This window comes from Procambarus clarkii, chromosome 65, assembly GCF_040958095.1.
Source record: "Procambarus clarkii isolate CNS0578487 chromosome 65, FALCON_Pclarkii_2.0, whole genome shotgun sequence".
Taxonomy (NCBI): domain Eukaryota; kingdom Metazoa; phylum Arthropoda; class Malacostraca; order Decapoda; family Cambaridae; genus Procambarus; species Procambarus clarkii.
Window position 1 is genome coordinate 10,257,580 of NC_091214.1, and position 252,500 is coordinate 10,510,079.

Genomic DNA, 252,500 nt, shown 5'->3' on the forward strand with positions numbered 1-252,500 from the left:
AAAACATTGGGTGGGACGCGGAACATACACCTCTAGTTTGTGGAGGAAGCCGTTTAACCAAATCCTATCAGGGGGAACGTAGTCCAGAAAAGTAAGCAGGGCGGTGCCTGTATCACTCAGTTCTCCGTTCGTTCGTCGCATAAATTTTTTTATTTCATAGAGTGGGATGCCATTTGTGTCGAGTTGTGCCTTAATGTCTTCTGCGCTGATGTCTACAACATGCCGGATTACATATTTCACTAATCTGTCTCCTAGTGGTTTATAGCACCTAACTTTGTAACCACAGATGTCAGTAATGTTTGAAATCTCCAGTTCCGCGCTGTGTTTGTGATCCACTGCGATCAGGTTCTTTAGTTTGTTTGGTCTGATATCGTGCACGTCGATTCCGAATTTGTGGGGAATGGCATTATATAGGATGCTTTGTGCCCTACTATTTCGGAAAATATTCTCATTTTCGCCCTCAAAAGCAATGATAAAGGTTTGTAACTCCGAAGAGCTTGGCCTACCTTGGTTGAGCGGTGGGTGTGGATATTGAGGCCGCGTGGCGTCGGCCTCATTTCTGTTTACCTCTGATAAATGGCGGCGCTTTGCCTCCAGTCTGTTTGCCTTACTATGGTGTTTGCTGTCTATGAATTCTCCTTCGGGGTCCTCTTCTATGACCGGGTGACGTTCAGGATTCAATTTTGTGGTATGCAGTAATGGTTTTCCAACATCTTCTAAGGTATCGTCGATGGTTGTACGAGAGACGCCATGTGCGCCTCCAGCCGCCGCCATGACACCGGCCACCTCCGCGGGAGCTCACTCAAAACACACCCAAACACGACCGCGTCCAACACGCAACCAACTTGCCCCTCAGGGCAAAATTTAAATGCAAAGTAGTGCATTCACCATGGGAGCAATGTTTCCTTCAGAAAGTATATAAACGTGTACCATTATATTTTTATAAATAAATTGCAAGCATATTCTTTAATTTGAAAAAAAATGAGGAAAACCTAAGACTTAAATGTAGAAAACCAGTTACAAACAAAAGTAAGAAGTAGGAAAAATAATGTGTGGCACCAGAAAGAACACTGGAACGCCTAGGTGAGCGTCGCCGCCATTATCACAACACGGGACGGTGAGTGTCCAGACATGAGCATAAAACCTTCCCACGTACGATCGTCGTCGTCCCTAAATCAACACAACAACCTTCCCACAAACTGCACCTATCATAAAGAAGAAGCCCACCATTGACCTTCAAGTGCCCACATCAAGTCTAACTCTACAACAGCCTAAGAAACAACACTCAAGCCTTGCCTAAGACTTAACATTGACGCCCCACCGTGAGGCGTCACCCAGCATCAACACTCATGCAGTCATCCGAGGAGAAAACCTTCCCACAAACTGCACCTATCATAAAGAAGATGAAGACTCACCAGTGTCCAGAGTGTGGGAAGGTATTTACTCATATTGGAAATATGAAGCGTCACATGTTAGTGCATTCGGGTGAAAAACCTCATAAGTGTCCAGAGTGTGGTAAGGTATTCACTCGTCTTGGAAATATGAAGACTCACATGTTAGTGCATTCGGGTGGAAAACCTCATAAGTGTCCAGAGTGTGGGAAGAGGTTCAGACACCTTGGAAGTTTGAAGACTCACATGTTAGTGCATTTGGGTGAAAAACCGCATAAGTGTCCAGAGTGTGGGAAGGTATTTACTCATATTGGAAATATGAAGCGTCACATGTTAGTGCATTCGGGTGAAAAACCTCATAAGTGTCCAGAGTGTGGGAAGGTATTTACTCATATTGGAAGTATGAAGCATCACATGTTAGTGCATTTGGCTGAAAAACCTCATAAGTGTCCAGAGTGTGGGAAGGTATTTACTCATCTTGGAAATATGAAGCGTCACATGTTAGTGCATTCGGGTGGAAAACCTCAAAAGTGTCCAGAGTGTGGGAAGAGGTTCAGACACCTTGGCAGTATGAAGACTCACATGATGATGCACAATGATGAAAGACCTTTTGAGTGTGATGAGTGTGGCAAAAGGTTTAGAGCTCGTGGCTCTATAATAAGTCACATGTCAGTACATACAGAAGAAAGGCTTTTTGAGTGTGATAAATGTGGCAGATTATACAAGTCACGTAACGGTATAAAAGCACACATGTTAGTGCATTTGAATGATAAACCTTCATGAGTGTCCAGAGTTTTGGAAGAGATTCAGTCATCTTTGTAATATGAAAACTCACAAGATGGTGCATTTGGGTGATTGGTTAAACATTTTGAGTGTGAGAGATAAATCGGAAAATGTTTTAAGTGTAATGTATAATAAAGCACATATTAGTTCATTAACTTATAATACCATTTTTACAATTTTAAAATTGTTGGAAATTGTTAACTTTATCAGGAAAATATCTTGCACTCTCCATAGCTGCAACCAATTATTTCATTATATATTTTTATACTGTTTTAGCTTACCCAATTCCATATACTGTATTCAAAAACATGGTGTTGCTATTTCACTATAACTTGTTTCTCACTCTCCAACCCCTGCCCTATTTTCCTTTCTGTCGTCATGATCGTGTATCTACAACTGGTACCAATTGTCTTCTTTGATATCTGTGTACCTCATAGCTTCCGTTCCACTTTCTTCTCTGCCACAGAACAAACGTGGCAATATTTCACAGCCACAGTGCTGGCATTGGCAGTGCCATCACTGCCACCACAGTTGAAGGCTTGAAAGGAAGCCAAAAGCACTCTAGTTGATTTGTTAACTTTTAACTGTGGTTTTATATATATACTATTGTACTATTTTTATGAAATATTAAAATTATTTTTTTATTTTGCTTAATGACTGAGATATATAAATCATTAACAAATATATATAGACTGGAATTTATTTCAACTAAACCTCTTCATTTATATTTGCATCAGATATTTTTAGTAGTCTGACCTATCCACAGTAGTTATAGTGATCTAACCCCTGTATTATTGTGTGCATTAAGATAGATACTGATAAAAGGCTAACCTTAGTTCAGTAGTCATATTAGCCTGACTGGCATTTATAATTTTCTTTGTTGGAAAAATATATTTTCTCTAGCCCAACGATATATAGTAATATATATTACTCAGCTGTTATATAATATTTGCCAGACTGAGATATTTATGTTATAGCAGTTATATTATCCTGACTGACAATTATATTATCTTAACCTGCAATAATATTATACTGATTAGCAATTATATTACGTATATCCTGACTGAGAATTGCATTAGCTTGACTGGCAATTATATTAACCTGACTCAATTAAATGAGTCTGACTGGCAATTATATTACCCCCTGACTAGCAGTTATATTATCTTAACTAGCAGTAATATTACCCTGACTGGCAATTATATTAGCCTGACACTGGCAGCTACATTAGCGTGCTGGTAAATATATTATCCTGACACAATTATATTTGAATACTGGCAATTATATTATCTTATCTGACAATAATATTAGCCTGACTCTGCCACTTGTATTAACCCATTTTATAAAGTGACATTTTTCATTTATAGTATACTACCATGACTAGAATTTAAATTTTTTTTTTAGTATTTCATTGAATATAGTTAGCCTAGGCTTAATTACTGCTAGTATTTACATCAGATGTCTATATTTGCATTATTCTCAATATCTTTGATTAATAAGTATTTCTAACTATAAATTACAGTGTAATGATTATTAATTTGTAGATATGTCTAAATTTAATCATTGCATAATTAGTGTGTATGATTATTATAGGCCTGTTTTACCAGGTATAAGAGTAGCCTTTATGGCAGGGTGGCCGAACTTGCTTACTGTAAGAGCTGCAAATGATAAACCTAAGATGTTTGAGAGCTGCAGGAGAACCATTTGAGAGCCACAGCTTCCTTACTGAATAATGTCAACAGTGTCTGCTGGCTATTTATTGATGATTTTAACTCATTTCACTTATTTTTCCTAAAGTCTGATTTAGGTGGATAATCATATGAAAAGTTTTTGTGATTGGGTTCATACTGGCGTTTCAAGTTCTTGGCTTTGTAATGACTGAATGGCACTTGGCAAACAAGACACAAAGATTTACCTCCTTTAACTGTGTATGCAAACTTTGTTCCACAAGTATCGGAACTTTTTATATAGTCGTGCATTTCTTGCCTTGGATTCGGGTAGAAACTAATAGAATATTCACATTGTCAAGAATTTTTTACTAGCCACATATTAAAGGTCAAAGAGCTACGGTTTTTGCCGCCCTGTGGCCAAACCACGGCTTGCAATTTGTCATCTAGGCAAACCAAAACACTATAGTTTGTTTTGATTGGCAGTTTAGGTTCGTGTTGTGTTGATGGATGTGAATGTGAAGTTATTATTTGCTTATTTGCAATCATTGGCCCATATTATTTATAGATATAATATGGTGTAATACTTGACTCTTACCTATTACCTTTTAATTATATTACAGTATATAGAACTGGACGATTGTTTCAACATAAAAAGTCGCTGTCCACTCTCAGTAATTAGAAATGTTATAGAACTTACTTGGCAATTATCTCAACATACAAAGTAACTGGTCACTCACAGTAACTATATGTTATAGAACTTGCAGGAAACACTGTGCGTGTTAGTGACCTTACAAGAATGTAAAAATACCAATCTTATGTAATCTCACCAACCCATTGTACTTGCTTGTGAATAAATTATTATTAATATTATTAATTTACTTGACAATTATCTTAACATACAAGGTCACTGTCCACCTACAGTAACAATATCTTATAGAACTTAGTTAACTCCTGTTAATAACATACATTATTGGTAACAATGGGATAATTAAGTTGAGGCACTAATAGGGTCAGTTTGTTAGATCACACAGGGAGAGGAATTTATTGAGGTTATCCTCGTGTGATAATACAGTGTGGCGTCAGGACCAATAAAAGCTCTCAATTAACGTTGGCATTCTGCAAGGGTAGCATACTTGGTCCACTCGTTTTTCTTATATATATATATATATATATATATATATATATATATATATATATATATATTATATATATATATATATATAATATATATATATATATATAATCCAAATACCTTCATATTTTCTCTTCATCACATGAAGAAACAATCTTCATATTTTCTCACACGCTAACCCACTTATTCTAAATGACACGGTGCATACTGAACAAAATTAAGTCCATTAAATTAACTGTTAACAAACTTACCCTTAACATCGACAAGACGTTTTACAGACTGGTAAGAAGGTTTTCTGGTTTTTGTTTGGTAAGAAGTTCAACAATCAAATTAATCTTAAGACTATGATGACCAAACCACACACCAGAAGATGAGACGACAACATCCCGGTTCATCCTGGACCATGATAATATCGATTTGATAATGGTCCAGGACGGACCGAAATGTCGTCATCTCCTCATCTAATGGCGTGTGATTTGGTCATCTTCCCATCATTTTTATGGATAATGTTAACATTGTCTATCTGAAGTTGAATCTGATTTGATAATTTACTACCAAATAAACTGTGGAATGTCTTTTCTATGTTTAGTGTAAGTTTATTGGTTGACATTCATGAGTGGACTTTAATTCACTGTTGACAATATTATTTAGTGTGTGTGGGTAGGGTGAGAATAGACAATGGTAGTATCGTCTGCAAATAGTATAGGTTTAAGAATGCTAGAAACATTTGGCACATCATTGATGTATATAAGAAATGTGAGAGGTTCCAAGATGCTGCCCTGTGGCACCCCTATGTTCAAGTGAGTAAAGTAAGGACGGTTATGCTATTGATGACCACATGTACATGTCTGTCACTGAGATAGGAATGTATAGAGTCCAGAGCAATATAGTCTACCTCTTAAGAGGTAGAACAGCTTGTTGACAGAGCCCAAGTGCTCTGTCAACAAGAATTAGGACAGTTGCCTGTGAGATTTGTAGTAACATGTGTCTGGGTCTCTGGGATTTTTCTGGCAAGGTTTGTTCCAATTGATGAAAAAAAGCTATTAAATTCAGTTGCAATATCTAAGTCTGTTGCAGGTGTGTAACCATCATTGGAGAGTTTTATCTGCTTGTTATGTGATTGTTGTTTAGACTCTAGGATGTTAGAGATGGCTTTCCATGTACTTTTCATATTTCACTACACAAAGAAATCACAATAGCGTGATGCATCAAATGAACAAATCCACAAGGGCCGTGACGAGGCCCTTATCCATGTCGTTGCTCAGTCGATTAAAGCAGTGTCTGGGATGCTCTCAGATGTAGGTTCAATCCTCGTCACGGCCCTTGTGGATTTTTTCATTTTCATATTTCCTTTTGCTTCTTTAAATCTATTCTCATAAAAGGAAGCTTTGGCTCATCATATTATATTGATAAGCATTGATGAGTATCTCTTAACTTCTTTTGTAATTAAGCCAATTCTATGTTTTGTTTCATATTCGTGTTTCTTGTTAATTATAAATAAATAAATAAATGTTTATTTAGGTAAGGTACATACATCAAGAGATTTTACAAAGTTTGTTGGGTTAATAGATAGAGCTAGTACATACAATGCCTAAAGCCATTATTACGCAAAGCGTTTCGGGCAGGAAAAACATTAATGACTAAAGCTTAAAACTAATGGGTAAAAAGAATAAAATGTGTTGAGAAAAAATAAAAATAGAGGTAAAAGAGGGGGGGGGAACATGGTTGAAAAAGCAGCACAAATACAATTACAAATTATTACAGAAAATTACATTCAAACAGCGTTATTTTGAAAAAAAAAAAAAAAAAAACATGGGTTGACAACAGAGGGGTAAGGTAGGTTACAGGGAATTTATTAGGTAGTGCTTCATTTTTATCTTAAACTGGTTGAGAGAGGTACTGTCTTTAACATGGTTGGGAAGATCATTCCACATTCTGGGTCCCTTGATTTGAAGAGCATTTCTAGTATGATTAAGTCGTACTCTAGGAATATCAAAACTGTATTTATTTCTGGTGTGGTGCTCATGGGTTCTGTTACAACCTTCAATGAATCTTTAGAGGTCAGGATTGGCATTACAGTTCAGCGTTTTATATATGTATAATACACATGCAATGACTTAATATCTAACATATTCAGAGATTTGAGTAGGGGTACCGAGTGATGTCTGGGGCTAGAGTTGGATATTGTCCTAATAGCAGCTTTGTGTTAAGTAATTAGAGGACGTAAATGATTTTGGGTAGTAGAACCCCAAGCACAAATGCCATAGTTGAGATATGGATAGATGAGGGAGTAATAGAGTGTCACCAGTAATTTGCAATCAATTGCAATTGATTGCAATTGCTTTAAGTATGCCACTTGTGAGCCAAAGGTTTTAATCTTTTGGCAGTTTATATCCAATATGAATTTATATCCTGTGTATTGTTGAGTTCAGATTCCCAGTTTATATTGTGAGGTGCATTTATGAGATTTCCTATCGCTGGTTTCCTAATTATTGGGAATGCTAAATTAATTAAATTACTAAAATTTAATTAAAATTTGTATGCCTCCCAACCAGTTTAAAAGAGAGAGTGTAATAACAAAATAAATTCATAAATAATTTTTATTTATTTAAAAGTACATACAAATTTCAAAATTCAAAATCAAATTTTTATTCAGGAAAAGTACATACATAGATGATGAGTTACAAACATAATGTTGGATTTATACATACAGCTAGTACATACAGTAACTAAATCCACTAATACACATAGCATTTTGGGCAAACATGCAAGATGAGTTACAAACAGAATGGTGGATTTCTAGTTTATATACAGGCTATTTATTTATTTATTTATTTATTTATTTATTTATTTATTTATATACAAGAAGGTACATTGGGAATGTGAGGATACATAATATGGTAATTACAGTCTTGTAAAGCCACTAGTACGCGCAGCATTTAGGGCAGGTCCTTAATCTAAGAAAATTTTAAGTAGGTAAATACTTGCAAAATTTATAGACAAAAAAATGATAACAGTTCCATGGAGTGAAAAAAAGAAGATGAGAGAAAATTGTAGGTACAGTATATTAAAGCACATAGGTAGCTAAGATTGATTGCAATGACAGCTTGAATGGTTGTTGACAAAAATTGGTAAGCACAATACAGCAGACACAATATAAGATTGATTGCAATGACAGCTTGAATGGTAGTTGACAAAAATTGGTAGTCACAATACAGCATATGGCTAGCACATAAAAGAAGACAGCAATGATAAGGTTGTTTGATACTACATAAAAATTAGGAGATTGGGTAACACTAGGTACAGAGCAAATTTAAAGCTCAGTGTAGGAAACTAACAAGATGAAATTAGGTACTTTTTGGTTTTGCTTTTAAATAAGGCAAAAGTTTTACAGTTTTTCAATTCACTAGGGAGTGAGTTCCATAGACTAGGTCCCTTAATTTGCATAGAGCGGTCCGTCTAATTACCACAAGCTACACAAGCTTCAGAAAGCTTCCTGGCAATACGTTAGTAATGAATAAATATGATATATTTACTCATTATAATGTTAGTGCTGAATGTCCAACACGAAAAATCATAATTTTAATCTGAAAAAGTATCTTTTTATAAAGAAATTAGACGAAAATAAAAAGCTGGTGACACCAAATCAAGTCGACGATCCAAGCTTCGGTTAGGTTTGGTTTAGTTAAGTTAGGTTAGGTTAGGATAGGTTAGGTTAGGTTAGGTTAGGTCAGCCTAATTTAACATAACATATATTTATTCATTACTAACGTATTGCCAGGAAGCTTTCTGAAGCTTGTGTAGCTTGTGGTAATTAGACGGACCCGCATAGAGTGTTTACACAGAATAAGTTTGACCCTGGGGATATCAAAGAGATATTTATTTCTGGTGTGGTGATAATGGGTCCTATTACATCTCTCCAGGGAGAGTTTCAGAGCATGGTTTGCATTTAAGAACAGAGTTTTGTAAATGTAGTTCGCACAAGAGAATGTGTGGAGTTAATATTTAGCAAGTTTAGGGATTTAAACAAGGGAGCTGAGTGTTATCTGAAAGCAGAGTTAGTTATTATTCTGATAGCAGATTTTTGCTGTGTGATGATGGGCTTAAGGTGGTTTGCAGTGGTAGACCCCCATGCACAGATACCATAATTAAGATAGGGGTAGATTAAGGCATAATATAGTGAGAGGAGAGCAGAGTTAGGAACATAATATCTGATTTTGGAGAGTATACCAACTTTCTTAGAGACTTTCTTAATTATGTGTTGAATGTGGGTGCTGAAGTTGAGTCTCTTGTCTAGGAATAGGCCAAGAAACTTGCCATCATTTTTATTACTGATGTTAATGTTGTCTATCTGTAGCTGAATTGCATTTGATGATTTGCTTCCAAATATGATGTAGTAAGTCTTTTCGATGTTTAATGTTTGTTCGTTGACATCCATAAGTGGACTTTTTTTAATTCATTATTCACAACATTATTTAGTGTATGTGGGTTGAGGTCTGAATAGATAAGGGTGGTATCGTCAGCAAACAATATAGGTTTGAGAATATTAGAGACATTAGGCAGATCGTTTATATATATAAGAAATAAAAGAGGTCCTAAGATACTGCCCTGTGGCACTCCAACGGTAATTGGTAGAGTGGAAGAAGTTGTATCATTGATGGTTACATATTGGTGTCTGTCACTAAGATAGGATCGGATGTAGTCAAGGGCAAGGCCCTCGATTCCATAATGCTGGAGTTTAAGTAAGAGGTAGTTGTGATTAACAGTATCAAAGGCTTTTCTTAGGTCAATGAAGAGTCCAATCGGAAACTCATTTTTGTCAAGGGCTGAGTAGATAACGTCAAGGAGACTAATGATTGCATCGTTGCTGCTCTTTTGGGACCGGAAGCCAAACTGGCAGGGGCTGAGTATGTCGAATTTTACGAGGTAGGAATAGAGCTGTTTGTAAATAATTTTTTCAAATATTTTTGATAGAATTTGTAGATTTGATATTGGTCTATAATTGTTTATGTCCGCCGGATTGCCTCCTTTATGGACTGGCGTTACTCTTGCTTTTTTGAGGATATGAGGGAAGGTGTGACACTATAGATTTGTTGAACAGTAGGGCTATGGGTGGGGCAAGGGCATGGGAGGCTCTCTTGTACACAATAGACGGAATTTCACTGGTGTTCCCTGCCTTGGTTTTTAGAGAGTGTATGATGGACACAACATCTGCCGGGCTAATTGGTGAAAGGAGAAGAGAGTTTGGATAGCTGCCTGAGATATATGTGTTAATATGTGTCTGAGTCTGTGGGATTTTACTGGCAAGATTAGCACCAACCGATGAAAAGAAACTATTAAATTCATTTGCCATTTCTAAATCAGTTGACGGTATATCCCCATCCTTGTAGAGTTTTATTTGGTTATGTGAGTGTTGTTTAGTTCCTAGGATACTAGAGATTGTTTTCCAAGTGCTTTTCATGTTGCCTTTTGCTTCATTGAATCTATTCACATAATATGCAAGTTTTGCCTTTCTTATGATACTGGTAAGCATTGATGAGTACCTTTTAGCTACTTCCTTTGAAACTAGGCCAATCCTAAGTTTCTTTTCATATTCTTGTTTCTTGTTGATTGAGTTGAGAATGCCACTAGTGAGCCATGGCCCCCTCCCCATCCGGCCCGTTGGCGTCGTGAGGAAGCTTGGTGGACGGCTGCCGGAGTGTGATGCTCCGTTGGGCAGTCCTCTGTCCTTTTCTGGCCTTGCACTCCTGCTGCTGTCTTCTCCAATTGTGCCGGATCGCTTTTCCTTTTTTTTATGTTTCATTTTTCTCCCCCCTCTTCTCCTATCTGCTTGTCGTTTCCTGCCGACCTTTTGCTTGTTTTGGATTATTTCTTTGGACTTCTTCTATTTTGACGCCCGGGTGCTTGAGGAGGCATACTCTTGCACCCGTAGAACTGTAGTACCCAACGTCTCGAGCGAGGGAAACCTTTTATTGTCAATCCCCTTTTCGTCGCTGAACCCGATCTCGACGGACTGATGGTTCTTAAGGTGGCGTTTGTGGGGCGTATACTCACGACGCACCCCTAGGGGGCCCCAGCATGATCGGCGATAGCTTCCTGTTGGGTGTCCTGCCTCTAATTGTGGCTCCATGGTGGGTATGGGGGCACATTCGTGGATGAATTTGTCACTTTTCATCTCTGTCGTTGAATGTTTCCGTTGTACCCTCTCAGGCTCGTGCGGTGGGCGACCAAGCCCCCGAGTCGGCCTGTATTGGAAGACCAGGCTCTGTAGCTCCCGCTGCGTTGGGCCCCGACCTTGCTCCTCCTTTGACCGTCCTGACTTCTTCCCCCAGCTCCCCTCCCTCCTCTGTGGTTGGGTCGAGCCTCCAGCCCCCGGTGGTGACCACTTCGTCCCCAGGTGTTGCTAAGTCTTTCGTTGTGACTACTGCACCTTTTGACCCCTCTCTCTCTAGGGGTTCTCAACGCCGTTCACGCCCCAACCGCACTCGCTCGATTCCTTCCTGTGCTGATGCGTATCAGGCCTTGTTTGGTCCTGCTTCATTGGCCAAATACTTTGATCTCCTCCCTCTTGATTCTGCGCCTCCTGACGATTTCTCCCTCCATCGGCATCTTGTAGATTCCGTGGATGCGTCTGTTACTTTCAACCCCACTCATCTCGGTACACGTGTCGTTGCTGCTCCTTCTCAGGATGCGGCTTCCCGCTTGGTTGCCTTATCTTGCCTTGGCGAGATCCCTGTTCGGGTCTCCAAGAACGTTCAGATGAATGCCAGTGTTGGCAGTATTCTCCTCCCACCCCATGTTGCAACCGGTGGTCGGAATCTGCAGGATTGCCACGATGATATTCAGCATATCCTTGATGCCCAAGGCCATTCTGTCCTCCAGGTTGACTCGTTTACTCGTCCCCCTCGTGGTCGTCGCCGTCAACCCCTTCGCGTTGTGAAGATCACCTTTGATGGTAGGACCCTTCCATCCTCTGTCATTCTTGCTGGTGCTAGGTGCTCTGTCCAGGAGTATATTCCTTCTCCTCGACTTTGTAACAAGTGCTGGAGGTTTGGGCATGGTGCCCTCTGCTGCTCTGGGACTGTCTCTCTCTGTCCTTTGTGTGGGAGTGAAGGTCACTCTAAGTCGGAGTGCACTTCTCCCCAAGCTCGCTGCCTCAACTGCAGTGAGGCCCATCCTACCTTCTCCCGTGCCTGTGTCCATTACAAGCTTGAGGCGGCCGTCCTTAACCTGAAGCACCGGGAGCGTTTATCTTTTCCTGAGGCGAGGCGCCAGGTTCGCCGGCTCCCGCCTTTTGCTAATATCTCTTATGCTCGCGTGTTGCGCTCTTCCTCTCCTCGTCCTTCCCGCCTTCCTCAGACTCACAACCGTTTCCGGGCCTTGGACCCTGATGCGCCCACTGCCCCCTCCTTTGTTCCTTTGGGTTCTCTCCCGAAGGATCCTCCTCCTGGTCCTCTGTCTGGGGTTCCCTTTCCTTCTACCTGGTCTGTCGTGTCTCCTGTGTCTTCTTCCTCGTCCCCCTCCGATCCTCCTTCCCATCCTCTTCCTCCATCTATCGGCTCTCCCCACCGCCTGTCGGTGCGGGCGGATGTCCATCGCTCTCGTAACGGCCGTCGTTTGTGCTCTCGTTCGGCTTCTCCTGTTGAGACACTGGAATCCGTTGCCCGGTACGTAGTTGCTGGGACACCGGTCTCTTTAAGTCAGAAGCGAAAGCCTGGCTCCTCTCCTTCCTCTTCCCCGGCGGGTAAGAAGGCTTCGCTTTCTTCCTCAGCTCCTACTTCTGGTTCTGTTGCTCCTTCCCCTCCCGTTTCAGTGATTGCGCCCCCTGTTCCTGCTTTGGGGGTTTCTTTGGCCCCTGCTTCCCTTTCGGTTGCTGCTCTTGCTGAGGTGCGCTCCCCTCTTTCTACTCCCCCTCTTCCTGCTGCTGTCCTTGACTGCTCCTCTCCGTTGTCTCCTCCTCTTCCTCCTCCTCCTCCGGACCCCGCCCCCCCACCTCTTATCTGTTCTCCCGTTTCCTTCCCTCCGTCTTTGCTCAGTTTACCCATGCCCCCTAACCCTGACTTTGCTGACCCTGATCCCGACCCTGATATTCTTTAACGTGCTCTGTTGCTCTTTCGCCTTTGTTTCTTCCTTGTTCTCTGTTTTTGTCCTTTCTCTTCTCGTCGTTGTCCATTCTTCAATGGAACTTTAGAGGTTATTACGCCAATTTCCTCGAACTCCAACTTCTGATTTCGCGGTTTTCGCCCCTTTGTGTCTGTCTCCAGGAGCCAATGCTTGGTGCTCGTCCTGGTCGTTTTCGTGGCTATTCCTTTCTCTCCCCCCCCCCTAGCCATTGCTGGGGCTTCTAATTCTTCTGCTCTCTTGATTCGTGCAGATGTTCCCTTTGTTCCTTTACTTTTTCCTTCGCCTCTCCATTGTTCTGCTGCTCGTATCTTTGTGGGGAAATGGTACACAGTTTGTTCCATTTATCTTCCCCCGAGTGTCCCGCTCTCTCTTCCTGATTTGAAACACCTCCTAGACTCCTTGCCGGAGCCTGTGCTCCTGCTGGGTGACTTCAATTGTCGTCATTCTCTTTGGGGTGACGTTCTGACGAATACCCGGGGTCGCCTCCTTGAGCCGTTTCTCCTATCTTCTTCCCTGTCTCTTCTGAATTCTGGTGAGCCCACTCATTTGGACTCTCGGACTCGCACCCTTTCTTGTCTTGATCTTTCTCTCTGCTCTTCTTCTCTTTACTTAGATTTCACGTGGCAGGTTCTTGATGACCTCCATGGAAGTGATCATTTCCCCATCCTTGTTTCCTTTTTCTCTTTTCGCCCTTCCCTCTCTTTCCCTAGGTGGCAGTTTGCTAAGGCAGACTGGACCCTATTTACCCTCAGTGCTGCTCTCTCTGACCTCTCCCTTATGCCTCTCTCTCGCGCTCTCCTCCTTTTTCATGACACTCTCTTCAACGCTGCCCTCCGCTCTATTCCTCGCTCTTCCTCTCGGGGTCCACAGAAGTGCGTTCCCTGGTGGAATGCGGACTGTGCTCGGGCTGTCCGCTGTAAGCGTGCAGCCTGGAAGAGGCACCGCCGTAGGCAGACGACCGATTCTTTTCTTTTCTTTCGGAAAGCGAGTGTGGTGGCCCGTAGGGCCATCCGTACGGCTAAACGTGAATGTTGGGCATCTTATGTCTCAACAATTACGTCCTAAACCCCTCTGGCCCAGATCTGGAAGCGTATCCGCAAGATAGCAGGTAAGTTCGTTCCCGATGTTTCACCGGTCCTTCACCTCCATGATACTCTTGTGGCGGACCCGTTGCAGGTCGCTTCCGAACTGGGTTCCCACTTTTCTTCTGTTAGCTCTGGTCTTCATCTTCCCCAATCTTTCCTTCTTCGTAAACCTGTCCTTGAGTCTCGTCCTTTAGATTTCTGCACTCATCTTCAGCTTCCCTATAATGATCCCTTCTCTCTCTCTGAACTTCGTTCTGCCCTGGCCCTCTGCGGTTCTACGGCGGCGGGCTCCGATGGTATTCATTATGAGATGCTTCGCCATCTCCCTCCGAGCACGTCTCAGTATTTACTGAGTCTGTATAATTGGATCTGGGAGTCGTCGTCAGTCCCTGAGGACTGGCTCGATGCCGTTGTCCTCCCTGTTCGCAAACCGGGGTCTCTGGGTACTTCCCCTAAGGACTTTCGCCCTATTGCTCTCACAAGTTGTGTCTGCAAACTCTTTGAACGTATGGTTAACGTTCGTCTGATGTGGTTCCTGGAACACCATCACCACCTCTCCCCTTCTCAATTTGGTTTCCGCAAGTGCCGCAGCACGACAGATGTCCTGGTGAACTTGGAGGTCTATATTCGTACTGCTTTTGCTGCGAAGACCTCCGTTGTTGCCGTCCTTTTTGACCTAGAAAAGGCTTACGACACCACTTGGCGTTATCATATCCTATCTCAACTTCATTCTTTTGGCCTTCGTGGTCATCTCCCTCTCTTTCTCCGCAGCTTCCTCTCTCGTCGTTCCTTTCGGGTGCGCCTTGGTACCGCTCTCTCTCCCTCTTTTCAGCAATACGAAGGTGTGCCCCAGGGTAGTGTTCTGAGCACTACTATTTTTCTTGTTGCCCTCAATGGTCTTCTTTCCTCTCTTCCTTCTGGTGTCTTCTCCACTCTCTATGTCGATGATCTTACCCTTTGTTGTCAGGGTGATGATTCGCCTCTCCTTCAACGCCGGCTTCAACTTGCAATTGATGCCGTGTCGTCTTGGGCCACAGGTCATGGCTTCAAGTTCTCTACTTCTAAGACTTGTGCCATGACTTTTACGCGGAAACGGGTTGTTCTTCGTCCCTCTTTGTCACTTTATGGTCATCCCCTTGAATACAAAGATTCCACGAAGCTTTTGGGGTTATTCCTTGACACTCGTTTGTCTTGGTTTCCCCATATCTCTTACCTCCGTGTTGAGTGCTCTAAGGCCCTTACCCTCCTTCGGGTCTTGTCCCATACTTCTTGGGGGCACATAGGCGCACTCTCCTTGCTTTACATTCCTCTCTCGTCCTGTCTAAGCTCGATTATGGTTGCCCTGCTTACTCGTCTGCTTCTCCTTCTACTCTTCGCCATCTTGATGCTTTGCACCATACTGGGTTGCGCCTCAGTTCTGGTGCCTTTCGTTCGACTCCCATCCTTAGCTTATATGTTGACACTGGCTTCCTGTCTCTCCAGGACCGCTGTGATCGCTACTGTCTTCGCTATCTTGCGCGGTCCTTGCAACATCCTTCCTCTCGCCTCTGTCGTGCTTTAACTTTTACCCCTCCTGCGGTTCCTGTTCCTCTTCACCACCTCCCTCTTTCTGTCCGGTTATCTCGCCTACAGGATTCTCTCTCCGTTCGTATTTCTGATGTTTCTCCTCGTGTTGTTCCTTCTTTGCCCCCGTGGAGGGTCCCTCTTCCGCAGTTTTGTACATCCTTGACCCGTATCCCTAAAGCTTTTACCCCTCCTACGGTTCTAAAACGCCTTTTCATGGAGCACTTTTCTTCTCACTCCCGCTCCGTTTCTGTCTTCACCGATGGGTCTAAGTCAGCGGACGGTGTTGGCTACTCTGTTGTTTTTCCTGATCGCACTTATATGTGTCGCTTGCCTCGGGAGACTAGCATCTTTACAGCGGAACTTTATGCTATTCTCTATGCTCTTCGTCTCCTGCTTTCTCGTTGTCAGTCTTCCTTTGTGGTTGTTGTTGACTCTCGTAGTGCCCTCATGGCTCTCGGGTCCTTTAATCCGGTTCATCCAGTAGTTGTCGAGATCCAGCATTGGCTGTTTCTCGTTCACAGTAAATTTAAGTCGGTTGAGTTTTGTTGGGTTCCCAGCCATATTGGTGTGTCTTTAAATGAGCGTGCGGATGCTGCCGCTAAGGAAGCTGTCCGCTCTTGTCCCATCTCTCGTAAAGGCATTCCGTATTCCGACTTTTACCCGGTTATCCATTCCTCAGTCCTTACCCATTGGCAGGCTTCTTGGTTGTCTGTTACTGGTAACAAGCTACGTACTCTTAAATGTTGTGTTTCCTCGTGGCCGTCCTCCTTCCACCGTAACCGGCGGTGGGAAACAGCTCTGGCGAGGTTGCGTATTGGCCATACTCGCTTAACCCATGGTCACTTGATGGAGCGCCGCCCTGCTCCTTATTGTCCTAGTTGCATTGTCCCTCTTACGGTCGTGCATGTCCTTCTTGAATGTCCTGACTTCCAGGACGAGCGTGCGTCTTGCTTTCCAACCGCCCCTCGCGGCCACCTGTCCCTCGATAGAATTCTTGGTGACTCGGATACTTTTGATATCGTTCGCCTTATGCGTTTTTGTTCTCGTATTGGCATCCTTGGTGATATTTAGCGCCCTCTGATTATTTTGCGTATTTGATGGTGCTACATAGCCTTCCCGGTTTGGTGCCTTCTTTTGATAATTACTTACTTACTTACCATGGGCATATTTAAATTTAAACCGAAGATACGTGTACTTTTATAAGAGCCGAGCTCCGACCCTGGACAGATCGATCGACCGAGCAACTCTATACAATACAATACAATACAATTTTATTTAGGTAAGGTACATACATACAATAAATATTTACAAGGATTGTTTGACTTATAGGACTTAGGTTATATAGGACTATAGGCTTATAGGCTTATAGGACTATAGGTTTTACTTATAGGATTGTTTGACTTATAGGACTCTCTCAGAACAATGTTTATTTCACGTGAATTCGTTAGTAAACATATATGTTTTATATGTCTCAAGAAAGACAGACATATAAGCTTCACTTTAAACACTTTACTATAGACATATTTAAATTTCTAATGAAGATTATTGTATTTTAAAAATTACGGAGCTCCCACCCCGTACAGACTGAACGACAGAGCAACTCTCTCTCAGATCAATGTTTATTTCACGTAAATTCGTTAATAAACACAAATGTTTTATAAGTCTTAAGCAAGATAGAAATAAGAGCTTCATTTTAAATACATTACAATAGACATATTTATAGCTCAAGTGAAGATACATATGTTTTTATAGTAGCGCTCAGTAGCTTGTCGGGCATGGAGTGCAGAGACGCCTACGCACTTGCCGATATATTGTATAATTAACAAAGATACGCTAATAAAGCCTAAAATCTTATATGCCTCCAGAAAGACCGATATATGAACATTATTATAATTGCACCAAATGAAATATATCATGTTCGAGAACAAAGATATATCAATTTTAAATTAAGTTTCGACTCTCTCTCAGGTGAGAGAGATGGGGCGACTCTCGCCCCCATCTATTGGAGATTCTGTGCACTAAATACCCAAAGCTACTCAAACCCTCCTAGCATTATTTAAGTAATGAAGTAATATGGTATATTTACTCACTATAATGTGGGTGCTGAATGCAGAACATGAGAAAACATATATTTACTCCAAACTAATATAATTTCATTATGAAATAAGTAGCATCAAAGGAAGTCGATGGTCCAAGCAGCAATGTTGTGGAGCGACTTATCCAAGATATATCGTTGTTTGGAAAGTGTTTGTTGGCATATCCAGTTGTCGCACTTCTCTGCTCAAATTATCACAAATTTAAATTATAATGTTAACAAGTAGAATACGTATTTTTAATAAAATCTAACATAACTAGCCAGAAAACATTTAACATTAATTAAAAAATATATGTTTGGAAGTTAAATAGACTTCATAAGACAATGGTTTTGTTATATATACTCGTTATTCGTTGACATGCGTTCGCTACTTAAACTACCATGTACTGTCCCCCTCCCCGCTCAGCTCGTTGTCGCCGTGTGGGGGCTTCGTGGGCGGCTGCTGGAGTGTGATGCTCCTTAGGACAGTCCTCTGTCCTTTTCTAGCCTTGTGCTCCTGCTGTCGCCCTCTCCAATTCTGCTGGGCACCTTTTCCTTTTCCTTCTGTTTCGTTTTTCTCCCCCCTCTTCTCCTATCTGCTTGCCGTTTCCTGCCGACCTTTTGCTCGTTCTGGTTCTTCCATGGCCTTCTTCTATTTTGACGCCCGGGTGCTTGAGGAGGCATACTCATGCACCCGTAGAACTGCAGTACCCGACGTCGAGAGCGAGGGGACCCTTTTATTGTCAATCCCCACTTCGTCACTGAACCCGATCTCGACGGACTGTCGGTTTCTTAAGGTGGCGTTTGTGGGGCGTATACTCACGACGCACCCCTAGGAGGCCCCGACAAGATCGGCGATAGCTTCTTGTTGGGTGTCCTGCCTCTAATTGTGGCTCCATGGTGGGTGTGGGGGCTCATTCGTGAGTGAATTCTTAATTTCGTCAAGATGATAACCCCTGTTTCGGCTGCTTCTGGCTTACCTTTTCAGGCTCGTGGGGTGGGCGACCAAGCCCCCGAGTCGGTCCGTATTGGAAGACCGGGCTCTGTAGCCTCCGCTGCATTGGGCCCCGACCTTGCTCCTCCTTTGGCCTCTCTGACTCCTTCCCCTGGCTCCCCTCCCTCCTCTGTGGTTGGGTCGAGCCCCAAGCCCCCAGTGGTGACTACCTCGTCCCCTGGCGCGGCTCCTTCTCTAGTTGTAACTACTGCGCCTTTTAACCCCTCTCTGGGGGTTCTCACCGCCGTTCTCGTCACGGCCGCCCTCGCTCGATTCCTTCCAGTTCTGCTACCTATCAAGCCTTGTTTGGTCCCGCTTCGTGGGCCAAATATTTTGATCTCCTCCCTCTTGATTCTGCGCCTCCTGACGATTTCTCCCTTCATCGACATCTCATTGATTCCGTGGATGCCTCCATTACTTTCAACCCCACTCGTCTCGGTACACGTGTCGTTGCTGCTCCTTCTCAGGATGCTGCTTCCCGCTTGGCTGCCTTATCCTGCCTTGGCGAGACCCCCGTTCGGGTCTCGAAGAACGCTCAATTGAATGCCAGTGTTGGCACTATTTTGCTCCCGCCCCATGTTGCAACCGGTGTTCGGGACCTGCGCGACTGCCACGACGATATTCGCCATATCCTCGCTGCCCAGGGCCATTCTATTCTCCAGGTGGACACGTTTACTCGTCCCCCTCGTGGTAGTCGCCGTCAACCCCTCCGGGTTGTGAAGATTACCTTTGATGGTAGGACCCTTCCACCCTCTGTCATTCTTGCTGGTGCCAGGTGCTCTGTCCAGGAGTACATTCCTTCTCCTCGGCTCTGCAACAAGTGCTGGAGGTTTGGGCATGGTGCCCTCCGCTGCTCCGGGACTGTCTCTCTCTGTCCTTTGTGTGGTGGCGAAGGTCACTCTAAGTCGGAGTGCGCTTCTCCCCAGGCTCGTTGCCTCAACTGCGGTGAGGCCCATCCTACCTTCTCCCGTGCGTGTGTCCATTACAAGCTTGAGGCAGCCGTCCTCAACCTGAAGCACCGGGAGCGTTTATCTTTTCCTGAGGCGAGGCGCCAGGTTCGCCGGCTCCCGCCTTATGCTAATATCTCTTATGCTCGCGTGTTGCGCTCTTCCTCTCCTCGTCCTTCCCGCCTTCCTCAGACTCACAACCGTTTCCGGGCCTTGGACCCTGATGCGCCCGCTGCCCCCTCCTCTGTTCCTTTGGGTTCTCTCCCGAAGAATCCTCCTCCTGGTCCTCTGTCTGGGGTTCCCCTTCCTTCTACCCGGTCTGTCGTGTCTTCTGTGTCTTCTTCCTCGTCCCCCTCCGATCCTCCTTCCCATCCTCTTCCTCCATCTATTGGCTCTCCCCACCGCCTGTCGGTGCGGGCGGATGTCCATCGCTCTCCTAACGGCCGTCGTGTGTGCTCTCGTTCGGCTTCTCCTGTTGAGACACTGGAATCCGTTGCCCGGTACGTAGTTGCTGGGACACCGGTCTCTTTAAGTCAGAAGCGTAAGCCTGGCTCCTCTCCTTCCTCTTCCCCGGCGGGTAAGAAGGCTTCGCTTTCTTCCTCAGCTCCTCCTTCTGGCTCTGTTGCTCCTTCCCCTCCCGTTTCAGTGCTTGCGCCCCCTGTTCCTGCTATGGAGGTTTCTTTGGCCCCTGCTTCCCTTTCGGTTGCTGCTCTTGCTGGGGTGCGCTCCCCTCTTTCTACTCCCCCTCCTCCTGCTGCTGTCCTTGACGGCTCCTCTCCGTTGTCTCCTCCTCTTCCTCCTCCTCCTCCAGACCCTGCCCGCCCACCTCTGCTCTGTTCTCCCGTTTCCTTCCCTCCGTCTTTGCTCAGTTTACCCATGCCCCCTAACCCTGACTTTGCTGACCCTGGTCCCGACCCTGATATTCTTTAACGTGCTCTGTTGGTCTTTCGCCTTTGTTTCTTCCTTGTTCTCTGTTTTTGTCCTTTCTCTTCTCGTCGTTGTCCATTCTTCAATGGAACGTTCGAGGTTATTACGCCAATTTCCTCGAACTCCAACTTCTGATTTCGCGGTTTTCGCCCCTTTGTGTCTGTCTCCAGGAGCCAATGCTCGGTGCTCGTCCTGGTCGTTTTCGTGGCTATTCCTTTCTCTCCCCCCCCCCAGCCATTGCTCGGGCTTCTAATTCTTCTGCTCTTTTGATTCGGGCTGTTGTTCCCTTTGTTCCTTTACTTTTTCCTTCGCCTCTCCATTGTTCTGCTGCTCGTATCTTTGTGGGGAAATGGTACACAGTTTGTTCCATTTATCTCCCCCCGAGTGTCCCGCTCTCTCTTCCTGATTTGAAACACCTCCTGGACTCCTTGCCGGAGCCTGTGCTCCTGCTGGGTGACTTCAATTGTCGTCATTCTCTTTGGGGTGACGTTCTGACGAATACCCGGGGTCGCCTCCTTGAGCCGTTTCTCCTCTCTTCTTCCCTGTCTCTTCTGAATTCTGGTGAGCCCACTCATTTGGACTCTCGGACTCCCACCCTTTCTTGTCTTGATCTTTCTCTCTGCTCTTCTTCTCTTTACTTAGATTTCACGTGGCAGGTTCTTGATGACCTCCATGGAAGTGATCATTTCCCCATCCTTGTTTCCTTTTTCTCTTTTCGCCCTTCCCTCTCTTTCCCTAGGTGGCAGTTTGCTAAGGCGGACTGGACCCTATTTACCCTCAGTGCTGCTCTCTCTGACCTCTCCCTTCTGCCTCTCTCTCGCGCTCTCCTCCTTTTTCATGACACTGTCTTCAACGCTGCCCTCCGCTCTATTCCTCGCTCTTCCTCTCGGGGTCCACGGAAGTGCGTTCCCTGGTGGAATGCGGACTGTGCTCGGGCTGTCCGCTGTAAGCGTGCAGCCTGGAAGAGGCACCGCCGTAGGCAGACGACCGATTCTTTTCTTTTCTTTCGGAAAGCGAGTGCGGTGGCCCGTAGGGCCATCCGTACGGCTAAACGTGAATGTTGGGCATCTTATGTCTCATCAATTACGTCCGAGACCCCTCTGGCCCAGATCTGGAAGCGTATCCGCAAGATAGCGGGTAAGTTCGTTCCCGATGTTTCACCGGTCCTTCACCTCCATGATACTCTTGTGGCGGACCCGTTGCAGGTCGCTTCCGAACTGGGTTCCCATTTTTCTTCTGTTAGCTCTGGTCTTCATCTTCCCCAATCTTTCCTTCTTCGTAAACCTGTCCTTGAGTCTCGTCCTTTAGATTTCTGCACTCATCTTCAGCTTCCCTATAATGATCCCTTCTCTCTCTCTGAACTTCGTTCTGCCCTGGCCCTCTGCGGTTCTACGGCGGCGGGCTCCGATGGTATTCATTATGAGATGCTTCGCCATCTCCCTCCGGGCACGTCTCAGTATTTACTGAGTCTGTATAATCGGATCTGGGAGTCGTCGTCAGTCCCTGAGGACTAGCTCGATGCCGTTGTCCTCCCTGTTCGCAAACCGGGGTCTCTGGGTACTTCCCCTAAGGACTTTCGCCCTATTGCTCTCACAAGTTGTGTCTGCAAACTCTTTGAACGTATGGTTAACGTTCGTCTGATGTGGTTCCTGGAACACCATCACCTCCTCTCCCCTTCTCAATTTGGTTTCCGCAAGTGCCGCAGCACGACAGATGTCCTGGTGAACTTGGAGGTCTATATTCGTACTGCTTTTGCTGCGAAGACCTCCGTTGTTGCCGTCCTTTTTGACCTAGAAAAGGCTTACGACACCACTTGGCGTTATCATATCCTCTCTCAACTTCATTCTTTTGGCCTTCGTGGTCATCTCCCTCTCTTTCTCCGCAGCTTCCTCTCTCGTCGTTCCTTTCGGGTGCGCCTTGGTACCGCTCTCTCTCCCTCTTTTCAGCAATACGAAGGTGTGCCCCAGGGTAGTGTTCTGAGCACTACTCTTTTTCTTGTTGCCCTCAATGGTCTTCTTTCCTCTCTTCCTTCTGGTGTCTTCTCCGCTCTCTATGTCGATGATCTTACCCTTTGTTGTCAGGGTGATGATTCGCCTCTCCTTCAACGCCGGCTTCAACTTGCAATTGATGCCGTGTCGTCTTGGGCCACAGGTCATGGCTTCAAGTTCTCTACTTCTATGACTTGTGCCATGACTTTTACGCGGAAACGGGTTGTTCTTCGTCCCTCTTTGTCGCTTTATGGTCATCCCCTTGAATACAAAGATTCCGCGAAGCTTTTGGGGTTATTCCTTGACACTCGTTTGTCTTGGTCTCCCCATATCTCTTACCTCCGTGTTGAGTGCTCTAAGGCCCTTACCCTCCTTCGGGTCTTGTCCCATACTTCTTGGGGGGCAGATAGGCGCACTCTCCTTGCTTTACATTCCTCTCTCGTCCTGTCTAAGCTCGATTATGGTTGCCCTGCTTACTCGTCTGCTTCTCCTTCTACTCTTCGCCGTCTTGATGCTTTGCACCATACTGGGTTGCGCCTCAGTTCTGGTGCCTTTCGTTCGACTCCCATCCTTAGCTTGTATGTTGACACTGGCTTCCTGTCTCTCCAGGACCGCCGTGATCGCTACTGTCTTCGCTATCTTGCGCGGTCCTTGCAACATCCTTCCTCTCGCCTCTGTCGTGCTTTAACTTTTACCCCTCCTGCGGTTCCTGTTCCTCTTCACCACCTCCCTCTTTCTGTCCGGTTATCTCGCCTACAGGATTCTCTCTCCGTTCATATTTCTGATGTTTCTCCTCGTGTTGTTCCTTCTTTGCCCCCGTGGAGGGTCCCTCTTCCGCGGTTTTGTACTTCCTTGACCCGTATCACTATAAAGCTTTTACCCCTCCTACGGTTCTAAAACGCCTTTTCCTCGAGCACTTTTCTTCTCACTCCCGCTCCGTTTCTGTCTTCACCGATGGGTCTAAGTCAGCGGACGGTGTTGGCTACTCTGTTGTTTTTCCTGATCGCACTTATATGTGTCGCTTGCCTCCGGAGACTAGCATCTTTACAGCAGAACTTTATGCTATTCTCTATGCTCTTCGTCTCCTGCTTTCTCGTTGTCAGTCCTCCTTTGTGGTTGTTGTTGACTCTCGTAGTGCCCTCATGGCTCTCGGGTCCTTTAATCCGGTTCATCCAGTAGTTGTCGAGATCCAGCATTGGCTGTTTCTCGTTCACAGTAAATTTAAGTCGGTTGAGTTTTGTTGGGTTCCCAGCCATATTGGTGTGTCTTTAAATGAGCGTGAGGATGCTGCCGCTAAGGAAGCTGTCCGCTCTTGTCCCATCTCTCGTAAAGGCATTCCGTATTCCGACTTTTACCCAGTTATCCATTCCTCAGTTCTTACCCGTTGGCAGGCTTCTTGGTTGTCTGTTACTGGTAACAAGCTACGTACTCTTAAATGTTGTGTTTCCTCGTGGCCGTCCTCCTTCCACCGTAACCGGCGGTGGGAAACAGCTCTGGCGAGGTTGCGTATTGGCCATACTCGCTTAACCCATGGTCACTTGATGGAGCGCCGCCCTGCTCCTTATTGTCCTAGTTGCATTGTCCCTCTTACGGTCGTGCATGTCCTTCTTGAATGTCCTGACTTCCAGGACGAGCGTGTGTCTTGCTTTCCGACCGCCCCTCGCGGTCACCTGTCCCTCGATAGAATTCTTGGTGACTCGGATACTTTTGATATCGTTCGCCTTATGCGTTTTTGTTCTCGTATTGGCATCCTTGGTGATATTTAGCGCCCTCTGATTATTTTGCGTATTTGATGGTGCTACATAGCCTTCCCGGTTTGGTGCCTTCTTTTGATAATTACTTACTTACTTACCATGTACTGTACTTATGTAAAATCTCCCATGTCTCTTCGCTCATCTCACCGAACCCTACAGGCTCTGTGATATATTGTTTAATTAATTGAGATTCACAAATAAAGCTAATAATTGTATATGTTATCAAAAAGGCAGAGCTTAGTTTAGTTCATTTATTATGCACTCCATACCCATCCTATGGACGATAGTGGAGTGTTACAGAGGCACATAATGGGCTCAGGGAATGAGCCCCACAATTCATATAGCCAAGCAAGTTATAATCTTGATAAGCTAGTTACAAAAGTCAATGCACATTGTCACATCAACAATGGGCTCGAGACCGACCACAAGTACAGTTTATAATTTAAGCAACTGACATATATGGAGGGCTAGTGTCACAATTGATATGTTTATCCTACACATAACCCCCTCTCCCCCATCCAATGGGCAGGGGTGGATAGGTTACAATCAAGTTTTTTTTTTTGCGTTTTATTCAGAGATTAGGTCTTATTAGGTGAGGAAAGATATTCATATTTTTAAAGAAGGCTTCTTGGCTTGAATGCTCTCCCATTGATGGAAAATATACAACCTTTTGAAATCAATATTAGTTTGATCTAGATATTGTAATTAACGAAAGTATTTATGTCATCAGAAAGGTAGAAATATAGGATACATTTAAAATCCTTTGTAAAATAAATATAACTGAAGTGAAAACGAAGATATATGCGTTTTGATAGTTACTTGATGGCTTGCTCTGAGAGTGTGAAGCCTGCACACCAGCCAATAAATTGTATAATTAGTTTCCATATATTTTAATTAATCTTAAAAATCTATATGTCAGAAGAAAGGAAGATGTAGGTCGTTAATGTGACAACATTTAAAAATATATATCTCTTAGTTAAATAAATAATACCATCTTATCGCCGGTGTCCGGACAACATGAAAATTACCTAGGTATCAGTATCCAGCCAGGCGGTGGATCACAGGCTGCACAATACTGATAAATTATATAATGCACTACTTGTGGTCGATCTCGAACCCATTTATGATTTGACGACTTATAGTGAATTTTGTAACTAGCTCATTAAGATTGTATCTTGCTTAGCTAAATGAATTGTGGGGTTCGGTCCATTCATTTTCTTTCTTTATTATGCACCCCATAATACCCATCCTGTGGGCGGTGGTGCAAAGGATTACAGAGGCACATAATCGGTTCAGGAACTGAACCCTCTAGTTCGTTTAGCTAAGCAAATAACAATCTTTTGACGCTAGTTACAAAATTATTAATGTACACATACTTATGCATACATGTACATATACATACGTATACATATATAAATACACATACATATTTAATCACCCACACAAATACACACATCAGTAATTTTTGTGTCAACAAGTGATTCAACAAGAGGCTCACAACAGTCACTATACAAGGCACTTTACATTATTGAGGAGTCACACAGTTACTAGTCTTAGCTGCACACCCACCCAACTGGGCGGCAGCTTTACAGTCATGTGCTCCACACCCACCCAACTGGGCGGCAGCTTTACAGTTACCTGGTGTTATTCTTCACCTATATCTTTTCTGGTTAATCCCTATTTACATTATGCAGTTCAGGTTTCGTCGCCATACTATAGTTTTTAGTTTAGTTAATTTATCACATAATGGGTTCAGGGACTGAACACACAATTTATTTATCTAAGCAAGTTACAATCTTGAGGAGGCTAGCCACAAAATTATAACACAATCGTCACATCAACACATGTGTTCCGAGATCGACCACAAGTACAGTTTCTAAAAATTAAGCAAATGCTATCATGTGGAGAGCTAGTGTCCACAATTGATATGTTTGTCCTGCACATTTCCACCAGTAGTTTGCTTTGGGTTTGCTTGGGGGTACATAGACAAGAGACTGAACTTCAGCGCCCACAAGACAACACATAAAGGGATGCCCTCTGAGAGAGAGGAGAGAGGGAGAGTAAAAGACTATCCACTGAGGTTCTGATTAAGTCCTTTTGGGGACTTAATCATGAGGACGTTCAATGATTACGCAAAGTGGAGATGATGTATTGTAGATATTCAGATGGTATAGTTGACACACATTCAGCATATCTCATAATGACCTAGGAGGTACTTGGTGCACAAATATCCTTTTCCAAAGGAATCGCAAAACATAATTAAACACAAACTGTACGTACAGTGTTATATGGTCACTGCTTGCATCACAAGCGGGGATGTTTCTGGCGGGGGAGAAAGAAACAATTGCGCAGCGCGTCCCGCGGCTTTGCGCGGGCAGTTTGGGGCCGTATAAATACGGGCGCACAATGGGGCTCCGCCTCACTCCGCCTGCCCTCGCCGCTGCCCTCGCAAAACCCCACCCTCCCCCCCTTTGCAAGCGGCTGCTTTTGTACCCCCGTCATGCTTTGCACAGTTGTCCCGATTGTCTCCCCACTGCATGTGGGAAGGGGGTGCAGCGCCGGTCCCCAAGTGTCCCGCTGTCCGCAGCTAATACTTTGCCCAGTCTAGGTGCTAGTAAGCCCTACTTGTAGTCACACCCCCTTCTCCTTATCCATTAGGTCTTTTATGGCCTCTTGGCCGGGTACATTACGTGTTATGTGGTCTCTCACTTATTAGTTATTCTTTGTGTCCTGCCTGTTATATCCTAGTGTTATATAATTACTACACATTTGCACTCGGCCTTAATTCTAGTACCAGTTAACCTTTAGGTTTCTGCAGAATTAGTTTCCATGTCACTATAGGCTAAGGTCTCATACTTACTACGGGTGTACCTTTTAAGTTAAAACTAGTCCTTGGAATTGTTACTGTTAATTCTTACTTTATATATTTACTTTATATATTTACTTTATATATTTTAATATAAACGTTATATCTTCCTTAAATTATATTTGAAACTTTGTATATTTACATGTTCAATATTAAGTTTTATATAATATCAACTTTGTTAAGTCTATAATATAAACCGTGTTTAATATAAACTTTCTATAATTACTTACTTTATGTGAACTTTATATATTTACATGTCTGCAGAATTTAAATCTTCTCAATAAACTTTAACGCCCCATACTGCCAGTATCTTTCTCCCCCTGGTCAGAAAATATTTATTTCAGTTTGAACAAATTTTAACATTAAGGAATAAATCCTTTAATTGGTTGAAATTGGTCTTAATATTCGAAATCTAATTTGTTGATGTTAAATAATATAAGGTTCAAATTTATTAAGATACATACTTTAAAAACTATTTCTATTTGAAATTTAAATAACATTAAAAGAGTACAGAATATAACAAATACTGACTATATAAAAGACCTGATAGTTGCAGCACTTAATTATGCTATTGTAACACATTGAAAGTAATAACATTATTTGATTCAGCAAAGCATTTGGTAAGGTTATATAATAATTATAATAATAATAATAATAATAATAATAATAATAATAATAATAATAATAATAATAATAATAATATAATAATAATAATGTATTAATTAAGTATTTTAAATTATAATTTACAACTTGCTAGCGCACAAGAAACAAATCCACGAATCATCATTACATTCTGTAACACCTACACATGATCCATGGTGCCAAATATTGCAACGTTCACAGCATACCATCAGCTTCAAATCATTTAGCTTTCTGCAAATGCAGTACACTTCCATCGAGCATGACCGGATGATTCGTTTTCTTCTCAGTGTCTGAGCTGCAGGGAATGAGATGAGACACTTTCCTTTAAAGTTCTCTTGAAGATGTTGTCTCATTCTGCATATCATACGAGGTTCACCGGATCTACACCACTTGCAAGTGATGCAGCAAACGCCACAGCATATACCCCACTCATACATGAGTCCTTGTGTCTGCTGGCATTCATTATATTGCATATCAGCTTATCATCCTGGCAATTAGCAAGAGCATACAAGATAACTTCAGTAGATTTGGATGGTAATTTATGCCTGGTGTCGTATATGTTAATTTGTCCAGTTACTCCAATGTTGGAAACGGTGGCCCAGTGACAACCATCAACTTGGATAATTTGAATAAATTCACCAATTGTAACTGGCCAGGAGAGGTCCCGCTACCACGCTGGGACATGAAGGCCTTCTAGGCTTGGCACAGTTTGTTTGATGAGGTCACATGCAGATTTTATATGAAGGTCAGAGAGCTGTACATTTGTTCCAATGTTCATTATCTCGTCATTTGTTAAATAATTTAACATTATCGAATGTGAAGCACTGTTATCACTCTCCTTATTGTTGCATTGGTGTGAGGAGTGGCAGTGATTGGTGCAGTTTATTTTTTCTTTAAATAGGGACATATATTTGTACTGCAGATACCAGTACAGTTGCACCGTTTCTTTATATATTTTATACTTGGGTTAGCAAGGCGAGACGCTTCTCTTAACGTGATACTGTTGGTATCAAATAGAAATAGTTTTTAAAGTATGTATCTTAATAAATTTGAACCTTATATTATCAACATCAACATATTATATTATTTAACATCAACAAATTAGATTTCGAATGTTAAAACCAATTTCAACCAATTAAAGGATTTATCCTTTTTAAAGGATTTAATTAAAGGATTTGACACAAAAATCAGTATGAAAATTACCTCGGCTGAGGATATTGAAAAACTTCAAGCTGATATTAATAAAGTTTTCGACTGGGCATCAGAAAATAACATGATGTTTAACAGTGATAAATTCCAGGTACTCAGGTACGGTAAAAATGAGGACCTTAAACATAATACAGAGTACAAAACACAATCAAATGTACCCATAGTATTAAAACAGCATGTAATGGATTTGGGAATAATAATGTCTGACGACCTAACGTTTAAGGAGCATAACCAAGCAAATATTGCGACAGCCAGAAAAATGATAGGATAGATTACGAGAACTTTCAAATCCAGGGATCCCATCACAATGGTTGTACTCTTCAAGTCACTTGTGTTGTCCCGTCTTGAGTACTGCTCAGTACTCACTTCCCCCTTCAGAGCAGGAGAGATTGCTGAAATAGAGGGAATACAGAGAACATATACGGCACGCATAGACGCAATAAAGCACCTAAATTATTGGGATCGTCTCAAAGCCCTCCAAATGTACTCACTAGAAAGAAGACGAGAGAGATATCAAATAATATACACCTGGAAGATACTGGAGGGCCAAGTACCAAATCTACACAGTAAAATAACAACGTACTGGAGTGAACGATATGGAAGAAAATGTAGAATAGAACCAGTGAAGAGCAGAGGTGCCATAGGCACAATCAGAGAACACTGTATAAACATCAGAGGTCCGCGGTTGTTCAACGTCCTCCCAGAAAGCATAAGAAATATTGCCGGAACAACCGGGGACATTTTCAAGAGGAAACTAGATTTATTCCTCCAAGGAGTGCCGGACCAACCGGGCTGTGGTGGGTATGTGGGCCTGCGGGCCGCTCCAAGCAACAGCCTAGTGGACCAAACTCTCACAAGTCAAGCCTGGCCTCGGGCCGGGCTTGGGGAGTAGAAGAACTCCCAGAACCCCATCAACCAGGTATCCTTTAATGTTAAAAATTGTTCAAATTGAAATAAATATATAACACTGTACAGTACAGTTGTGTTTGCCTGCCACAGCCTGCCACAGCCTTGAGAGCACGGAGCCTCTCTCTACATTGGCGACCCAGTCTGGCTAAACATTGCGGTACAGTAGAACCTCAAGACCAAGGTATTTGTATCTGGTAACTAGTCGAGCAGAGAGCCATCATCCAACTGCATTTTGCGATCGGCCCCACCCCGTCTGGGTGGGTGTCGGTTCAGGATCTTTGTTTTCTCTACTGAGATGACTAAGCATAGTTCCTGACATGTGGACAATACAGAGTTCAGAACATTTTGGGTGTTGGTATACCCATTGGTGTGGATCAGTATATCATCCACATAGCTAATGATGTGTTCGCTGGACCTTCTAGTTACAAAGTTTAAAAGTGCACTGATTAACACATTGAACAGAGTAGGACTGAGGACACCTCCCTGTGGGATGCCAAGTTCAAAAAATCTCGTTACACTCCTATGCCCATGGAACAGTACAGATGACTTCCTGTTGGATAGATAGCCTCTTATCCACCGTAGAAGCCATCCTCCAACATTTATTTTAGCAAGTTCTCTCAGAATGACGTGTGGGTTAGCAATGTCAAAGGCTGACTTAAGATCTAGGAAAGTGGTGTATGACCTATCAGTATGCAGGGTGAGGAATGTGGTAATACAGTGATGTACACTCTTTCCATGCATAAAGCCATATATCTGGGGAGACAACATATTAATAATTTTGTAAAGGAGACGGTTGAGAACCATCCTCTCAAGACACTTATAGAGACAACTAGTGAGGGAGATTGGGCGAAAAGCACTCGGCTGGTGAGGTTTAGGAATGGGAATAATAACACTGTTGGTCCATGACTTAGGAAGCTCCCCAGTTACATAGCTCATATTATACAATTGAAGAAAGGTATTCCCTGGAACTAGCAGAAGCATATGCAGTATGCCGTCAGTAACTCCATCCTCCCCGGGTGATGTAGCTTTGCCTTTATGTAGAGCAGAATCTAGTTTGTATTCAGTAAAAAGCATGTCACAGTCATCCTCTTGATGACGCATGAAGTCAAGGAGCCTTGCCCTATCAGTATATCTATTATTTAATTCATTCTTTGAGGGTAGAGGAAGACTGTAAAAGCTGGAAGTCGTGGCCCAAGCATCAACAAGCTCATTTGCTCTGTGCAGAGGATTAGGGTACGAGATCTCTGCAGCATTTTTCCCTTTGATCTTGTCGATATCCTTCCATGCCCGACTTAGTGGCGTGTGAGAATTGAGACCACGGACAAAAGTTTCCCAGTCTGTCTGCCTCAGTTCCACCATACGTTCCCTGGCCTTAGCCAGAGCCGCTTGAAAGAGCCGAAGCATTTCAGCAGTGCGGGTCCTTCTACAAGCTAGTCCAATTATTCTGGCAGTGCGTTTCAGTGTCTGCAATTTAGAATCATTATAATAAACATAAGTGCTATGACCAGTGTAATTTGGGTTACGTGGCCTGGACGATGGATCAAGTGATTCTATAAACTGGTTGATAGTACCTGTGAGCTCATTGTTAAAATCTTCAACTGATGAAGGCTCAGATGAACTGCACCAATCTGACACATGAGCAACAAGATTGTCTCGTTGATCGATGGGCACAGCCAGCCTCTTCCGCTTGAACACTCCACCAGGGAGGATAGAGCTGCCAATGCTTACAGTGGCTAATATGGGCAGATGATCAGACGCCATAACTGGCACTATTGACGAGGCGCACACGGTGTGGGAGACGTTGAAACCGAGACATAGATCAGGAATACCTCCGTAGATATGCGTCGGTTCAAGGTCACCCACAATCTGTGCATCATCGTGGCTACCTAATAGTGACAATAGTTGGTTGCCGTTACGATTACTGAACTGCGAATTACCAATATTCCTATGTCTAGCGTTATAATCACCTCTAATGATGGTAGGCTCAGTCTGAATACAGATAGGAAGGTCAGCATAATTAAAGTTACAAGGAGTCGATTATTTAGTACATAGTTGATTTCTCTTAAACTGGATGATAGAGGGGGAGTCTTTAACGTGATTGGGAATACATACATACATACATACATACATACATACATACATGCGTATATAAATACATGCGTATATACATGCGTATATAAATACATACATACATACATACATTACATACATACATACATGCACGCGTACATACATACATCCATCCATCTATCCATACATACATACATACATGCATACATACATACATACATACATACATACATACATACATACATACATACATACATACATGCATGCGTACATACATACATCCATCCATCTATCCATTCATACATGCATACATACATACATACATACATACATACATACATACATGCATACATGCGTACATACATACATACATACATACATACATACATACATACATACATACATACATACATACATACATACATACATACATACATGCGTACATACATACATCCATACATACATGCATGCGTACATACATCCATCCATCCATACATACATACATACATACATACATACATACATACATACATACATACATACATACATACATACATACATGCATGCGTACATACATACATCCATCCATCTATCCATTCATACATGCATACATACATACATACATACATACATACATACATACATGCATACATGCGTACATACATACATACATACATACATACATACATACATACATACATACATACATACATACATACATACATGCGTACATACATACATCCATACATACATGCATGCGTACATACATCCATCCATCCATACATACATACATACATACATACATACATACATACATACATACATACATACATACATGCATACATACATACATACATACATACATACATACATACATACATACATACATACATACATGCATGCGTACATACATACATCCATCCATCTATCCATTCATACATGCATACATACATACATACATACATACATACATACATACATGCATACATGCGTACATACATACATACATACATACATACATACATACATACATACATACATACATACATACATACATACATACATGCATACATACATACATACATACATACATACATACATACATACATACATACATACATGCGTACATACATACATCCATCCATCTATCCATCCATCCATACATACATACATACATACATACATACATACATACATACATACATACATACATACATACATACACGTCCAGTCAGCATATAGCTATTTCGGGACAAAATCCAATACAGTTTATATTGGTGAGACGCCACTGTGATGAGGAGTTTAAATATCACAGGAACTGTAGGTTAATGTGTGACATAGGTGAGGTTAGATGAGGCATCTACAAGCATCAGCTGGAGGCTGATGGAGTGTTGTGGAGGCTGGTGGTACTATGTCCAGATGTTGGAGGGTGGATTTGACTCTCCCACCCACCCTCCAACTCCCCCCCCCCCCCCCCACACATTGACCGCAGTACGTCTAAGGTTACTTTCCACTCTCGCTTACCAAGGGTATAACCCCCGCCCCTCCCAACACACACACATGCATCAGATTCTTAACTTACAATATTTATGATTTACCAATTTATGTTACTACACTGACTGTCAATTTCACAATATTGTATAAACTTTGATGAATCGCTCGTCTATGGGTCATCCAATAATGTTAGCAGACTTCTAGATGTTACCACTGCTAGGTTTAGGCTCGGCTACAAGTACCTCTGGAAGTTTGTAACATCTGATGTAGATTTGACTAAATGTAAACTCTGTCAGCAGAACTATTCGCATACTTTGCGTCATTATATAATGGAATGTGAAAAATCGCGGAATTTAAAGATAACAACATCAATAGTGTCCATGAAATGTGTAAGTACTTCATTCATAATGATGTGCTGCTCGAAATCTTAGCGAAGTATCCAAAATTTGCTTACTGTAGGTAATGCATACACATGACTGTAAAGCTGCCGCCCAGTTGGGTGGGTGTGGAGCACATGACTGTAAAGCTGCCGCCCAGTTGGGTGGGTGTGGAGCACATGACTGTAAAGCTGCCGCCCAGTTGGGTGGGTGTGGAGCACATGACTGTAAAGCAGCCGCCCAGTTGGGTGGGTGTGGAGCACATGACTGTAAAGCTGCCGCCCAGTTGGGTGGGTGTGGAGCACATGACTGTAAAGCTGCCGCCCAGTTGGGTGGGTGTGGAGCACATGACTGTAAAGCTGCCGCCCAGTTGGGTGGGTGTGGAGCACATGACTGTAAAGCTGCCGCCCAGTTGGGTGGGTGTGCAGCAAGACTAGTAACTGTGTGACTCACCATAAATGTAAAGTGCCTTGTATAGTGACTGTTGTGAGCCTCTTGTTGAATCACTTGTGACACAAAAGATTACTGATGTGTGTATTTGTGGTGGTGATTAAATATGTATGTGTATGTATATATGTATACGTATGAATATGTACATGTATGCATAAGTATGTGTACATTAATAATTTTGTAACTAGCGTCAAAAGATTGTTATTTGCTTAGCTAAACGAACTAGAGGGTTCAGTTCCTGAACCGATTATGTGCCTCTGTAATCCTTTACACCACCGCCCACGGGATGTGTATTATGGGGTGCATAATAAAGAAAGAAAATGAATGGACCGAACCCCACAATTCATTTAGCTAAGCAAGTTACAATCTTAATGAGCTAGTTACAAAATTCACTATAAGTCGTCACATCATAAATGGGTTCGAGATCGACCACAAGTAGTGCATTACATAAATTTATCAGTATTGTGCAGCCTGTGATCCCCGCCTGGCTGGATACTGATACCTAGGTAATTTTCATGTGTCCGGACACCGGCAATAAGGTGGTATTATTTATTTAACTTAAGATATATATATTTTTAAATGTTGTCACATTAACGGCTACATCTTCCTTTCTTCTGACATATAGATTTTTAAGATTAATTAAAATATATGGAAACTAATTATACAATTTATTGGCTGGTGTGCAGGGCTTCACACTCTCAGAGCAAGCCATCAAGTAACTATCAAAACGCATATATCTTCGTTTTCACTTCAGTTATATTTATGACAAAGGATTTTAAATGTAGCCTATATTTCTACCTTTCAGATGACATAAATACTTTCGTTAATTACAATATCTAGATCAAACTAACATTGATTTTCAAAAGGTTGTATATTTTCCATCAATGGAGAGCATCAGCCAAGAAGCCTTCTTTAAAATATGAATATCTTTCCTCACCCAATAAGATCTAATCTCTGAATAAAACGCAAAAAACGACTTGATTGTAACCTATCCACCGCTGCCCATTGGATGGGGGAGAGGGGGTTATGTGTAGGATAAACATATCAATTGTGACACTAGCCCTCCATATATGTCAGTTGCTTAAATTATAAACTGTACTTGTGGTCGGTCTCGAGCCCATTGTTGATGTGACAATGTGTATTGACTTTTGTAACTAGCTTATCAAGATTATAACTTGCTTGGCTATATGAATTGTGGGGCTCATTCCCTGAGCCCATTATGTGCCTCTGTAACACTCCACTATCGTCCATAGGATGGGTATGGAGTGCATAATAAATGAACTAAACTAAGCTCTGCCTTTTTGATAACATATACAATTATAAGCTTTATTTGTGAATCTCAATTAATTAAACAATATATCACAGAGCCTGTAGGGTTCGGTGAGATGAGCGAAGAGACATGGGAGATTTTACATAAGTACAGTACATGGTAGTTTAAGTAGCGAACGCATGTCAACGAATAACGAGTATATATAACAAAACCATTGTCCTATGAAGTCGATTTAACTTCCAAACATATATTTTTTAATTAATGTTAAATGTTTTCTGGCTAGTTATGTTAGATTTTATTAAAAATACGTATTCTACTTGTTAACATTATAATTTAAATTTGTGATAATTTGAGCAGAGAAGTGCGACAACTGGATATGCCAACAAACACTTTCCAAACAACGATATATCTTGGATAAGTCGCTCCACAACATTGCTGCTTGGACCATCGACTTCCTTTGATGCTACTTATTTCATAATGAAATTATATTAGTTTGGAGTAAATATATGTTTTCTCATGTTCTGCATTCAGCACCCACATTATAGTGAGTAAATATACCATATTACTTCATTACTTAAATAATGCTAGGAGGGTTTGAGTAGCTTTGGGTATTTAGTGCACAGAATCTCCAATAGATGGGGCGAGAGTCGCCCCATCTCTCTCACCCGAGAGAGAGTCGAAACTTAATTTAAAATTGATATATCTTTGTTCTCGAACATGATATATTTCATTTGGTGCAATTATAATAATGTTCATATATCGGTCTTTCTGGAGGCATATAAGATTTTAGGCTTTATTAGCGTATCTTTGTTAATTATACAATATATCGGCAAGTGCGTAGGCGTCTGCACTCCATGCCCGACAAGCTACTGAGCGCTACTATAAAAACATATGTATCTTCACTTGAGCTATAAATATGTCTATTGTAATGTATTTAAAATGAAGCTCTTATTTCTATCTTGCTTAAGACTTATAAAACATTTGTGTTTATTAACGAATTTACGTGAAATAAACATTGATCTGAGAGAGAGTTGCTCTGTCGTTCAGTCTGTACGGGGTGGGAGCTCCGTAATTTTTAAAATACAATAATCTTCATTAGAAATTTAAATATGTCTATAGTAAAGTGTTTAAAGTGAAGCTTATATGTCTGTCTTTCTTGAGACATATAAAACATATATGTTTACTAACGAATTCACGTGAAATAAACATTGTTCTGAGAGAGAGTTGCTCGGTCGATCGATCTGTCCGGGGTCGGAGCTCGGCTATTATAAAAGTACACGTATCTTCGGTTTAAATTTAAATATGCCCATGGTAAGGTATTTAGAATGAAGCTTATATTTCTATCTTTCTTGTGACATATAAAACTTTTACGTTTATTAAGGAATCTGCGTGAAATAGGCATGGTTCTGAGATGAATGCTGCGGTTTTCGAGCTCGACGCGCGGCAATGGACGTCATACACACATCCAGTGGGTGTTATTGGACCCCATACCCATTTTATGGGTGGTTGGAGCCCCATACCCATTCTATGGGTGGTTGGAGCCCCATACCCATCCTGTGGGTTGTAGTGGACGCCATACTCATCCTGTGGGTGGTATTGGACCCCATACCCTTCCTGTGGGTGGATGTGATCCCCATACTCATCCTCTGGGTGGATGTGACCCTCATACCCATCCTGTGGGTGGTATTGCACCCCTTACTCACCTAACAGGTAGTAGTGGACAATATACCGATCCTGTAGTTGGTATAGTAGACACAATACCATCCTGTTTAGAGTAGTTTACCCCATAGACATTCCAATGAACCATCGTTTTCTGTTAGCGTTCCTACAAAACATCCTTTAAAGATTTGTAAAGCACCAACTATGGTATATAATATTGATTGGTGAAGGACTGTTATTCTATGTAATAATTTTTAGTGCTTATTATAATTTACTAAGAACAACTAATATTTCTCAAAACAAAACTACGAACCTTCAATAGGAAGTAGCTGATCTATAATATTCTAAGAGCATGGACAATAGTAGGTAAATTTCACAACCCATGTGGGACCTGAAAAGTACAATTTTCCTTATAATTGAACCAATCACGACTATTCTGCTATCTAGGTTGACGGACGGGTACTGTGAGACGCAAGTTGGTACGTGAGGAAGAGTTTGGGCCTTGGAAAAAAAAGTAACTGGGAATATATCACATATTTACTAATTCATATTCAACATATTGACTTTAAGCATTAAGTCATATATGTGCTGTCTTGTGTGAGAACGGGTTGATATATAACATGTGTAAATAGTGTAATAAAAGTAATAACAGTATGGTGGGAGGAGCAATGTTGGCGAGTAAGATGTTGGAGTGAGGGAGGGCTGGCTGGGTGTGGCTGCTCACACTCGCGATGTTCTGAATGTGTATAGTGTGTGACAGTGTATAGTGTGTACATATGTTATAAATATACATAAATGAACATGAAACATTGGTGTGATGGCAGGAGCAATGTTGGCAAATACAATGTTGGAGGAGTGAGGGAGGGCTGGCTGGGTGTGACAGCTCACACTCGTGGTGTTCTGAATGTGTTGATGATGAATGTATATAGTGTGTGACAGTGTATAGTCTGTAAATAGAATGTATATATACATAAATTAGCATGATACATGGTAAATATGTGCAACATATTTGTACACAAGTGTCATGCACGTAACACAGTATCCTCGGACAGTACGGATGTTTTACTGCCATAATATAGTGTACGTGTTCATTATACATAGGATTAGCATGAAAAAACAAATAAAATGGATTTGGAACTGTGCGCATAAAAATGAACAAAAATATATTCGCGGCAACTCGCGCACCCCGCCCCGGGCACCCTACTTGCATCGGGAGCGTACGTCACGGGCAAACGGGGATGATGACGTCACGTGCCAACTTACGGACCACATAGCAGCCAAAGAAAGTACAATTTCAAATTTTTTTTGACATACCCATACTGAGGGAAGGGTTTTTGACACTAAAAAACAAAAGAATTTTTTCAAGATAATTTATTTCCTGCGCACTGGGGGGGATGTCATATTTGGAGGCGGTGCAGTTAAAGTGTTAATGGTTTGTTATGGTGAACACAAATGTAGATACTTATAACATGTATACTAGTTTTATAACAGTTAAAGGAGTATGTTGGGAGCAGTCATTTTGGTGATGGAAGTAGCATCGTCTGCTGGCCGGTGTGTGCGACTTTTTATGCAATTTTGTTTTGGCCACTATGTTGTTGGGACACCATACAAGCTTAGGTGTACAGTTATAGTGAATAAAACATGTAGATACTTATATATAATGTGTGTATATAGTGTAATAACAGCACAGACAGTATAGAGGGAGTAGGAATGTTGGTGAGTAATGGAGGGAGCATCAGCTGATTGTGTTGGCAACCTCAATTATTGTCTTGACTCACCATACCAGCTTAGTTGTACAGTTAGTTCACACATTTTATTATATAAATATATCACACTACACACTATTGAATAATGCAGGCGATGAGTCACAATAACGTGGCTGAAGTATGATGACCAGACCACACACTAGAAATTGAAGAGACGATGACGTTTCGGTCCGTCCTGGACCATTCTCAAGTCGATTGTGATGAGGACAGGTAGGGACAGGAATTAAATAGGCAAGAGAGAGCTGAGGAGGAAAGTCAGGTGTAGGGGATAGTAGTAATGAGAACTGCAGCAGGCCTATTGGCCCATACGAGGCAGCTCCTATTATAACCACCGAAGGAGATGGTAATAGGAATAAGAAGAGGATAGCAAGGGAGCGTAGAAGACAATGAACAGAAAAAGGGAGAAGAGAGAAAGAAAGGGAAAGAGAAAGAAAGAAATGGAAGGGGGAAAGCTTATGTTAAGTCACGTTTGTTAGAAAGATTAGAGCATTTGAGTATATACTGTGAAAGGGAAGAGTCCACAGCAACAAAGCCAGGACTCAAGTTCATGTTGGGTACATTGTTAATAAGAGCCGATTCTACAAGACGGCATCTGTGTAGAGTAGAGGCAGGAAAGATTATTTTGGAGGAAGACCAATCAATGGGATGATTAGAATCCCTCACATGGCAGAAGAGAGCATTGTTAGTGTCTGCAGACATAACACTTCTCTTGTGTTCTTTAAGTCTGTCATTCAGTGTACGGCCAGTTTCGCCAAAGTATTGGAGAGGACAAGATGAACAGGAAATAGAGTAGACACCAGCAGCATTAGAAGCAGGAGGAGCAGTGTGAACTAGATTGCTACGAAGTGTGTTAGTTTGTCGAAAGGCGAGTTTAATGTCAAGAGGACGAAAGGTATTGGTAAAAGTTTTGAGTTCAGATATGAAGGGAAGGCATAGTACAGTGTTACTAGTGTTGGAAGCAGGTTTAGGATGAAAGAAATTTCGTTTAGCTTGAGAGTGGGCACAGTTGATGAAATGCAAAGGATAACCAAGGCGAGAGAATGATTTGTAGATAAAGGCAATTTCAGAATCAAGAAACTGAGGGTCGCTGATGCGTAGAGCGCGGAGGAAGAGAGAGACGAGGACACTTTTCTTAACAGAAGGAGGATGGTAGGAAAAGAAGTGAATGTACATGCCACTATGCATGGGTTTACGGTAGACAGAGAAAGAGAACCCAGACACAGAGCTGTGAACATGAACATCAAGAAAAGGAAGGAGGGAATTAGATTCCCACTCAACTTTGAAATGGATAGAAGGAGCCAGATTGTTAAGAGAGGCGAGGAAAGGCTGGAAAAGATTAAGGTCATGAGGCCATAAAGCAAAAATGTCATCAACATAGCGAAGCCAGAGAGAGGGACGAGTATCAATAGAAGGAAGAAGAACAGTTTCGAAGTATTCCATGTAGAAATTAGCAAGAACAGGGGAGAGAGGGGAACCCATAGCGACACCGAAAGTTTGAGTGTAATATTTACCGTTGAAAGAGAAAGAGTTAGATTCAACACAGAGTCTAATGAGATCGAGGAAAACGTCAGTGGGAAGTGGGAGAGGAAGGAGACCCTCTGACACCTTCTGTCTGAGGAAAGAGAGAACGTCATCGAGCGGAACATTAGTGAACAGAGAGTCGACATCAAGACTAAGCATTTTACAAGAGGGTTGCAGGCGCAGTCTTTCTATGAAGTCCTGAGAGTGACGAAGGTGGGCAGGGGAAAAAGTGCCAAGGTAAGGTGTCAGGGTTTTAGCGAGCCAGGAGGCAAGAGGATAGCTGATAGAGCCCCGTGAAGAAATGATAGGACGAAGAGGAACACCAGGTTTATGAGTCTTAGGAAGACCATAGAAATAAGGAAGAGAAGGGCAGATGACACGGAAACGTTTAATGAGATCAAAGTCAGGAAGGCAAAGACTAGAGAGCTGTCTTAGTTTGCGGTTAAAGGAAGTTTTGAGGCGATCCAAAGGGTTAGAAGTCAGAGGAGCATAAGTGTGAGAGTCAGAGAGCAAGACATCTGCTTTTCGGAGGTAGTCCTCACGGTCAAGGACAACCACCGAATTGCTTTTGTCTGAAGGAAGGATAAGAATAGAGTTGTTAGATTTCAGGGAGGCAAGGGCAAGCTGGAAGCGACGAGGAAGGTGGTTATTTTTAGAAAACAAGCTGTCAAGAACAGGGATAAGGGCCCCTCTAAAGGCAGACAGGTCCGAAAGAGTACTAGAGTTAGAATTGACAAACCTGTCAAAGGAACTAATGAGATCAATGCCACAGCGTGGGCCAGGGGAAGTAGCAAAAGACAGACCAAGACCAAGAAGTTCTTGCTGGTGCTTAGAAAGAGAGTAGGACGAAAGGTTGGTAACACAGTCAGAGAGAGAGTATTTGGCCCAAGGACTGTTGGAGATCAGGCGTTGAAGTTTGTTGTGTAGTGTGGAGGAGTGGTGGGAAGAGGAGACGTGAGCAGTGTCAAATGCAATTGGAAAAATGATATTGCATAGATCACGTTTCCGTGTCATCTGCCCTTCTCTTCCTTATTTCTATGGTCTTCCTAAGACTCATAAACCTGGTGTTCCTCTTCGTCCTATCATTTCTTCACGGGGCTCTATCAGCTATCCTCTTGCCTCCTGGCTCGCTAAAACCCTGACACCTTACCTTGGCACTTTTTCCCCTGCCCACCTTCGTCACTCTCAGGACTTCATAGAAAGACTGCGCCTGCAACCCTCTTGTAAAATGCTTAGTCTTGATGTCGACTCTCTGTTCACTAATGTTCCGCTCGATGACGTTCTCTCTTTCCTCAGACAGAAGGTGTCAGAGGGTCTCCTTCCTCTCCCACTTCCCACTGACGTTTTCCTCGATCTCATTAGACTCTGTGTTGAATCTAACTCTTTCTCTTTCAACGGTAAATATTACACTCAAACTTTCGGTGTCGCTATGGGTTCCCCTCTCTCCCCTGTTCTTGCTAATTTCTACATGGAATACTTCGAAACTGTTCTTCTTCCTTCTATTGATACTCGTCCCTCTCTCTGGCTTCGCTATGTTGATGACATTTTTGCTTTATGGCCTCATGACCTTAATCTTTTCCAGCCTTTCCTCGCCTCTCTTAACAATCTGGCTCCTTCTATCCATTTCAAAGTTGAGTGGGAATCTAATTCCCTCCTTCCTTTTCTTGATGTTCATGTTCACAGCTCTGTGTCTGGGTTCTCTTTCTCTGTCTACCGTAAACCCATGCATAGTGGCATGTACATTCACTTCTTTTCCTACCATCCTCCTTCTGTTAAGAAAAGTGTCCTCGTCTCTCTCTTCCTCCGCGCTCTACGCATCAGCGACCCTCAGTTTCTTGATTCTGAAATTGCCTTTATCTACAAATCATTCTCTCGCCTTGGTTATCCTTTGCATTTCATCAATTGTGCCCACTCTCAAGCTAAACGAAATTTCTTTCATCCTAAACCTGCTTCCAACACTAGTACACTGTACTATGCCTTCCCTTCATATCTGAACTCAAAACTTTTACCAATACCTTTCGTCCTCTTGACATTAAACTCGCCTTTCGACAAACTAACACACTTCGTAGCAATCTAGTTCACACTGCTCCTCCTGCTTCTAATGCTGCTGGTGTCTACTCTATTTCCTGTTCATCTTGTCCTCTCCAATACTTTGGCGAAACTGGCCGTACACTGAATGACAGACTTAAAGAACACAAGAGAAGTGTTATGTCTGCAGACACTAACAATGCTCTCTTCTGCCATGTGAGGAATTCTAATCATCCCATTGATTGGTCTTCCTCCAAAATAATCTTTCCTGCCTCTACTCTACACAGACGCCGTCTTGTAGAATCGGCTCTTATTAACAATGTACCCAACATGAACTTGAGTCCTGGCTTTGTTGCTGTGGACTCTTCCCTTTCACAGTATATACTCAAATGCTCTAATCTTTCTAACAAACGTGACTTAACATAAGCTTTCCCCCTTCCATTTCTTTCTTTCTCTCTTCTCCCTTTTTCTGTTCATTGTCTTCTACGCTCCCTTGCTATCCTCTTCTTATTCCTATTACCATCTCCTTCGGTGGTTATAATAGGAGCTGCCTCGTATGGGCCAATAGGCCTGCTGCAGTTCTCATTACTACTATCCCCTACACCTGACTTTCCTCCTCAGCTCTCTCTTGCCTATTTAATTCCTGTCCCTACCTGTCCTCATCACAATCGACTTGAGAATGGTCCAGGACGGACCGAAACGTCGTCGTCTCTTCAATTTCTAGTGTGTGGTCTGGTCATCACTATTGAACAATATTACTGAAAAAAAAATTCAGACATTGAAATAATTTGGTCGGGTCACTTCACAGGTCGGCTGTGAAGGCCGACCTCAGTATGTTGTAAACATTAAGCATGCCAACTGGCAGTGCACCTCGCCAGCCAACGTTGCTCCAGACTGGAGCAAAGACAGCGAGGACAAGAATTCTTGACACACCCAAGACAATGGCCACTTCCAGCAAATAGGACCTCTAAAGGGGTGACTCCTGAATACACCAAAGAAGAGAACCATGTCAGTGCTCAGAGTAGCACTAGGGAGCACCCAGGGAAAGAAACTCTGAGCACATGCAGCTCCAAGCACACTGCAGACCTGTCTCTCACTACACCACAGTGTAAGTAAAAGCCACCAAGGGCAGACACCATACCTCATGGCTAAATAACAGAATACCAGAACCGGTACGGAAGAGCGGCGACCTGGTAACCTCAACATCAGCACTAGAACTGAGAGGTCAAGCCTAGCAGGTGGTGAGCTCCCTCACAACCCCCCCCCCCTTCCTCACCCAAATAAGTTGGAAAGGTGAAGTGAATGAGCTCACACTAGTTCCGAGAGCTTGATCGTTAGTTTACATAGCTGGGGGGAAATTATTTTGGCCAGTTCTGAGGTGTTAGTCTGTTCCTGACTCCAGCAGTAGTTTAACTCACTGACTTTCTGGTTGCCTTCCCAGTGATGCGGGGAAAATAAATGTCACCGCTCCCTGTGCCTGTGTGAGGGAAGAGGTCTGGATTCTGGGTCTGGTCCATAGAAGGCCTCTAGAATGCTATAGTTGATGTGACTGCATTTAGCTTCAGCAAGCCACAATGGCCTTTTCCAGAAAAACATGACTGTCAACACTTTTTTTTCTCACCCTTTGGAGAGAGAAAGCAGAAAGTCAACCCATCCTTCAGTTTAGATAGTACTTTTTTGTAACTATGTGCATCATAACACAAATATTGACATACTAAGCAATTAAATAGTAGAATTTTGTAGATAGTAGAATTATAGTCTGAAAAAAATGAAGCTAAAAAATATTAAACTTATATATTCCAAGGCCATATTGTCACTATATGTACTTTTCAGACTATGGTCCTCATTGTCACTATACCATACATGTGTACTATATTAGTCGTCAGATAGTGTGTATTAGGCCTAGAAAGGTTAGGTTAGGCTAGTTTGTCTTTACAACAAATAGAAAATATTTTTGGTCTGTCCAAATTCAATATTTTCAATTTCTACTTTCCAATTGAGTTGAAGATCGGTATATGTACTATGGTCCTCATTGTCACTATATGTACTACAAAAGAGGAAGGGTTGTTGAAAGTAGGTGTTACACCAGATGCTTAAAACACCACAATTTTCTTTGCTTTACACAGAAATTAACTGCTTTTATATTGCATTCCGGGTAGATGGGTAAATTTTATATTACATTCCGGGTAGATGGGACTCGATAGCCTGGGAAGGCAGCCCATCTAGGGGAAGAAAAACCCTGATTTTAAACCTCCGCTGCTTTGCGGCCATACCCCTTTTTTGGGGAAAGGCTTCAGGAGTCAACCTCGAGGAAAAATCCAGAGTTGGAGCCCCTAAGGCAGTTCGTTGTTGACTTCGACCTCGTTCTGGCAGCTCCAGCGACAGTGCTGGAACCATGTGTACTGGCATTTGCCTTTCCATTGGATAATTTCAGCAACGTGGGGAGGAGAGACCTCCTGCATGGGTAACAGCTTCTCCTCCATATCTACCTACCCAGGCTTTGCGCCCTGGAGAGGACACTCCAGCTTCGCCTCACAGTGTCGAACCAACACGGGAAGCGACAGTCTACTGGTTTTAAGTCTTCTGCTCGATTGGCGAAGAGTGTGACGCCAGGGGTTGCTTCCGACGGTGGGAGGGGTCATTGCACCCCACTGGGCAGCTACCTCCCGCCTCAAGTTGGGCAAACCCCAGCCAATAAGGTGTTGCCTCGCCACGGTCCATTAACTTCACTGGGTGCGTGGGGTTTAGGATGAAAACCAACAAGCAGCCCGATAACTTTGCACCAAGCAATACCAAACCTAAAAAGAAAATATCAACTGCCCTAAAGCTGGGCACATGGAACGTCAGGACACTGACACCAGGTTTCTCTGACGACCTGCAAGGTCGACGCCTGAAAAACAGCAATCATCGATAGGGAGCTGAGCAAACTGCAGATGGATATTGTTGCTCTCCAAGAGACCAGGCTCCCTGGATCAGGATCTGTGAGAGAGAGAGAGAGAGAGAGGGAGGGCCTTCTCTTTCTTCTGGCAAGGAAAACCTCCAGATGAGACCAGAGAACATGGTGTGGGATTTGCCATCAGGAATGCACTGTTGGGACACATTATGCCACCGACGGGGGAACCGAACGAATTCTGTCTCTGCAACTGCACTCCCAAACAGGACCAGTCAATGTAATTAGTGCATATGCACAAACCCTGACTTCTCCAGCAGAGGCAAAGGAAAAATTCTACGATGACCTCAACAGTGTCATAGCGAGAATCCCTGTAAAGGAGTCACTGTTCATCCTCGGCGACTTCAACGCCAGAGTGGGTGCCGATCACAACTTTTGGCCCACTTGTCTGGGTCAATTTGGCATAGGGAAGATGAATGAGAACCGGCAACGTCTGCTAGAACTCTGCTGCCTTCATAGTCTCTGTGTCACCAACACGTTCTTTGGCACAAAGCCTCAACACCGAGTCTCTTGGAGACACCCCAGATCCAAGCACTGGCACCAGCTTGACCTGATTCTTACCAGGCGTGCAAGTCTACCCTGCATCAAGATTACCGTAGCTACCAGAGTGCTGTCTGTGACACCGATCACTCCTTGGTGTATAGCAGGGTCAAGATGCAAACAAAGAAAATTCATCACTCGAAAAAAGAGGGCAGACCTCGCATCGACACCACCAAGACCTGCAACCAGGACAAGGTGGAAGATTTCGCATGTGTGCTTGAGGAAGCTCTCCCTGGCCCAGCCAGGATCACTGCCTGTAAAAGATGGGAGCACTTCAGAGAAGCTGTGTTCAACGCTGCCATGTCTACCTTTGGCAAGAAGACCAGCAGGTCGGTAGACTATTTCGAGGCTCACTCGGAACAGATGACACCTGTCGTCGAAGAGAAGAGAAACGCCTTGGCAGCCTACAAAGCCTGCCCAGGTCAGCACAACTTACAGATCCTTTGGGTCGTCCGCTGCAAAGTGCAGCAGAGCGCCAGGCGATGTGCCAACAACTATTGGCTCCAGCTCTGCTCCCAGATACAGACTGCAGCGGATACAGGCAATGTAAGGGGAATGTATGACGGCATCAAGTAGGCCCTCGGGCCAATCCAGAGGAAGACCGCTCCTCTAAAATCTGCCACAGGCGAGGTGATTCAGGACCAGACACTGCAGCTGAAGTGCTGGGTCAAGCACTATGAGCTATACGCCAGGGAGAATGTGGTCACCGAAGACGCCCTGAGCACCATTGAGTGCCTCCCTGTGTTAATGGAGCTCGACAGCGAACCGACCCTTGAACTCAGCGAGGCCCTAGACTCCCTCGCTTCTGGCAAAGCTCCTGGAAAAGACGGCATTCCTGCTGAGACCTTGAAGTGCTGCAGAAGTAGCCTGCTCATGGAGCTGCATGAAATCCTCTGCCTCTGCTAGGAAGGAGGAGAGGTGCCACAGGACATGAGGGATGCCAACATCATCACGCTGTATAAGAATAAAGGTGATGGGCGACTGCAACAATTACTGTGGAATCTCCTCCTTCATTGTCGGAAAGCTGTTTGCTCGAGTCACATTGAAGAGGCTGCAAGTACTTGCAGAGAGTGTCTATCCAGAATCACAATGCGGATTCAGAGCTAACAGGTCCACAATCGACATGGTCTTTTACCTCAGACAACTGCAGGAGAAATACAGGGAACAGAAGCAGCCACTCTTCGTAGCCTTCATAGATCTGACGAAGGCCTTCGACCTCATGAGCAGGGATGGCCTATTTAAGATCCTCCCCAAGATCGGATGCCCACCCAGGCTCCTCAGCATCATCAGATCTTTCCATGAGAACATGAAGGGCACCGTGGTCTTTGATGGCCCTAACATCAGACACCTTTGACATCTGAAGTGGAGTAAAGCAGGGCTGCGTCCTGGCTCCAACCCTATTCAGGATTTTCTTCACAGTTATGCTGCAGCACGCCTTCGTATCTGCCACGGAAGGCATCTACCTCTGGACCAGGTTGGATGGAAAGCTCTTTACCCTCGCCAGGCTGAGAGCCAAGACGAAGGTTCAGCTGAGGTGTCTGCGTGACTTCCTTTTTGCCAACGAAGCAGCAGTCACTGCCCACTCAGCCGAAGACCTCCAACGGCTCATGACCTACTTCAGCGAGGCCTGTCAGGCTTTCAGACTCGCCATCAGCCTGAAGAAAACACAGGTCATGGGACAAGGAGTGGACTCCCCACCTGACATCGGCATCTCCGATTCCAAACTGGAAGTTGTTCACGACTTCGTGTGCCTGGGCTCCACAATCTCTGACTCACTCTCTCTTGATACGGAGCTAAACAAGCGCATCAGTAAGGCATCTATTACCATGTCCAGACTGACAAAGAGAGTGTGGGCCAACAATAGGCTGACTGAGTATACTAAGATTCAGGTTTACAGAGCCTGTGTCCTGAGCACTCTCCTTTATGGCAGCGAGTCTTGGACACTCCGCACCCATCAGTAAAGACAGCGGAATGCCTACCACATGCGCTGCCTTCGACACATCTTGGACATCACCTGGCAGGACAAGGTGACAAACAACAATGTCCTGGGGAGAGCTAGAATCACCAGCATGTACGCAATGCTGAAACAGAGACAAATGTGCTGGCTTGGCACGTGGTGCGAATGGGCGATGGCAGGATCCCCAAGGATCTCCTGTATGGAGAGCTGATGCAGGGAAAGCATTCAACAGGCAAACCCCAGCTACGGTACAAAGACGTATGCAAGAGGGACCTGAAAGCCATGGACGTCGATCTTGCTACGTTGATCTTTCAGCCTGGGGACAGTCTGTTCAAAAAGGTCTTTCCAAGTTCGAGGAGTCACTTGCCAAGAAGGTGGAGGCAAAGAGACAGAGGAGGATAGCCAGTAGCCAGGAAGACAGACCAGAATCGGACTTTGTGCTCAGTGTGGGATGACTGCCACTCTCGGATTGGCCTCATCAGTCACACCAGACGCTGCACCAGAATTGACAACCAGAGCGCAACTTCATAGTCTCCCGAGACTGAAGGATGCCTACTACTACTACTACTATATTACATTATATAATTTTGATTATTTTATGTATTAAATTTTTAGTTCTGGAGTGAAACTTGCTTTCCGAAAAAGATTAAACAATTTCTATATGGACTGCTTAAACTCAAGATGTGTGGGAATACATTTCCCACATAGAATTAAGTGTCGGGGAAAATATTCTCATCAATAATGAAATATATAGCAGTAGGGTTTTCTAATACTTCGGCTTATAGAAGATTTTTTTATTAATTTACAACTGGTCAAATTTTATGAAATGTTATTTACCTATGCAAGACCATTACAGTAAAATGCTACCCTTCTTATATACAGAATGTAGTTACATCATTTACTAGGAACCTCTCTAACATCTTTCAAGTCAGAATTGCCATGAGCATATACACATGTTTGAGAGGGCAATGGGCAGCCTGTAATGTGGTTGATGTGAAACCAGCAGAGTTTAGTCTTGATATGACTACTTGACACTTTTGCTCTCCATACTGGTATTGGAATCTGTTGGAAGAAAAAATATTCAGCATGATAACCATTATATTTTGACATTTCAAAATCTTGCATACAAGTCACCGTACCACAGCCGGACCACCTCAGGGATGAAAACTGTCAAAGGGTTTTGTCGGAGTGTTACAGTCTCCTGCTCTCCACTACTATATTTCTAAAATAACAAATAATGTAAAACTGGAAGAAACGATGTGTGTACGTGTACAGTGTATGAATGTGAATGTGCGTGTGAATATGCATATGTGTACAATTATATGAGTGGAGTTACAGGATGAAAGCTAGGCTTGAGGTACCCCATCTTGACCTTAACCCTTAAACTGCGCATGGCGTATATATACGCCCTGAGTAACATGTCCCATGGTGCGCATGGCGTATATATACACCATAGGGTGCCAGGCCTGATTCAAATGGCCCGCGGCTACACGGGGTTCACAGTGGCTTCCCCAGGGCTCTTGTAAACAGATGCCATTTAAAAAAAAAATTGTGGGCAATATTCTCAGGTGTGAGAGGCACAGTACTGTTGGAGCAACCAAGGCTGGCGCACGCAGCATGAGCAAACAGCATTGCTGTTCTGCTTGTGACCACAGCATCGCCGAAAAATGTCAAAATAAATATACAGTATAATTGTTATTATTTAGCGATAATATTACAGATGACCCATGATTGTGATATAAATAACCAGGGTTGTGATAATAGCAGGATTGTTGTAATAATTAGCGCTGTGGGAGGAGTGATGCTGAGACGGAGGGAGACAGCATCGTTTACTGACTGTGTGGCTAGCTGTTATTGTTTGCATTCACCACCCACGCTTCCACTACACATAAGGGGCATAACTGGCAAATCCCTCACAGTGTTCAAGAGAGAACTGGGTAAGCACCTCCAAAGGATACCTGATCAACCAGGCTGTGACTCATACGTCAGGCTGCGAGCAGCCGCGTTTAACAGCCTGGTTGATCAGTCCAGCAACCAGGAGGCCTGGTCGACGACCGGGCCGCGGGGACACTACGCCCCGGAAGCACCTCAAGGTAGCCTCAAGGTAGCTACCATACCAGGTCAGTGGTTCTCTATGGTGAACACAAATGTAGATACTTATATATAATGTGTGTATTAGTGTAATAACAGCAAAAGGATTATGCTGGGAGGAGCCATATGGGTGACGATGGTGACGTCGTCTGCACGATTTGTCTAGCTGTTTAGAGGGTGGCCACTATGCTCTTTGGGCGCACTACAAGCTTAGGTGTACAGTTACGGTGCATAAAACATGTAGATACTTATATATAATATGTGTATATAGGGTAATAACACTGCAAAAGGTATTGTTGGGGGAGAAAGTTTAGTGCGTGTGACCTTGAAAGAGTGAGGGAGCCGCCAGCCGCCATCTGTGTATAGCGACGACTCCTAGTGCCTGAAATAACTATATCAGCTTAGCTGTACAGTTGTGGGGAACAAAATATATACATACTTATATATAACGTCTGTATATAGTGTAATAACACCACAACTGGTATTGTTGGGGGAGAAAGTTTAGTGCGTGTGTTGAGGGAGTGGCAGCGAGTGGCTGGCTGGTGTGTGGTGGTAACTCTTCGTTGCTTTTCGACTCTCAATACCAACTTAGTGGTTCGTTATGGTGACCAAAACATGCAGATACTTATATATAACCTGTGTATAGAGTGTAATAGCAGCAAAACTATTTGTTTATTGTTTTATAAACATAATAATTGAATCACTAATATGCACATCATACTTTTGAGTATAGCGATTATTCACCACTTTTATTATATAAATATATTACAATACACACTATTGAATAATATTACTGCAAAAAAACTAAGAAAAAATAAATCGGAGACATTGAAACAATTAGGTAATAATATCTTTGTAGCAACTCCCATCTGTCAGCGCGGGTGACGCTGACCGGGTCTGACGACCGCTCTGTCAACGCCCACTTTTTGCCAGACTTCCTCGGTCAATTGCGCCCAAAATATGTCACCTACGATTTTTTTTTATTTTTTCCGTGCTCAGGGGACACAAATTAACATATTTAGAAGACGAAAAAAAAATTTTGAATTTTTTTTTTTCTTGCGCACAGGGGTGTAAATGTCCCAAGGACCCCTGAGCAGTGTAAGGGTTAATCTTTACCATATCAAGTTGAGAAGCTTCAATAGTTTTGGTATACACTACTCTCATTTTTTAAATGAAATTAAATAGAGGATAACAGTACAGAATTTTTTATTTAATAAAATATAATATTTAAATGTAAAGGATGCCATAAAACAGGCATTAAATATAATGAAATATCAATTTCTCGTTGAGCTCCGATAACACCCCTAACCTTACCTTACCTTGAGGTTATCTTCAGGTGATTTTGGGGCTCAGCAACCCCGCGCCCCGGTCGTCAACCAGGCCTCCTCATTGCTGGATTGGTCAACCAGGCTGTTGGACGCGGCTGCTCGCAGCCTGACGTATGAGTCATAGCCTGGTTGATTAGGTATCCTTTGGAGACGTTTGTCAAGTTCTCTCTTGAACACTGTGAGGGGTCGGTCAGTTATGCCCCTTATGTGTAGTGGAAGCGTGTTGAACAGTCTCGGGCCTCTGATGTTGATAGAGTTCTCTCTCAGAGTACCTGTTGCACCTCTGCTCTTCAGCGGGGGTATTCTGCACATCCTGCCATGTCTTCTGGTCTCATGTGATGTTATTTCTGTGTGCAGGTTTGGGACCAGCCCCTCTACTATTTTCCATGTGTAAATTATTATGTATCTCTCCCGCCTGCACTCAAGAGAATACAAATTTGGATCTTTAGTCAATCCCAATAGTTCAGTTGTTTTACTGAGTGGATTCTAGCAGTAAAGGATCTCTGCACGCTCTTCAGGTCAGCAATTTCTCCAGCTTTGAAAGGGGCTGTCATTGTGCAGCAGTACTCCACTCTAGAGAGCACTATCGTCTTGAAAAGTATCATCATCGGTATAGCATCTCTAGTGTGAATGGTTATTGTTATCCAACCTGTCCTTTTTCTTGTAGTTGTGACGGCTACGTTATTGTGTTCTAAAAGGTAAGGTCTTCCGACATGAGTACACCCATATCCTTTGCATTGTTTTGTACGTGGTTTTCGTTTTTATATTTTCATTTTTTCCGTAGCACATGAGCTGGAACTTATCTTCGTTAAACACCATATTTTCTGTAGCCCATAGAAAGCCCCTCCCCCGAAGGAGGAGGGGCCACCCAACGCCACCGCAGGTTGTCAGAAACAACCCAAAAGCCCACAAATTCCAAGAGTTCCAGTGAAGGTAGGTGGAGAATAGGAGCTGCAGCAGTGAAAAACACCCTAGCATAAATACCAGCTACATCAAATAACATCAAAACCCCCTAAAACAGAGCCGGCTAACTCTAGGGCAACCACGTTAGCACAAAGCCACACACAAACCAGGTAAATAAACCCAAACTGATAGCTGTCTGTGGAGGCTTCATTACTACAAAAACAAAAGAAACAAAATCTGAAAAACAGTCAAACAAAAATAGTGAACCAGTAAACCCCAACATCGCAGGCTACAGTATAACACTGAACCAATAGGGATGCAGGCCCAACTGGTCAGTCATTACGAGTGAATCACTTGGGTTAGAATCCTTTTTGGAGTTGTTTGGCTGTTTCAGTGCTCTGTTTACTGTGAAACTTGCAGTTATCTGTATTGCTTCACTTATGTTCTGGATGTTTACTCAGTGAGGGGTGATGGTAACGATGCAAAGCTCCCAGTGCCTCTGTGAAGGTACCAGTTTCTGGTCCAAGGTAAACCATACAGGACTCCTCTGACTCATGTGACTCACTTGATGAGAGCCATCTCAGCAGACAAGTTCAGTGAGCCACCAAAGGCTTCTCCATAAACCCCTTAAATTCAAAATGAAAATGAATCATGGAGTTTTATTTTAAATATATTCGGCAGTTTTCTAAAGGGATCAATTATTTATAATAGTGTTGCATATAAGTTGTTCTTTCTCTGCTTTTTCCAGAGCATCTAAGAGATTCCAATTTAAACTACCTGCATTTCCATATACAGTACTGTACAGTGGAACCTCGATTAACGAGTGGCTCTATTAACGAGTTTTTCCAGTAAAGAGCAAGCCACTCGCAGCAAATTTGTCTCTACAGTATTGACGAGCTCGCCTCTATTAACGAGCAAAACCACATGGTAATTCCTAGCATCTCGCGGGTTCTCGCAAATTTTCGGACGCCTCCAACGCCAGTGTTGTTGTTGTATCGCACACGACAAGCATCCCTCTGGATTTATTTGAGCTTTTCTTTGAGTTTTTAGTGGTTTTGTGACTACAATTTGTAACACACGATGTCTCCAAAGAAGCTGCTTGCTAAAGTTAGTGTTGTCAAGAGGAAGAAAGACACAATTACTGTGGATTTAAAGAAGGAAATTATAGCAAAGCATGAGTGTGGTGTCTGTGTGACTGATCTCACAAGGGAGTATGGCAGGTCCTCATCAACAATTTACACCATTAGTAAGGGAATGAGGAGGTAAAGGAGGATGCTGCCTATTCCAGTGAGATCAGGGAAGTGTTGGGAATGTTTGAAAAGGTGAACGCATTCTTGGAAAAGCTGCCCTGATAAAGCAGTGACAACCCGGTGTGTGAAAATGTTTAATTAATTTATCACTTTGTGATAACACTTTGTGAAAGTGTTATCACTTTCGCAGGGATATCTCGCTTGAAAGTGACACACTTTTTTCTCTTGAATGCACCCAAACACCGCGCTCAAGCGTCATTTGAGCAAATATTTCTATAAAATCCAATTCTTATCCGATCGACTTGCGGATTGTATACATGTTTGCCATGAAATTTCCGTTTTCTCTAATAACCACATTGCCTATTTGGGAGAACGGCATTGTATTGTATCTTCGTGGTAAGACCATTATATTGTTGACACAACGAGTGTAATCGACGTAGTTTTTTATTTGGTGCTGGTCTAACACATCCTTGTGTGACATTTGAAATGAAATTTGGGTGAAATTCCCAAGAAGAGAGAGTCCGCCTGACTCAGAGGTGGATTCTCCTTCCACACCATAACCCCTCTCCTCCTTCCCACCTCCCCATCGTCTCCCTCAAGCCAGCAACTACTCTTCATAAGGTAAAGTAAACATTAAAACACTACAACAAAACATTTATATTTACATGTGCAGTATTATATTTACATAAAAAAAAGTCATACAAGTATGGATGTTTTTGGGAGTGGAACGGATTAAATTTATTTCCTTTATTTTAAATGGGGAAATTTGTTTCACAAGACGAGTTTTCCAGGTAATGAGCTCGGAGCCAGAACGGATTAAACTCGTTAATAGAGGTTCCACTGTATTAGTACAAGAAATCCATTGATAATATCTTACCTGAAGATTAGCTACTCCACGCGAAATGTTGAAAATGTGTTTGTGATTCTTCAGGAGTGTTTGTAACCCTCCACATTCATTCTTCAGTGCTGACAGCTGGTTTGGTTCCATACGTTTAGCTATGTCACCCAGAGTCATGCTGCCTCCACGATCCCAAGTTACAAAACTATTCTTGCTTATTTCAACCTGTCATCATTTAAAAAATGCATTATACAAAAACATGTAATTAGAAGACAGTTATTATTATTATTATCAAATAAATTATCTCATCACTACTGTCTCAATGTTTCAAACATATCACAAAATATAATGGCATTCAATTACAAATGGACTTAGGAACTTCCATTACTAAGGAAGAGTTGCAATAAAGTTTTTTCCATGCAAGACATGAGCTCCCCAGGAGACACATGAGAGGACTAAGAGAAGGGCCAAGGTGAACTAAGCGTAGAGGTAAAGCACATAGTGACCAAGACAGGCGAGTGTCAAGTAAGTAATTATCAAAAGAAGGCACCAAACCGGGAAGGCTATGTAAGTAAGTAAGTAATTATCAAAAGAAGGCACCAAACCGGGAAGGCTATGTAGCACCATCAAATACGCAAAATAATCAGAGGGCGCTAAATATCACCAAGGATGCCAATACGAGAACAAAAACGCATAAGGCGAACGATATCAAAAGTATCCGAGTCACCAAGAATTCTATCGAGGGACAGGTGACCGCGAGGGGCGGTCGGAAAGCAAGACACACGCTCGTCCTGGAAGTCAGGACATTCAAGAAGGACATGCACGACCGTAAGAGGGACAATGCAACTAGGACAATAAGGGGCAGGGCGGCGCTCCATCAAGTGACCATGGGTTAAGCGAGTATGGCCAATACGCAACCTCGCCAGAGCTGTTTCCCACCTCCGGTTACGGTGGAAGGAGGACGGCCACGAGGAAACACAACATTTAAGAGTACGTAGCTTGTTACCAGTAACAGACAACCAAAAAGCCTGCCAACGGGTAAGGACTGAGGAATGGATAACCGGGTAAAAGTCGGAATACGGAATGCCTTTACGAGAGATGGGACAAGAGCGGACAGCTTCCTTGGCGGCAGCATCCGCACGCTCATTTAAAGACACACCAATATGGCTGGGAACCCAACAAAACTCAACCGACTTAAATTTACTGTGAACGAGAAACAGCCAATGCTGGATCTCGACAACTACTGGATGAACCGGATTAAAGGACCCGAGAGCCATGAGGGCACTACGAGAGTCAACAACAACTACAAAGGAAGACTGACAACGAGAAAGCAGGAGACGAAGAGCATAGAGAATAGCATAAAGTTCCGCTGTAAAGATGCTAGTCTCCGGAGGCAAGCGACACATATAAGTGCGATCAGGAAAAACAACAGAGTAGCCAACACCGTCCGCTGACTTAGACCCATCGGTGAAGACAGAAACGGAGCGGGAGTGAGAAGAAAAGTGCTCGAGGAAAAGGCGTTTTAGAACCGTAGGAGGGGTAAAAGCTTTAGTGATACGGGTCAAGGATGTACAAAACCGCGGAAGAGGGACCCTCCACGGGGGCAAAGAAGGAACAACACGAGGAGAAACATTAGAAATACGAACGGAAAGAGAATCCTGTAGGCGAGATAACCGGACAGAAAGAGGGAGGTGGTGAAGAGGAACAGGAACCGTAGGAGGGGTAAAAGTTAAAGCACAACAGAGGCGAGAGGAAGGATGTTGTAAGGACCGCGCAAGATAGCGAAGACAGTAGCGATCACGGCGGTCCTGGAGAGACAGGAAGCCAGTGTCAACATACAAGCTAAGGACGGGAGTCGAACGAAAGGCACCAGAAGTGAGGCGCAACCCAGTATGGTGCAAAGCATCAAGATGGCGAAGAGTAGAAGGGGAAGCAGACGAGTAAGCAGGGCAACCATAATCGAGCTTAGACAGGACGAGAGAGGAATGTAAAGCAAGGAGAGTGTGCCTATCTGCCCCCCAAGAAGTATGGGACAATACCCGAAGGAGGGTAAGGGCCTTAGAGCACTCAACACGAAGGTAAGAGATATGGGGAGACCAAGACAAACGAGTGTCAAGGAATAACCCCAAAAGCTTCGCGGAATCTTTGTACTCAAGAGGATGACCATAAAGTGACAAAAAACCAGCGTTGAATGTAATGAAACGCCATTTTCTGGGTGAGCCCCGGAGGCTCCCTGGAGCTTATCGGGCTAATGTGTGTTATGTTAGACCGGGACATTAGCTAAGGAGTTCAGACCTACCAGGGACCAGCGCCAGAACCTGGCCCCTTCAGAGAGGTTTCAGGGAGCAATGGCCCTGGAAAACCCCATATGGTTGGGGGTTTTCCTTATCTGCCATCGACCGGGGTTAGGCACCCAGAAAGGTAGGCGTAACAAAACAAACCCCACATGGTAAGAAACTACAACAAAAACCGAACAGAGAGGTAGAAAACTCCCTACAATCCCAAGGAAACAAGCAAACAAGCAAACATCACACTTTACTGCCGCGCCGATCGTCCGCGCAGCCCTCCCCACCCCGGGAGGGGGAGGGGGGAGCCCCGGACCTACCGCGCCGGCTGCCAAGCTCCAGTTCGGAAGCTAAGCTTCAACCAACGCGAAAAAACCGCCGACCGGTGGGAGGGAGGGTTTCCAGGGAGCCTCCGGGGCTCACCCAGAAAATGGCGTTTCATTACATTCAACGCTGGTTTTCTGTGGGGAGCCCCTACGGCTCCCTGGAGCTTCATACCCAAAGAGAAGGAAAAGAAAGGGCTAACCCGGGAGGCGGCCGCCACAAACTCTGCAACGCAAAGCCAAGACAACCGGTCGCAAACCTGCGACCCAAGGCAACAAGAACGCCCAAGAACAGACGCACATATGGATGGGCGGCCAAAAACCTGTGCGACCCACAATTCCCTGCGCCCGAAATGAGCCCGAGACGTCACCAACACAGCAGCAATTGCTGCAAACGTCTGAACAGCACGGGCGCAAAGACAGACCGCAGTAAGAAGGAAAACACTGCGGACGACCCGGGAAACCCGAGCCCTGAAAACAGGGAACGAAGGAACCGGATCAACCACAGCGCATCCCCAGGCACGGTACGCCGGCAACAGCAAAAAGCACAACTGGACAACACAGGACGCACCCCCCGGCCAAACCAAACAAGTACCAATACCCCAAGAACCCCTCCGGAAAGCAGCCGTCTCGACCGTCGCCAGGACAGAGAAAGGCTGCACACCAATAAAGCTACCACCAGTACCAAAGAGGAGGAAACTGAAACCGAAGGGGCTACCACAAACTGAGGGGAAGAGAAGAAGGCACCCTGAACAAGGACCAGGATGGCTCAGGCAACTCATGAGCAGGCCGGAGGGGAAACAAAACGCGAGAAGACGTAATAACCGTCATACAGTCTCCAAGACGAAGCTCGCAGGTGGGACACCGTCAACAAAGCCACCTGAACACCATAGAGATGGCGATACCTGCGTCAAAATACCAGACGCGAAGAGCCAAAGAGAAGGCCGAACCAGTCACGGACAGGACCGATTCGGCCTGCTGAAAGAGGCGAAGCCTCAGGAAAAACGCCCCGGGTACGGACACCTATCAAGCAGCGTCTGAAAAGAAGGCCGGGCCGGCCACAGTGGAACCATAAAGACTGTTCTCGTGGGAATGGGCTGCAACTGAGCCAGAACCCGAAGCAACAGCTGGACCGGGAGAAGAGGTACAGGTACCCCCCACCTCGACCAGGCCTGCCGAAAGCCTCCACCGTGAAGTCCTCGCAGGTGGGAAGGGCGCCACAAAACGGGCGACGCCTAGACCACGCCGACCCGAAGACGTCCACGGCCAGGAGTCCAGAAGCCCAACAGAGCCAACAAAACGAATCGGCGACGACTGGCCAACCCACGAAGAGGAATGAACCGAGACAGCTGTCCACCAGGACGCAGGACACACCCCGGACACGAACCACACGGTTAACCAAACCCCCTGTGGTTCCGGCAAGAACCACCAGAGAACAGTCCAAACAGAGCCGAATGGTAGAGTACCTAGTGACCCAAACCCTCCGAAGCGCAAACCAGACAGCCATGAACACCTGAACCGGGCTGTGAGCCCGACGGACAGACAGACTCCATCAACCTCGGCCGACCTGGTGAGCACTGGTCACAAAGCCCCAGCCGAGAGACGACCCGTCCGTGAACACATCGAGCGAAGGCTCGGGGAGCCGCCAAGGCACGGAACCCCGAAAACCCCAAAGAGGAAGCTGGTGACGCAGCACCAACACCAGATCCCCAGAGGAACCCAAGGAATGCAAGAGGCGGAAGTGGAGTCTCCGTAGGAACCAACCGACGCCGGAGCCAAACCCGACTCCGCGGGCAGACAAGCACGCCAAAGTGCAAACTCCCGCACAACCGCCCAAGCAACCGCTGAGCAACCCGGGACCCCCTCCTGAACAGCCAAAGGCGGGACCACAGCCACAGTAACACTTCTGGAGGGAAGACAATGAGGGGCCCAAGAGCCTGAAACAAGGCCCAGGTCCGAACCCGGGACGGAAACAGAAGGTAAAACCTCCAGATCACCAGGAAACCAAACCCAGCGATCTGGAAAGAACCATCCCCTGGCGAGCAGACAAGCGGACTGACTGGGAGCCCACTCCAGCCAGTCGTCGAGGTAGGCCAGACACCGAATCTCAGACGCAGACAGGGCACTAAGATCCGGTAAAGATGCAAAGAGTATACAAAGTGCCCTTCACAAAATAGGGAATGCAATAAAAACAGCAAACCTGAAGCCCCACCACCAAAGCATTGTATGACAATCATATGAAGACATATTATGACACATGACAATCATTATATGACAATATGACAATTATAATCAAAGCATTATATGACAAAGAGTGCTGGGAAGACGGGACACCACGAGAGTAGCTCTCATCCTGTAACTACACTTAGGTAAGTACACATAGGTAATTACCAACCGTGCTAGCCCCAGAAAAACTGGAGAGGAACGTGCCAAGAAGTGACCTGGAGGTCCAGGTCCACCATCCATGCACCCGGCCCTAACAGAATCCGAACAGGAGACAACAGTCCTCCGAGCAGGGCAGAGGATCCAGGGCGCAGACGGAAGTAGTCCAGAAGAACTGCAGACTGGAAAAGCTCATGACTGCAAAGAGCAGACGGGAAAAGCTCATGACAGCAAAGAGCAGACGGGAAGCCCAGAAGGATGGGGCGGATCGACCACGCCCCACGCACCCACGAAGAGGAAATGACGAAGCGCAGGGAAGAAGCCCACCCCGCCAGCTCTGAACCCCCCCCAAGGGGGAGAAGCCGTCCTCCGACGCCAGCAGAGGCCGGAAGACAACCCAAAGCGCCCACCAACAGCGGGACCAAGCGAGAGGCAACAGAGCAAGCTGCTCCCCCAGCGCCCAGTCAACAGAGAAGGGAACAGAACCCCTTCAGAAAGAAAAAGTACACTACCGAAGTCATGAGGAGAGACTACGGGAATGAAACCACACTTCGCTGGAAGAGGAAGTGAGGGGAGACCTGATCACCACATACAAGATACCCAAGGGAATCGACAGGGTTGAGAAGGACAGGCTATGTAACACAAGGGGCACACGCACTAGGGGACACAGGTGGAAACTGAGTACCCAAAAGAGCCACAGATAGAATTAAAGTTTCTTTTTTTTTTTTTTTTTTTTTTTTTTGAGTGTCAGAATGGGAACGGGAAAGCACTAAGAAGTAATGTGGCGACTCCTCACACAAGTAACGAGGCTGACCCCCATACAATGTCACATGTAGACATGACAGAGCCCAAGAGGCACAGGAACCGATACACCTGTTGACGGACGGTTGAGAGGCAGGACCAAGGAGCCAGAGCTCAACCCCCACAAGCACAACTAGGTGAGGACATATATTGTAAAAGCACAAGCCGCCGACTAGTGGCAAAGAGCACTACGCTGGCCAGGCAAAGAAGGCACAAAACTGCATCAAAAGGCCCACCTCGACAGCAAAACCACAAAGTCCCAGCACAACCACAACATGTGCCAAGACCCAAAAAGCTCAGTCTGCAAGCCAGGAAGACCCCGGAACCCCAAAAGGCAGAACCGGGTCACACGAGGAAACAAAGTCCCCTGAACCCACAAAAGGGGGCCCAAGAGGAAGAAACCTCCAGAACGAAACCAAGGAACCCAAAGGAACCCAGAATCGAACCAGGGGGAGCCCAAACCACCACATTTGCCGGCGGAGAACACCACTAAAAGGCAAAGCACAGACCCCAGCAGAACGCCCTGGGAAAACGGTCCCAACAGACCGAAAACCGAGGGGCAAGGTGTGGGAGCAAGCATACCAGCCAGGGGCACTGAGCCTAAACCCAGAGGCTCAGACCCAAAATCAACACCCAAACGTTCCCAGAGGAACAGGCAACGGCAAGAAAACACCAGAAAAACAAAGAAACGACAACAGGAGAACAAAAACCCTGCAAATTTTTTGAAAACTCACCAGAGACGCTCGCTCGCACACCCGGACGCATGTAAACAAACCGCAACGCCGCCCTGGTGGCCATGCCGTGAAACCGGCAGACGAAAATGGCCGCCAGCAGGGGCTGTGACTGACGCTTAATACACAAAAACACGCCAGCAAATGTGGGAAGCTAGCAGACTGGAAGGGCGAAAAACGACGCCCAACAGCAGAAAAACCCCTGAAGGGGCAAAACCGCCCCAGAACTGCTAGCAGGCAACCCCCACAGCCCCGGGAACCAACAACAGAGGCCCCGGGGCAGAGCCGTCCTCCAAGCCCTCCGCCCTTAAAGAAAAGCAAGAGCCCATGGGAAAGGCAACAAGAAAGGGCCGCTGGTAAGACCCAGAAGCCTTGGCAGGAGGCACAGGCTCAAACCTCCGTCCCCAACCCGAACGGGGCATCCCCCGAAAACCGCCCGAGTCTCTGCCGCAACTGAACCCCGCCCCGACCCCGAAACCCGCAGACGGTCCGGAGCCGGGAACATGGAGAGAAAGGGGCGAGCAGCACCAAACCAAACGGGGCGGCCACGGGCATTCGAGTGGGAAACCAACCTAGCATGTTGCAGCAACCTAACCTAGCTTGCAACACGGATGCCGCCTGTACTCTGAACAGTAATAACATCAGGAGAGTACTGGAGAACAAGCAGAGAATCACTCGCAAGACTCCGGGTCAAGGTGTCAGTGACCCAACAGGCAGCATGACGGAGGTAAAAATGGCGACTGTCACCCGGAGACAAGGGAACAGCAACCAACGATCCCGTTCAAGACGGGTTGGAACCCGGAAGACACATTCAATGGTCCCCCGAGCCCAGACAGGGGTTTCCAGGGCCCGTAGGGTAACAACTACGGGAAGCCCGGGCAAGGTGTTGCTAACCGGTTAAGAAACCCAAACATAACAAGAGGGTAGATGATAGCACTGAAAACCCCCGAGACGTGTACAAGCACGGGGGCCTAGCAGAGGGCCGCCAAACACTACCAGTGGAACTATAACCACCTTAGGCAGACCCCCACCAGGCAAGAAAATGAAAAACAAAAGAAAAACCCTGCAAAAGTACACCGTCTCCAGAGGCAACAGAAACCGGCCGCCGCTTAGGTGGCAGGCAGCGCAACACCTTGACGCCCTAACCAGCACAATACCAATCCCTACCCAGGGCCAAACAAGGGCCCCAAGGGCGAGGCAAATGCCGAGCAGCAAGAACCTCTACGGGAATGGTTCCCGAACGCCCCAGGGAAGATAACCCTGTTACGCAAGGGCAGTACTCACAGGGCGCTTAGGGAAGTCAGCCACTAAGCACATGCAGCCCCGGCACTGATGAAGTACTCCTGGCCACCGCACACCACAACACACGGCAGTGAACGCCACACAAGGCAAACACCGCCTAGGAAACTGAGGCCAGAGAAGCGTCAATCCCGGTTGACATTAGCGAACGAACTGAAGCTTGGCAGCCGGCGCGGTAGGTCCGGGGCTCCCCCCTCCCCCTCCCGGGGTGGGGAGGGCTGCGCGAACGATCGGCGCGGCAGTAAAGTGTGATGTTTGCTTGTTTGCTTGTTTCCTTGGGATTGTAGGGAGTTTTCTACCTCTCTGTTCGGTTTTTGTTGTAGTTTCTTACCATGTGGGGTTTGTTTTGTTACGCCTACCTTTCTGGGTGCCTAACCCCGGTCGATGGCAGATAAGGAAAACCCCCAACCATATGGGGTTTTCCAGGGCCATTGCTCCCTGAAACCTCTCTGAAGGGGCCAGGTTCTGGCGCTGGTCCCTGGTAGGTCTGAACTCCTTAGCTAATGTCCCGGTCTAACATAACACACATTAGCCCGATAAGCTCCAGGGAGCCGTAGGGGCTCCCCACAGAAAGGGACGAAGAACGACCCGTTTCTGAGTAAAAGTCATGGCACAAGTCTTAGAAGTAGAGAACTTGAAGCCATGATCGGTGGCCCAAGACGACACGGCATCAATTGCAAGTTGAAGCCGGTGCTGAAGGAGAGGCGAATCATCACCCTGACAGCAAAGGGTAAGATCATCGACATAGAGAGCGGAGAAGATGCCTGAAGGAAGAGAGGAAAGAAGACCATCGAGGGCAACCAGAAAAATAGTAGTGCTCAGAACACTACCCTGGGGCACACCTTCGTATTGCTGAAAAGAGGCAGAGAGAGCGGTACCAAGTCACACCCGAAAGGAACGACGAGAGAGGAAGCTGCAGAGAAAGAGAGGGAGATGACCACGAAGGCCAAAAGAATGAAGTTGAGATAGAATATGATATCGCCAAGTGGTGTCGTAAGCCTTTTCCAGGTCAAAAAGGACGGCAACAACGGAGGTCTTCGCAGCAAAAGCAGTACGAATATAGACCTCCAAGTTCACCAGGACATCTGTCGTGCTGCGGCACTTGCGGAAACCAAATTGAGAAGAGGAGAGGAGGTGATGGTGTTCCAGGAACCACATCAAATGAACGTTAACCATATGTTCAAAGAGTTTGCAGACACAACTTGTGAGAGCAACGGGGCGAAAGTCCTTAGGGAAAGTACCTAGAGACCCCAGTTTGCGAACAGGGAGGACAACGGCATCGAGCCAGTCCTCAGGGACTGGCGACGACTCCCAGATCCGATTATACAGACTCAGTAAATACTGAGACGTGCACGGAGGGAGATGGCGAAGCATCTCATAATGAATACCATCGGAGCCCGCCGCCGTAGAACCGCAGAGGGCCAGGGCAGAACGAAGTTCAGAAAGAGAGAAGGGATCATTATAGGGAAGCTGAAGACGAGTGCAGAAATCTAAAGGACGAGACTCAAAGACAGGTTTACGAAGAAGGAAAGATTGGGGAAGATGAAGACCAGAGCTAACAGAAGAAAAGTGGGAACCCAGTTCGGAAGCGACCTGCAACGGGTCCGCCACAAGAGTATCATGGAGGTGAAGGACCGGTGAAACATTAGGAACGAACTTACCCACTATCTTGCGGATACGCTTCCAGATCTGTGGCAGAGGAGTTTCGTACGTAATTGTGGAGACATAAGATGCCCAACATTCACGCTTAGCCGTACGGATGGCCCTACGGGCCACGGCACTCGCTTTCCGAAAGAAAAGAAAAGAATCGGCCATCTGCCGACGGCGGTGCCTCTTCCAGGCTGCACGCTTACAGCGGACAGCCCGAGCACAGTCCGCATTCCACCAGAGAACGCACTTCAGCGGACCCCGAGAGGTAGAGCGAGGAATAGAGCGGAGGGCAGCGTCGAAGACAGTGTCATGAAAAAAGGAGGAGAGCACGAGGGAGAGGCAGAAGGGAGAGGTCAGAGAGAGCAGCACTGAGGGTAAATAGGTTCCAGTCCGCCTTAGCAAACTGCCACCTAGGGAAGGAGAGGGAAGGGCGAAAAGAGAAAAAGGAAACAAGGATGGGGAAATGGTCACTGCCATGGAGGTCATCAAGAACCTGCCACGTGAAATCTAAGTAAAGAGAAGAAGAGCAAAGAGAAAGATCAAGACAGGAAAGGGTGCGGGTGCGAGTCCGAGAGTCCAAGTGAGTGGGCTCACCAGAATTCAGAAGAGACAGGGAAGAAGAGAGGATAAACGGCTCAAGAATGCGACCTCAGGTATTCGTCAGAACATCACCCCAAAGAGAATGACGACAATTGAAATCACCCAGCAGGAGCACAGGCTCCGGCAAGGAGTCCAGAACGTGTTTCAAATCAGGAAGAGAAAGTGGGACACTCGGGGGAAGATAAATGGAACAAACTGTGTACCATTTCCCCACAAAGATACGAGCAGCAGAACAATGTTGAGGCGAAGGAAAAAGTAAGGGGACAAAGGGAACATCAGCGCGAATCAAGAGAGCAGAAGAATTAGGAGCCCCAGCAACGGCTAGGAAGGGGGGGGAGAGAAAGGAATAGCCACGAAAACGACCAGGATGAGCACCAAGCATCGGCTCCTGGATACAAACACAAAGGGGCGAAAACCGCGAAATTAGAAGTTGGAGTTCGAGGAAATTGGCGTAATAACCTCGAACGTTCCATTGAAGAATAGACATTGACGAGAAGAGAAAGGACAACAACAGAGAACAAGGAAGAAACAAAGGCGAAAGAGCAACACATCACGTTAAAGAATATCAGGGTCGGGATCAGGGTCAGCAAAGTCAGGGGTAGGGGGCATGGGTAGGTGAGTGTCAAACTTCAGTCCAGAGTTTGCACCCACCTTTCCACAAAAGGTAACTCCCATAATGAGATAAAGAAGGATGAGGAACAGTGTGCCAACTAGTATATGTTATAACAAAAATTTTTACCACATAAAACCTGAACCCATGCCTGATAACGAGAACTCCACGTTATCAATCACAAGCTCCAGCTGCCAATGAAGAGTAATTACCAAAAGAAGGCACCAAGCCAGGGAGACTGTAGCATCATTAGTGTCACTAGATATTGAAAAGGTGCTAATTATCACTTCACTACGAGAACAAAAACACACATGGCGAGCTATATCAAAGGTATCAGATTCACAAAGAATTTTATTGAGGGATAAATGACCTCGAGGGACATCAGGAAAGCAAGATCGTTCTGAAAATTGGGACAGTCCACAAAGAGCTGCACAATGCAGTTTAAACAATAAGGAGCAGGGTGGCATTCCATTAAATGTCCATGAATTAAGCATGAATGACTAATACGTAACCTAACCAGAACCATTTCCCACCGTCTATTATGGTAGTAAGAGGATGGCTAAGGGGACAAGTTACCTTTAATAATTGTGTGAAGTTTGTTACCAGTAACCTCAGACCGATGACCCTGCCAGCGGTCTTGCATAAAGGTTGAAATCACTATGTCAGGAACAAATGGCGAGGTTGTCAACAAAGCAACTTTAGGTATGTGGGATAAGGAGAGACCATTAAGGGTAATGAGGAATGGTAGTTCTAACAAATCTATGATGAGTGAAGTGAAATGTCTTATTCAAAAAGTTGGCTCCCAACTACAGTACTAGATCACATGAGTTTGGCATACCGGGGACCAGCACTGGAACCCCTCACAGGCACAGAGTGCAGGTGACACTGCCACCTCACTGGTAACACATCCAGAAGGTTAGTGAACCACTGAAGACCATTGCTGGGTTCAAAGGGATTAAAGCCTCAATAATGCCAAACACCCCAACAAATGATCAAATCTCTGAAAACAAGCACAAGTTCATTAGCACTACCCATCCACCAGTAGTGAAAAGCTTCAGAGATATGCCACCAGGCTAGTCCCCAAGCTGAGGGGTATGAATTATGAGGAGAGATTACTGGAACTCGACCTCACGACACTGGAAGACGCAAGAATTAAGGAGGCCATGATCACCACCTATAAAATTCTCAGAGGAATTCAAGGTAGATAAAGTTAAACTGTTTAACACGCGAGGGACGTGAACAAGGGGACACAGGTGGAAGCTTTGTACCCAAATGAGCCACAGTGACATTAGAAAGAACTTTTTCGGAGTCACTGAAAACTGTGTGCAAGGTTGGGACAGTGTGCAAGGGTGAGACTGTGTGGAAGGGTGAGACTGTGTGGAAGGGTGAGACTGTGTGGAAGGGTGGGACAGTGTGGAAGGTGGGACAGTGTGGAAGGTGGGACAGTGTGGAAGGGTGGGACAGTGTGGAAGGGTGAGACTGTGTGGAAGGGTGAGACTGTGTGGAAGGGTGAGACTGTGTGGAAGGGTGGAACTGTGTGGAAGGGTGAGACTGTGTGGAAGGGTGGGACAGTGTGGAAGGGTGGGACAGTGTGGAAGGGTGGGACAGTGTGGAAGGGTGGGACAGTGTGGAAGGGTAAGACTGTGTGGAAGGGTGAGACTGTGTGGAAGAGTGAGACAGTGTGGAAGGGTGAGACTGTGTGGAAGGGTGAGACTGTGTGGAAGGGTGGGACAGTGTGGAAGGGTGGGACAGTGTGGAAGGGTGAGACTGTGTGGAAGGGTGAGACTGTGTGGAAGGGTGAGACTGTGTGGAAGGGTGAGACTGTGTGGAAGAGTGAGACTGTGTGGAAGAGTGAGACTGTGTGGAAGGGTGAGACAGTGTGGAAGGGTGAGACTGTGTGGAAGAGTGAGACTGTGTGGAAGGGTGGGACAGTGTGGAAGGTTGGGACAGTGTGGAAGGGTGAGACTGTGTGGAAGGGTGAGACTGTGTGGAAGGGTGAGACTGTGTGGAAGGGTAGGTCAGTGTGGAAGGGTGAGACTGTGTGGAAGGGTGAGACTGTGTGGAAGGGTGAGACTGTGTGGAAGGGTGGGTCAGTGTGGAAGGGTGAGACTGTGTGGAAGGGTGAGACTGTGTGGAAGGGTGGGACAGTGTGGAAGGGTGAGACTGTGTGGAAGGGTGAGACTGTGTGGAAGGGTGAGACTGTGTGGAAGGTTGGGACAGTGTGGAAGGGTGAGACTGTGTGGAAGAGTGAGACTGTGTGGAAGGGTGAGACAGTGTGGAAGGGTGGGACAGTGTGGAAGGGTGGGAGTGTGTGGAAGGGTGAGACTGTGTGGAAGGGTGAGACTGTGTGCAAGGTTGGGACAGTGTGGAAGGGTGAGACTGTGTGGAAAGGTGGGACAGTGTGGAAGATTGGGACAGTGTGGAAGGGTGAGAATGTGTGGAAGAGTGAGACTGTGTGGAAGGGTGAGACTGTGTGGAAGAGTGAGACTGTGTGGAAGGGTGAGACAGTGTGGAAGGGTGGGACAGTGTGGAAGGGTGGGAGTGTGTGGAAGGGTGAGACTGTGTGGAAGGGTGAGACTGTGTGCAAGGTTGGGACAGTGTGGAAGGGTGAGACTGTGTGGAAAGGTGGGACAGTGTGGAAGATTGGGACAGTGTGGAAGGGTGAGACTGTGTGGAAGGTTGGGACAGTGTGGAAGATTGGGACAGTGTGGAAGGGTGAGACTGTGTGGAAAGTTGGGACAGTGTGGAAGGGTGAGACTGTGTGCAAGGTTGGGACAGTGTGGAAGGGTGAGACTGTGTGGAAAGGTGGGACAGTGTGGAAGATTGGGACAGTGTGGAAGGGTGAGACTGTGTGGAAGGGTGAGACTGTGTGGAAGGTTGGGACAGAGTGGAAGGTTGGGGCAGTGTGGAAGGGTGAGACTGTGTGGAAGGGTGGGACAGTGTGGAAGGGTGAGACTGTGTGGAAGGGTGGGACAGTGTGGAAGGGTGAGACTGTGTGGAAGGGTGGGATAGTGTGGAAGGGTGAGACTGTGTGGAAGGGTGGGATAGTGTGGAAGGTTGGGACAGTGTGGAAGGGTGGGACAGTGTGGAAGGGTGGGACAGTGTGGAAGGGTGGGACAGTGTGGAAGGTTGGGACAGAGTGGAAGGTTGGGACAGTGTGGAAGGGTGGGACAGTGTGGAAGGGTGGGACAGTGTGGAAGGGTGGGACAGTGTGGAAGGGTGGGACAGTGTGGAAGGTTGGGACAGTGTGGATGGTTGGGACAGTGTGGAAAGGTGCGACAGTGTGGAAGGTTGGGACAGAGTGGAAGGTTGGGACAGTGTGGAAGGTTGGGACAGTGTGGAAGGGTGGGACAGTGTGGAAGGTTGGGACAGTGTGGAAGGGTGGGACAGTGTGGAAGGGTGGGACAGTGTGGAAGGGTGGGACAGTGTGGAAGGGTGGGACAGTGTGGAAGGGTGGGACAGTGTGGAAGGTTGGGACAGAGTGGAAGGTTGGGACAGTGTGGAAGGTTGGGACAGTGTGGAAGGGTGGGACAGTGTGGAAGGGTGGGACAGTGTGGAAGGTTGGGACAGTGTGGAAGGGTGGGACAGTGTGGAAGGGTGGGACAGTGTGGAAGGGTGGGACAGTGTGGAAGGGTGGGACAGTGTGGAAGGGTGGGACAGTGTGGAAGGGTGAGACTGTGTGGAAGGGTGAGACTGTAATTACCTAAGTGTAGTTACAGGATGAGAGCGACGCTCGTGGTGTCCCGTCTTCCCAGCACTCTTTATCATATAATGCTTTGAAATTACTGACAGTTTTGGCCTCCACCACTACCTCACCTAACTTGTTCCAACCGTCTACCACTCTGTTTATAAAAGTGAATTTTCTTATATTTCTCCGGCAGCTTTGTTTCATTAGTTTAAATCTATAACCTCTTGTTCTTGAAGTTCCAGGTCTCAGGAATTTTTCTCTATCAATTTTATCAATTCCTGTTACTATTTTGTACGTAGTGATCATATCGCCTCTTTTTCTTCTATCTTCTAGTTTTTGCATATTTAATGCCTCTAAACTCTCCTCGTAGCTCTTGTCCTTCAGTTTTGGGAGTCACTTAGTGGCATGTCTTTGCACCTTTTCCAGTTTGTTGATGTGCTTCTTAAGATATGGGCACCATACACAGTTTCATATGTAGATATGATAGAGCCCAATTGGCCCAGGAATCTGTACAACAGTTGATGAGTTGTGGGGAGGGGGGGTTGCCAGAGCTCCTAGTGCCTATTGGTCTACTGGATCAGATGTGCAAATGATCCCCCACCCCCCCAACTGATGACCTAGAATGGAGAGTGGGAATCAATATCCCTGAAAGAGGCATTTCAATACATTTAATGTTGGGTTTCTGGGGAAGAGCCCTTATGGCTCCCTGAAGGTAACTACCCACTAACAACAAAGAATAGGGACTCACCAAAGGGTGAGGAGAAACCACACACTCAGAATGAAGATGAGGCACCAGGATGAGAGACATCCCAAAGTGATGCTGGCATCATGAGGTTCAGGAACATTAACTTAATGTGGGGCCGCAAGAGATTTGTTTAACTTTCAAAACCACACACGATCAAGTATCAGGCCAGGATATCTTAGCAAAAACCACAGTGACAGCAGTGTATTTTCTGAGGGGAGCCCCTACGGCTCCTTGGAGCTTATCGGGCTAAAGATCGGGACATTGGCTATGGAGTTCAGACCTACCAGGGACCATGAGCCAGAACCTGGCACCTTCAGAGAGGTTGCAGGGAGCAATGGTCCTGGAAAACCACCCTGTGGTTGGGAGTTTTTCTTATCTGTCATTGACCGGGGTTAGGCACCCAGAAAGGTAGGCATAATAAAACATACCCCACATGGTAAGAAACCAACAACAAAAACCGAACAGAAAGGTAGAAAAACCGATCTCCCTACAATCCCAAAAAAGCAAGCAAACAAGCAAACGTAACACACTACTGCCGCACCAGTCGTCCGTGCAACCCTCCCCTCCCCAAGAGGGGGTGTGGGGCCCCCCCGGATCTCACCGCGCTGGCTGCATAGCACTCTTAGTTCGTAAGCTAATGTCAACCGGGAGAGACGCTTCTCTGGCCTCAGTTTCCTAGGCAGTGTTTTCCTTCGTGTCGCTTACTGCTGTGTTTTGTGTTGCGCGGTGGCCAGGTGTTCCTCATCAGCACCAGGGCTGCATGCGCTTAGGGGCTTCCTTCATTAACCACCCTGTGAGTACTGTCCCTGCGAGACAGGGTTATCTTTCCTGCGATGTTCCGGAACCATTCCCGTAGAGATTCTTGATGCTCGGCATTTACCTCGCTTTTGGGGCCAGCTGGGGCTTGGGGCCATTGTTTGGCGTTGGGTAGGGACAGGTATTGTACTGGTTAGGGCATCAAGGTGTTGCACGACCTGCTACCTATGCGGGGACCTGTTCCTGTTGCCTCTGGGGAAAGCGTACTTTTGCGGGATTTTCTCTTGTTTTTATTTTCATTTGCCTGGTGGGGGTCTGCCTAGTGTGGCTATAGTTCCACTGGTAGTGTTTGGTGGCCCTCTGCTAGGCCACCACGTGATTGTACACGTCGCAGGGGTTTTCATTGTTAGCATCTACTCCTTGTTAGCTTTTGGTGTTAACCGGTTAGCAACACCTTGCCCGGGCTTCCCATAGCAGTCAGCCTATGGGCCCTGGAAAACCCTGTCGTGGCTCGGTGGACCAGTGGATGTGTCTTCCGGGTTCCAATCCGTCTTGTGCGGGTTCGTTGGTTGCTGTCACCCTTGTTTCAGGGTGACAGTCGCCTCTTTTACCTCCGTCATGCTGCCTGTTGGGTCACTGACACCTTAACCCGGAGTCTTGCGAGATGTGTTCTCTGCTTGTTCTCCAGTTCTCTTCTGATGTCCTTACTGTTCAGAGTCTAGGCAGCATCCACGTTGCCTGCTCGGTTTAGGTTGCTGCAACGTGCTAAGTTGGTTTCCTACCCGGATGCCCTGGAGCCGCCCCGTTTTGGTTAGGTGTTGTTTGCCCCTTTCCCCTCCCTGTTCCCGGCTCCTGACCGTCTGCAAATTTCAGGGTTGGGCAGGGTTTAGTTGGTGCCGAGACTCGGGTGGTTTCGGGGACTGCCCTGTTCGGATTGGGGACGGAGGTTTTCGAGCCTGTTGCTCCTGCCGAGCCTTCTGTGTCTTACCAGCGGCCCTTTCTTTGCTGCCATTCCTCTGGACTCTCCTTTTTCTTTAAGGGCAGAGGGCGTGGAGGACGGCTTTGCCCCGGGGCCTTCTGTTGCGGGTTCCCGGGGCTGTGGGGAATGCCCGTTAGCAGTTCTGGGGCTGTTTGCCCTTGCCTGGGTTTTCTGCTTCTGGGCCGGGTTTTTCATCCCTCTCGTCTGCTTACTTTCCACATTTGCTGGAATGTTTTTGGATCTATTGCGTCGGTCACAGCTTCTTGTTCTGGTGGCCATTTTCTTTCTGTGGGTTACTTCGCCGCTTGGCCACCGGGGCAGCACTGTGGTTTGTTTACCTGTGCCTGAGTGTGCGAGCTTGCGTTTTGGGTGAGTTTTATCCTCCTGTTGCCATTTCTTTGCTTTTTCTGGGGTGTTCTGCCCATCTTCTGTTCCTCTGGGAACGCTTAGGTGTTGGTTTTTACACCGGTTTTTGCGTTTTCTGTCTGTTTGGGTCTGGGCCTGGAGTTTGGGCTCAGTGTCATTGTCTGTTTATGCTTGCTCTAACACCTTGGGTCCCTCGGTTTTCGGTCTGTTTTGGCTGTTTCCCTGGGGATTCTGTCTGGGTGCTGTGCTTTTTCTGTGGTGTCTTTCCAATGGCAAATGCGGTGGTTTGGGCTCCCCCGGGTTCAATTCCGGGTTCCTTTGGGTTCTTTGGTTTCATTCTGAAGGTTTCTTCCTCTTGGTCCCCCATTGTGGGTTCAGAGGGATTATAGTTACCTCGTGTGTGACCCGGTTCTGCCTCCTGGGGTTCCCGGGTCTTCCTGGCTTGCAGGCTGGTCTTTTTGGGTCTAGGTACGTGTTGTGGTCATGCCAGGGCTTTGGGTTTTTGTTGTCAAGGTGGGCCTTTTGGTGCAGTTTTTGTGCTCTCTTGGTGCCTTCTTCATCTGGCCGGCGCAGTGCTCTCTGCCCACCGGTCGGTGGCTTGTCTTTTTCTTTTCTTTCTTTATTTTTATTTTCACGTGTATGTATGTATGTATGTATGTATTTATACATTTTGTGTGTGTGTATATATATATATATATATATATATATATATATATATATATATATATATATATATATATATATATATATATATATATATATATATATATATATATATATATATGTCGTACCTAGTAGCCAGAACTCACTTCTCAGCCTACTATGCAAGGCCCGATTTGCCTAATAAGCCAAGTTTTCATGAATTAATTGTTTTTCGACTACCTAACCTACCTAACCTAACCTAACCTAACTTTTTCTGATACCTAACCTAACCTAACCTATAAAGATAGGTTAGGTTAGGTTAGGTAGGGTTGGTTAGGTTTGGTCATATATCTACGTTAATTTTAACTCCAATAAAAAAAAATTGATCTCATATATAATGAAATGGGTAGCTTTATTATTTCATAAGAAAAAAAATAGAGAAAATATATTTATTCAGGGAAACTTGGCTTATTAGGCAAATCGGGCCTTGCATAGTAGGCTGAGAAGTGCGTTCTGGCTACTAGGTACGACATATATATATGTGTGTGTGTGTGCGTATATATATACATTTTCTTTCGGAAGGGGCTTCGTTCCCTTCGCTGTTGCTGGAGCGCTGAGGGGGGGCCAGCCTGCTCTGTTGGCTCTCGCTTGGTCCCGCAGTTCCTGGGCATTTTTTGGTTGGCGTTGGGCGGCTCCTCTTCCTTTGGGGGGTTCAGGGCTGGCAGGGTGGGCTTCTTCCCCTGTGCTTCGTCGTGTCATCTTGGTGTGGGTGCGTTTGGAAGTGGTCAATCCCCCCCATCCTTCCAGGGTTCCCACCTGTTCCAATGCAGACACGGGGTTTTGCAGATCTGCGGTTCTTCTGGACTTGTTCAGTCTGCTCCCTGGATTCTTTGCCCCTCTTCGGATGACTGTTGTCTCCGGTCCAGCTTCTGTTGGGGCTGGGTGCCTGGATGGTGTCCCTGGACCTCCGGGTCCCTTCTTGGCACGTTCCTCTCCAGCGTTCTGGGACTGGCACAATTGGGGGTGGAGCTTCAGGCTTGCCACTTTTGTTGCCTTCCCTAGTTTGTAATTGGCACTTAGTGTATTTCTGCATCTTTACCGGATCTTGGTGACCTGTCTTCGTCTGCTCGGGATTCGGTTTTCTGGCCTACTTCGACGACTGGCTTTTGTGGGCTCCCAGTCGGTCCGCTTGTCTACTCGCCAGGGATTTGGTTCTTTCCATGTTTGAGCACCTGGTGAACTGGAGGACATTCCGTCTTGTTCCGTCCTGGGTTCGGACCTGGCTGGGTCTTGTTTAGGACTCTTGGACCGCTTCCCTGTCTCTCCCTTCAGAGGCATTGCTGCGGCTGCGGTCCCACCTTTGGTTGTTTCCGAGGGAGTCCCGGGTCATTCGGTGGTTGCTCGAGCAGTTGTGAGGGAGTCTGAACTTCGCTGTGCTGGTCTACCCACTGGGTCAGGTTTGGCTCCGGTGTCTGTTTTGGTTCCTTCAGGGACGCCCCTTCAGCCTCTCTCGCGATCATTGGGTTTGTCCTCCGGGGACCAAGTATTGGTGCTGCGTCGCCGGCTTCCTCTTTGTGGTTTTCGGTGTTCCGTGCCTTCGCGCGTCCCCGAGCCTTCACTCAATGTGTTCGCAGATGGGTCATCTCTCAGCTGGGACTTTTTGATCGGTGCTCACCAGGCTGGTCGGGGACGGTGGGGTCCATCCTTCCGTCGGGCTCGCAGCAAGGTTCAGGAGTTTGCGGCTGTCTGGTTTGCGCTTCGGAGGGTTCGGGTCACTCGGGGCTCTACCGTCTGGTTCCATTCGAACTGTTCTCAGGTGGTTTATTGCTGGGACCACGGATGGTTCTCTTCGGCCCTTGCCTCTTTGGGGTTGGTTCCTTCTAGTGGCTCATCTGCTAGATTCTCGGGGTTTGGCTTTCCGTACGGTTCATGTTCGGGGAGTGTCCAACGTCCTGGCAGACGGCCTGTCTCAGTTCATTCCTCTGTTCACGGATTAGCCGGTTGTCACCAACTCGTTTCGTTGGCTCTGCCGAACATACGGACTCAAGGACATGAATATCTTCGCATCGGCGTAGTCTCAGCATCTCCTATTCTATGTGGCGCCCTTCCCCGCCTGCGAGGCATTCGCAGTGGATGCCTTTCGACAGGACTGGTTGAGGTGGAGTTACCTGTACCTCTTCCCCCTGTCCAGCTGTTGCTTCGGGTTCTGGCTCGGTTGGAGTACTTCCCAAGGAGAGTAGTCCTCATGGCCCCTTGGTGGCCGGCCCAGCTTTGTTTTCAGACATTGCTTGATTCTTGTCCAAACCCAGGGCATTTCCCACAGCTGGGCCTCTTTCAGCAGGTTGGACCGGTCCTGTACATGGCTGGTTCGGCCTTCTTCTCGGCTCTTCGCGTCTGGTCTTTTGACGCGGGTGTATCACCATCTCTAAAGTGATCAAGTGACTTCGTTGATGGTGTCCCATCTGCGAGTTTCATCATCAGATGCATCTGATGCAACAAATGAGCAAATCCACAAGGGCCATTCAACTCCTTTTGACTATGTCGTAGCTCAGTCGATTAAGGCAGCGTTTGAGATGCTCTCGGACGCAGGTTCGAATCCTCGTCACGGCCCTTGTGGATTTGTTCATTTGATGCATCATGCAATTGTGATTTCTGTGTGTAGTGTAGTGTTCTATTTCCCATGTCATATCTGTTAGGAATTTTCTTATCTCCCCGTACTTTCCCTTTCAGAATGCCAGCCTTTTGTTTTCAGTACCCCTCCTTGAGTTCAATAACCCTTCTTCAATCAGATACTTAAACACCAGTACACTGTAGTTGCTCATTCCTACCGGGACCTCAAAACCGATTTCCCTTATGTCGGAGTCCTTCCGAGTGAAGCCTAGGTCGAGTCTTGCTTTTCCTCTCATCCTTGTGGGTTCCCTGACATGCTGGCTTAAAAAGTTTCTTGTCGCCACCTCCATTAGTTTGGTTCTCCATATATCCTCACCTCCATGCGGTTCCTTGTTCTCCCAGTCTATCCTTCCGTGATTGAAATCCCCCATGATGGGATCTATTCCTACAGGCAGCAGAGGCAGCCCTTTCAATTATAGTGTTAACTGCCATGTTGTTGTTGTCATACTCTTGCCTGGATCTTATGTCATTTGGTGGAGGGTTGTATATCACTGCTACTACTACTTTTGGTCCTCCCATTGTCATGGTGCCTGTTATGTAGTCTCTGAATCCCTCGCAGCCCGGGATAACCATCTCCTTGAAACTCCATTCCTTTCTCATTAGGAGGGCCACTCCACCTCCTCCCCTTCCTTCCCTCTCTTTACTTATTACAGTGTAGTCCTGGGGAAACCCTGCATTCATTATGATTCCTGAGAGTTTTGTTTCTTTGAGTCTGATTACATCTGAGTACACTTCTTTTGCTCTTTCCCTTAGTTCACTTGCCTTGCTTGTGATCCCATCTATGTTTGAGTACATCACCCTGAAACTGACTCTCTTCTGTCCTTTCTCAAATCCTATTGATTTCCTAAAGTAGGGAAATAGTAAGGGACCGGGATGGGAGGGCTTATGAAGGGGGATCTGGGGTGTGCGGGGGCTGGCCGGATTTGGTACAGGGAGGGTGCTGTAGGAGGGAGGGCTTTTGGGGGATGGCAGGGGAAGAAAAGAGGGTTTTGGGGGGTGGGGAGGCTTTGGGGGGGGGGGTGAGAAGGGGGTGGCTTGACGGGGGTGAGAGGGGGAGGCTTGGGGGGTATGGGAGGAGGAGGGGATTGGGGGGATTGGGGGGCAGAAGAGGAAGGAGGGCTTGGAGGGGGAGGTTGGGGGAAAGGGAATGGTGAGGAAGAAGGGAGGGCTTAGGGGAGTGGGGGAGACGGGAGGGCTCAGGGGGATGGGGGATACTGGAGGGCTTAGGGGGTGGGGGAGAATGGAGGGCTTGGGGTTGGGGGAGAAGGGAGGGCATGGGGGATTAGGGAGGGCTTAGTGGGTGGGGAAGGGGAGGAGTGGGGGAGGGTGCCCTAGGATGCCCTAGGTGGGCACCTTGGGCACCAGGGGTTGGGGCATGTAGGACATCTATTGGGTGGTGAATGGGGGTGGTGCTACTCTCACTATGTCTGTTGAGCTGCTTTTGCAGGGTTTCCCCACTCCCCTCTGGATGGGTGGATGGAGTTCTAGGCCTACCGAGGACCATGAGCCAGAACCTGACCCCCCTCATAGAGGCATGAGGAGCAATAACAGATAGAAATGCACATGTGATTTGGAGCACTCTATATCTGCCATCGACTGGGACAGGCACCCAGAAAGGTAAGCGCCCCAAAACAAACCTCCTATTCTGATTAAAACGACGAAAATAGCCAAACAAGTGGGCAGAACTCCCCAAATGAAAACGAGTAATCAAGCTCGACTTCACACAAGCCGTGCCGCTTGATGCGCAGCTTCCCCATCACCAGGAGAGGGAAGAGGAGCCCCAGACCCACCACGTCGGCGATCCAACTACTAGTTCTTAGGCAGGATGTCAAAAACACTAAAACTGCCAACAGGGAGGAGGGGAGGGGGGTTATCAGAGAGCCTCCGGGACTCACCGAGCCTCATTTCGTTACATTCAATGTTGGTTTTCTGGGGGGAGCCCCTCCAGCTCCCCAGAGCTACTTCACCAAAGACAAAAATGAGAGGAACTTACCCAGGAGGTGGTCGGTGCTCACATCTCAACTCTTAAGTCGAGACAACTGGCTGTAACCACTGACCCAAAGCGACACAGGCCCGACTAGGCCCCAGGAACATTTACGAGGTAGCGTGCAACCAGGACCCTGATCGACTGCCAAAATCCCTGTGCCCAAGACATGTTACCGAAGATAACAGGAAGTGCAACAAACTTGCAAACGTCATGGGGACACGGATAGACCGCAGGCTGGCTGGACCGAATAACCCTGCGGAGAGCCTGAGAGCCCTGAATCCGGGAACAGGGAAGAAGGAAAACCGGATCAGCCCAAAGCACATCTCCGGCTACCGAGGACGTGGCGCGCAAATAACGACAGAGCACCGCAACTGGACCCAACACATAATGAACCCCTGGCCTGACCAACAAAGCATCAACAACCCAGGAGCCCCTGCGGAAAGCAGCCGTGTCATTCTTCGCCAGAAAAGAATCAGACGGCTGCAAATGAACAAACCTATCACCACGACCAAAAGAGCAAAAACCCCTGCGCCGGGGGAGAGCATGAAGCTCTCTGACCTAACCCCATAGACCAATGCCAACAAGAAAAGAGCCATAGAAAAACAATTCTGAACCGAAGGAGCCACAACAAAACGAGAAGACAAATACAAGAGCATCCTGTCGAAGGACCAGGACTGCTCAGGCGGCGCATGAGCAGGTCGGAGGTGAAACAACACCCAAGACAGCTTGCGAAACGGTGCAGAAGTAACATCTATTCTGAAAGCAAGCTGTAGCAGCTCCGCCAGCGCTGTACGATATGAGGCGACAGTATTTGGCATAAGATGACGGTCCTGAAACAGCCATAAGAGAAAGAACAAAACAAACGCGACAAAAAGAACTGGAAGAACTGCCAGGAAACTTCATACTGCCGCCGAGACAAAGCCCGCAGGTGGGACACCATCAAAGAAGCAACCTGATCACCATAGAGATGGTGATAGACTAGAGTCAAAAACTCCAGACACGAAGACTTGAGGAGAAGACCGAACCAGTCTCATCACGCACAGAGCCGATCTGCTGAAAGAGGCGGAAAAACGAGGAAAACTTCCGAGTTTGGACACCGAGTAAGCAGGGCCTGAAACCAAGGCTGGGCCAGCCACCACAGAGCCAGAAGGACTACACTTCCCTGGTAAATCTCCAAGTGAGCCAGGACCTGGAGCAATAGCAGAACTGGGGGAGGAAGAGGTACAGGAAGCCCCACCTCGATCAGTCCAGCTGAAAGGCATCGACCTTGACAGCCTCACAGTCGGGGACTGTGCATGAAACCTATCATGCAGCGCCTGAGCTGCCTGCACCCAAATATCCTCATCATCAGATTGGGTGAATTAAGTCACCAACAAGCAACAGTGCTCATAGGACTCAGGGTCGAAGGTGTCACCGACCTAACAGGCAGCATGAGGGAGGGAAAAACAATGAGCGTCGCCCTCAGACAAGGGGACAGAGCAACCCTCAAACTCGCACAAGGCAAGAGGAGACCCAGGGGTCGCATTCATTGGACCCGTGCACCTCCGTGGGAATTCCCAGGGTCCCCTAGACTGGTATTGCTAAGGGTAAGCCCAGGCAGAGCACTGCTAACCAGCGCCCAAGTCTACCAGACAAAGTGCTAAAGCTGAACCTCCGGAATGTATCCATTCACAGGGGCGAAGCAGGGGGTACCACTGAACACAGGAGGTCAACACCCTAGCTAAATAGGAGCAAGGGACATAAGGCAGACTCCCCCTACCAGGCCAAAACAAAAAGTAAAAGAAAAACCCCGCAAGAGGACAACATACCCAGGAGGAACAGAGCTGGCCTCTGTAATAGGTGAAAACTAGCTGTGCAGTACCCTGTGCCCCACCAGTGTAAAAACTACCATTTACCCCAAGGTAAACAAGGGAGGAAAACATCCCAACACTCGGGGCGGTCAATCACCAAGCAGCAAAATACCCCAGAGGTAGACCCCAAGGCGACTTGTGGAAGATAACTCCAAGCCCCAAGGGCAGTACTTACAGGGCACTCAGGGAAGGTGACCCTAAGCACATGCAGCTCGAGTACCTGTGAATATTACGCACAGCTCGCACGCCACCGTAAGAGCAGTATTGAACACCAGGCACAGCACAACAAGAGAATCAGACCAGCAGACCGTGCCACAAGCACATCAGCCTAAGAACTAGTGGTTGGATCGCCGGTGCAGGGGGTCTAGCGCTCCCCCTTTCCCCTCCCAGGAAGGGGGGGGGCAGAAGCTGCGCAGACAAGCGGCATGGCTCGTGTGACGTCATGCTTGATTGCTAGTTTTTATTTGGGGAGTTCTGTCCACTTGTTTTGGCTATTTTTGTTGTTTGAACCAGAATAGGGGTTTGTTTTGGAGCGCTTACCTTCCTGGGTGCCTGTCCCGGTTGATGGCAGATACAGAATGCTCCAAATCACATGTGCACTTCTATAGGCCATTGCTCCTCGTGCCTTCCTGAGAGGGCCAGGTTCTGGCCGGGGTCCCCGGTAGGCCTAGAACTCCATTCACACTGACTGATGCTAAAGTCTAGGGATATACATATCAGCCTGGATAGCTCCGGGGAGCTGGAGGGGCTCCCCACAGAAATTTTTTTTTTCTTGGGTCTAGATTAACTCCATTACATCTACATAGATGTATTATAACCATACATTATTTACATCATTTGTATAAAAACAAGGACAAAATAACTACCTTACCTTGAGGTTACCTTGAGGTGCTTCCGGGGCTTAGCGTCCCCGCGGCCCGGTCGTCGACCAGGCCTCCTGGTTGCCGGACTGATCAACCAGGCTGTTGGACGCGGCTGCTCGCAGCCTGACATACGAGTCACAGCCTGGTTGATCAGGTATCCTTTGGAGATGCTTATCCAGTTCTCTCTTGAACACTGTGAGGGGTCGGCCAGTTATGCCCCTTATGTGTAGTGGAAGCGTGTTGAACAGTCTCGGACCTCTGATGTTGATAGAGTTCTCTCTCAGAGTACCAGTTGCACCTCCGCTTTTCAACGGGGGTATTCTGCACATCCTGCCATGTCTTCTGGTCTCATGTGATGTTATTTCTGTGTGCAGGTTTGGGACCAGCCCCTCTAATATTTTCCAAGTGTAAATTATTATGTACCTCTCCCGCCTGCGCTCAAGGGAGTACAGTTTTAGGCTCTTTAGTCGGTCCCAATAGTTTAGATGTTTTACTGAGTGGATTCTAGCAGTAAAGGATCTCTGCACGCTCTCCAGGTCAGTAATTTCTCCAGCTTTGAAAGGTGCTGTCATTGTGCAGCAGTACTCCACTCTAGAGAGCACAAGCGTTTTGAAAAGTATCATCATCGGTATAGCATCTCTAGTGTGAAAAGTTCTTGTTATCCAACCTGTCATTTTTCTTGCAGTTGTGACGGCTACTTTATTGTGTTCTTTAAAGGTAAGGTCTTCCGACATGAGTACACCCAGATCCTTTACATTGCCTTTTCGTTCTATGTTATGATTTGCCTGAGTTTTGTACGTGGTTTCCGTTTTTATATTTTCATTTTTTCCATAGCGCATGAGCTGGAACTTATCTTCATTAAACACTATATTATTTTCTGTAGCCCAGAGAAAGACCTGATCTACATCTGATTGGAGGTTCGCCGTGTCCTCTATGTTGCCTACTCTCATGAAGATCCTAGTGTCATCTGCAAAGGATGATACAGTGCTATAGGTTGTGTTCTTGTCTATGTCCGAAATGAGGATGAGAAAAAGTACTGGAGCAAGCACAGTACCCTGGGGGACTGAGCTCTTCATTGTTGATGGGCTGGATTTTATTTTGTTGACTATTACACATTGGGTTCTGTTGGTCAGGAAATTGTAGATCCATCTGCCTATTTTTCCGGTAATTCCTTTTGAACGCATTTTATGTGCAATAACACCATGGTCACATTTATCAAAAGCTTTTGCGAAATCTGTGTAAATTACATCCGCGTTATGTTTGTCTTCCATAGCATCTAATGCCATATCATAGTGGTCCAGCAACTGCGACAACAAAAAAACTAAACTCAATGCATGAGACAAAAACCCCAATTTAAGAGTTAAAAGCACACCCTATAAAAATTTGCTTAAAAGCATTGTCAGAAAACATAGAGGAAGAAGCACTTAGCAAGAATGGTAAGAAAAACAATTAGTAGCTGTAGTTGGGATAAGTCAGATCTGAATCCAGAGGCATAGGCTAAGCAAGTACTGCACAGCATTGAAGAATACCTTAGAACAGGTAAGAAAGAAGGGGTCAAAATGCAGTCAGAAGCTGGTGAGGGAAAAGGCAGAGGCATTCCATTCAGAGGAATGGCATTGCTCAAGCTCGGAAACATTAGTGGGCTCAGATATGGTAGCATCGCCATACGTCAAACCAAGGACATTAGATTCCAGGGTAGCAGCATGCGGAAAAGCAACAGCAGAGATCAAGATCATCTTTCTAGGGAAAAAGTGGGGGTGAAAGCATCCAGTTTAGGTTTATAACAAGATGACTGAAGTATGTTGAAGAGAGAGATGGTGGAAGCTATGTATTATGTGAAATCAGTAATTGTTTCAGCTGGAGATGACTGGTAGATCCAGCTGGGATGCAGAGGCATGATAACAATCATGGTGACTAGAATGAACAAGAGGCAGATAAGAGCACCAGATGGGGTTTGTAAGGGCATCCAAAGTATCCAAAGATAAGGTTGCAGAAAATGGGACCAAGCACAAAAAGGCAGACAGGGAACAGTTACGAGTAAGGTACACAGACCTAGGGAAAGGGGTCAGGAGGGACATGGTTTCTGAGTGTGATGGGACACAAGGAGCAGTCGTACAGGTATAACTAACAATAACCTGTAAACAATCTGTTCCAGAGGTGGGGACAATAAGGTCAGCAGGCCTGAGAGTCAAAACGGTCAGAGCATGCAAAGCATCACATCTTGGAAGAGATCCAGGTACCACAGTTGTCCTTTGAGAAGGGAATGATGTTATTATGCTTGAGGGAGAGGATGCAGTGTTTCCATCTTGCAGTGTACACAGGTCCAGAAAAACACATGATGGGTTTCACTACAATTAATGCATCGATCAAGGAGAGATTTGCAAGAATCCATCACATGTCCATAATTGCCACTCGAGGGTCAAAGGAAGACCTCGATATGACAAGTGGCAGAGCCATAGAAAATCTTTCAGCACTGATTGCACTGGTGGGGAGAGGGGATATATTCTTGCATTGAACATTTGATACCATGATGTATAACAAATGTGGGGAGGGAGCGAGGGTCAAAAGTTACTTTTGGTATCTGGACAGACTGTGCATGTTTATCACAGGGATGAAGAGTGAATATGTCCATCTGGAGTACCAAGTGTCCCTTGGCCTCTAAAATATCTTGGATATCCTCATGGCAGTTTCTGAGATCACTGCCATTAATAGCAATGTGAGACTGGGAAAAAATAGTCCCCAGCGCTAGCACTTTAATGAACATACTTCGTAATTCAAGCTGGGACTTCAAGAACATTGAGGAGAGCAAACTGTGTTTGAGAGACAATCAGTGAAGAACAAGCACTGGCAAACAAGATGACTACATTGGTAGTGCAGTCAATGCCACTATTACGAAGGCAGCAGTAGCAGGGCGATGACCTACACATAACCAGAACACAGCACTATTTTACCTCCCAATGTGGTGCATGACCTCACATGCAAGTTTCCAAGCAGCCACTTTTGTGGCTTAAATTTTAGTATTTTAAAGATAATAGAGTAAGGCATGCTTAAGATATTAAATGGTAAAGTTGAGAAAGTAAAATGAAGAAATAAACATGACAAAACCATTAGGTATTTCTACCACTGATACCAAATAATAAACAGTTGTAGCTTTTAGAATCATTACCTCTAGTATGTGTTTTTTTTCCATGAGCATTCTGGCTACAGTTGACACAAGATCATCTTTGATTGTCTTCTCAAGCTGCGTACAATTACGCACAGCTTGCACAGCTTCCCGAGCTTTAAAATTTTCTGTCCAGAGAATATGGTTCCCTGCTTTGTGTGTGTTACTGCCAAGGTTCTCACAACTACCATCACGTGTCTGACTCTCTATACTTTTAGTGCTTCTTTTTCTAATAAACTGGTCAATCTTTTGGTTCATCTGAGGGGTCTCCAGTGCACTGTATGTTCTCTCCTGTCCAATCAGACAAACTCTCTTGGTCGAAGGAATTCTCAGCTTGTCTTGCCATACTTCAAAGCCACAAACACTGCCCACTTCTTTGACATATTCAAGATAGTCTGAGTACTGGCTTCTACCTGTATACTTTCTTCGGTACTTGCAGTCAAAGTCGTGGGCACAACATGGGATTACAAAGAAACGAGTTGTATATTTGGATTTAGCAGCAATGACAGGAATCCATGGAGTTAATTCATCTGAATGGTTACCAATCAGCCAGTCATATGCAGGAAAAAGGTTCTTATCAGATGGTTCAATGGCTTCTTCCTAGAATAAGTAAAAAAATCAGCGTTGAATGTAATGAAATGCCGTTTTCTGGGTGTGAGCCAGAGGCTGCTCTAGACTGATATGCTAATGTCAGACTTTGGCATCAGTCATGTGTATGGAGTTCTGTGGGCCTACCGGGGACCACAAGCCAGAGCCTGGCCCCCTCAGCAACCCGTTCTCGCACTTTTGTATAGTCAATATTGACTTACTAAATACGTGCATATGTGACATACTAAACATATTAGTTTACCTTGAAAAGCTTCATAGAAAACACCGACCTTACCTAACCTTCTTAGTATGTTAAGATAAGCATCTTATTGCTTCGTAATTACAATTATTACTTAACCTATTACAGGTATATTATATATAATATAATTATACCTATTATACCTATTATAGGTATAGGTTAAGTAATAATTGTAATTACGAAGCAATAAGATGCTTATCTTAACATACTAAGAAGGTTAGGTAAGGTCGGTGTTTTCTTATTATTATTACTTACTTAACCAATACGAAGCAATAAGATGCTTATCTTAACATACTAAGAAGGTTAGGTAAGGTCGGTGTTTTCTTATTATTATTACTTAATTACTTATTATAATTATTACTTAACCTATTACAGGTATATTATATATAATATAATTATACCTATTATACCTATTATAGGTATAGGTTAAGTAATAATTGTAATTACGAAGCAATAAGATGCTTATCTTAACATACTAAGAAGGTTAGGTAAGGTCGGTGTTTTCTATGAAGCTTTTCAAGGTAAACTAGTATGTTTAGTATGTCACATATGCATGTATTAAATAAGTCAATATTGACTGTAAGAAAGTGCGGGAACGGGTTGCCCTCAGAGAGGCAAAGGGAGCAATAGCCTATAGAAACCCCCGTGTGATTGGAAGCATTCTGTGTCTGCCATCAACTGGGTCTGGCACCCAGAAAGGTAAGCATCCCAAAACAAATCCCCTATTCTGGTGAAAATATTGCTACCAAACACCGAACAAGTGGATAGAACTCCCCTAAAAATAAACGAGCAAACGAGCATGACGTCACACGCCGCCACGCTGCTGTCTGCGCAGCTCCCCCCCTCCCGGGGAGGGGGAAGGGGAAGCCTCAGGCCACCCATGCCGGCTATCCACCCGACAGTTTTGAGGGTGGATGTCAAAACACACGAAAAACTGCTGACCAGAGGGAGGGAGGGAGGGAGGGATGCCGGTGAGCCTCCAGGTCACACCCAGAAAATGGCGTTTCATCACATTCAATGCTGGTTTCCTGGGGGGAGCCCCGTCAGCTCCTCAGAGTTAACTACCCGAAGAGGAAAACAGGAGGGACTTACCCGGGAGGCGGTCGCTGCTCACTCCTCAACTCGAAGTCGAGACAACTGGCTGCAACCGCCATCCCAAAGTGAAACAGGCCCGATTGGGCACCGGAACGTTCATGAGGTAATGAGCAGAAAGGACCCTGTTCGACCGCCAAAAGCCCCGTGCCCGAATGTCAGCCCAGGACATGTTGCCAAAGACGGTAGCAAGAGCAGTGAACTTACGAACGTCATGGGCACAGAGATAGACCGCAGGCTGGCTAGCCATAATAACTCTGCGGACGATCTGAAAGACCCGCACCCATGAACAGGGAAGAGGGGAAACCGAATCAACCCAAAGCGCTTCCCAGAACATAGAAGCCGTGATGCGCAAATAACGGCGAAGGGCCGCAACCGGACACAAACAGGATGCACCCCGGGCCTAACCAACCAAGCACCAACAACCCAGGGACCCCCCCGGAAAGCAGCAGTCTCATTCTTTAACAAAAAAGGAGACGGCTGCAGATGAACAAAACCATCATGAAGACCGAAAGAGCAGAAACCCCTGGGCCGGAGGAGAGCATGAAGCTCCCCGACCCGACTCTCAGAGGCCAATGCCAACAGGAAGAGAGCCTTGGAGGAACAATCCTGAACCGAAGGGGTCACAACAAACCAAGGAGAAAAATAGAGCGCACTCTGTCCAACGACCAGGACGAAGACAAAAAAAGAACTGGAAGGACCGCCAGGAAACTTCATACTGTCGCAGAGATGAAGCCCGCAGGTGGGACACTTACAAGGAAGCCACCTGATCACCATAAAGATCATGATAAAACCGAGTCAAAAAGACCATACGCGAAGACTGGAGAAGATGGAACCATCCACGTGACGCTCCGGTTGGATCTGCTGGAAAAGGCGGAGCCGCGAGAAAACCTCCGGGTTTGGACATCGAGCAAGCAGCGCCTGAAACCACTGCTGGGCCAGCCACCACGGGGCCACAAGAACGACTCTCCCCAGGTAAGTCTCCAACTCACGGTGCCCGATCGTCCGGCAAAACCAAAAGAAGGAGTCGGCGTCAACCGTCCATTGCGTGGAAAGGGAAACGAAACAAGACAGGCCGTCGGCAGGATGTTGGACACTCCCCACACGTGAACAGCCAGGAGAGCTAAACCCCGAGAACTCAGCAGGCGAGTCATCCGAAGTGACCAGTGCCAAAGAGCCAAGGACCACATCGAACTTCTCCTGGTTCAGGCAATGAACCACCGGAGAGCAGTCCGAATGGAGCCAGATCTTCGATTCGAGGGCGACCCGAACCCTCTGCAGCACAAACCACACCGCTGCGAACTCCCGCACCGTGCTGTGGGCCCGACAGGACGGACGGACCCCATCGCCCCTGGCTGGCCTGGTGAGCACTAGTCACAAAGAACCAGCCGAGAGACGACGCGTCCGTGAACACACAGAGTGAGGGCTCAGGCAGGCGCCAAGGCACTGAACCCCGAAAAACCCGAAGAGGAAGCCGGTGACACAGCAGCCGAAGCAAGGCCTCCGGGATCCGAATCCCGGAGGCCCATCTGAGGGACGTCGTCGTTTCGACCACACCCAAGTGCATCCACTCCAAGATGACCTGACCGAACGCAGGGGAAGAGGCCTGCCCCGCCAGCCCGAACCCCCCGAAGGAGGAGGGGCCACCCAACATCACAGCAGGCCGAAGGAAATGACCCGAAATGCACACAAATCGTGGGACCAGGCGTGAGCGAACAGCACCAGCCTCCCCCACATTGCCCTGTAAATGGGGCAAACCACGACAGGGCCGACACCCCTTCCGAGACCCAGAACCTCGCATTGAGCGAACATCGCGCCAACCAGACGAAGGCAGGACTGAAGGCGGGGCCGGACCCGAACCTGGCACCAATGACCTACCACAACGAGCGAAACCCCGAGCCCTGGCACAACTCCCCCCCCCCCCTCCGAGACCCTCAGAGCCACCAGAACAGAACAAGTCAGACATAGGACGACAAGTAGCCGACGCAGCCTGTATATACTGCACCACAGCAGAGTCCTCAAAAAGTGGAGGACAAAAAAGAAGACATCCTAAGAGCCAGGGACCAGGCAGATTCCAGGGAGGAGACAAGCACCGCCTACCGACACGCGAGGTGGGAAGTATAAAACAGGGAAACCGCTTCCCGCAAGATCGGTGCAAACAGCTTCAACAAGGCAGCCGACGAGCGAGCAGCCAAGCCCAAGGCACCGGACCCAGGAACGGCCCTAAGCGTTCCCCACATCCTGGAAGGGATGGTCCCCCTGGTCTCTATGGGGCTCCATACACATGACTGATGCCAAAGTCTGACATTAGCATATCAGCCTAGTAAGCTCCGGGGAGCCGACAGGGCTCCCCCCAGAAATGTACATTAAAAAAACAGCATTACATGTAATAAACACTAATTTCTAGGTGAGCCTTGGAGGCTCCCTGAAGCTACTATGTTAATAAAATACCAAACTAATGGGTGCCATTGGATTGCAGAGTTCTTATTGGTATGCGCCTCAATGAGGCACAGGGAACAGTGGCACTATAAAAAAATTTATGTTGAATTTACTCATGTCTGCTACCACCAAGGGAAGGCACCAGAAAGTCAGCGAAAGAAAAACAGAGCACTGCTTGGCTACAAACCATACTGGAGCCTCAAAATAGCCAAAAAACTCCCTCAACTATGTAAACAAATGATACAAAATTTGTGAAACTAGCAAGAACTCATTCAGCCCTCCTCCCCCTCTCAGTTGGGGGAAGGAGGGAGTCAGACTGGGTCAGCCAGCTGCTTCACCACCAGTTCTTATGACCATATAAACCACCCTGTCACCCTGGGGGTGGCAGGTGTCTGGGAGCCACTGAGGCTCACCAAGAAATTGGCATTTCATTACATTCAATGATGGTTTTCTGGGGGGAACTCCTTTGTGGCTCCCTGAAGGAACCCACGGAAAAAGAAAAACAGAGCAATTACCAGGAAGAAGGGAGCACCACAGGTATCAGGACGAGGAAGAGGACAATGGCCACCACACAAGACCCAAGGCCACACAAGGCCGCTCATGATCGGGAACAATCACAAGATACTTGGTCACCAAGACCCTGTTCAGTCACCAAAACACCAGGCCCAAATATCAGCCCAAGACATATTGGCAAAGACTGCAGACAATTCAATTTCTTTCTTTATTATGCACCCCATACCCATCCCGTGGGCAGTGGTGTAAAGGATTATAGAGGCACATAATCGGTTCAGGAACTGAACCCTCTAGTTCATTTAGCTAAGCAAATAACAATTTTTGACCCTAGTTACACATTTATTGATGTTATGTATACATGTACACATGCTCATACATACATGTATGAGCATGTGTAATGAACTGAAGAAAGTGAGCTTCAAGGCAATGTACACTAACATAGATGGAATTACAAATAAAACAAGTGAACTCGGAGAATGGGCACTAGAAGAAAACCCAGACATAATAGCACTCACAGAAACAAAGCTAACAAACACCATAACAAATGCAGTGTTTCCACAGGGCTACTATGTAGTGAGGAAAGAGAGAGAAGGGAGAGGAGGAGGTGGTGTAGATTTGCTACTAAGAGAAGGTTGGAGTTTCGAAGAGATGGTAATTCAGAACTGTGAAGGTTTCAGTGACTACATATCAGGCACCATAGCAACTGGAGGACAGAAAATTATAGTAGTAGTCATATATAACCCCCCACCGAATGTCAGAAGACCCAAACAGGAATATGATAGAAACAACTTGGCCACCATCAATATAAAAGAGAGAGCAGCTTCTGTGACTAGCAGGAACGGATCCAGGCTACTAATCTTGGGAGACTTCAACCATGGAAAGATAGATTGGGGGAACAGAGACCCACATGGAGGCCCAGACACATGGAGAGCTAAGCTACTGGATGTGGCAACAAGAAACTTTCTAAGTCAACACGTCAAGGGACCGACAAGAACGAGAGGAGGGGATGAACCAGCCTTGCTTGATCTGATATTTACCCTAAATGAGTCGGATGTAAGGGAAGTTAAGTTGGAAGCCCCCTTAGGAATGAGTGATCATAGTGTATTGACCTTTGAGTACCTGGTTGAGCTAGGAATTATCACCCCCAAAAAAGAACTGGGAAACAAAGGGCTGGCGTACCGAAAGGGAAACTATGAGGAGACGAATAAATTCCTATGGGATATACATTGGGACACAGAACTCGGAACCAAGTCCGTACAAGACATGATGGACTATGTCACCCAAAAATGTCAGGAGGCTGTAAGCAAGTTTGTCCCAGCCCAACAGGTAAAAACAGAGAAGCAAAGGAAGAATCCGTGGTTTAATAGGGAATGTATGAAAGCAAAGGAGCTGAACAAAAGGGCATGGAGGAACTTCCGTAATAACAGAACACCAGAAAGTTGAGAGAGATACCAGAGAACCAGGAACGAGTATGTTAGTGTGAGAAGAGCAGCTGAGAAAATGTATGAAAATGATATAGCTAATAAAGCCAAGACCGAACCAAAGCTACTACACAGTCACATCAGGAGGAAGACAACAGTGAAGGAACAGGTGATGAAACTTAGGGTGGGCGCAGACAGGTACACAGAGAATGACAAAGAGGTGTGTGAAGAACTCAACAAAAGGTTCCAGGAGGTCTTTACAATAGAACAGGGAGAAGTCACGGTGCTAGGAGAGGTGGCAGCAAACCAGGTGACCTTGGAAAGGTTCGAAATTACAAGAGATGAGGTCAAGAAGCACCTATAGGAGCTGGATGTGAGAAAAGCTGTTGGGCCGGATGGAATCTCACCATGGGTATTGAAAGAGTGTGCAGGAGCACTTTGCTTGCCACTCTCCATAGTGTATAATAGGTCACTGGAAATGGGAGACCTACTAGAAGTATGGAAGACTGCTAATGTAGTACCAATATTTAAAAAGGGTGACAGACAAGAGGCACTGAACTACAGGCCAGTGTCCTTAACTTGTATACCATGCAAGGTGATGGAGAAGATTGTGAGAAAAAACCTAGTAACACATCTGGAGAGAAGAGACTTCGTGACAACCCATCAACATGGGTTCAGGGAGGGTAAATCTTGCCTTACAGGCTTGATAGAATTCTACGATCAGGTGACAAAGATTAAGCAAGAAAGAGAAGGATGGGCGGACTGCATTTTTTTGGACTGTCGGAAAGCCTTTGACACAGTACCCCATAAAAGGTTGATGCATAAGCTGGAGAAACAGGCAGGAGTAACTGGTAGGGCGCTCCAGTGGATAAGGGAGTACCTAAGCAATAGGAAGCAGAGAGTTATAGTGAGGGGTGAGACCTCAGAATGGCGTGAAGTCAGCAGTGGAGTCCCACAGGGCTCTGTACTTGGACCTATCCTGTTTCTGATATACGTAAATGATCTCCCAGAGGGTATAGACTCATTCCTCTCAATGTTTGCTGACGACGCCAAAATTATGAGAAGGATTAAGACAGAGGAGGACAGCTTGAGGCTTCAAGAAGACCTGGACAAGCTGCAGGAATGGTCGAACAAATGGCTGTTAGAGTTTAACCCAAGCAAGTGTAATGTAATGAAGATAGGGGTAGGAAGCAGGAGACCAGATACAAGGTATCACTTGGGAAATGAAATACTTCAAGAGTCAGAGAGAGAGAAAGACCTGGGGGTTGATATCACGCCAGACCTGTCCCCTGAAGCTCATATCAAGAGGATAACATCAGCAGCATATGCCAGGTTGGCTAACATAAGAACGGCCTTTAGAAACTTGTGTAAGGAATCTTTCAGAACATTATATACCACATATGTCAGACCAATCCTGGAGTATGCGGCTCCAGCATGGAGTCCATATCTAGTCAAGCATAAGGCTAAACTGGAAAAGGTTCAAAGGTTTGCCACCAGACTAGTACCCGAGCTGAGAGGTATGAGCTACGAGGAGAGACTACGGGAATTGAACCTCATTTCGTTGGAAGACAGAAGAGTTAGGGGGGACATGATCACCACATTCAAGATTCTCAAGGGAATCGACAGGGTTAATAAAGACAGGCTATTTAACACAAGGGGCACATGCACTAGGGGACACAGGTGGAAACTGAGTGCTCAAATGAGCCACAGAGATATTAGAAAGAACTTTTTTAGTGTCAGAGTGGTTGACAAATGGAATGCATTAGGAAGCAATGTGGTGGAGGCTGACTCCATACACAGTTTCAAGTGTAGATATGATAGAGCCCAGTAGGCTCAGGAACCTGTACACCTGTTGATTGACGGTTGAGAGGCGGGACCAAAGAGCCAGAGCTCAACCCCCGCAAGCACAACTAGGTGAGTACATGTACACATGCTCATACATAAATATAAATGTACATGTACAATGTGTACATGTGTACATGTGTACATGTGTACGTACGCACGTACGCACGCACACACGCACACACACACACACACACACACACACACACACACACACACACACACACACACACACACACACACACACACACACACACACGGGTGACAGGTAAGCTTCTATCATGGATGAAAAATTTTCTGACTGATAGAAAAATGAGGGCAGTAATCAGAGGCAATGTATCGGAATGGAGAAATGTCACAAGTGGAGTACCACAGGGTTCAGTTCTTGCACCAGTGATGTTTATTGTGTACATAAATGATCTACCAGTTGGTATACAGAATTATATGAACATGTTTGCTGATGATGCTAAGATAATAGGAAGGATAAGAAATTTAGATGACTGTCATGCCCTTCAAGAAGACCTGGACAAAATAAGTATATGGAGCACCACTTGGCAAATGGAATTTAATGTTAATAAATGTCATGTTATGGAATGTGGAATAGGAGAACATAGACCCCACACAACCTATATATTATGTGAGAAATCTTTAAAGAATTCTGATAAAGAAAGAGATCTAGGAGTGGTTCTAGATAGAAAACTATCACCTGAGGACCACATAAAGAATATTGTGCAAGGAGCCTATGCTATGCTTTCTAACTTCAGAATTGCATTTAAATACATGGATGGCGATATACTAAAGAAATTGTTCATGACTTTTGTTAGGCCAAAGCTAGAATATGCAGCTGTTGTGTGGTGCCCATATCTTAAGAAGCACATCAACAAACTGGAAAAGGTGCAAAGACATGCTACTAAGTGGCTCCCAGAACTGAAGGGCAAGAGCTACGAGGAGAGGTTAGAAGCATTAAATATGCCAAAACTAGAAGACAGAAGAAAAAGAGGTGATATGATCACTACATACAAAATAGTAACAGGAATTGACAAAATCGACAGGGAAGACTTCCTGAGACCTGGAACTTCAAGAACAAGAGGTCATAGATTTAAACTAGCTAAACACAGATGCCGAAGAAATATAAGAAAATTCACCTTCGCAAATAGAGTGGTAGACGGTTGGAACAAGTTAAGTGAGAAGGTGGTGGAGGCCAAGACCGTCAGTAGTTTCAAAGCGTTATATGACAAAGAGTGCTGGGAAGACGGGACACCACGAGCGTAGCTCTCATCCTGTAACTACACTTAGGTAATTACACTTAGGTAATTACACACTTTTAATCTTATATAATCTTTTGTATCACAAGTTATTCAACAAGAAGCTCACAACAGTCACTATACAAGGCACTTTACATCTATTGTGGGTCACACAGTTACTTAACGATTCTTCGCGGCAGGGGATCGTATTCCAGGGACCTGCCCGAAACGCTACGCGTACTAGTGGCTGTACAAGAATGTAACAACTCTTGTATATATCTCAAAAAAAAAAAAAAATAATACTAGTCTTGCTGTACACCCACCCAATTGGGCGGCAGCTTTACAGTCATGTGCATGCATTACCTACAATAAGCACATTTTGGATACTTCACTACAATTTCGGGCGGCACATCATTATGAATGAAGTACTTACACATCACACACAGAGATCACACTAACGTGATGCATCAAATGAACAAATCCACAAGGGCCGTGACGAGGATTCGAACCTGCGTCCGGGAGCATCCCAGACACTGCCTTAATCGACTGAGCTACGACAGGGTTAAAAGGGTTGAAACCGAAGTTCTACTGAACTTGCTGGATCCCGTAGCCTCTCCGAGGCACAAACCAGGCTTTTACACAACCCCCCCCCCCTGCACCCGAGTCCCTGTCGTAGCTCAGTCGATTAAGGCAGTGTCTGGGATGCTCCCGGACGCAGGTTCGAATCCTTGTCACGGCCCTTGTGGATTTGTTCATTTAAGTACTTACACATTTCTTGGACACCATTGATGGTGTTATCTCTAAATTCTGCAATTTTTTCACATTTCATTATATAATGACACAAAGTATGCAAATAGTTCTGCTGACAGAGTTTACATTTAGTCAAATCTACATCAGCAGATGTTACAAACTCCCAGAGGTACTTGTAGCCGAGCCTAAGCCTAGCAGTGGTAACATCTAAAAGTCTGCTAACCTTATTGGATGACCCATAGACGTGGTCCAGACCCATACTTCCTGCATAATAGAATGATGACAGATGGAGGAACTGGTGTGAATTTCACTTTACCTTAAGTCTCCGAAATTAAGTTGATGTTCCCGGAATATTACTGCCCTCAGGCTGCTCAAAGGCAGACCAAGTTGGTAATCAATTCCCTCTTTACGAGCAAAAATTTTGGCCAACTCATCAGTTCTATCATGCAATCGGAGACTAATATGGGAAGGAATCCACAGGAGACAGACTCTGACTCCATCATTGATTATTTCATTATATCTGTGTCTAGCTTCAGAGATAAGCACGTCACAGTTATGTCTTGGGGAGCTGATGGCAGTCAAGGATGACAAGGAGCCTACTTATTCACCCCAGCCTACTTATTCGGCCTGGTGAGCACTGGTCACAATGCCCCAGCCAAGAGAAGATGCATCCATGAACACATAGAGCGAGGGCGCGGGTAGGTGCCACAGCACTGAACCCCGAAAAACCCGAAGAGGAAGCTGGTGACGCAGCAACTGATGCAAAGCCCCCGAAGGCCGAACCCAGTGGTTGCGAGAGAGGCGGAATGGAGGTCCATGAAGGAAACAGAACAGCCGATGAAGCCAAACCCATCCCACTGGGTAGACCATTGTGGCAAAGTTTAGGCTCCCGTACAAACCTTCGAGCAACTGCCGCGTGATATGGGAGCCCTTCAAAAACAGGTGAAGGCAGGAACGCAGCTGAAGCAGAGCCACCAGAGAAAGAGACAAGGAAGCGGTCTGAGTGTCCCACACAAGACCGAACCTGAGAGGGAACCATATGGAACTTCCGCCAGTTCACCAGGAACCCAAACCCGGCGAGCTAGGAAAGAACCAAATCCCTGACGAGCAGACACACGGATCGGCTGGGAGCTCACACCAGCCAGTTGGCGAAATAGGCCAAAACCCAAACCACCTAAATGACGCAGACGGGCCACCACGATCCGAGTAAGGCTTGTAAAAAGGCGAGGCCTCAGATTCAAGCCGAAAGGAAGGCAATGAAAGCGGTACCCCCAAAGCCCCACAACAAAACCAAGCCAGTCCCTGAACCCCGGATGAACCAGGATATGCCAATACGCATCCTTGATGTCCAGGGGCACCATCCAAGCTCCCGGCTCCAACTGAAGACATATCTAGGACAGAGTAATCATCCAAAAGGAGGGGCAATAAACCCATGGGTTTACTGCCCCCTCCTTTCCCCTAAACAGACGGGACAAGTCCAGAATGAACCTGAGGTCTGCACAGTCTCGCTTCAGAACCGAAAAGAGGCAGGAAACTAACCTGGGGGGGACAAGGTCGTTTCGACCATGCCCAAGTGAACCCTCTCCGAGATGACTTGACAGAGCATAGGAGAAGAGGCCTGTCCTGCCAACTCTGAACTCCTCAAAGGAGGAGGGGCCTCCCAACGCTACCGCAGGCCACACAAAACGACCCAAAAGGCCCACAAATCTTGAGTCCAGATGTGAGCAAATAGGGCGAGCCTCCCCCACCATTGCCCCGTCAATGGGACGAACCACGAAAGGGCTGACGTCTCTTACAAGAACCAAGGCGGCGCACAGGTCGATCACCACACCGACTAGAAACGGACGGTTCTGAAGACTGTGCCGGGACCAAATCTGGTACCATGAGCCTACCATGATGGGAGAAACTTCGAGCCCTGGCATGGCCCCTCCAGGATGGCCCTCCCCCCCATCATGAACCTCCCTGGAGAACCAACAAGTCCGACATAGGATAGCAACTAGATGAAGCTGCCTGCAGATACTACACAACCGCAGATTCTGCAAACAGCAACAGGCAAAAGGGCAAAGAGAACCTAAGAGCCAGGGCCCAAGTGGATTCCAAAGAAGAAGCGAGCACTGCCTGCCAACACACAAGACGGAAAGCAAAAAACAGAAACCGCATCCCTCAGGATCGGTGCGAACAGCTTCAACAATACAGACGACTAACACACCGCAGAGGGCAACACACCAGACCCAGAGGCAGCCCCAAGCGCCTCCACATACTCCTCAAACCAGTCCGAGGACAGCTCGAGCAGGGAAAAGAAACACATGGCCGAAGCCAACAGGCCATGCGCGCGTAAGACCTCCGTGACCAATGCAGCCGAAAGGGAAAAAACCTGCACATGAAGCTGCACCACACCAACATCCCATGAAAGGGCAGGGGCGAACAAGCACACACCGAGATGCTCAAAATCGACCCTCAGGAAAACCTGCAACACCATACGAGCTTCCCACCACTCAAGTGTGCAGGGCCGACAGAATGCATACCAAGCCTCCAACGAAAAGATAGGGCTATCTGTCAACCAGGAAGACTCTGGAACCTCATAACAAACCCAGTAAGGACAAGATGATCCATACACGAATGAATGCGGATCCATTACGAAGGCATAATCCAGGTTGCGCAGGCGACAAGCCGCAATGGCCTCCCACACCACATGGGGTAGGAGGCCGAAAACCTACGGAAAAACGGAACCGAAGAACCCACGGGATCACTGAACCGAACCCCAGGGAGGGGGTAGACGCCAAATCCAATTCGTACGAGAAGGGAGAATAAGAGAACCCCACTCATGTAACACCAAGCCCTGCTCTGAGGGTACAAAAACCCAAGTGAGGTCTAACGGGTCCCAAGGCCCCGAAGTCAACCCCACCACCAGAACCTCACCCCGAGGACCCGGGGGCCGAACCGTCCTCCAAACCCTCCGCCTCTAAAGGAAAGGCAGGAACCGCCGAAAAAGCAGGAACGAAGGGGGGCTCATTGGTCAGACCCAGAAGCTCAGGCTGGAGGACCAGGCTCGAATGCCTCCGCCACCACCCCGGAAGAGGACATCCCTGAAGCTGCCCGAGTCTCAACACCAACTAACCTTGCCCCTACTCCAAAACCCTCAGACACTTCGGAGCCGGAAGCAAGGGAAAAGGACCAGGACGCACAATAGAAAGGGAAGGACAAGAGGGTGCAGATGGAACCAAAGCTGATGCGACTAAAAGCCCCAAGTCTGGGTCCCTATAACCAAAGCGGGGCAGTCTCGGGGCATCCGGGGAAGCAACCAACCTACTGTATCGCTTGCAGCAACTGGAACCTAGCCTGCACCCACTTATGATCATCAGTAGATTTGGTGAACTGGAGTACGTACAAGCAACCAAACTCCAAAACTCACACGACTGGGTCAAAAGCATGGCGGTGGCACAACCAGTGACCTTCACCCCAAGACAAGGGGGACAGAGCAACCTTAATCCTAGCATGAAGCGAGAGGGGGAATCAGGAGGGTTGCATCCATTGGACCAAAGAGCCCCCGCAGGGTTTCCCAGGGCCCTTAGTTGCATATTTTGCTAAGGGAAGCCCAGGCAGGGTACTGCTAACCCGTGCCACAAACTACCAAGCAATCTGCTAAAGCTGAGCCCCCGGAACATGGACACACATAGGGGGCCCCAGCAGAGGACCACCAAATAACAATATAGTATGACCATCCAAGTGGTAGACCCCCCCCCCACCAGGCAGCTAGACAAAAAGAAAAAGAAAACCCCCGCAAAAGAACAACATACCCAGGCGGAACAGAGCCGGCTGCTATGTGAAGTGATAACTAGCTGCACAGTACCCTGCACCCCAACCAGTGACAAAAACTACCTCTTACCCTGCGAGAGACAAACAGGGAAACACAGAAACCCCAGCTGACTCCAAGGGCGGTCAATCACCGAGTAGCAAAAGAAAGAGCGGGGGTAGATCCCAAGACAACTTGTGGAAGATGGCCCCAAGTCCCAAGGGCAGTACTTACAGGGCACCTAGGGAAGGAAACCCTAGGCTCATGCAACCTGAGTACTGAAGAAATTACTCCTGACTTGCACACCGACCATAGAGACAGCACCACACCATAAGGCACAGAACTGAAACAATTGCTGGAACCAGATGCACACAACCTTCTCAGTATCACATCAGCCAAGAACTGAATGGTGGGGTATCCAGCGTGAAGGTCTGGGTCTCCCCCTTCCCCCTCCCGGGGATGGGGGGGGGTTGTACAGACAGGAGTGCGCCAATGTGGTGACGTCATGCTAGTTTGCTTGTTTTCATTTGGGTAGTTTTGTCCACTCGTTCAGCTCTTTGTAGCAATGTTTTCACCAGAATAGGGGGTTTGTTTTGGGGCTCTTAACTTTCTGGGTGCCTGACCCGATCAATGGCAGGTATAGAATGCTTCCAACCACACGGGTGTTTCTATAGGCCATTGCTCCTCGTGCCTCTCTGAGGGATGGGGGGGCCAGGTTCTGGCTCATGGTCCCCAGTAAGCCTAGAACTCCATGCACACTGACTGATACCAGAAATCTAATATATCCACATCAGCCTGGATTGCTCCAGGGAGCCGACGGGGCTCCCCCCAGAAAAAAGGAACCCAGGGAAATCAGATCAACCCACAAAGAGTCTGTCGAAGCATAGCTGGTGGCATGAGGGTAGCTGCGCAAAACCAGCACTAGAAGTGCATGTTACACCCCCAGCCGAACTAACCAAGCGTTCATGACCAAGGGATCACTCTGGAAACCAACCAACTCATCCTTTGGCAGAAATGAAAGAGCCAGCTGCAAATGAACAAAACATCCACCAGGGCAAAAGAACAAAAGCCCCAGCATCAAAGAAGAAAATAATGCTCACCCACCCGACAACCAGAAGTCAGAGAAACCAAAAACAATGTTTTGTGTAAACAAACTAAAACTGAAGGGACCACAGTAAAATATGCAGATGAAAGAAAAGAAAGAATTCGGTCCAGGGACGGGTTCATTTGGGTCGAGTCATCTCGGATCCACTCCAAGACGACTCTGCAATGGTAAGGAGTGGAGACCATCCCCCAAAAGCCCCAAACCCCCTGGAGGAGGTGGGACTAACCAACTCCACCACAGGCTATAAGATTTGATCTGAAAAGCCCACAAATCATGGGACCAAGAGCTGGCAACCTGAGCTAGCCTCCCCCCCCCCTCTCAGTCCGCAAAAGAACTGACGAGAACCAGGAGAGCCAGCCTTCCAAGCAGAGCAAATACATGGCCGATCAGACAAAGAAGGCATTCGAAGGTATCTGAAGGCATAGGGAAGCGCATATGAAAACAGCTGCTGGCACCGCAGAGAACCCACCTCAACCAACAGCAGGCGAAACTCTGGCTCTATCAAATTGCCGGAAAAGTTGAGACCAACCACCACGGACACACAACAAATCCGACACAGGACAGCAACCAACAGCAGCTGCAGGCAAAAAACTGGTACAATGTCCTCAGGAAAGAGAAAATAACTAAAAGACGAAGCTGAAGTGTGATCCAGGGCCCATGCCAAATCCAGAGACCGGGCCAAAATAGCTTGCCAACACGTGAGACGGGAGGCAAAAAACAAGGAAACTGCTTCACACAGAGTAATCACAATAACATGACTGCATCAATGAGAAAAATCTATAGGAGCCGTGATGAGGGTTTGAACCTATGTGGTGGGTTTTCCCACGCACAGTTGCTATTAACTAGACCATGACATGATACAAGGACTGCAGCCTGGAGTTCTACTGAACACACAAGGATTTCCTGAGGCTTCCACTGAAGCTGGAATAGGATTTTCACACAATCCCCCATACACTCTGGCTCTATCATCTAAGAATGTTCTACCTCAGATGCTCCTCTTTCAATACACACAGTAATCACACTAACATGACTGCATCAATGAGAAAATCTGTAGGAGCCGTGATGGGGGTTCGAACCAATGCGGTGGGTGTTCCCACTCACGCACACTCTAGCAACTAGACCATAACATGGTCTAAGGAGTTATACTGAACTCCAGGTTGCAGTCCTTATACTGTACTATGTTGTGGTCTAGTCACTAGAGCGTGAGCGTGAGAACACCCATCACATAGGTTCAAACCCACATCATGGCTCCTACGGATTTTCTCGAGGAAACTGCTTCCTGGAGAATAAAAGTATACAACTTCAGGATGGCAGCTGATGCTGAAGCCGCAGAAACCAAAACCCTTGCATGAGAAACCTCATCGAGCGTCACAACATACTCCAAGAGCGAATCAGAATAAAGCCCCAGGATACTTAAGAATTACATGACAGAAGTCAAGTGCAAACAGGTATGCCAGCAACCAAAGCAGCCAACATAAGATGAACCTGAGCATGCAGCTGCACAAGACCCACATCACCGAGAAGGGCAGGAACGAAGAGGCATGCATCGAGAGGCTCAAGAGAACCCCCTTGCCTTGAGGTTACCTTGAGGTGGTTCCGGGGCTTAGCGTCCCCGCGGCCCGGTCGTCGACCAGGCCTCCTGGTTGCTGGACTGATCAACCAGGCTGTTAGATGCGGCTGCTCGCAGCCTGACGTATGAGTCACAGCCTGGTTGATCAAGTATCCTTTGGAGGTGCTTATCCAGTTCTCTCTTGAACAATGTGAGGGGATTGCCAGTTATGCCCCTTATGTGTAGTGGAAGCGTGTTGAACAGTCTCGGGCCTCTGATGTTGATAGAGTTCTCTCTCAGAGTACCTGTTGCTCCTCTGCTTTTCAACGGGGGTATTCTGCACATCCTGCCATGTCTTCTGGTCTCATGTGATGTTATTTCTGTGTGCAGGTTTGGGACCAGCCCCTCAATTATTTTCCATGTGTAAATTATTATGTATCTCTCCCGCCTGCATTCAAAGGAGTACAGATTTAGGCTCTTTAGTCGGTCCCAGTAATTTAGATGTTTTACTGAGTGGATTCTAGCAGTCTCTCTGCACGCTCTCCAGGTCAGCAATTTCTCCAGCTTTGAAAGGGGCTGTCATTGTGCAGCAGTATTCCACTCTAGAGAGCACAAGCGTTTTGAAAAGTATCATCATCAGTATAGCATCTCTAGTGTGAAAAGTTCTTGTTATCTAACCTGTCATTTTTCTTGCAGTTGTGATGGCTACTTTATTGTGTTCTTTAACCCTTAACATGCTAGGGGTATAATATCCTTTCTTCCTCACAGGCGCATGTAATTTTGAAAAAAAAAAAAAAAAAAAAAAAAAAAAAAATTCTTCCTAACCTGTTAATTTGTGTTCACTGATCACAGGAAAAATAATAAAAAAATCGTAAGTGGCATATATTGCCCGCTATAGGGCGGGGAAGTCTGGCAAAAAATAGGCGCTCACTCAGCATGCGTCCCAGGCGGTCTGTTGCTCGCCAGCTGTCAGGCCGGAGTTGCCACAAAGAGATAATTACCTATTTATTTCAATATCTCCGATTGATTTTTCATAGTTTTTTTGCTGTAATATTATTCAATAGTGTGTAGTTTGATATATTTATATAATAAAATGAATGAATCATTGCTGTACTCAAAAATATGGTGTGCATATTGTTGATTCAATTATGTTCATCATTCAGTGAACAAATACTTTGTCGGTTATTATACTATAAGCACAGGTTATATATAAGTATCTGCATGTTTTGTTCACTATAACAAACCACTAAGTAGCTACTATGAGTCAAAAAGTAACGAGGAGTGACCGCCGTGTACCAGCTAGCCACTCACGCCCTCCCTCAAGTCATCTGACTCACCCACATTCTCCTCCCACAATACTGTTTTTGCTATAATTCACTATATACAGACGTTATATATATAAGTATCTACATTCGTGTTCACCATAACGAACCACTAAGTTGGCATGCTGAGTGGCAGTGGCAGCCCGCCACTGGTTGCTACTTTCTCCCTCCCTCAAGTCACCTGACTCACCCACATTCTCCTCCCACAATACTGTTTTTTGCTTTTATTCACTATATACAGACGCTATATATAAGTATCTACATTCGTGTTCACCATAACGAGCCACTAAGTTGGTATGCTGAGTGGCAGCCAGTGGCAGCCCACCACTGGTTGCCACTCCCTCCCTCCCTCACCTCACCTGACTTGCCACCATTCTCCACCCATCATACCGCTTTTGCTTTTATATACAGACGTAATATATAAGTATTTACATGTTTTGTTCGCCATAACTGTACATCTAAGCTTGTATGGTGAGTAAAAGCACAAAGACGTAGGACCTCACACAGTCAGCTGATGGCTGCCGCCCTCAAGGCCAGACGCACTAATATTTCTCCTCTAACAATACTGTGTGGTGTTATTATGCTATATACACACATTATATGTAAATATCTACCTGTTTTATCCACCATACTTGTACAAGTAAACTGGTATGGTGCCCAAAGACCATCGTGGTAACCAGTAAACAACACCGTTGTCTGCACGGTGGCGTCGTGCAGACGACACCACCGCCCTCACCAAAATGGCGGCTCACAACCTTCTCTTGCTGTTTATACCCTCTATACACACGTTATATACAAGTATCTACATTTGTGTTCACCATAGCGAACATACTAAGCTGGTATGATGAGTGCAGTCAATAAAAGGTGGCCACACACAGCTAGAAGACATCGCCACTATCCTCCCTCCCACAGCATTACTCCTCCCTCCATGGCGCACAGCGCTAAATATCACCACAATCCTGCTATTATCAGAACCCTGGTCAGTTTTATCAGTCAGGGGTCTTCTGTAATAATATCATCGCTACATAATAGCATGAACAAGTATATTTTGGCATTTTTAGGTGATGCTGTGGTCTCAAGCTGAACAGCAGTGCTGTTAGCTCATGCTGCGTGCGTCAGGCTTGGTTGCTCACTCAATACTAAGGCCAATAACACCCGGGAGTTTGGCCCATGATTTTTTTAAAAAATGGCGTCTGTTTACAAGAGCCCTGATGAAGGTGTGGTGAACCCCGTGTATCCGCGGGCCGTTTAAATCTTGCGTAGTACTCCAACACGTCATATGACGTGATGCGCAGTTGACTGGAACAACTTCCAACACGTCATATGACGTGATGCGCACTTTAACCCCTTAATTGTGTTGCCTCCAAATGTGACACCCCCGCAGTGCGCAGGAAATAAATTCTCTGAAAAAAATTATTTTTTTCTTTTTAAAGTGTCAAAAACCTTTCCCTCAGTATGGGTATGTAAAAAAAAGTCGAAATTGTACTTACTTTGGCTGCTATGGGGTCCGGAAGTTGGGGCGTGACGTCATCATTCCCCGTGCGCCCGTGCCATAAGCTCTCGGGGGCGGTGGGGCGCTCGGGGCGGGGTGCGCGAGTTGCCGCGAATATATTTTCGTTCATTTTCTGCACACCTTTCCAAATACATTTTCATTGTTTTTATGTGCCAATCCAATGTATAATGAACACGTACACTATAATATTGCAGTACAACATCCGTACTGTCCATAGACACTGTGTTACGTGCATGAAACTTGTGTACACATATGCAGCACATATTTACTATGTATCATGCTAATTTGTGTATATATACAATCTATTTACACACTATACACTGTCACACACTATATACATTCACCATCAACACGTTCAGAACACCGCGAGTGAGAGCTGCCACACCCAGCCAGCCCTCCCTCACTTCTCCAACATTGTATTCGCCAACATTGCCCCTCCCATCATACAGTTATTCACACCAATGTTTCATGTTCATTTATGTATATTTACAACATATGTACACACTATACACTGTCACACACTATATACATTTACCATCAACACATTCAGAACATCGCGTAGCGGCTGCTTCATATAGCAGCTGCCTCGTATGGGCCAATAGGATCATTTGGCCATGAACACATTCAGAACACCTTGAGTGAGAGCAGCCACACCCAGCCAGTCTCCCTCACTCCAACATCTTACTCGCCAACATTGCTCCTCCCACCATATTGCTATAGTTCTTATTACACATGTTCTATATACCTATCTACATGTTTTATTTACCAGAACTATGCAATAAGTAACCCGGTATTGTGTCCAAACAGTACAGTGGCCACCATACACTGCATGAAAAATCACACAGCAGACGACGCTACGATTACGTCACCTCCCTCACCAAAATAGCTCCTCTCAACATTCTCCTGTTGCTGTTCTTACACTATATACACACACTATATATACCCATGTACATATGTGTTGCCCATATCGAACCACTAAGCTAGTATGGTGAGCAAAACAAGAGTGGCAGCCACACACACACAATGAGGCTACCTCAATTCTCGCCCTCCCTCCCTCATCAAAATTCCTCCTTCCACAATACTACGCACAACGCTAATTATAACCACAATCCTGCTATTATCACAATCCTGGTCACTAATTCCTGTAAATGAATAATTGACCACACGTTTATTTTGAAAAAGAACCTAAGAAATCATTTGAAGATTCCTAGATGAACGAAATAATGCTCTGGTGCACAGCTCTGGTGCTGTGGCTAGCGCTGTGAACATCGTGAACAGCATTGAATCACTGATATTTGAACATTGTACCCAGTCATTATCACACTCAGGCTCTAATATAACACTATCATAGCTAAATAATACAAGTTATATATATATTTTGACATTATTAGGCGATGCTGTGGTCACATGCTGAACAGCAGTGCTGTGCGCTCATGCTGCGAGCGCCAGCCTTGGTTGCTCACACACTATTGAGGCTCCCACACCCGGGAATGTGGACCATAATTTTTTTTAAAGATGGCGTCTGTTTACAAGAGCCCTGAGGAAGCTGATGTGAACCCCATGTAGCCGCGGGAGTTTTGAATGGAACGTGAAAAATACAAATACCCGGAGGCGTGTTGCGCAAACCAGACGTGAGCCTGCAGGCGCGTTGCGCAGTTTTAGGGTTAAGGGTTAAAGGTAAGGTCTTCCGACATGAGTACACCCAGATCCTTTACATTGCCTTTTCGTTCTATGTTATGATTTGCCTGAGTTTTGTAAGTGGTTTCCGTTTTTATATTTTCAATTTTTCCGTAGCGCATGAGTTGGAACTTATCTTCGTTAAACACCATATTATTTTCTGTAGCCATAGAAAGACCTGATCTACATCTGATTGGAGGTTTGCCGTGTCCTCTATGTTGTCAACTCTCATGAAAATCCTAGTGTCATCTGCAAAGGATGATACAGTGCTATAGGTTGTGTTCTTGTCTATGTCCGATATGAGGATGAGAAAAAGTACTGGAGCAAGCACAGTACCCTGGGGGACTGAGCTCTTCACGGTTGATGGACTGGATTTTATTTTGTTGACTATTACACATTGGGTTCTGTTAGTCAGGAAATTGTAGATCCATCTGCCTATTTTCCCGGTAATTCTTTTTGAACGCATTTTATGTGCAATAACACCATGGTCACATTTATCAAAAGCTTTTGTGAAATCTGTGTAAATTACATCAGCGTTTTGTTTGTCTTCCATAGCATCTAATGCCATATCATAGTGGTTCAGCAACTGCGACAGGCAAGAGCGCCCTGTTCTGAAACCATGTTGTCCGGGGTTATGGAGATGCTGTGATTCCATGTATTTTGTGATCTTACTTCTTAGCACTCTCTCAAAAATTTTTAAGATGTGCGATGTTAGTGCTATCGGTCTGTAATTTTTTGCCTCTGCCTTATCTCCTCCTTTATGGAGTGGTGCTATCTCTGCTGTTTTTAGTATGTGAGGGTAACGCCAGTATCTAGGCTTTGTCTCCACAGAATGTGAAGGGCCTGCGATAGTGGTTTTTTACAGTTCTTGATGAATATGGAGTTCCAAGAATCCGGGCCTGGTGCAGAGTGCATAGGCATACTGTTTATGGCTTCTTCAAAATCTAGTGGGGATAGGGTGACGTCTGATATATGATTTGATGTTGGTATCATATCCATGAAAAATTGAAGAAAATAAAGAAGCAACCCCCCAAGAAGCACCTGCAACACAGTCAACACCTTCTACCAGTCAGGCATGCAGGTATGGCAAAACCACTTCAAGCCTCAAGGGAAAACAAAGGACAGTCTCCCAGTCAGGATGACTCTGGAACCTCATAACGCATCCAACAAGGAGAAGACAACTCGAACTTAAAGGAGGCCAGATCGATAACCAAGGAATAAACTGGGTCATGCAGGAGGTAAGCCACAAGGACCTTCCAAGCCTCTGCTGGGAAAACAGAAGGAAAGAAACGTCTGGAAGGATTAATTCAAGGAACCCAAGGGAACAAGGAAATGAACCCTGGGGAACCACCCGGACTAGGTACGACTACCCTTCAAGCTAGCACTTGGGCACGATGGGTCAATCCATAACGGCCCATGCCAAAGATCCAAGAGGGAATTACCATGACCTGAAGGCTGCTAACCAAGCAGGGCACCCAGGCACCAGAACTGCTCTTCATAAGAACAGACACCAAATGCAGCGAGTGACAAATGTGGCGCACCACATAAACCAAGCATATGAACCTCAGTGTGGCCAAGCACAACCGACAGAACACCCCCTCCAGCCGAGGGCCAAAACAAAGGAGTCAAAGACCACTGAACAGCCCAAAGCATGACTCCACCAGAGTGGCCTGGCCTCTCAGGGCCAAACTCCTAGACACAGTAGAGAATGTAACTGTCAGTGCAAGGGCAGCAGTAGTGAGCACCCAGGGAAGTAAACCCTGAACCATGCAACTTAAAGCAAAGCTCACACAAGCTAGAAAAAACACTAAGGCAAATACTAAAAGAAAGAAACAAAACACAAAGCAAATGGCCCCAAAGGACAAAGTCCAAGGATGGCCAGCACTCAGATTGAAACAGAGGGGCTTGCCATGTTTGACACCCAGAACACTACTGATAGAACTTTCCACCAAAATATCAGCAACAGAACCGAACTTGGGAGCCAGCTGTGGGCAGGGGCCAGGCGTCAATCTGTACTTTTAGTTTTTAGCTAGTTTGAGTGAATCCCCTGTGCAATACAAATGGTTTCAGAGTTGTTTGGCAGTTTCAAGGCTTTATTTTCTTTGAACTCTCCAGTTTTCTGTAAAGTCTCACTGACTTCTTGGATGCTTTTTATTTGGGGATGGGGAAATTGTCCCATGCTCTCTGTGCCTCAGTGAGGGAAGCCAAGGTCTGGCTCTGATCCCCATCAGGCCAAACACAACTCCTGCCTCTGATGTGACCCATCAGAACGGAGCAATCTCTGCGACATAACTTCAGGAAGCCACTGACGGGCTCACACAGAGAACACACTGATGCATACAATTCTAGAATTTCAAGTCATACACAAACGTTTTACAATCAATTCATCAAGATGTAAAATTCATTTTACCTGAATATGACTAAGCAAAATGTTGTAAAATTCTACTTTTGCAAATAGGTCTTATTTACAAAATTAATTTCAAAATAAAATAATTTTATACATTTATTTACAGATTTATTGTTCTGCCATCAAAGTTAGTGTAAGAGTGTTAAACGAATCAGTGTATTCAGCACTCGGGGTTAAGCCGATATACAGTAGTCCAGTTGTTAATCTTTCATCGAGGCACAAATGTTGTTAATTTAAACTAATATATATATACCCGGTAGTTCTATTACCTTCAGTTGAATGTGCTTTGGAAACATATCCCAAATATGACGCTTTTTGATATCTATTCCAAGTCCTTGATGCCCTTCACTTGACAGGATGTGGACAAGAAGGCCATTGCCACAACCTAAGTCAACAAAGGTTTGATTGGTAGTTAGTCCTTTCTTTTTTCTTTCCTGTTGCCAAATCAAAATCAAATAGGTGGCAATGGCAATATCCTCATACACGTACTTCAGAGGATCTGTAGTCTCTGGCCACATCTGTAAGGCATTTGCTTTAATTAAGTTCTCTATTTCAGAGTGCAAAAAAAATAAAAAACATACATTTTATATACATGCCAAATATATAACGATGAAGGTTCTTTAAGACAAAGTGCAACACACGATGATCTAGAGTAAACCTGATGGTTATTGGTCACCCCACACAGTTACAGTGGACACCCAGTTATCCACCTTGAATTGGATCCAGTTCATTGAACTCGGAAATTTGTATTAGCCAGAAATCATAATATCGTGTAGAGCCATTTCAGTAGCTCCAAGTGGATATAGGACTGGAGCTGCCGCCACTTGAGCCTTCTGTGAGCCAGGATCAGGATCTGGTTGTCTCTTATAAAGTGAGGGGAAGCTTGGAGATCAAAGTAACTCAAAACCATGAAATAATAATAATAATCTTAATAATAATAATAATAATAATAATAATAATTACAGTAATAATAATAATAATAATAATGTAAAAGTACATACTGTACATACAAAATGAGTTACAAACAGAATGTTGGATTTTTAGATAGAGCTAGCATATACAGTGGTACCTCACATAACGATCGCCCCAAAAGGCGAACATTTTGGGCCCGATTGGTGTCAAATCATCCCGTACGGCGAGCGCTCGTTTGAGTAACGTCAACACCACATGGTGGGGTCGCGCTGCTTCTTGCACATTCTCGGACGCCTCCGACGATGCACATAAATTATGTTGTTCTTGTTTAAAGATGCTAATGATGCTGGGATATAAAGGGGTGACTGCTGAGATGTTGCAAAGTATTGACGTTTTTGTAGAAAAAAAAGAAATGAAATTTTTGAAGTACAACAAATGTCAAAAAGGTTCGTTCAGTGTTTGTCGGGTAGGCTGCTCCATTATTGAGACATAAGTGACAAATACAAAACAATTGGAACACATTTGAAACAAAGAAAGATTGTCATAATGGAGCAGCCTACCCAACAAACACTGAACGAACCTTTTGCTATAACAAATATGAAAGACAAGGGCTGCTGGCTGGGTTAGTACTGTGTGAGCAACTATTTGTGGCACACGTGCCTCTGGCTCCCAAACACCTGTCAGACACGGTGTTGAAAGATTGGGCTCAGTAGGTGAAATTCAGACCTTATTGTTTGAAGAACATAAGGGTTATAATATTGGTGAAGCTAGGCGCAATAAGCACTTAACACAACGGTCGGATAAAAGTGATACAGCACCTATGAGCATGATACAGCGAGCGTATCCAGTTGTAGCTCTGAGCCCCACCCTTGCCATCTCCAATTTATATAGATGATACATAGATGAATCGTTTTCTGCGTTCAGTGATGATACATCTGATACAAGCAGCATAGATGAACAGTGTTAGCGGCTTCCATGGTGGTGTTTTCCACAGATATTTTCAAGAATACCTGAATCTCTTCCTGACTGACGGACACTCTTTGAGGCTAGCTGAATCTCTTCCTGTGTGGGACCATACAAAGCGATCTTTTCAAGACTACCTTACAATTTGAGCTTTTCCTAAAATCGTCTCAATACTACCTTATGCTTTACAAGCTAGGCTACATACCACCTACAAGTACTAAAGCCAAGGGTGTACGTGAGTGCGTTATTTGCAAGCACACAGAACAATGAGACATGAAGCGAAAATCTATCTGTACCTGGTGCAACGAGAGCAAAGTCGCGCTGTGTACCATGGACTACTTCGTTGATTATTACACACCTCCAAAGTACTGAGTGTGTATACAGTGTGTTACTGTGTAAATAGTGTGTGAAACTGTACATATTGTAATTTTAGTGAATTTTTACCATGTAATATTGTGACAATAAACATTTATTGTGGACACATTACTGACACATGTATCACAGTTCCATGGAACATTATGAACATTCTACTGTATACATATTGTAAATGTCACAAATATGCATCATGTATGATAAAAGAAACAAATAAAACTGCATTGGAAATACATAGAACAAATAATTTAAAATATATTTGTGGTACTGCTAACCGGCGCCCAAGTCTACCAAACAACCTTCTAAGAACTGAAACCCCATGATGTGTACACTCACAGGGATCTAGCAGGGGGCACCACTGGAAGAAGGAAGAATATTCAGTACACAGGGGGCAAGAACGAAGGCAGACTTCCCCCCCCCCCCCAAGGCAGACAAACAAAAAGAAAAAGAAAACCCCGCAAGAGGACAGCATACCCAGGCGGAACAGAGCCGGCCACCATGATTAGTGAAAACAAGCTGCACAGTACCCTGCGCTCCACCAGTGCAAACTGCCCCTAACCCTAAGGCGAGCAAGGGAGACAGAACACCTGAGCAATCAAAGGACGGCTGAAAACCAAGCAGGTAACGGCCTAGCAGGGGCAGAACCCAAGGAACTTGTGGAAGGTGGCCCAAGCCCCAAGGGCAGTACTTACAGGGCACCTAGGGAAGGAAACCCTAGGCACATGCAGCCCGAGTACTGGAGAATCACTCCCAGCTCACGCACCACCTAGAAGACAGTCACCACACTCTACGTACAGTGCTGAAACAACCACCGGAGCCAGAGCACACGACCTCAGCCTCTAGCATCAGCCGAAGAACTGACTGGTGGATAGCCGGTGCGGTAGGTCTGGGGCTCTCCCTTCCCCCTCCTAGGGAGGGGGAGAGGTCACACGCGGCGACGTGTGACCTCATGATCGTTTGCTCGTTTCTTTTAGGGGGAGTTCTATTCACTTGTTCGGCTTGTGGTAGCAATTTTTACCAGAATAGGGGTTTGTTTTGGGATGCTTACCTTTCTGGGTGCCTAACCCGGTCGATGGCAGACATAGAATGCTTCCAACCACACAGGGGTTTCTATAGGCCATTGCTCAACTTACCTCTCTGAGGGGGCCAGGTTCTGGCTCGTGGTCCCTGGTAAGCCCCTAGAACTCCATACACATGATTGATGCCAAAGTCTGACATTAGCATATGAGCCTGGATAAGCTCTGGGGAGCCGAAGGGGCTCCCCCAGAAAAGTAAACAAGAGCAAAGATAAGTTATTCAAAAATTAGTTACAATGCAAAGCATGTAATCACCTTCACCAATGCCTTTCCATATTTGATCTTCAACTGCTGATATAACTGATTATATTCTTGAACATTTATTAGCTTGAGGGACCCTTTGTCCTCCACATCTCCACCTTCTTGTACCTCAGCTGACCATTTCTTCAACTTGGGAAGAACATTTTTCTGCAACCACACAGTGCTGGCACGAGCCTCAGGAGACTCGCTACCATTATCTGAAGAGAAGCAGAACAAAGTGTTAAGTTTAATGTTTAATAAAATGTTAATGATTTATATCTATCTTGGATTCCTTCTTCCATCTGCTCAAAGAAACATGTCAAACAATTCCTCACACTGGCTTAGTTGTTGTAGAAGTAAGGCAGTCACGACCTGCTTGAACTGGGAGCTAATATGTGGCAAGAATGTAGCCTAGAGGACACCTGTACACGAGTTGAAAGTTGGGGAAGGGGTGAGGAAGGGTGGAGAGGTTGGGAAGTGTGGGGATGAGGTGGTGGAGATGTTGTTTTTGTTTAAGATTCGCTACTTGGAACAAAATGTTCCAAGCAGCATGGGCTATGGTGAGCAAAGGTAGAGATGTGTGAAAGGATGAGGAGGAAGGGTGCATACCAGGAGTATACCTGGAGAGGAACCTGGGAGTTCTTCTATTTCACGAGACTGGCCTGAGGCCAGGCTCGACTTATGATAACTTGGTCCAACAGGCTGTTGCTTGGAGTGGCCCGCAAGCCCACATATCCACCACAGCCTGGTTGATCCGGCACTTCTTGCAAGAACTTATCTAACTGCCTCTTGAATACATCCACCTTTGTTTCTGCAATATTTCTAATGTTTGCTGGGACGGTGTTGACCAGCTGTGGACCTCTGGTGTTCAGACAGTGCTCTCTGAGTGTGCCTACTGCACCTCTACTCTGCACTGGTTCTATTCTCCCTGGTGGTGTCAGGGGAGGCAGGTGGTGTCAGGGGAGGCAGGTGGTGGCAGGGGAGGCAGGTGGTGTCAGGGGAGGCAGGTGGTGGCAGGGGAGGCAGGTGGTGGCAGGGGAGGCAGGTGGTGGCAGGGGAGGCAGGTGGTGGCAGGAGAGGCAGGTGGTGTCAGGGGAGGCAGGTGGTGGCAGGGGAGGCAGGTGGTGGCAGGGGAGGCAGGTGGTGTCAGGGGAGGCAGGTGGTGGCAGGGGAGGCAGGTGGTGTCAGGGGAGGCAGGTGGTGGCAGGGGAGGCAGGTGGTGGCAGGGGAGGCAGGTGGTGGCAGGGGAGGCAGGTGGTGGCAGGGGAGGCAGGTGGTGGCAGGAGAGGCAGGTGGTGTCAGGGGAGGCAGGTGGTGTCAGGGGAGGCAGGTGGTGACAGGGGAGGCAGGTGGTGTCAGGGGAGGCAGGTGGTGGCAGGAGAGGCAGGTGGTGTCAGGGGAGGCAGGTGGTGTCAGGGGAGGCAGGTGGTGGCAGGGGAGGCAGGTGGTGGCAGGGGAGGCAGGTGGTGTCAGGGGAGGCAGGTGGTGGCAGGGGAGGCAGGTGGTGGCAGGGGTGTTGTAATCCACAAGTTAGTAGGAATTATTAGCTAGAGGATCATTACTACAACACTTAACGAATGATGATTGGAAGTTCATGTAAGTAGACAGACTATGGATCACATATCTAAGAAAGGTCAATGGATTAAGACCGAAGCTGTTTAGCCAAATGATTAATTCCTGGAAAGAGGAATTATTCTTCGTCAGGCTTCTAGGAACAAGATTACCTCTCTAGGGATAAGGTTAATCGGATTATACCTTCCTTGAGAGGTAGGGTGAAATGGTTGAGGGAGATGGCTGACTGGAGGCAGTCTGATTGTGGGAGTGGAACTGGGAAGTCCTCCGCCTCTCCGTTTGCGGCAGCAGCGAAGTGTAGCAGACAGCTATGCGAGAGCCTGTTGTGATCTTAGTGACCAAGTTAAGTCTGCAGTATGTGAGTATTGAATGTAAGACTAACCGGGTGTGGAGCGTTGTAGTAATCATTCCGTATTAGGGACTTAGGCGGAAGTTACGAGTGTGGGTGGTGATCGCGGAGGTCAAGTGGTCTATAGGTATTGGAAGTGTATTGACCTAATAGAGTATGTTAATTAATATAGTATTATTTGTCAGAGTCTATTCTTTGTAATTAAATGACAAAACCCGACGGCCTTTAACTACCTTCGATATGTTCATTCATTGTGTTCCAGTACAAACCTAGTGGTACGCCTCAAGGGTCTGGTGTGTGTAGGAGTACACGGTGGTAGTAACGGTTGCTGAAGCAAGGTGTTATGTGTTGTGTAATCGCTGTGTTCGGAATGAACCGGGGTTCAGCGTCACGACATATTTGGTGGCAGCGCAAACAGGTTTGGAACACTTTGAGAGATGAAGGAAGTGTGTTACTGGTTTAGTTGGTGAGGGAATGTTCGGGAATTGGTAGACGTCGGGTTGTGTTCAGAACGGTGGATATTGGAGGGAGGAAGGGAAGGTGTGTGGGCCAGTGAGTGGCCATAGTGGGGTGTGGGGCCAAGGTGTGTGGCCAAGTGGAGTGGCCACGTTGTGCGGCAGGGAAAGGTCCCCTAAGGGGTGGAAACAGTAGTGTGGATAACTGATAAGTGACGTTGTTAATGGAGGCTTAAAATTATAAGTGATTCTAGTGAGATTAAGGGAATAAGGCCAAGTAAGGTTACTGTACGGCAAAGCGTCAAGCTGGTTCATAAACGAGCACATAAGGGGCGAGTAGCCATGACGGGTACGGGTAGTAATAGGGGCGCCAGTGGCCAGGCCACGAGTAATGTCGGTCAGGGTGAGAGTGGTGATAACACGGCGGCGTTGCTTACGGCGCAGGCGGCAGCGTCAGAGACAATTGGGCAGGTTGCACAGTGGTTGAAAAATGTGTTGAGCACGCATGAGACGACTAATGCAGGACCTAAGGTATATGGAGACATACCCACGTTTTGGGGCGCCAAACGGGATTCGAAAGGTCAGTTACTGACGGATATTAGAACATTTTTCTTTGCTCTAGAGAAGGCGACTAGTGTGGGGTCATGGTCGGATCAGGCAAAGATTGCATTGGCATATTCCAAGGTGAAAGGGGAAGCAAAGACCCTGCTCAACTCGGCGGAAATTAGAGAAATAAATAGTTATAGCGAGTTTAAGCAGGAACTGATAGATCATTATGATGTGCAGCACGATGCAGTAGAACTAAAGGCTCAGTTAGCTGCACTTAAACGAGAACCAGGGGAACAATTAAGGGCGTTTGGCCATAGAATAAGACTCTTGGGTGATGTGATTGAGCGGACGGAAACGCAGTTCACGGGGGTAGTAAGAGATTCTATGCAACGGAGTGTTTTTTTCGGTGCATTACCGCGGGAAAGTGCGTTACACTGCAGGGAAGCTAAGTCTTTTAAGGAAGCGGTGAAACATGCAGTGTTTTGGGCGGAGAATAGCCCGACACATAAACTGACAGAGGATGACATTTTCAAGGAAGTGTCCCCTAAGGAACAGGCAAATCTAGCAGACACGCAAGAGAGACAGGCTCAGCTCTGGGCCCCAGTAGCTCAGCCAGTGGAGGATGGACCCGCGGCGGGGGTCACACATTCCAAGGGCAAGGGGCGAGGTGCTCCTCGACGTAACAATAATAAGGGCTGGGAGCCAAGGGTGTTCCAGGGACACAATACGAGTGGGGTGTCGTGGGGACCCCATCAGGGTACTCGTGGGCAGCGAGGAGGCTATAATCAAGGGGCACGTGGAGGCAGGTTCACTCCTGCTCCACCACGATACTCGCCTGCTCAGGGAGCAACAGGAATGTACCACCAGAACCAGGGTACCGGTAGAGGGTATCCCCGGGGAACGGGGTACACTGCAGGTAAACACGAGCCAGACCGACCTAAGCAGACAAAAGTGTGTAAGCTGTGTGGTGACGGTAGTCACGTGGCCTGGCAGTGTAAGCTTTTTGTTCCGCCTAATTACCCAGTGTGTACAGTAGGTGGTGGCGGACAGTGGTTGTGTACTGTCGGGTCGGGTCATCCCATAAAGGTGCATTTACGGTTAAAGGGCACTATCTATACAGCCTTGGTGGACACCGGTGCTTCCGTGTCCATCATGAGTCGTAGCGTGTTAGGATCAGACGTCAGGCTGATACCTAACAACAGGAGATTAACGGCGGTGGGGGATAATGCGTTGCGGGTGTTGGGTGAGACAACTGTGGATTTCCAGCTAGAAGATAGATGGTTTAAACATAGTTTTGTAGTAATACAGGATATAGGGCTGAAACATACCAACATTATCCTGGGAATTGATTTCCTCGAAAAATACTCATGTACCATAGCGTTCAGCGCAAGGGGGAATAAATTGGTATGTGGGGGTCAAGCGGTAGACGTTAACAAGGTGAGGAGTAGAGAAGGAGTAGCAGTAGTGAGGGGTAACTGTGGTAACTCGGCTGGGGACCAGAATATACAGTGGGCAGTCACGGTACCCAAGGATGTCACCATTCCGGGAGAAGCATCCTTAGTGATTAAAATGGCATGTAAAGCCAAGGGAGTAGACGTTGTGCAAATTGAGCCATTAGATAATCCAGCAGGGTTGGTGATAATGGAGACTATTGAAGACATAAATGAAGGGGTAATTCGGTTGAGGGTTTTTAATCCCTCTCGGTGGCCAGTCACCTTGAGTAAGCATGCACAGGTAGCGTGGGCGCACCCTGTGGAGGAGATTATTGCAGCCATGTCAGTAAGTCAGAGTGAGGGCGATGAGGATAGAATGGATAAATTAATGGGAATAGTGGATAGGATGTCCATGGAAAGGGAGGTTAAGGAAGCCTTAAGGGGCTTAGTCAGGGAGTTCCCGGATGTTTTTGCGTTGAGAGGGGAACCCCCAGGGTGTATTACTCAAGGAGCACATAGAATTGACGTAGAGGGCGCACATCCAGTATATACGAGGGCATATAGCATACCAGTGGCACACCAGAGGGAGGTGAAAGAGGAGATAAGCCAGCTAAGGGAGCATGATATCATTGAACCATCCAGTTCACCGTGGCACAGCCCTCTCGTAGTAGTCAGGAAAAAGAATGGGGGAGTGAGGTTATGCGTAGATTTCCGCAGAATAAACAAGCTGACGAAAGACGAAGCATACCCATTACCTAACATACAGGACACATTGACACACTTGAAGGGTACACAATATTTTACCACATTAGACCTACTCAGTGGGTATCACCAGATACCGCTGGAGGAAGAGTCGAGGGAAATCACAGCGTTTAGTGCGTGCAACGAGCTCTGGCAATATAAACGACTTCCTTTCGGGTTGAAGTCAGCACCTGCTGTGTTCAGTAGGCTAATGATGAGTGTATTATCGGGGTTGATAGGTCCCACAGCGTTGCTGTACCTCGATGACGTAATCGTGCTGGGAAAGTCATTAGAGGAGCACATGCATAATTTGAGGAAACTCTTGCTAAGGTTGAGGTCACACAACCTCAAAGTGAATTTCGAAAAATGCAGTTTTTTTGGAGAATCGGTAACATTCCTGGGTCATACAGTGGGCCGGATGGGTATCAGTCCATTGCCAGATAAAACCAGGGATATTCAAGAGTTCCCAGTTCCACAGAACAAGAAAGAGTGCAAATCTTTCCTGGGGTTAGTTAGCTATTATCGGCGATTTATTAAAGATTTTTCAAAAATTGCAAGACCATTACATGAGATCAGTGGACTTGCAGAGTTCGTGTGGGGGAAGGAACAACAGCAGGCGTTCCAGGTACTGAGGGCTGCTGTCAGCTCTCGCAGTATCTTGGCGCACCCAGATTTTAGCAAACCGTTTCTGGTGTATGCGGATGCTTCTGGCGCAGCGATAGGTGGTGTGGTAGCTCAGGTGGATGAGCGAGGACGGGAGCGTCCCATTGCATTTTGTTCACGAGTACTATGTCCTGCAGAGAGGAACTATAGTACGATTGAGAGGGAAGCGCTAGCGATCACATTCATATTACAACGAAACCGGTACATCTTGCTTGGACATGAAATTTGGCTCAGAAGCGATCACAAACCCCTTAAGTATGTGTTCGAGTCCAAGGAGCCTTGTCAGCGGCTGGCACGGTGGGTTACCTCGCTCTCAGAGTTTAACATTACAAACTTTGAACATGTACCAGGGAAAAGCAATGTGGTCGCTGACGCGTTGTCAAGGTGTCACAATGTAGCAGTGGTGAGTGAAAGGGGGGAGGAAGATGTGTCGTGGAATGTGAGGGAGTTGATACGGAGTCAGGAAGGTCACCCCCTGTGGGGGGAGGTAAGGAAGTTTTTGAGGGGTCAGCGTGCGGAGTTGAGGAAGTCACTTCCAGCCCCAGTGGATGAGTTTGTGGTTGAAGATGAGGTGTTGTATCATCTTGGTAAGGTTTCGGGTATACGGTCTGAACCAGTATACCAGGCAGTCTTGACACCGGAGTTTCAGAGGACTGCAATGTATCTGTGTCATAACATCCCAGCAGCAGGCCATGGAGGGGAGTCCAAGACGTTGCAGAGGGCACGTCAAAGGTTCTATTGGCCATCCATGGGTGAAGATATCAAGGTCTATGTAGCCTCTTGTGACAGTTGTCTGAGGTACAAGGCACATAGGTTGGGGGCGGAACCTTTGCGTAGGTGGCCGGAGGTGAGTACTCCCTTCGAGAGAGTACACATAGATCTCATTGGGCCGCTACCACAAGCTCATTCAGGGGCGAGGTACATATTTGTAGCAGTGGATGCACTCACACGGTTCACTGTGGTGAGTGCACTCCGTTCTAAGTCGGCAGAGGATGTGACCCAGGCCATGGTGGAAAGTGTGTTAACCAGGTTTGGGGCTCCTCAACAAGTTGTGTCAGACCAAGGGTCAGAGTTTATCAATCAAGTATTTCAAAGCATCGCGAGTGTGTATCAATTCAAACATACTCCAGTGCTGGCATATCGACCATCGGCGAATGGTTTGGTTGAAAGACACAATGCTGAAGTAATCAGTATTCTGCGGCATTTGGCTGCTGATGATGTGCTTGCATGGGATCAGAGTTTGTCGATGGTGGAGTCGGCGCTCAACACGGCGTTCAATAGGTCGGTGGGAGAAACCCCGCATTTTTTGTTGCATGGGTTCGATCCCCGACTTCCGTTCACGACGTTCACAAGCAAGCAACCGCCATGCTATGCGTTAGACTTCAAAAGTGTTGTCTGTAGGCGAGCAACCAAGGCATTTGACTTGGTGAAACTACATTTAAGAAAGTCGACAGAGGTAGCAGAGGCATATTATAATGCGCGGAACAAGGTCCAAGTAAAGGTGATCAATGAAGGTGATAGGGTATTCGTGAAGCAGATGCACGCTCAGGCAGAAGGTAAGTTGGCACCCAAGTTTGTGGGGCCATGTCGGGTAATTAGCAAAAAGAATGCAGAAGTGAAGGTTAAGGTGCTAAACACAGGGCATGTGTTCTCCTGTCACCCAGACCGCGTCTATACACTGACCGGTCAGGCAAGTGAGGAGCCATACCCTACGGAGAGTGTGCCAGGGGAGAGCACACCAGCGGCTGAGAACATAGGTAGGGGTACGAGGAGTTGGCAATCAAGGGTAGATAACACAGAGCAGCCTTCGCAGGACCGAGGACAAGGTCCACAGGCGACGGTGACACATCGCTATCCGACCCGCTCTCGTGGGGTCATGAACACAGAAGGAGCATAGTATGTACTGTAGAGTAGTGCATGGCCATGGTAGTTTTTGTAGAGTGTGGGGTAGTGTGTAGAGTGTGGTGTTGAGTGGTGCATGGGCATGGTAGTTTTTGTAGAGTGTGGGGTAGTGTGTAGAGTGTGGTGTGTAGTGGTGCATGGGCATGGTAGTTTGTAGAGTGTGGGGTAGTGTGTAGAGTGTGGTGTAGAGTAGCATGTGTAGTGGGTGGTGTAGTGTTGTGGCGTTTGGACGCCTGGTATGGAGTGTGGTGTTATAATGAGGTCATCAGTGGTTGGGTTGACCAGAGGTGATGGTGTGTCGGAGTGGGTAAGTCTTATGGATAAGATTATAATGCGGAAGTTACGAGTGTGGGTGGTGATCGCGGAGGTCAAGTGGTCTATAGGTATTGGAAGTGTATTGACCTAATAGAGTATGTTAATTAATATAGTATTATTTGTCAGAGTCTATTCTTTGTAATTAAATGACAAAACCCGACGGCCTTTAACTACCTTCGATATGTTCATTCATTGTGTTCCAGTACAAACCTAGTGGTACGCCTCAAGGGTCTGGTGTGTGTAGGAGTACACGGTGGTAGTAACGGTTGCTGAAGCAAGGTGTTATGTGTTGTGTAATCGCTGTGTTCGGAATGAACCGGGGTTCAGCGTCACGACAGGGGAGGCAGGTGGTGGCAGGGGAGGCAGGTGGTGGCAGGGGAGGCAGGTGGTGTCAGGGGAGGCAGGTGGTGGCAGGGGAGGCAGGTGGTGTCAGGGGAGGCAGGTGGTGGCAGGGAAGGCAGGTGGTGGCAGGGGAGGCAGGTGGTGGCAGGGAAGGCAGGTGGTGGCAGGGGAGGCAGGTGGTGTCAGGGGAGGCAGGTGGTGGCAGGGGAGGCAGGTGGTGTCAGGGGAGGCAGGTGGTGTCAGGGGAGGCAGGTGGTGGCAGGGGAGGCAGGTGGTGTCAGGGGAGGCAGGTGGTGGCAGGGAAGGCAGGTGGTGGCAGGGGAGGCAGGTGGTGTCAGGGGAGGCAGGTGGTGGCAGGGGAGGCAGGTGGTGTCAGGGGAGGCAGGTGGTGGCAGGGAAGGCAGGTGGTGGCAGGGGAGGCAGGTGGTGTCAGGGGAGGCAGGTGGTGGCAGGGGAGGCAGGTGGTGTCAGGGGAGGCAGGTGGTGTCAGGGGAGGCAGGTGGTGGCAGGGGAGGCAGGTGGTGTCAGGGGAGGCAGGTGGTGGCAGGGGAGGCAGGTGGTGTCAGGGGAGGCAGGTGGTGTCAGGGGAGGCAGGTGGTGGCAGGGGAGGCAGGTGGTGTCAGGGGAGGCAGGTGGTGGCAGGAGAGGCAGGTGGTGTCAGGGGAGGCAGGTGGTGGCAGGGGAGGCAGGTGGTGTCAGGGGAGGCAGGTGGTGGCAGGGGAGGCAGGTGGTGGCAGGGGAGGCAGGTGGTGGCAGGGGAGTCAGGTGGTGTCAGGGGAGGCAGGTGGTGTCAAGGGTGGCGGGTGGTGTCAGGGGAGGCAGGTGGTGGCAGGGGAGGCAGGTGGTGTCAGGGGAGGCAGGTGGTGTCAGGGGAGGCAGGTGGTGGCAGGGGAGGCAGGTGGTGTCAGGGGAGGCAGGTGGTGGCAGGGGAGGCAGGTGGTGGCAGGGGAGTCAGGTGGTGTCAGGGGAGGCGGGTGGTGTCAAGGGTGGCGGGTGGTGTTAGGGGAGGCAGGTGGTGTCAGGGGAGGCAGGTGGTGGTAGGGGAGGCAGGTGGTGTCAGGGGAGGCAGGTGGTGTCAGGGGAGGCAGGTGGTGTCAGGGGAGGCAGGTGGTGGCAGGGGAGGCAGGTGGTGTCAGGGGAGGCAGGTGGTGGCAGGGAAGGCAGGTGGTGGCAGGGGAGGCAGGTGGTGTCAGGGGAGGCAGGTGGTGGCAGGGGAGGCAGGTGGTGTCAGGGGAGGCAGGTGGTGGCAGGGAAGGCAGGTGGTGGCAGGGGAGTCAGGTGGTGTCAGGGGAGGCAGGTGGTGTCAAGGGTGGCGGGTGGTGTCAGGGGAGGCAGGTGGTGGCAGGGGAGGCAGGTGGTGTCAGGGGAGGCAGGTGGTGTCAGGGGAGGCAGGTGGTGGCAGGGGAGGCAGGTGGTGTCAGGGGAGGCAGGTGGTGGCAGGGGAGGCAGGTGGTGGCAGGGGAGTCAGGTGGTGTCAGGGGAGGCGGGTGGTGTCAAGGGTGGCGGGTGGTGTTAGGGGAGGCAGGTGGTGTCAGGGGAGGCAGGTGGTGGTAGGGGAGGCAGGTGGTGTCAGGGGAGGCAGGTGGTGGCAGGGGAGGCAGGTGGTGGCAGGGGAGGCAGGTGGAGGCAGGTGGTGGCAGGGGAGGCAGGTGGTGTCAGGGGAGGCAGGTGGTGGCAGGGGAGGCAGGTGGTGTCAGGGGAGGCAGGTGGTGGCAGGAGAGGCAGGTGGTGTCAGGGGAGGCAGGTGGTGTCAGGGGAGGCAGGTGGTGGCAGGGGAGGCAGGTGGTGTCAGGGGAGGCAGGTGGTGGCAGGGGAGGCAGGTGGTGGCAGGGGAGTCAGGTGGTGTCAGGGGAGGCGGGTGGTGTCAAGGGTGGCGGGTGGTGTTAGGGGAGGCAGGTGGTGTCAGGGGAGGCAGGTGGTGGCAGGGGAGGCAGGTGGTGTCAGGGGAGGCAGGTGGTGTCAGGGGAGGCAGGTGGTGTCAGGGGAGGCAGGTGGTGGCAGGGGAGGCAGGTGATGTCAGGGGAGGCAGGTAGTGGCAGGGGAGGAAGGTGGTGGCAGGGGAGGCAGGTGGTGTCAGGGGAGGCAGGTGGTGGCAGGTGGTGTCAGGGGGAGGCAGGTGGTGTCAGGGGAGGCAGGTGGTGGCAGGTGGTGTTAGGGGGAGGCAGGTGGTGTCAGGGGGAGGCAGGTGGCGTCAGGTGAGGCAGGTGGTGGCAGTTGGTGTCAGGTGAGGCAGGTGGTGTCAGGAGAGGCAGGTGGTGTCAGGTGAGGCAGGTGGTGGCAGGTGGTGTCAGGTGAGGCAGGTGGTGGCAGGTGGTGTCAGGGGAGGCAGGTGGTGTCAGGGGAGGCAGGTGGTGGCAGGTGGTGTCAGGGGAGGCAGGTGGTGTCAGGGGAGGCAGGTGGTGTCAGGTGGTGTCAGTGGAGGCAGGTGGTGTCAGGGGAGGCAGGTGGTGTCAGGTGGTGTCAGTGGAGGCAGGTGGTGTCAGGGGAGGCAGGTGGTGTCAGGGGAGGCAGGTGGTGTCAAGGGTGGCAGGTGTCAGGGAAGGCAGGTGGTGTCAGGGGAGGCAGGTGGTGGCAGGTGGTGTCAGGGGAGGCAGGTGGTGGCAGGTGGTGTCAGGGGAGGCAGGTGGTGGCAGGTGGTGTCAGGGGAGGCAGGTGGTGTCAGGTGGTGTCAGTGGAGGCAGGTGGTGTCAGGGGAGGCAGGTGGTGTCAGGGGAGGCAGGTGGTGTCAAGGGTGGCAGGTGTTAGGGAAGGCAGGTGGTGTCAGGGGAGGCAGGTGGTGGCAGGTGGTGTCAGGGGAGGCAGGTGGTGGCAGGTGGTGTCAGGGGAGGCAGGTGGTGGCAGGTGGTGTCAGGGAAGGCAGGTGGTGGCAGGTGGTGTCAGGGGAGGCAGGTGGTGTCAGGGGAGGCAGGTGGTGTCAGGGGAGGCAGGTGGTGTCAAGGGTGGCAGGTGTCAGGGAAGGCAGGTGGTGTCAGGGGCGGCAGGTGGTGGCAGGTGGTGTCAGGGGAGGCAGGGGAGGCAGGTGGTGGCAGGTGGTGTCAGGGAAGGCAGGTGGTGGCAGGTGGTGTCAGGGAAGGCAGGTGGTGGCAGGTGGTGTCAGGGGAGGTAGGTGGTGGCAGGTGGTGTCTGGGGAGGCAGGTGGTGGCAGGTGGTATCAGGGGAGGCAGGTGGTGGCAGATGGTATCAGGGGAGGTAGGTGGTGGCAGGTGGTGTCAGGGGGAGGTAGGTGGTGGCAGGTGGTATCAGGGGAGGCAAGTGGTGGCAGGTGGTATCTGGGGAGGTAGGTGGTGACAGGTGGTGTCAGGGGGAGGTAGGTGGTCGCAGGGGAGGCAAACGTGTCCTAGCATATGTATTATTTTTTTTAAGAAGGTTGTTGGGATTCGGATTCGGATTGTTGTCCATAGGGAATGGAAAGGATGGGGGAGGTAGAGGGATGGGGAGATGAAATTCAGGAAGAGGATGCGGGTGTAGAGAGAGAGGAGGTTTGAAAGTTCGGTGGCCTGTCCACCATGGGTTGACATTTTTGTATGTGTTGTTTGTTTGCGTATGTGTGATGTTGGGTTGTCAGTACATTGGCTGGGGGGGCTAGTGTTTGTGACCTTGTTGGTGTCCTAAAGCACTAGAGCTGATGGAGTTGGCTGAAGGAGGCTAATCTTAGAAACATCAGGGTAGTTACACTTCTGACGCCACGACAAATGGTTTTTGGGGCCGAACGGGTGGAACGAATTCCGCACTGGAACAGGTCAGCTTCGCCCCATATAGTTCGATCAAGAGAGGACACACTGTATATTTGCTCGGTTGTGTTCACTAGATGTCAGGTCGTCAGACATTATAATTCCCAGGTCCTTTATATGCTACTTTCATTCTATGAGTAAACCTGATTGTGTCCTGTACCCTGTGTTTTGTTTAAGTTCCTCATTTCCACCATACCTCAATACCTGGAACTTGTCACCATTAACCACTGCACAGCACTGTGCCAGCCAATAAATCTTATTTGCTCCTTCAACCAGGAAAACCATTTTAGATTTTTTCGTACATAGTCGAAACACAAGTGCAGTAGATTGGGTACGAAATGGACTCCTGGGACCTCCAGTGATAGGCTGCCATCTTGGAAAAAAAACAGCGTTGAATGGGGACCACGAGCTAGAACCTGGCCCCCTCACAGAGGCACGAGGAACAATGGCCTAAAGAAACCCCCATGTGTTTGGAAGCATTCTATGCCTGCCACTGACCTGGTTAGGCACCCAGAAAAGTAGGCATCCCAAAACAAACCCCTATTCTGGTGAAAATTGCTACAAAAAGCCGAACAAGTGGATAGAACTCCCCAAACAAAAACGAGTATGATGTCACACGTCGCCGTGTCGCAGTCTGCCAGCTCCCCCTCCCCAGCAGGGGGAAGAGGGAGCCCCAGATCCCCACGCCAGCTATCCACCTCTCAGTTCTGAGGCTGGACATAAAAACAAAACGCGAAAACCACTGACTGGGGGGAGGGAGGGTTGCCGGGGAGCCTCTGGGACTCGCGCAGAAAATGGCATTTCATTACAATCAACGCTGGTTTTCTGGGGGAGCCCCCATCAGCTTCCCAGAGCTACCTACCCACAGATAAAAACCATAGGGACTTACCCGGGAAGCGGTCGCTGCTCATTCCTCAACGCAAAGCCGAGACAACTGGCTGCAACCGCCGACCCAAAGCGACACAGGCCCGACTAGGTCCGGGAACGTTTACCAAGTAACGTGCAGCCAGGACCCTGTTCGACTTCCAAAAACCCTGTGCCCGAATGTCAACCCAAAACATATTACCAAAAACAGCGGCAAGAGAAGCAAACTTGCGAACGTCTTGGACACGGGGATAGACCGCAGGCTGGCTAGACCGAATAACCCTGCAGACGACCTGGAAGACCCGAACCCTGGAACAGGAAAGAAGGGAAACCGAATCAACCCAAAGCAGCAGTCTCATTCTTCACCAGAAAAGAAGGAGATGGCTGCAAACGAACAAACCTACAGCCAGGACCAAACGAGCAGAAACCCTTGTGCCGGAGGAGAGCATGAAGCTCCCCGACCCGACCCCCAGAGGCCAATGCCAACAAGAAAAGAGCCTTAGAGAAACAGTCCTGAACCGAAGAGGCCACTACAAACCCAGGGGAAGAGAGATAAGTGTCAAGCGACCAGGACAGCTCAAGTGGCGCATGAGCAGGCCAGAGGTGAAACAACACACGAGACAGCTTGTGAAACGGCACTGAAGTAACATCAAAACCGAAAACAAGCTGCAGCAGCTCTGCCAGTGTTGCACGATAGGAGGCGATAGAATTCGGCACAAGACGACAGTCCTGGAACAACCAAGAAAGAAAGGAAAAGACAACCTTAACCGACAGTGAAGTATACAGTACTTACGAAGCCGAAGAAAGAAACGGAAAGACCGCCAAGAGACTTCACACTACTGCCTAGATGAAGCCCGCAGGTGGGACACCAACAATGAAGCCATCTGATCACCATAGAAATGATGATAGACTCGAGTCAAAAACACCATACGCATAGATTCGAGGAGAAAACCGAACCAGCCACGTGACTCACCGGCCCAATCTGCTGAAAGAGACAGAGCTGCAGGAAAACCTCTGGGTTCTGACACTGTGCAAGAAGCGCCTGAAACCAAGGCTGGGACGGCCACTGTGGGGCCAAAAGTACTACTCTCGCCTGGTAAGTCTCTAAGCAAGTCAGGACCTGGAGCAACAGCTGAACCGGGGGAAAGAGGTACAGGAACCCCCACCTCGACCAGTCCTGCCGAATGGCATCGATCCCGACGGCCTCGCAGTCGGGGAAGGGCGCGACATACACTGGAAGGCGCCGCAACCATGCCGACGCGAAGAGGTCCACCTCCGGGCGCCCGAACCTCTGGGAGAGCCATCTGAATGAGTTGGTGTCGACCATCCATTCGGTGGACAGGTGAAAGAACTGAGACAGGCCGTCCGCCAGACATTGATACCCCCAAAACGTGAACTGCCAGGAAAGCTAAACCCCAAGAACTCAGCAGACAAGTCACCCGAAGCAACCAGCGTCAAAGAGCCAGGGACCACATCGAACCCCCTCGGTTCAGGCAATGAACCACTAGGGAGCAACCAGGTATCAACCAGGTATCAACCAGGTATCAACCAGGAGCAGTTCAAATGGAGGCGATCGTCGATCCGCAGATGACCTGAACCCTGCGAAGTGCAAACCAAACCGCTGCAAACTCCTGCACTGTGCTGTGGGCCCGACGGAAGGATGGACCCCATCGTCCGTGAACACAGAGTGAGGGCTCGGGTAGGCGCTATGGCACTGAACCCTGAAAAACCCTGAGAGGAAGCCGGCGACGCAGCAACTGACGCAAGGCCCTCAGGGGTCAAACCCAGTGATCGCGAGAGAGGCGGAAGGGACATCCCCGAAGGAACCACAACAGGCGACACAGCCAAACCCGACCATCATCGCAAAGTTTAGGTTCCCGCACAGACCCCTTAAATAATCGCCGAGTGACCCGAGAGCCCCCAGAAAACAGCAAAGACTGGACTGCAGGCGAAGGAGAGATTCTGGAGGAAGAGACAAGGAAGCGGTCCGAGAGTCCCAAACAAGACCCAGCCAAGTCCGAACCTGGGAGGCAACCAAATGGGACTTCCTCCAGTTCACCAAGAACCTGAATCCAGCGAGCTGGGAAAGAACCAAACTCCTGGGTAGCAGACATGCGGACCGGCTGGCAGTCCAGGCCAACCAGTCGTCGAGGCATGCCAACACCCTAGCACCTAAAAGTGCGAGCGCTTTGTCCTGGGTTCGTATCCTGGCCGGGGAAGATTTACTGGGCGCAAATCCTTAACTGTAGCCTCTGTTTAACTCAACAGTAAAATGGGTACTTGGATGTAAAAACGATTCTTCATGGGGATCGTATTCCAGGAAACATAGGATTAAGGACTTGCCCGAAACGCTATGCATACTAGTGGCTGTACAAGAATGTAAGAACTCTTGTATATATCTCAAAAAACAAAAACAAAATGCAGACAGGCCACCATGACCCTCATAAGGCATGTGAAAATGTGAGGTGCCAGATTCAACCCGAACGGTAAGACAACGAAAGCGGTAACGCTCACGCCCCACAACAAAACTGAGCCAGAACCCCGGATGAAACGGGACATGCCAATACGCGTCCCGGAGGTCCAGGGACACCATCCAAGTGCCCGGCTCCAACAGAAGCCGGACCTGGGACAGCGTAGTCATCTGAAAGGAGGGGCAATAAACCCAGGAAGTTCAGACGGGACAAGTCCAGAATGAACCTCAAGTCTGCACAGTCCTGTTTCGGGACTGGAAACAGACGGGAGACCAACCTGAGGGACGTCATCGTTTCAACCACAGCCAAGCGAACCTACTCCAAGATGACCTAACAGAGCGCAGGGGAAGAGGCCTGCCCCATCAGCCCCAAGCCCCCCGAAGGAGGAGGAGCCACCCAATGCCACTGCAGACCGTCGGAGACGACCCGATAAGCCCACAAATCGTGAGACCAGGCATGAGCAAACAGAGCAAGCCTCCCTCCATCGCCCCGTCAATGAGACAAACCGCGAAAGGGCCGGCGCCCCATACGAGAACCCGAGCCCCGCACAGAGCGAACACTGCACCGATCAGACGGTGGTGGTTCTGAAGGAGATACCGGCCCCGAAACTGGCACCAGTGGCCTACCCCGACGAGCGAAACCCGAAGCCCTGGCACAACCCCTCCGAGAAGGCCTGTCCTGGGACCCCCGGAGAACCAACAAATCAGACATTAGGCGGCAACTAGCCGAAGCCGCCTGCAGATACTGCGCCACAGCAGAATCTGCAAGCAGCAAGGGGCAGAAGGGCGAAGACAACCTAAGAGCCACGGCCAAGGCAAATTCCAAGGGAGGAAACAAGTACCGCCTGCCAACACGAGCCGGAGGTATAAAACAGCGACACCGCATCGCCCAGGATCGGAGTAAACAGCTTCAACAAGGCAGACAACGAGCAAGCCGCTGAGCTCAAGGCACCGGACCCAGGAACGGCCCCAAGTGCCTCCGCATCCTCCCCAAGCCAGTCCGAAGACAGCTCAAAGAGGGAAAAGAAACGCAAAGCCGAAGACAAAAGGCCCTGAGCACGCAAGTCCTCAGCAATCTGTGCAACCGAAAGGAAGGAATCTGCACATGGAGCTGCACAATGCATACATCCCGAGGAAGGGCAGAAGCAAACAAGCACTCATTGAGGTGCTCAAACTCACCCCCCAAAAACACCTGGACCACCATCAATGCCTCACTCCACTCAAGTGTGTGGAAATGACAGAAGGAATGCCACGCCTCCAAACCAAAAACAGGACAGTCCGCCAGTCAGGACAACTCCGGAACCTCATACTGGATCCAGTAGGAAAATGAAGACCCAAACCAGAATATAGACGGATTCATAATTGAAGCGTAATCGGAGTCATGCAGCAAAGTCCGCACGCACCACACCAGGTTGGATGCGGGAAGCCGAAAACCTCCAGAAAGACGGGACCGAAGTACCCAAGGGAACACGGAACAGAACCTGAGGAGGGGCAGACACCAAATCCAACTCGTATGCAGAGGGGAGGGAGGAAACCCCCCCTCTCCTTGTAACAGTCAGCCCCGCTCTGAGGGCTGAAAAACCAGGCGGGGTCCAACGGGGCCCAAGTCAGCCCCTCCCCAGCCCTGGAATCCTTCGCATCCGGACCCGGGGCCGAGTCATCTCCCAAAGCACCAGCCTCAAAAGAAAAGGTCGGCGCAGCCATAAAAGCCGGACGGAAGGGGGCCCACTGGTCAGACCCAGAGTCTTCAGCAGGGAGAGCAGACTAGAATGCCTCTGTCGCCACACCGAAAGGGGCATCCCCCCGAGATTGCCCGAGTCTCAAGACCATCTAAACTCTGCTCAGACCCGGAAACCCTCAGACGTTTTGGAGCCGGAAGCGGCTTGGCCAGACCGAATCACAGGAGGGAAAGAATACGGGGGCGTAGACAAAACCAAAGCTGAAGTGACCATCACCCCCAAGTCTGGGTCCCTATAAGCAAAACAGGTCAGCCCCAGGGCATCCGGCATAGTAACCAACCTAGCACGTTCCAACAACCTAAACCTAACATGCAACACTTGCGCTGCCTGTACCCGTTCACTAGACTGGGTAAACTGAGTCACCAGCAAGCAACAAAACTCACAGGACTCTGGGTCGAAGGTATCTCCGACCCAGCAGGCAGCGTGACGGAGGCAAAGACAGTGAGAGTCACCCTGAGACAAGGGGACAGAGCAACCCTCGAACTCACACAAAGCGAGGGAGGACTCGGGGCCAACATCCATCGGGCCCATGCGGCCCCTAGGGGATTCCCAGGATCCTGAGATGGAACTCATGCTCAGGGAAGCCCAGGAAGGGTACTGTTAACCATCGCCCAAACTACCAAACGACACTAAAAGCTGAACCCTGAGACGTGTACACTCATGGGGACCTAGCAGGGGGTACAACCTGAAGAGAATTTAGTACCCAGGAACCGTACTCAGGGGGCAACCAAGAGAGGCAGGAAAACAAAAAGAAAAAGAAAACCCCGCAAGAGGACAGCGTATCCAGGCGGAACAGAGCCGGCCACTTTGAATGGTGAAAACCATTGGTGCACTGGTATGGGGCGCAGTACCCTGCGCCCCATACCAGTGCAAACTGCCCCTTACCCTAAGGTAAACAAAGGGAGACAAAACACCCCAGCACACAAAGGGCGTCCAAAAACCGAGCAGGAAACAGCCTAGCAGAGTCAGAACCTAACGAACTTGTGGAAGGTGGCCCCAAGGGAAGTACTTACAAGGCACCTAGGGAAGGGAGCCCTAGCCTGACACCTGTCAGACGCGGTGTTGAAAGATCGCTCTACGTCAGTGAAATTCAGACCTTATTGTTTGAAGAACAAAAGGGTCATGATATTGATGAAGCTAGGCACAATAAGGACCTAACACAAGGGTTGGATGCAAGTGATACAGCACCGATGAGGACGATACAGCGAGCATATCCAGTTGTAACTCTGAGCACCCCTCTCAAGAGAGGTATGAGGAGCAATGGCCCATAGAAACCCCCGTGTGGTTGGGAGCATTTTATGTCTGCCATCAACCGGATCTGGCATCCAGAAAGGTAGGCACCCCAAAACAAACCCCTATTCTGGTGAAACTGTTGCTACCAAAAGCTGAACGAGTGGACAGAACTTCCCAAACAAACATGAAGTCATCATGTCGCCGCACCGCTGTCTGCGCAACTTCCCCTCCCCGGGAGGGGGAAGGGGGAACCCCTTCCCCTTCCACATGGGGGTAGGTGTGGAAGGGAAGGGGGTTAGGTGTGGAAGGGAAGGGGGTTAGGTGTGGAAGGGAAGGGGGTTAGGTGTGGAAGGGAAGGGGGTTAGGTGTGGAAGGGAAGGGGGTTAGGTGTGGAAGGGAAGGGGGTTAGGTGTGGAAGGGAAGGGAGTTAGGTGTGGAAGGGAGGGAGTAGGTGTGGAAGGGAAGGGGGTAGGTGTGGAAGGGAAGGGGGTAGGTGTGGAAGGGAAGGGGGTAGGTGTGGAAGGGAAGGGGGTAGGTGTGGAAGGGAAGGGGGTAGGTGTGGAAGGGAAGGGGGTAGGTGTGGGAGGGAGGGTAGGTGTCAAAGACTTTGATGTATTGTATTAATTTTTTTTAATGAACTTTATGACAGTTATTTTGAGCTGGACTGAATATTTTGCAGTGTCTCTCTAGCACCTTCAATATCTTGCATGAACATTTGAAAGATTGCTTGTGGTATGTGTGCTGAAGCTTCATCTACCTCACTGTTGACAAGCCTCTTCAATGGACTCTGTTAACAACTTAATAACTGCGCCAACCGAGTATTCTCAGTCAGCGTGAAACTGCGCCAACCGAGAAAACTCTTTTTTTATTTTTCGGTACCAATTATAAATGTGTATGAAGTTGGTTGTGTACGAAATGGACTCTTAGGACCTCCAGTGAGAGGCAGCCATCTTGGAAAAAATTCCCAGAATGCCCTAGGGCTGCTGGCTGGGTTAGTACTGAATGAGCAACCATGGGTAGCACACGCGCCTCTGGCTCCCAAACACCTGTCCGATGCGGTGTTGAAAGATAACGCTCTGTCGGTGAAATTCAAACCTTATTGTTTGAATAACATAAGGGTCATAATATTGGTGAAGCTAGGCGCAATAAGGACCTAACACAAAGGTCGGATGCAAGTGATACAGCACCTATGGGGACGATACAGCGAGCGTATCCAGTTGTAGCTCTGAGCATCACCCTTGCAATCCTATGCTATCTCCAATTTATTTAGATGATAAACTGATGAATCGTTTTCTGGGTTCAGTGATGATACATCTGATACAAGTAGCATAGATGAACAGTGTTAGCGGCTTCCATGGTGGTGTTTTCCACAGATATTTTCAAGAATGCCTGAATCTCTTCCTAACTGACGGACACTCTTTGAGGCTAGCTGAATCTCTTCCTGTGTGGGACCATACAAAGCGATCTTTTCAAGACTACCTTACAAATTGATCTTTTCCTATAATCTTTTCAATACTACCTTATGCTTTACAAGTTTGGCTACATACAACCTACAAGTACTAAAGCCAAGGGTGTACGTGAGTGCATTATTTGCAAGCACACAGAATGAAGAAACAGGAAGCGAAAATTTATCTGTACCTGGTGCACTGAGAGCGAAGTCGCGCTGTGTACCATGGACTACTTCGTTGATTATTACTCACTTCAGAAGTACTGAGTGTGTAATACAGTGTGTTACTGTGTAAATAGTGTGTGAAACTGTACACATTGTAATTTTAGTGAATTTTTAACAGGTAATATTGCGACAATAAACATTTATTGTGGACACATTACTGACACATGTATCACAGTTCCAGGGAACATTATGAACATTCTACTGTATATATATTGTAAAGGACACAAATGTGCATCATATACGATAAAAAACAAAACAAATAAAACCGCACTGGAAATACATAAAACAAATAATTTAAAATATATTTGTGGCAACACCTGGTGCTTGAATGGTCCGCACGACCGTGTCTAGGCGACTCACGCACGGGTGACCAGGCCCTGATGATGTCAGAGCGCACCTTGTCCACGTCCCTACAGCCAAAGTAAGTGGAATTTGGTATTTATTTTTACATAGACATGTTCAGGGAAAGGAATTTATCATTTTTGAAGAAAAAATAATTTTTGGGGAACACTTTATTTCATGCGCACCAGGGGAATTTCACAATAAACGCGAAGCAACACGGTTGTTAAAGACTCTTACATCTTTAAAGATGTAGTGCGGCAGCAGTAATTGGGGAAAGCTCAGAGAAAGGCAAATAATATGATTCTGTACAACCTACCCTCAAAATAGGAGAGACCAATTCCAGTTGTGGTAAAGGATAAAGAATAATTAGTGCACGGGACGACACTGGGGACGGCTGTCTTGGATGCAGCAAAATAGCTCACACGCACATTTTCTCCATCTGAAATGGAAAGGTTAAAAGTACAGTAAACTGAATGAAGTACCATATGTGTCTTCAAGCTACCTTTCTATAATTTAAAACAATCCTTTCTCCAATACAGTATTTTGGGAATAACACTCATGAGCTCCATATCCCCCATCATAAGCAGTTCACATTTACCTCTGTCATTGAATAGTAACATTATTTGACTGGAGAAGATGAGAGCAGCATGGAAAATCCCAGTGGCTGCCTGAAGCTAACTAACAAGAGTAAAAAAACCAGCGTTGAATGTAATGAAACACCATTTTCTGGGTGAGTCCCGGAGGCTCCCCGGAGCTATCCCAGGCTGATATGCTAATGTCAGACTTTGGCATCAGTCATGTGTATGGAGTTCTTAGGCCTACCGGGGACCACGGCCAGAACCGGGCCCCCTCAGAGAGGCAAGGGGAGCAATGGCCTATAGAAGCCCCCGTGTAGTTGGAAGCATTCTATGTCTGCCATCGACCGGAACAGGCACCCAGAAAGGTAAGCGCCCCAAAACAAACCCCTATTCTGGTTAAAATTGCTACCTAAAACCGAACTAGTGGATAGAACTCCCCAACCGAAAACAAGCAAACTAGTGTGACGTCACACACTGCCGCGCCGCTGTCTGCGCAGCTCCCCCCTCCCCGGGAGGAGGAAGGGGGAGCCCCAGACCCCCCGCGCCGGCTACCCACACCTCAGTTCTTGAGGCTGGATGTCAAAAACGCGAAAAACCGCCGACCGGAGGGAGGGAGGGAGGGATGCCGGGGAGCCTCCGGGTCACACCCAGAAAATGGCGTTTCATCATATTCAATGCTGGTTTCCTGGGGGGAGCCCCGTCGGCTCCCCGGAGCTAACTACCCACAGACAGAAAAAGAGGGACTTACCCGGGAGGCGGTCGTCGCTCACCCCTCAACTCGAAGCCGAGACAACTGGCTGCAACTGCCGACCCAAAGCAACACAGGCCCGACGAGGCCCAGGGACATTCACAAGGTAACGAGCAGCCAGGACCCTGTTCGACCGCCAAAATCCCCGCGCCCGAATATCAGACCAAGACATTCCCAAAGACGGCAGCAAGAGCCGCGAACTTACGAACGTCATGGGCACGGGGATAGACCGCAGGCTGGCTGGACCTAATAACCCTGCGGACGACCTGAGAGACCCGAACCCGTGAACAGGGAAGAAAGGAAACCGGAATCAACCCACAGCGCGTCCCCAGACACAGAAGCTGTGGCGCGCAAATAACGGCGAAGCGCCGCAACCGGACACAAAACATGATGCACCCCCCGAACAGACAAGGAGCTAACACGACGAAGACGCAACAAGAAACGGAAGGACCGCCAGGAAACTTCATACTGCCGCCGAGAAGAAGCCCTCAGGTGGGACACCAACAAGGAGGCCACCTGATCACCATAGAGATGATGATAGACTCGAGTCAAAAAAACCATACGCGAAGACTCGAGGAGAAGATCGAACCAGCTACGTGACGTACTGGCCCGATCTGCTGAAAGAGGCGGAGCCGCGGGAAAACCCTCGGGTTCGGACACCGAGCAACCAGCGCCTGAAACCAAGGCTGCGCCGGCCACCAAGGGGCCAGAAGGACAACTCTCCCCCGGTAAGTCTCTAAGCGAGTCAGGACCTGGAGCAACAGCCGAACCGGGGGAAAGAAGTACAGGAACCCCCACCTCGACCAGTCTAGCCGAAAGGCATCGACCCCGACGGCCTCGCAATCGGGGAAGGGCGCCGCATAAACAGGAAGACGCCACGACCACGCCAACGCGAAGAGGTCCACTTCGGGGCGCCCGAACGTCTGGCAAAGCCAACGGAAGGACTCGTCGTCGACCGTCCACTCCGTGGAGAGGGGAACGAAGCGAGACAGGGCGTCGGCCAAGACGTTGGACATGCGCCGTACGTGAACCGCCAGGAGAGCCAAACCCCGAGAACTCAGCAGACAAGTCACCCGAAGCGACCAACCCCAAAGAGACAAGGACCGCATCGAACCCCCGCGGTTCAGGCAATGAACCACCGGAGAGCAGTCCGAATGGAGCCGAATCGTCGATCCGCGGGCCACCCAAATCCTCCGCAGAGCAAACCACACCGCCGCAAACTCCCGCACCGTACTGTGAGCTCGACGGAAGGACGAATCCCAACGCCCCTGGCCGGCCTGGTGAGCACTGGTCACAAAACCCCAGCCGAGAGACGACACATCCGTGTACACATCGAGCGAGGGCTCGGGTAGGCGCCAGGGCACTGAACCCCGAAAAACCCGAAGAGGAAGCCGGTGACGCAGCAACCGACGCAAGTCCCCCGGGGGTCGAACTCTGCGATCGCGAGAGAGGCGGAAGGGGGAACCCCGAAGGAACCAGAACAGCCGTCGAAGCCAAACCCGACCCGGCGGGTAGACCACCATCGCGAAGTTCAGGCTCCCGCACAGCCCCTCGAGCAACCGCCGGGTGACCCGAGGGCCCTCCAGAAACAGACGAAGGCGGGACCGCAGCCGCAGGAGAGACTCCGGAGGGAGAGACAAGGAGGCGGTTCGAGAGTCCCACACGAGACCCAGCCAAGTCCGAACCTGAGAGGGAACCAGATGGGACTTCCTCCAGTTCACCAAGAACCCGAACCCGGCGAGCTGGGAAAGAACCAAATCCCTGGCTAGCAAGCAAGCTGACTGGCTGGGAGCCCAAACCAGCCAGTCGTCGAGGTAGGCCAACACCCGAACACCTAGGAGACGCAAACGAGCCACCACAACCCGTGTAAGGCGTGTGAACACGCGAGGTGCCAGGTTCAACCCGAACGGGAGACAACGAAAGCGGTAACTCAGACGCCCCACCAGAAAACCGAGTCAGTCCCTGAACCGCGGATGAATCGGGACATGCCATTAAGCGTCCCGGAGGTCCAGGGACACCATCCAAGCTCCCGGCTCCAAGAGGAGCCGAACCTGAGACAGCGTAGACATCCGAAAGGAGGGGCAATGAACCCAGGGGTTCAGACGGGACAAGTTCAGAATGAACCGCAGGTCCGCGCAGTCCCGTTTCGGAACCGGAAACAGACGGGAAACCCATCTGAGGGACGACGTCGTTTCGACGACGCCCAAGCGTACCCACTCCAAGACGACTCGACAGAGCGCAGGGGAAGAAGCCTGCCCCGACCCCCCAAAGGGGGGAGGGGCCACCCAACGCCACCGCAGGCCGCGAGACACGACCCGAAAGGCCCACGAATCGTGGGACCAGGCGCGGGCGAACAGCGCAAGCCGCCCCCCCATCGCCCCGTCAAAGGGGCAAACCGCGAAAGGGCTGGCGTCCCTTACGAGACCCAGAACCCCGCACAGCGCGAACACCGCGCCGACCAGACGAGGGAGGGTCCGCAGGAGGAGCCAACCCCAAACCTGACACCAGAGGCCTACCACGACGAGAGGAACCCCGAGCCCTGGCACGACCTTTCCGGGAAGACCCACCCCGGGACCCCCGGAAAACCAACAAGTCCGACATCGGACGACAAGCCGCCGACGCAGCCTGAATAAACTGCGCCACGGCCGACTCCCCAAACAGGAGAGGACAAAAAGGTGAAGAACGCCTAAGAGCCAGAGCCCAAGCAGATTCCACGGAGGAACCCAGCACCGCCTGCCGACACGCGAGACGGGAAGCATAGAACAGGGAAACCGCATCCCGCAAAATCGGCGTGAACAGCTTCAACAAGGCAGGCGACGAACGCGCAGCCGAGGACAAGGTGCCGGACCCCGGGACGGACCCAAGCGTCCCCACATCCTCCACGAGCCAATCCAAAGACAGCTCCAGGAGGGAAAAGAACCGCAAGGCCGAACACAAAAGGCCCCGAGCGCGCAAGTCCTCCGCCACGAGCGCCGCCGAAAGGGAGGGAACCTGCACATGGAGCTGAATAACGCCCACATCGCGGGGAAGGGCAGGGGCAAACAAGCACTCATTCAGGTACTCAAGATCACCCCCCAGGAAAACCTGAAGCACCGTGGAAGCTTCCCGCCACTCCAGCGTGTGGGAACGACAGAAGGAATGCCAGGAATCCAGACCAAACAAGGGGCAGTCTGCTAGCCAGGACGACTCCGGAACCTCGTAACGGAGCCAGAAAGGGAACGAAGTCCCAAACCTGAACGTGGACGGATCCATTTCCGAGGCATAATCCGGGTCACGCAGGAGGTAAGCTGCAAAGGCCGCTCGCACCACACCAGGTTGGATGCGATAAGCCGAAAACCTCCGGAAGGACGGAACCGACGTACCCGGGGGAACACGGAACCGTACCCGGGGAGGGGCCGACACCAAATCCAACTCGTACGCAGAGGGGGGGAAAGAAAACCCCACTCCTTGTAACAATAAGCCCCGCTCAGTGGGAAGAAAAACCCAGGCGGGGTCCAGCGGGGCCCAAGGCCCCCAAGTCAGCCCCTCCCCAGCCTCGAGGTCCGTCACCACAGGACCCGAGGCCGAGTCCTCTCCCCAAGCCCCGACCCCACAAGACAAGGACGGAGCAGCCGGAAAAGCTGGAGGAAGGGGGGCCCACTGGTCAGACCCTGAAGCTTCGGCCGGGAGACAAGACTCGAATGCCTCTACCGCCCCCCCGGAAGGGGCAATCCCCGAAGCTGCCCGAGTCTCGAGATCAAGTAACCCCTGCTCCGACCCCGAAACCCTCAGACGCTTCGGGGCCGGAAGCAGGGGCAGGGGACCAGAACGAACAGAAGGGGAAGGACGAGGAGGTGCGGACTGAACCAGGATCGAAGCGACCCCCACCCCCAAGTCCGGGTCTCGAAAAGCAAAGCGGGGCAGCCCCGGGGCATCCGGGGAAGCAACCAACCGAGCGCGTTGCAACAGACGAAACCTAGACTGCAACGCACGTGCCGCCTGTACCCGAATAGAATCATCAGAGGATTGGGTAAATTGAGTCACAAGCAAGCAGCAACACTCACAGGACTCAGGGTCGAAAGTATCACCGACCCAACAGGCAGCGTGGCAGAGGCAAAAACAATGAGGGTCACCCTGAGACAAGGGGACCGAGCAACCCTCAAACTCGCACACAGCGAGTGGGGACTCCGGGGTCACATCCATCGGACCCACGCACCCCCTAGGGGATTCCCAGGGTCCTGAGCGTTTACTTTAAGAGGACTCGCGCTCAGGTAGTCCCAGGCAGGGTGCTGCAAACCGGCGCCCAAAACTACCAAGCAAACTTCTAAAGCTGAACCCCAGGGACGTGTACACTCACGGGGACCTAGCAGGGGGCGCCACCGAGGAGAACAGTGGAAGGGCAAAAACAAACTGAATAAAATGACAGAACCCCCCACCAGGCAAAAACAAAAAGAAAAACAAAACCCCGCAAGAGGACAGCGAACCCCAAGGAACAGAGCCGGCCGCGATGTCGGGAAATACAAGCTGAGCAGCACCCTGCGCCCCTACCAGTGCAAACTGCCTCTTACCTGCCGGTAACAAGGGAGAACAGAACACCCAAGAGCCCAACAGGCGGCCGAAAAACCGAAAGGTAAAACGGACCAGCAGAGGCAGACCCCGAGGAGCCTGTGGAAGGCGGCCCCAAGCCCCAAGGGCAGTACTTACAGGGCACCTAGGGAAGGCAGCCCTAGGCGCATGCAGCCCGAGTACTGAAGATAACTCCTGGCTCTCGCACCCACAAAACTAACACCACACTCAAAGCACAGTGCAGTAGCGACACCGGAGCCAGAGCACACGACCATCGCCTATAGCATCAGCCTCAAGAACTGAGGTGTGGATAGCTGGCGCGGGGGGTCTGGGGCTCCCCCTTCCCCCTCCCGGGGAGGGGGGAGCTGCGCAGACAGCGGCGCGGCAGTGTGTGACGTCACACTAGTTTGCTTGTTTTCGGTTGGGGAGTTCTATCCACTAGTTCGGTTTTAGGTAGCAATTTTAACCAGAATAGGGGTTTGTTTTGGGGCGCTTACCTTTCTGGGTGCCTGTTCCGGTCGATGGCAGACATAGAATGCTTCCAACTACACGGGGGCTTCTATAGGCCATTGCTCCCCTTGCCTCTCTGAGGGGGCCCGGTTCTGGCCGTGGTCCCCGGTAGGCCTAAGAACTCCATACACATGACTGATGCCAAAGTCTGACATTAGCATATCAGCCTGGGATAGCTCCGGGGAGCCGACGGGGCTCCCCCCAGAAAACAGCGTTGAACGTATTGAAACACCATTTTCTGGGTGAGCCCCGGAGGCTCCCTAGAGCTTATCGGGCTAATGTATGTTATGTTAGACCGGGACATTAGCTATGGAGTTCAGACCTACCAGGGACCAGCGCCAGAACCTGGCCCCTTCAGAGAGGTTTCAGGGAGCAATGGCCCTGGAAAACCCCATATGGTTGGGGGTTTGCCTTATCTGCCATCGACTGGGGTTAGGCACCCAGAAAGGTAGGCGTAACAAAACAAACCCCACATGGTAAGAAACTACAACAAAAACCGAACAGAAAGGTAGAAAACTCCCTACAATCCCAAGGAAAACAATCAAACAATCAATTTACTGCCGCGCCGGTCGTCCGCGCAGCCCTCCCCTCCCAGGAGGGGGAGGGGGGCCCCCAGACCTCACCACGCCGGCTGCCTTCAGTTCGGAAACTAGGCTTCAACCAACGCGAAAAATCCCGCTGACCGGATGGGAGGGAGGGTAGCCAGGGAGCCTTCGGGGCTCACCCAGAAAATGGCGTTTCATTACATTTAACGCTGGTTTTCTGTGGGGAGCCCCTACGGCTCCCTGGAGCTACATACCCAAAGAGAAGGAAAAAGAGGACTTACCCAGGAGGCAGCGGCCACAATCTCCTCAACATGAAGTCGAGACAACTGGCTGCAACCTGCGACCCAAAGCAACACAAGAACGCCGAGGAGCAGTGATGTTCACCAAATAGCAGGCGGCCAGGACTCTGTTCGACTTCCAAATCCACGCGCCCGAATATGTGCCCGAGACATATTACCAAACACGGCAGCCAAAGCCGCAAACTTCCTAACGTCATGGGCGTGAGGATAGACCGCAGGCTGGCTAGACTTAATAACCCTGCGGACAACCTGGGAGACCCGAACCCTGGAACAGGGAACGAGGGAAACTGGATCAACCCAAAGCACATCCCCAGCCACCCCGGCTGAAGCGTGCAGGTAACGACGAAGCGCTGCAACTGGACACAACACATGATGCACCCCCGGCCGAACCAACCAAGCATCAATGACCCACGGACCCCTCCGGAAAGCAGCCGTCTCGTTCTTCGCCAGAAAGGACGGAGAAGGCTGCAAACGGACAAACCTACCCCCAGGACCAAAAGAGCAGAAACCCCTGTGCCGGAGGAGAGCATGAAGCTCCCCTACCCAGCCCCCAGAGGCCAATGCCAACAAAAACAAACCCTTGGAAAAACAATCCGGAACCGAAGGGGCCACCACAAACCGAGGAGAGGAAAGATATGAGAGCCCCCTGTCCAAGGACCAGGAAGGCTCAGGAGGCGCATGAGCAGGCCAGAGGTGAAACATAGAACGGGAAAGCTTACGAAACGGGGCAGATGTGACGTCCACCCCGAAAGCAAGCTTGAGAGGCTCCGCCAGCGCCTCACGATACAAGGCAACAGTATTAGGCATCATATGACGGTCCTGAAAAAGCCAAGAAAGGACAAAACAACCTGATCCGAAAGAAAAGACAACCTACGAAGAGCCAGAAAATGGCGAAAAGAATGACAGGAAACTTCATTCTGTCACCGAAATGAAGCTCTCAGGTGGGACAGCATCAAAGAAGCCACCTGATCACCATAGAAATGGTGATACACCCACGTCAAAAAGACCAGACGCGAAGAGCAGAGAAGGTTGAACCAGCCCCGTACCGGATCGGACCACCCTGCTGAAAGAGACGGAGCCACGGGAAACGTCCCAGGTTCGGGCACCGAGCCAAAAGCACCGGAAACCAAGGCTGGGCCGGCCACCAAGGGGTCACGAGGACTACTCTCCCTGGGAATGTCTCCAATCGAACCAGAACCCGAAGCAACAGCTGGACCGGAGGAAAGAGGTACAGGTAACCTCACCTCGACCACTCCTGCCGAAAGGCATCCACCGCGAACGCTTCACAGTCGGGGAAGGGCGTCACATATATTGGGAGACGCCGAGACCACGCCGACGCAAAGAGGTCCACATCTGGGAGACCGTACGTCTGGCAGATCCAACGAAATGAGTCGTCGTCGACCGTCCACTCTGTGGACAGGGGAAGGAAGCGAGACAGACCATCCGCCAGACCATTGGACACTCCTCGGACGTGAACCGCACGGAGAGCCAATCACTGAGAATCCAGCAGACGGACCACTCGAAGGGACCAACCCCAAAGAGCTAAGGACCGAAGAGAACCCCCGTGGTTCAGGCAACGAACCACTGGAGAACAGTCCGAATGGAAGCGAATGGTCGATCCCCAAGCGACCCGAATCCTCCGAAGCGCGAACCAGACAGCCGCAAACTCTCGAACCGTGCTGTGAGCCCGATGGAAGGACGGACACCACCGTCCCTAGTCTGCCTGGTGAGCACTGGTCACAAAGCCCCAGCCGAGAGACGACGCATCCGTAAACATATCGAGCGAGGGCTCGGGAAGGAGCCAAGGCACCGAACCCCGAAAAGCCCGATGAGGAAGCCGGTGACGCAGCAACCGACATAAGACCCCCGGAGGACGTACCCAACGATCGCGAGAGAGGCGGAAAGGACGTCCCCGAAGGAACCAAAACAGACGCCGAAGCCAAACCCGACCCGGCGGGTAGACTAGCACGGCAAAGTTCAGATTCCCGCACAACCGCTCGAGCAACCGCCGAGTGACCCGGGACCCCGTCAGAAACAGCTGACGGCGGTCCCGCAGCCGCCGCAACGCCTCTGGAGGGAGAGACAAGGAAGCGGTCCGAGAATCCCAAACAAGACCCAGCCAGGTCCGAACCTGGGACGGAACCAGATGGGACTTCCTCTAGTTCACCAGGAACCCGAACCTGGCGAGCTGGGAAAGAACCATATCCCTGGCGAGCAGACAAGCTGACCGACTGGGAGCCCACACCAGCCAGTCGTCGAGGTAGGCCAAAACCCGAATCCCTAGAAGACGCAGACGGGTCACCACAACCCGGGTCAGAGGCATGAAAATGCGAGGTGCCAGATTCAAGCCAAAAGGTAGGAATCGAAAACGGTAAGCGTGACGCCCCACCACGAAACCTAACCAGTCCCTGAACCCCGGATGAATAGGAACGTGCCAGTATGCGTCCTTGAGGTCCAGGGACACCATCCAGGCACCCGGCTCCAACAGAAGCCGGACCTGAGACAGAGTAGTCATCCGAAAGGAGGGGCAAGGAATCCAGGGGTTCAGACGGGACAAGTCCAGAATGAACCTCAGATCCGCACAGCCCCGTTTTGGCACTGGAAACAGACGGGAAACCCACCTGAGGGACGTAGTCGTTTCGACCACGCCCAAGCGCACCCACTCCAAGACGACTTGACGAAGCGCAGGAGAAGAAACCTGCCCTGTTAGCCCCGAACCCCCCAAAGGAGGACGAGTCGCCCAACGCCACCGCAGGCCGGATGACACGAACAAAAAGGCCCACAAATCGTGGGACCAAGCGTGGGCAAACAGAGCGAGCCTCCCCCCCCATCGCCCCATCAACGGGGCAAAGCGCGAAAGGGCCGACGCACCTTACAAGAACCCAACCGTCGAACAGGGCAATCACTGCACCGACCAGACAACGCTGGCCCCGAAGGGAACAACAGCTCAGAAACTGACACCAATGGCCCACCTCGACCAGCAGAACCCGGAACCCTGGCACGACCCCTCCGAAACTGCCAAGAACGACTGCTCCGGAGAATCAACAAGTCCGCCATAGGACGACAACTAGACGAAGCCGCGTGCAGAAACTGAGAGACCTCAGTCTCTGCAAACAGCAACGGACAAAACGGAGACGAAAACCTAAGAGCCAGGGCCCAAGTGGATTCCAAAGAGAGGGCGAGCACAGCCTGACGGCACGCGAGGCGAGAAGCAAAAAACAGAGACATCGCTTCCTTCAGGAGGGGCGCAAAGACCTTCAACAGTGCAGCCGATGCCCTAGCTGCCGAAGACAGCGCCCCGGACGAAGGCCCTTCACTCAACACTCCCACATCCTCCTCAAGCCAAGCATAAGAGAGCTCGAGAAGGGAAAAGAAACTCAAGACCGAAGCCAAATGCCCACGGGAGCGCAACTCCTCTGCAACCAACGAAGCTGAAAGCTGAGCCGAGGAACCTGCACGTGAAGCTGGAAAAGGTCAACATCCCGAGAAAGCACGGGAGCGAACAAGCACGCATTAAGGTGCTCAAACTCGCCCCCCAGGTAAACCTGCATAAAAGTAGCAGTTTCCCGCCAATCAAGCGTGCGGGTCCGACAGAACCCATGCCACGCCCTCAACAAAAAGAAAGGGCAGTCTGCCAGCCAGGAAGACTCCGGAACCTCCAAACGCACCCAAAAACGGGAAGAAGAACTGAACTCAAACGAGGACGGATCCATTGGGGAGGCATAACCCGGGTCTCGCAAGAGGTAGGCAGCAAGAGCTTCCCGAGCCACCTTCGCAGAGATACGGGATGTAGCAAATCCCTGGAAAGATGGAGCCGAGGTACCCAAAGGCGCCCGGAACCGAACCCAAATCACTCATACAGGGAAGGGGGGGTAAGAAAACCCCTCCCCCTGCAACAATAAACCCTACGGGGAAGGCAAAAGCACCCAAGCGGGGTCACAGGGGGCCCAAGGCCCCCAGGTCGACTCCTCCCCAGCCCCAGGATCCCCCACGTCGGGACCCGGGGCAGAGCCGTCCTCCAAACCCTCTACCCCTGAAGAAAAGGTAGAGTCCAAGAGAAACGCAGACAAGAAGGGGGTCTGCTGGTGGGACCCAGAAGCCTCGGCAGGAGGAACCGGCTCAAATGCCTCCGTCCCCGACCCGGATGGGGCAGCCCCTGAAGCAGCCCGAGTCTCACTACCAACTAAACCCTGTGCCAAGGCCGAAACCCGCATACGTTTCGGAGCCGGACACAGGGGGGGGGGGGGAGAGGTGCAGGAAGAACCACAGGGGAAGGACCAGAGGGCGCGGCTGGAGCCAAAGCCATAGCGACCAACGCCCCCAGGTCAGGGTCCCTAAAGCCAAAACGGGGCAGCCTCGGGGCATCCGGGTGGGAAACCAACCTAGCGCGTTGCAATAACCTAAACCTAACATGCAACTCTGATGCTGCCTGTACCCTAATAGGAACATCCGCAGAGTAAAACTGGAGCATAAGCAGAGAACATGACTCGCAAGACTCCGGGTCAAAGGTGTCGTTGACCCAACAGGCAGCATGATGGAGGCAAAACAGGTGACTGTCACCCTGAGACAAGGGCACACTGCAACCTTCAAACCCGCACAAGGCAGGCTGGAACTCGGGAGACGCATCCATGGGTCCCTGAGCCCCGACAGGGGTTTCCAGGGCTCGTAGGTTAGCAGCTACAGGAAGCCCAGGCAAGGTGTTGCTAACTGGTTAAGAAACCCAAACAAAACAAGGATAAATGATAATACTGAAAACCCCTGGGACGTGTACAAGCACGGGGGCCTAGCAGAGGGCCACCAAAACAATACCAGGGGAACTATGGGCCCACGAGGCAGAACCTCCACCAGGCAAACAAAAACAAAACAAAACAAAAACCCCGCAAAAGTACACCGTCCCCAGAGCAACAGGAACCGGTCGCCGCTTAGGTGGCAGGCCGCGCAACACCTTGACACCCTAAGCAGCACAATACCACTCCCTACCCAAGGCCAAACAAGGGCCCCAAGCCCCAGCTGGCCCCAAGGGCGAGGCAAATGCCGAACAGCAAGAACCTGTACGGGAGTGGTTCCCGAATGCCCCAGAGAAGATAACCCTAACACGCAAGGGCAGTACTCACAGGGCGCCTAGGGAAGAAAGCCCCTAGGTGCATGCAGCCCCGGCACTGATGAAGCACTCCTGGTCACTGCACACCACACAAAAACAGCAGAGAACGCCACACGAGGCAAACACCGCCAAGGAATTTGAGGCCAGAGAAGCGTCAATCCCGGTTGACACTAGCTTGCGAACTGAAGGCAGCTGGCGTGGTGAGGTCCAGGGGCCCCCCCTCCCCCTCCCGGGGAGGGGAGGGCTGCGCGGACGACCGGCGCGGCAGTAAATTGATTGTTTGATTGTTTTCCTTGGGATTGTAGGGAGTTTTCTACCTCTCTGTTCGGTTTTTGTTGTAGTTTCTTACCATGTGGGGTTTGTTTTGTTACGCCTACCTTTTTGGGTGCCTAACCCCGGTCGATGGCAGATAAGGAAAACCCCCAACCATATGGGATTTTTCCAGGGCCATTGCTCCCTGAAACCTCTCTGAAGGGGCCATGTTCTGGCGCTGATCCCTGGTAGGTCTGAACTCCATAGCTAATGTCCCAGTCTAACATAACATACATTAGCCCGATAAGCTCCAGGGAGCCATAGGGGCTCCCCACAGAAAACCAACGTTGAATGTAATGAAACACCATTTTCTGGGTGAGTCCCGGAGGCTCCCCGGAGCTATCCAGGCTGAATGGATATGTATAACTTTCTGGCATCAGTCAAAGTGCTAGGAGTTCTTGCCTACCGGGGACTACGAGCCAGAACCTGGCCCCCTCAGAGAGGCACGAGGAGCAATGGCCTATAGAAACCCCCTTGTGGTTGGGAGCATTCTATGTCTGCCATCGACCGGGACAGGCACCCAGAAAGGTATGCGCCCTAAAACAAACCCCTATTCTGGTGAAAATATTGCTACCGAAAGCCAAACGAGTGGACAGAACTCCCCAAACATAATTATCAAACTAGCATGACGTCATCACGTCGCCGCACAACCATTTGCGCAACCCCCCCTCCCCGAGAGGGGGAAGGGGGAGCCCCAGACCCTCCACGCCGACGATCCAACTGGCAGTTCTTAGGCTGGATGTCAAAATACGCGAAAAACGCCGCCGACCGGAAGGAGGGAGGGATGCCGGGGAGCCTCCAGGACTCACCCAGAAAATGGCGTTTCATTACATTCAATGCTGGTTTTCTGGGGGGAGCCCCGTTGGCTCCCCAGAGCTACCTCACCACAGATAAGTAAAACAGGGAAGGAACCAGGAGGTGGATACCACGCGTCCTAACCGAACAACCAAAACCAGAGACAAGACAAAGACCATAGTGTAATAACACTGCAAACAGTATTATTGGGGGAGAAAGTTTAATGCATATGACCTTGAATGAGTGACGGAGGCAGCCACCAGCTGACTGTGTAGCAACGACTCTTAGTGCCTGAACTAACTATATCAGTTTAGTTGTACAGTTGTGGTGAACAAAACAAAGATACTTATATATAATGTCTGTAAATAGTGTAATAACACCACAAACGGTATTGTTGGGGGAGAAAGTTTAGTGCGTGTGACCTTGAATGAGTGAGGGAGGCAGCCGCAAGCTGACTGTGTGTTGCGATGACTCTTAGTGCCTGAACTATATCTGGTTAGTTGTACAGTTGTGTTGAACAAAACATGTAGGTACTTATATATAACGTTTGTATATAGTGAATAAAATAAAAACCAGGATGGTGGGAGGAGAAAGTGGGCGAATGAGGCGTTGTTGAAGGAGTGGCAACGAGTGGCTGCCTGATGTGTGGCGGTCACTCCTTGCTGCTTTTCGACTCATAATACCAACTTAGTGGTTCTTTATGATGAACAAAACATGCAGATACTTATATATAACCTGTGTATAGAGTGAAATAACAGCAAAACTATTTGTTTATTGTTTTATGAACATAATAATTGAATCACTAATATGCACACCATACTTTTGAGTATAGCGATGATTCACCCCTTTTATTATATAAATCTATCACACTACACACTATTGAATAATATTACTGCAAAAAGAAAATTAGAAAGAATCAGAGACATTGAAATAATTAGGTAATAATATCTTTGTGGCAACTCCCACCTGTCAGCTTGGGTGACGTTGACCGCCACTGACGACTGCTCTGTCAACGCCCATATTTTGCCAGACTTCCTCAGCCTATTGCAGCAAAAATATGTCACCTATGATTTTATATTTTTTTCCCGTGCTCAGGGAACACAAAATAACATTTTTAGAAGACGAAATAATTTTTTAGAATTTTTTTTCTTGTGCACAGGGGTGTAAATCTCCTCAGAACCCCTTAGCAGCAGAAGGGTTAATGTCCTCATTTTTACCATACCTGAGTGCCTGGAATTTATCACTGTTAAACATCATGTTTCTTTCTGCCCAGTCGAAAATTTTATTAACATCTGCTTGTAGTTTTTCAATGTCTTCAACAGAGGTAATTTTCATGATGATTTTTGTCATCTGCAAAGGATGATATGAAGCTGTGACTTGTATTTCTGGGAGATGCCCGTCAGCTCCCCTGAGCTATCCAAGCTGATATGGATATACTGTATTAGCTTTCTGGCATCAGTCAATGTGCATGGAGTTCTTGCCTACTGGGGACCATGAGCCAGAACCTGGCCCCCTCAGAGAGGCACGAGGAGCAATGGCCTATAGAAACCCCCATGTGGTTGGGAGCATTCTATGTCTGCTTGATACCTGTTTGATGGGGTTCTGAGAGTTCTACTCCCCAAGCCCGGCCCGAAGCCAGGTTTGACATGTGCGAGTTTGGCCCACCAGGCTGTTGCTTGGAGCGGCCCACATGCCCACATATTCACCACAGCCCGGTTGGTCCGGCACTCCTTGAAGATAATTATTCCCATCGACTGGGTCTAGCACCCAGAAAGGTAGGCACCCCAAAACAAACCCCTATTTTGGTGAAAATATTGCTACTGAAAGTTGAACGAGTGGACAGAACTCCCCAAATAAAAATTAGCAAACTAGCATGACGTCATCGCGTTGCTGTGACGCTGTGTGTGCAACCTCCCCCCCCCCCCTTAGGAGGGGAAAGGGGAAGCCCCAGACCCTCGTGCCGGAGATCCACCCTTCAGTTCTTGGCTGATGTGATTCTGGCGAGGTCATGTGCCTCTGGCTCCAGATTTTGTCTCAGTTCTGTGCCTTGTGGTGTAGTCCTGTCTCTACAGTCGGTGTGTGAGCCAGGAGTGTTATTCTTCAAGTACTCTGGCTGCATGTGTCTATGGTTTCCTTCCCTAGATGCCCTGTAATTACTGCCCCTTGGGGCTTGAGGCCACCTTCCACAAGTCTTCTTGGGGTCTACCTCCGCTGTGTCTTTTACTGCTCGGTGATAGACCGCCCTTGGAGCCAGCTGGGTTTTTCTTTACCCTGGTAGAGGGTAGTTTTCATCAATGGTTGGGACGCAGGGTACAGCACAGCTAGTCATCATCTCTCATAGTGGCCGGCTCTGTTCCACCTTGGCACGTTGTCCTCTTGCAGAGTTTTCTTTTTATTTTTGTTTTCTCTGCCTGGTGGAGGGTCTGCCTCTTGGTTGGTGATACCCTATTGTTATCCGGTCCTCCGTTAGGCAACCACGAGTGTACACGTCCCGGGGGGTGCAGCTTTTAGCAGTTTCCTTGGTAGTTTCAGGGCGCCGGTTAGCTGTACCCTACCTGGGCTTCCCTTAGCATGTTACCAAGGCTAAGGGCTCTGGGAAACCCCACAGGGGCTCCTTGTTCCAATGGATGTAACCCCTGAGTCCCCTCTCACTTCATGCGAGGTTGACGGTTGCTCTGTCCCCTTGTCTCAGGATGACACTCACCAGTTATGACTCTGCCATGCTGCATGTAGGATTGGTGATTCTTTTGACCCAGAGTCGTGCGACATTTGTTGTTTGTACGTACTCCAGTTTACCCAAGCTTCTGATCATGATATGCGGGTGCAGGCAGCTGAGGTGTTGCATGCTCGGTTTAGGTTCCTGCAACGCGATAGGTTGGTTGCTTCCCCCGGAGGCCCCGAGATTGCCCCATTTTTGTTATAGGGACCCGGACTTGGGGTTGGGATTCACTTCAACTTTGGTTCAATCCGCCCCTTCTTGTCCTTCCCCTTCGGCTGTTCATCCAGTTCCTTTCCCCCATGCTTCCGGCTCTGAAATGTCTGAGGGATTCAGAGTCAGAGCAGAGTTTAGTTGGTGTTGAGACTTAGGCGGTCTCAGGGGAGTCCATTTCTAGGGTTGCAGCAGAGGCATTTGAGCCTTGTCCTCCAGCCGAAGCTTCTGGGTCTAACATTCCTGTTTTTCTGCTGATCCTGCTTTTTCTTTAGAGGTGGGGGGTTTGGAAAACAGCTTGGCCCCGGGTCCTTGGGGGTGAGGTTCCTGGGGCAGGGGAGGCGTTGACTTGGGGTCTTTGGCCCCATTGGACCCCGCCTGGGTTTTTGTACCCTCGGAGTGGGGCTTGGTGTTACAAGGAGAGGGGTTCTCCTTCGCTCCCTCCTCATTCGAATTGGATTTGACGTATACCACTCCCAGGATTCGGTTTCGTGATCCCGTCGCTTCTTCAGTTCCGTCCTTCCGAAGGTTTTCGGCTTCCCACATTCCGTCTCATGTGGTGCGGGAAGCCCTTGAGGCTTACCTCCTGCATGACTCGGATTATGCTTTCTTAATGGATCCACATTCCTTTGTGTATGGATCTTCATGTCATACATGAGTTCCAGAGTTTAACACAAACTCGGAAGACTTTGAAAAGAGAAATTTACAATATGCCCATGCACTCAGCTCCTGGGCTTGACTCGTGGAATTCAATATTAATAATGAAATATAAAGTACCAGTAGAACAAGCGCTCAGCGTAATATGGAGAAAGAGCCTGGATACAGGGGAGATACCAGCGGCACTTAAATCTGCATATATAGCTCCTCTGCACAAGGGGGGGTAGTAAAGCCTTAGTAAAAAATTATAGACCAGTTGCACTAACATCACACATAATAAAAGTTTTTAAAAGAGTGATTAGGAATCAAATTTCTAGTTTTATGGAAATTAATGAGCTACACATCCCAGGACAACATGGATTTAGATCGGGCAGATCCTGTCTGTCACAGTTATTCAACCATTATGACAAAATCACAGAAGCTCTAGAAGAAAAGCAAACTGCAGATGTTGTATACACAGACTTTGCAAAGGCATTCGACAAATGTGACCATGGAGTGATAGCACACAAAAGGAGGTCAGTGGGAATATCTGGTAAAGTAGGACGCTGGATATTCAATTTCTTGTTGAACAGACAATACAGAGTAACATTCAATCAAATAAAATTGAGTCCAAGCGCAGTTAAAAGCTCGGTACCTCAAGGTACAGTCCTTGCACCACATGCTGTTCCTTATTCTCACAGCCGATATAGACAAAAATACAAGTCAACTTCGTGCCGTCCTTTGCAGATGACACAAAAATCAGCATGAAAATTACCTCGGCTGAAGACATTGAAAAACTACAAGCAGATATCAACAAAGTTTTTGATTATGCAGCAGAAAATAATATGATGTTTAACAGTGATAAATTCCAGGTACTCAGGTACGGCAAAAATGAGGATCTGAAACATAATACAGGGTACAAAACACAATCGAATCTGTCCATAGTAGAAAACAGCAAGCCAAGGATTTGGGAATAATGATGTCCGACGACCTAACGTTTAGGGAGCATAACCAAGCAAATATTACGACAGCCAGAAAAATGATAGGATGGATTATGAGAACTTTCAAATCCAGGGATCCCATCACAATGGTTGTACTCTTCAAGTCACTTGTGTTGTCCCATGTTGAGTACTGCTCAGTACTCACTTCCCCCTTCAGAGCAGGAGAGATTGCTGAAATAGATGGAATACAGAGAACATACATGGCACGCATAGACGCGATAAAGCACCTAAATTATCGGGATCGTCTCAAAGCTCTCCAAATGCACTCACTAGAAAGGAGACGAGAGAGATCCAAATAATATACACATGGAAAATACTGGAGGGCCAGGTCCCAAATCTACACAGTAAAATAACAACGTACTGGAGTGAACGATATGGAAGAAAATGCAGAATAGAACCAGTGAAGTGCAGAGGTGCCATAGGCACAATCAAAGAATACTGTATAAATATCAGAGGTCCACGGTTGTTCAACGATCTCCCAGGGACTATAAGAAATATTGCCGGAACAACCGGGGACATCTTCAAGAGAAAACTAGACTGTTTTCTAAAAAAAGTGCCGGACCAACTGGGCCGTGGTGTGTATGTGGGCCTGCGGGCCGCTCCAAGCAACAGCCTGGTGGACCAAACTCTCACAAGTCAAGCCTGGCCTCGGGCCGGGCTTGGGGAGTAGAAGAACTCCCAAAACCCCATCAAGCAGGTAAGTCGTCCTGGTTAGCAGACTGCCCTCTCTTCTCTTTGGAGGCATGGCATACATTCTGTCGTTCCAACACGCTTGAATGGCAGGAGGCTCAGACAGCATTGCAAGTTCTCCTGGGGCGCGAATTTAAGCATCTCAATGCGTGCTTGTTTGTCCCTGCCCTTCCGCGGGATGTTGGTGTGATGCAGCTTCATGTGCAGGTTCCTTCCCTTTCAGCTGCATTGGTCAAGGAGGATTTGTGCACGCGTGGCATGCTGGCTTTGGCCCTGCATTTCTTCTCCCTCCTTGAGCTGTCCTCGGACTGGCTTGAGGCAGATGTGGAGGCACTTGGAGCTGCCTCTGGATCAGGTGTGTTGCCCTCGGCAGCGTGTGTCGTCTGCATTGTTGAAGCTGTTCGTGCCGCTCCTGTGGGATGCGGTTTTATAGTTTTTTGCTTCTCGACTCGCGTGTTGGCAGGCCGGGCTCGCATTTTCTTGGAATCCGCTTGGGATTGTCTTAGTCTGTCTTCGCCCTTTTGTCCATTGCTGCTTGCAAAGTCTGCAGTTGTACAGTATCTGCAGGCAGTTTTGGCTAATTGCCGTCCAATGTCAGATTTGTTAATCCTCGGGGTGGGGGGGGGCCTAGCCACCAGACATTCGCTGGTGGCTAGTGAACGTCTGTTACGTGTTCTGGTCTACCTCGAGGACTGGTTGGTGTAGGCTTCCAGCCGGTCCATGTGTCTGCGTGTCCACCAGGGATTTGGTTCTTTACCAGCTCTCCGGGTTCGGGTTCCTGGTGCACTGACAGAAGTCCCATTTGGTTCCCTTACAGGTTTGGTCTTGGGTGGGTCATGTCTGTTTTTGAGGGGCTCCCGGGTCATACGGCAGTAGCTCGAGGGTTTGTGCGGGAGTCTGAACTTTGCCATGATGGTCTAACCACCAGGTCGGGTGTGGCTTCGTCGGCTATTCTGGTTCCTTTGGGGACGTCCCTTCCACCTGACTCGCGACCGCTGGGTTCGGCCTCTGGGGGATTTGTGTCGGGTGCTGTGTCACCGGCTTCCTCTTTGGGTTTTTCAGGGCTCAGTGCCTTGGCACCTATCCGAGCCTTTACTCAATGTGTTCACGAACTCGTCGTTTCTGGGCTGGGCTTTATGACCAGTGCTCACCAGGCCGGCTAGGAACGGTGTGGTCCGTCCTTCCATCAGGCTCACAGCACGATGCGGGAGTTCGTGGCTTTGTGGATTCCGGTCGCTCGCGGATCGACGATCTGGCTCCATTCGGACTGCTCCCTGGTGGTTCATTGCCTGAACTGTGGGGATTCGATGCGGGTCTTGGCTCTTTGGGGCTGGTAGCTTCTGGTGACTCATCAGCTGAGTTCTCAAGGTTTGGCTCTCCTGGCGGTTCACATTCAGGGGGTGTCCAGTGTCCTGGCAGATGGCCGGTTCCGGTTCATTCCCCTTTCCACGGAATGGACGGTCGACACCGACTCATTCAGTAGGCTCTGCCGAACGTTCGGGCCTCCGGAAGTGGATCTCTTTGTGTCGGCGTGGTCGAGGCGTCTCATAGTATACGTGATGCAGATAACAGATAAGACAGCCTTGCATTCTTATCTGTTCTGATAAAATAACCTTAACCTTTCGGTATTGATGTCACATGCTCCGCCAGCACCGCATGATACGAGGAGATGATAGATAATTCTTATCTATCATCTCAAGATAACCTCAAGATAACCGTCTGCCAATACACGAGCCGGGAGGCATAAAACAGAGCCACCGCATCCCGCAAGATCGGCGCGAAAAGCTTCAGCAAGGCAGCCGATGAGAGAGCCGCCGAGGCCAAGGCGCCAAACCCCGGAACAGCCCCAAGCGCCCCCACATCCTCTGTGAGCCAGTCAGAAGACAGCTCCAGGAGGGAAAAGAAGCGCAAAGCCGCAACCAAAAGACCCCGAGCGAGCAAGTCCTCTGCCACCTGCGCCGCCGAAAGGAGGGGAACCTGCGCATGGCGCTGGACGACACCAAAATCCTGGGGAAGGGCAGGAGCAAACAAGCACTCATTGAGGTGCTCAAGGTCACCCCCCAGGAAAACCTGAAGCACTGTCGAAGCCTTCCGCCACTCAAGTGTGTGGGAACGGCAGAGGGAATGCCAAGCCTCCAAGGCAAAAACAGGACATTCCACCAGCCAGGACGACTCCAGAACCTCGTAACAGAGCCAGAAAGGGAACGAAATCCCAAACTTGAAAGCCGAGGGATCCATTGTCGAGGCATAATCCGGGTCACACAGGAGGTTTACTGCAAGGGCCGCCCGCACCGCAGCAGGTTGGATGTGATAAGCTGATAACCTCTGGAAAGACGGTACCAAAGCACCCGGGAGAACACAGAACCGAACCAGAGGAGGGGCAGACACCAAATCCAACTCGTACGCAGAGGGGGGGGGGGAAAGAAAACCACACTCTTTGCAACAGTAAGCCCCGCTCAGAGGGTAGAAAAACCCAGGCGGGGTCCAGCGGGACCCAAGGCCCCTCAAGCTAGCCCCTCCCCAGCCCCCGGGTCCTCTCCAGCAGGACCCGGAGCTGAGTCCTCCCCCCCACACACCGACCCCACTAGACTAGACTGGCACAGCCGTAGAAGCCGGATAGAATGAGGCCCATTGGTCAGACCCAGAGGCTTCAGCCGGTGGAGGAGACTCGAATGCCTCCGTCGCCACACAGGAAGGGGCATCCCCCGAGGCTGCCGAGTCTCAAGACCAACTAACCCCTGCCCGGACTCCGAAACCCTCAGACATTTCGGGGCCGGAAGCAGGGGAAGGGGACCAGAACGAACAACAGGAGGGGAAGGACCAAGAGGTGCGGACTGAACCAGGGTCGAAGCGACCACCATCCCCAAGTCCGGGTCCCTATAAGCTAAACGGGGCAGCCGCGGGGCATCCGGGTGAGCAACCAACCTAGCACGTTGCAACAACCAAAACCTAGAATGCAACGCCTGTGCAATCTGTACCTGAAGATTATCATCCATAGACTGGGTAAATTGAGTCACCAGCAAGCAACAGTACTCACAGGACTTGGGGTCGAAAGTGTCACCGACCCAACAGGCTGCATGACGGAGGCAAAAACAGTGAGGGTCACCCTGAGACAAGGGGACCAAACAACCCTCAAACTCGCATGAAGCGAGGGGGGACCCCGGGCTCACATCCATTGGACCCACGCGTCCCCTAGGGGATTCCCAGGGTCCTGAGCATTTACTTGACGAGGACTCGCGCTCAGGTAAACCCAGGCAGGGTACTGCTAACCGGAGCCCAAAACTACCAAACAAACTGTCTAAAGATGGACCCCAGGGACGTGTACACTCACGGGGACCAAGCAGAGGGCACCACCAAGTATCAAGGCGAGGCCAAACACCAGTGGCAAATAGGGCAGAACCCCCAACCGACAGACAAAAACAAAAACAAAACCCCACAAGAGGACAACGTACCCCAAGGAACAGAGCCAGCCGCTGTGATAAGTGACAACTAGCTGCACAGCACCCTGCGCCCCTACCAGTGTGAAAACTCCCTCTTACCATAAGGTAAACTAGGGGAGACAAAACCCCCAAGTACCCAAAGAGCGGCCGAGAAACTGAGCAGTAAAACGGACACACAGAGGCAGACCCCGAGGAACTTGTGGAAGGTAACCCCAAGCTCCAAGGGCAGTACTTACAGGGCACCTAGGGAAGGGAACCCTAGGCGCAAGCAACCCGAGTACTGAGGAATAACTCCTGGCTCTCGCACCCCTGGAGAACAGCAGCCACACACAAGGCACAGCGCCACAAAAAGACTGGAGCCAGAGCACATAACTGAGCCAATAGCATCAGCCTCAAGAACTGGGGTGTTGATTGCCGGCGCGGTAGCTCTGGGGCTACCCCCTTTCCCCTCCCGGGGAGGGGGGGGGCTGCGCAGATAGCGGAGCGACGATGGATGACATCATACTAATTTGTTCGATTTTGGTTGGGGAGTTCTATCCACTCGTTCGACTTTTGGTTGCAATTTTCACCAGAATAGGGGTTTGTTTTGGGACGCCTATCTTTCTGGGTGCCTAACCCGGTCGATGGCAGACATAGAATGCTTCCAATTACAAGGGGGTTTCTATAGGCCATTGCTCCCCTTGCCTCTCTAGAGGGGGCCAGGTTCTGGCTCGTGGTCCACGGTAGACTCATAAGAACTCCATACACATGACTGATGCCAAAGTCTGATATTAGCATATCAGCCTAGTAAGCTCCTCGTTAATCGAGGTGCCACTGTATGCTGGGTTGACTCAGAAGCCCTGGCGGAAAAATCGGCCAACCACCTCGGTGTCCAAATTGGAAAGGGCAGCCCACGAAGCCACCCGAGTCTCATCCCGAACTAAACACCTTCCCGACTTCGAAATCGTCAGACATTTGGGATCTGGAAGCAGAGGAGGGAAGAGCAGGGCAAACACGCCCAACCGTGAAGGAAGTGGAGGCACAGACGGAATCAAGGTCAAAGCGACCAACGCCCCCAATCCTGGACCCGAAACCCATGCGGGGGCAGCTCCGGGGCCTCCAACCGGGTAACCAATGTGGCCTGTTGCAATAATGAGAATCAAGCATGCAACACACTGCTGCTGCCGCTGAATGGTTAAATAGAAGCACAAGTGGGGAACATGTCTCGTATGACTCTGGGTCGTAGGCATCACCAACCCAACCTGCAGCATGACAGAGGCAGTACAGATGATTGTCTCCCTTAGGCAGGGGCCACAAACAACCTTCAACTTTGCACAAGGCGAGAGAGGACTCTGAAGACCCGTCTATGCTACCCCAAGCCAACTGGGTTTTCCAGGGCCAGTAGGGTGAGTAAGCCCTAAGGGAAGCCCAGGCATTGGGGCCAACTAAGCCAGCAGAACCCTGTCTGTTAGCAGGCAAAATGACCACCAGTAGCAGCCGTGAAACCTCGGAAGCAACAGAGGAGGACCACCAACACAACCCAGGCTTGCCTAATAAGAAGCTAGGCAGACCTCCTTCATGAACAAAAGCAAAAATGATAGAAAAGAAAAAAAAAACCTAAGACACGCAACAAACAAACTGGCAGCCTGAGCAAATTGTTGGCCGTTGTGTGTGCAAGCTGCGTCAGCTGCAGTGCGCCCCAACCAGCCAATAACACTCCCTACCCGGGGCAAGACGGAATGCCCAAGACCCCCAATGTACCCCACGGGCGAAGTTAACGCCAAGTAATGAAGTCTTCAAACGGGAATGATTCCCAAATGCCCTAGGGAAGATAACCCTGAAACGCAAGGGTAGTACTTACGGAGCACCTTGGGAAGCTAACCCTAGGCACATGCTGCTCCTGTACACTATGACACCTGGCTACCACACACTGCTGGTACAGCCACATGGGGCAAAATCCAAAACAGGAACTTGAGGCCAGAGGTGACTGAACATCAGTTCAAGAACTGGAGCTGGAATGCTAGTTGGAAGAAGGGTTACTTGTTTGTTTTTTCCTTCCATTTGCTCTTTTCAGACGTAGGTCAAAATTTCTACCAGACTGTGGTCTATTTTGCTTTGCCTATATTTCTGGGACCTTTCCCGGTTGATGGCAATTATGACATACAGTACTTTAAATGTAAAGTTCTCATATGCCATTGCTCCCTGTGCCTTTCTGAGGGGGGCCAGGTTCAGGCTCGTGGTCCCCGGTAAGCATAAAAATTCTTGTGACTGATGACCCCAAACTAATATAACACATATCAGTTTGGATAGCTTCATTAGGTCGACGGGGCTCCCCACAGAAACAACAGGTCATAGATTGAAGCTCAGGAAACAAAGGTGCTGAAAAATATTAGAAAGTTTTATTTTGCTAACAAAGTGGTAGATTGTTGGAATAAGTTAAGTGAGAAGGCAGCAGATGTCAAAACCATCAATGGTTTCTAATTGTCAAATGACAAATAATACTAGGAAGACAGGACACAGCGAGTGTAGCTCTCATCCTGTAACTACACTTAGGTAATTACCAGGTCCAGAGCCAAACACGTCAATGTCCATGTGGAGCAACTCAGAGTGGAGCTCCAAGATGGTTAGAGAAAGTATAGACTGACGCTACATGTGAGCGAGCCTGAAAGTCCTCCACCATGAAGGATGCCGACAACAATGGCAACTGGATATGCACTGCACCAAGCCAACATTTCTGGAAACAGCAGAAGCATACAGGCAGTCACTGAGCCGCACAAAGAAGCCGACCAAAAACACTTAAGACATGGTCGCTACCTCACTCCTTTTAAGTGTGCATGAGCGACAAAAGATGTGCCAAACCCTGAGGGAAAACAGAGGATTGTCCACTAGCCAGGATGGCTCTGGAACCTTATAATGCAACCAAAATGCAGAAGAAGACTCAAACTCTAATGTGGCAGGGTCCATCATTGAGGCATACTCTGGATCATGCAGAAGGTACTTAGAGACCCTCATGAGCTATCAACACAGACACTGGAGAGGAAGGAAACCTCCAGAAGGATCGTTGCGACGGGCTGAACGGCATACGGAAATGAACTCTGGGAAAAGCTACAGTCAAATCAAAATCATACAAAGAGGGGATACGAAAACCCTTCCCCATGAACCAAATGGCCATTGTCTGAAGGGACGAAGACCTACTTGGGGTTCAAGGGGAATCAAAGGCCCCCCCCCATCTGATTCCCCCTCTCCCCCCAACACCCCGGGAACCAACCACATAGCCCCCAGGACACAGCCAACATCCTCGCCCACTGCTTGGGATAGAAAAGTGAAGCCCAAGGAAGAGGTTTATGATGAAAAAATGAACTGGCTGGAAAGAAAACCCCAAAATCTTGGTGGGACCAGTCAGCTCAATTCCCTGCACATCAGAATCAGAAGGAGCCATCCAGGGAGGTGGCCGAGCCACATCTAAAGCTAAACCTTGCCCCGACCCAGAAACCCTCTGGCACAGGGCTGGAAGCAGGGGGGGTAAAAGATTAGAGGCAGAGCGAACCACAACAAAAGGGAAGGAAAGAGGAGATGCAGACATAGCCAAGATGGAGTTCACCAACAACTCCAATTCTGGGTCCCTAAACACAAGTTGGGCCAGCCCTTGGGCATCCAACTTGGCACACAACTTAAGACCACTGAAGAGGGCCAAAGCAAACTAGTAAAGTGGTAGCAGCCTGATACACATGAACTGATACACATCAGAAGGGTCAGACAAGAGCGCCACATAGGAAGTGCAAACCCACAGGATTTTGGGACGTAGGTGTCTCCAACCCAACAGGTAACATGGCAGAGGCAGAATGAATTATCATCGGCCAGTGGCAGACAACAAACAACCCTCAAATTCACATGAGGCGAGAATGGGTTCGGAGGGAATATCCATTAGCTAACCAAACCCATAGAGGATTTCCAGGGCCTGGGTGTCCAAGCAGAACACCCAGGCACTGGGAACACTATGCTGCACCTAAAAGTAAGCTGGTACAACCTGGGCTACATAGCTGCGAAGGTTGACCTCGATGCACTGTATATACGAGCACGTGGGCCACCAGGGCGTGCCACCGGCCAATGCTCGCTCCCAACCTGGGTCAAGACACAGGAACAATGAGACACTTGACTCATCCAAGGTGAGGGACACCCCAAGTAGGGAGAACTTTTAAGAGAGTGAACTCCCAAACACAACAGAGAAGGGAATGCGGGAATGCTGTCAGTGCAGGGACAGTACTATGAAGTGATCAGGGAAGTTAATGCTGAGCACATACAGCTCTAAGCACTCTTAAAAAAAACCAGGCCCATGCTACACCACAGTGTATGAAACGAAATACACAAGAAGCAAGTACAAAGAAGCACCTAACTGAAAAGTATCATGGCCAGCCACAGATTGCTAATGATTCTGGGGTCATACTGCAATCCCCAGAAACAAGCTGCATCAGCAGATGAACTGATAACTTGATCCAGTGGACAGCATGAGCCCTGCCCCCCTCCCTTCCCTCTCCAAGTGAGTGGGAGGGGGGTGAGGCAAGTGAGCACACCCTTGTTTAGAGAGATTTTCAATCATTTGTTTATATTGTTGGGAAGAGTTCATTCAGCAGGTTAACACTTTTGTCCGGTAATGACGCAGCATTGCGTGACGTTTTTACTTGGGGGAAGTCTGGTAATGACGCAGCATTGCGTGATTTCCGGCGGCAAATTGGCGACGGTTTCGGGAGGGGCGCGCCACGGTTTTGGCCATTATATGCATACACACCTATAGGGAATTTTATTGCGAATACAATGATACCAAAATGAAAGATCTAGGACCAGAATTGAGGTAACAAAGTTGAAAAGAGTATACCCATTTTATTGCTCTTTATTAGTGCTCACTGCGGTAACGCACTGTCACGTTCTTTGTTTGCTGTGGGTGGGACGCCGTGGTTTTGGACTTTATATTTGCATATACTCCTGTAGGGAATTCTAATGCGAACACAATGATACCAAAATGAAAGATCTAGGACGAGAATCAAGATGTCTAAAGTGAAGAGTGTACACATTTCATTGCTCTTGCGCGCTCCCGGGTAACACGCTCTCACTTTCTCACTTTCTCGCCGGGCTTTTGGGCTTTATATGCATCTAGTCCTGTAGAGAATTCTATTGTGAACACATTGATACCAAATTGGAAAACCTAGGACGAGAATTGAGATGACAAAGTTGAAGAGAGTATACACATTTCGGTATGACCGCGCTCTCTTTCTGCTAACTTTCATCTTGTCGGTGGGTGGAGCGCGCCGCTGTTTTTGACATTATATGCACATATTCCTGTTGGAAATTCTATTACGAACACATTGATACCAAAATGAAAGACCTAGAACGAGAATTGAGGTGACCAAAGTGAAAGGAGTGTACACATTTTTATCGGTCTTGCGCACTCCCGGGTAACACGCTCTCACTTTCTCTGTTTGTTGCGGATAGTAAGCTGGGTATTTGGACTTTATATGCCTTTAGTCCTGTAGGGAATTCTATTGCAAACACAATGATACCAAATTGAAAAACCTAGGACAAGAATTGAGGTTACAAAGTTGAAAAGATTATACACTTTTCAGAATTACTCCATTCTCCTGCGGAATGCCCAAACCCACCCGGGGTAGTGTGACGCATGTGCGCCCAGAACATCAAAGTGTTAAGTCTTTGGCCTCTTCTGAACCCAACAGTAGTCTGTGTTGTTTGCTGACTTTCTGGGTGGGAGTCATCAACCCGACCACCCCAGTAAGGTGGCAGAGAGTCATTTGCTTACTGGTCATGTGAGGAAGGTCAGGTTGTGACACTGGTCATGTGAGGAAGGTCAGGTTGTGACACTGGTCATGTGAGGAAGGTCAGGTTGTGACACTGGTCATGTGAGGAAGGTCAGGTTGTGACACTGGTCATGTGAGGAAGGTCAGGTTGTGGCACTGGTCATGTGAGGAAGGTCAGGTTGTGACACTGGTCATGTGAGGAAGGTCAGGTTGTGACACTGGTCATGTGGGGAAGGTCAGGTTGTGGCACTGGTCATGTGAGGAAGGTCAGGGTGTGGCACTGGTCATGTGGGGAAGGTCAGGTTGTGACACTGGTCATGTGAGGAAGGTCAGGTTGTGGCACTGGTCATGTGAGGAAGGTCAGGTTGTGACACTGGTCATGTGAGGAAGGCCAGGTTGTGGCACTGGTCATGTGGGGAAGGTCAGGTTGTGACACTGGTCATGTGAGGTCAGGTTGTGGCACTGGTCATGTGAGGAAGGTCATGTTGTGACACTGGTCATGTGAGGAAGGCCAGGTTGTGGCACTGGTCATTTGAGGAAGGTCAGGTTGTGACACTGGTCATGTGAGGAAGGTCAGGTTGTGACACTGGTCTTGTGGGGAAGGTCAGGTTGTGGCACTGGTCTTGTGGGGAAGGTCAGGTTGTGGCACTGGTCATGTGGGGAAGGTCAGGTTGTGGTACTGGTTCCCAGTAGCCTGAAGGCAACTATCAGGAGAAAGTGCCAAGCCATTACCACTATATAGCACTGAAAAGGAATCGGGAAAAGGAATTTGGGATGGGATGGGATAGGGGGAAGGAATAGTGTTCAACCAATTGGACGGTCGGGGGTTGAAAAGCAACCAGCATGAAGCGAGACCGTCACTCTACCTTCCAGTTCAGTAGCCTGAATTGAACTCCATGGCTGATGCAATTTAGTAGTTAGGGAGTCATCTCAGCGAGATAGATTTAGGGAACTACAAGGGGCTTCCCGCAGAAAACAACTTACCAATAAGAACAATCTCTAAGGGAGGAGTAAATTTCTCGACCTGTTTTGGCAGAACTCTTCTGATCACTGCAATCTTTAAAGTTTCATCCTGTAGAAGCTGTTGCCAAGGTATGTCGAGCTGTCTAGTGTTCACATTAGCAATACTAGAAAATTTAAAATGATCATGATCCTTCAAGTCATTGTCCTCACTTGCTCCCTTCTCTTGCCCGCACATATTATCACTACAGTCCGAGTTACTGGTCTCTTGCAGGCTTCTCAATCCACATTTACAAAGAACATCCTTAATCTTTTCTATCTGATTAAGCTCAGCTTGACAGTCTGCACCTTCACTATCTGCATTATTAGACTTACTACCAATTACTTCTGTAGAATTATTATTATCATAAACAATGCCACTTAAGATTGGGGATCCATGAACATTTTCTACTTTATTTCTAACATCGTAATTGAGGATTTCATCAAGGAATCCCAGCACCCTCTGTCTTGAGAAGTTGTCATGCGTTACACCAATCCATAAATTGACAGCTCCACATATTCTGCGATTAATAATATGTGGCTTCTCTGTGTAGATTTTTACTGCACCCCAAAACTGGCAGGGAAGTGCTTCTAAAGGCAATTCTTCAACCTGTTTTTCCATGTTAATCTGAAGAAGAAAAACAGAATTATAATGAGTCAATGATATGTTAATAATTATAGTTTCAAGTATTTGCTTCAATGAGTTTAGTGAGGAAAGAAACCTGCATTGAATGTAATGAAATGCCAATTTCTGGGGAAGCCCCTTGTCGCTCCCTGGAGCTACTAACACTGATTGTGTGCCGCTACTAGGTCACATCAGCTGTGGCGTTCTAATGCCTACCAGAGACCAGAGCCAGAACCAGGCCCCATCAACAGAGGAGCAGAGGAACCAGAACCCAGCAAACTGGGAAGGACCAGATCCCTAGCCAGCTAACATGCTGACTGACTGGAGGCCCACACCAGCCAGTCGTAGAGTTAAGCCAACACACGAACCCCAAACAAATGCAGCTGGGCCAAAAAGAAAAAACCTGGTAAACACATCAGGGGCCAGGTTCAAGCCAAAGGAAAGAACCCTGAAGCAATAACCACAACACCCCACAACAAAACCTAACCAGTCCCTGAACCCCAGATGGAGGAAGAGATGCCAATACATGTCCTTGAGGGCCAGGCACACCCCATCCAAGCTTTAACCTGTAATAGCAGGCAAACCTGGGCCAAAGTTGTCATGAGAAAGGTCAGGCACGAGGATTAAGCCATTCACAACTGAAAGATCAATAAAGTACCATAGATCTGCCGAATCCTGCTTCTGAACTGAGAACAGCCGGGCTACCTATCGAAAGGACGAGGTCAGCACAACCACGTCTGAGACCAACCAATCATTTTTATTTTGATTTTACAAGCTTGTAAAAGCACCTTCATCACCTTCAGTGATTAAGTGCTTAATTGCACACTAGTTTCTTTATCAGCTATCTCACCCTGTCAGAGTAAATGAGACAGATGTATGTGAATGCATGTGTGTGTATATATGTATGTATATGTGTGTGTGTATGTATATGTATGGGTATAAAGTATATATGGAAGCTGATCTGAATTACATTTCACCTTTGTGAATGTACATTAATGACACTATGTAAAAGACACATCAAACATTTTATGTAGGGCATACGTAAATCTGTGTATGTATTTACGTAAGTAGGTTAGCTTAGCATTTTAAAGGCACCGAATCACCTTCTGTGGTTGTGTTCAATAAACCCTTGAACTCTATGTTTAACATTTCTCTAACCCTGTCCATGGAGGACAGAAGAAAATGTATATATGCTGGTTAGCATTGTAAATGTGTGGCCATGTCTGTGGTAGAAAATAATAAAAAAAAAAAAAAAAACAATCCCCAATGACCAAAGTGCCAGGGAGTTCTCTTGCCCCAACAGATGCAACTCCAAATACTGTGCAAGGGAGGGACTGACAAGCTCCACAGAAGACCATGGGAACTCACCAGAAATGCTCACAAATCATGGGACCAAGAGCTGGCAAAATAGGCCAGATGCCCTCCCACAACAGCACCAAAGGGAAGAATAGCAAAAGCACCAGCACAAGCCCCAAGCAGAACTAGACCTGCTCTCCTCCAGTTTGTTCATGTGCTCCTTAAGATATGGGCACCATATAATAGCTGTGTGTGTGTGTGGTGTGTGTGGTGTGTGTGTGTGTGTGTGTGTGTGTGTGTGTGTGTGTGTGTGTGTGTGTGTGTGTGTGTGTGTGTGTGTGTGTGTGTGTGTGTGTGTGTGTGTGTGTGTGTGTGTGTGTGTGTGTGTGTGTGAGAGAGAGAGAGAGAGAGAGAGAGAGAGAGAGAGAGAGAGAGAGAGAGAGAGAGAGAGAGAGAGAGAGAGAGAGAGAGAGAGAGAGAGAGAGAGAGAGAGAGAGAGAGAGAGAGAGAGAGAGAGAGAGAGAGAGAGAGAGAGAGAGAGAGAGAGAGAGAGAGAGAGAGAGAGAGAGAGAGAGAGAGAGAGAGAGAGAGAGAGAGAGAGAGAGAGAGAGAGAGAGAGAGAGAGAGAGAGAGAGAGAGAGAGAGAGAGAGAGAGAGAGAGAGAGAGAGAGAGAGAGAGAGAGAGAGAGAGAGAGAGAGAGAGAGAGAGAGAGAGAGAGAGAGAGAGAGAGAGAGAGAGAGAGAGAGAGAGAGAGAGAGAGAGAGAGAGGAGAGAGAGAGAGAGAGAGAGAGAGAGAGAGAGAGAGAGAGAGAGAGAGAGAGAGAGAGAGAGAGAGAGAGAGAGAGAGAGAGAGAGAGAGAGAGAGAGAGAGAGAGAGAGAGAGAGAGAGAGAGAGAGAGAGAGAGAGAGAGAGAGAGAGAGAGAGAGAGAGAGAGAGAGAGAGAGAGAGAGAGAGAGAGAGAGAGAGAGAGAGAGAGAGAGAGAGAGAGAGAGAGAGAGAGAGAGAGAGAGAGAGAGAGAGAGAGAGAGAGAGAGAGAGAGAGAGAGAGAGAGAGAGAGAGAGAGGAGAGAGAGAGAGAGAGAGAGAGAGAGAGAGAGAGAGAGAGAGAGAGAGAGAGAGAGAGAGAGAGAGAGAGAGAGAGAGAGAGAGAGAGAGAGAGAGAGAGAGAGAGAGAGAGAGAGAGAGAGAGAGAGAGAGAGAGAGAGAGAGAGAGAGAGAGAGAGAGAGAGAGAGAGAGAGAGAGAGAGAGAGAGAGAGAGAGAGAGAGAGAGAGAGAGAGAGAGAGAGAGAGAGAGAGAGAGAGAGAGAGAGAGAGAGAGAGAGAGAGAGAGAGAGAGAGAGAGAGAGAGAGAGAGAGAGAGAGAGAGAGAGAGAGAGAGAGAGAGAGAGAGAGAGAGAGAGAGAGAGAGAGAGAGAGAGAGAGAGAGAGAGAGAGAGAGAGAGAGAGAGAGAGAGAGAGAGAGAGAGAGAGAGAGAGAGAGAGAGAGAGAGAGAGAGAGAGAGAGAGAGAGAGAGAGAGAGAGAGAGAGAGAGAGAGAGAGAGGAGAGAGAGAGAGAGAGAGAGAGAGAGAGAGAGAGAGAGAGAGAGAGAGAGAGAGAGAGAGAGAGAGAGAGAGAGAGAGAGAGAGAGAGAGAGAGAGAGAGAGAGAGAGAGAGAGAGAGAGAGAGAGAGAGAGAGAGAGAGAGAGAGAGAGAGAGAGAGAGAGAGAGAGAGAGAGAGAGAGAGAGAGAGAGAGAGAGAGAGAGAGAGAGAGAGAGAGAGAGAGAGAGAGAGAGGAGAGAGAGAGAGAGAGAGAGAGAGAGAGAGAGAGAGAGAGAGAGAGAGAGAGAGAGAGAGAGAGAGAGAGAGAGAGAGAGAGAGAGAGAGAGAGAGAGAGAGAGAGAGAGAGAGAGAGAGAGAGAGAGAGAGAGAGAGAGAGAGAGAGAGAGAGAGAGAGAGAGAGAGAGAGAGAGAGAGAGAGAGAGAGAGAGAGAGAGAGAGAGAGAGAGAGAGAGAGAGAGAGAGAGAGAGAGAGAGAGAGAGAGAGAGAGAGAGAGAGAGAGAGAGAGAGAGAGAGAGAGAGAGAGAGAGAGAGAGAGAGAGAGAGAGAGAGAGAGAGAGAGAGAGAGAGAGAGAGAGAGAGAGAGAGACACACACACACACACACACACACACACACATTTGCAACAAATGACTGCATACAAGGGAAGGAGGAAGTCTTCCCAGATAGCATAACAGCCCAGGAACCTGACCCACCCAAGGACCTACACCTCGACCAAAAACTGGGAAGCTCCCACCTGACCAGAAGCATTCAAAAGGGAACAGAACCCCTAGTAAACAATACCTGACCAATCAGAAGGCACAATAAAACCACTACTGAAACAACCTGAGCTACCACATCCTTGGGAAAGATAGGATGAGGCAGTCAAAGTTAAGAGACCAAGCCTAAACAATAGACCAGCACAGTCTGCTGACATAGAAGGTGGGCGGAATAAAATGCTGCCACCGCTTCCTGTAGGAGAGGGGCAAGTATTTTGGGCAAGGCCACCAGTGCTGGAACCGACTGGCAATTTTTAATTGCCAAACAATATGTTTGGCAATTTTTAAGGCTTTGTATTTTGTATTGGCAACCTTAGTTTCAATATCTCTGTGCAGCCCATCCTCCTAAGGTTTCACACCGTCAAGAAAACGGTCAAATTCAGGTGTCCTCTCTTAACCCTTAAACTGCGCATGGCGTATATATATGCCATGAGTAACATGTCCCACCATGCGCATGGTGTATATATACGCCAAAGGGTACCAGGCACGATTCAAACATCCCGCGGTGTAAAGGGGTCACCCATACCGTAGCCAGGGGCGATTGTAAACAGACGCCATTTTGAAAAATAATCTAGAGCAGGCCTCCTTTGTTTCACAGGCCTTAGTTAGTGGCCAGACACCATGGCGAGCGCATCACGACCCAGCGTGCGACCTCGCTCAGCGCACCGTGCCGCGCAGTCCTTGACCGAAGATGAAATTGCAGATGAATTGTTCAAGGACATTGACGAATCTGATATTGACGACTCAGATATAGATGAAGATTATACCCAGCCAGAAGAAATCGAAACAACGGAGAGTGAGGGTGAACATGTGGGTGCCACGAGGGTGAGGATGCCTCACGAGGCTACTACTCAACACCACCTCGCACCCAAGCACGTCGTTCATCTATACCACTGCACGTTTATGATATGATTGACGAGTCTGAAACAAGTGAATCTTTCTCAGGCTTTAGTGATGAAGAATCGGAGAATAGTTTTACCCCGGCTGCTAGTGCCAGTACAAGTTTCGCCGCATCAGCTGCCCGCCCAGCCAAGCGCCGCCGCATGGAACAATAGGGCGACAATGAGGAACAAATTCCCTCATGTTCCAAATCTATTTCCTCATCTACCGTTCCTGCCCCTACTGTTACATTGCCTGCTTCAGCTCCTGGTCCCCGGATTCCTCGCCGTGGTGCAGCTAATGGCTCTCGGAAGCCAGCAGGTTTGTGTGTGTGTGGAGTGATGGGGAAGATTTTGTTCCACAAATTCCCGACTTTGACAACAGAGATGTGGGAATTACAGATCTTTTTCCTGATACTGGTGACGAAATGTGTGAAATGGACTTCTTTACTGCATATTTCGATGAGCCGCTCATGGAACACATTGTTCACGAAACGAACAGACTTGCGGCCGATCTCATCGAAGGTGAGGAAGTTTCAGAATTTTCACGACTACAGCGTTGGAAAGAGACAACTGTTGGTGAAATGTATGTGTTTTTTGCAATTTGCATGTTGATGAAACATTGTGTGAAACACGTAATTTCAGATTATTGGAGCAAAGACAACTCTGTTCCAACACCATTGTTCGGGAAATATATGTCCCGAGACAGATTTTTGTTGATCCTACGGTGCATTCATTTTGCAAATAATGCAGACGAGACACAGGATGATCGGCTTTGGAGGGTGAGGCACGTGCTAAATGACCTGATTGGAAAGTTCCGAGATTACTACGTACCAGCTCAGAAGCTGGTTATTGATGAATCCCTTGTGCTTTTCAAAGGACGTGCTGCCTTCAAGCAGTATATTCCCTCAAAACGTCACCGATTTGGACTGAAATTCTTTGTGCTCTGTGACTGTGAATCAGGAATGGTGTTACACACGATACTTTATTCAGCCACAAATGTAGATATTCCTGCTAATGACGAACATGGCTTCTCAGGTAGTGTGGTGAAGTCATTGCTTGCACCATATCTGAACAAGGGCCACATATTGTACACAGATAACTATTATACCAGTCCCTTGCTAACGAAATTCTTGCTGGATAATAAGACTGGAGTGTGTGGAACAGTAAAGCCAAAACGAAAGGAAATGCCTGTGTTTGATACTGCTATGCAAGTTGGGGATTGCGAGGTAAGAAAAAGTGGTGGAATGCTTTCAGTGCGGTGGAAAGACAGACGTGAAGTGAACATGTTGACCACCATTCACCCTGGTACAATGGTAGACAGTGGCAAGGTGAACAGAACAACAAAGCAAATAATATATAAGCCAGATTGTGTGATGGACTACAACATTAACATGCGTTTAGTTGATAAATGTGACATGATGGTGGGTGCTGTAGAGTGTGTACGGAAAACAGTGAAGTGGACAAAGAAAATGATTTTCCACCTTATTGACGTAACAATGCTGAACAGTTACAACATGTTTCTTGTGAAGACAGGTAGAAAACCATATTTCCATATTCGTTTAGTTTTCAAGTTGTGAAACAGTTGCTAGGTAAATTTGGCAAGGACACACCTGGCATACAAAGACCCATTCGAGACCCAATACTGAACCATGCTCCTGCACCCAGGCTCGCTTACAGGGAAGCCTTTCTGATACACCAAATCAAGAAATTACCACCAACTGGAGCTCGTGCAGCAGGCCAGCGTCGGTGTGTTGTGTGTTCCAGTACCAAATTGAGGCCACAGAAACGTAAATTAGTGTTGACATGGTGGGAAGCGTGTGCCGTCCCTCTGTGCCATATCGACTGTTTCACACAGTATCACAGTCTCCTGGAGTACTAAATGTGTAATTCTTTGGTAAATAAATGTACATATCAAGTTAATTTTTGTGTTTATACTGAAAAAAACCCAAATACATTGAATATTTCCTGTAAATTATACCATTTTGGTGGGCATACTTGTGACACTAATATGTGAACGCCTAGTGAGTTTATACCATTTTTATTATAATACAATGTCTATTGCTAATAATTGGAACAATACTAGCGAAAAAATTTTGTGTAAAATGACCCAAGAATACTGTAAATAATTCCGCGAAAATAAATTCGCGGCAACTCAGGCCGCGTGAGCGGCCGTGAGTGAAGGCTAGCTGACATAGCACCTTGAGCACTCACGTTCTGTGACGTCATCGGCCAACTTCTCGGCTCAATTGTGTCATTGGTATGTATAATAGAATTTTTTTATTATTTTTCCCGTGCTCAGGACTCAAATTAACATGTTTAGAAGACGAAAAAAAAATTTGAATTTTTTTTTTTTTCTTGTGCACAGGGGTGTAAATGTCCCCAGGACCCCTGAGCAGTGTAAGGGTTAACCTACCAGAGGACCCAAAACAGAAAACAGGACATTACGTCATTTTTGCAAGCCACTTCCAATTTCAAGTATGACAATTTTTGGCCTTTTGTAATGCATACGATCAAAATGTGACGTGCTTTGTAAGAGGACAGGTTGTTCTGTGAACTCTTCAGTTGTCTGTAAAGCTGCGTTAACTTTCGGGAGGATTTTTCTGCTAAGGTCGCAAACTGTCACCTGCTACCTGTGTCTTTTATGACCAAGGCCATGTTCTGGCACTGGTCCCCGGTAGACCACACACAACTATCTGCGACTGATGTGACCTATTTGTATGAAGTAATTTCAGGAAGCAATCTTCAGGGAACCACAAGGAGCTCCCATCTCAAATTTTTAATTTGAAGCTATCATATGTTGAACAACTGCTAGAACTTGTCTGTAAAAAAATTTCACCACATATAGCTTATTTCTCACACCTCAGCCTCAAAACCTTATTTTCAAAAGAAAGCAAGGCCCATACCTAAGTGAACAAAAAGTGCACAAACTCAAAACAAAAATGACCCGTAGAATTATTTATTAAATATGCTCAACAGATTTTCCAAGGCTGCAACTCTTGCTCCTAATGTTGCATTCCTCTAAAAAAATAATTAAAAACATGACTGAAGTCATATTAAAAAGTCCCTTTACATCATACCATAATATTTCCCATATTCCTTAAAGGTAAAGCCAGACCCAAAAATGATTTAAAGAAATTAGGCCCATCAACTTTTCCACAGGTCCATGAACTCTGGTACTGCAAGCTGAGTCAATACACACATCACTCACTTCATCACACATTTGTTTGGGAATGTGGGTGAGTAAAATCTGGTCAGGTAAGTATGCATTGCAACCAGATATTCCCAGATTCAAGGATGCACTGTAAAGCAATATAATTTGTAATTCGTTTGACTAATGCAACATTTAAGATGGGAAAAAAGATTCAAAATATTTTAACTTAGGACAAATTAAAATTTTGTTTAGATTATTACCTGCTTAAAGCGTTCTTCTCTTCTGCAGCATTATTCTTGAACTCTGGAGTACTGAAAATAATAAACATATTACTGTTAGCAAAAAAAAAAAAAAGTGTAAAATGTAGTGAAATAAAAATTTCTGGGCGAGCCCTGGTGGCTCCCGAAGTCATTATATACTGATAGGATACCATCTACTAGCTCATGTCATCCGCCAAGTTCTTTAGACATACTTGGACCAGTGCCAGAACCTGGCCTCACCACTCCCTTCACACAGGGAGTGGTGACATTTACTTATTTTAACCCTTAAACTGTGTAATACGTATACTGTAGACACTCGAGTATTCGGGATTCGAATATCAGGAAAACGCCCTTATACGGCCAAAATCATGACCGGATAAAGTTATCTATATATCTGGTCAAAATGTTCATAGGAGCCAGAAAATCAGGTGTTTGGCCGGATCAGTGGCCTAACACTTGTTGTACACCACCACACCACTCCCTCCCTTCCCACCAAGAAGGGAGGGAGTCACCCCTTACTGCTGTTCACTTCCTCTGTCCCGCGCACATTCACTTTCCCTCATTCCCTCCCTCCCCAAGAGATCCTTCTGTAGGTGGCAGTAGAGTAAGGTAAAGTAATTATCAAAAGAAGGCACCAAACTGGGAAGGCTATGTAGCACCATCAAAGTGCGAAATAATCAGTGGGCGCTAAATATCACCAAGAATGCCAATACGAGAACAAAAACACATAAGGTGAACGATATCAAAAGTATCCGATTCACATATTATTCTATCTAGGGACAAGTGACCACAAGGGACGGTCGGAAAGCAAGACACACGCTCGTCCTGGAAGTCAGGACATTCAACAAGGACATGCACGACCGTAAGAGGGACAACGCAATTTGGACAATAAGGAGGAGGGCGGCGCTCCATTGAGTGACCGTGGGTTAAGCGAGTATGGCTAACCCGCAGCCGTGCCAAAGCAGTTTCCCACCGCCGGTTACGGTGGTAGGAGGATAGCCACGGGGACACACTACGTTTGAGAGTACGCAGCTTGTTACTAACCACAGAGGACCAACAACCCTGCCAACGGGCAAGGATGGAGGAATGAATAACAGGATAAAAGTCGGAATAAGGTATACCTTTATGGGAGATGGGACAAGAACGGATAGCTTCCTTAGCGGCAGCATCCGCACACTCATTGTAAGAAACACCAATATGGCTGGGAACCCAGCAAAACTCTACTGATTTAAATTTACTAGAAATAAGAAACAGCCAATGTTGAATCTCGATGACCACCGGATGGACAGGATTAAAGGACCCTAGAGCCATGAGAGCACTATGAGAGTCAACTACAACCACAAAGGAGAAATGATAATGAGAAAGCAAGAGATGGAGAGCATAGAGAATAGCATAAAGTTCTGCTGTAAAGACGCTACCCTCCGAAGGGAGGCGACACATATAAGTACAGTCAGGAAAAACAACAGAGTAGCCCACATGAACAAATCCACAAGGGCCGTGACGAGGATTCGAACCTGCGTCCGGGAGCATCCCAGACACTGCCTTAATCTGGTGTGAGCTACTCTGTGTGAGTAGCCCACACCTCCCGCAGACTTAGACCCATCGGTGAAGATGGAAACAGTGGGAGTGTGAAGAAAAGTGCTCAAGGAAGAGGCTTTTCAGAATTGTAGGAGGGGTAAAGGCTTTAGTAATACAAGTCAAGGACGTACAAAACTTGGGAAGGGGACTCTCCACAGAGGCAAGGAAGGAACAATATGAGGAGAAACAGTAGAAATATGAACAGAAAGAGAATCCTGTAAGCGAGATAACCGGACAAAAAGAGGGAGACGATGAAGAGGAACAGGAGCTACAGGAGGAGGAAAAGTCAAAGCACGACAGAGGCGAGAGGAAGGATGTTGTAAGGACAGCGCAAGATAGAGAAGACATTAGCGATCACGGCGCTCCTGAAGAGAGAAAAAGCCCGTGTCAACATACAAACTGAGGGCGGGAGTTGAACGAAAGGCACCAGAGCTGAGACGCAACCCAGTATGGTGCAAAGCATCAAGACGGCGAAGAGTAGGAGAAGCAGAAGAGTATTCAGGGCAACCATAATCGAGTTTAGACAGGACGAGAGAGGAGTGCAAATAGAGAAGCGTGCGCCTATCCGCTCCCCAAGAAGTATGGGACAAAACCTTAAGTGGGTTAAGGGCCTTAGAGCATTCAACTCGGAGGTAAGAGATATGGGCTGACCAAGACAAACGAGTGTCAAAGACTAACCCCAAAAGCTTTGCGGAATCCCTGTACACAATGGGATGACCATAAAGCAACAAAGAGGGACAAAGAATGACATGCATCCGAGTAAAAGTCGTAGCACAAGTCTTAGACGCAGAGAACTTGAAGCCATGATCGGTGGCCCAAGACGACACGGCATCAATCGCAAGTTGAAGCCGCCGTTGAAGGAGAGACGAATCATCACCCCGACAGCAAAGGGTAAGATCATCAACCAATCTTGGGGCAACCCTAAGCCCCAAGGGCGGTACTTACAGGGCACTCAGGGAAGGTGAACCTAAGCACATGCAGCCCGAGTACCTGAGTATACTACTACTAGCTCACACGACCACCGTAAGAGCAGCACTGAAAACAAGTCACAGCACTGAGACAAGACCGGAGCTGGAGCCACACGACCGTGCATGATCCCATCAGCCGAGGAACTGGGGCGGGGATCGCCAGCGCGGGGGTCTGGGGCTCCCCCTTCCCTCTCCTGGGGAGGGGGGAGCTGTGCAGACATGCGGCGCGGCTCGTGTGACGTCATGCTTGTTTGCTCGTTTTTCTTTTGGGAAGTTCTGTCCACTCGTTTGTCAATTTTTGTTGTTAACCAGAATAGGGGTTTGTTTTGTGGCGCTTACCTTTCTGGGTGCCTGTCCCGGTCGATGGCAGATATAGAATGCTCCAAATCACATGTGCATTCTATGGGCCATTGCTCCCCGTGCCTCTGTGAGGGGGGCCAGGTTCTGGCTCGTGGTCCCCGGTAGGCCTAGAACTCCACCCACATCGACTGATGCAAAATAGTTAGGATATCCATATCAGCCATGGATAGCTCCGGGGAGCCGTAGGGGCTCCCCCCAGAAAAGATAATTAAATTAGAACAAGAAAATGAAGGTCTCAAGATTGAGTTTTGTAATTTAAAAGGAAGTATTTTCCAGCAAGGTAAGGAAATTACCAGTTGTTCACTATGGTGAACATAACATGCAGATATTTATATATAACGTCTGTATATAGTAAATAACAGCAAAAACAGTATGGTGGGAGGAGAATGGTGGTGAGTTAGGTGAGGTGAGGGAGGGAGGGGGTGACAGCCAGTGGCAGGCTACCACTGGCTGCCACTGCCACTGCCACTGCCACTCAGCATACCAACTTAGTGGTTCGTTATGGTGAACACAAATGTAGATACTTACATATAACGTGTATATATATTGCAATAACAGCAAAAGGAGTGTGGGGGGGAGAAGCCATTTTGGTGAGGGAGGTGGCGACATCTGCATGATTTGTCATGCTGGTAGGGGTGGCTACTATGATCTTTGGGCACTATACCAGCTTAGATGAACAGTTATGGTCAACAGAACATATAGATAGTTATATAACGTCTGTATAAGTGAATAGAAGCAAAATCAGTATGATGGGAGGAGGATGTGGGCGAGTGAGGAGTCATTGAGGGAGGGAGTGGCAGCGAGAGGCTGACTGGCAGATGTGGTGGCCACACCTCTCTGTTTTTTGACTCGTAATATCAACTTAGTGGTTCGTTATGGTGAATAAAACATGCAGATACGTATATATAACTTGTGTTTATAGTGTAATAACCGACAAAGTATTTGTTTATTGTTTTATGAACACAATAATTGAATCAATAATATGCACATCATAATTTTGAGTACAGAGATGACACATTTTATTATATAAATATATCACACTACACACTATTGAATAATATTACAGGAAAAAAAAAAAAATATCGAAGACATTTAAATAATTAGGTATTTTCTTTGTGGTATTAGGTATAATTAGGTATCTCTTTGTGGCCACTTCTGCCTGACAGGTGGGGCTGAGCAGACCGCCTCCGATACATGTTGAGTCAGCGCCTTTTTTTTTTTGCCAGACTTCCCCGCCCTTTAGCGGGTAAAATATGCCACTTACGTTTTTTTTTATTATTTTTCCCGTGATCAGGGTACACAAATTAACAGGTTTAGAAGAAAAAATTTTTTTTTTTTGGTTCTGCGCCAGTGGGTGACAATAGCCAAAGCCCTTAGCAACACAAGGGTTAATGTGACTATCTGGAACCATAAGCTGAATTATATGTTTCAGCTCCAATATTTTTTATCTCACTCCATATATGTTTGTATATAAAATTTTCAGGAACATGTTCAGATTCATGAACATCTGACGTAGAACATGTTTAGGTGTACAGATTCCTGAGCCTACTGGGCTCCATCAAATCTACATTTGAAACTGTGTATGGAATCTGCCTCCACTACATCACTGCCTAATGCTTTCCATCTGTTAACTATGACACTAAAATAGTTCTTTCTAACATCCCTTAGGCTCATTTGGGTACTAAGTTTCCACCTGTGTCCCCTTGTTCATGTACTACTAAACAGTTACTAAACAGTTTATCTTTATCTACCCAGTCAGTTCCGCTGAGAATTGTATAGGTAGTGATCATGTCTCCCCTAACTCTTCTGTCTTATAGTGTCAGAGGAAACATGCCTGAGGGAAGTCTGAAATCACCCAGTCATTCGCACTGCCCTGAACCAATGGCAGTGCTACTGGAAATTCAAACCACCCAGAGCACTGTGGAACAGAGGCTACTATAAGCGAATGGTGGGGACTAAAATGCTGGCTAAGGAAAATCCTGCAGCACCAAAAAATCACTCTCTGGGAGTTGCAAACCATTGTCACGGATATTGAGTCTCGAGTCAATAACAGACCAATGACTTACCTCTCTGATGATAACTCACAACATGATCCACTAAGTCCATCTTATCAGATGTATGGAGGACCTCTTGCTCCTATTGCATCCCTCACTAACGAAGGACCAGGAGATCCTTCATATATTGGAGAGAGCGACTTGGTTTAGATTTACAAACATCTGTCAAGAGTAATCAGTCAGTGGAATGAGGTTTGGACTCAAAAGTATCTAACTGCTCTGCATGAGTATCTCTATGAGGCAAACAACCACCTATAATAAAATGCAATTAATGCTTGACGATGTTCTGGTGGATAGTGACAGTCCATGTTCAGAGTAGCCACTAGGTCATATTGTTTCTGTCCACCCAGACAGCCAGGGTGTCTTGAGGATAGTAAAGGTAAAGTGCAAAAGCACCACTACCTTAAGACACTAGGAAAAACTAGTACCATTGGAGTTAGCAGGACATGAAGTCACCGAAAAACCTCTAACACCTGCAACTCCAGTACGAATGTCTGTCCTGTACGAAATGCCACATAAAGGTGCAATACTAAATTAAACCAATACAGCAATATTAAAATATTGCCACATCACCTAATTATCTCACAACCAAAACCTTATTACTTATTTTAACTCTAAAGGCACCAGATGAAGTACAAATGGCTGACTGCTAATATAGAACAAATGTATTTTCATTTATTTATTCATGAAATTAGATAAGTTCACTCTTCAAAGACTGCTAACTTTGATAAGCAGGATAACACCATCATTCAAGACAAATAATATGCGGTGTTTTTTATGTCCAAAAAATATTGGTTTTGTGAGGATTTTTGGTGGTTCAAGAACACATCCCTCATTTATAGCATCGTGCTTGTGGGAAATCTCATGTGTTATGCCTGTCAGTTCTGTCGTATGCCTGTTAACCCTTGAACTGCGCATGGTGTATATATACGCCCTGAGTAACATGTCCCATGGTGCGCATGGCGTATATATACGCCATAGGGTGCCAGGCCTGATTCAAATGGCCCGCGGCTACACGGGGTTCACAGTAGCTTCCTCAGGGCTCTTGTAAACAGATGCCATTTTTAAAAAAAATCGTGGGCAATATTCTCAGGCGTGAGAGGCACAGTACTGTTGGAGCAACCAAGGCTGGCGCACGCAGCATGAGCGAACAGCATTGCTGTTCAGCTTGTGACCACAGCATCGCCGAAAAATGTCAAAATAAATATATAATTATTATTTAGCGATGACAATATTACAGATGACCCCATGACTGTGATATAAATAACCAGGGTTGTGATAATAGCAGGATTGTTGTAATAATTAGCGTTGTGGGAGGAGTGATGCTGAGAGACAGAGGGAGACAGCATCGTTTACTGACTGTGTGGCTACCTGTTATTGTTTGCATTCACCATACCAGGTCAGTGGTTCTCTATGGTGAACACTGTGACGATAATCTCCTTCAAGAGAGATTGAGCCTGCTCTTCCCTCCTAAGTTTGTCGCTATACATCCCTATACAACTAATATGGAAGAAATATCCAACAAATACAACACCAAGGTTTGCCAGAGAGCAAACGTATTCAGCACCAGGAACACCTGCTTCCCCCGCCACTCGAACCACCAAACTACCTGTCCGTCGCCTGCTCATCGCTGATTGGCCGGTGGTCAGTCGCACCTGCTTCTCCACCACCACACTACCTGATGTCTGGGGCCACCACGACCTAGAGGCCTCAGAATATCCAGTGCTTTCAACAAGTTAACACGTCTCGTTGGTAGACTAAGCTCTGGCTTACGTGCACTAAGAGAGGTGGCAGCTTAAAGCCAATATTCCTGCACCTATATATCTGATTGTATATTGTTCACTTGTTATTACTCACTTGTCTTAACGTAACTTTTCATTTTGTCATTTGATTATTCTTATTATTTTGATTGATTGATTTTATGTTCCAATTTGTATGTCCATTTTATTCATGTTTTGCTTTTCTAACGTAATTAAAATCTCATTGTTAAATTTACTTGTGTTTTGTGTGTCTTCCCATTACCTTACCACAGACGAAGTTCCAGATTTTCTCTTTTTTGTTTCTATATGTGACGAGGCCATACCCCTAGCTTTTGAAACAGCCGAACACCAACGCGTTACCATCACATATTAAGTGGGGGCCTGTCCGGGAGCTTCACTCAGGTACTGGTGCCAAGTAGTAATTTATGGTAAGCGTATTTAACTTTGGTAACGTAGCTTTTACTATTTTTCATATTCAATTTCATTTCTATATGGTGCGGAGTGTATTGTGCATTACGAGAGTAGCATATGGTGAAGGTGAGACAACTTTGGATTACGTGGTGACTGTAGGCCGCAGTCATACTCTTAATTGGTCATCTCTCCCTCCGTGTTATTACTCGTGTTTACCATCTTTTGTCCCTTGGATATTTTTCATTTTTGACAGATCATCATATTGGTACCCTGGTACTGTGGTCTGCCCCGGGTCAAGTGCACCTAATCTTCTGCAATCTGACTGTAGGAGGATAAAGAGGGCCATAGTTCCTCTAGCTCGAACTTTAGTTGCTGAATTGGGACCTCAGCAGCAGTTCTCGTCACCAGTTGACACCTCGCACCCCTACACGTCAGTCAGAGATGATGATACATACAACGGTAGGGAATTAGCTTACTTTTCAGAGCACAAAAGTTTGCTAATTCTGTAAGTATCACATTAATTTCAGTAGGAAAAACTTGCTTATGTCCTATAGAGACTCGGCAAGGTATGCCTACATCCTTGGACTACCAATTTTACTTTTGAGGCAATTAACTGTTTCATTTGTTTTTGAAACTCAGTTTCATTTGTTTAGTAGGATTTTCTTGCCCTTATCCTCTTACATGAGTACCGGGTACAAGATTTCCTGCGCCCTTGATTTAAATTAATCATTTAACATCTTGTACTTAACTTTAATTGTTAAAGATCCCACAGGATAGGTACCAGTTGCCACGTTGTCCTGTTTCTGACATTCACTATATAATGGTATATTCGTTGTACATTTATTTGCTAATTTCACCATGTTTCGTCTCCAAGCTTTCCGTGCAGATCCAGCAGGTGAAATAGGGACTTTAAGTCGTGCCAAGAGGACTGAATTACAAACTCTTGCACATGAGTATCAACTAGAAGTTCCCTACCAAGCCAACAAAAATGACATACACAACCTGTTGCTGGATCACTATTTAGAGCAAGGTAAGATAGACTCTGAAACTCATGAAACTTACTATATTGCAGATAAAACTGATTTGGCAACGATGAAACTCAAATTGGAGCTGGCCAAGATTGAACGTGAGCAGCAAAGGGAAGCCCGCGAACAGCAAAGGGAAGCCCGCGAACAGCAAAGGGAAGCCCTCGAACAACAAAGGGAAGCAGCTGCCATACGAAGGGAAGAACAAGAACGTGAGATTGCCTTACTCCGTGAACGTGAACGAGTACAGCTTGAAACAAAACGACGCGAGTTGGAGATTCAACGCGAACATGACAAACAACAAGCGACTCTGGCTCTAGAGTGTCGTCAACAAGAATTCGCGTTGGAAACTTCACACCTCGCTCAACGCCAGCAAGCTACTGCCAATCTTCCCGTCAGTTTTAATATATCACATGCAAGTAAGTTAATGCCATCCTTTGTAGAAGCAGAAGTTGATGTGTTTTTCACCACCTTTGAAACCCTTGCTAATCAACTCAGTTGGCCTGTCGACCAATGGGCCACACTTCTCAGAGTCCATCTTACAGGTAGAGCTGCAGTCACACTCAGTACTTTGGCGTCTGAGAATGACTACCAGACTCTGAAACAAGCAGTGTTGGACGCCTACCTCCTCTCCACAGAAAGTTATCGAAGGAAATTCCGTGACCACCTGAAGGCAAGTACCACTACCTTCCTCGAGTTTGCTAACACAAAACGGAGATATTTTATGAAATGGCTGGAAGCAGCACATGTCTCTACTTTTACAGAACTCGTCAACCTGATGCTAGTTGAAGAATTCTTGAGGCGTGTGCCGCCTCCTGTCCGTCTATACTTAGCAGATAAAGAAGAAACCGACTACCTGAAGTGTGCTAAGTCGGCTGACACTTACAACCTCATCCACCGGCTGACACCCGAACCATCCTCCAGTAAGAAGTTGTGGTACAGTTATGAGAAAGTGAGCACCGATCAAGCTGGCTCGCAATTGTACTGCAAGTATTGTAGACTCTATGGACATACCATAGACAAGTGTGGTAAGTCTCAATACAAAGGAACCACTGACACACAGAAACCCAAACCAACTCCTCCTAAGTCCGGTAAGCCTGTGATGAATGTTGGTGTTAATGTTAATGATCTTTCTCTTTTCAGTAACCACCTGTATACTGGAACTGTCTCTGCCAACGGTTCAAATCCGGAGGGACGTTTCAAATTGAAGATCTTGAGGGACACAGCGGCTCTTCAATCGATCATCTTGAAGTCGGCTGTGCCCAACATCGCCTACACCGGAGAAACTGTCTTCATCACTGACCTCACTGCTACCACTCCTTACCCTCTCGCCAGAGTCCACCTGGTTTGTCCCTACGTGAACGGAGAAGTCCAAGTCGCCGTCAGGGAAAAGCCTTTTCCCATGCCTGGAGTGCAACTTCTCCTAGGCAACGACTTGGCAGAAGACCTGCAACCGACCAACCTGATCGTCATGGACAAACCCCAGGTATGTACCTCTGTGCCAATTAATCCTATACTCGAGTATGTTCCAGCAGAGGTTCAAAAGAGTGATGAAGTTTCTCCTCCGGTTCTAGTGACCACTCGTGCACAAGCCGCACGACCACAGCCAGCTGACTCTACTGCTACCGCTGTCCCTCAAGACCCTCAGAAACTACCCCCGAATCTGACCAAGTTGGAGTTCCGTAAGTTGCAGAGGGAAGATCTTACCTTAACACCATTGTTTTTCCAGGCTGAGACTCAACCCAACAGTATTCCTGGGTTCTTCCTAGAGAACGACTTGCTCTACCGCAGATATAGACCCAGTAAACTGAAGGAGGACGACGATTGGGCCAACATCGAACAACTTGTGATTCCTACCAGCCTGCGGCCCACTATTCTACACCTGGCCCACGGAGCACTCTCCCACTACGGATTCAACAAGACTTACCATGGAATTCGTCAAGACTACTACTGGCCAGGTATGGTAAATAGCGTCAAACAGTACGTAAAACAGTGTCATACATGTCAGATGGCAGGCAAACCGAACATCTCCATTCCCAGAGCGCCACTGATTCCCATACAGGTGCCTGCGGAACCTTTCCACGGACTTATAATAGACTGTGTTGGTCCTTTACCTCGGACCAGTTCAGGTAACGCCTATATCTTAACCATCCTGTGTCCTACCACCAGATTTCCCATAGCAGTTCCAGTGAAGAACATCACGGCTGCTACGGTTGTAAAGCATCTATTGAAGATCTTCACTCAATATGGATTTCCCAGGGAGATTCAAAGCGACTGTGGTACCAACTTCACCAGTGATCTCTTCAAAAGGACACTGGAGGAGTTCAACATCAAACAGGTATTGTCCAGCCCCTATCATCCTGCTTCACAGGGTTCTCTTGAGCGTAGTCATCAGACTATCAAAGCACTCTTGAAAAAGTTTTGTAGTGAAACCTCTAAGGATTGGGATAAGCAAATTGACATGATAATGTGCATTTACAGAAGTCTTCCCAATGAGTCCCTAGGAGTATCTCCTTATGAGATGCTCTACGGCCGTAAGTGCCGTACTCCCCTTAAGGCTTTCAAAGACTCTCTCCGAGATGCCACCTTCAGTGAGCATCAGAATGTGCCCCAGTTTCTTCAAAACCTTCAACACATTCTAGAGAGAGTCCACCGTTTTGCCCATGATAATCTATTGAAAGCCCAGGAGAGGATGAAGACTCATTACGACCAGACCAGCAAAGTAAGAAAATTTAAGCCGGGAGACTTCGTACTAGCATACTTTCCTATCCCAGGTTCTCCTTTACAAAACAGGTTTTCAGGACCCTACCGCGTCAAGGAGTGCCGAAACAACAATAACTACGTTCTCGAGACTCCAGATAGGCGGCGGAAGACCCAGCTGTGCCACGTCAACCTCCTGAAGCTGTATAATGGTACTCCTCCCACTGTCATGACAAATTATTCTACTTTTACAGAACCATACATCCACAGTGAGACCTTCCCAGCTTCTCCTCCCGAAAGCACCGTCAAGGAGTCCACGCTTTCTCATTCAAAAATCCATATTGATAATCCCAACCATTTTCAGGACCCTAATAGTGCTCCTTTGCCATATTCTAATTCCACTCTCACCTCGTCAGATAAGCCCTTCATCCTCCATGTCGACGCCAGTGGTACCGACGTTGGTGGTGTCGTGATGCAGCAACGAGGCGAGGAGAATACACCTGTCAGCGACTACTGCTACAAGGAACTACGGAACAATTGGCAAGGAGCTACTCTTCATCATCCTGAAGCTCCAGCACTTTACTCCACACCTGAAAAGTGCTCGGTCTACCATCAACACGGACCACACCACCCTACACCTCCTGCAGCACGCCCACTTCTCATCTCAACGTCTTCTACTATGGGCTTGATAACTGCAGAAATTCAACCTGGAGACACGCTATACCAAGGTTCCGACAACATCTTAGCCGATGCTCCCTCCAGAGTTTATGAAGTAGAAGCGACTCCATCTATTACTCCACCACATAACGACGTACTTCTTCCAGAACCGCAGGCTTCGGGGGAGAGTTGTGACGATAATCTCCTTCAAGAGAGATTGAGTCTGCTCTTCCCTCCTAAGTTCGTCGCTATACATCCCTATACAACTAATATGGAAGAAATATCCAACAAATACAACACCAAGGTTTGCCAGAGAGCAAACGTATTCAGCACCAGGAACACCTGCTCCCCCCGCCACTCGAACCACCAAACTACCTGTCCGTCGCCTGCTCATCGCTGATTGGCCGGTGGTCAGTCGCACCTGCTTCTCCACCACCACACTACCTGATGTCTGGGGCCACCACGACCTAGAGACCTCAGAATATCCAGTGCTTTCAACAAGTTAACACGTCTCGTTGGTAGACTAAGCTCTGGCTTACGTGTACTAAGAGAGGTGGCAGCTTAAAGCCAATATTCCTGCACCTATATATCTGATTGTATATTGTTCACTTGTTATTACTCACTTGTCTTAACGTAACTTTTCATTTTGTCATTTGATTATTCTTATTATTTTGATTGATTGATTTTATGTTCCAATTTGTATGTCCATTTTATTCATGTTTTGCTTTTCTAACGTAATTAAAATCTCATTGTTAAATTTACTTGTGTTTTGTGTGTCTTCCCATTACCTTACCACAGACGAAGTTCCAGATTTTCTCTTTTTTGTTTCTATATGTGATGAGGCCATCCCCTAGCTTTTGAAACAGCCGAACACCAACGCGTTACCGTCACAACACAAATGTAGATACTTATATATAATGTGTGTATTAGTGTAATAACAGCAAAAGGATTATGCTGGGAGGAGCCATATGGGTGACGGAGGTGACGTCATCTGCACGATTTGTCTAGCTGTTTAGAGGGTGGCCACTATGCTCTTTGGGCGCACTACAAGCTTAGGTATACAGTTACGGTGCATAAACAATGTAGATACTTATATATAATATGTGTATATAGGGTAATAACACTGCAAACAGTATTGTTGGGGGAGAAAGTTTAGTGCGTGTGACCTTGAAAGAGTGAGGGAGCTGCCAGCCGCCATCTGTGTATAGCGACGACTCTTAGTGCCTGAACTAAGTATATCAGCTTAGCTGTACAGTTGTCGTGAACAAAATATATACATACTTATATATAACGTCTGTATATAGTGTAATAACACCACAAATGGTATTATTGGGGAAGAAAGTTTAGTGCATGTGTTGAGGGAGTGGCAGCGAGTGGCTGGCTGGTGTGTGGCGGTAACTCTCGTTGCTTTTCGACTCTCAATACCAACTTAGTGGTTCGTTATGGTGACCAAAACATGCAGATACTTATATATAACCTGTGTATAGAGTGTAATAGCAGCAAAACTATTTGTTTATTGTTTTATAAACATAATAATTGAATCACTAATATGCACATCATACTTTTGAGTATAGCGATTATTCACCACTTTTATTATATAAATATATTACAATACACACTATTGAATAATATTACTGCAAAAAACTAAGAAAAAATCAATTGGAGACATTGAAACAATTAGGTGATAATATCTTTGTGGCAATTCCCATCTGTCAGCGCGGGTGACGCTGACCGGGTCTGACGGCCGCTCTGTCAACGCCCACTTTTTGCCAGACTTCCTCGGTCAATTGCGCCCAAAATATGTCACCTACGATTTTTTTTTTCCCCCGTGTTCAGGGGACACAAATTAACATGTTTAGAAGACGAAAAAAAAAATTTTGAATTTTTTTTTCTTGCGCACAGGGGTGTAAATGTCCCCAGGACCCCTGAGCAGTGTAAGGGTTAATGATTCCAAGGATCAACATTCCCGTGACCCAAGCAAATGCTATACACATTTTCAGAACCTAACTTGATTGTAGTAGGGGAACTGCCTGTATACAGAATACCTGCCTCTTGCTATTTGCCTGCAAAATCGCTCATAACCTATTTTTTAATCTACATCAATTTCCTTACCTTCTTAATAATCCACTTTCCGTCTTCAACAGCTCGATTGATGATCTGCATTAAACGTTCCGGATCTATTTCTTCAGAATGTTGATTAAAGCCCTGTTAAAAGAATCCCTTTATATTTACAGTACATAACATAAATAAGAGTATACACCCATCCACTGGTAATTTCCATGTAGCCAAATAGAGTTTTCAAGAAATTTATTGATACTGTCTTGTAATTATATTAATAGACAGAATATCTGTTTTAGATAATTATAAACCATAAATTGTCCAAACATGTTTCTGCTCATGGAAGACTAACATACTGGATATACAGTCAACTGCATTACATTAAAACTCTTATTTTATGTGCATATACCAATTTATACACCTCAAAACTACCCGATACTTATTACTTTACATTGTAATGACTGGTATATAAAATCTAGCTTTTGTTGTTATTAATGTAAATGTTTCTCTTAGATACAAGATAAATACCAGTTTATTCTACTTGTGTTTGAGAGTATGTATTAGTAAATGTGTATGATTTTGTGTGTAAAGGTTTCCACACATTTTCCATGAGAGTGGCATCCCTGCATTCCACAAGGACAGAGATTTGATTTGTAGGTAGATTTGATATTGGTCTGTAATTGTTTATGTCCGCTGTCTCGCCTCCTTTATGAACTCCCATCACTCTTGCTTTTTTAAGGATATCAGGAAAAGTATGACATTCTAGAGATTTGTTTAATAGCAGAGCTATGGGTAATGCAAGAGCAGGGGTAGTGCAATATATTATAGAGGGTATTTCATTAATGTTACCAGCTTTGGTTTTAAGTGACTGAATTACAGATATGTCTGTCGGGCTGACTGGTAAAAGGAGTAGAGTGTTAGGATAGCTGCCAGTGAGATACATGTATGTAATATCATGTGTCTGGGTCACTGGGATTTTTCTGGCAAGGTTAGCACCAACTGATGAAAAGAAACTATTGAATTCAGTTGCAATATCTAAGTCTAATACATATGTGTAACCATCTTTGGAAAGTTTTATCTGCTTGTTATGTGATTGTTGTTTAGATCTTAGGATGTTAGAGATGGCCTTCCATGTACTTTTCATATTTCCTTTTGCTTCTATAAATCTATTCTTATAAAAGGAAACTTTGGCTCTCTTCAATGCTATATTGGTAAGCATTGATGAGTATCTCTTATCTACAGTGGCACCTCGACTTACGATTGCCCCGACTTATGATAATTTTGAGTTACGATGTAAATTTGATAAAAAAATTTGACTCGACTTACGATAGTGTCGTCGACTAACGATATTTGTTGGTACACGTTTGGGTCGACCGAGTGCGTGTTTCCTGATCACGCGGGCCAACCTGCTTCAGTTTACTAGAGCTGCCCGCTTAGTGACAATCACGCCTATAAGAAATTAAGTTTTTGTGTTTTTTTTTTTTTGCTTTTTGAACATAAAACTGATTATTATATATCACACCATGAGTCTCAAAGTCAACATATGAAAAGTTCAACATATGAAAACCCATGTAACAATGACCATAGAGCAAAAACAAGAGACCATTCGTAAATATGAAGATGGTGTGCAGGTTGTTGAACTAGCTAGGCAGTACAACAAATCTCAGTCAATGGTATCCACCATACTTGCTAAGAAAAAGGACATTATGAGTGCTAAAGTGGCAAAAGGCATATCAATAATCACAAAACATAGAACACAAACACTTGAGGATGTTGAACAGTTATTATTAATTTGGATACACAGCAAAGAGTTAGCGTGAGATAGAGTTTCAGAGACCATCATTTGTGAAAAGGCAAGAAAATTGCATGAAGACCTTTAAAAGAAAACCCCTGTAACGAGTGATGCAAATGCAAAAGAGTTTAAGGTGAGCAGGGGATGGTTTGAGAAATTTAGAAAAAGAAGTGGCATTCACAGTGTTCTGAGTGTTGTGTGTTGCGAGCTGGTGGAGGAACACAGCGAAGAACTGACCACTGAAGAACTTCACAAGGAGCAGCAACAAGAGACAGACAGCCGAGGAAATTTCTTCAGGGGAGGAGGAGACAGTACAGAATGTCCCTTCCTCATTAATTAAGAAAATGTGTGCAGCATGGGAAGAATTGCAAACTTTTGCTGAAATGACTCACCCAAATCACGGTGCAGTAGGCCGTTGCCTTAACCTTTTAATTTAACACTATCCTGGATTTTCCACTTGGAATTACGGGCGGTTTAGATAAGCGCTTGTCGGATCACGACGTAAATTTACGGAACCGTGTTATAGTGGGTATTTACTACTCGATCGACTTGGGGTTTGTATGAATATGTTTGCCATTAAATTTTTGTTTTCTCTAATAGGCACAGTGCCAATTTGAGAAAACGGCAATGTATTGTAACTTAGAGGAGAGACTATCGAGTTGGTGACACAACGAGGGTAATCGCCCACTCCACACACTCTTGTGTTGGCCGCGATCATGATTCTACATTTATATGCATATGTCTGTGTAGAGAATTTTATTCCGATCACTATACAAACAAAAAAAAATGTGTGAAACAAGTATAAACTTGAAAAAACATGAGCAAAGTAAAAACTTTTTACGCTCACGGGTACAAACACGCGTAAGATTTTATTCGCCGCAAATTTATTTGACGCTCTGTTGGCCAATTCTACCCATGTTCTTATAGAACTTTCTATGTTATATATAAAACTTTCTATTGCGAACACATTGCTATAAAAATGAAATACGTAGCTAGAGAAATAATGTCAGGACAGTGAAATAAGTATAAACTTTCAAAGCGCTGCATCACAACAGTGTCGTCGCTGCTGAAATCACGGCTAACGCTTCGCCCAGTTCCCACACTCGTGCGGAACATAATTAGACATTGATAGGCATATGTCTGGGTGGGGAATTTTATTGCGAGTTCAGTGATATCAAAATAAGCGCTGTAGGATGACTGTGAGGCTGGCAACAAACGAAAGAGTATGAACATTTACTTCCTGTTTGGGTGTCACGGCGAGTCATCTTCGTGTTTATTTACTTCGTGGTGGGATAGCAAATGCTTTGGTGACATTTTATGCATATGATCTTGTAGAGAATTTTATTGCCAACGTATTGATACCAAAATGAAAAACGTAGCTCGAGAATTGATGTTAGGAGCGTGAAAAGATTATAAACTTTTTTGTGTTTACGCTTGAGCGCCCAGAACGCCGCGCGCACAAGGCGCTTTTTTTTTTAGCGAGTGCTGCGCGCACTAAAGTGTTAATGACACTGTGATGCATCACTACAGACAAAAATTAAAACATATGGAAAAACAAAAATCTATGGAAAGGTTTTCAGTGAGACAAACAAGCAGTGAATCACAACCAGGTCCTAGTGGTAAGCAGGCAAAACGTAGGAGAGTGTGTACCCCAGAGAAGTCATCACTGCCTGATGCGATAATGGAAGGGGACTCCCCTTCCAAACAGTAACACCTCTCCTACTCCCCCCTCCTCACCATCTTCCATACGCCATCAAGAGTCCTCCATAAAGGTAAGATAAACATATGTACTGTATTGTAGTTAGAAAAAAAATTGTATCCAGTATAAAATGTATTTGTAAGTTAATATTTTGGAGGGTGGGGAACTGATTAATTCAACTCCCTTTATATCTTATGGGAAAAATCGCTTCAAATTACACTACGATATTTCGACTTACGATCCGTCTCTGGGAACGGATTACCATCGTAAGTCGAGGCCCCACTGTACTTCTTTTGTAACTAGGCCAATCCTAATTTTTGTTTATATTTGTTTCTTGTTAAATGCTTTGAGTACGCCACTTGTGAGCCAGGGGGTTGTTTAATCTTTTGGCAGTTACTTGCTTAGTGAGGAGAGGACAGTGTGTGTTGTAGAGGCTTACAGTTTTGGAGAGAAAGATGTCAGCTAATGAATTTATATCCTGTGTATTGTTGAGTTCAGATTCCCAGTTTATATTGTGAAGAGTATTTATGAGGTTCCCCTATTGTTGGTTTGCTGTGTAGTCTAAAGGTAAGTTTATTGGTAACCGAGGGTGTTATGTCCATGTTTGCTGAGAGGAAGGTAGGACAGTGATCAGTTGTTCTGTCAGTGACTATACCAGAGACAAGAGGGGCTGTTATATTAGTCCATATGTGGTCCAGGATTGTAGCAAATGTTTCAATAATTCGTGTGGGCTTGTTGAATGTCAGGATCAGCATACAGGAGTTCATGTATTTAGGAAGTATTCGACTTGGGGACTATTTTGTTGACAAAAGTCAATATTGAAGTCATCTCCTAGAGTGATGTGATTTTTATTGAGGTTGTTGTTTATGATTAGGGACCATATATTATCAGAGAATGTAGTTGTATTAGTATTGGGAATCTATAAATAGCTCCAATAATTATTGACGATTTATGGGATTTGACCAAGAATTGAGCAAAAGGCAAGTTCACAGCAGTCGTCTCTATTGCTTCTAACACTCGTGCAATTGAAATTATCTTGGTAATAGATAGCTGTACCACCTACTTTTTTGTCAGGCCTGCTGTTGTGAATGTAGGCCTGAATACAATGTACACTTTCATCTTACCTGATATGTTATATTAAGAACCTGCCCAAAACGCTATGCATGCTAGTGGCTTTGCAAGAATGCAAAAATACCAATTAAGTGTAATCTCACCAACCCATTGTACCTTCTTGTGAATACATTATTATTAGTTGTAGTATGTTGTAAGGTGTTTGAGAACGCTCAGCGCTGTCCCAGAGTCAAAATAAAAAAGTCAAATGTTTATTCAGGTAAAATACATACATACAAGGGGTGATACAAATATTGATGAATTTATAGATAGAGCTAGTACATACAATGCCTAAAGCCACTATTACACAAAGCGTTTCGAGCAGGAAAAGCACTAAGGACTAAAACTTAATACTAATTGAGATTAAAGTATAAAATGTATTGAGAAAACATAAAAATCAAAAAGGGGGAACATGGCAGAAAAACAGCAAAAATACAATTTGGTCGACAAACAGCATTATTTAAAAATAACAGACATGGTTGACATTACAGGGGTAAGGTAGGTTACAGGGAGTTTTCTTTTTTCACGGATATTCCTGTGCGGGCCCTAAGCCTCTGGCTGGCCCACTAAGTGTTGCTTGTTTCTGTTTTACTTAGGTGGAGTATGAGCATTTATGACTCGAACGGGGAGTTAATTACGTAGTGCTTAGTTTTTATCTTAAACTGGTTGAGAGAGGTAGTCTTTAACATGATTGGGAAGGTCATTCCACATTCTGAGTCCCTTGATTTGTAGAGCATTTCTAGTTTAAGTTATACTCTTGGAATATCAAAAACGTATTTGTTTCTGGTGTGGTGCTCATGGATTCTGTTACAACCTTCAATGAAGCTTTTAAGGACAGGATTGGCATTACAATTCAGCGTTTTATATATATATATATATATATATATATATATATATATATATATATATATATATATATATATATATATATATATATATATATATATATATATATATATATTAGTATATTTTGGTAGCAGTCTTTCCTGTAGACATATATTATTAAATATGACCGAAATTATTATATGACATTTTATTGATGAAATTAATACATCAATTTCATTGTTGATGAAATTAATACCCTATTAATGCCACCTCTTGTTCTGTCTTGTGTTGATGAAATTAATACCCTATTAATGCCACCTCACCCCATCCACCTCACTCAAATGTAGATATAAACAAAATCGGAGATGCGTAAGTTCTATTCAGTTGTGTATTTGTAAACTTAAGTCTTTGAAAATGTAATAAGTTTTACGAAACGCGCTCGTGTCGCGTCAGACTAGAAATAAAAATGAATTTTGGAGAATTGATTTTTGAATTACCTCCAACAGTGAAAAGAAATGTACGAAAGATTGAGAAAATTCGTGTTAGAATTATTAATCTTACTTTTTCGGTCATATTTAATAATATATGTCTACAGGAAAGACTGCTACCAAAATATACTAATATATATATATATATATATATATATATATATATATATATATATATATGTCGTACCTAGTAGCCAGAACGCACTTCTCAGCCTACTATGCAAGGCCCGATTTGCCTAATAAGCCAAGTTTTCATGAATTAATTGTTTTTTGACTACCTAACCTACCTAACCTAACCTAACTTTTTCGGCTACCTAACCTAACCTAATCTATAAAGATAGGTTAGGTTAGGTTAGGTAGGGTTGGTTAGGTTCGGTCATATATCTACGTTAATTTTAACTCCAATAAAAAAAAATTGACCTCATACATAATGAAATGGGTAGATTTATCATTTCATAAGAAAAAAATTTGAGAAAATATATTAATTCAGGAAAAATTGGCTTATTAGGCAAATCGGGCCTTGCATAGTAGGCTGAGAAGTGCGTTCTGGCTACTAGGTACGACATATATATATATATATATATATATATATATATATATATATATATATATATATATATATATATATATATATATATTTATATATATATATATATATATTTATATATATATATATAAAATACACATGAGAGTATGTGCAGTGACTTAATATCTAACATATTCAAAGATTTGAGTAGGGGTACCGAGTGATGTCTGGGGCCAGAGTTGGATATTGTCCTAATAGCAGCTTTGTGTTGAGTAATTAGAGGACGTAAATGATTTAGGTAGTAGAACCCCAAGCACAAATACCATAGTTGAGATAAGGACAGATGAGGGAGTAATAGAGCGTCACCAGGGAAGGGCGAGGTACATAATATCTGATCTTAGAAAAAATGCCAAGAGTTTTTGAAACTTTTTTTGAAATATTTAGAATGTGTCCCTGGAAATTCAGCTTGTGGTCAATGAGAACACCAAGGAATTTGCCATCTATTTTGTTACAAATTTGATTATTGTTTATCTGAAATTTATTTGATTTGAAGATTTATTGCCAAACAAAATATAGAAAGTTTTGTCAATGTTAAGGGTGAGTTTGTTGGCAGTCAGTCAAAGATGGACTTTATTTAGCTCAGTATTTACTGTGGCATTTAGAGCAAAGGGGTCAGGACAGGAGTAAATGAAGGTTGTGTCGTCAGCAAATAGAATTGGTTTGAGGTGTTGGGAGGCATTTGGAAGGTCATTAATGTAGATAAGAAAGAGGAGAGGGCCAAGTATGCTGCCCTGAGGAACACCAATGTTTATGGGTAGGGTGGGAGAAATTTAATTATTCACAGAAACATACTGGAGCCTGTCAGTAAGGTAAGATTTGAGGTATTGCAGGGAGTGACCTCTGACTCCATAATGATGCAATTTAAGAAGAAGGTTTTGGTGGCTGACAGTGTCAAAAGCCTTACGCAGGTCCACAAATAACCCAACAGGGAACTCATTTTTATCAAGAGCTGCATGTATCAAGTTAATCATACTAATATGATTAATCATCGTTAATATGGTTAATCATTGTTAGTGCTTTTTTGGGGTCTGAAGCCATATTGACAAGAGCTAAGTACATTGTGTTTGGCTAGATAAAAGTAAAGCTGCTTGTAGATTAGTTTTTCAAATATTTTTGACAAGTTTGGCAGGATTGATATAGGTTTGTAGTTGTTAACATCTGTGAGATCACCACATTTGTGGACAGGGGTTACTCTCGCTTTTTTTAGAATATCTGGAAAGGTTTGGAGTTCAAGTGACTTGTTGAAGAGCAATGCAATAGCAGGGGCTAAAGATCTTGAGGCTTTTTTGTAAATTAAAGTTGGTATCTCCTAGGTTGGTATCAATCCTGCCAAACTTGTCAAAAATATTTGAAAAACTAATCTACACACAGCATTACTCTTATCTAGACAAACACAATATACTTAGCTTTGTCAATATGGCTTCAGACCCAAAAAAAGCACTAACGATACACTTATTAGTATGATTAACTTGATTCATGCAGCTCTTGATAAAAATGAGTTCCCTGTTGGATTATTTGTGGACCTGCGTAAGGCTTTTGACACTGTCAACCACCAAAACCTTCTTCTTAAATTACATCATTATGGAGTCAGAGGACACTTCCTGCAATACCTCAAATCTTACCTTACTGACAGGCTCCAGTATGTTTCTGTGAATAATTCAATTTCTCCCACCCTACCCATCAACATTGGTGTTCCTCAGGGCAGCATACTTGGCCCTCTCCTCTTTCTCATCTACATTAATGACCTTCCAAATGCCTCCCAACACCTCAAACCAATTCTATTTGCTGATGACGCAACCTTCATTTACTCCAGTCCTGACCCCCTTGCTCTAAATGCCACAGTAAATACTGAGCTAAATAAAGTCCATCTTTGGCTAACTGACAACAAACTCACCCTTAACATTGACAAAACTTTCTATATTCTGTTTGGCAATAAATCCTCTAATCAAATAAATCTCAGAATTAACAATACCCAACTTTGTAACAAATTAGATGGCAAATTCCATGGCATTCTCATTGACGTAAGCTGAATTTCCAGGGACACATTCTAAATATATAAAAAAAAGTTTCAAAAACTGTTGGCATTCTTTCTAAGATCAGATATTATGTACCCCGCCATGCCCTGGTGACGCTCTATTACTCCCTCATCTATCCATATCTCAACTATGGTGTTTGTGCTTGGGGTTCTACTACCTAAAATCATTTATGTTCTCTAATTACTCAACAAAGCTGCTATTAGGACAATATCCAACTCTGGCCCCAGACATCACTCGGTACCCCTACTCAAATCTCTGAATATGTTAGATATTAAGTCACTGCACATTCTCTCATGTGTATTATACATATATAAAATGCTGAACTGTAATGCCAATCCTGACCTCAAAAGCTTCATAGAAGGTTGTAACAGAACCCATGAGCACCACACCAGAAATAAATTCAGTTTTGATATTCCAAGAGTACGACTTAATCAAACTAGAAATGCTCTACAAATCAAGGGACCCAGAATGTGGAATGATCTTCCCAACCATGTTAAAGACTGTACCTCTCAACCATTTTAAGATAAAAACGAAGCACTACCTAATAAATTCCCTGTAACCTACCTTACCCCTCTGTTGTCAACCCATGTCTGTTTTCTTAAACAACACTGTTTGTCGACCTAATTGTATTTGTGCTGCTTTTTCAGCCATATTTCCCCCTTTTTATCTTTATTTTTATTTGTTCTCAACACATTTTATATCTTTATACTCAATTAGTATTAAGTTTTAGTCATTAATGGTTTTCCTGCCCAAAACGCTTTGCGTAATAGTGGCTTTATTCATTGTATGTACTAGCTCTATCTATAAATCGATCAATTTATGTAATATCTCTTGTATGTATGTACCATACCTGAATAAACATTTAAGTACTCTCAGCTATACTGTAAGTAATAATTATCACCACACCAGAAATAAATATCTCTTTGATATCCCCAGGGTCAAACTTAATCTGTGTAAACACTCTATGCAAATTAAGGGACCTAGTCTATGGAACTCACTCCCTAGTGAATTGAAAAACTGTAAAACTTTTGCCTTATTTAAAAGCAAAACCAAAAAGTACCTAACTTCATCTTCTTAGTTTCCTACACTGAGCTTTAAATTTGCTCTGTACCTAGTGTTACCCAATCTCCTAATTTTTATGTAATATCAAACAACCTTATCATTGTGTTCATTGCTGTCTTCTTTTATGTGCTAGCCATATGCTGTATTGTGACTACCAATTTTTGTCAACTACCATTCAAGCTGTCATTGCAATCAATCTTAGCTACCTATGTGCTTTAATATACTGTACCTACAATTTTCTCTCATCTTTTTTTTCATTTCATGTAACTGTTATCATTTTTTTGTCTATAAATTTTGCAAGTATTTACCTCCTTAAAATTTTCTTAGATTAAGGACCTGCCTGAAACGCTGCGCGTGCTAGTGGCTTTACAAGACTGTAATTACCATATTTGTATCCTCACATTCCTTATGTACATTCTTGTATATGCATAAATAAATAAATAAATAAATAAATAATTTGCATTTTGAGACACAGGCAAAGCCAGGGGTACAATGGAGTAAGGGAGTATGGCGAGGCTAGGCAACCTAGGTAATAAATGAAAGCAAAGAAAAAAGTTGAATAATAAACATAGGCAAATTTAATCTAATGATTATTAACTATAAATAGTTTAGTTATGAGTGCCCAACACCCTCACCTGTCTTATGTAATGACGGTAGTAGGGCCGACACTCTTCTGGCAGCTTCTTGCACTCCTTCAACAAATGCTTATAGAGTTGTGTGGCAGTGTGAGGAGTAGAGGGGGCGGTGAGGAGAGAGTATAACCGCACCATGTTGGTGGCCGGCCTCCAGGCGCTCACCAGACACTACACACTTGCTACACACCACACACCACACACAACACATATTTTGACCATTTCCCACACAAAATGTGTACGTTTCGTATATAAATATAATTGCTCAATATTAAAACCACATCTAATGTTATTAGCAGTTAAAATCTCCTACTTAAAAGGCATATAGTTATTAAATGAAGTTTAGTGACATGTGTTGATTTAGGGGCGACGAAGTGACATGATGGACATAATCAGAGCTCGGTAAGAACGCCGCCCGCCAGCGTAAACACACGTCCGAATGCCCACAAACATGATCGAACGCACAAAACACAAGATTGTGGCCAGTTTTGGGGTAAATCCCTATTATCTTTATTATGTGATAATTATACATGTACATAATAATAGTTATTAAAGGTAAACGCCTAATATGTAATATGAAATTGAAATTGAAATAAGTTTATTGAGGTAAAATACACACAAAGGGATGAGGTAGCAATTCAATTTCTTCAATTTCTTTCTTTATTATGCACCCCATACCCATCCCGTGGGCGGTGGTGTAAAGGATTACAGAGGCACATAATCGGTTCAGGAACTGAACCCTCTAGTTCGTTTAGCTAAGCAAATAACAATGTTTGACGCTAGTTACAAAATTATCAATGTTGTATACACATGTACACACCCTCATACATACATGTACATATATATATATACGTATACACATATACATACACATACATATCTAATCACCCACACAAATACACACATCAATAATCTTTGTGTCACAAGTGACGCAAAGAGGTGTCACAAGTGACATTACAAGAGGCTCACAACAGTCACTATATATACAAGGCACTTTACATCTATAGTGAGTCACACAGTTATTAGTCTTGCTGCACACCCACCCAACTGGGCGGCAGCTTTACAGTCATGTGCATGCATTACCTACAGTAAGCAAATTTTGGATACTTCGCTAAGATTTCGGGCAGCACATCATTATGAATGAAGTACTTACACATTTCTTGGACACTATTAATGGTGTTATCACTAAATTCCGCAATTTTTTCACATTCCATTATATAATGACGCAAAGTATGCGAATAGTTATGCTGACAGAGTTTACATTTAGTCAAATCTACATCAGCAGATATTACAAACTCCCAGAGGTACTTGTAGCCAAGCCTAAGCCTAGCAGTGGTAACATCTAGAAGTCTGCTAACATTATTGGATGACCCATAGACGTGCGGTACTTCCTGCATAATAGAATGATGATAGATGGAGTAACTGTTGTGAATTTCACTTTGCCTCAAGTCTCTGAAATTTAGTTGATGTTCCTGGGACATTGCTGCCCTCAGGCTGCTCAAAGGCAGTCCAAGTTGGTAATCAATTCCCTCTTTACGAGCAAAAGTCTTGGCTAGCTCATCAGTTTTATCATGCATTCGGAGACCAATATGGGAAGGAATCCACAGGAGACAAACTCTCACTCCATCATTGATTATTTCACTATATCTATGTCTAGCTTCAGAGATAAGCACGTCACAGTTATGCCTTGGGGCGCTGAGGGCAGTCAAGGATGACAAGGAGTAACTTACAATTACCGTGTCAACTTTGGATTCATATACGCGGTCTAGTGCAAGGATTATGGCAACCAATTCTGTTTGAAGAGTGGAGGCCCAGTTACTTAGACGCGCTCCACACTCATGGGAGATGGAACCATCTCTCCCTGTCACAACAACTGCACTTCCAGCTGCACCATAGGACTTATGCAAGGATCCATCAGTGTAAATAATCTGGGAAAGGGAGCGCTCTCTGACTAAAGCATCAATTTGGCTTAAGGACAACAAGAAAAAATAGAAGACCCGCAAGACCAGGCTGACCTCATGGGCGCAGTATGGAAAAAGACACTCACGGCTTCAAACAGCAGAGCCTTCAACAACGCTCACTTTGAACGTGTCAACCAATGGACAACTGAAAACGACGCCTCCCTTCACAGCACCCCGCTGATAGACCTGACAACCCTCAAACAAGACCCATAACTATGTTAGAGATGAGAGGAGTCATCAAAAGCATCCGAGATAAGACCCCAGGACCATCGGGGATCAAAGCGTTGCAGATCAAACTTCTACCAGGCAATCTTCTGCAATCCATACTCAACCTATTCAACGCATCGGGTCACATTCCTGTAGCATTCAAGTCAGCCAAGATGATATTCATTCCCAAACCCAAGAAAGACCCCCACCAACCTGGCAACTACCGTCCAATCTCCCTCTTAGACACAATAGGCAAGTGCTTTGAAAAAATCATGTCAAACCGTCTTAACTACTACATGGAGTACAACAACCTCTTCACAGAAAAACAGTTTGGCTTTCGAGCACATAGATCAACCCAGCACGCAATAAACATCATCTACGACGCCGTAAGCTCAATTCGCAAGCAAAAACAGGTAGCTTTGATTGCGACGAGGGACGTACAAATTAGCAGACTTACCAGCGCAAAACTGGACCCTCCTCAGGCTGAACAGAAATTTCCTTAAGAATAGGCAAGCTACCCCCAGCTTCCAGGCAAAAGAGGCCGCAGCCTTCACCCCAACAGCTGGAGTCCCCCAAGGATCATGCTTGAGCCCGGTTCTCTTCAACATCTTTGTAAACGACCTGCCCCAACCAGAGTATAGGGACACCATTATCGTGCAATTTGCGGACGACGTAACACACGTAATTACATCTAACCCAAGCAGCCAAGCGGCCAAGCATGCAACTGTAACCCGTAAGGCAAACGTAGAACTAGCCAGGACTGCTAACTGGGAAAGTAAATGGAGGATCACCACTAACCCAGAAAAGATCCAATTAAGCACTGTGGGCTGTATGGGCTTTTCAATCGAAAATGAGGGGGGGGGGATAAGAATCAGGGGTGAACCCATAGCCATCTCAAACTCCAACACAGTGCTCGGTTACAACTTCAACAGGCTACTAAACTCCTCCCAGTACGTATCTCAGAAGACAGCGATGGCCCGGGGCTCACTGGCGAGACTCTTCCGTTTCAAGCAAGCCCCATCCCACATCAAGCTCCACCTGTACAGAATGATCATAAGGCCTAGCCTGGCATACCCTTACGTTCCCCTGAACCTCACCAACAACACCAACATGCTGAAGATCCAACGAGTACAAAACAAAGCACTTCGCTTTGCGGAGGGCCTGACTCTGATGGACAGGGTAAGAACTGACCAAATCCATGAGACGCTCAACATGAAGCCAATGAACATCAGGCTCAGCTACCTGGCAAGAAGACAGCTGTACCGCATGAAGAACATGTATGTCCCAGACCCCGAAGATCCCTACGTAGCAGTAAACACCACCAGCGACTACGAGATCCACGAACCACCACACAGAACCAGAAGAATCACTCTCCAACAAAAAGTGATCAGACACATCCATGATGAGGCCTTCCCAAGACCTCAAATACTAATTAAGCGGCCTGCCTGACGACCCAGATGAGTGGCCCATCCCGGACCCGATCTACACCAAATGAAGAATAAATAAATAAAAAAAATAAAAATAATAATAATAAATAAATAAAACTCCTACAAAAAATATAAAACCAAAAAACCGTTTGTCGTGGCATCAGAAGTGTAACTACCCTGATGTTTCTAAGATTAGCCTCCTTCAGCCAACTCCATCAGCTCTAGTGCTTTAGGACACCAACAAGGTCACAAACACTAGCCCCCCTTCCCCAGCCAATGTACTGACACCCCAACATAACACATACGCAAACAAACAACACATACAAAAATGTCAACCCATGGTGGACAGGCCACCGAACTTTCAAACCTCCTCTCTCTCTACACCCGCATCCTCTTCCTGAATTTCATCTCCCCATCCCTCTACCTCCCCCATCCTTTCCATTCCCTATGGACAACAAAGCTAAAGCTAAAGCTAGAGAATAAAAAGGAAAATCTCTGCCAAAAAAGAAAATCAATCAAAAAAAAGAATTTCTCTGCAAGAAAAGTACAAAGGAATTCTCTGAAAGAAAAAACACACAAAAGAAAACAGGGAAGTAAATAAATTGGACACGGAATATTTAATGTCACAGGAGAACCTACAAAAAAAAAATAACTATAGCATGACAGTTGGTATATGGCTTCCTGTGGCTCAGATGAATGTTACTCAGGTAACCGGGACAGAGCGTCGGCTACCACGTTGAGGCGGCCCGGTAGGTGGATAATGGAAAGATTGAAGTCCTGAAGGTACAATGCCCACCTGAGGATGCGTTTATTTTTTTCCTTCATCTGATTCATGAATACAAGTGGGTTATGGTCCGTGTACACTTCCACTATATTACCTGTGAGGTAGACTTCAAACTTTTGACATGGTAACACTAGTGCCAACGCCTCTTTTTCTACCACTGAATAATTGCGTTGCGTTGCGCCTTGTCAAATTTAACAGAGTAATAATATACTGGGTGTTCCACTTGATCATCCCCAGTTTGCAACAACAATGCACCAGCACCCGAGTCAGACGCGTCAACATGAATTTTAAATGATCAGTCGAACCTTGGACTTGCGAGCACTGGGGCGGAAGCTAAGATCGATTTCAAATTTTTCAATGCCTCTGCACAGTCTGATGACCACTTAAATTTAACGGCCTTCCGCAACAAGTCTGTGAGAGGAGTGGCAACACTGGAAAAGTCCTGACAAAAGCGTCGATAGTACGCACACATACTGATAAACCTTTGAATGTCCTTTTTAGACTGGAGCACTGGATACTCCAGAATGGCACTGATTTTATCTTGCCGAGGTAACACTTTTCCTTGGCTCACTTCATAACCAAGGTACGTCACTGTGCCTTGGCCAAAATGACACTTTTTTGCATTTAAGGTTAGATTTGCATTTTTCAAAACTGTGAACAACTGGCGTAACCTAGCTATGTGGTCAGCCCAATTACTATCAAAGAGCACAATGTCATCTAAATACGCCCGACAATTTGGCACATTAGCGAGCAAAGAGTTCATGAGTCTCTGGAACGTGGCAGGGGCATTACGCAAGCCGAACGGTAACACTTGATACTCAAAGACACCATCGGGTGTTATGAACGCAGTTGGTTGTTTAGCACGTTCAGTGAGCGGGATCTGATAATACCCCCTCGAGAGGTCGAATTTCGAGACGTACGTGGCGTTCCCTATTTCGTCGATGCAGTCCTCGAGGAGGGGCAGCGGATAGGCATCCACAATGGTCACCTTGTTGAGCTGCCGATAGTCGGTGCATAATCGCCAGGAGCCGTCTGGTTTGGGGACCAAAAGGTAGGGCGAGCACCAAGAGTCCTGGTTCGGCCGGATGAGGCTGTGCTGGAGTAGGAAGTCGACCTCTTTCCGTACGATGGCCTTCTTTTCCGGACTCATTTGATAGGGTTGAAGGCAAATGGGGGTTTAGTCCGTCAACTTGACATCATGGTAAATTACATCAGTCTGGGTCGGGACTTCCCCGAACAGACTGGAGAATTCGTCAAGCAACGACTGCACCTCTTCACGTTTGGCCATCTGCAAATGGGACAGTCCCTCCTCCACAGCATTCACAGAACAAGAATTATTGAGAATGAGATTAGTTGGGTCCCCAGAACAATCATCCCCTCCCTCACTGGAAATGGAAACATTGGCTAGTGCAATGGGCCTGGGGTCCTGGAACCTCTTCAGCTGATTCAAGTGTACGAGCATTACCTGGTTACGCTTGTCAGAGTGCCTCACTTTGTACGTGAGGTCCCCAGTCTTTTCTGTCACAATGTAGGGGCCTTCGTACTTGTGGGACAGTGTTCCCTAGTCGAGGCTTTAATACCAGGACAGGGTCACCAGGCTGAAATATCCACAACTTAGCCTTAGCATCATTTCGTTCTTTCATATTTTCTTGGGCCTTCCCAAGATACTTTAGTGCAGCCGCCTTGCAGTCCTTGAGTCTCTGGTGGTGTTGCGCAAAGAAAGCCGAACCTTCGGTTAACGTTACGTTCCCTAACAGATTCTCCTGTAACATTTGCAAGGGTCCACGAACTTTATGGCCAAAGACTAACTCAAAAGGAGAACAACCCAGTGAACTTTTTAACCCCTCTCGAGCAGCAAACAAAACATACGGCAAGTTCTCATCCCAGAAGGTGTGGGAACTCTCGCACGATGTCTTCAACATCTGCTTCAGAGTTAGATGGAATTGTTCAATTACCCCCTGACTCTGTGGATGGTATGGGCTGGAAACCTTATGAGTTATTCCATGGTCCTTACAAAATTGTTCAAAAAATATCAGACTTAAAGTTAGTACCATTGTCAGTTTGCACGACCCGAGGCAGTCCAAAAGTGGAAAAAAATTGCAACATACGAGCCACAACAGTCTTTGCTCGGATGTTCCTCACAGCAAAAGCCTCTGGGTAACGGGTTGTGATACACATCATTGTGATTAGGTAAATATTACCAGACTTAGTTCTAGGTAATGGTCCAACACAGTCCATTACCACATGAGAAAATGGTTCCTCCGGCACGACAATAGGCCTTAGAGGAGCTTTAGGTGGAGTCTGGTTTGGTTTCGCAACAAGTTGACAAGCAATACATGCATTACAAAATTTTGCCACATCGCTTTTCAGCTTGGGACAAAAAAAATACTTGCAGATTTTGTGATAAGTAATATTAATACCTTGATGTCCCCCCATAGGATCATCATGAGCAGCTGCCAAAACTCTTTCTCTATAGAAGGTCGGCAACATAACCTGGTGGACTACCTCCCACTTATTTGACAAGGGAGCACTCTGTGGTCTCCATTTTCTCATCAAAATCTGATCATTGTAGTAGTACCCAGTTGCTGCGTCTACAATTTCCTCCTTAGAGATGGCTACTTCGTGGCATTCTGCAAGACTGGGGTCAGCTTTCTGTAACTCACTCAAGGAGGCGTCCAGGCCTTGGTCAGATGCCATTGGCCGAAGCTCGACAGTGTTCTCCTCCACCTCCTCACTACTCTCGGTAGGCGGCGGTGGCAGGCTCTCCACAATGTCCTCGGCCACGTCATCGAGTCGGGCCATGAATGTGTCTGCATGGTCCACTTGGCTTTCACCACTCGGAAAGTTCCTCGTGTCCTCGGGATTTACCACCTTGGCAAGCACAGGGCTGCCCTTACATTTAAGTCCCATAGACCTGGTCACCGCGCATGCAGGGTACACAACATTATCCTCTGCAGCGGGTAGATCCAGGAAAACCTTAGGGGTAGGCAACATAATAGGAAGTGGAGTCCCTTACCTTATCCCCTGCTAAATCATTACCCAATATTACATCAACATTATGAAAAGGTAGGTACGAAGTGACTCTGTACAAACACCTTTGTGGAAATCAGATTCCAGGGTAACCTTACGGAGGAGTACTGCTCGAGTATCACTAGTGACACCCTCGACCAGTACCACTTTCCAGTGTCGAGAATGTTGACACCTTGCAATGCACCCTCTAAAATTAAAGTCTGGATGGCACCGGTGTCTCGGAAGATCACCACGTCCTTCCAGGAAGAACCCTCAGACAAAAGTAGTCTCCCTTTCGATAAGAATGGGGTAAGCAAGTCCAACCACTGTGGGTTGGAGGTCTTACTCCCTAATCCTTCCGAAGGCCTCAAGCCCTGTGTCACAACAAGAGCATTGGGTCTTTTTTCCGGGTACAGTTGCCAACAACGGCTAGTAATGTGGTTTGGACGTTTACAGTGACCACAGCTACGTCGGGGAGAAGAGACATTACTAACAGGATTGCCCTTCGGTTCACTCTTAGGTGTCGTGGGGCTAGACAATTTAACAGGGTTAGTTATGTCTGAAACAGAAGGTGCATTAGTATAGGGTTAGAATGAGCTGGTCTGGACTGGCTGTGGATATAAGTTTTGCTACTCTGTGGGGTATAATTATTTTTATTGGGCCTTTTGCCCGCCAACTGGTAGTTTTCTACCATCTTGGCCAAATCCCCTATTTTAGAATCTACCTCTATCCTTCCTCTAATGTAATGTGCTACATTCTCTGTCATATTATCTATAAAGTTTTCCACCAAAACCAAATTCTTAAGTGCCTCGTATGTTTCGGCTTTAGCTGAGCAAATCCATTTTTCAAACAATCTAATTTGCTCACTAGCAAATTCAGTGAGCGGTTGGTTGTGAGTAGGCCTAAGGTTGCGATAAGCTTGGCGGTGAGCTTCAGGCGTAATTTCATATGCCCTCAGAATCCGTTCCCTGACTTTACTACATTCAAAACACTCTTTGTCAGGCATGTTTATAAAAATATCTTGGGCCTTACCCCTAAGTCTTCCCTGTAGGATTTTCACTCACTCTTCCTTTGGCCAGTTCATGGACTTGGCCAATCTTTAAAAATGGTTGAAAAACCTTTCAGGGTCCGACTCTGAAATTTCACGCAAGTTATGCTTTTTCTCATAATGTCTGGGGTTTGAATCCCCGGCAGGTGGTAGTCCCGTGGTATTCGCTCTAATTTTAGCCTCCTCGGTTTTGAGTCTTTGCTCCTCTAGTCTTATTTTTGCTAACTCTAGAGCTAACTCTCTGTCCCTATGAGCTGCACTTTCCGCTTGGCTAGGCTGGCATAAAGGTGTATCACCTGGCAATAGTTCTTGATCCATGCAATGTTGTAATATTTCATTCACCAAAGTCCACTTTTTATCCGCGTCATTTAACTCGAGGCCAAATTCCTTGCCTAACAATATTAAATTAGACTTGGTAAGCTTCTTGATCTCTACCACTGAAGGATCCCGCCAAATGTACCATACCTGCAAAAACTACCATACCCAAGACATCCATCATACCTGCCACAACTTCCATACATGCAACATCTACCATACCCAATAAATCTACAATAGCCACGACATCTACCATACCCGCCACATCTATCGTACCCGCCAAATGTACCATTCTTGCCACATTTACCAAACCCACCACATCTACCATATCCGCCACATCTACCATACCCGCCACATCTACTATACCCGCCTAACTGTCCATACCCGCAACATCTAAAATGCCTGATAAATCTACCATATCCGCCACATCTACCATACCCGCCACATCTACCATAATCGATAAATCTACCATACCCGCCAAATCTAGCATACCTGATACATCTATCATACCCGCCACCTCTACCATACTTACCACATCTACCATACCCACCACATCTTTCATTCCCGCCCCATCTACCATACCCACAACATCTACCAAACCCGATAAATATACAATACCCGTCACATTTACAAATCCTATCACGTACCATACCCGCAACATCTACCATACCTGCCTCATCTTTCATAACCAATACATCTACCATACAGACCACATCTACCATACCCACCACATCTACCATACCTCCACATCTACCATACCCTCCACATCAACCATCCCAGATACATCTACCATATCTGCCACAACTTCCATATCCGACACATTTACTATTCCCGCCAAATCTACCATACCTGCTACATCTTCCGTACCCTCCACATATACAATACCCGCCTCATCTATCATACCCGATCACCTTCCATAACCGCAACATCTATACTATACCTGCCACATCTACCATACCCGCCAACATCTACAATACCCGATAAATCTACCATACCCAAAAAATCTTCCATACCTGAAACATCAACCATACCCTCAACATCTACGATAACCAATAAATCTGCCATACACTCCACAACTACTATATCCGCCACATTTACCTTACCCGCAACATCTACCATACACACCACATCTACCATTCGCGCCTTATCTACCGTGCCTGAAACTTGTACCTTGAATGCCACATCTACCATGCCTGACACATCTACCATTCCTGCCCCATCTACAATACCCACAACTAACATTACCGATACATCTATAATACCCGATACATCTACCATACCCACAATATCTACCATACGAACCACATATACTCTACCCGCAAGGGTACGTCAAAAACACAATAAACTACATCTGAAAGGTTAGGGTAAAGGGTAGGGGAATAAGAACATATGATAGAACCTACTAAATACACTAAGATTACAAGAGGTTAGGTTAAGGGGTTGGGGAATAAGAATAAATGATAACAAACATAATAAATACAACTTATGAGCAACTTGTGACCAACAACCAAAATGTGACCAAAATGTGACCAACAACTCCTGGCCTTCTTAAGTGATTGTGGTATATCTGAAAACCTGAACCCGACCAATGCCAGTACTTAAAATAACTCTTTCAGTGCCTGAGCCTAACCTAACTTAATCTAACTTTGTCTAAGGTGCTGTCTCTGCCTTACCTTTTACCTAATGTTCTCTCATTCATATAATTTCCTTAATAATCCATCAAGTCTCCATGCACTTATGCAAGCATCTACCTCAGTTTCATTGTAAAATTTTACTCTTAAATCTAATCTTACCCTATTCCAATTATATTTTAAATTTATTTGTATTGATCTATATCATTTATTGAAATCAATTATTGATCTCATTTTTGTTCTTTTAATTAAATTCATACTAATTATAAGTTAAAACTAAGCTTAATAAAAAATTTTATCTTTAAGATTATTTTACTTTACAATTATCATTTGTCAAATTTTTGTATACATTCATCTTGACAGTCTCTACTGATTTTTTGTTCTCTCCACCAAACTTGTGTATCCTCCATGGCTATCTAGTGACCTTAATTCTACCTCTAATTGTTTCAATTCTTTTGTTTACTTGCATTTATTGTTGTGTTTTGCCATAATTATTCTCTAATTTAGCAGACTCAATACTTTGTAAGCTCTTATTGTATTGTTATATTATTATATTGTTGAGTTTTGCTATAATTACTTTCTATTTTACAGCAGATTTGCTTTCATCTGTTCCTGTAACTGCTCATCTTATTGTATCGTGACATTCTTATCTATATTGATATATATTATCTATCTATTGTTACTTACAGTGTACCTGAGAGTACCTGTAAGCAATCTACCTCATTTTTCATTTTTGCTCAATTTTTTTGTATTGCCTAGTCTTGTTTATATTTTTGTTTTGTATATCTATATCTTGTGTTTTGTATAGTCCATGTGTGACGGTAACGCGTTGGTGTTCGGCTGTTCAAAGCTAGGGGTATGGCCTCGTCACATAAAATTAAAAAAAAATAGAAAATCTGGAACTTCGTCTGTGGTAAGGTAAGGAGAAGACACACAAAACACAAGTAAATTTTAACAATGGAATTTTAATTAAGTTAGATAAACAAAACATGAATAAAATGGACATACAAATTCGTATAATAAAATCAATCAATCAAAATAATAAGAATAATTAAATGAAAAAATGAAAAGTTACGTTAAGACAAGTGAGCAATAACAAGCTGTGCAATATACAATAAAATGAGAGGTGCAGGAATATTGGCTTTAAGCTATCACCTCTCTCAGTACACGTTAGGCAAGGCTTCGTCTACCAGGAAGAAGTGTTAACCGTATGAAAGCACTGAATATTCTGAGGACTGAGGTCGTGGCGGCCCCAGACATCAAGTAGTATGGTGGGTGAGTGCAGTTGCAGCCAGACCGGCGGCCAATCAGCGAGGAGCCGGCAACAAGACAGGTAGTTTGGCGGTTTGAGCTGGAGCAGGTGTTCCTGGCTGCATACGTTTTGCTCTCTGGCAAACCTTGGAGATGTTGTTGTCGTTGTTGGACATTTCTTCCATAGTAGTTTTATATATTTGTAATGACGTATTTGTGGAGGGAAGAGCAGGCTCAATCTCTTGAAGGAGATTATCGTCACACCATGTTTATATGTTTTTTTCTTTAATCTCATTCATTACCTAGGTTTCCTAGCCTAGCCATACTCCCTTACTCCATTGTACCCCTGTAAGCCCCTTTTGTGTTTGTTTGGTACAGTATTGTGTACATTTATTTCTTTTTGTTTTTCTTGTTTTTCCTGCAATCAGCTTTTTTTATGCAGTCAAGTATAGACCCAGAACTTAACCTCTTATCCACTATCTATGACAATAATCACTTTAATGATCTAAATTGCAGATATTTTGCAGCACATGATGTAAACAATGTATTAACTCATAGTCACAATATCTCTGTAATCAATTTGAACGTTAGATCCCTAGGTAAACACTTCGATGATGTTAGTGCCTTGATTGAAGCTATTGACAACAAATTCTCTTTTATTATACTTACTGAAACATGGTTGAAAGATGATACTACTCAACTCTTTAACATGCCTAACTACTCACCAATCCACAACTGTCGTCAACTTCAGAGAGGTGGTGGCACTGCTCTTTACTACCACCAAGAAGTAACATGCTTAAAAGAAATTAGAACTAGAGACTGCTATGGGGAGTATATCTTCGCCAGCTTCAGAGTCAAGGGTGCCGAGTCTATCCTGTCTGTGGGTGCAGTTTATAGAATTCCTAACACTGATGTGTCCGAATTCAACTCAAACCTTAGAAATCTAATACTTGATAACAGACTGAACAAAAACCACCTAATTATCGCAGGGGACTTTAATATTGACCTCTGCGAGCCAGAACACCCTACTGCTGTTAGCTTCCTCAACTGTATGAATTCCTGCTTCCTCAACTGTATGAATTCCTGCTTCCTCATACCCTTAATCACTAGACCTACTAGAATCACTGATAGCACTGCCACGACTCTAGATCACATCTGGACAAATATAACCTCTCCGCTTACTTCAGGTATAATCACCGATAGCACTACAGACCATTACCCCACATTTCTCTTAACTAACATTAGCAAACCACCTCTTGGGTCAAGAGAGATACGTTTTAGACTACACAATGAAACTGCTATAGACAATTTTATAACTGCTACTGATAATGTCAACTGGGAGTCCGAGTTAGGTAACATAGAGGACATCAACCTAGCAGTTCAATCTTTTCTTCAAAAAACTCTTAGCCTTTATAATACCCACTGTCCTATGCTTACAAAACAAGTCACAACCAAAAGGCTTAACAATCCCTGGCTTACAAAGGGAATACTTAAATCTATTAATAAAAAACATGACCTTGAGAAAAAGTATAGGTTAGGAATTGTCTCCAAAGAATTCTCAAAGAATTACTCATTATTGCTATCTAAAATAATTAGACGAGCCAAAACTAAATACTACGAAGATAAATTTACCCAAATAAAGAGCAACATTAAACAAACATGGAGAACAATTTCACAAATATTGGGATCAAAGAAGTCTTTAAATAACAAACTGACTCTCCTGTCTAATAACGATGGTCAGCTTTCAGCCTCTGATTCTGCTATTGAGTTCAATAGGTTCTTCTCTTCCATTGGTTCATCCCTTGCTAATGATATTCCATCTTCCAGTACTGACATTAAGGACTATCTTACAGGGAACTATCCCCAGTCTCTGTACCTAAAGCCTATTAATTCCATTGACGTCAATGAGATAATCCTTTCCCTTAAAACCAAGTCTGGTGCCCTTGAGGAGATACCAACTTTAATCTACAAAAAAGCCTCCAGATCTTTAGCCCCTGCTATTGCTTTGCTCTTCAACAAGTGACTTGAACTCCAAACCTTTCCAGATATTCTAAAAAAAGCGAGAGTAACGCCTGTCCACAAATGTGGTGATCTCACAGATGTTAACAACTACAGACCTATATCAATCCTGCCAAACTTGTCAAAAATTTTTGAAAAACTAATCTATAAGCAGCTTTACTCATATCTAGCCAAACTCAATATACTTAGCCCTTGCCAATATGGCTTCAGGCCCAAAAAAAGCACTAACGATGCACTTATTAGTATGCTTAACTCGATTCATACAGCTCTTGATAAAAATGAGTTCCCTGTTGGGTTATTTGTGGACCTGCGTAAAGCTTTCGATACTGTCAACCACCAAAACCTTCTTCTTAAATTACATCATTATGGTGTCAGAGGACACTCCCTACAATACCTCAAATCCTACCTTACTGACAGGCTCCAATGTGTTTCTGTGAATAATACAATTTCTCCCACCCTACCCATCAACATTGGTGTTCCCCAGGGCAGCATACTTGGCCCTCTCCTCTTTCTCATCTACATTAATGACCTTCCAAATGCCTCCCAACACCTCAAACCAATCCTATTTGCTGACGACACAACCTTCATTTACTCCAGTCCTGATCCCCTTGCTCTAAATGCCACAGTAAATACTGAGCTAAATAAAGTCCATCTGTGGCTAACTGCCAACAAACTCACCCTTAACATTGACAAAACTTTCTATATTCTGTTTGGCAATAAATCCTCTAATCAAATAAATCTCAAAATAAACAATACCCAAATTTGTAACAAATTAGATGGCAAATTCCTTGGCATTCTCATTGACCACAAGCTGAATTTCCAGGGACACATTCTAAACATATCAAAAAAAGTTTCAAAAACTGTGGGCATTCTTTCTAAGATCAGATATTATGTACCACGCCCTGCCCTGGTGACTCTATTACTCCCTTATCTATCCATATCTCAACTATGGTATTTGTGCTTGGGGCTCTACTACCCAAAATCACTTACGTCCTCTAATTACTCAACACAAAGCTGCTATTAGGACAATATCCAATTCTGGCCCCAGACATCACTCGGTACCCCTACTCAAATCCCTGAATATGTTAGACATTAAGTCACTGCACATTCTCTCATGTGTACTATACATATATAAAACGCTAAACTGTAATGCCAATCCTGATCTCAAAAGCTTCATAGAAGGTTGTAACAGAACCCATGAGCACCACACCAGAAATAAATACAGTTTTGATATTCCTAGAGTACGACTTAATCAAACCAGAAATGCTCTACAAATCAAGGGGCCCAGAATGTGGAATGACCTTCCCAACCATGTTAAAGACAGTACCTCTCTCAACCAGTTTAAGTTAAAAACGAAGCTATACCTAATAAATTCCCTGTAACCTACCTTACCCCTCTATTGTCAACCCATGTATGTTTTTTTTTTTTTTTTTTTTTTCAAATCAACGCTGTTTTAATGTAATTTTCTGTAATAATTTGTAATTGTATTTGTGCTGTTTTTTCAACAATGTTCCCCCCTCTTTTACCTCTATTTTTATTTGTACTCAACGCATTTTTTTCTTTTTACCCATTAGTTTTAAGCTTTAGTCAGTAGTGTTTTTTCCTGCCCGAAACGCTTTGCGTAATAGTGGCTTTAGGCATTGTATGTACTAGCTCTTATCTATAAAGCCAACAAACTTTGTAAAATCTCTTTATGTATGTACCTTTGCCTAAATAAAAATTATTATTATTATTATTAATTATTATTAACTTGATGAACTTTAACAAATAACCCTTGATCTGCAAAATTACCATTTGAGAAATTAGCCCTTGAAACGAGTAAATTCCCGTATATAACAAAAATGCTTTGAAATGGTTAAACACACAATCTTAAACAAATAACACTTGAAATGCAAAATCGTTCATTTGAGAAATTAACCCTTGAAATGAGTAAATGAATATGAGACAATGATTGACGAAACACAAAAGACAAGCAGGAATAATTATGTAAGTTAGATCATGTCTGGCTGGACTAGATAAGTTAGGATACATCAGTTTGGGAATGTAAGATTAAGTTAGGTAAAGCAAGTTAGGTTAGGTTAGGATAGGTAAGATAAGTTACGTAAGTTAGGTTAGGTTAAGTTATGTAAGTTAGGTTAAGCAGGTTAAGTTAGGTAAGGTAAGGTAAGTTAGGTTAAGCAGGTTAAGTTAGGTAGGGTAGGTAAGTTAGGTTAAGCAGGATAAGTTAGGTTAGGTTAGGTAAGTTAGGTATGATAGGTAAGGTAAGGTAAGTTAGGTTAAGCAGGTTAAGTTAGGTAGGGTAGGTAAGTTAGGTTAAGCAGGATAAGTTAGGTTAAGTTAGGTAGGGTAGGTAAGTTAGGTTAAGCAGGTTAAGTTAGGTAAGGTAGGTAAAGTTAGGTTAAGTTAGGTAATGTAGGTAAGTTAGGTTAAGCAGGATAAGTTAGGTTAGGTTAGGTATGATAGGTAAGGTAAGGTAAGTTATGTTACGATGTAACGGGGGGTGGGGGAAATAGCTCTATCTTGTCCATTATTCCACCCCCCAGTTAACTAACGAGGCCGGGGGAAACAGCTCTCTCTAGTCCGTTATCCCGTCCCCAGTTAGCTAACTATTCTAGAGCACTCTCAGAGTTCCTAAGGCATGCCTCTCTCGTTCAACACCTTGTAACCTAGGTATTCGACTACCTAGGTGCTAAGACTACAAGGCGCCGTCACTTGATCAGTTACCCGAAACTCTAGAGAGAACTCTAGAATACATTTCACTGCCCCAAACGTATAAGCGAAAACGAAAGGAAAGAAATGAATAGTGAAGTAATTAGTGAGGGTTTGGGGTGAGAGGTAGGGAGGTGGGAGGAGCGAGGAGGGTCATTATATAAATAATAAATACATAAATATGTTTATTCAGGTAAGGTACATACATACATACAAGTGATGTTACATTAATGGATTGATATATAGATAGAGCTAGTACATACAAAGCCTAAGCCACTAAAACGCAATGCGTTTTGGGCAAGAAAAACATTAATATCTAGAACTTAATACTAATTGAGCATAAAGAATAAAAAGTGTTGAGAACAAATACAAATAAAGATAAAAAAAAGGGGGAACATGACTGAAAAAGCAGCACAAATACAATAGGTTGACAAACAGTGTTGATTAAACAAAAAAAAACAAAAAACAAAACAAAACAAATTACAGACATGGGTTGACAATAGAGGAGTGAGGTAGGTTACAGGGAATTTATTAGGTAGTGTTTAGTTTTTATCTTAAACTGGTTGAGAGAGGTACAGTCTTTAACATGGCTGGGAAGTTGAAAGTTGAAAGTTAGTTGAAAGTGAGAGTTTAGAGAGGGGTGGAGGGAGAGGTGTAGATTGGTAGACGTCGAAGAGTAGATAGTAGAAGTAGAAGAGTAGATAGTAGAAGACGAAATGCTGCCACCATCCATTCTAGATCATCACATACAAGACAAGGAATGGAACTTGTCTGTATCACAAAATTCTCAAAAGATGTTATCAAGGTCATTATTGATATGTCCCATCTCTATCCTGTACTCATTCTAAACCATGAAACCAGTAAACACAGAGGCTTTCTCACCTCAACTCAAAATTTCTAGGAACACAATGAAAGACCATTTAAATAATAAATTCAACAATTATATTTTTCATGATAAATATCATAACTTAAGCAATCCAATAAAAATGCTAAAGATTAATATTCAAAGTGAGTCATCCTCCAAGAATCTGAGAACACTACAACTGGCTGCCCCTGATCATCACACAACACTTGTAAAACACGACCAAGTCACCTTACTGCTCAACTCACCAAGTGTCTCTGCCTATAGCTGGATAGAGGGGGGGGGGGTCTGTAGCTTGACAGAGACTGTCTCGCCCTGCCGGCCGACAGCCTCCCTGCTAGGGACGGATTGGATTGATGTCCATAGGGAATGGAAAGGATGGGGGAGGTAGAGGGATGGGGAGATGAAATTCAGGAAGAGGATGCGGGTGTAGAGAGAGAGGAGGTTTGAAAGTTCGGTGGCCTGTCCACCATTGGTTGACATTTTTGTATGTGTTGTTTGTTTGTGTATGTGTTATGTTGGGTTGTCAGTACATTGGCTGGGGAAGGGGGGCTAGTGTTTGTGACCTTGTTGGTGTCCTAAAGCACTAGAGCCGATGGAGTTGGCTGAAGGAGGCTAATCTTAGAAACATCAGGGTAGTTACACTTCTGACGCCACGACAAATGGTTTTTTGGTTTTATATTTTTTTGTAGGTGTTTTATTTATTTATATATTTTTTTTTTTTTTTTTTTTTATTATTATTTTTTTTTTTTTTTTATTTATTTATTTATTTTTTTTTTTATTTTTATTTTTTTATTTTATTATTTTTTTCTTTCTTTCTTTATTCTTCATTTGGTGTAGATTGGGTCCGGGATGGGCCACTCATCTGGATCGTCTGGCAGACCGCTTAGTATCTGAGGGCTTGGGAAGGCCTCATCATGGATATGTCTGATCACTTTTTGTTGGAGAGTGATTCTTCTGGTTCTGTGTGGTGGTTCGTGGATCTCGTAGTCGCTGGTGGTGTTTTCTGCTACGAAGGGATCTTCTGGGTCTGGGACATATACATGTTCTTCATACGGTACAGCTGTCTTCTGGCCAGGTAGCTGAGCCTAATGTTCATTGGCTTCATGTTGAGCGTCTCATGGATCAGGTCAGTTCTTACCCTGTCCCTCAGAGTCAGGCCCTCTGCAAAGCGAAGTGCTTTGTTTTGTACTCGTTGAATCTTCAACATGTTGGATTTGTTGGTGAGGTTCAGGGGAACGTAGGGGTATTCCAAGCTAGGCCTTATGATCATTCTGTACAGGTGGAGCTTGATGTGGGATGGGGCTTGGTTGAAACGGAAGAGCCTCTCCAGTGAGCCCCGGGCCATCGCTGTCTTCTGGGATACGTACTGGGAGGAGTTGAGTAGCCTGTTGAAGTTGTAACCGAGCACTGTGTTGGAGTTTGAGATGGCTATGGGTTCACCCCTGATTCTTATTCCCCCCTCATTTTCAATAGAGAAGGCCATACAGCCGACAGTGCTTAATTGGATCTTTTCTGGGTTAGTGGTGATCCTCCATTTCCTTTCCCAGTTAGCAGTCCTTGCTAGTTCTACGTTTGCCTTACGGGTTACAGTTGCATGCTTGGCCGCTTGGATGCTAGGGTTAGATGTTATTACGTGTGTTACGTCGTCCGCAAATTGTACGATAATGGTGTCCCTATACTCTGGTTGGGGTAGGTCATTTACAAAGATGTTGAAGAGAACCGGGCTCAAGCATGATCCTTGGGGGACTCCAGCTGTTGGGGTGAAGGCTGCGGCCTCTTTTGCCTTGAAGCTGGGGGTAACTTGCCTATTCTTAAGGAAATTTCTGATCAGCCTGAGGAGGGTCCAGTTTTGCGCTGGTAAGTCTGCTAATTTGTACACAAGACCATCGTGCCACTGTAACACGGGTTTGGGTCCCTCTCTCTTTACTTCCTTCTTTCTACTCCCTCTACCCGTATTCTTACTTTTATTTCTAAACCAAGGGACTCCAAAACTTTTAACAAAGCCAACTCCACGCCACGTGGTCCTAAGACGATTGACCGACTTAGGATTCTACACCCAGTATGACGTGACCTAAGCTCTGAACAAAACCCTAGAGTCACCTCTGCTGCCACCACCAGACCAGTAATACAAGAGCAATGATCGAGGTCTGGATCGATCACGCTAATTAATCAACCTAGGGGGCTTGATCCCCACTATAAAACGATGACCTTGAGTGTGGAATAAATTACACGGTAATGATGATTCCGATTCGATGTTAGAATCGGCGCCCAATGCAACTCTGCCTCGTGTGGACCACGTGACCAGGACAAGTATACACATAAAACACATGGAAACAATAAAATGCAAATTAATAACAAATTTAATTTATTAAAAGAAAACTAAAAACAAAATCTAAATGTGTTCACTCCCTATCACTTTAACACTCCCTACTTGACCTGAATGGCAAATGAGAAGACTATCCCTATAATTTACAATAGCAACTATACCTTGGGCGACCACAGCTCTGGGTGTTGTGCTGGTCTTGTTGGGGAGAGGTAAGATGTTGACCTCTTATCCCAGCTGCTTCCGTGACCACACTGATTTTTCCCTTGTCTCGTCTCCCCCAGACAGAACATTGTATCCTTGCGCCTAGTCAAAGTTCTACCCAGTTACTAGCAAGGTTTAAGTTATAACAATTAAACTCGGTTGTACTTAATTGATCCAGACTAGTTGAATTATTTTACTGAAATAAATTACACAAGCCTCTAACGGCAGAGCTGTTCCCGATCACAAAAATGGTTATTAAAACTTTGAGAAATATTAGACATGTCAACCCTGCTGACCTATGACCGCCGGTCACTCCGCCTCAAAAGTTAGATCTGATTCGTGACGTCACTGATGGTGACTTAAACTCAATAATTAGAATACTCTTGATATTGTATCCAGTACTATTATACAATACAATTTTAATGCAAAATGAATAAAGGCTAATTTTCTCTAAATTACTGAATACTATAGGATGATTCATTATACGCAGATATGAACAAAGCGTCGGTTATTTCCACCGCGAATTCCCCTGGGGGTCAGGTCACCATGCGGCTCAGCTTCCCATTCTCTTTTGTCGATAAACCACTCTGGATAATTCTTACAACAGCCTAGTTTGTTACAACCCCCCCGCACAAGCACTTAGTAAACCTTGTTAATTTGTTAAAATTCACGAGGTTTAGTATCCAAACCCACAATTCAACTCATGCCACAAACAAAAGCTAACCTAACTAATAAAATTTGACAAATAATAGTCCAACATCATAATGAACATGTTCATATTTCATAAATTTCTCAGCTGTCAACTGACAGCAATCCTCCAATATCAGGAAACATACATCCTACCCTTACTGACATAGCTAAATAACATGTCCCTACTCTACCATCAAAAACTAGCTATTAAACTCTCTTGGCTCTTCACTAGCCAAGTCCATGTGTCCTCTAGAGCCGGCCACACCGTGCTCAAACAAACATTAGAGTATATCTTCAGACTGAACTTTCAGTCATCCGGGAGCGTACTACGGAACTATCAGGTACTCATCCGTGTACTAACCACTCCCCATCAAGGAACACACCTAACGTTTATTACATGTATCTAAAAATATAAAAAAAATTCCTATACTATATCACAGGTTTCAGCTGACTGTACAGCCAAGTGTTCTCACTCACTAGAAGTGTACGTCAATGTTTATATTGGTCCGCCTCTCCTGTGTTCAAACATTCTGAAAAAAATAGCACAACATAATTTTCCATAACCGTTTGTTCTGGGCTGAGACAATTACACAGGGGCTTCGATTTTGATTACTGACCAATTTATAGAGCAAAATTCATATATTATACCAGAATTATTTTAAATCTGTTTTTCAACATTTATAAAGAATTGATTCTAACTCTGTTTTTCAACATTTAAACAAAAGTGTCCAGATGTTCTTTACACAGATGTTCAGAGCCAACTTTGTTGTTTGTATCAATTGTTCATATTGAGTAAACGAGAAAAAAAAAATCGATGCTGCTGGATGCTGAATGTAGTCGCTGACGATGACGGTGTCGATCTTGCTTCTTCTCATGTGTAGACATCAATACCTGGTCCTCTTGTACTCCCATCCGGTACTCCTGAATGACGACAGAGTGTAGTAGAGCTGAGTGCCAAGTGACAGCTGTAGAATACTGTTACTTCGGCCATTAATCTTGCTCTCGACAGTCCACACGCCTTCGTATTAATCACAGTTCACACGGTAGTCTTGATGTTAAACTTGTCGCAGATGACCACAGCAGAGCAGAACTGGATGTACCAACGGCGTCTCTTAGCAGGAGTGATGTTAGAAGGTCGTAGAGGCGGGTTGCTTGTTTGCAGAACAGGTGAATCTCGTCTTCCATCATTGCTCACGTCATCTCAGGCGTTTCTTGATGTCACCAGGTTACTAGGCCGTAAACACCAACTGTGCATACCCTCGTACCGCCGACTTTAGGCCAAAGGAGACAATTTTGCGACCTTCTATTGGCGAGTCCCGGTACTCTGTAGGGAAACCGTGCCTTCCACCTGTGACCGCCTTACTTCTGCTTTCTTGTTACTTCAGATGACGTAATCATTAATCTTCCGGCGAAATTCTTGAGTACTGCTACGTGCTTTCCATTTCTTGACCTCTCCTCCAACACTGCTGGAATGACTGCAGTCTTGATGACGCAGCAGGTGGGTAGTGGTGATCTCGAGACAGCTACCCCGGCGTTGTATGGCACCTCCGGTGACTGCTATAATGTGGGCAGCTCGCTGGCCCTGACAACCTCGTTAGTGACGTGAGGCGTCGGCCGGGTGACTCTTGGACAGTCACTCATCCCCAAAGTAACTGATGTATGGGTTACTGGGTCTGGTGGGGGGAGGGCTTTGTGTAACGTGCCTCCCCCCTCGGTCTTTACAGACAAGGGTTCACGTGTGGCTGGAACAACTGGGTCGGTGTACCAATCAGACCTGGGAACAGACAGACACAACACAGCGGAAGCATAGATATACTCTGGGTTTGGTGGAGGTGGAACCCCAGAGCACGGTAAAAGTTGCTACCTGAGTCAAGTATAGACATAGTACATCTCATTGCCTTTACAGGAAAATCTAATGAATACTAAATTATACTAACCAAGGAAGTTACTTTACTGTATAGCGCGAGATCTCGTCACCATAGGGTGGCGAGACTGCACCTGACTACTGATGAGCGATGACAGAGGGTCATCCTCATCTTCTCACTCGTCGGTGAAGCCATGAGTCAGCACTGCTGAGTCAGGAACTAGACCCGCTGAAGGCAGTTCTAATTCCTCTCTAGCATGATAATGTTTCAATTTATTTACGTGAATTGTCCTTTCCACCTGGTCCTCGAACACTCCTTTTATAACAAGATTAACCGGCCCCGCCCTTTTAATTACTCTATATGGTCCTCGCCACCTCGGAGCTAGTTTCCTGCTCTGATTGGCGGGCGCAGCCTCATTCACTCTCAATACGAGGCTTCCTTCCTTCAACTCAAGAGGGCGCACTTTCTTGTCATAAAAATGAGCATACCGAGTCCGTGCCTTCTTGGACGCTTCAGCTGCAATATTCCATGCATTTCTCATTTTTCCAAGGACCTCTGAAGGATAGTCCTCCCCGTATGCAACATTATGTCTGTTAAGCAGACCTGACGGGAAATTGCATGAATTACCAGTAAACAAATGAAGTGGTTGGGTGTTAATTGATTGGTGGATGGCAGTATTCAAGGCGAACTGAACATAGGGTAGGTGTTCATCCCAGGTGTTTGCATCATGTTCAGCAAGGATTGCAAGCATATCCTTGACTGAACGATTAGTCCGTTCCGTCATTCCGTTTGCTTGTGGGTGGTAGGCCGTTGTAAAAGCCGAAGTTGTCTCTAAAATCTTACAAACTTCTCTAAATATATTCCCATTGAATTCTTGACCCCGGTCAGAGACTAAAACTTTAGGAGGTCCGAATACAGTAACGAACCTACGCAAGAACGCATCTGCAACCGTACGAGAATCCTTCTGAGGTAATGCAACTAGTGTAGTGTATCTAGACAGATGGTCAACTAGCACCAACACGTATCCCACCGCTGCCACCATTGTAACACGGGTTTGGGTCCCTCTCTCTTTACTTCCTTCTTTCTACTCCCTCTACCCGTATTCTTACTTTTATTTCTAAACCAAGGGACTCCAAAACTTTTAACAAAGCCAACTCCACGCCACGTGGTCCTAAGACGATTGACCGACTTAGGATTCTACACCCAGTATGACGTGACCTAAGCTCTGAACAAAACCCTAGAGTCACCTCTGCTGCCACCACCAGACCAGTAATACAAGAGCAATGATCGAGGTCTGGATCGATCACGCTAATTAATCAACCTAGGGGGCTTGATCCCCACTATAAAACGATGACCTTGAGTGTGGAATAAATTACACGGTAATGATGATTCCGATTCGATGTTAGAATCGGCGCCCAATGCAACTCTGCCTCGTGTGGACCACGTGACCAGGACAAGTATACACATAAAACACATGGAAACAATAAAATGCAAATTAATAACAAATTTAATTTATTAAAAGAAAACTAAAAACAAAATCTAAATGTGTTCACTCCCTATCACTTTAACACTCCCTACTTGACCTGAATGGCAAATGAGAAGACTATCCCTATAATTTACAATAGCAACTATACCTTGGGCGACCACAGCTCTGGGTGTTGTGCTGGTCTTGTTGGGGAGAGGTAAGATGTTGACCTCTTATCCCAGCTGCTTCCGTGACCACACTGATTTTTCCCTTGTCTCGTCTCCCCCAGACAGAACATTGTATCCTTGCGCCTAGTCAAAGTTCTACCCAGTTACTAGCAAGGTTTAAGTTATAACAATTAAACTCGGTTGTACTTAATTGATCCAGACTAGTTGAATTATTTTACTGAAATAAATTACACAAGCCTCTAACGGCAGAGCTGTTCCCGATCACAAAAATGGTTACTAAAACTTTGAGAAATATTAGACATGTCAACCCTGCTGACCTATGACCGCCGGTCACTCCGCCTCAAAAGTTAGATCTGATTCGTGACGTCACTGATGGTGACTTAAACTCAATAATTAGAATACTCTTGATATTGTATCCAGTACTATTATACAATACAATTTTAATGCAAAATGAATAAAGGCTAATTTTCTCTAAATTACTGAATACTATAGGATGATTCATTATACGCAGATATGAACAAAGCGTCGGTTATTTCCACCGCGAATTCCCCTGGGGGTCAGGTCACCATGCGGCTCAGCTTCCCATTCTCTTTTGTCGATAAACCACTCTGGATAATTCTTACAACAGCCTAGTTTGTTACACCACAAGCTGTCGAAGGCCTTGTGTACGTCCCTCGTTGCAATCAAAGCTACCTGTTTTTGCTTTCGAATTGAGCTTACGGCGTCGTAGATGATGTTAATTGCGTGCTGGGTTGATCTATGTGCTCGAAAGCCAAACTGCTTTTCTGTGAAGAGGTTGTTGTACTCCATGTAGTAGTTAAGACGGTTTGACATGATTTTTTCAAAGCACTTGCCTATCGTGTCTAAGAGGGAGATTGGTCGGTAGTTGCCAGGTTGGTGGGGGTCTTTCTTGGGTTTGGGAATGAATATCATCTTGGCTGACTTGAATGCTACAGGAATGTGACCCGATGCCAGCATAGCGTTGAATAGGTTGAGTATGGATTGCATAAGATTGCCTGGTAGAAGTTTGATCTGCAGCGCTTTGATCCCTGATGGTCCAGGGGCCTTATCTCTGGTGCTTTTGATGACTCCTCTCATCTCTAGCATAGTTATGGGTCTTGTTAGAGGGTGGTCGTCTTCTAGGGTTGTCAGGTCAATCAGAGGGGTGCTGTTAAGGGAGGCGGCATTTTCTGTTGTCCATTGGTTGACACGTTCAAAGTGAGTGTTGTTGAAGGCTCTGCTGTTTGAAGCTGTGAGTGTCTTTTTCCAGACTGCGCCCATGAGGTCAGCCTGATCCTGTGGGTCTTCTATTTTTTCTTGCTGCTCCTCTTCATCTTCGTCAAGGAATGTGTGTACAAGGTGGGTGAGGCTGGGGTTAACTGATCCCAGGAGCTGTCTGATCTTGCGCCAGAAAGTAGCCGGCTCCCTTTTGTACTGGTTGGCCTGTCTCACTAGGGTTCCCCAAATGTGGCTCTTGTGGGTCAGCGTAAGGTCTATGGTTTCCCTTCTGAGTGTTTGTAGGGTCAACGCTGGTGGCTGGCCAGTTTGGTAGTGGCTTTGGCAGGCTCGCTGGTACTCATTCATTTTGCCTCTGATTTCTCGGGTCGGCTTATATTGGTGGTAAGTCCTTGTGGTGGATATTTCACAAGTGGCCTCGGTTGCAAGCTGGATCCGGTTGTGGATGGTGTTTACTGCTTGGTCGATTGTTTGGGTTGGGAGGTTCTCGAACTCAATGATGGGGTCGTCAGCAAGGAAGGTGTCATATTCACGGGCACGTATGGTTCCCAGTCTGGGCCTGGGTGGTGCCACATATCTGAAGGGGGCTGCTTGGAGGGATGTGACCACAGGGATGTGGTCCGACCCCACGTTCTTGCCTGGGGTTACTCTGCAGTGGAACAGGTCACAATCTCTGTTGGTCAGCACTATGTCAGGGGTGCCCCTCTGGTTGCCCGCAAAGAACGTCTTAAAGTGGGGGCCTTGGAAGGAGAGGTCCCGGTTTTGCATTAGATTGAAGAGCTGCCTGCCCTTGAGGTCTGGCCTGGCAGGTGCGTTGAATAAGGCCTGATGGTGGGCATTCAGGTCTCCTGCGATGATAGTGGGGAGATTCCTGTCGAGCAGCTTGTTCAGAGGGATGGAGGGGAGGTAGGCCAGTCTAGGTGGTAGATATGCGGTGCAGACGATGAGGGGGCCGTGTGAAGTGGTGAGTTCTATTGCAAGAAAGTTGTCGTCTTCTACGAGGATGGGGCGGTAGGAGAGTCCTCTTCTTATTAGTATTGCCACCCCACTGAACCTACCCCTGTTGACTTCCCTGGTGGAATATCCCCAGATGGAGATGTGCTGGTCCTGTCTGGCCGCTGTTTCATTGAGTAAGATTACATCTGGGTTAAGTCTGGCTACTTCCAGAGTGAGAAGGTATCTGTTGTTGAAGAAGTGTCTGATGTTCGCCTGAAGGATTGTGATCCCCATTATTGACTATGAGACGGAAGTGTTTGTTTGGCTGTAGTGCCAATGTTATTGCATTCGGTTTGGTCGCTTCTGTTTGTGGAGGAGGGGGGTAAAGCTGTTGAGCCAGGTATCTTGTTCCTGGTTCCGGTCGGGGATTGGTTGGGGTTGGGGTTTACCATACGTTGCTGTGCCACTGAGGGGTCTTCGGTGTCACTGCTGTTCATGATGTCGACATCTGTGGTGCTAGAGTCGCTCTCTGGTGGAGAGTTGTGGGGGTTGCTTGCCCTTGCTCCGTCCACAGGGGATGGGGTTCGGCTGTAAGTGTTGGTCCTAGGCCTCTTGTTACAGCGTTGTGTGGAATATATTGTTGTGGGGCTGCGGTGTTTGAAGCGAAATTTCCTAGAGCCCCGGATGGGGTTCCGTATGGCAAGGGAGTTTGTGATAGCTTTGAGGACGATCTGATGTGGGAATGTTTCAGGAGGGGTGGACATAGGTGTTTCCCAGAATGTCGGGGTGGAGGGGCCGGGGTTGTTCAGGGAGTTTGGAGTCTCCTGGGCGTTGGTAGAGGCCTGGGGGCGAGGAGTACTAGGGTTGGGGTTGTTGAGTTGTGCTTGGGCCTGGCCGGCGGTTGTTGTGATGTTAGGAGTCAAGTAGGCAAGCGAGTCCTCGGACATATGGACAGGGGGTAGGCCATTGTCTTTCCTAAGTGAGTTCCAGAAACCTAGGAGCTTCACTGGGTTGTCTGGGAATTGGATTTGAGCAAATGTTAGGAGTTCGGCCCCTAAGCTGGGCTTGGGATCGGGGTTTGGTGCAAGAGAGTTAGGTGTTGGGGCCTGTTGTGTTTGATTCTGGGTTTGCTCTGGTATAACCGTGGGGTTATGGGGGTGTTGGGTGCTTTGGTGTCCCCCTTGGGCCCCCGACTGGGCCTGTTGTTGGTTAGGGATGCCCCAGGCATTTACTGGTGGAGGAGGGGCAGGGATGGTAATAGCTGCCTGTTGGCGGGCTGCTGTCTCCGTTTCATGCAATTGCTTGATTGCCTCTTGCCTGCGAGGACAAAGATGCGAGATTGCAATGTGTGGACCATTGCATAGAGCACATTTGGGTGTTGGGTTTGTGCATTCCCTGTAGCTGTGTTCCCCTGTGCACCTGCTGCACTTGGGGGTTCCATTGTTACATGCATTGGAATAGTGGTCATACTGAAAGCATTTGAAGCATTGCTTGAGCTTGTAAAACCTCTGTGGGTTGATTTTGTCAGGTTCAGCCATGATGCCAAATGCAGAAAGGCCTTGTGTGCAGACTTGCGTTGCTTGCTCCGGTGAAGCCAGAGTAAGTTTCAGTACTTGGTTGTTGCGTTGGGTTGTGAATCTGTGGGCCTGAAGTATTTTGACGTCCCTGTTTTTCCTCTCTATTTCTGCAATTATTTCATCATTTGAGTGATCCATGATGATGTCATGGATCCTATGTACAAAGATGGTGCGTTGGGCTTGGAATTCGGCAGGGGGGTAGACAGTGATATTCTTCTCCCTTAGTTTGTTCATGGTGTCTGACGAAAGGAGGTCTGGGAGGTTTGCATTGGGTACCAACAAGATGGCTCCATTCGTTATTTTGTACACATTTTTGTAGGTAATCTGGGTGGTCTCGTAGACCACCTCAAGTAGTTGGGCTGGGGTACGACCCCGGCCAGATTCGTCTGTGAATCTGACTTTGGTCGCCATAGCTTGGTGGGCCAGGCAGCCTAATCTAATCTATACTATGGTGGGTGCTGTGAAGTGTCCAGGTAGACTAAGTGGATGGTGGGTGTTAGTTAGGCCGAGGCCTCTAACTTCTAGTTGCTAGGCAACTAGAGCTACTAGACAAGGTGGTAATTGAACCTATCGATAGCCTAAGCCTGCTACAAGGCTGTTAGATGCCCGATCAAACCTCCGCAAGAATTTCAAGAACCCGGTTTTGGCTACCGCTCGGGAATGATCGTTTGGAATGGCGAAATACAAGAGGTAGAAACAGTTTAGAAAGACAGCCTTATTCACTCCTTAATTCTATGATTAGTAGGTTATGCATTGTGTATTGTGTGAGTGTGTGTGTGGTGTGTCTTGGTACAGGCAGGGAGAGAATGGGGAGGAGAGGGTGGGGAATGGGGGGGGGGGAGGGGGTGTGGGATGAAGGATGAGGATGGGTAGTTATTTTATTAGGACATCATACTGCTGTAAGCGTCAGTAGAGCTAGGTTGAGACACAGTACAGGTGCCCCGGCGTGTCTTGACGCCGAGAGAGCTTGTTGTCGACTGGCAGTGGGTGAGGCTGGCTGCTACGCGGCCGGCCGGCTGTGATTGGCTCGCTGGCGCACCAATCCTGAGTGAGGTGGGCGGAGCCAACGCTCAGATTCTCCTGTAGGTGGCGGGAGCTCCTGGGAGCACGTCTGCTCACGGCGGCTGCTGGCTGGCGAGTCTTTATCTGCTAGGGACGTCTTAATTCTCTGCTCTGCTGGCTCGTCTGCTGTTCTTCTCTTAATGCTTAATGCTCTCGAATCGATAGTTCTCCGAGTATATATTGGGGAGCCTAGTAACTAACTCCGCCCACAAGTAGATAGCCTCCGGCACTCTACCAAGCCACTCCTTAAACGTCGGCATGTTTGAAGGCTACCAGGCTCCAATTATAAGATTGGCAGAAGCAAGGTGAAATTCGCATGATCTGACCTCAGGTCACTTGGGGTCATTAACGCTTTGAGGTGTGAGATCTCAGGCCGACAACCTGGCGCCCTTCCAAATCCCTGTCTGTGACTCATGTACTATATATATTTTAAATAAACTAAACCAAACACTTTACAGTGTTACATCTCCCCTTCTCCCCGAAAATAAAGTTTTTTGCAACACTGCTAAAGCGAGCTAGCTGTGTGCGACAACTTTATTAACGAAAAGAATACATCCTAGCTAAACAAATATACATCATCCTACTCTAAAAATGAAATATGTAGACAGACGTCCATTGTCTCTGGCTGGGCGACGTCACTGCTTGGTCTTGTAGATAGTCCTGTACCACATTTCTTCAACACAACTGCCTCCGTCGCTTCTCCGTCGTTAACGCACAACAACCCTTGGTCAACCAGAAAGCCGTTACTACTTGAACTGCGCACAGGACCGTGGAATTCGGTTGTCCCAGCTGATCTGTAATTGGCCCTACGTCAGTCACCATGAGAGACGTATATTGGGGTTCTTCACAGCTATGGGGACTACAAGGTTCGAGACCTTCATATAGTTGCCAACAGTAGAAATCCCATCCTACTCTTCTTCCTCCCTGTTGCTCCAGCACGCCTCCTTCAGAGAGCTACTTCTGACAGCCACATCAAGTCCGCATGACACAGGAAGAATCACTCAACAGAGCAACATGCTTGCAGGAGGGGCGGCCAGTTAAGGCAAACGATCCTGTCTTGCAATTACGCTCAATGCAATGATGCTGACACCAGCAAGGGACACTAGGCATCGTGTCTCACTCAGCTTGGTCTTATCTTCTCCTCTTCTTTCTTCTCTCTTCTTTCTTCTCTTCTCTCTTCTTTTTTTCTCTCTTCTTTCTTCTCTCTTCCTCCTCCCATGGGTCTTTGACAAGCGACCTGGGGTCCATTGGGGTCCGTCCGTCCTGGGGTCCATCCTGGGTAGACCGATGTTGGTGGGACAGACTGGAGTCGTTGTTGTTCCTCTTCCATCTTTACTGGGTCGTCTGGGTTCGTCTGCAGAACGACCTGGGGTCCACTGGGGGTCCGTCCGTCTTGGGGTCCACTGGGGTCCGTCCGTCCTGGGGTCCACTGGGTAGACCAATGTTGACCGACCGAGAGGGCTGCATCTTGGGGTCCCCGGGGTGGTGGTGGTGGTGGTGGTGGAGCCATGACCTCCAGGTAGGGGCTGGTCGTGGTGGTGGTGAGGAACGCCCCTGAGTGTGGTGCACAGCAGCCGTCTCCCTCTTCTGTATGTGCGTCTCTCCTCTCTTCTGGCTCCCACCTGTGGATGAACAGAAAGGCGACAATACCGTGCTCCCAAATTGTTGTGTGACCCTGTAGTTTGTATAGGGTTACACAGTCATATCATAACGCTCTCCTCCTGGCAACAACTACACTTCAATTTTTAATAATCCAATTAACTCTGAATGATATTGACTTGGTGGAACATAAAACAGTAACAGAGTAAAGTTAGAGAAGAGAGAATAAGGTTGTCACTACTTTTAACTTGTCACCTAAACCAATCTCCACAATAAATATCAAAACTAATAGACAAAACACTAGCCTAACTTAACTGTACCGTTCTTAATCTTAAGTACTAAATTAACCGTTACTCCCACCCTTAACCTACAGCCACCTACGTGACCCAGAGTGTTTCCCTAGCTTCTCCGCCGGTCAACAACTCCAAACTGTTGTCACCCCTGTGACCAGACTGTCTAACGTCGAGCGTCCCCAACGTGAAGTCTACTGACATACTAAGCCTCCCCCTAGCATGCTGTACAAGACCAGTACACCTCGGGTTATTGCGTTCAAATGGAGTAAAACAGTCGATCGCAATAATCTGAGCAGAACCACCACTTAAAACTACTTAATAACTACACCTGCCACTCCCTAACTGACCTGGAGACCAGCGGTGGCTGGGTGTCCCCGTGGGACATGCGAGGTCACCTGTCACACTCAGATGAGCTCCACTACCACCAACCGCTAAGTTCCCAAATCACCAAATCTTATCACTAACATTAATCACTACACACGCAAGTTCTGGTGAACATTATCTGAACTTCACAAAACTCACAAAATCACTAAACACAACACCAGAGAATCACAATCTCCTAACCTGAAAAAAAGTTCGCTAACTCGCGAATATTAAACACCTGTCAAGATCTCCCTGATAGCGCCTGAGCGGCAAAAGAACAATGTTAAACTAACACCTGTTATTTTAAACATATTGCTCAACACCGCTGCCAACATTGTATCGGGGGGTGGGGGAAATAGCTCTCTCTTGTCCATTATTCCACCCCCCAGTTAACTAACGAGGCCGGGGGAAACAGCTCTCTCTAGTCCGTTATCCCGTCCTCAGTTAGCTAACTATTCTAGAGCACTCCCAGAGTTCCTAAGGCAGCCTCTCTCGTTCAACACCTTGTAACCTAGGTATTCGACTACCTAGGTGCTAAGACTACAAGGCGCCGTCACTTGATCAGTTACCCGAAACTCTAGAGAGAACTCTAGAATACATTTCACTGCCCCAAACGTATAAGCGAAAACGAAAGGAAAGAAATGAATAGTGAAGTAATTAGTGAGGGTTTGGGGTGAGAGGTAGGGAGGTGGGAGGAGCGAGGAGGGTCATTAGTTGAAAGTGAGAGTTTAGAGAGGGGTGGAGGGAGAGGTGTAGATTGGTCAACCCGTTCTCGCAAATTTAATAAGTCAATATTGACTTATTAAATATGTGCATAGGTGACATACTTAACATAATAGTTTCCCTTGAAAAGCTTCATAGAAAACACCGACCTTACCTAACCTACTTAGTATGTTAAGATAAGCATCTTATTGCTTCGTAATTACAATTATTACCTAACCTATAATAGGTATAGGTTAAGTAATAATTGTAATTACGAAGCAATAAGATGCTTATCTTAAGATACTAACAAGGTTAGGTAAGGTCGGTGTTTTCTATGAATCTTTTTAAGGGTATCTATTATGTTTAGTATATCACCTATGCACGTAGTTAATAAGTCAATATTGACTTTACGAATTTGCGAGAACGGGTTGAGATTGGTAGACGTAGAAGAGTAGATAGTAGAAGTAGAAGAGTAGATAGTAGAAGACGAAATGCTGCCACCATCCATTCTAGATCATCACATACAAGACAAGGAATGGAACTTGTCTGTATCACAAAATTCTCAAAAGATGTTATCAAGGTCATTATTGATATGTCCCATCTCTATCCTGTACTCATTCTAAACCATGAAACCAGTAAACACAGAGGCTTTCTCACCTCAACTCAAAATTTCTAGGAACACAGTGAAAGACCATTTAAATAATAAATTCAACAATTATATTTTTCATGATAAATATCATAACTTAAGCAATCCAATAAAAATGCTAAAGATTAATATTCAAAGTGAGTCATCCTCCAAGAATCTGAGAACACTACAACTGACTGCCCCTGATCCTCACACAACACTTGTAAAACACGACCAAGTCACCTTACTGCTCAACTCACCAAGTGTCTCTGCCTATAGCTGGATAGAGGGGGGGGGGGGGGTCTGTAGCTTGACAGAGACTGTCTCGCCCTGCCGGCCGACAGCCTCCTTGCTAGGGACGTCTTCTCTGCTCTGCTGTCTCGTCTGCTGTTCTTCTCTTAATGCTTAATGCTCTCGAATCGATAGTTCTCCGAGTATATATTGGGGAGCCTAGTAACTAACTCCGCCCACAAGTAGATAGCCTCCGGCACTCTACCAAGCCACTCCTTAAACGTCGGCATGTTTGAAGGCTACCAGGCTCCAATTATAAGATTAGCAGAAGCAAGGTGAAATTCGCATGATCTGACCTCAAGTCACTTGGGGTCATTAACGCTTTGAGGTGTGAGATCTCAGGCCGACAACCTGGCGCCCTTCCAAATCCCTGTCTGTGACTCATGTACTATATATATTTTAAATAAACTAAACCAAACACTTTACAGTGTTACAACGATAGGTAAAGTTAGGTAAGATAGGTAAGGTAAGGTAAGTTATGTTAGGATAGGTAAAGTTAGGTTATGCAGGTTAAGTTAGGTAAGATAGGTAAAGGTAAGGTAAGTTATGTTACGATAGGTAAAGTTAGGTTATGCAGGTTAAGTTAGGTAAGATAGGTAAGGTAAGGTAAGTTAAGTTAGGATAGGTAAAAGTTAGGTTAAGCAGGTTAAGTTAGGTAAATGTAGGTAAGTTAGGTTAAGCAGGATAAGTTAGGTTAGGTTAGGTAAGTTAGGTATGATAGGTAAGGTAAGGTAAGTTATGTTACGATAGGTAAAGTTAGGTAAGATAGGTAAGGTAAGGTAAGTTATGTTAGGATAGGTAAAGTTAGGTTTAGGAACGTTGCGTTAACTAAGTAACATTGGGTGGAGAGGATAGGTTACGTAAGTTTGAACAGTGTAGTTCAGAGAACAGTTTTAGGGTAAAGTGACTAAGAAAATATATTTTAACAGAAGTGCAGGTTTGGTATGAAAAGCCGAACTAGTTACATTTTGGAGAGAAATTTTATGACTGAAGATGTCTTAAAGAATAACATGATGGAAGAAGGAGAGTTTCTTTGATGAACGAAGATGTCTTAGAGAACAACTTTTGGTGAACGAAGGTGAATTAGAGATCACTCTGATGACTCTGAGAATAACTTTGGTCAACGAATATGGATTGGAAAGTTTCTCTAATGAACGAAGGTGACTTAGAGATTAACTTTTATTATTTAGAGAACATCTTTGATGTCTTAGAGAGCAACATTGATGTCTTAGAGAACAACTTTGATGAACAAAGATGTGTTAGAGAACAACTTTTTTGTGAACGAAGGCGATTTAGAGATAACTTTGATGACTCTGTGAATAACTTTGATGACTTTGAGAACAAGTTTGATAGCTCTTAGAATAACTTTGATGACTTTGAGAATGTCTTGGAGAACATGAGTAGTATTTTGTTAGCTCAGAGAATAACTTTGATGAGCAAGATTAACTTTAGATGTCTCTGAGAATAACTTTTATAACATAGAAATTAACTTTAATGAACAAAAGTGAGTTAGAGAATACCTTTGATGACTCCGAGAATAACTTTGATGAACAAAGATGTTTTGGAAAGTTTCTCTGAAGAACGAAGGTGACTCTGAGAATAACTTTTGTTAGCTCTTAGAATAACTTTGATGACTTTGAGAATGTCTTTGAGAACATGAGTAGTATTTTGTTAGCTCAGAGAATAACTTTTTGATGACATAGAGAATAACTTTTTATGTCTTAGAGAAGAACATTGATGGCTTAGAGAGAATATCTTTGATGAAAGATGATGTCTTAGATTAACTTTGACGTCTCTTGGAATAACTTTGATGACTTTGAGAACAAGTTTGAAAGCTCTGAGAATGACTTTTATGCCTCTGAGATTAACTTTAATGAACGAAGACGTCTTAGAAAGTTTCTCTGGCGAACGAAAGGTTACTTAGAGAATAACTTTTATGTCTCTGAGAATAACTTTCATGTCTCTAAGAATAACTTTTATGTCTCTGAGAATAGCTTTTATGCCTCTGAGAATAACTTTGATATCTTAAAGGATGTCTTTGATGTCTCAAAGGATGTCTTTGAGTGCAACTTTGATGTCTTTGAGTAAGTCCTTGATGTCTCGAAGAGTGTCTTTGACTATATTTCTTACTTAACGACATATAATTTTAGTTAGGAACAATGATGAATATGACTATTTTAGCGAAGTGAAAGGTTACTTTAGTTAAGAACAGTGTTGGAAAGAGGCTACACATGACTATTTCAGATGAGAGAAGTGATATTTCAGTTAAGAAATGATAGGGAAACATGATGAAGTAACTATTTTTTAGTTGACTGATGAATACTTGTAGTTAAGCAAAAGACAAAACATGATGAACATGACTTTTCTGATGATTGGCGGATAATTTTTTAGATAAGAAATAACAATGAAACATGATGAACACGGTTATTTTCTGTTGACTATGGAATAAGTTTAGTTACGAAATGATGAAAGTTATTATTTTTAGTTGAATGACGATGGATAAAGTTAGTTATGAACAGTGTTGGAAAGATTCCTTTGACAATTTTTAGCTAAGAGAAAGGTTGTTTTAGTTAAGAATGGTGTTGAATGAGATTAATCCTGACTATTTTTTAGTTGATTGGATAATAAGTTTAGTTGAGAAATGACGAAAGTGACTATGTTTTAGTTGATTGGCGAAAGATTTTTAGTTAAGAAGTTACAAGAAAGGTTTGTCTTTGTAAATTTGGAACTGAATAAAGTGTAGATTTGTTTAAGAACAGGGTTGGTAGAACTATTAAGTTGACTACGAGAATTACATTGACATAGTTTTGCAAATAAACTGGGTGACTAAAATTGTTGAGGGAACTGTATTGCAGTATAATATTATTTGACAAAGAACTAGTTAGTGAATGGAAGAAACAAATTGGTTTAAAGAAACAAAGAACATAAAAAAAATTGAGGTTAAGTAAGGGAATGAACACAGTGAACATAGAAAACATGTTAGAAAAAAATTGATGAATAGAGTGAACATGCAGGGAATATGAACTTATAGAGAATATGAAGACATGATAAGGAACATAGGGAATACAAAGAATGAACACTGAACATGTGAAGAACAAGCTAAGAACATTGAGAACATGAATATTGAGTATAAAAGTTATACAGAGAACATATGATGTACATGAAAACATGACAAATAACATAGTGAACATATGGGGAAAATGGTAGAAAAAATTTGAACTGAGCATGTTGTGAACATTTGTAGAACATGGAGTGAACACAGAAAACATGGAAAAATGTGAAGAACACAGCTGAATATAGAGAAAATATGCAAATACAGTATGATTATTGAAGGTTTGGATACGTTGGGGATGAGAAGGTAAGGGAGGGAAAGGGTAAGCTAGGTGATTACTCTGATAAAGAGTTAGGCTGGAGAGGGACTTGATCGGATATATTTATGTTCGATGATCTAAGACAGAGGAAATGGAGCTTGGCTAATGTCCTGATTAATTTTACTACGTTAGAAATAAGGTGATCTTAAATCTCAGGTGATTTAGTTGGAAAATAAAGAACTTGTACAAAATGAACTAAGCTGGGGGACAAGAGTTAAAACTTGATAACTGAACTGGTTTTTATTTACTATGTCTGAAAATGTAGTTGGGTGTTTAAATCTCAGGTGGATTTGGACTGATAGTAATGAATTTACAGGAGTGAACTTGGACAGAGAACAAGAGCTAGAGTTTTATAATTGTTTACATCATATTTACTATGTCTGAAATACAGAGGGTAAAAATTTCAGGGAAATTGATGGTTTATTTACAAAGATACGAGAGAGAACTAAGGTGGGGACGAGAGCTGGAGCTCGTTAACTGTTTTTGATCTTATTTACGGTGCCTGAAATACAGAGGGTAAAAATTTCAGGGGAATTGATAGGATATTAACAAAGACTTGAGGGTGGAGTAGGGTGGGGGACGAGAGCTGGAGCTCAGTAACTGACTTGATCTTATTTACTACGACTGAAATATGACTGTTTAAAATTTCAGGGGGATTGGACTGCTAGTAGCGAAAATGTGGTCTCTGTCAAATTTGGGTCTTCAATTGTACTCTGATTAATTTCGATCATGAACTGGACTCTGATGAATTTTGCTCTCAAAGTAGACTCTGGCGAATTTTCGGTATAAACTGGACTGATGAAAATTGGGTAGAAAATTGACTCTGTCAAATTTCTGTTGATAATTGGACTCTGATGAAATTTGAGCTTAAAACTGTCTCTGACTAATTTTGCTCACAAAGTGGACTCTGTTCATTTTTAGGTATAAAATGGACTCTGACGAAATTCTGTCTATAACTGGGCTCTGTTCAATTTTGGTCTTTACAGGTGAAATAGCCGTAAATAAAAACTAAAATGTTATAAATGTAAAAAATGTAAAAAAAAAATAAAACTAAATGTTATGGCTAAGTTGTCTGTTTTCCTTAACAAAACATCTAAGACAATATTCTCTGAAAATGGTCTTTTTACAAATTCGGTCATAAACATATAAATAAACTTCTATGATTATTTGAAACTCTGAAAATAGCTGTAAGGAAATAGGAAGAGAGAGAGAGAGAGAGAGAGAGAGAGAGAGAGAGAGAGAGAGAGAGAGAGAGAGAGAGAGAGAGAGAGAGAGAGAGAGAGAGAGAGAGAGAGAGAGAGAGAGAGAGAGAGAGAGAGAGAGAGAGAGAGAGAGAGAGAGGGGCGGTCCAGATATTATGGAGAAGATAAGATTAAGATTAAAGAGGTGACCTGCATGCGGCGTCTGGCTGAGGGTCTAAAGTAAACACAGGTGCGGCGAGAGATTGCGAGGTAAGGGGGAGGGAGGGGTGTGATGTATGAGCAGGAGATGCAGGGGGGAGGGGGCAGGAAAATGATTTAGTTATATAGCAATATACTAGTTTCTAAGTAAGAATCCCATAAGAACTCTTAACAAAACTCGTATGACATTATTTTCATCATAAGAACTTTAACAAACTCGTATTACATTATTTTCATCATAAGAACTTTAACAAACTCGTATGACATTATTTCATCATAAGAATTCCAAATCTATGACTGACAAAATTTACCTGAAAAAACCCTGGCTCATAAACACGATTTGAATTTCTCCCATAAGAACTCTTAACAAACTTCTAAAGTCTCGGAAATTATTTTCATCATTAGAACTTTTAACAACTAAAATCTGTGACGGACAAAATTTACCTGACAACCCTGGCTCATAAACACGAATTTGAATTTCTCCCATAAGAACTCTTAACAAACTTCTAAAGTCTCGGAAATTATTTTCATTATAAGAACTTTTAACAACTTCTAAAATCTGTGACTGACAAAATTTACCTGAAAAAACCCTTGCTCATAAACACGATTTGAATTTCTCCCATAAGAACTCTTAAGGGGGCATATCATTTTAAATCGTTATAAATTAAAAGTTGTTCAATTTGCTTATAAATTTATTTATGAAATGGTTATAGAAAGGGCTGCAACTGGTCCAAGTTTCACCATCACACCCTAAACAGAAAAGGAGAAAAAAAATACACAACGTATTATGCAACGAATGTTCAACATTCTCAAATAATCTCAGGGAACACATGTGTCAACTAAAATGTCTACTATGTGCTGTAGAAGCACAAACTCTTGTAATAATTGTAATATGTATGTGCAATATATTTATATGTAAAAATTTTTTTTTTCTTTTTTTTTTTGGCCAATTTTTTTTTCTCATTTGTTATCAAGGGATTTGTATGAAACTTGCACACCTTGCTCAATGGATGCCTATCTGCAAGGGGTGCCAATTATGAACGAAATCTGTCGAAGTCAAGCACAGCTACAGGTGGCCGAACTTGGATCTTTATTTTACTCTGGAAAGTAATTTACACCTTCAAAGTACTTCAGAGCTTTCATTTATTAATCAATTTACATGCAAATTACACCTTATATGTAGCGTTTGTGCTTATACAACATGGCGTAGACATTTTAGTCCAAAGTCTATTTGTTGATTTTATAAAAATTTATAAATATCATATATTGCATATTTTTTTAAAAGGGTAACTTTGAATAATTATATTATTGCACTAAACACTTTTTTGATAAAACTGATCACTAGAATCCTTTATTATGTGCTTAATTTAATATCTGAGTGTTATAGAAATGATTTTAGTTGACACATGTGTTCCCTGAAACTATTTGAAAATTCGTTGCATAATTCGTTGTTTATTTTTTTTCTCCTTTTCTGTTTAGGGTGTGATGGTGAAACCTGGACCAGTTGCAGCCCTTTCTATAACCATTTCGTAAATAAATTTATAAGCAAATTGAACTACTTTTAATTTTACATGAATATGCCTCCTTAACAAACTTCTAAAGTCTCGGAAATTATTTTCATCATTAGAACTTTTAACAACTAAAATCTGTGACTGACAAAATTTACCTGAAAACCCTGGCTCATAAACACGAATTTGAATTTCTCCCATAAGAACTCTTAACAAACTTCTAAAGTCTCGGAAATTATTTTCATTATAAGAACTTTTAACAACTTCTAAAATCTGTGACTGACAAAATTTACCTGAAAACCCTGGCTCACACGCGGGATATTGGAACCTGAAAACCATGGCTCACACAGACGATTCCCCCCCCCCCAAAAAAAAAATCGTCTGTACGTTGCCATCCACACTACAAGTACCCCATAAGAGGTTGATGCATAAGCTAGAGAAACAGGCAGGAGTAACTGGTATGACGCTCCAGTGGATAAGGGAGTACCTAAGCAATAGGAAGCAGAGAGTTACTTTGAGGGGCGAGACTTCAGAATGGTGTGAAGTCACCAGTGGAGTCCCACAGGGCTCTATACTCGGAACTATCCTGTTTCTGATATATACGTAAATGATCTCACAGAGGGCATAGACTCATTCCTCGGTACCCACTCGGTACCCCTACTCAAATCTCTTAATATGTTAGATATTAAGTCACTGCACATTCTCTCATGTGTATTATACATATATAAAACGCTAAACTATAATGCCAATCCTGATCTTAAAAGCTTCATAGAAGGTTGTAACAGAACCCATGAGCACCACACCAGAAATAAATACAGTTTTGATATTCCTAGAGTACGTCTTAATCAAACTAGAAATGCTCTGCAAATCAAGGGGCCCAGAATGTGGAATGACCTTCCCAACCATGTTAAAGACTGTCCCTCTCTCAACCAGTTTAAGATAAAAACTAAACACTACCTAATAAATTCCCTGTAATCTACCTCACTCCTCTATTGTCAACCCATGTCTGTTATTTTCTTTTTTTTTTCTTTTTTGTAATCAACACTGTTTGTCAACCTATTGTACTTGTGCTGCTTTTTCAGTCATGTTCCCCCTTTTTTTTTTATCTTTATTTGTATTTGTTCTCAACATCTTTTATTCTTTATGCCCAATTAGTATTAAGTTCTAGATATTAATGTTTTTCTTGCCCGAAACGCATTGCGTAATAGTGGCTTTAGGCATTGTATGTACTAGCTCTATCTATATATCAATCCATTAATGTAACATCACTTGTATGTATATACCTTACCTGAATAAACATCTGAATCTGAATCTGAATCAATGTTTGCTGACGACGCCAAAATTATGAGAAGGATTAAGACAGAGGAGGACAACTTGAGGCTTCAAGAAGACCTGGACAAGCTGCAGGAATGGTCGAACAAAAGGTTGTTAGAGTTTAACCCTACCAAATGTAATGTAATGAAGATTAGTGTAGGGAGCAGGAGACCAGATACAAGGTATCATTTGGGAGATGAAATACTTCAAGTGTCAGAGAGAGAAAAAGACCTGGGGGTTGATAACACGCCAGACCTGTCCGCTGAAGCTCATATCAGGTGGATAACATCAGCGGCATATGCCAGGTTGGCTAACATAAGAACGGCCTTTAGAAACTTGTGTAAGGAATCTTTCAGAACATTATATACGACATATGTCAGGCCAATCCTGGAGTATGCGGCTCCTGCATGGTGTCCATATCTAGTCAAGCATAAGACTAAACTGGAAAAGGTTCAAAGGTTTGCCACCAGACTAGTGCCTGAACTGAGGGCTATGAGCTACGAGGAGAGACTACGGGAATTAAACCTCACGTCACTGGGAGACAGAAGAATTAGAGGGGACATGATCACCACATACAAGATTCTCAGAGGAATTGATAGGGTAGATAAAGACAGACTATTTACCACAAGAGGCACACGCACAAGGGGACACATTTGGAAACTGAGTGTCCAAATGAGCCATAGCGACGTTAGAAAGAATTTTTTAGTGTCAGAGTAGTAGACAAATGGAAGGCATTAGGAAGTGATGTGGTGGAGGCTGACTCCATACACAGCTTCAAGTGTAGATATGATAGAGCCCTGTAGACTCAGGAACCTGTACACCAGTTAATTGACATTTGAGAGGCGGGACCATAGAGCCAGAGCTCGACCCCCGCAAGCACAACTAGGTAAGTACAACTAGGTAAGTACAATACCAACCAAATCTTCCATATCTGCCACTTCTACCATACCCGAAACATCTACCATAGCTGGAAAACCTACAATACCCGATATTTCTACCATACCGATACATTTACAGTCTTGTAAAGCCACTAGCACGCGCAGCGTTTCGGGCAGGTCCTTAATCTAAGAAAATTTTAAGGAGGTAAATACTTGAAAAGTTTATAGACAAAAAAATGAAAACAGATTACATGGAATGAAAAAAAAAGAAGAAGAGAGAAAATTATAGGTACAGTATATTAAAGTACATAGGTAGCTATGATTGATTGCAATGACAGCTTAAAATGGTAGTTGACAACAAATTGGTAGGCACAATACAGCAGAAACAATATATGATTGATTGCAATGACAGCTTGAATGGTAGTTGACAAAAATTGGTAGTCACAATACAGTATATGGCTAGCACATAAAAGAAGACAGCGATGAACACAATGATAAGGTTGTTTGATATTACATAAAAATTAGGAGATTGGGTAACACTAGGTACAGAGCAAATTTAAAGCTCGGTGTAGGAAACTAAATAGATGAAGTTAGGTACTTTTTGGTTTTGCTTTTAAATAAGGCAAAAGTTTTACAGTTTTTCAATTCACTAGGGAGTGAGTTCCATAGACTAGGTCCCTTAATTTGCATAGAGTGTTTACACAGATTAAGTTTGACCCTGGGGATATCAAAGAGATATTTATTTCTGGTGTGGTGATAATGGGTCCTATTACATCTGTCCAGGGAGAGTTTCAGAGCATGGTTTGCATTTAAGAACAGGGTTTTGTAAATGTAGTTGACACAAGAGAATGTGTGGAGGGAGTTAATATTTAGCAAGTTTAGGGATTTAAACAAGGGAGCTGAGTGTTGTCTGAAAGCAGAGTTAGTTATTATTCTGATAGCAGATTTTTGCTGTGTGATGATGGGCTTAAGGTGGTTTGCAGTGGTAGACCCCCATGCACAGATACCATAATTAAGATAGGGGTAGATTAGTGCATAATATAGTGAGAGGAGAGCAGAGTTAGGAACATAATATCTGATTTTGGAGAGTATACCAACTGTCTTAGAGACTTTCTTAGTTATGTGTTGAATGTGGGTGCTGAAGTTGAGTCTCTTGTCTAGGAATAGGCCAAGAAACTTGCCATCATTTTTATTACTGATGTTAATGTTGTCTATCTGTAGCTGAATTGCATTTGATGATTTGCTTCCAAATAAGATGTAGTAAGTCTTTTCGATGTTTAATGTTAGTTTGTTCGTTGACATCCATAAGTGGACTTTTTTTAATTCATTATTCACAACATTATTTAGTGTATGTGGGTTGAGGTTTGAGTAGATAAGGGTAGTATCGTCAGCAAACAATATAGGTTTGAGAATATTAGAGACATTAGGCAGATCGTTTATATATATAAGAAATAGAAGAGGTCCTAAGATGCTGCCCTGTGGCACTCCAACGGTAATTGGTAGAGTGGAAGAAGTTGTATCATTGATGGTTACATATTGGTGTCTGTCACTAAGATAGGATCGGATGTAGTCAAGGGCAAGGCCTCGGATTCCATAATGCTGGAGTTTAAGTAAGAGGTAGTTGTGATTAACAGTATCAAAGGCTTTTCTTAGGTCAATGAAGAGTCCAATCGGAAACTCATTTTTGTCAAGGGCTGAGTAGATAATGTCAAGGAGACTAATGATTGCATCATTGGTGCTCTTTTGGGACCGGAAGCCAAACTGGCAGGGGCTGAGTATGTCGAATTTTACGAGGTAGGAATAGAGCTGTTTGTAAATAATTTTTTCAAATATTTTTGATAGAATGGGTAGATTTGATATTGGTCTATAATTGTTTATGTCCGCCGGATTGCCTCCTTTATGGACTGGCGTTACTCTTGCTTTTTTGAGGATATCAGGGAAGGTGTGATACTCTATAGATTTGTTGAACAGTAGTGCTATGGGTGGGGCAAGGGCATGGGAGGCTCTCTTGTACACAATGGACGGAATTTCACTGGTGTTCCCTGCCTTGGTTTGTAGAGAATGTATGATGGACACAACATCTGCCGGGCTGATTGGTGAAAGGAGAAGAGAGTTTGGATAGCTGCCTGAGAGATATGTGTTAATATGTGTCTGAGTCTGTGGGATTTTACTGGCAAGATTAGCACCAACCGATGAAAAGAAACTGTTAAATTCATTTGCCATTTCTAAGTCAGTTGACGGTATACCCCCATCCTTGTAGAGTTTTATTTGGTTATGTGAGTGTTGTGTAGTTCCTAGGATACTAGAGATAGTTTTCCAAGTGCTTTTCATGTTGCCTTTTGCTTCATTGAATCTATTCACATAATATGCAAGTTTTGCCTTTCTTATGATACTGGTAAGCATTGATGAGTACCTTTTAGCTACTTCCTTTGAAACTAGGCCAATCCTAACTTTCTTTTCATATTCATGTTTCTTGTTGATTGAGTTGAGAATGCCACTTGTGAGCCATGGATTGTTTAATCTTTTGTCAGTTACTTGCTTGGTAAGGAGAGGACAATGAATGTTGTAGAGGCTTAGAGTTTTGGAGATGAAGAGGTTAGCTAATGAATTTATATCATGGGTATTATTGAATTCAGAATCCCAGTTAATATTGTAAAGTGCCTCTGTAAGATTGTCTAAAGCTGATTCACTGTGTAGCCTAAATGAAAGTTTCTTGCTTTTTGGTGGTGTTATGTCCATGTTCGCTATGAGAAAGGTAGGATAGTGGTCAGTTGTTCTGTCGTAGATTATACCAAATACAAGGGGAGCTGTTATGTTTGTCCATATGTGGTCCAAGGTAGTGGCTGATGTTTGGGTGACTCGGGTAGGTTTGGTGATTGTGGGGATTAGCATACATGAGTTCATGCTGTTAAGGAAATAGTTAACTTGAGAGCAATTTTGTTGACCCAGGTCAATATTAAAATCTCCTCCCAGAATGAAGTGGTTTTTGTTGAGATTGTTGTTTATAATAAGATTCCTTAGGTTGTCTGAGAAAGAAGCTATGTTAGTATTAGGAAATCTATAGATGGCTCCAATAGTCAAAGAGGATTTAAGGGATTTAATTGAAAACTGAGCAAAAGTATATTCACAGTAGTCATCTCTGTCACTAATAACACTGTTGCAGATAAATGTATCTCGGTAATATATAGCTGTGCCACCACCTTTTTTATTAGGCCTACAGTTATGAATGGCTTTATAACCAGCTATGTTGTAGAGTTGGGTATAGTCTTTATTTAGCCAAGTTTCTGTTAAAATAATGAACGATAGGTTAGTACCTATTGCTGTGAGTAATGCATTTAAATCGTCAAAATGTTTACCAAGTGATCTAACATTTTGGTTATAAACTGATAGACAGGTGCTATTTTGAAGTTTGTGTTTAGCCTGGTGTGCTGTGAAATACTTGCAATAATGATGATCAATGTGCTGGTTGGTGTAGATATGAGACAGAAGATTTTGATCAGGATCAATATCAGTGTGCATAGGATGCAGAGGGATCACGATACAAGATACACGATAAAGCAAAACACAAGAATAAAAGCAAATACAATAAAATAGTAACAATTTAGAAGTAAAATCTACTAGTAACATCTACCATACCCGGAAGTAACATCTACCATACCCGGAAGTAACCATTGAGTAACATACCCGGAAGTAACATCTACCATACCCGGCACATCTACCATCCCGAAACATCTAACAATCCTGCAACATCTACCATACGCGATACATATACAATACCCGCCAAATCTACCATACACGCATTATCTACAATACCCGTTAATTCTACCACATCTACCATACTCGCCTAATCTCACATACCCGCCACATGTACTATACCCGCCACATCTAAAATGCCCGATTCATCTACCATACCCGCCATATCTACAATACTGATACATCTATCATACCCGAAACATCTACCATACCCGCCAAATCAACAACTCCTGCTACATCTACCATGCCCGCCACATCTACCATACCCAACATATCTACCATATTACTCACATCTATCATACTGCCCGAAACGCTTTGCGTAATAGTAGCTTTAGGCATTGTATGTACTAGCTCTATCTATAAATCTATCAATTTACGTAAAATCTCTTGTATGTATGTATGTACCTTACCTGAATAAACATTTTATTTATTTTATTTTATACCCGATAAATCTACCATACTCGCCACATCTACCCTACCTACCACATCTACCATACCCGCCACATGTACCATACCAGAAAAAATCTACAATACCCACAACATCTACAAAACCCGCTACATTTATCCATACCCGATGCATAGATCTACCATTCCCGCCACTTCTACCATACTCGCCACATGTGCAATACCCGATATATCTACTATACTCACCACATCTACCATCCCGATTTATCTACCACACCCGACACATCCACCATACCCGTCTGACACATCTACTATACCCCGGCAAATCAACCATACCCATCGGATTTACCATACAAGAAACATCTACCATACCTGCAACATCTATGGTAGATGTACACATTTATCATACCCGATACATCTACCATATGTGCGACATTACCACACCAGATACATCTATCATACCCGTTATCTACCATATTAGCACATCTACAATACAGGCCACATCTAGCATACTCGATATATCTACCATTCCCGATACATCTACCATACCCGCGATATTTTCCATACCCGATACATTTTCCATACCCGCCACATCTACATTAACCGAAACATCTACCATTTCCTCAATGTCTACCATTCCAGATATTCTACTATACCTGCCACATCTACCAAACGTGCATCATCTACCATACCTGCCACATCTACCATACTCACCATATCTACCATACCCGCAACATCCATCCTACCCACCACATCTACCATAGGCGATTCATCTACCTAACCAGCCACATCTACCATAGGCGATTCATCTACCTAACCAGCCACATCTACCATACCCGCCACATCTACCATACCCGATACATCTACAATAACCATTACAGCTACCAGATCCGCTACATCTTCCTTACCCGCCACATTTACTATGCTCTAAATTTCTACCATACCCGCCATATCTACCAAACCCGCCAAATCAACAATACCCGATACATCTACCATACCTGCCACATCTTTCATACCAGCTAAATCTACCATACCCGATAAATCTAACATACCGATATATCTATCATTCCCACCACATCTACCATACGCGAAACATCTACCATACCCGATACATCTAAAATACCCACCACATCTACCATCCCGACATTTACCATGCCCACACACCTACCATTGCTGTTAAATCTACCATGCACACAATAATCGTAGCTGTTACATCTACCTTACATCTACAATAATCGCAACATCTACAACACCCGACACATCTACCATACCCGTTACATCATCCACACGCACTACATCTACAATACCCTCCATATCTACCATATCCGCTACATCTTCCATACCCGCAACATCTACCATACTCGATATATATACTATGCCAGTCACATCTACCGTACTCGCCACATAGATCATACCGACCACAGCTACCATGCCTGTCACATCTACCATATGCGTCACATAGGCAATACCCGCCGTGTCTACCATACCCACTACATCTACCATACCCGATTCATCTACCATACCCGATAAATCTACCATACCCGCCACATCTACCATACCCGCAACATGTACCATACTCGATATATCTACTACACCAGCCACATCTACCATATCTGCCACATCTGTCATAATCGATACATATTCTATGCCTGCCACATCTACAATACCCGCTCACCTATCGTACCCACTACATCTACCATATCTGATACATCTACAATACCAGACACATCTACCATACCCACTACATCTACCATACCTGCAACATCTTCCATACATGACACATCTGCCATACCCTTCACATCTACCATGCCTGCCACATCTATCATACCGACCACATATTCCATACCTGCCACATCTACCATATCTGTCACAACTACCATACCCATCACATCTACCATATCCGAAACATCTACCATAACTGATACATCTACCAAACCTGCCACATTTACCGTACCCGCTCACCTACCATAGCAGCTACATCTAGCCTTACAGCCACATCTACAAAACCCTCAATATCTACCATACGCGCCACATCTACCATAACTGATTCATCAACCATACCCGCCTCATCTATCATACCCGCCATATCTACCACTACCGCTACATCTACCATTCCCGATGTATTTACCATACCGTATACATCTACCATACCCGATTCATCATCCATACCCGCCACATCTACTATACCCCCCACATATACCTGCCACATACATCATATCTACACATCTACCCCCCCCCTCTCTCTCTCTCTCTCTCTCTCTCTCTCTCTCTCTCTCTCTCTCTCTCTCTCTCTCTCTCTCTCTCTCTCTCTCTCTCTCTCTCTCTCTCTCTCTCTCTCTCTCTCTCTCTCTCTCTCTCTCTCTCTCTCTCTCTCTCTCTCTCTCTCTCTCTCTCTCTCTCTCTCTCTCTCTATCTCTCTCTCTCTCTCTCTCTCTCTCTCTCTCTCTCTCTCTCTCTCTCTCTCTCTCTCTCTCTCTCTCTCTCTCTCTCTCTCTCTCTCTCTCTCTCTCTCTCTCTCTCTCTCTCTCTCTCTCTCTCTCTCTCTCTCTCTCTCTCTCCTTCTCCCTCTCTATGGTAGATGTGGCGGGTGTTGAAGATGTGACAAGTATGGTAGATGTGGTCGGTATAGTAGATGTGGCCGGTATGGTAGATGTGGCCGGTATGGTAGCTGTGGCTGGTATGGTAGATGAATCGGGTATGGCAGATGTAGCGGGTATGATTGATGTAGCGGTAATGGCAGATTAATCGGGTATAGTAGATGTGACGGGTATGGTAGATGTGGCGGGTATTGTAGATGTATCGGGTATGGTAGACGTGGCGGGTATGGTAGACGTGGCGGGTTTGGTAGACGTGGCGGGTTTGGTAGACGTGGCGGGTATGGTAGTTGTGGTGGGTATGGCAGATGTGGCGGGTTTGGTAGATGTGGCGAATATGATAGACGTGGCGGGTATGGTAGACGTGGCGGGTTTGGTAGACGTGGCGGGTTTGGTAGACGTGGCGGGTTTGGTAGACGTGGTGGGTATGGTAGACGTGGCGGGTATGGTAGACGTGGCGGGTTTGGTAGACGTGGCGGGTTTGGTAGACGTGGCGAGTATGGTAGACGTGGCGAGTATGGTAGACGTGGCGGGTATGGTAGATGTGGCGGGTATGGTATACCTGGCTGGTATTGTTTGCCAATTAGAGTTGTAAATGTTTGAGTTTTGCACACCCGCTACATCTATCATGTTTGGCACATGAAATACTCATATCAGCCACATCTAAAGCGTTCACCGAATCTGCCACATCTTCAACATCGACCACTATCTACGTGAATGTGAACACCTGAGAGACATTATAAATATGTGTAGAATAATAAACCCCACATTGTTTGAGTTAGGAAAACACTATTTGTCAAATATTGATACTGTTCTTAAAAGATTTCCCCATTTTGCACCCGCAAGATAACGTAAGCTTTTAAGGGTTGATAAATGTTAATCTTCTTGTTTGAGGAGCTGTTCACTTGAGACAGTTAAGCAAGTCCCAGCTGTGTCTGGGTACAAGTGACAGGATGAACAACCCAGCGGGTTTTCTTCCTATTGGGGAGTGTTGTACATTCTGCTATGGCGGTATGTTCACTCACAAGATGAGTGGCGCTGCCCAATAAACTCGCCCCTCGGGGCAAAATTTAAAATTTAAATCAAATAAATCTGCCACATCTACCAGGGAGAGGGAAAGTGAGAGGAAGTAGGAGGAAATAGAAGAAGGCGAGGGAGTGAGAATGGAAGAGAAGATCTGATTAACAGAGGAGAGTAAGGGGAGAGGGACGTGGATGGAGAGTTAGAGGAAGAGAGAGGAAGACAGAGGGTGTTGTTTGGTGTAAACAGAATTACCGAGGTTCTTGTAGCGGCATCCGGCCCATGGGAAATCCCTGTCAAATCTTGCAGTGGACAAATTTTTATTTTATTTTCGACATTCTTTGCTGCTCTTCGATAGGAAAAACAATGTGTATTTGTTCTGAGTGGAAAATACCACAAAAATGGAGTAAACGTGTTTTAACAACTGTTAAATAGTTAGGAGGAAACACTGTGGGCAGATACCAGCTAACTTCAGTATTCCGAGCAACGTGATACTGGTTACTCTTATATGTGTCGTGTGAGTAAATTTCCCCAGGCAGGAGCATCACTTCCCCTCTCGCTGTAGCGACACGGGCGGCACTCCTCTCCTACTCACCCGAGGGCCAAGTTGTGTACCTTAGATGGTCTGGGAAGTATCTAGACAGCGCCACCAGAGCTAAGATTAACACGGTAACTATGTATTCCTTACTGCTTCTGGCGGTGGTGGTCGTGGCTGGTCAGTCCGTGTCTCAGGAGAATGCCTTGGATGGTCAGCTCGTGTCTGAGGAGAATGCCTTGGATGGTCAGTCCGTGTCTGAGAAGAATGCCTTGGATGGTCAGCTCATGTCTGAGAAGAATGCCTTGGATGGTCAGTCCGTGTCTGAGAAGAATGCCTTGGAGGAGGTTCTCTCTGCAGTGATCGTTTCCCAGTTAACGTTATCTCACCAAACATCAGTCTTGACGGAGCTACTAACTGCCACACGAGAACGCAACTTCTGCCCTCAAGGTAATTCCTGTATTTGAGAAAATATTTTGACAAATAGCGTTTTGCACAATACCTTACGTATATGATATTTGGTTCATGTCACAAGTATTTACAGCCAAAACCGTTCAGTGAGGTTTATTTGGTCAAAACCCTTTCGACAAATATGAAGAATACATTTTTAATAACTGCTAAAGTCAGTTTAACTTTTAATAAATAACATTTTCTTGCTGCCATGTTATTCATATATGGTGTTAATTTTAACTTCGTTCGGCAGAGTTAGAATACATAGGTAATGTACTTTTGTTACGTAGCAGTTTGTTAAGTTACTTTCGATTACAAATTACAAGTTTTCTTATTATTCACTTCAATAAGCAATATAATGTAAAAACACAGACTCTTTCAGATTAATATAATTAATCCCAACAAACAAACATTTTATTGAACCTTATAGTCCTCAACAACTCAGGATATGTATGTATATAGATTTTTATAAGTATATAGGCCTAACAATACGCATGTACAATTTTACTAATGATGGGCAGAATGCTGTTCCGTATGTGATGTTTCAATGATTTCTTTGACGGTGATGTTGAAGACACTGAACAATTACCACACCCCACAAGGCGTCGTTGACTTGTACTAGACAAACAAGACAACTTTGTTCATCCAACTGTCCCAATACACAACCTTAAAGTGTTTGTTGTTTATGTTTCTTCAGTGTATTGCTGTTTCAGGTCCGACCTGCCCTTACCCATACACTTTGGTTCTGGACGAATGCTTCTACCTGAGTCCACACCTGGTCACGTGGGAGGCGGCGCGTAGGCACTGTCAAGGAATGATGGGGGACTTGGCCACACCCAAATACCTCTACGCCATCAAGTCATTCCTACTGAATAAGTCAAACGTTGAAGGTTAGTATGGGAGGGGATGTGGTGTACTCACATTGTTGTGCTTCTATGGTCGCACTCTGCTTCTTGCTTCGCCTTTCGATTATTTTAGCTATGATGCAAAGACTCTTATCCGTTTCTCGTCATTTTTACAGTTAAAATTGTGTACGTAACTAATTTTAACAAGTGCTAAGTCTAACTCTCAACAATTATTAACAACCGAAGAAGTTCTTAATATACATTTCTGACTCGTCTGTGTATCCAAGATTCCATCTATTGTTACGTGTATTTGTTAAAAAGAAAATTTAATCATCACTTCAGAGTCTACCTCACTTATCACCGACGCGCCAAACTCGTGTTGATTTATCAGTTCCACAACCGAACACCTTCACTTAAACACCAGACATGAGACACCCTATTATAGGCCATCTATTAATATTATACTTTAACTCTCACATCAACAAATTCAGATGTTTCCCGGCTAGAAGCTGAATTCTGCCACTAATTCGTAATTATTATTATTACACAAAGAAAATATTAACGTGATGTATCAATGATAAGATCAGTAGATGTCATGAGGAGGATTCCCTGGGAGTACCCAGCGCCAAGGTTCGAATCCTTTTCATGACTCCTGTTGATTCTCATTATTTTTATTATTATTCTCACATCTTGTCCTTTTAGTTAATCATGACGATTATTACATACCACTTTAGTATGCAGTCTTCGTGTCGTTTACACTTTAGTGTGTTGTCTAACTGGACATTTACTCTTTAGTGTATCGTCTACTTGACCATTTACACTTTAGCATAAAGCCTACCTGGCCACTTACACTTTACCATATTCTACCTGGCCATTTACACTCTAGTGTACGATCTACCTGGTCATTTACACTGTAGTGTACGGTCTACCTGGTCATTTACACTGTAATATACGATCTACCTGGTCATTTACACTGTAAAGTACAGGTTGACGACACGGTGAATAGTTAGTTGAGGGTGATGAGATGTGATGGGCTTGTGAGTGGCGGGTAGCTCCTAATTCCAAGAAGCGGAATACACCATCATAAAGCTCCTACTAAGGATAATCACTCAGTGGATCATGATACTAGAAGTGCGAGTGGATAAGGAGTTTAAGGCGCTTCACTTAAGCCCCATTCCAGGTTCCCAAGGCCTGGCGTACAGTTGTGTGGTGGCGTTGAAAGCTGCGCCCTCTCTTGGTAAGGACTCAGGTCCTACAACGTATTTACACTATAGTACATGAATCGTGAATCCATGTTTTCAAGAATTTCAGCCGTGACGAAGATATTAACGACGAAGGTTGTAGGGAAGAAGTCGTTTACCATGATATGCAGGAAGATTGTGTGACAATATATTATATATATATATATATATATATATATATATATATATATATATATATATATATATATATATATATATATATATATATATATATATATATATATATATATATATATATATATATATATATATATATATATATATATGCGAACAAGCCTGAATGGTCCCCAGGACAATATGCAACTGAAAACTCACACCCCAGAAGTGACTCGAACCCATACTCCCAGGAGCCACGCAACTGGTATGTACAAGACGCCTTAATCCACTTGACCATCACGACCGGACATAATGAGGTGATAGCCGAGGCTATTTGAACCACCCCACCGCCGGCACTCGGATAGTAATCTTGGGCATAGCATTTTACCAAATCACCTCATTCTTTGGGGCACACGTGAGGAACACAAATGCGAACAAGCCTGAATGGTCCCCAGGACAATATGCAACTGAAAACTCACACCCCAGAAGTGACTCGAACCCATACTCCCAGGAGCCACGCAACTGGTATGTACAAGACGCCTTAATCCACTTGACCATCACGACCGGACATAATGAGGTGATAGCCAAGGCTATTTGAACCACCCCACCGCCGGCACTCGGATAGTAATCTTGGGCATAGCATTTTACCAAATCACCTCATTCTTTGGGGCACACGTGAGGAACACAAATGCGAACAAGCCTGAATGGTCCCCAGGACAATATGCAACTGAAAACTCACACCCCAGAAGTGACTCGAACCCATACTCCCAGGAGCCACGCAACTGGTATGTACAAGACGCCTTAATCCACTTGACCATCACGACCGGACATAATGAGGTGATAGCCGAGGCTATTTGAACCACCCCACCGCCGGCACTCGGATAGTAATCTTGGGCATAGCATTTTACCAAATCACCTCATTCTTTGGGGCACACGTGAGGAACACAAATGCGAACAAGCCTGAATGGTCCCCAGGACAATATGCAACTGAAAACTCACACCCCAGAAGTGACTCGAATCCATACGTCTTGCGTATGGGTTAAGGCGTCTTAAGGCGTCTTGTACATACCAGTTGCGTGGCTTATTAGGCCGGATTTGCCTAATAAGCCAAGTTTTCATGAATTAATTGTTTTTCGACTACCTAACCTAACCTAACCTAACTTTTTCGGGTACCTAACCTAACCTGACCTATATAGATAGGTTAGGTTAGGTTAGGTAGGGTTGGTTAGGTTCGGTCATATATCTACGTTAATTTTTTTTCGTAAAACTTATTACATTTTCAAAGACTTTAGCTTACACATACACAACTAAATAGAACTTACACATCTTCGATTTGTTTATATCTACATTTGAGTGAGGTGGATGGGGTGAGGTGGTATTAATTGGGGTAATAAATTCCTAAACACAAGACAGAACACGAAACAATGGGTATTGAATGGAAGTGATTTGTAGAAAGCCTATTGGTCCATATTTCTTGATGTTTCTATATTGGAGCCGAGTCTTGAGGTGGGTAGAATATAGTTGTGCATTAATTGGCTGTTGATTGCTGGTGTTGACTTCTTGATGTGTAGAGCTTCGCCGACGTCAAGCCGCCTGCTATCGCTGTATCTATCGATGATTTCTGTGTTGTTTACTAGGATTTCTCTGGCGATGGTTTGGTTGTGGGAAGAGATTATATGTTCCTTAATGGAGCTCTGTTGCTTATGCATCGTTAAACGCCTAGAAAAAGATGTTGTTGTCTTGCCTATATACTGGGTTTTTTGGAGCTTACAGTTCCCAAGAGGGCATTTGAAGACATAGACGACGTTGGTCTCTTTTAAAGCGTTCTGCTTTGTGTCTGGAGAGTTTCTCATAAGTAGGCTGGCCGTTTTTCTGGTTTTATAGTAAATCGTCAGTTGTATCCTCTGATTTTTGTCTGTAGGGATAACGTTTCTATTAACAATATCTTTCAGGACCCTTTCCTCCGTTTTATGAGCTGTGGAAAAGAAGTTCCTGTAAAATAGTCTAATAGGGGGTATAGGTGTTGTGTTAGTTGTCTCTTCAGAGGTTGCATGGCGTTTCACTTTCCTTCTTATGATGTCTTCGACGAAACCATTGGAGAAGCCGTTGTTGACTAGGACCTGCCTTACCCTACAGAGTTCTTCGTCGACTTGCTTCCATTCTGAGCTGTGGCTGAGAGCACGGTCGACATAAGCGTTAACAACACTCCTCTTGTACCTGTCTGGGCAGTCGCTGTTGGCATTTAGGCACATTCCTATGTTCGTTTCCTTAGTGTAGACTGCAGTGTGGAAACCTCCGCTCTTTTCCATGACTGTTACATCTAGAAAGGGCAGCTTCCCATCCTTTTCCATCTCGTAAGTGAAACGCAGCACGGAACTCTGCTCAAATGCCTCCTTCAGCTCCTGCAGATGTCTGACATCAGGAACCTGTGTAAAAATGTCGTCAACATACCTGCAGTATATGGCCGGTTTCAAGTTCATTTCGACTAAGACTTTTTGCTCGATGGTACCCATGTAGAAGTTTGCAAACAGGACACCTAGGGGAGAACCCATGGCGACCCCATCTACTTGCTTATACATGTGCCCATCCGGGCTCAAGAAGGGTGCCTCTTTAGTACAAGCTTGGAGTAGTTTCCTTAGAATGTTTTCTGGTATGTCAAGAGGAGTGCAGGCCTGATCACGATACACTCTGTCGGCTATCATCCCGATTGTCTCGTCCACAGGTACGTTGGTGAACAGTGATTCTACGTCCAACGAGGCTCTTATCCCTGTGGCCCGTGTGCCCCACAGTAAGTTAACAAATTCCTTTGGCGACTTCAGGCTGAAGGCGCAAGGGACATAAGGAGGCAGCAGGAGTATATATATATATATATATATATATATATATATATATATATATATATATATATATATATATATATATATATATATATCCACCTATATAAGGCTCTAGTTCGGCCGCATCTAGAGTATCCCCCAATACCACTACACACCATAAAGAAAACTAACATGTAAAAACTGCAAGCAGTACAAAATAAGGCGCTAAGGAGAGCAGCAAAACACCGTCCACCATATGATCAGACAATCCAGGAGCTCCATGAACTCTTGAACATACAGTCACTAAACACCAGACTACAGCACCAAGCCATCAGGGTGTGGAACACCATCGAAATGTTAGAGGACCCAATGCCACCCAATGTTAGAAAGATTACTCCAAGATGAGACGCCCCGCTCCCACAGCTGGTAGCCCAAGAGCCTCGATTTACTAGATGAAAACCCAGCCCTACAATACATAATTCCCAGATGATATACTAACCAGATATCCTTCCCCCCATAATTGAAAAATTTAGTATGTATGTGTATAGTTATGTATTTGCATATGTATATGGGTATATATGTAAGTACGTGGGTGTGTGTATATATATATATATATATATATATATATATATATATATATATATATATATATATATATATATATATATAAATATATATATATATATAATATATATATATATATATATATATATATATATATATATATATATATATATATATATATATATATATATAATATATATATACATATAAATATATATATACATATATATATATAAATATATATATATATAAATATATATATATATATATATATATATATATATATATATATATATATATATATATATATATATATATATATATATATATATATATATATATATACTTGACTTGCAACAATGATCGAACCCGTCTGTGACATTCATCAATGTTTCCCATTGTTGTGTTTTTCAAGAGATCCATAACCTTTAAGCACCTTTTTGCATTATTATTTTTGTATCAACCCATGTATATCTTGTAACCATCAAATGCATAATAAAGCACAAAAAATAAAAAAGGAAGGGGGTGGTAGGAGAAAAGCACACAGAAACTGTATTGGAGGGGATCTAAACATTCCCTCTAATGCGTTATGCGTGGTTTCCTCCGAGGCTATGGGTCCCCCTCCTTCCAGCTAGAGGTGGTACTCCCTTATATATATATATATATATATATTTTATTAAATATGACCGAAAAAGTAAGATTAATAATTCTAACACGAATTTTCTCAATCTTTCGTACATTATGCTTCACTGTTGGAGGTAAATCAAAAATCACTTCTCCAAAATTCATTTTTATTTCTAGTCTGACGCGACACGGGCGCGTTTCGTAAAACTTATTACATTTTCAAAGACTTCACAAATACACAACTGATTAGAACTTGCGTTTCCCTGATTTTATATCTACATTTGAGTGAGGTGGGAAGGGTGATGTGGCATTACATTTGAGTGAGGTGGGAAGGATGATGTGGCATTAGAGGATATTAATAGGGTATTAAAAGTATCAACACAAGACAGAACACGAAACAATGGATATTGAATAGAAGTGTTTGTAGAAAGCCTATTGGTCCATATTTCTTGATGCTTCTATATTGGAGCGGAGTCTTGAGGTGGGTAGAATATAGTTGTGCAATAATTGGCTGTTGATTGCTGGTGTTGACTTCTTGATGTGTAGTGCCTCGCAAACGTCAAGCCGCCTGCTATCGCTGTATCTATCGATGATTTCTGTGTTATTTACTAGGATTTCTCTGGCGATGGTTTGGTTATGGGAAGAGATTATATGTTCCTTAATGGAGCCCTGTTGTTTATGCATCGTTAAACGCCTAGAAAGAGATGTTGTTGTCTTGCCTATATACTGGGTTTTTTGGAGCTTACAGTCCCCAAGTGGGCATTTGAAGGCATAGACGACGTTAGTCTCTTTTAAAGCGTTCTGTTTCGTGTCTGGAGAGTTTCTCATGAGTAGGCTGGCCGTTTTTCTGGTTTTATAGTAAATCGTCAGTTGTATCCTCTGATTTTTGTCTGTAGGGATAACGTTTCTATTAACAATATCTTTCAGGACCCTTTCCTCTGTTTTATGAGCTGTGGAAAAGAAGTTCCTGTAAAATAGTCTAATAGGGGGTATAGGTGTTGTGTTAGTTGTCTCTTCGGAGGTTGCATGGCTTTTCACTTTCCTTCTTATGATGTCTTCGATGAAACCATTGGAGAAGCCGTTATTGACTAGAACCTGCCTTACCCTACAGAGTTCTTCGTCGACTTGCTTCCATTCTGAGCTGTGGCTGAGAGCACGGTCGACGTATGCGTTAACAACACTCCTCTTGTACCTGTCAGGGCAGTCGCTGTTGGCATTTAGGCACATTCCTATGTTTGTTTCCTTTGTGTAGACTGCAGTGTGGAAACCTCCGCCCTTTTCCATGACTGTTACATCTAGAAAAGGCAGCTTCCCATCCTTTTCCGTCTCGTAAGTGAAACGCAGCACGGAACTCTGCTCAAATGCCTCCTTCAGCTCCTGCAGATGTCTGACATCAGGTACCTGTGTAAAAATGTCGTCAACATACCTGCAGTATATGGCCGGTTTCAAGTTCATGTCGACTAAGACTTTTTGCTCGATGGTACCCATGTAGAAGTTTGCAAACAGGACACCTAGGGGAGAACCCATAGCGACCCCATCTACTTGCTTATACATATGCCCATCCGGGCTCAAGAAGGGTGCCTCTTTAGTACAAGCTTGGAGTAGTTTCCTCAGAATACTTTCTGGCATGTCAAGAGGAGTACAGGCTGGATCACGATACACTCTGTCGGCTATCATTCCGATTGTCTCGTCCACAGGTACGTTGGTAAACAGCGATTCTACGTCCAACGAGGCTCTTATCCCTGTGGCCCGTGCGCCCCGCAGTAAGTCCACAAATTCCTTTGGAGACTTCAGGCTGAAGGCGCAAGGAACATAAGGAGTCAGCAGGCCGTTGAGTCGCTTTGCCAATCTGTACGTGGGTGTGGGTATCTGGCTAATGATTGGCCGAAGTGGGTTTCCAGGCTTGTGCGTCTTGACATTTCCATACGCATATCCAGGTTTATATTCCCCAATGATCTTTGGCAGGTGGAGTCCGGATTTCTTGGCGTTCACAGTTTCGATCAGTTTGTTGACCTTTGTTTTTAATTCGGCTGTAGTGTCCTTCGTTACCCTTTGGAACTTAGTTTGGTCTGGAATTAAAAACAAAGGTCAACAAACTGATCGAAACTGTGAACGCCAAGAAATCCGGACTCCACCTGCCAAAGATCATTGGGGAATATAAACCTGGATATGCGTATGGAAATGTCAAGACGCACAAGCCTGGAAACCCACTTCGGCCAATCATTAGCCAGATACCCACACCCACGTACAGATTGGCAAAGCGACTCAACGGCCTGCTGACTCCTTATGTTCCTTGCGCCTTCAGCCTGAAGTCTCCAAAGGAATTTGTGGACTTACTGCGGGGCGCACGGGCCACAGGGATAAGAGCCTCGTTGGACGTAGAATCGCTGTTTACCAACGTACCTGTGGACGAGACAATCGGAATGATAGCCGACAGAGTGTATCGTGATCCAGCCTGTACTCCTCTTGACATGCCAGAAAGTATTCTGAGGAAACTACTCCAAGCTTGTACTAAAGAGGCACCCTTCTTGAGCCCGGATGGGCATATGTATAAGCAAGTAGATGGGGTCGCTATGGGTTCTCCCCTAGGTGTCCTGTTTGCAAACTTCTACATGGGTACCATCGAGCAAAAAGTCTTAGTCGACATGAACTTGAAACCGGCCATATACTGCAGGTATGTTGACGACATTTTTACACAGGTACCTGATGTCAGACATCTGCAGGAGCTGAAGGAGGCATTTGAGCAGAGTTCCGTGCTGCGTTTCACTTACGAGACGGAAAAGGATGGGAAGCTGCCTTTTCTAGATGTAACAGTCATGGAAAAGGGCGGAGGTTTCCACACTGCAGTCTACACAAAGGAAACAAACATAGGAATGTGCCTAAATGCCAACAGCGACTGCCCTGACAGGTACAAGAGGAGTGTTGTTAACGCATACGTCGACCGTGCTCTCAGCCACAGCTCAGAATGGAAGCAAGTCGACGAAGAACTCTGTAGGGTAAGGCAGGTTCTAGTCAATAACGGCTTCTCCAATGGTTTCATCGAAGACATCATAAGAAGGAAAGTGAAAAGCCATGCAACCTCCGAAGAGACAAATAACACAACACCTATACCCCCTATTAGACTATTTTACAGGAACTTCTTTTCCACAGCTCATAAAACAGAGGAAAGGGTCCTGAAAGATATTGGTAATAGAAACGTTATCCCTACAGACAAAAATCAGAGGATACAACTGACGATTTACTATAAAACCAGAAAAACGGCCAGCCTACTCATGAGAAACTCTCCAGACACGAAACAGAACGCTTTAAAAGAGACTAACGTCGTCTATGCCTTCAAATGCCCACTTGGGGACTGTAAGCTCCAAAAAACCCAGTATATAGGCAAGACAACAACATCTCTTTCTAGGCGTTTAACGATGCATAAACAACAGGGCTCCATTAAGGAACATATAATCTCTTCCCATAACCAAACCATCGCCAGAGAAATCCTAGTAAACAACACAGAAATCATCGATAGATACAGCGATAGCAGGCGGCTTGACGTTTGCGAGGCACTACACATCAAGAAGTCAACACCAGCAATCAACAGCCAATTATTGCACAACTATATTCTACCCACCTCAAGACTCCGCTCCAATATAGAAGCATCAAGAAATATGGACCAATAGGCTTTCTACAAACACTTCTATTCAATATCCATTGTTTCGTGTTCTGTCTTGTGTTGATACTTTTAATACCCTATTAATATCCTCTAATGCCACATCATCCTTCCCACCTCACTCAAATGTAATGCCACATCACCCTTCCCACCTCACTCAAATGTAGATATAAAATCAGGGAAACGCAAGTTCTAATCAGTTGTGTATTTGTGAAGTCTTTGAAAATGTAATAAGTTTTACGAAACGCGCCCGTGTCGCGTCAGACTAGAAATAAAAATGAATTTTGGAGAAGTGATTTTTGATTTACCTCCAACAGTGAAGCATAATGTACGAAAGATTGAGAAAATTCGTGTTAGAATTATTAATCTTACTTTTTCGGTCATATTTAATAAAATATGTCTACAGGAAAGACTGCTACCAAAATATACTAATATATATATATATATATATATATATATATATATATATATATATATATATATATATATATATATATATATATATATATATATATATATATATATATATATATATATATATATATATATACATATATATATATGTATGCATGTATGTATATATGTGCTTGTGCATACACATATATACATGTATGTATATATGTGTATGCATGTATGTATATAACCTTGATATAGGCTCGTGCTGCATGAGCTGCTGCTTCACAGCCATGGGGGACACCAAAACCTAGTTGATGGAGTCGAAGCATCGTTGATGCGTCTATGCTAATTTTTCTGACAGCTGCCCTAGCAACAAGGCGCCGAAGTGTGTTACCCACGGTAATGGGTCTGACTCCACCATCCTTCTTCTTAAGGGAACAAAGGGATGCTCCGAAGAAGAAGGGTTTAATTGTATCTGGGATCAACCCGGAGAGACAATCGTTGACAAACTTCGTGATCTCTGACAGTAGTGTCTCGGTAACTTCGCCGAGAACTGGGTTTGTCATCTCCTTGAGGTGCTGAGGTCTTACTCTAGTGTATCCCCCTGCTGAGCCTGGCGGAAATGACATGATGGCTTTGTATACCTCTGACGCTTGGAGGAATAGAGGTCCCATGTCTGGGACATTTGTGTCCCGAGCAATGGGTTCCCATGGTACTCTAGGAGGGTGCTTCTCTCTCAGTGAGTCGG

The 252,500-nt window shown here is 45.8% G+C and overlaps 4 protein-coding genes across 6 annotated transcripts in view; 2 read left to right on the forward strand and 2 right to left on the reverse strand.

Moving 5' to 3' along the window:
* The first annotated feature begins 1,349 nt into the window (after positions 1 to 1,349).
* LOC138354914 (zinc finger protein 737-like) lies at positions 1,350 to 2,174 on the forward strand. Its single transcript, XM_069309394.1, has one exon. The coding sequence runs from the start codon at positions 1,350 to 1,352 to the stop codon at positions 2,172 to 2,174; it is 825 nt and encodes a 274-aa protein (XP_069165495.1).
* A 46,745-nt stretch (positions 2,175 to 48,919) lies between these two features.
* On the reverse strand, positions 48,920 to 192,063 carry LOC138349579 (probable tRNA (uracil-O(2)-)-methyltransferase). 3 transcript variants are annotated; one of them, XM_069309423.1, is made up of 11 exons: positions 191,622 to 192,047; positions 182,715 to 182,837; positions 181,443 to 181,535; positions 167,818 to 167,868; positions 159,289 to 159,931; positions 130,706 to 130,828; positions 110,033 to 110,235; positions 106,724 to 106,972; positions 82,944 to 83,540; positions 54,590 to 54,775; positions 48,920 to 49,202 (listed from the first exon to the last, which is right to left on the reverse strand). In XM_069309423.1, exons 5-11 carry the CDS (start codon positions 159,923 to 159,925, stop codon positions 49,035 to 49,037), a joined length of 2,163 nt encoding a protein of 720 aa, XP_069165524.1. In that variant the 5' UTR covers positions 159,926 to 159,931; positions 167,818 to 167,868; positions 181,443 to 181,535; positions 182,715 to 182,837; positions 191,622 to 192,047; the 3' UTR covers positions 48,920 to 49,034. The 3 variants fall into 3 exon arrangements, with proteins under 3 accessions (XP_069165524.1, XP_069165523.1, XP_069165525.1); XM_069309422.1 differs by lacking the exon at positions 182,715 to 182,837 and having other exon boundaries at positions 191,622 to 192,063; XM_069309424.1 differs by lacking the exons at positions 181,443 to 181,535; positions 182,715 to 182,837.
* A 47,570-nt stretch (positions 192,064 to 239,633) lies between these two features.
* Positions 239,634 to 240,116, reverse strand: LOC138354916 (hepatitis A virus cellular receptor 1-like). Its single transcript, XM_069309395.1, has one exon. The coding sequence runs from the start codon at positions 240,114 to 240,116 to the stop codon at positions 239,634 to 239,636; it is 483 nt and encodes a 160-aa protein (XP_069165496.1).
* A 726-nt stretch (positions 240,117 to 240,842) lies between these two features.
* The window catches only part of LOC138354882 (C-type lectin lectoxin-Enh4-like), a 29,506-nt gene continuing 17,848 nt past the window's right edge, over positions 240,843 to 252,500 (forward strand). Inside the window, exons 1-2 of the mRNA XM_069309362.1 lie at positions 240,843 to 241,491; positions 242,205 to 242,381. Coding sequence (XP_069165463.1) covers positions 241,182 to 241,491; positions 242,205 to 242,381 — 487 coding nt within the window. The 5' untranslated portion in view covers positions 240,843 to 241,181. The remainder of the gene's footprint in view (positions 241,492 to 242,204; positions 242,382 to 252,500) is intronic.

What these genes read in the sequence shown, in the direction of transcription:
- LOC138354914 (XM_069309394.1), top strand. Translation starts at nt 1,350, where the DNA reads ATGCAGTCATCCGAGGAGAAAACCTTCCCACAAACTGCACCTATCATA.
- LOC138349579 (XM_069309422.1), bottom strand. Translation starts at nt 159,925, where the DNA reads ATGGAAAAACAGGTTGAAGAATTGCCTTTAGAAGCACTTCCCTGCCAG. An exon ending in CTTAGAGATTGTTCTTATTG is followed by an intron (nt 130,829 to 159,288) that starts GTAAGTTGTTTT and finishes TTTCCATTTCAG; the next exon opens with ATGGAGAAAATGTGCGTGTG. An exon ending in AAAAAAAACACATACTAGAG is followed by an intron (nt 54,776 to 82,943) that starts GTAATGATTCTA and finishes AAATGATGACAG; the next exon opens with GTTGAAATAAGCAAGAATAG.
- LOC138354916 (XM_069309395.1), bottom strand. Translation starts at nt 240,116, where the DNA reads ATGATAGATGTAGCGGGTGTGCAAAACTCAAACATTTACAACTCTAAT.